The 215,332-nt window shown below is 42.2% G+C and overlaps 3 protein-coding genes across 6 annotated transcripts; 1 reads left to right on the plus strand and 2 right to left on the minus strand.

Annotated features, from left to right (window-relative positions):
* Nucleotides 1–36,596: 36,596 nt before the first annotated feature.
* LOC122112403 (transmembrane protein 192-like) lies at nt 36,597–37,509 on the minus strand. Its single transcript, XM_042685191.1, has one exon. It carries the CDS (start codon nt 37,426–37,428, stop codon nt 36,619–36,621), a length of 810 nt encoding a protein of 269 aa, XP_042541125.1. The 5' UTR covers nt 37,429–37,509; the 3' UTR covers nt 36,597–36,618.
* Nucleotides 37,510–51,253: 13,744 nt separating this feature from the next.
* On the plus strand, nt 51,254–53,670 carry Tmem185b (transmembrane protein 185B). The gene has a single exon (XM_042685281.1). It carries the CDS (start codon nt 51,414–51,416, stop codon nt 52,461–52,463), a length of 1,050 nt encoding a protein of 349 aa, XP_042541215.1. The 5' UTR covers nt 51,254–51,413; the 3' UTR covers nt 52,464–53,670.
* Nucleotides 53,671–70,182: 16,512 nt separating this feature from the next.
* On the minus strand, nt 70,183–213,137 carry Epb41l5 (erythrocyte membrane protein band 4.1 like 5). Of its 4 annotated transcripts, XR_006148203.1 has the most exons (26): nt 212,953–213,137; nt 208,342–208,529; nt 188,896–189,000; nt 175,849–175,891; nt 174,812–174,890; nt 173,200–173,244; nt 172,996–173,048; nt 169,534–169,654; nt 169,285–169,372; nt 166,626–166,714; nt 162,444–162,513; nt 157,161–157,330; nt 155,561–155,667; nt 153,401–153,428; nt 138,507–138,549; nt 137,999–138,114; nt 109,000–109,163; nt 102,056–102,153; nt 99,970–100,098; nt 97,059–97,120; nt 90,445–90,535; nt 87,726–87,800; nt 84,350–84,391; nt 82,704–82,831; nt 74,233–74,802; nt 70,183–70,193 (listed from the first exon to the last, which is right to left on the minus strand). XR_006148203.1 is itself a non-coding variant. In XM_042685278.1 (25 exons), the coding sequence occupies exons 2-25, from the start codon at nt 208,519–208,521 to the stop codon at nt 74,736–74,738; spliced, it is 2,196 nt and encodes a 731-aa protein (XP_042541212.1). In that variant the 5' UTR covers nt 208,522–208,529; nt 212,953–213,137; the 3' UTR covers nt 74,233–74,735. The 4 variants fall into 4 exon arrangements, 3 of the variants coding, with proteins under 3 accessions (XP_042541212.1, XP_042541213.1, XP_042541214.1); XM_042685278.1 differs by lacking the exon at nt 70,183–70,193 and having other exon boundaries at nt 82,704–82,834; XM_042685279.1 differs by lacking the exons at nt 70,183–70,193; nt 137,999–138,114; nt 138,507–138,549 and having other exon boundaries at nt 82,704–82,834.
* Nucleotides 213,138–215,332: the final 2,195 nt, after the last annotated feature.

Here is a 215,332-nt window from a genome sequence, read left to right on the forward strand (position 1 = left end):
CACAGTAAATAGTTCAAATGTTTGCCTCTAATCTCTAGGGAAGGGAACCCTCTCTTCTTCATTGTGATACAGCAGCTAGCTCTGTGTAATTCTTATAAACTAGGACTGGCATGTATTTTATCAAAGGCTTTGTGGTTTGATCACCTTGCTACATAACAATTAACAGACTAACACCTCCTGGATCACATCTAGTTGGGATGGGAATCTCCAGCCTGGAGGGCCATAGAGGGCCCTAGACACTTTGTCTTTCTAAAAGGCCTGTATTGATTGGGAGAGGGGTTTGTCAGAATGGAGACAATTTAAGGACCCACAGGGCTTTTTCTGTTCTAGGTAGGGGCTCCAGCACGGGAGCCATACCTCCAGTTCTGTTCTCTTGGTTGGTTAGAGATAAGAGTTGTAAGGATTTATCTTCGTTTAGCTAGGAACTTTGATCCTCTGATGGTAGTCCCTTGAGGTAGGACACTTAAAGTATGACCCACCAGTGCTTCTGCTCTATACTGATCATTTTGTATGGCTTAACCAAATCTACAAATGGTCCTTGATTTAAAATGGGGGTGGGGGGAGACTGGGAAGGTAACTTAATGATAGAGTGCTTGCCTAGCATACATGGAGCCCTAGGTTCGATTCCTCAGTTAGTAGCACATAAACAGAAAAAGCCAGAAGCGGTGCTGTGGCTCAAGTGGTAGAGTGCTAGCCTTGAGCAAAAGAAGCTCAGGGACAGTGCCCAGGGCTTGAATTCCAGCCCCAGGACTGGCAAAACACACACACACACACGGAGGGAAGATAAGAGATATAGGCCAGCAGAAGCAGAACCGTTTGCTAAACTCCATCTCCATATTAGCCAGCAAAACTCAAGGTTGAAGGTATGATGCAAACGGCAGAACACCAGCCTAGCAAAGCACTAATTTCTGAGTTCAAACTTCAATGCCATCAAAGAAAGAAAGAAAAAGAAAGAGAAAAGAAAAAAGGATGGACTTGAAGCCTGAGAATTAAACCTTTGTTGTTTAAAGATACAAAGTATATTGGTCAGCATTGTATTAATTAGTACAATGAAATACATTACTACCTATGGCAGTTAGCTTCTCCAGATAAAAGGGTTAAGCCAGGCGCCAGTGGCTCATGCCTGTAATCCTAGTTACTCCACAGGCTGAAATCTGAGGATTGTAGCTCAAAGCCAGCCTGGGCAGGAAAGTCTGTGAGACTCTTCAATTAACCACCAGAAAATCAGAAGTGATGCTGTGGCTCAAGTAGTAGAGCATTTGTCTTGAGCTGAAGAACGCAAGGACAGTGCCCAAGCCCAGACTTCAAGCCCCACGCCAGACCAAAAAAAGGGAGGGGGTATTTAAATCACAGTTTTGGAAGTTCAAAGTCCAAGACTGGGTTGAGGGGCACTGTTTTGCCCTCTAGTGAGGTGGCAGACAGTGGCACATCATGTCAGAATGATCATACCAAGAACAGAAAGAAAGAAATGGAGGAGGGAGAAAAGAAGAGTGGAAGGAAGGAAAGAAGGAAGGAAGGGAGGGAAGGAAAACAGGAGAGCAAACAGAAAAATCTGCAGTACGAACTTCACTCCAAGGAACACCCCTCCACCACCCCCAGTGACCTCAAAACCATCCCATTGGGCCCTACCCTTTGAAGATCCCTCTATCTCTCAGCTCCACCCTGGAGACAGGGACTTCAATCACAGTGGACTTTTGTTGTTGTTGGTCATAGGGTCATGTTGAACTCTGGTCTTCAGCTCCTCACCTCATGGCTAGCATTCTACCACTTGAGCCACAGTACCACCTCCAGTTGTCTGAGTGGTTTATTGAAGATTAGAATCTCATGGGCTTTCCTGCCCAGACTGGCTTTGAACTGTGATCCTCAGATCTCAGCCTCCTGCGTAGCTAGGATTTATAGGCATGAGCCACCAGCACCCAGCTTTTTTTTTTTTTTTTTTTGGTCAGTCATGGGGCTTGAACTCAGGGCCTGGTTGCTGTCCCTGAGATTTTCTGCTCAAGGCTAGTGCCCTACCACTTGAGCCACAGCGCCACTTCTGAATTTTTCTGTTTATGTGGTACTGAAGAATCATACCCAGGGCTTCATGCATGCAAGGCAAGCACTCTACCACTAAGCCACATTCCCAGTGGACTTTTGATGGCACTCAAATCACCACACCAAATGACAACACTAGGATTGGAAAGTTGTTCTGACTGATACAAAGCCCAACTGTGTGCAAAGTATAGTGCTGGGAATGGGAGTGAACAACTTAGTTAAGAGAACAGTGCACCGACACTCTAATAGGCAGCTCAGCAATTCAAGCTGTGACTTAACAAATTGCTTTAGATTGAATAGTTAAAAAACTCCTAAGAGGTAGCATTTAAACTAGGACCTGAAGAATGAGGAGAAATGAACCTTGACCAAAGCTAGGAATAAGGGAGAGAACAGGAGAATGCTTCAGACAAATGAACCAGCCTGTCCAAACTCCAGAGACAGGAGAAAGGGAAAAAAGAAAAAAAAAGTACTGAAAACAGGCTGGAGGCCTATTATGAGCAGGGACGAGTGAGCCCAGCACAGCTGAAAGAAGGAGGCAGAAGCCAGATTGTGCTGGAGCTTCTCAGTTCTGATAAGAAGGTTGGAAGCTAGGCGTCAGTGGCTTAAGCCTGTAATCCTAGCTACTCAGTTCAAAGCCAGCCAAGGCAGGAAAGTTCATGAGACTCTTATCTCCAATTAACCACCAGAAAACCAGAAGTGGTGCTTTGGCTCAAGTAGTAGAGCACTCCTTTTGATCTGAAGAGCTCAGGGACAGCATGCAGACCCCATTACCAACACAAAAAAAGAAAAAGAAGGTTGGAAATTAGTATGACACTGACCCACTCTCAGCCAGGTGCCTATGTCTCATGCCTGTAACCCTAGCTACTCAAGAGGTTGAGATCTGATGATCAGGGTTCCAGTCCAGCCTGGGCAGACAAATAGGGGAGACTCTTATCTCCAGTTAACCAGAAAAAAAGCTAGAAGTAGAGTTATGGCTCAAGTGGTAGAGCACCAGCCTTGAACAATAAAGCTAAACAAAAGGGTAAGGCCCTGAGTTCAAGCCCAATACACACACACACACATACACACACACAATCATGAATATGGTTGCCATGTAAAAAGTGGATGGCAAAGAGTAGATGTAGGAATGGAGGTCAATAGACTGGGAAGGTGGCTCAGTGGTAGAGTGCTTGCCTTGCATGCATGAGGCCCTGGGTTTGATTCCTCAGCACCACATAAGCAGAAAAAGCCTGAAGTGGCACTGTGGCTCAAGTGGTAGAGCACTAGCCCTGAGCTAAGGAGCTGAGGGACAGCACCCAGGCCCAGAGATCAGGCCCCACGACTGACAAAAAAAGAAAGAAAAAAAAAAAAAGAGGCTATTCTAGTAAACCAAGCAAGCTGAGGCTAGTGAGGGCTTTCTAAGAAGCAGGCAATTTGGAGAGATTGTGGAAGGAAGGGACCAAAGGAGCCAGACCCCACATGCAGAGAGAAAGCAGAGGCAAGGTCTGCAGTCAGGATTCCCAGAGACCTAGCACCTGGAGTAGATGCCCAACAGCCAAGCAGGAAGTAGGGGAGGTTGTGGAAGTAGGGGAGGTTGTGGAGAGGGACTGCTGATTTCCTAGAACATCAGACAGCATTAAAGACTGGCTTCCAGGAGCTGGTAAGGTTATATAAATAGATGATATTATTAGAAAGCGCCGGGGCAAGTGCTAAGCTTCTCTGGGGGCATTTGAGACTTGATGGCTGCTTCAATTAAAAAAGAAAGGAGGTTGCCAATCTGCAAATGATCTGAGAGATGGGGTAGAGCCACTACTTCCTACTGATAGCAATAGAAATGTTCCAAGCAGCAGAAACAAAATAAATAAAAACAAACTTAATATCTAGATCTAGTACCCAGATTGTTTTTGGGTTTTTTTTCCTCAATTTTTAATTGAAAATGTGGTGATCTGGGGTTTACAGTTACATAGGTAAGACGATAAGTACATTTGTGTTAAATATCATTACCCCATCCGTCTTTATCTCCCACGTACCCCTCTTTATCCCCCCCTCAAGTTGTAATGTTCATATCCCACAGTGTCAAGTGAGTATCAGTGTCGCTGTGGTTCAACCAATGTCTTGCTGTTTCTGTGATTCCCTTTTTCTTTCCTATATTGCATTGTCTATTATGCAAAACATAAGGTACAAAAAACTAAGAGAAATGAAAAAAGAAAAAAAACAACAATAGAGAAAAAAGAACCATCTAGATCATTTTTTTCTGTTCTCTGTTTCTCCATCTCTCCCCACTTCCTGCGGTCTACTCCTGATCTCAGGAGCAGGTTCCACATGCTCATTCTTAGAAATGACAACTCAAGTGTACCCTCTCCTTTCTGGGTATTTGTGTCATCCAACCAATCATAATCTGAAGGCCCAGGACAGGAGATGTATTCAGGGAAAGACCCAAGAGCTTTCTCTTACCCCTCTCCCAGCAAATCTTCAGCTCCTGAGCTCTTGCCTGAGCCCTAGTTACACAGGCATTTTTTTTTTTTGGGGGGGGGGGGGGGGGAGTCCGGTCGTGGAGCCTGAACTCTGGGCCTGGGCACTGTCCCTCAGCTCTTCAGCTCAAGGCTAGCGCTCTAACACTTTGAGCCACAGCACCACTTCTGGCTTTTTTCTTTTTGCTTATGTGGTACTGAGGAATCGAACCCAGGGCCTCAGACATGCAAGGCAAGCGCTCTTCCACTGAGCCACCTTCCCAGCCCCTACACAGACATTTTAATATCTCCTCAGCCTGGGCAAGAGCCCCACGCCTTAAATTCCTCCAGGCTATTTACTGGCAGTCCTTATGGCAAGCAGTTAGCATTTGAATATTCTTTCTGTGCCAATGTTGGGACTTGAACTTGCACTATTGGGGGGAGGGGTTGTGGGGGTGTTTTTGGCCACTATTTGGATTTTGAACTCAAAACATCTCACTCACTGAGCTTGCTTGCTTTGTTGAAGGTCCACCATTTGAGCCACACCTCCGCATCAGCTTTTTGCTTGTTATTTTCAAGACAAAAAAACTTTTCTTCCCAAGCTGGTTTCAAACTGCAAAGTTCTGGATCTTAGACAAGTATGAGTTAGCATGACAAGCACTCAGGTTCCAAACATACTCAAATCTTGCTTTGTCACTGAACATAGTAATTGCCACTGTAACAGAGTGACTAGTGCCAATCCTTGAGCTTCTTTTGCTCAAGGCTAGAGCCTGACCACTTGAGCCACAGCTGTACTTCCAGCTTTTATTTTGATAGTTTTAGTGGCGATGAGCGTCTCACAGACTTTCTTGCCTGGCCTGGGCTTGAAGGGAGATCTTCAGATCTCATCCTGAGTAACTAGGAATACAGGCATGAGGCATGAGCCATCAGCACACAGCATGACTAGGCTTCTTTTCTTTTTTGCCTGTCCTGGTCCCTGAACTCTGGGCCTGGGCCCTGTCCCTAAGCTTTTTGGTCAAGGCTAACACTCTACTACTTGCGGTACAGAGCCACTTCTGGGTCTTTTTCTTTCTTTCTGTCTTTCTTTCTGTCTTTTCTTTCTGTCTTTCTTTCTTTCTTTCTTTCTTTCCTCTCTCTCTCTCTCTCTCTCTTAACTTTTTTTTGGGGGGGGTCCGGTCGTGGGGCCAGGATTACATACGTGAGCCACCAGCACCCAGCTTAGGCTTTTCTTTTTTTTCTTTTTTTGTCTGTCATGGGGCCTAAACTGTGTGTCTGGGCACTGTCCCTCAGCTTTTCTTTTCTTTTCTTTTGTCGGTTGTGGGGCTTGAACTCTGGGCCTGGGTGCTGTCCCTCAGCTCTTCAGCTCAAGGCGAGCGCTCTACCACTTGAGCCACAGCGCCACTTCCGGCTTCTTCTGCTTATGTGGTGCTGAGGATTCGAACCCAGGGCCTCATGCATGCAAGGCAAGCGCTCTACCACTGAGCCACCTTCCCAGCCCCCTGTGGTTGGCTTTCTGGGAGATGGTGGAGAATCACACTGGAAAGAGCTCAACACAGACTCGACTCTTGAATGTACTTTAGCTCACAGTCCTGCAGCTGGCACTCTGCAGCAGCTTTCATATGGGTGCTGGAGGTCAGAAGGAGGTGTTTGGCAGCAGAGGGTCTGGAGTGCCATGACACAGGAAGGAAAGGAGGGGTAGGACAGGCAGGCCTACAGGCAGAACTACAGTAATGAAGAGCACTTCCTCAATTACAGACACACTGGAGGGGTTTCTGGGAGATGATGTTGCATAAGCTGGGATAGCAGAAAGATTAATCCAGTTAATGTGATCAGGTAAAATAGAAATGAATTGTTTCTGTTGGAAGATGAAAGCCCTCCCTCTGGCTAGATGCTTGGTCCACTAACTTTCCGGCAGCCATTTCCAGGAACATCTGGTTAGTTCCTGCTGGCTGGCTGGGGCCCAGAGATGTTGAAGAGTGATAGAGTGATAGCAAGGGAGGAACAGCAGCTCTCAATAAAACAGAACAAAAAGCTACTTTTTTGGGGGGATCAATTGTGGGGCTTGAACTCTCGGCTTGGGCACTGTCCCTCAGCTATTCAGCTCAAGATTAGTGCTCTACCACCTGAGCCACAGTGTCACATCTTGTTTGCCGGAGATAAGGGTCTCAGGGACTTTCCTGTGTCTAGCTTTGAACTGCAATACTCAGATCTCAGCCTCCTGAACAGCTAGGATTACAGGCGTGAGCCACTGGTGCCTGGCACAAAAAGCTATTTTAAAAAGCCTAAGCTGGGGGCTTCCTCAGCACCACATAAGCAAAAAGAAGAAAGCCGGAAGTGGCGCTGTGGCTCAAGTGGTAGAGTGCTAGCCTTGAGCTAAAGAGCTGAGGGACAGCGCCCAGGCCCAGAGTGCAGGCCCCACGACCAGACCCCCCCCCAAAAAAAAAGCCAACCACAGAGGAAAGCATGAGGAGACCTCATGGGACCCCTCTTCCCTCCCAGCAATGTAGTCTCCTGGACCACAACTTTTCCTACCCCCACCACCAGTATGGCTGAAATGCAGATGCACCTGGGATTGGAGTTGGCCTGTTTCCTCCTCAGACTTCATGGTAGCATCTGTTGCTCCCAAAGGGCTAGTCTCTCTCTGTCTCTTTCTTGTCTCTCTCTCTCTTATTCCCACACATATATTACCCCGCCACACCCCAGTGTGGCCTGTGCTGACCACTCCCCAGCAGACCTGGGTCATCCGCTCAGAAGTCTCCTGATTCACAGGGGCACATGAGCCCAGGAGCCAGCCAGCTGTGGGTGGCTAGCTAGACACACAGGCAAAGAGAAGGTGATCACAGGTTAGGAAGAAGGGTAAGGAAAGGAACCATGTTGGCTAAAGGCCTATCATGTTCTCTCTCTTGACCTGTAGTGCTTCCTCCCCCCTCTATCTTTTCCCTTCCCTCTCCCATCTCTCTCTCTCTCTCTCCCTTTCTTACCCTCTTTTTCTCTCCCCATCTCCCCTGAGCTGCTGTCTCTTACTTTACAGTCGAAGACTCCAAGGGCCAAGAAATGAAAAAGGACTCCCTTACTCTGAAGGTTAGCCTGCCTTGACCTGCTCCTGTTGTTGCTCCAGAAACAAGAGCCTCCCATGAGACAGGCACCAGTGGCTCATACCTGTTATCCTAGCTACTCAGGAGGCTGAGATCTGAGGATCAAGGCTCAAATTCAGCTTGGTTAGGAAAGTGTGAAACTTTTATTTACAATTAACCACCAAAAAAACTTTATGTGGAGCTGTGGCTCACGTGGTAGAGCACTAACCTTGAGCAAAATAAAGGGACAGTGTCCAGGCCTTGAGTTTAGCCCCAGTATTGGCACACAAAAAAAAAAGAAGAAAGAGAGAGAGAGCGTGCGGAAGGAAGGAAGGAAGGAAAAAAGGAAGGAAGGAAACAAGCAAGCAAGCAAGAAAGGCAGGAAGGAAGGAAGGAAGCAAGCAAGCCTCCCATGGTAGTTCTCTTTCCCCCGTCCTCTATTTGCTGCCTCTGCTTGAGGCTGACTCTAGTTCCCTGGGAGGAGGAAAAAGAAGGAAAGTGCTCTTCTGGGTGTTTCTCCACTGGCTGTGGATGCTCTATGTTCAAAGGCCAACTCTTTCCTGCCACAGCCCTCCCCTGCTCCAGAGTAGGAAGGGACTGTACTACCTGCCACAGCCAACCTTGGTGAATGGTGACATGTTTTAAAACGTGCCTCCTTCTTAACTAAACAGTCCCATTCCCCGATGTATTCTCCAGAGGGCCGGGCAAGGCCAAAGGACACGAGGTATGCAGGGTGGCACTTGGGGAAAGGGAAAATCCTAAACCCAGAGAATCCCTTGTTTGATAACAAGACAAAAATTATTCTTTTTTTGGTTTTTGTTTTTCTGGTCCTAGTGCTTGAATTCTGGGCACTGTCCCTGAGCTTTTTGTGCCCAAGGCTAGCACTCTACTACTTGAGCCACAGCTCCATTTCTGGCTTTCTGCTAATTAGCTGAGGATAAGTGTCTGAAGGACTACCTGGTCTGCTTTCAAACTTCCATCCGCAGATCACAGGCTCCTGAGTAGCTGTAATTCTTTTTTTTTTTTTTTTAAATTGGTCATGGGGCTTGAACTCTGGGCTTGGGCACTGTCCCTTAGCTCCTCAGCTCAAGGCAAATGCTCTACCACCTGAGCCACAGCACCACTTCCGGTTTTTTAGTGATTAATTGGAGATAAGAGTCTCACAATGTTTCCCGCCCAGGCTGACTTTGAACCACAATCCTCAGATCTCAGCCTCCTGAGTAGCTAGGATTACAGATATGAGCCACCGGTGCCTGGAGCTGTAATTCTTTATAGTGACCAAGAGGAAAGTTGGTAGACAGGTTCCACAAATACAGCACACCAGAGATCTGTGGGGTGGGGAGAAGAGCCACTGTCTCAGCAGCTCCCCCAGGCACCCCACTGGGGAGCAGCAGCGGGGTAAGGGCTCTCTCATGAATGTTCACTCGGGTTCTGGACCTGGGAAAAGCATGGACAACCTATGCAGGTGGTTGATCCAGCCTTGAGCTTAAGGTCATGAGTCATAGGACATGCCCCCAGGAAGCTGTACTGGCCAGAGAGGCCTCGTCATAACTGCAAGATGCTGGGTATGGCCACTAGGTCAGAGGTCAGAGTCCTGCTGGCTGCCTCTGGTGGCTCCTCCCACCTTAATCTGGACAGGTAGGAAGAGAGGCCCAAAGTATAGAAGATCTCAAGGGCATGTGGAACAGGTAATGCTGTGGGGACCCTCTCCTGTAACACCAGGTCTGTTCTTCCCATCAATTGAGGCCCCACAGTGCCAAGTCCTGCCTCTGGTACTCCATAGCGCCATCTCCCAGGCTCAGAGGCTGGCCTGCTTTCCTCCATAGAGCTGAGGCCAGGCAGGGCAAACAAGAAGCAAACCATGCCTCCAACCAAATGTGCCGGAAAAACATCCAAGCTCTGTCTCCCAGTTTCCCTCTTCCCCATGGTCCCTCCCCATCTATGGCAATAGCAAGGCTGTGTGACCTTGGAAAAACCACTTCCCCTCTCTGGACCTCAGTTTTTTTCATTTGTAAAGTCTCACACCAGGTGCCCAAGGATATGAAGACCACAAAGGCTGTGACTGGAGACTCCCTCTCCAGATCACCTGATCATCTGAGCAGCTGAGACATTACCCAGCAAAGTGTCTGCTACAGTGTCTGGCCTAAAGGAAGACTTAATAAACTTGTACATAAAAAGGTAGATGGATGAATGGATGGATTGATGGATGGATGGATAGAGAAAGGATGTGTCTAGCTATATATCACTGTGACAAAATACCTGAGATAAAAAACTTAAAAGGGTGAAAGGTTTGTTTTGGCTCATGGTTTCTGAGGTTTCAGTCCACCGTCACTTGGCCCTGTTGCTTTTCAGCCTGTGGCAACACAGTGCACCATGGTGGGATCACGTGGTTGAGGATGCTTGTTCACCTCAAGGTAGACAGGAAGCAGAGAGACAAGAGAGGACCATGTTCACCAAATCCCCTTTAAGTACACAGATACACACACACACAGACAGACAGACACACACACACACAGCCAAACTTCCTCTCACTAGACATCACCTTCTAAAGCCTTTACCACCTCCCAATAGGGCCACAGGCTAGTGTCCAAGCATTTAACATATGGGCCTTCCCAACTTATACAGCAGAATGCTTAGGAAGGTCAATGCTGAGGAGGTGCTGAGGAGAAGCTAATGAAGTTTGTCTCCAGTGGTGGACATAGTAGAGGGTTCTTAGCAGCAGAGGGCTGTAGAGGCTCTGGGGATTCTGGTGGAGATATATGCAGGGACCAGCAGGCTGAATCTGAAATACAGTCCCCAACCTGTGACCAGTGCTGGTCTCTCAGTGCAGGCTCATCAAGCAAAGCAGCGCCCTACCTAACCCACAGTGGGTAATTACCCAGCCCTGCTCTCTGTTCACAGGGAATAGTGACTTCATCCTGAGTAGCTCAGCAGAACTCTTGATAGGCTGGGCCCAGATCCAGGCCTGGATGACCAATGTCTGTAGCAAATTCTGGTCTAGTCTAAGGAGAAGCAGTCAGAAATCTGGACTGCTCAGAGCATCCAGCTATATGTCCTCTCTCAGTGTATGCAGCTCCGTCCAGCATGGGGGGCTAGGAATGTGGCTTAGTGGTAGAGTGCTTGCATAGCACTCAGGAAGCCCTAGGTTCGATTCCTCAGCACCACATAAACAGAAAAGGGCAAAGTGCTACTGTGGCTCAAGTGGTAGAGTACTAGCCTGGAGTAGAAAGAGCCTTAGGGACAGTGCATAGACCCCAAGTTCAAGCCCTTCAACCACCAGATAAAAGAGAGAAGGGGCTGGGAAGGTGGCTCAGTGGTAGAGCACTTGCCTTGCATGCTCGAGGCCCTGGGTTCGATTCCTCAGCACCACATAAGCAAAAAGAAAAAAAGCCAGAAGTAGTGCTGTGGCTCAAGTGGTAGAGCGCTAGCCTTGAGCTGAAGAGCTGAGGGACAGCGCCCAGGCCCAGAGTTCAGGCCCCACGACCGGACCCAAAAAAAATAAAAGAAAAGAGAAAGAGAGAAAAAAGAGAATGATTAATTTACCAGATGTCAGATCAAAAAGGATCACTTTTTTAAGATAAATTTGGGCCATGGGGATGGGAAGGTGGCTTAGTGGTAGAATGCTTGCCTAACATCCATGAAGCCCTGGGTTCAATTCCTCAGTACCACATAAACAGAGAAAGCTGGACATGGCACTGTGGTTCAAGTGGTAGAGTGCTAGCCTTGAGCAAAGGAAGCTCAGAAATAGAGTCCAGGCTCTTAATTCAAGCCCCAAGACTGACACAAAAAAAATTGAGGCAAACCCCAATGTACATTTTACCCATAAATACCCTTGATGTTAAAGTATGCATTGTACCTGTTTGTGCCTGCACACATGTCTGGGCGATATACTATCTTTCTATCTTTCCTTTGCTTTATTAATAAACTTTGTTGGTCTCTACCTGGAAGTATCTTCAAATTGTTTCTGTAACATCAAGAACTCAGTATCCACTTTGTACTCATAACCTGATTTATGGAATTATAACCTCTTTGTACAACTACTTGATAATATTTTTTTTGAAAAGAACTCAAGCCAGACACCAGTAGCTCATGCCTGTAATCCTAGCTACTCAGGAGGCTAAGAGCTGAGGATCAAGGTTCAAAGCCAGTCCAGGTAGGAAAGTCCACAAAACTCTTATCTCCAATTAACCACCAAAAACACTGGAAGTGGCACTGTGGTTCAAGTAGTAGAGTGCCAGCCTTGAGATGAAGAGCTGAGGGATAGCACCCAGGCCCGAAGTTCAAGCCCTATGACCAGCAAAAAAAAAAGGAAGGAAGGAAGAAAGAAAGAAGGAAAAGAAAAGAAAACAAACAGTACCCAAGTGCCAGGCAGAGACCTCCTTCCTTCTGAAAGCCTCCTGGAGTATCACCAGTCACAGTTGTTTGGCGATAACACTCCCAAGTCTTACAATGAGGCCTTTCCTCAGCACATAGCTGGCTGCTCCACCCAAAGACAAAGCAAACAGCTGCCTGCAGTCCCACTCCACCCCAGAACACATCTCCCCAAGCTCCAACCCACTCACACATGGTACCTGGAGACCAGCCTCCACATAGCCCAGCAGTATGTGTATAGGAAAGCATAACTAGGGGAGGCCCCAGGGAGGTCACAGAAAGAGGAAGATCTTTCTGATGGAGGGTGGATCTAGAACTAGACACAGGATGGCAAGGCTGAGTAAGCTTCCTGTTTCTCCCATCAAAGGGGATGCTTTCACATGACTTTAGTGCCATAGGAACCCGGTTTCTAGGAGCAGCTTCACTAACGCATTCTGTGTGAGCCCCTTTACCTCTGAGATTCATCTGAAAATAATAGCACTGATGCCAGGCACTGGTAGCTCACACCTATAATCCTAGCTTCTCAGGAGGCTGAGATCTAAGGATCAAGGTTCAAGGCTAGCCAGGGCAGGAAAATCCTTGAGACTCTGAATCTCCAATTAACAACCCAAAAGGCAGAAGCGGAGTTGTAGACTAGCCTTGCACAAAAAGCTCAGGGAGCCGGGCGCTGGTGGCTCACGCCTGTAATCCTAGCTACCCAGGAGGCTGAGATCTGAGGATCGCGGTTCAAAGCCAGGCCGGGCAGGAGAGACCATGAGACTCCTATCTCCAATAAACCACCAGAAAACTGAAAGTGGCGCTGTAGCTCAAGTGGTAGAGCGCTAGCCTTGAGCTGAAGAGCTGAGGGACAGCGCCCAGGCCCAGAGTTCAAGCCCCACGACCGACAAAAAAAAAAAAGTTCAGGGACAGTGCCCAGGCTGAGTTGAAGACTAGGACCAACACACACACACACACACACACACACACACACACACTAGCACTGAGTCACAGGGCCATAGGTCATTTTTAGGGCAATCTGGGTCCAATATCACTAGAGAATCCTACCTACCCAACTTCCATTATTTAATGCAAAGAACTTCCTCTTTCTATTCCCAGCCCTCACTGGAAATCTCACACATCTAAAGCCCAGCTTGGAGGAAAAGCTGAGATTGAAAGACACCAGCTTTCTCTTTTCTTGTTCTAAAGGGAAAAAAAACAACCCCTTCAGCAATACCACCTCTGCTCCATCCTTTCTTTGTGTTTGAGCTTCTGGGGAAACAACAAGCCTCCATGGTCGTTTCCTTCCAGGCTCCCCCACCCTCCCTGCAGAAATTCCCTGTGTGGCTGCCAAGCTTGTGATAAGAAAAAAGTGGTTTCCAAGAACAGGCCAGCCTATTTCAGAGACATGAATAGAGGCTCTGCCCTCACAGTCATAGGTCACCTAGGCCACACTGCCATCAACATGGGACTCCTGCAGGCAATGGGCTTTTGGAGTCTAAAGAGGGTTCAGGTGATGATCTCCCTAGCTGCTGTGGTTCCATTCCAATCCAGGTACATGTGACTCACATTTGTAATTTTACTCAGAAGGCCAAGATCTGAGGATCTTGGTTCAAACCAGCCAGGGGGACTTGGAATGTGTCTTCGTAGTAGAGTGCTGGCCTATCATACATGAACAGAAAAAGCCAGAAGTGATGCTGTGGCTTGAGTGGTGGAATGCTAGCCTTGAGCACAGAGAGGCTCAGGGACAGCCAGGGCAGGAAAGGCTATAAGATTGTTTTTTGGGTTGTTTTTTTTTACAGTCCTGGGGCTTGAACTCAGGGCCTGGGCACTGTCCCTGAGCCTCTCTGTGCTCAAGGCTAGTACTCTACCACTTGAGCCACAGTGCCACTTCCAGCTTTTTCTGTTTATGTGGTACTGAGGAATCAAACCCAGGGCTTTATGCATGCTAGGCAAGCGCTCTACCACTAAGCCATATTCCCAGTCCCATAAGATTCTTATCTTAACCCCCCTCCAACACACACCCCAAAAATGTCAGAAGTGGAGCTGTGGCTCAAGTTGTAGAGTACTAGCATCAAGCAAAAGAAGCCCAGGAACAGCACCCAGGCCTTAAGTTCAAGCTCTAAGAGAGACAGACAGACAGATAGAGACACACACACACACACACACACACACACACACACACACACACACACATCATTGTACCCTGGTTTCACTGAGCCTCTGTCTATGAGGTGAAGTGGGATCTGAAGTGTAGCTCAGTGGGGAAGTGCTACCTAGCCTGCTTCTGGGCCTTGGTTCTCTTCTCAGCACCATCCAGTGAGAAACTGAACAGAAGAACAATATCAAAGTGTTCTGCAGAGAATCAGATTCTAAGTATGGGTGCACAAAATACAGATGGGGTTGGGAAATGAAAGCAGGTAGTCCTAGAAGGGCCCACCAGCCGCCTTACAGACCAAGTACAATGACAACTCTGAAGGTAAACAGATATTTTCCGCCTTTTATTCCAGAAAATGCAGAGGCCCCAGGACTGCAACTGAATCTGAGTCAGGGCCACTGCCATACAGTTCACCCTGGATGCCCACCCTTCCTAACCTCTGAGCCTCCCCTTAGCCTGTTACTGGAAAAAGGAAAGTGAGCAGGACAGCTCCCTCATAAGAGAGAACTAGGGGCTGAAATTGTGGCTTAGTGGTAGAGTGCTTGCCTAGCATGCATGAAGCCCTGGGTTTGATTCCTTAGTATTACATAAAGAGAAAAAGCCAGAAGTGGCACTGTGGCTCAAGTGGTAGAGTGCTAGCCTTGAACAAAAGAAGCTTAGGGACAGTGCCTAGGCCCTGAGTTCAAGCCTCAGGATTTGGGGGGGGGGGGGGGGAGAGAGAGAGAAACACTAGGGATACATTCTCCACTTAGCTTCCCAACTTCCATACTTACTAATCACAGGAACTTGATGAAAAGTGTTTTGGTAGTTTTTCACAAAGAAGGGAAACACACAAAGAGGAAGTTTAGCAAAGGTTTATTTATTAGAACAAGGCCAAAGTGGGGAGAAAAACAAAGGGAGAAATGACCCCACCCCCTACCGCACCCGTAACCCCCTACAAACTTGAGTGGAAGCAGAGAACTCAAATGGCTGTCCTTGTCTAGGTGTATTTATGCTTTTCTAACTGGGAATTCCAGCTTGAAATTCCACTTAGATGTATAATCACCTAGCAATACCTAATCATTTTCTAAGCATAGAGACAAAGGGTTTAGGGTGAATTCAGTACCCAAAATGTAGGGCCTAAACTGGGTCTTAGTATTCAAAATATGGATACAAGAGGTCTGGGGCTGGCTTGTTATTTGTCAAAACATGCAGACATGGGCTGGGAATGTGGCTTAGTGGTAGAGTGCTTGCCTAGCATGCATGAAGCCCTGGGTTTGATTCCCCAGTACCACATCAACAGAAAAAGCCAGAAGTGGCACTGTGGCTCAAGCAGTAGAGTGCTAGTCTTGAGCAAAAGAAGCTGAAGGACAGTGCCCAGGCCCTGAGTTCAAACCCCATGTCTGCGCCCCCCCCCCAAAAAGTATAGTAAATAGCTAACTCCTCAAGAGGTCTCCAGCCTCCTGGCAATGCCTAGGTCCTCATCAGCCTCACCCCCAGCTTCACCCCAAATCAAAGCCCATCTCTAATTCCTGTCCAGATACACCTGCACCCCTGCCCTTTCCTCCTCCTTTTCCTCTCCCTCTGGGGCTCTTGATCTCCATCTGACTCTCCAATATACCAGCTACTGGTTCTTCAAAATGGGACTCCTTGTTCTGACAGTTTCCTCTCTGGGAGGCAGAGTAGCTCACTCCAGCCTGTTAATATCCAGCCTCTTGCTTCTGAGAGGTCACCTATATTTGTATTCCTGTGCCTAGCTAAAGCAGGAGAAAAATGGCCCATTCATCTATTATGTGCTAGCTACTTTTCTGGAGGTCATCTCTGTGATGTCCACAACCCATTCTTTTTTTCTTTTTTTTGGGGGGGGGGGTCCGGTCCTGGGGCCTAAACTCTGGGCCTGGGCACTGTCCCTCAGCTCTTCAGCTCAAGGCTAGCGCTCTACCCCTTGAGCCACAGCACCACTTCCGGCTTTTTTTTTCTTTTTGCTTATGTGGTGCTGAGGAATCGAACCCAGGGCCTCAGGCATGCAAGGCAAGTGCTCTACCACTGAGCCACCTTCCCAGCCCTCCATAGCCCATTCTTGACGTTAGTGTCCATTGTGCAGGTGAGGAAGCTGAGGTCTCAGAAGAAGAGAGGTTTCAGAAGACTTCAGAGCAGTTTTGTAGAACAAAGTCTGCTTTTACTGAAAAACACTGACTCCTTACTTGGGCAGACAAATCAAAAGTGGGAGAGAAAAAAAAACACCTTGGCATCCCTACCTCCGTTTTTATAAGTGTTTGTTTTGTATCATTCATCTTTCAAGGGCCTTGAAATCCGAGATAACATCTTTACAAGGAAGGATAGAGAAAACTGCCCCCAAAGAAAGGAGTAACAGATCTTTCTCAGGACAGAACACCCACCAGGGCAACAATAGTCTGTTTTTCCTGACCACCCCTCACATGATGACAGTGATAACTACTTCTCTAGATCCCCTCCATAATAGCCAATGAGTATGTATACTATTCACTTCCTGCACATTTTTTTTTCTTTTTGGTTAGTCATAGGACTTGAACTCTGGGCCTGGGTGCTGTCCCTCAGCTCTTCAGCTCAAGGTGAGCACTCTACCACTTGAGCCACAGTGTCACTTCCAGTTTTCTGGTGGTTAATTGGAGATTAGAGTTTCATAGACTATCCTACCCCAGCTGGCATTGAACTGCGATCATCAGATCTCAGCCTCCAGAGTAGCAGGATTACAGGTGTGAGCCACTAGCACCTGCTCCAATTGTTTTTATTTTTAAATTAAAAATAAGAATTAGCTTAAAGGTGTACAGAGGGGTTATAGTTACATATGTCTTTCTTTTTAGACAATGTAACCTCTTCCCTCTCTCTTGTTTTTCCCTCCCATATCTACCCTCTTTGTCTATTTAAACTTAAAGCCTCTTAAAGTCTGTGCCCTGAAGATGGGCTGAAATGCTTTCTCTCTGTGGCTTGATTATACCTCCTTTCTTTTTTTCTTTCTTTTTTTTGCCGGTCGTGGAGCCTGAACGCTGGGTCTGGGCGCTGTCCCTCAGCTCTTCAGCTCAAGGCTAGTGCTCTACCACTGGAGCCACAGCACCACTTCCGGCTTTTTCTGTTTATGTGGTGCTGAGGAATGGAACCCAGGGCCTCATGCTTGCAAGACATGCACTCTACCACTGAGCTACCTTCCCAGCCCCTATACCTCCTTTCTTAAACCTCTTTTCTATTTGGTGTATAAGGGTGGATGGTTGGACCTGACTTGTGGAACCCATGGACTTTGGCCTGGGGCTTAAATTCTCCAGTTTCAAGGAAGCAGGTAGCCCAAAGTTCCCCCAGAGCCATAGAATTTTAATGATCTTGGAAAATGAAGAGGATCTGACAGACACACAGAAGATGAGGGAGAGGAGGACACAGAGGGTGAGAGAGTTGGAGAGAATCCATGGCTGAGGCTACCAAAGAACCAAAGGCTCCATTGCACGGTACCCACAAAGTGATTGATTGGGCTAAACAGGATGGTCAAGCAGAGTCAGGGGTGCATTTCAAATCCCCACAAGGAGCAGAAAGTCTGGAATGATCGGAAGAGCCCCAGCCTACCCTGGAAACAGTAATCCTCTGAGCAGAGTGGGCCGTGGTTCCAGAGGAAAACACCGTGGACATTACTCACTGATGGCCCAATCGGAACCCTACAACATCCACATTCAGAGACCTGAGGCTCTGCACCTCTGGTCAGTGACTCACTTCTCCCAGGAGGCTCAGGGGCTGTGTGCTCCCATACTTAGCATCCCTTAGGCCTGGCTCTAGGTCAGGGGCAGTAAGTCAGTATACCCATGTGCTCATACACATGTACCAGAAGAAACCAAAGGTAAAGACCCTCACTGACGGTCCAACAAACTAGAGGGAAGGATTAGGCAGAGACAGGGCCCCATTAGCTTATGCTCAGCTTGATTGTTATATATCCATGAGAGGGGAAAACTGGTTCATGGCCTCCTTGGCTCCCAGAGCAGCCTCAAAGTCCTCTTGTGTACCTGTGTTAGATTCTTCCTCATTGTGACAGACACCTTTGAAAATAACTTAGAGAAAGATTTGCCAGGTGCCTGTGGCTCATGCCTATAATCCTACCTACTTAAGAAGCTCAGATCTAAGGATTGTGTTTCAAAGCCAAACTGGGCAGGAAAGTTATTGAGACTCTTATCTCCAATTAACTAGCCAGTAGTGGAGCTGTGCATAAAGTGGTAGAGTACCAGCCTGAGTACAAAAGCTAAAGGAGAGTACCCTGGTCCCGATCAAAAGAAAAAAAGAAAGCTCAGCTTTGCTCTGCCCCCTTCACCCACGGCTCTGCCAGGTACCTGCTCTGATCTCCAATGACATCTAAGTTCTCCACACTTACAGCTACCTGCATGCTTCCTTGATGGTCAATACAAAAGATTTTGGGGAGCCATGGAGGAGGTAAAGCTGCTGAGGGAGCCCCTTGACCCAAGATGCACCCCTATTGTACTTGGGAGGGAAGACACAGCTGTGGGAGGTGATGAAGGGGCCCCTCCTGACTTGTCCACAGCCAGCCATGAGCAGATCAGCTCACAGCCTGCATCTCCTGTGGGCCAAATGATTGAAGATCTGCTCAAAGCATGGCTCCAACACATTCCCCTGCAAGCCCCACATTAATTGGTTTCTTGATTCTACAAGGCAAACTGCCAAGCCCAAGCTCAAGGGCTTAGCTGTGAAGGCCATGACCTTGAATCCAAAGCTGGCAGACACTTGGGCCACACCTGCCTGTGCATCCAGCCTGGGAAAGTAACTCCAAGGACTGTGCCCTAGAGCAATGCTGGCTAGTATCTGCTCTCAGGGAGGCCTGAGAACTGGCACTTGGCCAGCCACTTGGCCAGGCTGTTGCTAATGAGCAGATATGACTTAGTTTGTATTTGTTTTTATTTTGATGCAGGTACTGGGGCACAATCTCAGGGCTAGGGCCACCTCCCTTATTCTAGTCGAGGCTGGTACTCTACAACTCTTCTGGCTTTTTGAAAATGTTCTTAGGGGCTGGGAAGGTGGCTGAGTGGTAGAGTGTCTGCCTTGCATGAATGGAGCCCCTGGGTTTGATTCCTCAGCACCACATAAGCAGAAAAAGCCATAAGTGGTGCTGTGGCTCAAGTGGTAAAGTGCTAGCCTTGAGCTGAAGAGCTGAGGAACAGCGCCCAGGCTGTTCAGGCCCCACAACTGACCAAAAAAAAAAAAAAGAAAGAAAGAAAGAAAGAAAGAAAAGAAAATGGATTTCAGTGGCTGAGAAGGTGGCTCAGTGGTAGAGCACTTGCCTTGCATGCATGAGGCCCTGGGTTCGATTCCTCAGTACCACATAAGCAAAAAAGAAAAAAAACGGAAGTGGCGTTGTGGCTCAAATGGTAGAGTGCTAGCCTTGAGCTGAAGAGCTGAGGGACAGCACCCAGGCCCAGAGTTCAGGCCCCACGACTGGACCAAAAAAAAAAAAAAAAAAAAGGATTTCAGCATTAATTGGAGGGTTGAGAATGTGGCTTAGTGGTAGAGTGCTTGCCTAGCACGATAAAGCCCTGGGTTTGCTTCCTCAGTACCACATACACAGAAAAAGCCAGAAGTGGCACTGTGGCTCAAGTAGTAGAATGCTAGCCTTGAGAAAGAGAGGCCTAAGGACAGTGCTTAGGCCTTGAGTTCAAGCCCCAGGACTGGCAAAAGAAAAAAGAAAAAGAAAGAGTTAATTGGAGGTAAAAGTATGAAGGACTTTTTTTTTTTTTTTGGTCTGTTATGGGGCTTGAGCTCTGGGTCTGGGCACTATCCCTCAGCTCTTCAGCCCAAAGCTAGTGCTCTACCACTTGAGCCACAGTGCCACCTCCAGTTTTCTGGTAGTTTATTGGAGATAAGAGTCTCATGGACTTTCCTGCCCAGGCTGGCTTTGAACCGTAATTGGCAGGTCTCAGCCTCCTGAGTAGCTAGGATTATAGGCTTGAGCAACTAGTGCCAGACTCTGAAGTACTTTCTTGCCCAAGCTGGCTTTGAACTAAAATTCTCAGATCTCAGCCTCCTGAGTAGTTAGGATTGCAGGCTTGAACCATGGTGCCTAGTGCAGATGTGTTTTGGGTCACGTGCACCTGAGCAAGAAAAGCCAGCTGCCAGGGGCTTTGCAGCCTCCTTCCCACCTGGCTTCACAGCCCTTTGTCCTTTGAGGGGTAAGAGCTGCTGCCGCCTCTCCTTCCCCATCTTCTCATTCCTGTAGTCTGCCTTGAGGAAGATTAGTAGCGGCTTTAGTATTGTGTTCCTACATCGTGCTTGGAACCTGGCAGGTGATCAGTCCGTGCTGCTTGTCCTCAGTGAGCAAGGAGAGTCCACGCACAGATGGTTCAGCACTGGATTGCCTGAGACCCCTAGCTTTGCAGCTTCCCAGCTGTCTTGAGAGTTGGAGCTCACATGCAAATGCACAGACAGGAACAGAACCCACTTCACAGTCAGCAGCAGTGCTGGGGATAGCTTCTGCAATGCCAGGCATCAATACAGGTTTTTGTTTTAGTTTTTAATCTCAAGAAAAGAATACTGCCGGGTGCTGGTGGCTCACACCTGTAATCCTAGCTACTCAGGAGGCTAAGATCTGAGGATCTCGGTTCAAAGCCAGCCTGGGCAGGAAAGGCCGAGAGACTCTTATCACCAATAAACCACCAGAAATCTGGAAGTGGTGCTGTAGCTAAAGTGGTAGAGTGTTAGAGTTGAGCTGAAGAGCTGAGGATAGCGCCCAGGCCCAGAGTTCAAACCCCATGACCAACCCCCCCCCCCCCCAAAAAAAAAAAAACAAGAAAAGAATCCAGCTGTGATCAACTAAGAGTTGGGACAAGATGAAAAGTACAATCCAGGATGGAAGGTAGAAACTAGAACCTGGGTGTCCTGCAGGAATCATCCTGGTGACACAGTGGGGGTGGGTGGGGGTCACAGATCCAGACAGGCTCAGTGACCAACGTGTTTACCTAAGACCCTGCAGCCAGCCAACAACAGTATTAGCCAAGCCAGGGCCTGTATTAGCCAACACCAGGCTAGAGTGCCCTTCATAGTCCATGCTTTAGATATGAAACACACCCTCCCCCCCCCCCCCCCAAAGACAGAAAGCCAGCGTGTAGCTCTGCCAGGAGTCTTGGGAAGGAAAAGAAATGAGTCCTTCCATCCTCAACTATGTGCTAGAAGCTGGAAAGCACCTAGGAGTGTAGCCTTGGCTGGCCATGTCAGGTGGCTTTTCTTGGTGAGGCCAACACAAGCCATAGTCCTTCAGAACACTTGAGAGTACACAAAAGGAGTCAGATTTCACTTGGGCTCATCTCATACTCTGTTCTCTTCAAAGGGAGCCCAGAGGCTCAGGCCTGAAATCCCAGCTATTCAGGAGGCTGAAATCTAAGGATTGCCGTTGGAGCTAGCCCCAGGAGAAAACTTCATGAAACTCTTATTTCCAGTTAACCAGCAAAAGCTGGAAGTGGAGCTGTAGCTCAAGTAGTAGAGTACTAGCTTTGAGCAAAAAAATCTCAGTGCCCTGGCCCTGATTTCAAGCCCCAGGACCTGCACACACACACACACACACACACACACACACACACACACACACACACACACACACACACACACACACACACACACACACACACCAAAAAAGACCTGTGAATCCAACCAGGTGCTGGAAATGGGGACAGTGTGATGGCATCAGTCACGTGTCATAGTGCACAGTATTCAGGAATTTCAATGTCGTTGCTTAAGGCCACCAAAAAAGGGAGAAAAACCAGGTGCTTCCCTAACATTCAAATTAAAAAACCAGCTCATCACTTTTCTGCTAGCCAGGCCTCTTACCTCACACAGCTTCCTACTTCTGGCAGCTGTGATCAGTAAGCAATGCCGCAGAGCTACATCATGATCTGGGCATGGGGGTATCTTTTCAAACTCCTGCTGTTGCAAGTACCTAAACACTACATCAGAAAGGGGATTCTTACACTTCACCTTAGTAGTCATCCAAGGTCAATGTATTTTTTGGTATGTCTATTTTTTAGTGTATTTTTTGCCAGTTCTGAGGCTTGAACTCAAGGCCTGGGCACTGTCCCTGAATGCCTTTGCCTCAAGGCTAGTGTTCTACCACTAAGGCTAGTGTTCTACCACTTGAGCCAAAGCACCATTCCAGCCTTTTCTGAGTAGTTTATTAGAGTTAAGAGTGTCATGGGGGCCGGGCACTGGTGGCTCATGCCTGTAGCCCTAGCTACTCAGGAAGCTGAGATCTGAGAATTGCAGTTCAAAGCCAGCCCCAGCAGAAATCCAGTGAGACTCTTATCTCCAATTAACTGTAAGGTCCACCCTGGGAAGGCAGAGCATACTCCTCCCTCCTCTTGGTTAACTCTCTGTCCAGTACTTGCGTCACCTAGGTAACTAACACACTTGGAGGCAGTGACCTCCTCCATCCCTGAGGTCATACCTACATCCGTGTGCCCACATTTTCTTCCACCCCTGCCCTTGATAAGTTGTGGCCCAGCTGTGGTTTAACCCTTTTTTATTCCTGTTGTGTGGGCTTCCAACCTGACCATGGGTGGCCTACAAATAAACCTTTCCCTTGCCTGAATACCACATGCTGCTCTCTTTCCTCAGCTGCCAATTTAATTTGCCTAACATTAACTACCAGAAAACCAGAAGTGGCGCTATGGCTCAAGTGGTAGAGCGCTCGCCTTGGGCTGAAGAGTTGAGGGACGGCACCCAGGCCCAGAGTTTAAACCCCATAACCAGCCCCCCTCCAAAAAAAGAAGAAGAAGAAGAAGAGTGTTGTGGGCTTTCCTGCCCAGGCTGGCTTTGAACCATGATCCTCAGATCTCAGCCTCCTGAGTAGCCTGAATAGCTACTGAGTAGCCTGAGTAGCACCCAGCTACATAGTAACATCTTAATCTCTAATGCATTAGAATGGAGTCTTTGAGAGGTGACTAGGTCATGAGGCTCCACCTTCACCAGAGAAATTAGTGCCATCATGAGTGAAGCTCCCTTCTCCTTTCCCCAAGTGAGGACACCCAAGAAGGCACCATCCATGAACCAGTGAGTGACCCTTCACCACCCACTAAATCTGCTGGAGCCTTAAGCTTGGACTTCAAGCTTCTAGAACTGGATTAGGTCACACAGTTGTTATAAATATACCCTCCAAGAACCATTGGGGTCACACAGAAACAAAGAAAGTTAACAAGGCAAAATTCTCTTCTGCAGAAAGAAGCTCTATCAGCCAAAAATATGGTATGCAAGAACAGAGTACCCACCCAGACTGTTCTCTATTTATTCCTAATGCAGCAGGTCCTTCCCTTCCATGCAGATTGGTTGAACTCAGGTTCACAAACTGCTTGCGATTATGTAGTTTGATGGGGTAAGATGTATTTCTATAAGATGATCATTAAAAGACTTAGAAATAAGATGAATAGTACAGAACAATCTCAAAACATACACATACCCTCTGCTATGTCTTGAACAATCTGAAGTATATCTTAATTCCATCTCAGAAAAAAACAGATAAAACTTTGCATTTCAAAAATCCTTCCTGGTCTAGTGCTGGTGGCTTAAGCCTGTAATTCTAGCTACTCCGGAGGATGAAATCTGAGGATCCTTCTTTGAAGACAACCTAAGCAGGAAAGGCTGTGAGACTTTTATCTCCAAGTAATCTCCAGAAAACCAGAAGTGGTACTGTGGTTCAAAGTGGTAGAATACCAGCCTTGAGCAAAAGAGTTCAGGGACAGCACCCAGGTCCCAAGTTCAAGCCCCAGGAACACACCCCCACCCCCACCCCGCCACACACACAAAATCCTTCCTTATCCCAAAGAAGTTCCTCTTCTCTTAACTAAAGTCAAGCCACCTGGCCAATAGATACTTCCTAATCCCAAAGCAGTTCTTCTTTTCCTTAACTGCAGCCAAAGCAACCCACTCAGATAGAAAAAACAATTTTTCTCACAGTTTATAGTAGTTCATTGTAGCATCCTGAATAAGCTGACATCTAGGAAATAAACTCTTGACACCTAGGTTCTGATCAGCTGTTTGACAGAAGCTTCCAGGGGTTTCTCCTGAAGCCCTATATAGGTTGGACTAGCATGACATTCACCCTGTCTCCTGCCCTGTAGTGCTGTGGAGTCAGGCACTGGGACACAGGCATGCCTGCACCAGAGGCCTTCTCTGAGTCTCTGTCTCCTTCCCTGTAATGTGGGCGGGTCTCTCCTTCCCAAGACCTAGAGTCAAACAGAGTAAAAGAAGCTCTACTTGCTTGATAAGTAGAGTGGTAATGTTACTACACACTGTTAGCAGTGGAACATTACCACACTATTAGCAGTGGAAGCAATCTACCTACCTTTCCTAAGACCCTTTAAGACCAAAGTAGCCAGGAGCTAGTGGTTTGTGCCTGTAATCCCAGCCTCTCAGGAAGATCATTCTAAGCCAGCCTGGGCAGACAAATCTATGAGATCTTATCTCCAGTTAACTAACAAAAAGCCAGAAATTGAGGCTGGCTCCAGTGATAAAATGCCAGCCTTGAGCAAAAAAGACAAGCAAAAGTGCAAGGCCCTGAATTCAAGCCCTAATACTGGCACCAAAAATTAAATTAAAAAAAAAAAAAGACAAAGAGGAAGATTGGGTATTCTGCTTACCTCTTAATAAATTACTAATTTGCTGTTAATTACAAGAAAAAAATCCTAAGGTATTCGTTATAGCATTGCTACCCCCTGTTGCAACACTCCCACCATGTAGTTCCTGAAGCTCTCTTTCATAGATCTCTCTATGGCACTAATGATTATGTTGAGTTTGTCAGTTGCCAGCTTAGAAACTGGAAAGCAGTCTATTTTTTCACCCTCCTTCCTGCTGCTCTGTAAACACACTTGGAATTGAAGAAATTGCAGTCTCCTGGGAGAGTAATAATGGGAATTCATTCTTGGACAGCCCTTACCCAAAAGCCTCCCTGGGCAAATCAGGGAAGCTTAGGAGACCCTCAGCCACCAGGTCATACTTGTGTTCTTAGGACAGGGGAGCGACGGGGTAGAAGTGAAGGAATCTCACTTTTTGTCTTAGAGGGGATCTACTAGGTGAGAAGGGAAAGGCTTTAATCCTCCTATGTAGGTGTCTCTGGCCTGAGGCTTGTTTTCTGTTCAGCCTCTACTGGGTGAGAAAGAATCTGTGCCCTCTGAGCAGGGCACAGACATTGACTGGAGATTTATTGTTGACTCTGTGTGGGCATAAGGTGGCCCTGGAGTCTCATGACAAGTAACTGCAGCAGATTCCCTGCCTCTTACAGAAGTACATGGACCCTGGTCTATTGTTGGAGGCAAAGCAGGGGCGGGGGGGGGGGGGGGGAATGGTGCTTCCACACTGTGCCAGTCACTTATTAGAGATGAGGAATAGATGGCAGAGAATGGAAAGGCTTTCCAAGGGTACCTGGATGCATCCTGGATTAGCTGGAAGATTTCAAAATAGTTGGATGCATCCCTGCTAACAATCATCTGGCTTACAAAGTTTAGGTTGAGGCCTGGAAATCTTCCTGGATTCTGCTATAGCAGTGGGCCTCTTTCTAGGGACCCCTGATACTCCCTGGCCTCTTTGGCTTATAAAATAGAATCAGATCCAGGCTGGAGGAGTGAAGTATGTAATCTGTGTTAGCATAAGATAGAAGTTTAGGTTGGGTACCAGTGGCTTACACCTGTAATCCTAGCTACGCAGGAAGCTGAGCTCTGAGGATCAAGGTTCCAAGCCAGACCAGGCAGGAAAGTCCGTGAGATTCTCATCTCTGATTAACCACCAGAAAATGAAAGTGGTGCTGTATTTCAAGTGGTAAAGCACTTGCCTTGAGCTGAAGAGCTCAGAGACTGCACCCAGACCCAGAGTTCAAGCCCCATGACCAAGCCAAAAAAAAAAAAAAGATAGAGGCTAGAGCTGGGAATGTTGTTTAGTGGTAGAATGCTTGCCTAGCATGCATGAAGCCCTGGGTTCAATTCCTCAGTACCATATAAACAGAAAAAGCCAGAAGTGGCAATGTGGCTCAAGTGGCAGAGTGCTAGCCTTGAGCAAAAGAAGCTCAGGGGCAGTGCCCAGGCCTTGAGTTCAAGCCCCAGGACTGGCAAAAAAAAAAAGAAAAAAAAAGATGGAGGCTAACTCAAAGACAAGTTAATATACAACCTCAAGAAATACCTGGAGACTGGTAGTGAAGGGGAAGGTATGGCATATACATTGAGAATCTACCAATTGTGTAACACTGCCCTATATCTCCACTGTTTCATTTCTTTTTTTGGGGGGGGGGGGGAGGGGTCCGGTAGTGGGGCTTGAACTCTGGGCCTGGGTGCTGTCCCTCAGCTCTTCAGCTCAAGGCTAGTGCTCTACCACTTGAGCCACAGCGCCACTTCCGGCTTTTTTCTTTTTGCTTATGTGGTGCTGAGGAATTGAACTCAGGGCCTCAGGCATGCAAGGCAAGCGCTCTACCACTGAGCCACCTTCCCACCCCTCCACTGTTCCATTTCTAACCCATGAAGCAGATACTATTATCCCTGCCTTACAAAGGACAAAATCTAGACTCAGAGATGCTGAGACACTTGATCAACACACATTTGGTTAAATGACAGGAGATGGGTTTGAATCTAGGTGGTTCTTTCTTTGGCTCATGTTTAGTATCTTCTAGCAGGGGCCTAATTTAGAAATCTTTGCCAGCCAATATGTTAACCTTCTCCCTAACCATCCAGCTGGCTAGACCATCACCCTATAATATATTTCCAATGTTTCTTTATTAATTCTTGTTTGTAGTTGAATTTTACTTGTATCAGCTTGGTAAGAATCATTCATGACTATCCCAGGGGAACATGCAGAGGCAGGCAGGCACAGGAGAAGTTCATTATAAGGTTTATTAGAGGGGCCATATCTCCCTGGGAGAGGGAGCATATGGTGTCTTCCCCTATCCAAGTCACAAGTAGGTCTAGGGGAGGAAGTGAGGGTGGAAGTGAGGTAAGTGCATGCAAGGTAGGTCTGGGTGAAGAGAGGGAGTGGCTAGCTGTATGCTGTGAAATCTAGGGCAGGGAGGAGCTCAGGTCTGGGTGGAGCTGAGGACCAAAGGTGGGCATAATGCTAATATTTCCCCACTTTGTTGTTTAGTAAAAATAGGGGTACCAGGCCAGATGTATGGGTGGAGGTCATTTCTTTTGAAGCCACTTTTTGCTGTAAATGGGTGAAGTAATCAGGGATCCCTGATTTGTAGCTTGGCCAGGTACCATCCAAGAAGCATCTGCTTGATAGTTTGGTTGGTAACGGTCCTCATCTTTTCCATAACAAGAGCCAACAGGTGTCATGAGGGCTTTTGGCCACTTCCTGCTAGCCTGGAGATGATGAGGAGTCCCTGGAGCTGGGGTCTTTAGGGTCCAGGTTTGCACTGGGCAAAGCAGGGCAGTGTAAGTGAAGTCTCCAGTTGCCTGTAGTAACAGGATGGCCTGGACTTGTTCCCAAGTGGTGGGGAGCTGTATCCTGTTAAAAGTCAAGAAAAAGCTGACAAGGTCAGTTAACATGAATGACATAGGAGAGGGGCTAGGAAGGTGGCTCAGTGGTAGAGTGCTTGCTTTGCATGCATGAGGCCCTGGGTTCGATTCCACCACATAAGCAGAAAAAGCTAGAAGTGCCTCTGTGGCTCAAATAGTAGAGTGCTAGCCTTGAGCTGAAGAGCTGAGGGACAGCGCCCAGGCCCCGAGTTCAGGCCCACAACCGGAAAAAAGAAAACAAAAACAGACATAGGAGAACACACACTGGCAATGGGCCAGAAAAGTTGCAGTTGGAGCATAAGCTCAGTTGTGGTCCATTATAGGGAAGGAAGAATAACTGGACTCGGGGCAGGAAGGGGGTGTCTAGGGTTTTTTGGCAACTGGGTAGGGGAGAGCATAGTGGATTGGTTGGGAGTAACCAGCCAGAGGCTACTATAAATAACATATATAGGGGGGGTTGGGATTTAAACTATCCCCCACATTTTACAACCTTAGCTTTTTACTACCCACTGTCACAGATGACTGGCAAGTTCCTGCCCAGTTATGAAGTAGACAGGCATGGGCTTTAGAAAGGCATGCTTACGAACTACCTTCCCATGACCTCCCAGCTCTGATTAATTTTTGAAAGGCCAAGCACAAGTGACTTCAGGATCTGACACCATCTCTACCATCTGAGCAGTGGCTTGTAACTACCTCTGGATGCTCCATCATTGCCAGGGTCCCAGGAGTATCTTTCTCCATGCTGGGATAAAGGCACTTTTGGCATTTTTTCTTGGTCTGTTGCTGAGCTTGAGCTTTGGGCCGGAGCGTTATCCCTCAGTTCTCCAGCTCAAGGCTAGCACTTTACTACTTTGAGCTCCAAAGCAACTCCACTTTATAGCACTTTGCTGGCAGATTGAGATGACAGCCTCACAGGGACCTTTCTTTGCCCAGGCTGGCTTTGAACTGCAGTTTTCAAATTGATGAGTCTTTATAAAAGGCCACTTTACTCCAATTAAAAGCAAAAAGATGGTCATTAGAAGAAGTTTCATAAGCATGGTCTTACCTGGAACTTAATAAGGGTCAAAGTTACATCTGACATACTTGTCCTCTGACCTTTTCTGTGGGCCTGCTGGAAACTCTTACAAAAAACCTATACTTTAAATGCCCCTTTGAAACACTGGGCAACACCTCTTGGCCTATAGTTTAAAATGGCCATTTTTTTCTGTAGTCTGAGTTATGTTTAGGAAATTTTTAACAAATAGCAATTTTTCCTTAATGTAATTATAAGCACCACCACTGTACCAAGAATCTAGAGTTAGCATCTTTTTTTTCTTTTTAATGATACATCCAATTGCAAAATAGCACAGAAATCAAATCACATTTTTTGCTCATACACCCCTTGGGTTTGACTTGTGAGGATTAACATTACCAACAGGTGGAAGGGAACACAAACAAATCAGGATGATGTAAAGGTCTGAGCTTTAGTGGATCTGAAGTGGCTTGTGCTTTTTGCCCCAAATCAGAAGGCTTTGGCCATATGTGATGGAGCAAGACTAGGATCTGGGTGAGGCTGTGGCGTCTCCCAGCATGTATGGATTGTTGCATCTCCTGCTGTTTACCTGCAAAATTTCTACACATACTGGTTAAAGACCTGGTTCACTCTGGCTTTTGTAGGCTGGTGACACTGGTTTAGGCAGCTGTGACAACTTTGTTTTGTTCCCTGGACATTTTCCCATACAATGGAGCAAACTGCATCCTGAGTCACTCTGGTCCCTTCGTCTTAAAGGGAGTTGATCGGGACACAGGAGAGAAAATGGAGAGACAAAATCTGAGCCTTAGTTTACCAGCCATGATTAGCTATACAACATTTAATTTTTAGCGTAGATGGGCAAAAGGAATGACATAAATCACAGCCAACTTAATTACGAAGTTCATTTACTTTCCAAAGAAAACCATTTTTTAAAAAACTCCTTTCCCGAGGCCTTTTAAAATTGCCTGTTTTTTCTTTGGCTTGTAGTCAGGTCTACAAATTTTCAAAGCCACTCAGATTAAATCATAGCTTCCATTGACAAAGATCTTTTAGCAAGCAGAATACTTGGTAACTTTAAAACTATGACCATTTTACATTATTTTACATATAGACAACTAGACAGACATGTTTGTGCACAAATCATAGAGCATGTTTAGATTTTAATATCGGCCATTTAAGTTTTAGTGGCAAAATTATATTATTTTGCCTAATTATGATGGAACCATGTGGTCAGTTATAAAATGAAACTTTGCCAACAACAAAAACTTTTCAGTAGACAGGAGACAGGACACAAGCACAGAGACATGGGGCATGCCATAGCGGTGTCTGGGCTGGTCAGACCAGGGGGGAGGGCCACAAAATCAAGTCAAATCAGTGTGAAATCGAGTTGGTATGAAACAGCAGCTGATCTAAGCAGCTCCATAATTCAGAGGGCTTTTTGGAACTTTTTGGAGATTTACCAGGATGCCAAGATAGTGCATGTTAAACTTCTCTATTATCTGACATGTGGTTAATGCTAGAGAGAATTCGTGATTTAGAACAAGCAGAATCATTAACGGGTGGGTATGGTCCTTCCCATGGTAAGTGACTTTGGAGTAAAGAGTTTAAGTGAGGTTTAGAACCTAGATGCCCTGGGGCTCTGAAGCCCCCATGAAGTCCTCGTGGCCTATACAGAAACATGAGAACTTGGATGCCCTGGGTTATAGGGATAATTAGTGGGACATACAGTCCTTTTCTCAGTAAGTCTTTAACAACTGGTTGCAGTCCCAGAAGACTGCAGTGAGGGAAAGGGTACAGGGATTGTGAAGGGAAGTGTTGGGGGATGTGAATGGGAGGATGCTGCTTAGCAATAGAGGGGTTGTGAATATCCCACACCTTGGGGTCCACCTTGGAGGGTGGAAAAGGGAAATCTGAGGAGTCACTAGGTGAGCCTACTAAAGCCATCAACAAGGAGACTATGGAGGAGGCTGAATATCAATATCATGTTGTGACATTTGGGAAGGGAATAGGGTAATAAAGGCTCCAAATCTGGCCAAAAGGTCTCCACCCAGCAGAACTGGACCGTGGGGAAAAACAAGGAAGGAGTGACAATAGATCACTCCTGAAAAAAGACAAATGATGGGAAAGAGCTGGGGGCTCGTAAGGTTTTCCCTCCACCCCGACTGTGGAGGTCCTGGCAGTGGCTAGGTAGGTCTGGCCATGGAACTCAGTGAGCACCGAATACATAGCAACTGTGTCTGTCAAAAGCGAGATTATCTTACCTGCAACCATGTCAGCTGTGTGGTGATGGGAGTGGTCAGGGCCAGGAGTCCAGGGCCTCTTCAGTCTTCTCTGATAATGTCAGGAGGGGGTCATGGGGCCCTAGTGGATGGCTGTAATCCCTGAGAGGATGATGGACAGTCCATGGCCCCAGTGCCCTGAACCACTGCACTTGGGGGATGGCTGGGTTGGCTTTCATGGCTGTGTTCAGGCTGTGCCTCCATGGCCTGGCTGGCCACATTGGTAGCACTGCTTTCTCCAGTGCCCCTTTTGACCACATCCATAGCAGGACTCAGGTGGATCCCATCGGGAAGGGGTTGGTTGCAAGGCCTGAGGTGGATTTTGGCCACCATCTGGTACTTGAGCTTTATGGCCCTTCCCTCCCTGCCATGGCCTCCAGTCTCACTAGTGGGTGTTAGGGGCCCCCTATCTAGTTTTTTGTTTTGTTTTGTTTTAGTTTCCCCCCCCCCCCCCCAATGTCTAGAGTGGATTAATTAATGAATCATTAAACAGTATTGTCCATCCACAGACTTGGGGTCTAGGTTAGTATACTGAAGGAGGGTCTGACTCAGTCTGGCCCAAAAGGCAGACGGGTTTTTATTTTTGTCTTGTATGATTATAGTCATTTTGTCAGTTGATGGCTTTGTGGCCCTCCTGTTTGAGACCCTCCATTATACAGGCAATAAATTGGTTTCGCCTTTGGTGACCACATGGGGAATTGTAATCCCAGCAAGGCTCCTGGTCAGGCACTGCCTCAGTCCCATTTGGATGACTGGGGGTGGTTTGGTGGGTCTCATCTGCATAGTGGTGGGCCTTTTCCCAAACCTCCCACTGTTCCCCTGGTAGGAGGGTACCACTCAAGATTACATATATATCGTGCCAGGTTACCACACAGGATTGGAACACACCCCACAGCTGCTTGATGTAGGTGGTGGGATTGGCAGAGAAAGACCCCAGGCACCTCTCAATCTGGGAAAAAAGTCATTTAATGAAAACAGCACATGTACCATAACTATTCCGTGGGTTCCTGCCACCTCGAGTAAAGGGAAAACACGGACTGAGGTGGAACTCTGAGCTGCAGCAGACCCTTGAGTCTGGGTCTGGGTAAGGACAGAACCCAATGTTTCTGCAAAGCACGTAGCAACCTCCAGGGCATCGCTCAGTTGAGACGACTGGTTCACAGAGGCCAGGCCAGGAGCGCTTTTGTCCTGTGGGGGAATTAGGGAGGCCTGAGGGGAAAGAGAGAGTGTCCATGGAAGAGGGCTTTGGCCTCGGATGATGCAAGAGTGGAGAGTGCAGGAGGGGGCGACCCGTGGGCTGAGGGCTGCTGGAGCAATGGCAGGGGGAGGAAGTCCCTCCAAAGCAGGGGGAGGGGCTTCTGCCCCACGTGTTCAAAATGGTGGTGGCTCATCTGCAGAATCTGGGAGAGTCTAGGTTATAAGCTGGAAGCCTTGTGGCTAGGAGGCAGGGAGAGAGAGAGGAGAGAGATAGAGAATTTTACAAGCCCAAGCACTCACAGAAGTGGAGTTTTAAATTTGGTGCCAAATTTGTAAAGAATTTTAGTTGTGTCCTTCCCATGGTAAGTGACCTTTGGAACCAGAGCTTGCTGTGGAGCAACCTTGGCAGTGCAGTTTGGTCCGTTAAAAAAGGGAGCTCACCATGGGGTCCCTTGGCCATGGAAGGCCCTCGGGGTGAGGCTTAAACACTTGGCCAAGCTTTGGGGGGCCCTGAAGCCCCCACGGAGGCCTGAACAGTGGAATCTAAGCCTCCAGACTGGACACTCACCTGGGAGTAGGAATGAATTAGCCAGTGGTGGGCAGGAGGTAGAACACTCGGTCAGGAGAAGTTACTGTTCATCCCCACAAGTCAGACTAAAAATGTTATTTGTGGGGCTGGGAAGATGGCTCAGTGGTAGAGCGCTTGCCTTGCATGCCTGAGGCCCTGGGTTCGATTCCTCAGTACCACATAAGCAAAAAAAGAAAAAAGCCGGAAGTGGCGCTGTGGCTTAAGTGGTAGAGTGCTAGCCTTGAGCTGAAGAGCTGAGGGACAGCGCCCAGGCCCAGAGTTCAGGCCCCACAACTGGACCAAAAAAAAAAAAAAAATGTGATTTGTTTTCTGTATATGTTATTTATACTAGCCTCTGTATATGCTATTTATATTAGCCTCTGGTCACTCCCAACCAGTCCACTATGCTGTCCCCTAGTTAGTTGCCAAAACCTCTTAGACACCCCCTTCCTGACCCCAGTCCAATTATTCCTCCTTCCCTGTAATGGGACACAATTGGCTAATGCTCCAAATGGAACTTTTCTGGCCATTGGCCAATGCGTGTTCTCCTATGTCACCCATGCTATCCTGTCAGCTTTTTGCCTGACCTTTCCAAAAGTTTCTTTAAACAGGGTAACAGCCTCCCCTCAAGCACCAAATCAGAGACCTCTGAATGCTTCACCCCTTTACAGCAGAAAATAGCTTCAGAAGAAACAACCTCTGCCCCTACCCCTGGCCTGGTACCCCTGTTTTCTTTTTTTACTAAACAACAAGCAGGGAATGTTAGTATTATGCCCACCTTCGCTCTTCAGCTCCACTCAGACCTGAGCTCCTCCCTCTCTCTGCCCAGACCCACCCACACATGCATTTTACTTTACTTCTGCCCTCACTTTCCAGAGACCTACCCTCTATTTGGATGGGGGCAAACGCCATGTGCTCCCCTCTCCTGGGAGATAGGGCCCCTCTAATACACCTTACAATAATGTTTCTCCTGTGCCGGTCTGCCTCTGCATGCTCCCATGGGATCGTCAGGAAGGATCCTTTCAGTTACCTTGGTGGTCCTCTGGCAATGGCATTGTAGGGCTATGGACTAGGTCCCGGGCAGCTGGTCAGACCCCCCCCATTCATAGTAGAGGTGGCAGCAAATCTACCAGGGAACCTATCCTGGGTTTTGGTGCCAAGATGTGAGAATCCTTCACCACCATCCCAGGGAACCACATGGAGGCAGGCAGGCACAGGAGAAAGATTATTATAAGGTTTATTAGAGGGACCATATCTCCCTGGGAGAGGAAACACATGGTGCCTGCCCCAATCCAAGTCACAAGTAGGTCTGGGGGCAGGAAATGAGAGTGGAAGTGAGGTTAGTACAGGCAACGTTAGTCTGGGTGGAGAGAGGGAGTGGCCAGCTGTAAGGGTGAACTCTAGGGTAGGGAGGAGCTCAGGTCTGGGTGGAGCTCAGGACCAAAGGTGGGGATAATGCTAACAAGTGTGATCACCTCCAGTGCTTTCCTTTGGTTCTTTCAGGGATAGGCAATATTCTGTTTCTGCACTTGGCTGACCAGCCTCAGCCCACCTCCAGACCTCATTTGGCTGCTCAGTGGACTTCAGTCTTTTTTTTTTTTTTATCAATAAAAAGATCAACTTTATTAGTTCTTAAAGAAATGCAGTCACAAATGACACAGCTGTCAGACTAGGATTACAGAGACCATCAGTGTTCAGAGTTAAGGGTATGGAACTGCAGTACCATAGCTTTGTATAGTTCCTTGGCAGTGAGGTTCCAAATCAGTGCTTTTGGTCCCAGACAGGGACTTGAACTCTGTACCTGAGCTTGTACTCATTGGCTAGAGTTCTACTGAGCCACATTTCCGGCCCTGTCAGTTTTCTTGATATTTTTCAGTCGTGATGTTACGCATCATACACACGTCTTTACATATACACATATGTTATGTACTTGCCATGTCTTCCTGCCACCATCTTTTCTTCATATATACATACATACATACATACATATATGTATAATTTTTTGGTTGGTCACAGGGCTTGAACTTGGGACCTGGGCACTGTCCCCAAGCTCTTTTGTTCAAGGCTCTTACTCTACCACTTTCAGCCATAGTGCCACTTCCTGTATTTTTGACTTAGGGTCTTATAGGCCCTAGGCTGGCCTTGAACTTGTAATACTCCTCTCAGTCACCCATAAGCTAGAACTACAGACCTACACTACCACACCCAGCTTTCCTCCATATTTAAAACTTGTGTCCTCAGTTCTGCTCAAAACCTTTCAGCAGACCCCATAACCAACAAAGTCCAAGCAGGTCCCTGGGCAGTGTCCAGGGCTCCAGGATTGTCTCTGCCAACCTCTCCAGCATGCCCTGCCACCCCCACAAACCCCACCTCACACCTCTGTTTCACAGACACACAGTGCCTAAGGCATTTGTAGTTACTTTGCTTTAGTCATTAAGCCAGACTCCCTAAAAAAACCTACTCCCCCCTCCCCCAGGGCACTGACTGCAGTTTAGCCTAACTGCAATTACCCACTCAGGGACAGCCCAGAAATCTGCTTCCTCTTTAGAATACAAGCTGCATGTAATTTTGCACCCATAGTAAATAGAATACCTCATACTTCAATTGTTCATTTTCCTGTCGTTTCTGATACCTAGTTTCATTTATTGTTGGGAATGTTCATTGTTGAGTTTAGAAACATGGCAATAGTGAAGCTAGGAGCTGGTGGTTTACACCTTTAATCCTAGCTACTCAGGGGGCTATGATGTTGGTTCAAAGCCAGCCAGGGGAAAGGGAGTCCCAAACACTTCTGTTCTTTTTCTTTTTTTTTTTTTTTTTGTTGGTCGTGGAGCCTTAACTCTGGCCTGGGCACTGTCCCTCAGCTCTTCAGCTCAAGGCTAGCACTCTGCCACTTAAGCCACACCACCAATTCCGGCTTTTTCTGCTTATGTAGTGCTGAGAAATGGAACCCAGGGCTTCATGCATACAAGGCAAGCACTCTACCACTGAGCCAGCTTCCCAACCCCCCAAACACTTATTTCTAACCTTAAGAATTTGATATGACTGGGCATGGCTGTGCACATCTATTTGCAATCCCAGCACTTGAGAAATGGAGGCAGAAGGACTGAGTGTTAGAAGCCAGCTCAGCTTACAAAGCAAGTTTGAGACCAGCTAGGCCTCAACACCGGAAGTATTAAAACATGTGAGCTGAGGATGACACTTAATGGTAAAGCACTTGCCTAACCATCTGCAAACCTTGGCTCCAGCCCCAAATACATAGAAATCAGATGTTTACCATCTACACGTTGAGTTGACAGGACATTTTATTTTGTTAGCATTTTAAAGTGCAACCCAACACTAAAATGAGCACTTCTCACCCTTCTATCCCTACAACTGAACTTATTGATTCAGTAAGGGTATAATTAATACTGAAATACATAGTAACTTCTTGAAGGGTAAAAATAAAGTGAACAAATTTGTGTGTATGCCAGTGTTAGGGTCTGAACTCAGGGCCAGGGTGCTCTAACTAAAGGCTAGTATTCAACCACTTGCACTGGATGGAACGTCCAGTTCCATCTTTTAGGTGATTAATTGGCAATAAGCACTCAGGAACTTTTCCTGCCCAGGCTGCCTTCATTTCAGATCTCAACCTCCTGAGTAGACAGGATTACAGTGTGAGCTACCAGAGATGGCCTGGAATATGTTAGTTTAAAGCTCTGTTTAAATAGATTATCACATTAGACTTCCTTTATGAAGAGCCAAATTATCAGAGTTCTTCAAATGTACCTCTGATCCCAGGAAAAGCCAAGAAGTTAAATTATTTCAAAATGCAGAAAACAGACATTTTCCTCAAGTTCTCAAGGCTAGTACCGAAGACCTTCCAAATGACCCCCCCCCCACCCTCCCCCCAGTCCCATCTACCAAACAGCCACACAGGTAAGAACCAAATCCAGGCTTCCAACCCGGTCAGGAAACTGTTGCTCAGCAGAGGCTGTGACTTCCGACTCCCATCGGGGGCTGGCTAGGGGATGGTCTGAAGGGACTCTCATTAGGACAGCGGTCACGCCTGCATGCCTAGGTCCGGACAAGTGAGTGCCAACAGCCGTTTACTCAACAGTGCATTGTGCCGCTTCAGGCACAGGATGATGTCTCCTTGCTTTTCAACAATTTCTTCTAAGCTTGAAACAGTCCTGAATCCCGTCTCTGAAGGAATACTGCTAGGGTAAGCATAGATTTTTTCTTCTTCAAGAACATCAGGCTGTGGTTTAGCTCTATTAAATCTTCCGATTTTCACTGCATACAGGAGCAGCCAGGTGAACGAGCAGATGAGCTCCAGGCCCAGGGTGGTGAGGATGAGGAGAAGGAACAGCCAGCTGAACTCGGGGAAGGAGTGCTGCAGGCCCAGGATGAGGAGGAGGGCGGTGTTCCCCGTGGAGTGGATCGTGAAGGCGAGGCTTTTGAGATGCCGAGTGGATCGGTATAGCTGGTTATAGCCTTGCTTTCTCGCTTTGCTGTGGTGACACTGGATGTAGCGCTCGAGGAACATGTGCAAAATCCACAGGATCACTTTCCCCAGGATTATGACCGTCTGAACTTTCAGTGGGTTTGTGTAATTTCCTGGGCACTTGTCATCATCATTTGGATGGTTGAGGGTACAAAGCACACCTGTTAAAAATGCTAAAGTCACGAACACAACATGTAAAACCAAGAGAAGACTTGCTATGAGGACCGTGGGGACCGGATGGAACCTGGGTCTGAAGTGAGCCTGCAGGGAGTGCTGCGGGGGAAGCTGGGCACCCAGGAGGGGCTCGTCCTCCACACTCTGGATGATGTCCACGGAACCGTCCTCCATCCGACTTCCTGTCGCCATTTCCCGACGCCGGGCGATCGAGCCCCGGCCAGGCCCGGCCCGGCCTCCCCGCTGCGCCCGAGCACCAGGGGCCCCCGGAAAGTTGCCACCTTCGGAGACCCGCCTGCCCCGCGCCGGCCTGGACTTCAGTCTTTTCCTCAGTCCTCCAGATCTGACTTGTTGCTGCTTCAGGCCATTAGCTTCAATTGAAAGATAATCCTGGAAGAGCCTGGGCTCACAAGCTCGCTTGCTGTAGTTTGGATGCAACTAGTATCTCAAAGAAATGTATGTGTATTGGAGGCTTGCTGCCAGTGTGTTGGTGTTCAGGTGAGGAGATGTGTAAGGAGTGGGACTTTGTAGGAGGTAGTTAGGTCTTTAGGGTAATGCTGTCCTTCAGAAAGGTTTAGTGTTAGTTCTTTGAGAATGAGTTATTACTAAAGAGTGAGCCTGATCTCTAAAAGTTTCTGGCTTCTGGTCTTTCCTTTTTTTTTTTCTGTTTGTTCTTTTGTGACAGTCCCGGGGCATGAATTTATGGCCTGGGCTCTGTCTTTGTGGTGTTTTTTTGTTTTTTTCTCCAGCTAATGCTGTGCCATTGGAGCCTCAGCTCCACTTTTGGCTTTTTAATGGTTAATTGGAGATAAGGTTCTCCTAGATTTCTAGCCTGGGCTGGTTTTCAACCAGCTTTCTCAGATATCAGCTTTGGGAAGTTAGGATTGTAGGTGTGAGTCATCACACACCCACCTTCCTTTCCTACTTTTTTCACTGAATCTTGCTACTGTAGTCATTTGCTTCAGGCTCTGCCAAAGTGAAGATGAACTGTGAACTACTGGCCTCTTTTCTTCACAAACTTCCCAGCCTCAGGCATTTTGTTATAGAAATAGAAAACAGACTAATAACAGTATTGTAAAGTCATTCTTTGTCACTCAGATTGGAATTTGCCCGCCAGAAGCTGAATGTAAAAGAAGCTGCCATTCCCCTTATCTCAGAAAAGAACAGAAACAACCCACATTTATAAGTGGATAGTGAGCAAAATATTGAACATCTCTGGAACACAATATGAATGTGGTCACTAAAAAGATGCCCATGTATATAGGCATTTGATAGATGCTCTAACTAGGGTATTCATCACATTGAAGACACTGTTGAAAAGATATATCCCTGTGCCAAGAATCATGAAAAAAGGAAAACAATACTCAGAGTGAGTTATCTAATATAAGACATCTAAGTAAAGCTGGGATAAGAAGACAGAAATTGTGTGTGTGTGTGTGTGTTTCTTTTTTCTTTTGGTAGGTCCTGGGCTTAAATTCAGGGCTGGGCCCTGTCCCTGAGTTTTTTCTGCTTGAGGCTAGTGCTTTACCACTTGAGCCACAGCTCCACTTCAGGCTTATTCTGTATATGTGACTACTTGGAGATGAGTCTCAAGGATTTCCTTTCAGGACTGGCTTTGAATCTGTTTTGAATCTGGATCCTCAGATCTCAGCCTCCTGATTAGCTAGGAATACACGCATGAGCCACGAGAGCTCAGTTTAAATTGTTTTTAAAATTTTATTATTATGAGGGCTGGGAAAGTGGCTCAGTGGTAGAGCGCTTGCCTTGCATGCCTGAGGCCCTGGGTTTGATTCCTCAGCACCATATAAGCAAAAAAGAAAAAAGCCGGAAGTGGCGCTGTGGCTCAAGTGGTAGAGCTCTAGCCTTGAGCTGAAGAGCTGAGGGACAGCGCCCAGGCCCAGAGTTCAGGCCCCACAACTGGACCCAAAAAAAAAAAAAAAATTTTATTATTATGATTATTTCTGTCAGTCATAGGGCTTGAGCTCTGGACACTGTCCCTCAGTTTTTCAGCTCAAGGCTAGTGCTCTACCACTTGAGCCACAGCACCACTTCTGGTTTTCTGGTGGTTAATTGAAGACAAGAGTCTCATGGACTTTTCCTGTCTGGGCTGGCTCTGAACTAAGATCCTCAGATCTCAGCCTCCTGCATAACTAGCATTATAGGCATGAGCTACTGGCACCTAGGAAGTATCTCTCTCTCTCTCTCTCTTTTTTTTGTCTGTCATGGGGCTTGAACTCTGGGCCTGGGTGTTGCCCCTTACTCTTCAGCTGAGGGCTAGCAACCTACCACTTGAGCCACAGTGCCACTTCCAGTTTTCTGGTGGTTCTTGGAGATAAGAGTCTCATGGACTTTTCTGCCTGGACTGACTTTGAACTGAGATCCTCAGATGTCACACCAGGATTACAGGCATGAGCCACTAGTGCCCGGCTAAAATTTATTATTTTTGTTTACTTATTATCATTATTATTTTGGTGGTTGTGGGGCTTGAAAGTTTCTAGGCACTGTCCCTGAGTTTTTTCCCTCAAAGCTAGTGTTCTATCACTTTGAGCCACAATGCCAATTCCTTTTGTTTCTGATGGTTAATTAGAGATAATGTAATGACCTCAGGGTTGAGAAAATCCACAGAGGCACAGGCAAAGGTGGCAAGGAGTTTTATTTGGCTGGCCGTGACTGCCTCATCCCGGGAGGGCCAAGAGCAGCCCCAACCTCCAGTAGGGCAGATTTTATATAAGCCAGAACCACACACAGGTGGCAGTTTACAGAAGCTCAAAGACGACTGTGGGCAGGGATATTTTTCAGCTATGGTCAGGACCAGACAGACAGCATTCTGGAAGCCAGAGATTCAAGATTAGAATTGGGGGTTATCAAGGAATGCAAAAAAGCTGGATTAAGAGTCTCACAGACTTTCCTGCTCGAGCTGGCTTTGAACCGCGAGCTCAGATCTCAGTCTACTGAGTAGCTAGGATTAGAGGTGTGAGCCACCTGGGCCCCATTTTAATATATTTTTTAAAAATTGTTATTATAAAGGTGATGTAGAGAGGGTTGAAGTTACATAAGTCAGGTAATGAGTATATTTCCTTTTGGATACCCCTTCCCTCGCTGTCAGCACTTTACCCCCTTGAGCCACAGTACCACTTTCAGCTTCTTCTGTTTATATAGTACTGAGGAATTGAACCCAGGGCTTCATGTATGCTAAGCAAGCATTCTACCACATTTCCAGCCACGTTCCTGCCCTTGTCCCTCCATTTCTGTGCCCCTCTTGACCTCTCCAGATCAGATAAACAAATTAAAAAAGAAAACAAAAACAGCAACGAAGAAACAAACCTGTTTCTGATATGGTGGAGGAAGTAAAGATGGAATATAATATTTGACTTGGATTGTATAAAATGGGTAATGAATGACTTTAAGATATAAATGTAAGTGTGCTGTGGATAAGACTTCCCTGGTAACTAGCTATTTTAGCTAGTAACTGTAATTGTAACTTTGTAACTCTGCTTCTGCTATTTTCTGAGCAATGGGAGCCCTAACCCAGCTGAACCATCACCACCCTTTGTTTTAGTCCCCTGCTTCCTGCCAGCAAAACCTTGGTGGGAAATTTAAACTTAAGGTATGAATTTCTTGTAACAATCATTGGCTAAAACCAACACCCAGTCTCCCCCTTTCTCCGCCCTAGCCCAACAAGCTTAAAAGTGATGTGGGCTGGCAGTTGGGATCCCAACTCCAGGTGCAGTCCTGGCGCGTCAGCCCTTTTCACTCAACAAAATCTTTTACATTTTCACTGCAGACTGAGTGGTCTTACTGTACCTCACCACTACATTCCCAATTTCTTGGAGTTCATTTTGGCAAGTCTTATATTGTGGGTTATTTTTATTTTTTTGTCCGTTGTGGGGGTTGAACTCTGGGCCTGGGCGCTGTCCCTCAGCTCTTCAGCTCAAGGCTAGTGCTCTACCACTTGAGCCACAGCACCACTTCCGGCTTTTTTTTCTTTTTGCTTATGTGGTGCTGAGAAATCGAACCCAGGGCCTCATGCATGCAAGGCAAATGCTCTACCACTGAGCCACCTTCCCAGCCCCTTTTTAAAAGTTTATTTACTTATTTTGTTAGTTGTGGGGTTTGAACTCAGCACCTGGGTGCTGTCCCTGAGCCCTTTTATTCAAGGTTAGTGCTCCACCACTTTGAGCCCCAGCATTACCTTTGGTTTTTCAGTGGTTAATTGGAGATGAGAGTCTTACAGGGATTTCTTAGCCCAAGTTGGCTTTGAACCATGATCCTCAGATCTCAGCCTCTTGAGTAGCTAGGATTACAACTGATGAAAAAAAAGCCAAGAGTGGACCTGTGGCCCAAGTGGTTCAGCACTAATCTTGTGCAAAACATTTCAGGGACGGCATCCAGGCCCCAAGGGGAAAAAAAAGCCAGACTCTGAAGTAAAAACCCTAAAGCAATAACAAAACAGTTAAGATTCCATCACTGAAGTGATAGTTACAAATTCCCAGAGACCCTAGGTGGGCTATCTAGTATCCCCCACCCCCAATGTGGAGCACATGGGCAGCAAAGATGGCACTGAGAGGGAGTTGAGTGGGCAGAGCCCAATTTGCTTTACAAGCTTAGGTGCATGATAGGGTGTGACCTTGACAGTGATTGGTTCCTTCTCCTCCCCTCCCATGCCACCCGGTCTTTTTTACTTTAAAAAGTGCTTGCTGTGTATTAGTAAACAAGTTTTCCTGCTTGACTTGACTCCCCGCTTGTCTCCTGGGCTGAGGGAGGTTGGGGAACAGGCAGGCGGTTGCACTTACCTTTCCTCGGACCCCGTCCGTCTTTCATGGGACAGATGAAGACCCGACACACCCAACTTGCCTCCACAGCTCAGAAACAATAAAAGTTGTAAGCAACATCTGCCGTTTTGAGTCTTTAACTCCCATTTCCTGCCTGGAAAGCAGGATATGTTTCTCTCTTCCTACTTTAACAAAACAAATCCTGGCTAAAATTTTCACCTTGTGAAACCCCTTTTTGTGATACTCCAAAAAAGCATTTACACTGGATCTCAAGGATCTGTGATTTTTGTGAGAAACTGGGAAACTGAGGGAAACTCTCCTCCATTTTCTGGTGATAGAAACATAAACAGCCTCATCAAGAAGATCATCTATGAGTCCAGTGTGGACTAAGGCCTTGCACAATGGCAGGAACAGAACTGCCAAGAGCATGGGCAGCCAGTTTGCACAGCTGAATCTCAATCTGTGCTAAATGTGAGAACATCTCAAGCAAACACAGTTGAGATTGTAAGTTTCGCCCTGGGAAGGTGAGGCAGACTATTTCCTCCTCTTTGATAAGTCTTCACCCACTACCTGTGTCACCCAAGTAACTGGCACCTGGAAGTCACATCCTGGGGTGCCCCCAGTCACGTGTCCCATCTGACTGGGGGAGGGTCCCAGGTCCTGAGGTCACATCCCCTTCTAGTGTGGCCACACCTTCCCTCACCTGGCCGCACCTCCTCTCTGCCTCTTCAGTACTTAAACCAGCCCACCCCTTTCTGCCATGCCTCTTCACCAGGCGTGGCCTGAGACAGCTGTTCAGTAAATAAACTTCTTTTTCTGCCTGAATAGTGTGGTGTTCTCAAATCAGCTACCCAATTAAACCCACCTATTTTTTTTTTTTGTTTTTGTTTTCATTAAATTTTTTTTTTGGTCCGGTCGTGGGGCCTGAACTCTGGGCCTAGGCGCTGTCCCTCAGCTCTTCAGCTCAAGGTTAGCGCTCTACCACTTGAGCCACAGCGCCACTTCCGGCTTTTTAAAAAAAATTTTTTTATTGTAAAGATAGTATACAGAAGGTTACAGTTACATGAGTAAGGTAATGAGTACACTTCCTATTGGGCATTGTTACCCCCTCCCTTGTTTTCCCCCTACTATCCCTTCCCTCCCTTCCTTCCCCAAGGTTCTTTTTCTTTTTTTTTTAATTGTGATTAAGTGATTACATAATTTCCCAAATTTCACAGTATTGTGGAGTAATGATGCTCATTTAAAGTCATAAGTTCATTCTAACTTTCCTGGAGCAAATTGTCTATCACGGTCTATATCATATAACGGTGTACACATATACACCATACATATGATCAGCAGCATGGGGATATTTAGTAGTGTAAACCCACCTATTTAATATACCATACAGATAGGACAACCTGACAAAGAGGTGACATCTTTGCTTTAAACAGAGACAACATATTCCTTCCTGAGATATGCATTTCTTTCTTTTTTTTTCTTTCTTTCTTTTGTTTTTTGGGTTTTTTTTTCCGGTCGTAGGGCCTGAACTCAGAGCCTGGGCGCTGTCCCTCAGCCCTTCAGCTCAAGTGTAGAGCTCTACCACTTGTGCCACAGCACCACTTCCGGCTTTTTTTTGCTTTTGTGGTACTGAGGAAGTGAACCCAGGGCCTCATGCATGCAAAGCACTACCACCAAGCCACCTTCCCAGCCTCTGAGAGATGCATTTCTTACCCTAAGAATTAACATTTGTATGATAGCATGTATGCCTTCCTGAGAAAATGCTTCCCCAAAACTTAAGCAACCTCCTACCCAAAATGCAGATAGCAGGGTGTCTTTATTTCATTGTAAAGGTGATGTGCAGAGGGGTTACAGTTAGGTGATTTAGGTAATGAGTATATTTCCTTTTGAACAATGTCACCTCCTCCCTCAGTTTCTCCCAGTTTTTACTTTACCATCTACACTTCTCCTAAAAGTTGTTTGTTTTTTGTTTTTGTTGGTCATAGAGCTTGAACTCTGGGCCTGGGTGCTGTCCCTCAACTCTTCAGCTCAAAGCACGTGCTCTACCACTGAGCCATAGCACCACTTCTGGTTTTCTGGTGGTTTACTGGAGGTAAGAGTCTCACGGCCTTTCCCACCCAGGCTGGCTTTGAACAGCTATCCTTAGATTACAGCCTCCTGAGTAGCTAGGATTACGGGCCACTGGTGCCCACGCTGTTCTCCCAAAAGTTGTATAGTTCATTTCCAACTCAGTGTCTAGTGCATTTCACTGCTGAATTGATTCACCTTTTGTTCCACTGTTTCTTTGCTTTCCCTTCCCCTCCACAAATCAGAAAAACTTATATATAAGACAAAGGGAACAGAAATTAAAAAAAACAGTGACAGAAGGGAATAAACCAAAGAAAAAAGGAAAGAAAAAAGAACCACAAACCGTACAATTAAAAAACCTCTTCTTGGGGCTGGGAAGGTGGCTCAGTGGTAGAGCACTTGCCTTGCATGCATGAGAACCTGGGTTTGATGCCTCAGTACCACATAAGCAGAAAAAGCAGAAGTGGCGCTGTGGTTCAAGTGGTAGAGTGCTAGCATTGAGCTGAAGAGCTAAGGGACAGTGCCCAGGCTCAGAGTTCAGGCCCAACAACCAACAAAAACAAAACCTCTTGCTTCCATTTCTTGGAGTTCATTTTGATAAGCATCATTTTATATGATCATATGCACATAGCTATTGAGCCCTTGTGATACTCTCTTAAGAATATCCTCCTTTGGCCGGGTATCAGTGGCTCAAGCCTGTAACCCTAGTTAATCAGGAGGCTGAGGTCTGAGAATCTTGGTTCAAAGCCAGCCCGGGCAGGAAAAGCCCGTGAGACTCTTATCTCCAATAAACCACTAGAAAACTACAAGTGGTGCTGTGGCTTAAGCGGTAGAGCACTCGCCTTGAGCAAGGACAGTGCCCAAGCCCAGAGTTCAAGCCCCATGACCAACAACAACAACAAAAAAGAATATCCTCCTTTGTTCTCACTGTGTGAATGTTTAGTTTAATGTTTAATTATTTCCAGGTGTAATTATTTGTCTTTTACTATTCATTAGGCTTACTTGTAGATTTATAGGCACATCCTAGTTATTAAAATGAGGGAAACCATGCAGGTAATGAGAGGTGACCACTGCACTGAGAAAGCCACAGGACCCAGGAGAGAGAATTGAACAACATGACAATCAATCCCTCCAGGTGTGAGCCCCAATGAAGCAAGGCATTAGGGAAAATGAAGCATGATAAACAGCAGCCAGGGATTCAGAAACAAACATTAAATTTAATGAGTAATTCAATTAGAAACATAGAAGCACAATCTTTGCTTTAACCCTTATATACCTTCATAAAGCTGAAGATTAGTGTAAGACAAAAGAAAAGAACAAGAACAGTTTCTCCATCTGATCTTGCCTACTGGTCCAAAATAGTGTGCTCTGAAAACTAAGCTAGGGCCAGGTGTTGGTGGCTCACACCTGTAATCCTAGCTACACAGGATGCTGAGAGCTGAGGATCATGGTTCAAAGCCAGCCCAGGCAGAAAAGTCTGTGAGACTCTTTTTTCCAATAAACTACCCCCCCCCATACACACACACACAAAAGCCAAAAGTGGAGCTGTGGCTCTAGTAGTAGAGCACTAACCTTAAGCAAAAGAAGCTGAGGGATAGTATCCAGGTCCCCAGTACAAGAGCCAGGACTGGAAACAAAACAAAACAAAAAAACCCCACAACAACAACTGAGCAAGGGCATCATAAAAGAAAGATATGTACAGTGGATAAGCAAATACTCAGGAAAATGACTTTTCCTGGCACAAAGTACTTATCTCCAGAATGGACTTCTGTCTTGAAAAAACTTATGGCAGAAAGAATCCTTTCTTTGAAGGGATGCCCAAATAAAATGACCAAAGTTTAATGAGCAGGTCTGTCTCAGAGATCCTGAGCTCAAGTGATAAAAGTGTAATACCAAGAGTGATTGAATGTGTCAGGTTTGAGCTCAAAGAAAAACACTCATCCTAGAAAAACTTTTAAGGCAAACTCTGCCTTTTATCAAATATGCCTCTGAGGTTGAAAAAAAGCTCAGTTTGTCTCCCTTTGAGCACCCACACTCTTATCTGTTAGAGTGTGCCTTTGCCTTTCTGCTTGCTTGCTTGTTTGCTTACTGAATAAATCTCTGTCCATTTTTCTTCCCATTGTGACTCATCCTGAAATTCATATTCTGCAATTGAAGTCAAGGACCTGGGACTAAAACCCTCAGTGGAGGGTATCTGTTTTTAAAGAGAAACTTCACAAATCCTTCCCGGAACAAGTGACACAAGACTGGCCTCCTTTCCTAGGGGAGGAGAAAATTAATCTGCCACAATAAACACTAATGTGGCCACCAGTGGGGTTGGAGACTGACAGTCGTCTAGATCTTTCATACATTGTTTCCTTCTGCCCTCACATCCAGGTTATCTCCTTTCTGCACAGGGGGCTGGAGCCTCAGGAACTTGTCAAGGTCACAGGGCTGGATTCCCATCACAGCCTGGGCCCTCTTAGTGTGAAAAGGGAGTGCTGGCAGCCTGGAGGCAGAGGCTGGCAGCAGGGTCTGTGCAGAGGTCAGGGCTCTTCAGAAGTGTCCCTCCAAGAATGGCCTATCACCCCCCCTCCCCCCTGCCCTTCTCGGAGCTGGGCTCACATGCTGCAACTGAGCGTAATGCTAAGGACAGTGTACACAGAGTAAAAACTAATAGCTGGTCTTAAAATAGAAATGGTTCTAGACACCTGGATGGCTCAGTGTAACCCTAGGAGTCCTTAAAAAGCCGAGGGCAGAAATCAGGGACTAGGAAAGTGGCTTAATGGATAGTGCTTCACTAGCATGCATTAAGCCATGGGTTCCATTTCTCAGTACCACATAAACAGAAAAATCCAGCAGGGTCGCTGTGACTCATGTGGTAAAGTGCTAGTCTTGAGCAAAAGCATTTCAGTGACAGAGCCCAGGCTCTGAGTTCAAGCCCAGGACTGGCAACAACAACAACAAAAAAAGTCAGATGCAGCAAGGCCCACTGAGACTCTACAGTCAGGAACAGGATGGGGGTGGGGAAAGAACCCAGCAAACAAAACAAGAGAAACCTTAGTCCAGGAGGCTGAATTCTGCCAGCACAGCATTCAGAAGCAGAGCCACCACCAGGGCTCCAATACATTCCAGTCTTGTGAGCCCCACAGAGTACTAGCTGGGCAGACTTCTGATGCAAGCCTGGGTGCTGCTTGAAACCATTCATGTGCTGCAGCTTGGTGCCAGCCATTGAAAACTAACAATTCCTGCAGGAAATAGCCCAAGAAAGATGCACCTCCAGGCCAGGGAGTGGACAGCATGTGATCCGGTGTTGCCTCTCAGCAATGAGAAGTCAACTTCATCATTCATTCAATTAACATGTGCCAGCAGAGAACCTGGAGCTCAGATTTACTGGTGGGACAGGATGGTCAAGCAGACCCAGGCCAGTGGAAGGAGTCCTGTGACAGCAACAAAGCTCCTGAGGCTGTGGGAGGCCAGGAAGAGGCACACAGGTCTACCATAGGTAGGAAAGACTTTCCCTAACACTTCAAAGCCTGTCTTGGGGTCTTGGTGGTCCAGAAAGGGGAGAAGGACCATGGGGTGAGCCTGTCTTGGGGTCTTGGTGGTCCAGAAAGGGGAGAAGGACCATGGGGTGGGCTGCTTCCAGGGAGAAAAGCTGGGTCACAGGTTAGGGAGACCATGCACAGCATGTTCAGGGGCTTGAAAGATTGGCCTCGCTGGCATGGAACACAAGGAGGAACTTGCAGGTGGGATGGCTGAGCTCTGGAGGCCTTAGAGGTCAGTCAGGAAGTTGGGGCTAAAGGGAAAGATACAGGAAGGACATATCTCAGGACTTCCCCCTCCTTCAGTGCTGTGACCCTCAGAGCAAAGCTGCTAGGCCCTGTCTTCTGGATCAACACTCCCCATGGAAGAAGGTAGGGGGAGTCAGGCCTGCTCTGCTGGATTAGAGCACCACACCTCCTTACCCACTGGAAAAGGATGTGGTTGTACTTGGGGTTTTGTGGCAGTCTAGAGGGTGACTGTGCCATGCAGCCACCTGGCACTTGGCAAGCAATGCATGCCAGCTTTAAAAAGTAAATAAAGATGCTGGGCGCTGGTGGCTCCTGCCTGTAATCCTAGTTACTCAGGAAACTGAGATCTGAGGATTGCCGCTCAAAGCCAGCTTGGGCAGGAATATCCGTGAGACTCTTATCTCTAATAAACCACCAGAAAATGGGAAGTAGCTCTGTGGCTCAGTGGTAGAGCACTAGCCTTAAGCTGAAGAGCTCAGGGGACAGCACCCAGGCCCAGAGTTCAAGCCCCAAGACCAACAAAAAACAAAACAAATCAAAACAACCACAAAAGGTAAATAAAGACAGGGTAGGTCCCTAGGAGACTAGCCATGTCAGGGAAAACCTCAAAGAAGGATTCCAGGTCTGAAGGTCCAGGAAATCCAGCCAGCGGATGGATGGCAGACAGCAACCCTAGTACTTGTTCTAAATGTAGAACTATAGAGATAATTTAAAAACAAAACCAGCATCCAAACTCCTGTCCTTGCCACAAGTTGGCAGCAGAGGCCTTGAGATCATCTGACTAGAGAGTGGGAAGGTTTCCAACAGTTATAACAGGGTCCAGAAAATTGGGCTCAGCTTCTGAGCTTTCTGGTCTGCCAGCTCCTTCCCTAGGCTCAGTTCCTCCTACTCTGGCAATACTGATCAGATCATTTGTTTTACTCTAACTGCAAAATTCTGTGTATTTATTACTATTTCATCATTCCTCAAAACCCTATGTGCTTTTTTTTTTTTTTTCCAGTCATGGGGCCTGAACGCTGTCCCTCAGCTCTTCAGCTCAAGGCTAGTGCTCTACCACTTGAGCCACAGAGCCACTTGTGCCTTTTTCTGCTTATGTGGTGCTGAGGAATCGAACCAGGGCCTCATGCATGCAAGGCAAGCACTCTACCACTGAGCTACCTTCCCAGCCCTTTGTGTGTGTGTGTGTGTGTGTGTGTGTGTGTGCGCGCGCGCGCGCGTGCGTGCGCGCACACGAAACATCTTATTCTTTGAGAATATCTCAAATCTTTGTCTACATGTGACAGCATCTCATGCTTAGTTCTGACTAGTCTCAGTGTGAGAGCAAGCTCATGCCGGTTGTAATATGCAGTATATACATCAATATACAATTTTATTAGCCCACTTCACAGGTATAGAAGTTAGATTAATGAGAGGGTTCATTTATTTTTTGTATAGACAATACATCTTTTTCTTTCTGTTTGGTGTGGACTTCACTTTGAATTTCTTTTTAATTTACTTTGTTATTTTAGAGATGATATACCATGGGGTTAGTTACATTAATCAGGTAATACGTACATTTCCTTTCCTACAGTGTCATCTATTTCCTCATTCTTTCCTATTCCCTTCCTTTGATCTCCACCAATGAGTTGCATAGTTCATTTCCTCAATGTCTAGTGCAGCCAGTGTGCTCCACTGCTACACTTTTTCACCCTTTTTCCTTTGATCCTGTGCCTTCCCCCTACTCTCACAGATGTGCACGTGAATACACCATATACAAGGTAAAGAATACAGAATCATCAGTAAAAGAAAAAATAAGTCTTTTTTTTGGGGGGGGGGTCTGGTCGTGGGGCCTGAATTCTGGGCCTGGGCGCTGTCCCTCAGCTCTTCAGCTCAAGGCTAACTCTCTACCACTTGAGCCACAGCGCCACTTCCGGCTTTTTTCTTTATGTGGTGCTGAGGAATCGAACCCAGGGCCTCAGGCATGCAAGGCAAGCGCTCTACCACTGAGCCACCTTCCCAGTCCCATCTTTTATCTTTTTAAGTCATTACCTTTTTATGTCTTTTTTTAAAAAATGTTATTATAAAGGAAATATACAGTAGGGTTTACACTTTCATAAGTCAGGTAAGAAGTACCTTTCCTTTTGGACAATTTCACTCTTTCCTTCGCTCTGTTTTTCTCTCCCATCCCCACTTACAAGTTATATAGTTCATTTCCAACATATATTTTTAATGTGCCAGTAGTAGGGCTTGAACTCAGAACCTTTTGGCATTTTTCCATTCTTGCTCTCCTCTCAGCTTTTTTGCTCATGGCTGCCACTCTTCCACTTGAGCCACACCTCTACTTCTAGCTTTTTTGCTGGCTAACTGGAGACAACGAGTGTCTTACAGGAAGCGGCACTGTTGAAGCCCCACAACCAACTACAACAAAAGGCAGGCCTGGAGCTGTGGCTCAAGTGGTACAGCGCCAACCTTGAGTGACAAAGCTAAGTGACGGCATCCAGACCTTGAGTTCAAGCCCTAGGACCAGCACCAAAAGAAATAAAGGGGGGGGGAGGGAAGGGGGGAGAGGGAGGGCTGGGGATGTGGCTTAGTGCTGGCCTAGCATGCAGGGAGCCCTGGGTTCGACTGGAGAGTAAAAATCGCCCTGTCCCATCTAAATCGCGACCCTGCGGCTCCCCAGAGAGCTGCAGTTCCGCCTGCGTGCCCCGGTGCCCGGGGCCCGGTGGGGTCTAGCTCACGGCGCCCGGGAGCGCGCAGGGAGCCACCCGGCCCCGGCTGCCCCAGCGCCCCCGGCCCTCGGTCCAACCCTGGGCTCTCTCACGCATCGGTCCACAGCGACCCCCGCCGGCCTGTGCACGCGAACATTCCCTCCCAGACAGTCAAAACAGTTACGCGCATTCCCCGCCACGCTCACACGCTCACATTCGCCGACCATTCGCGCCAGGCTCGCGCACCCCAGCGCTCGCCGTTCCCCGCCGCTGGCGCCTCACAGCGGGCGCTCGCAGCCCGCGGCCAGTGTGGGCGGCGGCGGCAAGCCACGCCCGCTCGTCGGTGCACGCCCCCTTCCGTGTTCCGGCCCCGCCCCCCCCAGAGCCCGGCCCTCCCCCGGCTGGGAGGACGTAAACTCAGGCCCGCCTCCACGTTCCGGGCCACAGCCACTGGAAACGTACGCCGACGGAGAGGTCGCGGCCCTCCCGCCGCCAGCTGGCCAGCCTAGGAATCGGTAAGGTACGCGGGGCCCTCCCGGCGCCGCCCACCGCTGGCGCCTCCCAGATGGGTGCCGAATGAAGGCCGGCTGCCGGGAGCAGGCTGCGTCCCCCGCGTAGACGCCGCGCCGCCTCGAGCCCGCGCACGCCGTGCCCCCGGCACGCCGGTGGCCGGACCACGTGACCGCGCGCGCACGTGCTCCGGCCTGCCAGCACCCCGGCTCACCGCTTCCTGCCCTGCCGGCCGGGACGGCCTCTGTCCACCTGGAGACGGCGCACGCCGCGTCGGGGAGGCGGCGGCCGGGGGCAGCGGCGGAGACGCGGACGCCGACCGGCCGGCGGGAGGAGCTGGTGCGCGCCGGTGGGCGGCGGCCTCCGCCATGAACCCCCGGGGCCTGTTCCAGGACTTCAACCCGAGTAAGTTCCTCATCTACGCCTGCCTGCTGCTCTTTTCCGTGCTGCTGCCCCTCCGCCTGGACGGCGTCATCCAGTGGAGCTACTGGGCCGTCTTCGCCCCCATCTGGCTGTGGAAGCTCCTGGTGGTCGCGGGCGCCTCGGTGGGGGCGGGCGTCTGGGCCCGCAACCCTCGCTACCGTACGGAGGGGGAGGCCTGCGTGGAGTTCAAGGCCATGCTGATCGCCGTGGGCATCCACCTGCTGCTGCTCATGTTCGAAGTCCTGGTCTGCGACCGGGTGGAGAGGGGCACGCACTTCTGGCTGCTGGTCTTCATGCCGCTCTTCTTCGTCTCCCCGGTGTCCGTGGCCGCCTGCGTCTGGGGCTTCCGTCACGACAGGTCTCTGGAGCTGGAGATCCTGTGCTCGGTCAACATCCTGCAGTTCATCTTCATCGCCCTGAGGCTGGATCGGATCATCCACTGGCCGTGGCTGGTGGTGTTTGTGCCCTTGTGGATCCTCATGTCCTTCCTCTGCCTGGTGGTGCTCTACTACGTCGTGTGGTCCCTCCTGTTCCTGCGGTCGCTGGATGTGGTGGCTGAACAGCGAAGAACACACGTGACCATGGCCGTCAGCTGGATAACCATTGTCGTGCCCCTGCTCACATTCGAGGTCCTGCTGGTTCACAGGTTGGATGGCCACAATACGTTCTCTTACATCTCCATCTTCGTTCCTCTTTGGCTCTCCTTAATAACTTTGATGGCTACAACATTTAGGCGAAAAGGAGGCAATCATTGGTGGTTTGGTATTCGCCGAGACTTCTGTCAGTTTCTGCTGGAGATTTTCCCCTTTTTAAGAGAATACGGGAATATTTCTTATGATCTCCATCATGAAGACAGTGAAGATGCTGAAGAAACAGGTTCTGAAGCACCAAAAATCGCTCCAGTGTTTGGAAAGAAAGCCAGGGTAGTTATAACTCAGAGCCCTGGGAAATACGTTCCTCCACCCCCCAAGTTAAATATCGATATGCCAGACTAAAACTCCCCTGCCAGGCAGGCCCTGTAAGTGATAAAAAAAAAAAAAAAAAACATACACACATACTTTGCTTTTCCCTTTGTTCATCCATCCCAAAGCTGGAACTGGAAAGAGGCACCAGACACCTTGTTTTATGCCTGGTTTCAGATGCCTGTCAGTGACTTGGCAGTGTGCACCACAGAGAGAAAAGGTTGTTTTATCTGTGTGTGTGTGTGTGTGTGTGTGTGTAAAAGAGACAGAACTTGCTTTCTAGGTTGATGTTTTCGAGCTAGCCATGGCAGTAAGTGGACCTCTTTTCATGGGTTCTCAGAAAGAATACGCAGTCATTTGTTGTTGTTGTTTTTTAATGTGCTACTATGCCTGTCAAAAGTATTGTTTAAGAAAGTATTTTTATACACTGCTAGTCTTAAAATTGTATTTCAGATTGTGCCTGTTGTGACAAAGGCAAGTGTACAGAATTCTCTTTCCCAGCTTATAGCTGTTATTTCTAGCATTCCTACTGTTAAAGTCATTTTTCTTTGGGCTTTGCCTATCCTGGTCTTTAATATTCAAAGAGGTGAATTTTTGTAATGGAGTGAAAGTGTGCATATATAGTATTTATATGGACATAAGCAATTTATGTTGAGTAGTTCTCCAAAGTACAGTGTATTACGTTAAAGTATTTTTTTAAGTTTCTATGTGAAGATATATATCTAGTGCAGAAGTCCTTAAAGGCTGCATAAAATGTTAATTCATGCCTGGTGTGGGATCCTGTCAAAGGCGGAGGCGGGATACAGGAAATGAAAAGCCCTTGGATCTGAGTGTTCAGGTGAGAGGGCTACTACACAGTGCCATTAGTAGAGGGAGTAGCCAACGCCCTTTGGGAATAGTGGCGTGCCCCTTTGTGGTACCAGGCTATAAAGGACACTTGTTTACCACTGTGACTCTCCTCACTGGTAGGAGCAACCAAAATAAATGAGTCAGTGTGGTCATTTCTAAGGATCTTCGTGGTTTGCCATAATGTAAAGTGTCACTTGTCATTGAAAGCTGGAGAAGTGACCTTAACAAAAATGGCAACAGGATGATACTTTAAGACAATTTAAGAATTCAGGTTATTTTTAAGATAAGTACGATGTTCTTTAGGTACCTGGCCTCACCAGGGGATCAGAAGGGCAAAAGCCAGTAATGTTCTGACTGGGAACAATAAATACTTGAGAAAGGAAGTTAAAAAGGAGTGTTCTATTCCTGGGGAGATTAGAAGGCATCTTTCTATTGTCAACTTATTACCTGAATTGGGCTCCATGTATTCAATACATAGCTATACCCTTTGCCCTAGCCATGAGACAGACCTCTATTATATTTGAAGAAAAACATAAATTACTGTTTTTGTGCCATTTAAAACAAGATAGCTGGGTGTCGGTGGCTCATGCCTGTAATCCTAGCTGAGATCTGAGGATTGCAGTTCAAAGCCAGCCCAGGCAGGAAAGTCTGTGAGACTCATCTCCAGTAAACTACCAGAAAACCAAAACTGGCACTGTGGCTCAAGTGGTAGAGCGCTAGCCTTGAGCTGAAGAGCTCAGGGATAGTGCCAAGGCCCAGAGTTCAAGCCCCACAACCAACAAACAAAAAAATTAATATAGCCAGGTGCTGGGGCTCACACTTATAATCCTAGCTACTCATGAGGCTGAGATTTGAGGATCATTTGAGTCATTTGAGGCAGGAAAACTGTTAGCTCTAATAAACACTTAGAAAAAGCTAGAGGGCTGGGAAGGTGGCTCAGTGGTAGAGCGCTTGCCTTGCATGCTCGAGGCCCTGGATTCGATTCCTCAGCACCACATAAGCCAAAAGAAAAAAGCCGGAAGTGGCGCTGTGGCTCAAGTGGTAGAGCACTAGCCTTGAGCTGAAGAGCTGAGGGACAGCCCCCAGGCCCAGAGTTCAGGCCCCACGACCGGACCCAAAAAACAAAAAAGCTAGAAATGGTGCTACGGCTCAAGTGGTAGAGCACTAGCCTTGAACACAAAGACGCTCAGAAAGCGCACAGTCCCTGAGTTCAAGCCCAGGACCAGCAAAAATAAATAAATAAATAAAAAGTAAAACATTACTCTGAACCAGTATTAGCAACAAGGTCAATCCTGAATGCCTAAAGCTGCTATTGAGCTGAATGCTTGCACACTCTGCTTCTCTCTCCCTCTTTCTCTTTTTCTCTGTCTTTCATACATACACACCTCATACATACACACTTTATTTAGCATAATTCATTCCAGTTTAGTTAAACATTATAGTCAGTATACACACACTTCTTAAGAGCTAGCAAAATGTGGGATGTAACAACTCATAGGCAAGGATTCATTTATTTTCTTATTAACAGGACCTGTCCTAAGCCAGGCCTGGTGTGCTAAGCAGTAAGGAAACATGGGACATGTAAACTGAGCCACTCTAGGCCAAGAAACAGAAGTCAGTGCTTGGCGCAGAGGGGCTGCTGAGAGCAGACAATAGAAGGTACAGGGAAGGATGCTACTAGCTCAGGGTGACCTTCACTCAAATTTGAGGTTCATCTTGGCTTTTTGGAGCCCAGAGCTATCCTGTATTTCTCCATCTCCAAAGCTTACCCAGAAAGTATGAACTCAGGATTTAAGAATGAAGGAGCATGTGTTGCTAGAGGAATTGGAAAGCAGGTTTGGGGGATGCAACTTTAGGGTTTGCTGGTGGCTGTGACCCATGAGTGTTACAGGTCATTCAAAAGGAATTGCATGTGCATTGACTTTCTGTTTTCCAACATTCTGCAGTTCTTAGGAGGATCTGAGAGGATATAGGGAAGAGTGGTTCCTCACAGGTGAGTGTTGAGTGCTGGTGAATTACGGATTACAACTGTGCCTCACGGTGCAGCAATAGCCCATCCTTCCCTTTTGGGAAGAGCGGCAGGCCAGAACTGCTTCCCTACCTGCTCCTCAACTTTTCATCCAGGGGACAGGGTATATATTCCTCTGCTTGTAAGGCAGCTTTGTGCTTTTTCTAGGACATGTGGACTAAAGCAGCTGTCAACAGTTTAGTAGATAGTTGTAGGCCCAAGTCTCCGTTTTGTGGGAGCCATACTTTTCCTTGGGTTGTCTTATCAGGAGGGGCTGTGATTTGGCTAGGGTAGGTGGATGATCACACTGAAACTGTTACAGGATATGCTGTTGGTAAAGCAGCCTCACTGGCAGCAGAGAAGGGGAAGTGGGTTTTGAAACACAGCAGCTCAGAGCTTCCTGTGTCCTACCCTGTGTACATCACCCCACCCCACCCCTGGCTCTGTCATGTGGTGCAGCTGGGCCCTTGAAGCCAGAGATGCTTTTATTTGGAGTGTCAGCAACACTGAAGCAGTTGGGAACCACAGATGTGTCCCTAGATTTGTCCACATTCCCTCACAGCTGTCATGGGTCTGTCTTTCTTGTTTCTGACTTCCTCAGTCTGAGCAGCTCTCTAGAGCTAAAGAGCCACCAGCCATTGGAAGTAGAAAGCCCACCCCTTGTGGCCATGGAGCTCTCTTGCCAGGCTCTAACCAAGGCCAGGGACTAAGGGACTAGTGTGGGAAATTCACTCATCTGTCAACCTGGCACCTTTCTGGCCAGTTCCACGTTCTCACCCCTCTTGCCTCCTGCTTATAGTTGTCGCACAGTGGTGTCCTGCCACAGCTGCCCCCAGCTGCCCTCCACTGCATCCTAGGGTGTCCACCACCTTTTTATTTTGGTTGGTCATGGGCTTGAACTGTGGGCCTGGGCACTCTCAGCTCTTCAGCTCAAGGTGAATACTCTACCACTGAGCCACAGCACCACTTCTGGATTTGGTGGTTTATTGGAGATAAGAGTCTCATGGACTTTGCTGCCCGGGCTGGCTTTGAATCGCAATCCTCATTGCTCAGCCTCCTGAGTAACTAGGATTAAAGGTGTGAGCTACAGGTACCTTCTTCACTCCTTTCTTGTGCATCACTTAAGACCCCTTCATCTATTCAGGGGCCTTCATCCAAGCTCTTGAATGGGACACCTGAGCCTAAGAACTAGGCTGGGAACCCCCGTCTCCCCTACCCCCCTGCCCCTGGTGTGCTTGCAGTGACTCACAGGTATTTTGAAAATGTCAGCCACACTCCAAACAGCTGGAGAATCTGGGCTGAGGTCAGGCCACAGAAGGCAGGACTAGGGTGTCCAGTCTAGAATAGTCCCACAATTCAGATACAGGATCTTGCCTGGGATGTCTCTCCAGCCCTGCTTGAAGACCTGACAGGTGAGAAGGGGCATTTCAGAGCAGGCCATAGGGTCCGTCCGCTGCTCCCTTGATGGAGGCCTGAAGAGGCAGAGGGCCAGCGTGGAAGATGTAGGAGTGGGACTGCCTAGCCCAACCCAGGACATGCCCCACATCCCTAGGTCACACAGAAGTCAGTTGTGTGACTTATACAACACTTATTTCTCCCAGTTCTTGGATGGCTGGAGGTCCAAGATCACAGTGCCGACTGGGGTTCCTTCTAAGGGGGTCTCTTGTGACCATGTTCTCTCATAGTAGGGAGACGAAATGGTCTGGTGTCTCCTAAGAGAACTCACCCCTAGCTGGGTGCTGGTAGCTCATGCCTATAATCCTAGCTATTCAGGAGGCTGAGATCTAAGGATTGCAGTTCAAAGCCAGCCCATGCAGGAAAGTCTGTGAGACATCATCAGTAAAGTAACAAGAAGGGCTGGGAAGGTGGCTCAGTGGTAGAGTCCTTGCCTTGCATGCATGAGGCCCTGGGTTTGATTCCTCAGCACCACATAAGCAGAAAAAGCCAGATGTGGCGCTATGGCTCAAGTGGTAGAGTGCTAGCCTTGAGCTGAAGAGCTGAGGGACAGCGCCCAGGCCCAGAGTTCAGGCCCTGCCACCAAAAAAAAAAAAAAAAAGCTGTTAGCCAGGCACTGGTGGCTCATACTTGTCATCCTAGCTGTTGAGAAGGTTGAGACCTCTGCCATTTAAAGCCACCCCAGGCAGACAAAGCTAAGAGACTCTTATCTCCAGTTAACCAGCAAAAAGGCCAAAGTGTAGGTATGGCTCAAGTTGGAGAGTGCCATCTGGATCAATAAAGTCAAGAACAAGAGGCCCCATGACTGGTATAACACAAAACAAAACTTTGTCACTCCAAGTGCCGGCATGATGTTTGAGCTTCAGTGGATATGGCCAGTTCTCAGCCCGGGTGGGGGAGGGGGTGAAAACAGTCTTCTGGAAGACCGATTCTCCTCCGCTCACTTACCCACTCACCTGGGCTGTGACACCTGAGACTAGTCACTGACTTCTCTGAACTCTGTCACATGATCAAGGGGTCAGCACTGTAAGCAATGATGGCCTGGGACAGAGAGAAGGCTGGAATGCCGGTGGGCTTCTACCCATCGTTCTGCCGGTCCAGCTGGGCTGCCCTCAGCCTGCAGCTGTTCTGCAAGTTCCTCATCTCCTGGCCAGATCCTGCTCATGGTAATCCCAAAGTGGCTTGCTGCAGCCAGAGTGCCTGCTGTGCTCTGCTTGCTCAAATTCATAACCCTACTCTACTGTGACACAGGTGAATGATTACTGCGAAGGAAGAAGTTTTGGATGTGGGCTCGTGCCTTGCCTCTCTGGGTGACACATTCATACACAAACTGATGGAAACCCTGGCTTATAGGACAAGAGACAGGCATAAGCCAAAAGTGGCTTGTCTGGGGATGGTGAGGATTAGAGTTCTGTAACAGCTGGATGGTTTAAAACACTGATGGACATAGTCTCCCCACTCCTGGGTCTCCTTTTATCTGTTACCTGGGAAGGAAATCCTTCGAAATCCCCAGACATGTCACTAGGCCCTGAAAGACACCTAAATTGGGATCAGGGCTCAGACTGAATAATACAGGTCAGGAGACCAGAAGGGAGCTGTCAGCTTAGTAGCTCTGGGGAGAGGCCTGGGGAGGATTCTCTCATGCCTGTGCCTCTGTCCTCACTTCTCACTGGCACCAGTAATCATGGGTGCTCTGTGTCTGTGGCTGCTTAGCTCCAAGCTCTGCCTCCATTGCCACACATGGTTTTCCCCCTATGTCAACATCTGTGTCCACCTGCCCATCTTCTTTCTTCATCCTAATTGTATGGGACCTCATGCGACTTGATTCTGGACACAAAGACCCCATTTCCAGCAAGATGACCAGAGGTGAGCACTTGAACCTATCTGTTGGGGGGAAATGCAACTCAAATATAATACTAAGGACTGTAGGACAGCTGAATCTAGAACCTGCCCACCCTCAGCCCTTCTAGGCCCAACCAGGATTTCAGCCCTGGGCCATTCAGTCCCCTGAGAGCCTGCCTCCACCCCTTTTCAGACTTTCTCCCAGGCACTCGCAGGGTGAGGTGAGAGCAGGCTCCCTGCACCACAAAGACCTCTGGGCAGTATCTGCTCTTGGGAAGGGAATACCACAGTCAGCATCTACAGTCTCTGGAACATGATCACAGGCCCACAGAAACCCAGGATGGAGCAGAATAGAAAAGGTGGTCTGACACAGCCCTGAGCCAGTGATACTGAGTGCTTTGGTTGGTAGAGGAGGTTTCTCTCTACAGGATTCTCATTAGCTTCGCTGCTTTGTAAATGCTGGCAAGTTCCAGAAAGTAGCTGTGGACTGGAGGACCAAGCTGAATTTGCTGTCCTCAATGGAGCCAGCCTCCCTGGGCGTCTACTGAAGCTCTATAGCCAGTGGTAAATTTCTTCTCTAGCTGGGTGCCAGTGGCTCACACCAGTAATTCTGGCTACTCAGGAGGATTTGAGGATTGTGGTTTGAAATCAGCTGGGGCAGAAAGGTCTGTGAGATCTCCAATTAACCAGCAAAAAGCTAGAAGTGGAAATGTGGCTCAGGTGGTAGAGGGTGAGCCTTGATTAAAGTACCTAGACCCTGAGTTCAACCCCAATTCTGTCCCCCCGCCACACAATTTTTCCTTCAGGTCGTAGCAGCACTGTTATCTGTCTAGAAAGCTTTCCTGCATACTCTACCTTCATGGGTGTGGGTGTGAGTGTGGGTCTCTGGCTCCTGTCTCATAGCTCTGATCTTGATGTATTAACACCCTGTGCTTCTATGGCTATGTCTGGCTCCTTTGCAGGACTGTGGCCTCCTCAAGGATTGGGTTGTGGCTAGTTGTCCCTGGCCTGTGAAGTTTCATGCTTGCCATTCAGGACACAATCACGAGGAAGTGCACAGATCCTTGTTGGTTGCCCAGCAAGAAGCAGAGTGCTGCCAGGAAAGCACAGGCACTGGGAAACAGGATGCTGTTGGCAAAGAAGTGAGGTTTGGCAGCCTAGCAGGGCAGCTGCTAGGGGTGGCTGTGGTGGGGGATAAAGGTTCTGAGGCCTTGGAAGAGACGGGCAAAGGCCAACCAGAGCCACCACTCTGCACAGTGTGTGTGTGTGTGTGTGTGTGAGTGTGTGTGTGTGTGTGTGAGTGTGTGTGTGTGTGTGAGTGAGTGTGTGTGTGTGAGTGTGTGTGTGTGTGAGTGTGTGTGTGTGAGTGTGTGTGTGTGTGTGTGAGTGTGTGTGTGAGTGTGTGTGAGTGTGTGTGAGTGAGTGTGTGTGTGTGTGAGTGTGTGTGTGAGTGAGTGTGAGTGTTTGTGTGTGTGTGTGTGTGTGTGCGTGTGTGTGCGTGTGTGTGTGTGTGCGTGTGTGTGTGAGTGCGTGTGTGTGTGAGTGTGTGTGTGAGTGTGTGTGAGTGTGTGTGTGTGTGAGTGTGTGTGTGTGTGAGTGTGTGTGAGTGTGTGTGTGAGTGTGTGTGTGTGAGTGTGTGTGTGAGTGTGTGTGTGCGCTGGACACAGCCAGGGACCTCAGTGGGAGCAGAGCCAGGCCTTGGAGGCACCATGTGGCTAGTCATGGAAAAGGAGTGGCTGAGAACTTATCTGTCCTGGCAGGAAGTCCTGTGGTCCTAATCTACCCCCACCCCGGCTGCCTGGGACTAGTCAGGAGGGAGCTGAACTGACTTTTGACAGAAAATCATGCTGGCAGGTTCCCCCCAAGGGGCCACAGCTGACCTTGTTCTTCCCTCTTGGGAGGAAAGATGGATAGTAGTGGCTGAGCACTTGGGAGACAGTTTTATTCCAACTGGAGAATCAGGTCTCCCCAGAGCCTCTTAGCCCTGTCCAGGTGCTCAGTTCCCTGGAATGACCTATGGATGCACTAGCTAGGACATCTCTCCTTTGGTTTGGTTCATGTCTCTGGGGGAATGAGAGCTTGGCTGCTTTGAGGACCTCACTTCCTATTTGGATGCTTGGTCTTCTATTAATGTTGATTGGAGGCCTCCAAATTTATTTTCAATCTGGTTGAGCTTAAGAAAAAAAAATGTTGGGCTGGGAAGGTGGCTCAGTGGTAGAGCGCTTGCCTTGCATGCATGAGGCCGTGGGTTTGATTCCTCAGCACCACATAAGCAAAAAGAAAAAAGCCGGAAGTGGTGCTGTGGCTCAAGTGGTAGAGCGCTCGCCTTGAGCTGAAGAGCTGAGGGACAGCGCCCAGGCCCAGAGTTCAAGCCCACGACCGGACCCAAAAAAAAAAAAGAAAAAGAAATGTTTTTCCTCTAGAAGGCTGTAACCTCAGCTGGTCAGTCCATGTTTATTTCTTTGCTAATGGAAACACCCATGTGTTAGAAATCTGCCGAGTCTGGAGCTAGTGTAAGGATCATTTTGAGTCTCTCTCTCTCTCTCTCTCTCTCACACACACACACACACACACACACAAAGTAGCCTTAGCTGTTATTAGATATTGGCAGACATTGCTATTGATTGATTTTTCTGCCCTTGGCCATGCTTTGAAAATTGAGTAGAAAAAGCTATGCAAGAGTATGAGGTCCTCAGTTCAAGCCCCACTACTTCCCACTCCCCCCCCCCCCGCCCCCCACCCGAGAAAAGAAGCTGGCAAGAGCAAAGGTGTTCTGGTTTGCCACCAGCCTCCTCCCTTCTCTCCTCTCCCCTCCTTCCCCCTCTTTTGGCTCTGTTGGAGATGGACCCCAGGGCCTTGCCTGCTGGGCACTCTCTCTACCACTCTGAACTACATCCTTGGCCTTGGTTTGTCTATCAAAGCAGAGAGTCAGGGTGGCTACTCAAGGCCTGGCTAGACACAAACTCTCGGTTTCCCTTTTCAAGCACTCCTTCCTGGCCCACAGCTGACCCTCCATGCTACTGCAGCCCTGCCCAGCTTGTGTGCATCCTCTGGCATGAGACCACCCATGGATAGGTTCTAGTTGTCTTAGGAAGAGCCATTGTTCCAAATGTCACCCAGACTAGTCCCCCCCCTCCCCATCCCGGAGGTAGGGTAGCTTCTTTTCAAATCTGAGTCCCTAGCTGGCCTGTCTGTGGACAGTCCTGAACCAAGATGTAAGCCCTCAAAGAGGGAACTCAGTGCCCTCTGTTCAATGGCTGCCAAAAAGGCAGTCCATCTTAGGGATGGGGGAACCACACTGCCTACCTTCTACCACCTCTACCACCTCGAGGCCCTGCAGCCTCTGCTTAGCCAGAGCAGCCACAGTCCCCTGGACCATGGTCAGCCCTGAGAAGCAGAGGCTGCTGCTTCTCCTGCCCTAGCCACTGTGATGCTGAGAAATGCTCTGTGTGGATGGATTCTCACTGTGTCGTCAGATTGATCATTGATACCACAGGGCTCAGAAGTTGTCATGGAGATTGTAAGTCAACTCTGCCCTCAGAGTGAGTGGTGAAGCCCTGGGGCTGTCTAGCCTTCAGAAACAGTGCTGTAAGGTTTTAGTAAGCCAGAGAGTATGTGAACGGAGTCATGTGCTCACACTCAGGCTGAGCAGAAGTCAGGAAGGTCCTTGGAGCCGGGGCTTTCCACACTGTCCTGGGAATGAAGCCGGTGTGGCTGCAGACAGTTGCTGAGTGATCAGAAACATCAAGTCAGCGGTCAAAGGGCTGAAGATAAGAGCTGTAGCACTGTATTAGAAGGGGACAGACACAAACCAGTAAGGCCTTCCTCTGGAATGGCCAACTTGAGTCCAGACCTGACTGATAAGGATCAGCTTCTTAGCCTGGACAAGCTACTCACAGCCCATCACAGCCCTGAGGCCTAGGCTACTCACCTGTGTCTTGGTGAGAAGTCCCCTGGGAGGCTGTGACCTCTGCTGGAAGGAATGTACTTAAATGCTGTGAAGAGCACGGGGTCAACTCTGGGGTCAGCCCACAGGAAAGGCTGGCCTGGAGCTTCCTGGAAGGCCCTGACAGCAGCCCTAGAAGTAGGGCAAGTAAGACTAGGTCCCTCCCAGCATGGCAAGCTCACCGCTGGGCAGGCATGGGATGGTTTGGTGACAGCTGGAATCTAGGTATTAGAGTCAGAAGGACCATCTCAATCTTGATTCATCCCAGCAGGACTTTCTGGCTCTTTGTAAGCACCAAAAATTGTGATAAGAACCTGTGTGTGGGTTCATTCTAGGTGTCAACCTGACAGGATTGAGGAAGACCAAGAAGCTGGACATACTTTATTTTAGGTGTGTCTTTGAGGCTGTTTTTAGAGGAGGTTATGGTATGTGTTTGAAGGGACAAGGTAAGCAAACCACCCTGGATAGGAGTGAGTACCATTCACACATACAGGAGGGGAACTGGTCTCTTCCTGGACCTGGAGAGCTGGACCACCTGTCACCTACCTGGGACACCAGCTCTCCAAGATCATCAGCCTTTGTACTGCAGGCATTGGACCAGTTGCTCCCAGGGTTCTCAGGTCTTCAGCCTCTGACTGAGAGTTGCATCACTGGCTTTCTAGATCTGACATCTTTAGACTTGGAGCAGGTGCCAACATCACAGAGTTCAGACAACCCCCATGATCATACACCAGTTCCCTAAAAAGTCCCCTCTCATATTCATACACAGGTGTCCTACTAGCTCTGTCTCCCAGGAGAACCTTAGTATGGGAGGAAGAGGGGAAGCCTAAATTAAGAACCCAGCAGTGAACACAGCGGGTACTTTGTAAGTTCAGTCTCTTTTAACAAATATTTGAGCAGCAACCGCAAGCTAGGGGGGTTAAACAAGTAACTAACACAAAGAAGGTGAAGCTGGGCCAGGGATGTCTGGGGAAGTGGCATGTAAACCCCAAACAAGGAACCTTGGGGCACAGCAGAATGAAGGAAGGCCCAATGTAACAGGCTCTTAGGGGAGTTTAGAGTCTGCATTTGGGGGCAATGGAAGCAATCCAAGTTATTTAAGCAGAGGAGGATCACAGCCTGGCTTGCTGCTGTGTTTTGGAAAACACAGTCCACTGATGGAATTCAGGGAAGCAAATGCTAGTAGTTGCAGTAGCTCAAGTCAAGGATCAAGGGTGGCTCTGCAGAGATAAAGGGATTCTGGAGTCAGATTCAGCAGGTCTTGAAGGCTGACAGGAGCCAGCCGAGGAGAGAGGAGGAATCATGGTCAGTGAGCTGGTTGAGAACAGGGGTCATGGGGACCTAGCAATTCTGCTCTGTGGTGTGTGTGTGTGTGTGTGTGTGTGTGTGTGTGTGCATGTGTGCCTTTTAAGTTTGGTTTAAGATATGTTGAGTTGGAAGTGTTTGTATACAAATGAAGCTGGGAGGGGGAATTGGCAGCGATGCTGTTCCAGACAGGCTCAGGACACCCAGATCTGAAGCCATGGGAGCTACCTATCGAGGAAGAGACTGGGGATGAGAACAAGGCTGGAACCAGAAATGACAGTCCTTGTCCTAGGAGTGGGAAAGGTAGGCCCAGCTCTGGTGGGTAATGCATATAATCAATCCAGCTACTCTTTTCTCCAATGAACAGCAAAAACCCAGATGTAAGTGGATGTCAGTGGCTCACATTTAAAATCTTAGCTATTCAAGAGGCTGAGATCTGAGAGTTTAGGTTCAAAGCCAGCCTGGGCAATAATGTTAATGAGACTCTTAGCTCCAATAACCCGAAAAAGAGCTAGAAGTGAGATGTGGCTCAAGTGATAGAGCATTAGGCTTGAACAAAAAAGCCAAGTGAGACCATGAGGCACTGAGTTCAAGACCTAGTCTTGAGCACCACTGCCAAAAAAAAAAAAGGCCAGACTGGTAAGAGGATCTGGGAAGTTTGGTGTAAGCTAGGTGTGGGATGCTTGGCTTGGACTCAGGGCCTGGGTGCTGTCCCTGAGCATTTTTGCTCAAGGCTAGTAAATTGGTGGGTAATTGGAGATAAGACTCTCACTGGTACTGGGAATGTGGCTTAGTTGTAGAGTACTTGCCTAGTATGCTTGAAGCCCTGGGTTCAGTTCTCAGTACCACATAAACAGAACAAGCCGGAAGTGGTGCTGTGGTTCAAGGGGTAGAGTGCTAACCTTGAGTAAAAGAAGCTCAGGGACAGTGCCCAGACCGTGAGCTCAAGCCTGAGGATTGGCAACAACAAGAAGAATCTCACAGCCTTTCTTGCCCAGCTGGCTTTGAACCATGATTCTGAGATCTCCACCTCCTGAGTAGCTAGGATTACAGGCATGAGCCACCTGCGCATGGCAAGATGTTGAATTTCTTTTTTCTTTTTCTTTTTTGCCAGTCCTGGGGCTTGAACTCAGGGCCTGGGCACTGTCCCTGAGCTTCTTTTGCTCAAGGCTAGAGCTCTACTACTTGAGCCACAGTGCAACTTCTGGCCTTTTCTATTTATGTGGCACTGAGGAATTGAAGTCAGGGCTTCATGCATGCTAGGCAAGCACTCTACCCCTAAGCCACATTCCCAGCCCTGAATTTCTTTACCCTAAATGTGCTGACCTTATATCACCTTTCTGAACCCATCCCAACCCTTGTGATTTGTTCTGGCCATTAATATGTGAGCAACACTGTCCCTTCCAGGTAGGAATGGGACCAGCCTAAAGCAAATGATTCCTCATATCTGCATGTCCTTGTGGGGGGGAGGGAGTATCAAGTCTCTCAGAAAATGTGTTATGTAACTGAGAAAGACATCTTACTGTAGGCGGAGGACTACATTTAGAAGGCTCCACTTAGTAGTGCTTTACCATCACCATCTTGAAATTCTTGATAATTTTTGAACAGGATCTGACATTTCCTATTGCACTGGATCCTGCAAATTATTTAGCTGGCTTCTGTGAGCCACAGATTTTTCTGAGACCTTACTGCACAGTAATATACCATCTCCTAGATGGTCATCAAAAAAAAGGAAGGGAGGTTGAGAATGGAATGTGCTGCCAGACCAGGCCAGGCCAGGCCAGGCAAGCATAGACAGGGCTGCTGCTGGAGTCTGGACACGCCACTTAAGAACTGTGTTAAGTAGGAGAGACAGAGGGAGACTAGAAAAAGGAAAAAAAACCCAACTCCTTCTGTTTGTTTATTTGAAAACGAAAACATTTGGAAAAGTTTCAATGTCAAAAGGAGGCAAGGAAGCAGGTGGGTTTTTTTTAGTTTTTTTTTTAAGTTTTTGCCAGTCCTGGTGCCAGAATTCTGGGCCTGGTCTCTGTCCCTGGGTTTCTTTTTTGCTCAAGACTAACACTCTACCACTTGAGCCACAGCACTACTTCCAGCCTTTTCTGAGTATTGGAGATAAGAGTCTCACGGACTTTCCTGCTTGGGCTGTCTTGGAACCTCAGATCTCAATATCCTGAGAAACTAGGATTATAGGCATGAACCATCAGCACCTTACTTTTTTTTTGGGGGGGGGGTGTCCTAAAGCTTAAACTCAGAGAGCCTTGGCACTGTCCCTAAACCTTTTTTTTTTGTTGTTGTTGTCGTTTGGATCAAGATTAACACTCTGCCACTTGAGCCACAGCTCCACTTCCAGCTTTTTTGGTGCTTAACTAGAGGTAAAAGTTTCATGGGCTGGGGCTGGGAAGTTGGCTCAGTGGTAGAGCGCTTGCCTTGCATGCCTGAGGCCCTGGGTTCGATTCCTCAGTACCACATAAGCAAAAAGAAAAAAAAAAGCCGGAAGTGGTGCTGTGGCTCAAGAGGTAGAGTGCTAGCCTTGAGCTGAAGAGCTGAGGGACAGTGCCCAGGCCCAGAGTTCAGGCCCCACGACCGGACCCAAAAACAAACAAACAAAAAAAAGTTTCATGGGCTTTCTCGCCTGGGCTAGCTTTGAAATGTGGCTGTGATCCTCAGATCTCAGACTTCTTTTTTTTTGGGTCCGGTCATGGGGCCTGAACTCTGGGCCTGGGCACTGTCCCTCAGCTCTTCAGCTCAAGGCTAGTGCTCCCACTTGAGCCACAGCGCCACTTCCGGCTTTTTTCTTTTTGCTTATATGGTGCTGAGGAATCGAACCCAGGGCCTCATGCATGCAATGCAAGCGCTCTACCACTGAGCCACCTTCCCAGCCCAGATCTCAGACTTCTTAGTAAGGATTACAGGTGTAAGCCACCAGTGCCTGGCAAAAGGATTCAGTTCTGAGAGAGGCACAAAGTAATGTTAGGGAGGATGGCAAAAGCCACAGGCATTGACTGGAGGATGAGCACCTTCTGCTATTCCAGGAAGGGATAAAGATGCAGGAAAGGCTGTGGAGGACACTCCTGCCTGAGGTTTTCTGCTCTGATCGATGAGAGGTTATTTGCTTAGGAATGAGGAGACAGTGACAGGGGATTCAGAAATGGATTGAGTGGAGCCCTTGGAGGTGAGGTGAGCCCGGGAGCTGTGATCAAGTACCTGTCCTAGTGGAGGCTTCTGCTTTGCATCTGAGACAAGGCTCCCCTGAACTGTTGGCTGGATCCTCCAGGAATGGGGATCGTCAGATTGGTGGAAAGGAAGTAAGGGGATAAAGACTAGCTAGAAGGCTGGGAAGGTGGCTCAGTGATAGAGCGCTTGCCTTGCATGCCTGAGGCCCTGGGTTCGATTCCTCAGCACCACACAAGCAAAAAGAAAAAAAGCTGGAAGTGGCGCTGTGGCTCAAGTGGTAGAGTGCTAGCCTTGAGCTGAATTGCTGAGGGACAGGGCCCAGGCCCAGAGTTCAGGTCCCATGACCAGACCCAAAAAAAAAAAAAAAAAAGACTAGCTAGAGCCATGTCACCACCACCATTAACAATGACCACGTGACAATCATCCTGTCCTAGTGCTGCCCCTGGACAGTTACTGTGCAACACTTTTTAGGCATTTTGCAGCATCAACATCTTTAATTTTCAACACACAATGAGGCAGGGTCACTCCCATTTCACAAGGATGAGGCAGAGGTGCTGGTGGGCAGAGTTCCAACAGACCCTAAATAATTCACTGTAGATGGGTGGCCCAGAACTCTAATGCTTTGAAGGCTGCCCTGAATACACATCTGTTCAGTATATACTGATTGCAGAGCTATGAAAGGAGCTGAGTTGTTCCAGAAACACTCTTAAGAGCCTTGCTCGATCATTTGTAACCACCCTGACTGCCTCTGAGTAATCCTGTGGGCTTTCCCCAGTTTCCTGGTATACTCCAGATAACTCCGTTGGAGTGGTATGTAGAGCTTTAAGCCAGACCCTGGTCCTGTCAGCACCAGGAATGTGCCTGACATCCTCGACATATCCTTGAGATAAGCCAGCCAGTCCATTTCAGGTTGGAGGAAAACCACTTCTGTCCTGACCACTGTGGATGCCTCCTCTTTTCACTCAAGTTGTGGTTTTGAAGATCCACTGGTCTTGCTGCTGCCCTTGACCACGCTCTAAGTCTCCAATAAAATTGGCATTCTGCAATCTTGGACTGCTGGCCTTTCTCCTGTCTCTTGGCATCTTCTGCCTGGAGTAGCCAGTACTTTTTTCTTTCCCCTTTTTTTCTTTGCCATCCTGAGGCTTGAACTCAGGGCCTGGGCACTGTCCCTGAGCTTCTTTTGCTGAAGGCCTACCACTCTACCACTTGAGCCATAGTGCTACTTCCAGCTTCTTCTGTTTATGTGATACTGAGGAATCAAACCCAGGGCTTCATGAATAATAGGCAAGCACTATACCCCTAAGCAACATTCCCAGCCCCTAGGCTACCCAGTTCTGTTTTTGTTTGTTGGTCATAGGGCTTGAACTCTGGGCCTGGGAGCTGCTGTCCCTGAGCTCTTCAGCTCAAGGCTAATACTCTACCTCTTGAGCCACAGTGCTTCTTCTGGTTTTCTGGTGGTTTATTGGAGAGAAGTCTCGTGGACTTTCCTGCCCGGGTTGGCTTTGAACTGCAATCCTCAGATCTCAACCTCCTGAGTTGTTATGTTTACAGGTGTGAGCTACTGGTGCCTGGCTACCCAGTCCTTTCAAACCAGATTTTCCTGGACCATCCCCCTCTGCCCACTCAACTCCCAATAGATACTTTGGCCTGACAGTTCCTTTGAACAGGCCTTCCAGTGGTATATGCATGTGCAACAAATACAAGAAATTTTGTGCAACTCTCCCACATGTCCAGAGTTGTAAGTTCTTCACCTAAAGCAAGATTAAGAAACTAGCAATATAATGGAGTTCTACAGATAACTGGGGCTTTCCCATGGATCCCTGTAGTCTTTCCAGCAAGGGGGTATTGTAATCAGAATTCTCAAAGGGACAATACGTTTGCAGTTTGGGAGCATGTGATAAACATACATCCCCCAGGAGATACTGGCTGCACCCCAGGTAGAGGAAAGGGCTGTTTTAGGCCCTGGGAGCCCTGAAGAATGGCACAAGTATGTCCTCACCACCCTATCCACATGTGTTTTTTTTCTTTGGAACTGATCAGCACCTCCTGGGTAAATTCCAGTGCATTGGGAGCCTGAAGAACTGAATTCAGGCTGTATAGCCTAGGGCCAAGGGCAAGTGGGCAAATCCTTTTCTTGCTATGGACCAGCTGATGGGTAAGGACTAGTAATCTTGACTATTCTTCCTTAAATCAGTGCTTTGGTAGCTTGGAGTGTGTGCTAGCTGTGAATGGGCTTGGGGCACTTAAGGTGTAAAGGACCTTGGTACAGGTTGGGGAGGGGCTGGACACACGTGCAGGGCTCCCTTGATGTGGAGAACAAAGGCTGTTGTCTGTCCTCTCAGGATGGAGTCCTGGGATTTAAGCACAAGGAGATGATTGTGTGCCAGGATAGGGTAGGGCCAAGACAGACTGCTGAGAGCCACCACAGCAATGGCAAGTTCCTTTTCTTTGGCCTAGCAATGCCACTGATCTCATTGCTCCATTAGCCCTTCTAGGTTTTTCTTGGTGCTGGCCACTTAAGCTCTTTCTAGGTGCCATGCTGGGCTTACCTGGATGTTCTGGGGGTATCCATTTCCTTTCCTTTCTGGGAAAAAGCCTGAATAGCTTTCCTGCCCTTTGACTCAGACAGTGGTCAGAGCTCCTGCCTGACACAGCAGCTAAAGCTCTCGAGACTGCCCATCCCTTCCCTTTCTGGATATAGGGAGGAACAGAGATTCTTCCCAAGAAGGGATGGTTACTTTGTGGCCCATACTTCCTTTTAGGACAGCTACTAAAACAGGTCACTGTGTCCAGGTTCCTTCCCTCCCTGGACAACTCTGAAGGGCCTAGAATAAGGAGGGAAGAGTTAAGAGTAGGAGCTTGCTGACTCTGTGTGGTGAAGGCAGGGATGACGTGGGGGAGGAAGGAGGAGGGCAACACCTGCCTGCTCACTTCACTAAACCAATGCACAATTCCTATATTCTTTGCAGATGAAGGAACTAAGATTCAGGTTTGTGAAATGCTTTGTTCCATGTCCCAGAGGTATTGGGTGGCGCAGCCTAGATTTCATGGCCAAAGCTGTGCATCTACTCTCCCACACTTCTTCCTGGAATAACCACTGTGCCTTCTAGGATTGGCTTAGGATGATTGAGCAGGCTTTTGGTTAATTTTTGAGACAAGGTTTCATGACATAGCCCAGGCTGGCCTTGAACTTGTGATCCTCTTGATTTTATCACTCTTTTTGTTGTTGCTGTTGTTGTTGGTCCTGGGGCCTAAACTCTGGACCTGGGCACTGTCCCTCAGTTCTTTAGCTCAAGGCTAGTGCTCTACCATTTGAGCTACAGTGCCACTTCCAGCTTTTTCTGTTTATGTGGTGCTGAGGAATTGAATCCAGGGCCTCATGCATACAAGGCAAGTGCTCTACCACCAAGCCAGCCCTTGCTTTCATCTCTTGAGAGCTGGAATTACAGATGTGCCAACACCATACTGTGCTACTCTGATTCATTTACTGCCATTCCTGCTAACATGAACTCTTAGCAATTCTGTTGAAGCCATCATGTAGATAAGAAATAGCCCAAGAAATAGACCATAAAACATGAATGTCTTGCAGAAATTTTATTTGAACAAGATCATATCTAGAATTCTCATTTCAGTGTATAGACAACTCATAGTTCAGTGTAGTGCTTCTACTACAAGCCATACAAACTCACAGAATACAGTGCACTCAATACAAAAATAAATTACAGTTTCAAAGCTACTGTAGAGATTTACACATAGAAAAAGTAAACACAAAAGTTAGTGAGTCCTCCTGTCTATTATGTCCAGATTTGAAGAGAAAAAGAGCAAAAGGCTCTGTAATATATAAAAACACCTCTTGGAGAAGAAGAAATATTTAGAAGTGATTAAACAGTGTCTTAAAAACAAGAAAACAGAGGCTTGCTCTTATCTTAGACTGGAAAAGAACTGTAGCTCCACCAACATGCTAACACAACAGAACAGCTTAAATCAAATTTCCATCATCCAAACCAAAGTACTCATTCAGAGTTGTCCACCTTCTGGCCACTCAAGAACCAGTGTTTTTGAGAAGGAAAACAAAGTATAATTAATCTAGAAATGTACAGATTATAGAAACATCTAAGTTTTCAAGCAACTATACAGCTAAGATTACCAAAAATTGGTGGGGTCTCACAAAGACTGTTAGAGCTAAGACTACCCTCACTGCACCTTGCCTATCTGTGGTCAATGTGGATTAAGTCACAACACCCAGAAGTATTGGGTACCTTGAGAGACAGAGCACTGAAAACCCAGCTCAATACCCACCCATCTCCCGGGCAGCCATCTACTACCCCACAGAGCTAGAAAGCAGGGTTCAGGAACAGTTCTGCAAATAAGCTTTACTGAAGAGTAGGCTGAGTGCTGCTATCACTGCCACTTTTGCGCTGTACTAGCAGAGCTGAGCTGGGAAGTCCTTACTACTCTGGCCCTTTTCCAGAGCAAGTGTATGCCTCCTGCTAAATGATAAAACAAGATACTTTTTGTTTTTTAAGACCCTTATTTAGAAAACTATGCAGGGTTTTTCTTTATGTGAGTGACTGGCAAACAACCTTCTAGCCAGGGTTCTAGAAGGACACTACTTTCTTTCCAGGACTTAGCTAAGAAACAGAGGGGCATATATTTTAGTGAGAACAGAAAAGCAGAAGAGAACAAGCCCAGGCAGCCAAGGAACAGCTTAGGGGTCCTATCCTCAAAGGTCCACAGGACATCCGTGATCATGTAAAAACAACACAGAGTATTTGTCTTAAAGCTAGGCAAACACACAATGTAACCATTGCTCTATTCAGAAGTGTTCCTGCAGAGTGGAAATAAGAGAGACAAGAGCCTTTCTTGTGAGGAAGGGAGATGCTGCTGAGAAAGTCAAAATTAGGTCTCCCTGCAGTTGACAAGTGCTGGGACAGAGACTAGGACATATAACTTCACAGGTTACTTTAAACCACCACATTGACTCCCTCTTCCCCCACCAAGGCATGTGACTACCCTCCTCTTGGTGCTACCCCTGGACAAAAAGCAGAACAACTACTATGGCTCTAGTCCCAGCAAGTCCAGGGCAGTGTGTGATACAAACAAGCCATTAAAAGGCTTGCTGCCAGTTCTCCAACCCCAGTCCAACATCACCAGCTGCTAATTTTTACCCAGTGTCACCTCTAGTCTCTTTGCCAGCATCCTCATCTGATTCACACGTGCCCTTTCCCTTCCCACTACATGCAGAGACCCTTCAGCTGTGCCTCTTTCCACTCTTACTATCCTTAGAGGAGATGCCACGTGGTTGCAGCAGTTCTGGGGATGACATCCTCAGCAGGTGGGACAGGAAGCTTAGTGTGGTGTGTCAAGGTTTCCAGTGTCTGACAGGTATCTAATGTGTCAAGGATAACTCATTATTCAAGTATTCATTTCCATGTTTACCACTTCATGCCACGACCTAAGATTCCTTTTAGCTTGAGCTTCAAATAGATTTTAACAAAGTTCCTACTGAATATTCTGGATGGCAAGAACTCAAGTACCTGAATACACAAATATTACAGACTATGTTCAGCTACTTAACTTGTAACTTTTGCAAAGTTTAAAATAAGGAGAGTGTTACCTCAACAGGATGGGACATTCAAGCCTTGTAAGCTACCTTGGGCTTAGCTGTTTTGTGCTTAGCAGCACCATCAACCTTATAGGCATCCAGGGCTCTCACACTGACAATGGAATGCCCAGCCCAAAATGTCCTGGATTAAGGCCCAGGTTCTAGGTGTCACCTACAGCTGATAGAAAATATGTTTTACAACTGGGACCTGGCATGAGCATTGCTGCTTAGGATAATGGCCAAGAATGGACAACTTTCTTTCAGCAATCATGTTTTATGCAAAAATGGTTTTCAGTCTCTCCAGATCCTTGGGAAAACAGTGCAAGATTAAAATTCCTGAGCTCTCCAGTGAGATGCTGGTGTGTTTGCCTACATATGTAATTATGCTACAGGGAGCTCAGGATAGTTCAAACCATGGCAGTTCAAAGGTCATCAAACTGGATATTCTTTCAGCTGAAAAGTATAAATGAATACTCAAATTATATAGCCATCACTGGATAGATATCTAAAAAACAAATTCCAGGAGGTATAGTGCAACTTCAGCCCTTGATAACAAAGGATTATGGATGACCAATGTTGTTTACATATTTCCCTCATTCCCCTGGGTAATTGGGGTGCTTATCTTTTAGTCTACAATTTAAAGCTAAATTATAGTGTTATTTCTGGGTGCAGGGATTACAGATGGATAAATATTTGTGTTGTTTTCTGTGATGAACATGTACTATTGCATATCCAGAGCTTGTTTTGTACAGAGATGAAGGAATTCTTAACAAATGCAAAATCCTTAAAGCAGCTTGACTATTCAAAATACTGTGTAGAGTTCCATGATAAGTATTCAAGAAACAAAATTCTTTCGTCTCTACTTCATTCTCTATTTCTACCTGGTGGGTTTTTTTTCTTTTTTTCAAACCCAGTTTGAAAGCTCCAAAATTAATCAGCTCTAATTGAAAAGGAAGGCTACATCTTGGAGTTGAAAAGAAAGGAAGGTTACAGAGTGGAGTACTGCTATGCTGTGCTGAGCCTTCCTGGGTGTACAGGGCTGCAATCCCCCTGGTACAGGAAGATAGAGATGCCTCAGGTCAATGTCCAGACACTTGCCTTCTTCTGGGCAAAGTTATAGTAAGGTATGCGGTGCATACAAGCGTTTCTTGTGATAGAGCTGGGAAAAATATGAAAACAACTGAATGCTTTATGGTTCTTTTCAGTGACTATTTTACCTTGGCATAAATTTGTAGTAGTTAAGATAGCCAGTCCATAGGCAGTCAAAGCATGGGAGATATTTAAAATTCTCTACTAACTTCTATTGAATATTGTATTAACTGCAAAAGAGCTGCCCCAAAGCAGGGTGCCAATGGTTCATGCCTGTAACCTATCTACTCAGGATGCCAAGAACTGAGGATCGATGTTCAAAGCCAGCACTTTTATCTCCAATTAACTACCAAAAAAGCCAGAAGTAGTAAAGCACTAGCCTTGAGCAAAAGAAACTCAGGGACAGCACCTAAGACTCCGAGTTCAAGCCCCAGGACCAGCATGTGTGCGCATGCTTGTATGTGTGTGCGCACGCGCACACACACACACACACACACACACACACACACACACACACACACACACACACACACACACACACACACAGCTGCCCCAAATCTACCAACATACTATCTACCACACCTTCCTGATTTTTCCCAGATAATGTATGGGAAAGTGCCATTTCTTAGGCATTCAGATCAGGAACACATAGTAATCAAAGGGATGTAGCTAACCCGAGTTGCCTTGCTGTGAAGTCACTATGAACACATAACCGCTAGGTGGAGCCAAGAGGTTGGAGGAAACAGCAGGGAACTGCCTTGATTCAGGAATTTGAAGACTCTAATAATTGAGAAAGTAAAGGACCAGATACCCTCCGTTGAGCAGATTGTAGTGTGATTAAACTTCCAGTCGGACGGAAATTTTAGTTTCTTTTTTTAAATGGAGCTAAAGTCAAATCCAGGTAGAGCACTTTTACCTAAAAGTACAGGACAAGCTCCAGAGTCCAACACATTCCAGCTCAAAAATATTCCAGGACGGTTGCTGGAGAGTGCTGAGCATTCCAGTTACAAGTGTTGGGGGAAAGGCAGCCCCTTAGAGCTCAGTGGTCAGTAAACACTTCTGCTTCAAAACAGGGTCTCTTGCCAAACTTGGAGCAGAGCTGAAAGGAAGAGAGAATGGCTTATCAATGAAAAAGTTCATAGGGGTGGGAGCATTCTCTCTCTCCACTTGCTCACATGGAGATGCTGAGAAAAGAACAGATTACAGATCTAAATGGCTATATAAAACACCTAGCTTAGCAATAGCTCTCCCACAGATGGGAATTTTCTAGATAATTAATAGTATCCCAGTTAATCTATTATATGGAGCTCTACACGAGTTTCTACTGTGATAAAGTAGTTAGACTTAAATGCAAGGATGAATAGACACTGAATGTGGTTTCCAGACAACCTAAAGTATCTAGAGTACCTGATAGAAAAATGTACTTTAAAACCTCAAGAAGCATTAACAAGATTTATAAATGACACAGCAGCCCTCCTGCTTCCATTTTCCCTTCCTACTAATATTTTCAACTGTGTACAGTACTCTAGGGCATGCTACTACCTGAACCATGCACCTAGTCTTCAACTGTTGTTTTTAATATTCTCTTTCTTTCTTTTTGCCAGTCGTGGGGTCTGAACTCTGGGCCCGGGCGCTGTCCCTCAGCTCTTCAGCTCAAGGCTAGCGCTCTACCACTTGAGCCACAGCACCACTTCCCACTTTTTCTGCTTAAGTGGTGCTGAGGAATTGAACCCAGGGCCTCATGCATGTAAGGCAAGTACCACTGAGCTACCTTCCCAGCCCCAGTTTAATATTATTTTTCTTAATCTTTCTGTATCCCTTGTTCTCAGAGTGGTCCTTGACATTTGTTAGAAATGCAAATTTGGGGTCCCACCTCAAACATACTGAGACATACTCAAGATGGAACCCTGCAGCCCACTTTTTCTTTTTTTTGGTTGTTACTTTTTTGTTGTTGTTGGTCATGGGGCTTGAACTCTGGGCTTGGGCACTGTCCCTTAGCTCTTTAGCTCAAGGTGAGCGCTCTACCACATGGCACCACTTCCGGTTTTCTAGTAGTTTATTGGAGATAAGAATCTCATGGACTTTCCTGCCCGGGCTGGCTTTGAACCATGATCCTCAGATCTCAGTCTCTGGAGTAGGTAGGATTACAGGTGTGAGCCACCGGCGCCCTGCTGTCTCTGAACTTTTGTGCTCAAGGCTAACTATCTACTACTTAAGCAACATCTCCACTTCTGGCTTTGTGGTGTTTAATTGGAGATAAAGAGTCTCATGGACTTTCCTGCTTGGGCTGGCTTTAAACCACAATCCTCAGATGTCAGCCTCCTGAGTAGCTAGGATTACAGGCATAAGCCACCTTTTATTTAACAGGCCATCCTCCAGAGATTATGCCTCAAGTTCCAACTGTTCCAAGTGATTGTTTATACAATGACCTCCTTCTAAGGACTATGAGTGCTTAACCTCTTATGCCTTCCTCCCCAGCCCCACATTCCTACCTTATCTTTTCAACGCTAACTTATCTTTCCAAATCTAACCAATTTTGTTCATGTTAAGATTCATTGCTTGTTGAAATTATGTAAATATTTTCACAACTGGGTGTCAGTGTATTATATTTCTCTTGCATGATGATTAATTTCCCTGGATTGCGCTGCCTCTAAAAAAAAATTGTGATTGCATCCTCACTGTTACATATCTGTAATTTATCCCTTGCCTCTTGGATAAGGGATTTCGTCTGTCATGATCTCTTCATGTATACATTACACATGCCATGTAATAACAAAATGTAGGGGTAAGCATGTGTATGTTTTCTTGGCAAAACTGTCCCTGGAACTTGATTCTTCTTTTTGAAATAGGACAGGAGCCTTTATAGACCTGGTTAGCAGATGCTGTTTCTGAACTTTCTTTCTTCCTTCTGGTAAATCCCTATACCTCTCTTACTACTTCCTGAGTCCCACATTCTTCTTTTATGTTTATCATGTTTTCACGGAATACATCTTCCAGTAGCTTTTGAGTAAGGCTGCACAGAAAGTATATATTTTAGAGAAACTGTATGCTTAAAAATATCACTATCGGGGCTGGGAGGGTGGCTCAGTGGTAGAGCACTTGCCTTGCATGCATGAGGCCCTGGGTTCAATTCCTCAGCACCACATAAGCAGAAAAAAAAAAGCTGGAAGTGGCGCTGTGGCTCAAGTGGTAGAGCGCTAGCCTTGAGCTGAAGAGCTGAGGGACAGCGCCCAGGCCCAGAGTCCAGGCCCACAACCCCCCCCCCAAAAAAAAAAATCACTATCCAAGCCGAGTGCCAGTGGCTCATGCCTGTAATCCTAGTTACTCAGGAGGCCAAGATCCAAGGATCGTGGTAACACTGTGGCTCAAGTGGTAGAGCGCTTGCTTTGAGCTGAAGAGCTAAGGGACAGCTCCCAGGCCCAGAGTTCAAGCCCTATGACCAATCAAAAACAAAAAATCACTATCCTAATCTTAAACATCACAGGTAGATTTTCTGGATATAAAACTAGATGAGCCGGGCGCTGGTGGCCCACACCTATAATCCTAGCTACTCAGAAGGCTGAGATCTGAGGATCGCAGTTCAAAGCCAGTCCAGGCTTTGAGTCCAGACTCTTATCTCCAATAAGAACCACTAGAAAGAAAAAAAAAAACACTAGAAAAACCAAAGCGGCTCTGTGGCTCAAGTGGTAGAGCACTCACCTTGAGCTGAAGAGTGCAGTGACAGCACCCAAGCCAAGCCCAGAGTTCAAGACCCATGACCGACCAAAAAATAAAATAAAACTAAATGAAACAAAAATTCTCCGGAATTATGAGACACTGCTCCATTATCTTCTAGCTTTCAGCTGCCATTCTGAATACCAATCCTTTGTATATAGTTTTATTCTTTCCTCTCTGGAGCCTTAGATCCTTGCTTAACTTTGATCTGAAGTTCATGATGTTTCTTGGTCTATTTTCTATTTTGCTAATACCATGGTTTGAACTCAGGTCATTGTGCTTACTCAGCTTGCTTGCTTGTCTGGTTAATGCTCTAGCATGGCCTTTTCTTGCAGACGTTTCTGCTTGAGCTTGTTTTAAAGCTTGAACTTCTGGATCTCAGCCCGAGTAGCTAGGATTACAGGTAGCCATATGCTAAGCTGGTATAGTTTCTCTGTGCTAGGCACTAAGTAGGGGCCCATTTCATTTGGCACCTCAAGTCCTGTTCTGGGAATGTCTTTCTCTCTTTCTCCCTTCCTTCCTTTCCTCTCTCTCCTTCTTTCCTTCCTTTCTTTTCTCTCTTCCCCCTTCTTTCTTTTTTGGTTGCCAGTCTTGGGGCTTGAACTCAGGGACCCACTCCCTAATTCAGCTTTTTTGCTTTTATCTAGCACTCCAACACTTGAATCACACCTTCAGTCCAGCTTTTTTGCTGATCGGTCGGACAGAATTTTGCAGACTCCTGTGACGAACCTCAGATTTCAGCGTCTTGAAAAGGGCTAGAAGCACGGCTCTCGTAACTTTTTTTTTGCCAGACTTGGGGCTTGAACTCAGGGCCTGATTGCTGTCCCTGAGATTATTTTGTTCAAGGCTAGCACTCTACTACATGAGCCACAGTGCTACTTCTGGCTTTTTTTGTGTATGTGGTACGGAAGAATCAAACCCAGGGCTTCATGCATGCTAGCTAGGCAAGCACTCTACCATTAAGTTACAGTTCCCATCCTCTAGTAAGTTAACTTCTGTCCCTACAATTTCTTCACTGATAACTGACTCCTTTCTGATCTTTCTCAAAGATTAATATATTCAACTTCCTAAACCAATCTTTCACTCCTCTTAAGTTTTAATCTTTTTTTTTGGGGGGGGGGGGGGAGGATGGAGTTGGGGGAAGGGAAACCATTAACATTATATTTTACACATTCTTTAGATTTAATAGTTTTTGTTTTCTTCCTTTTATAAAAATCTTGTCATTGCAGCATGAATGCATTAGAAAGTTTTTTTTCACATTGTCTTTTATTCTTTTATTGGTCATAGGGCTTAAACTCAGGGCCTGGACACTGTCTCTGAACTTTTTTCCTCAGGGCTAGAGCTCTACTACTTTGAGCTTCAATGCCACTTTCAGTAGACTCTCATGGACCTTCCTGTCCAGGCTGGATTCAAACTGTGATCCTCAGAACTAAGCCTGAGTAGCTAGGATTATAGGCATGAGCCTCCAGTGCCTAGATCTTGATCTCTCTCTCTCTCTCTCTCTTTCTCTCTCTCTTTCCCTCTCCCCCCTTCCTTCCTTCTCTCTCTTTTTTTTTTTTCCTTTTGGCCAGTTCTGAGGCTTGAACTCTGAGCCTGGGTGTTGTCCCTGAGTTCCTTTTGTTCAAGGCTAGTACTGTACAGCTTGAGCCACAATGCTACTTTTCTGCCCAGGGTGACATCAAACTGCAATCCTGAAATCTCAGCCTTCCAAGTAGCTAGTATTACAAGTGTGAGTCACCAGTGCCCAGCTTGTGCTTTGTCTTGAACTTCATCTTTCTTACACTTTCTGGGAAGATTTAAAGATGACCCCAGTGACCTCCACTACCTAGTGTTTACACTTTTAAGAAATATCCTCCCCTTGAGCATGAGAATAACTTATGGATTGCTTTAAGATAATACAACAAAGGTGAAAGAATGTCACTTCTGTTATTAAACTACTTCTATCCTTCTACTTGACCACACTAATATCTGTCTTCATGCTTGATACTTATATGAGAAAACTGCATTGAAGAGCATGGCAAGGACTATGGTAATCTCTTGCCAATAATCAGCTAGGAACTGAATGTATTAGCTTTTTAGAACTTGAATCCTGCCAACAGCCATGACTAGAAGAGACCCTTCTGATTAAGCCTTCAAATAAAATAGAGCTCTATAGGTCATGACAAACTCCAAGGACCCAGCTTAGCTATGGGTAGATACTCAACACACAGAAATAACAGTATTAATCTAGTTTTTTTCTGTGTGTGTGTGTTTGTGTGTGTGTGTGTGTGTGTGTGTGTGTGTGCGCGCGTGCGCACGCGCGTGTGCGCTGGTTCTGGGGTTTGAACCCTGTCTTTAAGCTATTTTGCTCAAGGATAGTAATCTACCATGTAAGCTACAGCTCCACTTCCAGCTTTTTAGTGGTTAATTAGATATGAGTCACTTTCCTGTCTGGGCTGACTGAACTTCAATCATCAAATCTCAGCTTTAACACCTGGCTAATCTTTTTTTTTTTCTTTTTCTTTTTTAAGCTGCTGAGTTTATAGTAATTTTTTGCAGAGAAATAGATATGCTATGTAACTCTCCTACACTGCAGTTGTAGTTCATTGCTTTTGCTGCTTTTTGTTTCTATTAGTCTAGTAGACTCCTAATGGGCAACTGGAAAGATTTCAATTTGGACAAGTATATTATAAACATTCTTGCAGATGTCTGTAAATGGACATAGACTTATAAATTTATATTTTTACTAGTTACATACCTAAGCTGAGAATCACTAACACTGGGTATGTTCAGCTTTGGTAGCTTCTGCCAAACCTCTTTCATTCTTTTTATTTTTTGCTAGTCTTGGGTCTTGAATTCTGGGTCTGGGTACTGTCCCTGAGCTGCTTTTGCTCAAGGCTAGCACTCTACCACTTGAACCACACAGCATCACTTCTGGCTTTTTCTGTGTATGTGGTACTGAGGAATCGAACCCAGGGCTTCATGCAGACTAGGCAAGCACTCTACCACTGTCACATTACCAGCCCCTGCCAAACCTATTTCAACATGGTTATTCCAAATTACAGTGCTTTCACCCTGTATCTCCATCAGTGCTTAGTACTACATGACATGTTCATTATAGTCCCTGAGTCCAGGGTGGTGGTATCTTGTGGTGATTTGAATTTGCCTACTCCAAAGACTAGTCAAGTTGTACAATATATGTTAATTGGACATTTGGATAGCTGTTGTGAAATGCCTATTCAAGTCTTTGAGCTATTAGTGCCCTGGAAGAGCTTTGTGATAACCAGGGATAGAAGGAGGGTGGGGGAAGAAAGTACACAGAAGGAGTGCAATACACACACAAATCTTTTCCCACTTTGTGGTTCCCTGTACTGTCTTTGAATTCTTCTTTTGGTAAATGATATAATACAAGTTACTGATGTTTTTCCTACATGATTAAAACTATTTGTGAACTGTTAAAAAAACCAACTTTGCCTATCTTGATACCAAGCAAATTATTTTTAAACAAATCCAAAATGAACATTTTTAAATTTTTGGTGGGGTGTATAGTATAAGGTTGAGTCAAAATTAACTTTTTCCCCCAAGGGCGCTAACTTGCTCATCTGACTTACTGGAATATTGTTTTCTTATAGCATTGCACCATCAGGTAACCCACATGTATATATGGGTTTCTGAACTATTCTGTTCCATAGGCTTACTTGTTATTTTGATCTTATTAAGTCCTTTATTACTACTTTGGGTTTTAGGAGGGAATAGTGACAAGCTCTTTTTTAATCTATAATTTTAAATTTGGAAGTCCTTAAGAGCTTACATTTTTTTTTTTTTGTCTTTTTGTCAGTAGTGGGACTTGAAGTCTGGGCCTGGGCACTCTCCCTCAGCTCAAGGCTAGTGCTCCACCACTAGAGCCACAGTGCCACTTCTGGCCTTTTCTGTTTATGTGATACTGAGGAATCAAACCCAGAGCTTCATGCATGCGATGCAAGCACTACCACTAAACCACCTTCCCAGTTCACAATCTCCATTTTCATATGGGCAATTAGTAGGAATACTAGTGATTTTTTGCACTACTGGTCTAGATGCAGGCTTTGCAATGGCTATCTTTGTCTGCCTTGTTCACTGCTGTTTTCAGTGCCAGACACAATACACCAGGAACATCACAGGCATTCAATAAATGTCAACTGAGTGAATAACGATATTACTGGAAAAAAATTATGGAGAAAAGGGAATATTTTAAAAGTGAATTATAAATTTCAGTTTCTTTAATCATCTTTAATTTTCTTTCTGTCTAGTCAGGAAAGAATTCCCTTCAACTAACTCACATCCTTTTTTTTTTCCCTTTGCCAGTTTTGGAGCTTGAAGTTGTTCTGAGAACCATCCCCGAGCCTCTAACACTCTACCACTTGAGCCACAGTGCCACTTCTGGCCTTTTCTTTTTATGTGGTGCTGAGAGGAATCAAACCCAGGGTTTCATTATGCTAGGGAAGCACTCTACCACTAAGCCACATTCCCACCCCCCTGACCCACATTCTTAAGAGCGGGAAAATAAGAGAAATAGTAGCTAATTAGGAAAAAGATGAGAGTGAAGGTAATTATAAATCTTTTGCAAAACAGGTACAGCTTTGATCCTAGCAATCAAATACTGAAGAGTTCTTCCCAGTCCAGTTTCTGTTTTTAGAAAGCAGCATGTTGAAATGAACTCATAGCAGTTTTCAGTATATGCTATATCATGGCCCTCACCCTAGGAATCTCCTAACTCACCTCCCTAATGTACCTCTTCACCTGTTTTGATGGATATTGACATTAATGGCTATAAAGGGGGAAAGGAGAAGCCACAATTATTTAAAAATATATAAACAGGGGCTGGGAAGGTGGCTCAGTGGTAGAGCGCTTGCCTTGCATGCCTGAGGCCCTGGGTTTGATTCCTCAGCACCACATAAGCAAAAAGAAAAAAAAACCAGAAGTGGCGCTGTGGCTCAAGTGGTAGAGCACTAGCTTTGACCTGAAGAGCTGAGGGACGGCGCCCAGGCCCAGAGTTCAGGCCCCACGACCGGACCCCCCCCCCCAAAAAAAAAAAATATATATATATATAAACATTCAACATAAACTTGCTAATATTTTTATTTAGCAAAGGCTTCCTAAAGAAACTATAATAAATTGTAAAAATTATAGCGAGAAAAGATTTAACCCATTTAAATTCAATTAGGAACTTATAAGAACTGACACTGTTATTGTAAATGCAGTCAATTTTATTTATTATTTTCCTTCCAACAGATACCTGGAAATGGCAACTGAGAAGTAAGTTCTTACCTGGTTACAGCGTCTACCAAGAATGGTGCTGGGGTAGAGATCATGGAGATTCTGTCTTTATTACCATGTCCCTCTGTCCCTTCCAAAGATGATCCACATCCTGTAAGCCCATTCGAAAAGGCACTGCTCTGCTATGAAAGATATACAACACATCTGATCACAGAGGTATTAATACATACTCAGTCTTTCCAAACCAGCTCCATAATGAGGATGTGAGGGTGATCTGGCTGCAACATCTGTCACCCCATTGTTCACCAGGGTTGATATGGTGATCGGCCCTACCTCCCTCCACATGCATCCCTCCTGAAGCTGCAAGTATGGTTAAAGAGGACAACCTTTCTTGATAGAGCAAGGGTGGTCTTCAGTCAAGGTATACACATAGCTATGCTTCCCTTCTAGAACTTCCCAACAGCTTCATTAATGACTATAGAAATGAATGTGATGTTCATGCTGATTTTATTTTATTGTTTGTGTTGGGTCATAGAGGTTAAACTCAGACCTGGATGCTGTCTTGTTCAAGGTTAGTGCTACACCACATGAGTCACAGCTCCATTTCTGGCTTTTTGGTGGTTAACTGGAGTTAAGAGTGTCATGATTCCCTATTTGGGCTGGCTTCGAACCAAGATCCTCAGATCTCAGCCTTCTGAGTAGCTAGCATGAGCCACTAGCACCTGGCAAGGTTTTATTTTATTTTAATTAAGTCGTGGGGCTTAAACTCAGCCTGGGTGCTGTCCCTCAGTTCTTCAGCTCAAGGTGAGTGCTCTACCACTTAAGCCACAACACCACTTCTGGTTTTCTGGCAGTTCATTGGAGATAAGAGTCTCACAGACTTTCCTGCCCAGGCTGGCTTTGAACTGTGATCCTCAGATCTTGGCCTCTTGAGTAGCTAGGATTACAGGCATAAACCACCGGCCCCCAGCTTGCTTGCTTGCTAGCTTTCTTGCTTATTTCTTTGTTTATTTATTTATTGCCGATCCTGGGGCCTGAACTCTGGGCCTGGGCACTGTCCCTCAGTTCTTCAGCTCATGGCTAGCACTCTACCACTTGAGGCACAGCGCCACTTCCAGCTTTTTCTGCTTATATGATGCTGAGGAATTGAACCCAGGGCCTTATGCATGCAAGGCAAGCACTCTATCACTGAACCACCTTCCCAGCCCCTTTAATTCATTTTTATAAACCTATCTTTCACTTCAGATTTTTTATTTTGGCTGTATACATTAGCATTTACAAACAGAATGATTAAGCTGCAAATCTGAAGAGTCATTAAATTCAATTAACTGAGCTTTGATAATGCCTACCATGTTTATAAAAAAAACAACTACAAAAAAAAAACCAACCACCATGAACCTGGTAACCCCACAGGCCTCACTTTATTTTACTTTATTTTTTTGGGGGGGGGTCCGGTTGTGGGGCCTGAACTCTGGGCCTGGGCACTGTCCCTCAGCTCTTCAGCTCAAGGCTAGGGCTCCCACTTGAGCCACAGTGCCACTTCCGGCTTTTTTCTTGTTGCTTATGTGGTGCTGAGGAATCGAACCCAGGGCCTCATGCATGCAAGGCAAGCACTCTACCACTGAGCCAACTTCCCAACCCCAGGCCTCACTTTAAAAGTGCAACTAGAAGTAAAGTGTCAACTATTATAAACTTACTGGAATAATCCAACGGGGTGTGATCATGGATGCTGAGGACACCTAAAATAAATTTCAGATGATATTTACTTTTGGAGGTGAACTTGCTTATTTTCATAATCACACTTATGATATTTTCTTCCCCCGCGCCCCCGGCTTCCCCAGTCTTGGGGCTTGAACTTAGGGCCTGGGCACTTTCCTTGAGTTTCTTTTGCTCAAGACTAGCACTCTACCACTTGAACCATAGCGCCAATTCTGGCCTTTCCTTTGTATGTGGTACTGAGGAATGGAATCCACGACTTCAGTCATGCTAGGCAAGAACACTACCACTAGGCGACATTCCCAGCCCCAATACTATACTTTATTTTACTATGAAATGCATACAAGGACTACAATTCTTAATGAGCCTCCTTGAACTGACATAGACTTCTGAGTCAAAGATTCTTTACAACATGGACATAACACCATGCAACTTAAACTATCATAATTTTATCATATCTAAGAGTGTGCAACTCAATAAACTACTACTTTTTTTTCTTCAGTTGTGGGGCTTGAACTCAGGGCCTGGGCACTATCCTAAGTTGTAATTTTTTTTTTTGTCAGTTGTGGGGCTTGAACTCTGGGCCTAAATATTGTCCCTGAGCTCTTTACATCAAGATAAACACTACCACTTGAGTCACAGCACCACTTCCAGTTTTCTGGTGGGTAATTGAAGTTAAGAGTCTCATGGACTTTCCTGTGCAGGCTGGCTTTGAACTGTGATCCTCAGATCTTGGCCTCTTAAGTGGCTAGGATTATAGGTGTGAGCTACCAGCCGGCCCCTGGCCCCTGGCTTCTAAGTAGCTTTTTAAAATAGCTTCACTGGTTTAATTGATGAAAAGTTTTGTTGACCTTTTCTTTTCTTGGTACCAATACCTGGGCTTGAATTCAGTGCTTCCCTTAGCTTTTTTGTTCAAGGTTATTGTTCTACCACTTGAGCCACACTTCCACTTCTGGCTTTTTGGTGGTTAATTGGAGGTCAGAGTCTCTTGAAGTCTTTCCTGCCCAGGCTAGTTTTGAACTATCATCCTTACAACTCAGCCTCCAGAGAAGCTAGGATGACAAGTGTGAGCTATTGGTGCCCAGTCATACTAACTTATTAAAAGCTAGTTAAAAATATAATGGAAAAAAATCCTATTAATAACAGCATAAAAAAAGTCTGAAGGAGGGCTGGAAAGGTGGTTCAGTGGTAGAGTGCTTGCCTTGCATGCATGAGGCCCTGGGTTTGATTCCTCAGCACCACATAAGCAAAAAAGAAAAAAGCCTAAGTGGTGCTGTGGCTCAAGTGGTAGAACGTTAGCCTTGAGCTGAAGAGCTGAGGGACAGCGCCCAGGCCCAGAGTTCAGGCCCCACGACCGGCCCCCCCCCCAAAAAAAAAGTCTGAAGGAATTAGAAATAAAGCTAGGAAAGTAGAGAATTTACATTAAGGATAGAACTATAACCACATAACTTAACAGGAGATACAGCCTTGAATGAGAAAAGCATTGTATTTCTTTTTTTTTTTTTTTTTTGGGGTCCGGTCGTGGGGCCTGAACTCTGGGCCTAGGCGCTGTCCCTCAGTTCTTCAGCTCAAGGCTAATGCTCTACCACTTGAGCCACAGTGCCACTTCCGGCTTTTTTTTCTTTTTGCTTCTGTGGTGCTGAGGAATCGAACCCAGGGCCTCAGGCATGCAAGGCAAGTGCTACCACTGAGCCACCTTCCCAGCCCCAAAGCATTGTATTTCTAAGACAATTATCATATATATAGTAATTATTTCCAAAATTAATTTATGTCATCGATGCAATTATTTAAAAACACTCAAAAGGATGTGGTGAGATAGGTTTGAAAAATTACTCAAAAGATCATCTAAAAGAATTAGCAACCCAGAGCCGGTGGCTCACACCTGTAATCCTAGCTATTTAGGAGTCTAAGATCTGAGAATCGCAGTTCAAAGGCAGCCCGGGCAGGAAAGTCTGCTAGGGACTTATCTCCAATTAACCACTAGAAAATTGAAAATGGCACTGTGGCTCAAGTGGTAGAGAGCTTGCCTTGAGCTGAAGAACTTAGGGACAGCGCCCAGGCTCAGAGTTCAAGCCCCATGACCGGAAAAAGAAAAGAAAAGAAGAAAAAAGAAAAGAAAAGAAAAGAAAGAATTAGCAAGCAGCCAGGTGCCAGTGGCTCATGCCTATAATCCTAGCTATGCAGGAGGCTGAGATCTGAGGATTGTGGTTAAAAGCCAGCCTGGGCAGAAAAATCTCCGTGAGACTCTTATCTCCAATTCACCCTCAAAAACCAGAAGTGGCACTGTAGTAGAGCATTAGCCTTGAGCACAAAGAGGCTCAAGGACAGCACCTAAGTCCTGAGTCAAGCCCATGACAGACAGACCAAAAAATAAAGAATTAGCAAGCAAAATTAGCAAAATAGACAAAATTAGCAAAACAGCTAAAATTAGAGCTAGACAGCAGTGGCTCATGCCTGTATTCCTAGCTGCTCAGGAGACTGAGGTCTGAGGATTGGGGGTCCAAGCCAGCTCAGGCAGGAAAGTCTATGAGACTCTTATCTCTAATAAATCAGCAAAAACCAGATATGGAGCTGTAGCTCAAGTGATAGAGCAGTAGCTTTGAGTGCAAAAGTTCAGGAACTGTGCCCAGACCCTGAGTTCAAACCCCATGACTGGTTTAAAAAAAAAAAAAAAGTTACTTTATGCTCCATTAGTTCTCTCATGCGTTCTTTATTTGCCAGTACTGTCCCTAAGCTTCTTTTGCTCAAGGCTAGCACTCTACCACTTGAGCCACAGCAACACTTCTGGCTTTTTCTGTGTATGTGGTATTGAGGAATTAAACTCAGGGCCTCATGCATGCTAGGCAAGCACTCTACCATTAAGCTACATTCCCAGCCCCTTGCATGCAATATTAATATTAATATGGTACTGTGATTTCTTTTTCTTTCTTTTTTTTTTGGTAGTGGGGCTTGAATCTGGGCCTGGGCGCTGTCCCTCAGCTCTACACCTTAAGGCCAGCACTCTACCACTGGAGCCATAGTACTACTTCTGGTTTTCTGGTAGTTAATTGGAGATAAGAGTCTTATGGACTTTGCTGCCCTGGCTGGCTTTGAACACAATCCTCAGATCTCAGCCTCCTGAGTAGCTAGGATTACATTTGTGAGCCACAAGCACCCAGCCTGGTACTGTGATTTCTACATGATATGCAAATTCAAGGTAGAAGAATTTTAGTATAGACAAGTAACATTGTGATCATTGAAATACAAACTCAAATAAAAGTTTTTTCTAATTTTCCAAATGGCAAAAATTGGAGTAAGGCAGGAATTATTTCCAAAGCAGAAATTCCTTTACATCTTGCAGTTGTAATATATATTTACCTGAGGTGTGACTGTGGGGTCAATTAGATTCTCAGTTAGAGACAGGAGTAAGGCATCCAATTCATCTGTAGCATCCTGTCAAAGACAAGGCAACGAGAGGTTAAATGATAAACTCATCATCAGACTAAGCTTTTCTGTATTTTCCCAATTTATAATTCTGACAGAGGAATAGTATTAAACAAACAACGACATTCAGGAATAATGGTTATTAATGATTCCAGTTCTTTAAAGAGAGGAACCTAAACTATAATCAAAACTTGAAAAAGAAGTGTTCTGTAAAACCTGGATGAAGTTAAGACTGTTCTGGCTTATTTTAGACCACAATGGTAAAAGTTTCAGCATAGGAGACAGTGACTCAAGGTGATCCATCAATTTCAAATGCTCCTTTATCTAGATGTATAGGTGCTGTACTGCTTAGCTAAGAATACAATATGAACTCTCTCCTTATAAATGTATGAACACTTTTAGTTAATTTTAATATTTGAAGTAATTTATGGAAGACCCAATTCTGTACTGCAGTATGTGAGAAGGAAAATTTAAAAACAATAAAGGACACAACGCCAATCTAACAGAATGGAAACGAGGAACTTGGGGTGTAAGGTATATAATAAATAATGACCTTTGTTTATTTATTTCTATTTGTTTTCAAGCCCTGGTGGGGTGGACCTCTTATTCCTTTTCAACATGCAATAAAGTTTTAGTCACAATCACACAAGAACTTCCTCTTTTCTTTCTCATCTCCCTCCCTCTACCTGGCCCTTTCCCGCCCCACTGCCTAAGTGCACCGTAACAGCCTGTACATGTCTCTACCATAGTGTATTATGATTCTCTCTCCCACTGCCTGATAAACAGTTTGAAAGCTGAGGGCATGTTTCATTTATTTTCTAATCTGCAATGCTTAGCATGCTGTCTGGTACATAGTATACATACAATAAATCTTTGAACTAAATGTTCTCCTCAGGTTCTATTTAACAATTTTCAGCAACTAGTCAAAGATATTTATGTTTTTTTTAAAGAATTTTAATGACAAAAAAACCTCTTGATTAAAGGTATTTTAGGTTAATTTTCATTTTAGACCTAAAGTCTAAGAGATTTTATACCTAAATATATTTTTGTATGGTGAGATTAAAGGTCAGTCCAAGTTTTTTTCTTTTTTATGATGTATTTGGTAAGTTTCTACAATCAAGAAACATAATAAAGGGGAAAATAGTAAATGTTAATTTGCAAGTGCAAGCTTTAATTTAACTTGTAAATTAAAACATTCACAGGTAATAAACAGTGTTTTTACAGTTTCTTCAAGTTGGTAAGAAATGACAAGAGGATACAAGAAAGGCAAAAGTTGGGATGAGCTGATTATATTGCATCATTATCAATGACAGGTCTGTTGTTTTAAGAAATGCATTCTAGGGGCTGGGAATGTGGCTTAGTGGTAGAGGGCTTGCCTAGCATGCATGAAGCCCTGGGTTCGATTCCTCAATACCACAGAAACAGAAAAAGCTGAAGTGGCGCTGTGGCTCAAGTGGTAGAGTGAACAAAAGAAGCCCAGATACAGTGCCCAGACCTTGAGTTCAAGCCCCAGGACTGGCAAAAAAGAAAAAAAAAAAAAAGAAAGAAATTCTAGCTGGATGTCAGTGGTTCAGGCCTGACTCCTAGCTATTCAGGAAAGAGATCCAGAGGATCTTAGCAATATTGAAGCTAGCTTGGACAGATAAGTCTTTGAGAGTTCATCTCCAAAATGATAAGCAAAAAAACCCAAAAGACAAATGAAAAACTTTAAACAAAATCAAACCAAACAGGTCAAGTCTCACATAACATATTCTTCAGAGTAAATCAGACTACAGATTTCTGCAAGACTGCTTATATGCTAAGGATATATACCCTGACTCTTTCTCTTTCAGTTCATACATAAACATGTCCATATTCATTTAATGAAAAGGAGTAAAAGTGTGGCTAGTGTCTAACAGCATCCTCAATACAAAAGTACAAACATCATTAAACTGGAGAGGAAAACCTGAGTTTTTTTCCTTCCTTCCTTCCTTCCTTCTTTTTTTCCTTCTTTTCTCTCCCTCTCCCTCTCTCCCCCCCCCCCCCCCACCTCTGTCATGGGGCTTGAACTCTGGGCCTGGGCACTCTCCCTCAGCTCTTCTACTCAAGGCAGGCATTTTACCACTTGAGCCACAGTGCTACTTCTGGTTTTTTAGCAGTTTATTGGAGATAAGCATTTCATGGACTTTCTTGCCCAGGCTGCCTTTGAATCATGATCCTCAGATCTCAGCCTCCTGAGTAGCTAGGATTATAGGTATGAGCCACCGGTGCCCAGCCTGAGTAACTTTTTTTGTGTGTGCTGGTCCCGGGGCTTGAACTGAGGGTGTGAGTGATGTTCCTGAGCATTGTTGCACTCTACCACTTGAGCTACAGCTCCATTTCCAGTTTTTTGGCAGTTAATTAGAGCTAAGAGTCTAAAGTACTTTCCTACCCAAGCTGGCTATGAACTGTGGTCCTGACATCTCTGCCTCCTGAGTGGCTAGGATTACAGATGTGAGACACCAGTACCTGGCTGAATAGCTCTTATGGAGAATCTGGTAACAGGATGATCCCTAGAGAACTGAGGCTCAATGGATTTCTCATAGTTTATGTCCTAATGCTAAGCAGAAATCACCAAACATTCCTAGTTATATTCAACTGAATATTGTCTTTAGAAAAACTTAAGAATTCCTACCTTTAGAATAGAACCATTGTCTGCAGCTGTGGTATGTAGCACAGCATGAGAATCTTGGCAGAGGGGCACATTATTCTCATTTAATACAGCACTAAAAAGAAAGAGATTAATTCAGATTATAGAGGACCTGTACAGGAAAAAATAACACTGTCGAACAAAACTTTAGAAAAGAATAAAGAATTCATGTAGGGGAAGAACAAATGATAACAGGAGAGGAGTACTCAACAATCAGTGCCACACTGTATACCTGTGTGAAACCTATCCCCACCCCTGCAAAACACCTTTTACATATAGCTCAGACTCACTTGCCACTGATTGGAACAGCAGACTACCTTGTTTCCCTCCAAAAATATCACTAAAATGAAAAAAACCCATAATATCTAAAAATTACTAAAGATTGCCAGTGGTAGTTCAGCAATCTTTAGAAAGTCCTAAAAGACACACAGAAGAAGAGAATGTTTTCAAGGTTAACAACAGCTTCAATGTTTCTTCAAATTTAGAGAAACTATATAAAGGATGGAAAGGCAGGCAAAATAGTTTCAGATCAAGGCTGTTTATAAAAAGCTATGCCAGTCACAAAAGAGTTTTTTAAAAAGCTATTATAGATGGGGCTGGGAAGGTGGCTCAGTGGTAGAGTGCTTGCTTTGCATGCCTGAGGCCCTGGGTTCGATTCCTCAGCACCACATAAGCAAAAAGAAAAAAGCCGCAAGTGGCGCTGTGGCTCAAGTGGTAGAGCGCTAGCCTTGAGCTGAAGAGCTGAGGGACAGCACCAGGCCCAGAGTTCAGGCCCCACGACCGGACCCAAAAAAAAAGAAGAAAAAAAAAAAAAGCTATTATAGATGATATAAATGGGAATGTTCAGTAGATCACAGTTTTATAGAATACCCAAAACTTTAGAGAAGAGTCAGGAAACACCAGGGGAAGCCACTGTCTGAGAACCTGGACTGGAGAGCTCCGCTGTAGAAGGAAGAGGCAATAACATCCATGGTGCTCCAGCTACTGCACCTCTCACTGCCAAAGTGAAAGGATGCTGCAACATATCTATAGCAGGATGTCTTATCTCCACATGGAAATAATGAGAACAAGAGCAATCCTAAAATGGTTTCAACACCAGGGAAGAAAGAAGAAGACCATAGACAAAAGGCTATTATCCACCAAGACATCATAAACAGCAGGAAACCTCAGCCTTCACCAGTATCACTGAAGTGTTCAAGCACCAGAAGTCCTAATAAAACCACAGGATGGAGAAAAATGAGAGATAAATTGAGGACTGCAAACCTTGGACCAGATTAATGAGTGGAAGCCAATTCTATTGTATCTACAACACTAAAGAAAACAGAGACAGAGGTGGAAAATAAAAGAATGTGCAGCTCGGTGCTGGTGGCTTATGCCTATAATCCTAGCTACTCAGAAGGCTGAGATCTAAGGATTGTGATTTGAAGCCAGCCTGAGCCAGGCGCTGGTGGCTCACACCTATAATCTTAGCTACTCAGGAGACTGAGAATTGTTGGATCGCAGTTCAAAGCCAGCCCAGGCGGGAAAGGCCATGAGACTCTAATCTCCAATAAACCACCAGAAAACCAGAAGTGGTGCTGTAGCTCAAGTGGTAGAGCACTAGCTTTGAGCCGAATTGCTGAGGGACAGAGCTCAGACCCAGAGTTCAAGCCCCATGACTGACAAAAAAAAAAAAAAAAGAAGAAGAAGAAGAAGAAGAAGAAGAAGAAGAAGCCAGCTGGGGCAGAAAAAGCAAATGAGATTCTTATTTCTAACTCACTAGCAAAAAGGCCAAAAGTGAAGCTTTGGCTCAAGTGGCACTCTACCACTTGAGCCAAAGCTCCACTTAGCAAAGAAGCTAAGGAAGAGCACCCAGGCCCTAAGTTCAAGCTCCAGTCCTGGCACCATTAAAAAAAAAAAAAAAGGAGTGAAATATGTTTTACAATGATTTTTCCCAACCCTTCAAGAAAAATTCTCATAGGTAGCATAGCTTAACACAAGGAAAATAAGAAATGAGAAGAAACTATGCCTCAGGAAAGCATAGACATTGGACTTATTAGATAAATACTTCACATGAACTGTCTCAAAAACTCACAAGCTGGGCGCTGAGGCTCATGCCTGTAATCCTAACCACAAGAAAACCAGAAGTGATGCTGTGGCTCAAGTAGTAGAGTGCTGGCTTTGAGCTGAAGAGCTGAGGGACAATGCCCAGGCCCAGAGTTCAAGCCCCATGACCGTGGGAAAACAAAACAAACAAACAAACAAAAAACTCTCACTAAACTAAATTACAAAGAACTAAAGGAGACCAGCAATAGAATGAGACAACAAATATAATTATATTAAAAATTTCAGAGCTGAAAGCATACCTTACAACTGTGTGTGTGCCAGTCCTAGAGCTGGAACTTGGGCTTTGGGTGCTGTCCCTGAGCTTTTTTACGCAAGGTCTGCGCTATACCACTTGAACCACAGCTCCACTTTGCTTGTTTTTTTTTTTTTTTTGGTGCTTAACTGGAGGTAAGAGTCTTACAGACTTTCCTGCCTGGGCTGGCTTTAAACTGCAATCCTCATATCTCAGCCTCATGAATGGCTAGAATTACAGGCATGAGCCACTGTCGCCAGGCTTTTTTTCTATGTATGTATGTATGTCAGTTGTGGGGCTTGAACTCTGGGCCTGGGAACTGTCCCTGAGCTCTTCAGCTCAAGGCTAGTGCTCTACCACTTGAGCCACAGCACCACTTCTGGCTCACATTTTTTAAAAGAAAAATTTACTAGAGGATATTCACAGCAGATTTAGGTCAAGAGCAGAGGTGTAGGAATGAAGAGGAGAAGAGGGGGAGAATACAGTCAAGAATTCAATGTATACACTACAAAATTAAGAAAATGAGGGAAGGGGCTAGGAGATGAGTGAGAATGCTGAAAGGGATGACACTGCTCAAGGTGCACTATTTATAAACTGCTCTATTAAGTGGCAAATAAAAAATACCTAAGATAGAACTTGGGTCGTGCTAAGTGCTGACTAACTTGTTAAATTAATGGGCAAAAATATTAATGAAGACTGACAGACTATATTGTGTTGCAGACATGGACATGAGCCCTCTAACTGGTTTACCTTAATCCTTGCACTACTGAACACAGTAAATATTAAATACATGCTGCTATTTCAATACAGAAAATTAAAACTTCAGGAGTTGGGGATTTAGCTCAATGGAAGAGCACTTGCCTGGCAAGTGTAAGGTCCTAAGTTTGGTCCTCAGCTCTGGGGAAAAAAAATCTGTAAAATTAAAACTTCAAACCTCAGTTGTATTAGCCCTATGTCAAGTACTCAGGAGCTTCTTGTGATTAAAACTTGCAGTACCAGACAGCACACATAAAGAACTTTCCAGGGGCTGGGAAGGTGGCTCAGTGGCTAGTACAGCAGGTTTGATTGCTCAGTACCACATAAATAGAAAAAACCAAAAGTGGTGCTGTGGCTCAAGTGGTAGAGTGCTAGCTTTGAGCTGAAGAGCTGAGGGACTGAACCCAGGCCCAGGGTTCAAGCCCTATGACTTTTACCCACACCCACACAAAACAAGAACACTTCTATTGCTGGAGCAATACTGGACAGTAGTATTCTCCCCTCTTCCCCCATCCCCACAGGTCATGGGGCTTGAACTCAGAACCTGGGCAGTGTCCCTGAGCTTTCATGCTCAAGGCTAGCTCTCTACCACTCTGAACCACAGGACCACTTCCGGCTTTTTCTGTTTATGTGGTACTAAGGAATTGAACCCAGGGCTTCATGCATGCTAGACAAACACTCTACCACTAAGCCACATCCCAGGCACAGGCTATTAATTGACATACTGATCTTTCTTATTGCTGTTTTCTCTCCATGAGAGGGTAAACACCAAAGAGGAAACTTTTGTCTATTTTATATCCTGCTGAAATCCTACTTACAATAATTCCTGGCATATAATTGGCACTTAATATATATTTGTTGACTTAAAAAAATTCGAGTGGCAGGGGCTGGGAAGGTGGCTCAGTGGTAGAGCGCTTGCCTTGCATGCATGAGGCCCTGGGTTCGATTCCTCAGCACCACATAAGCAAAAAGAAAAAAGCCGGAAGTGGCGCTATGGCTCAAGTGGTAGAGTGCTAGCCTTGATCTGAAGAGTTGAGGGACAGCGCCCAGGCCCAGAGTTCAGGCCCCATGACCGGACCCAAAAAAAAAAAAAAATTAAAAAAAAAAATCCGAGTGGCCAATTGAGATATCTGGTGTTAGAAACAACAAGACAATAATGAAAACAACTGAGCCCAAGGAACTTGTGGAATCCAAACACCAATATATCATTACTTGTACAGTCTAGGATGAAAGGGAGGAGGAGAAGACTAGTTTAAAAAACAACAGATAAAAACACAACAATTTGAATGAAAAGATATTTAAGAAGGTTGATAAACTCCATAGAATGAACTCAGGATCCAGAGAATTTGTATTATTTATACTGTCTAAAGATGAAAACAAGCTGGTGCCAGTGGTTCATGGCTGTAATCCTAGCTACTCAGGAGGCTGAGATCTGAGGATCACAATTCAAAGCCAATCTGGGTAGGAAAGTCCCTAAGACTATCTCTAATAAACCACCAGAAAACCAGGAAGTGAGTGGTGCTCTGGCTCAAGTGGTAGATAGAGCACTAGCCTTGAGCCTGAAGAGCTAAGGGACAGCTCCCAGGCCGAGTTCAAGCTCCACACAACAACAACAACAAAAAAGATGAAAACAAGGAAGAGACTTTTTTTGGTGCTGGAATTGAGGCTTGAACTCAGGGCCTGGTGCTCTTGTTTGGCTTTTTCTGCTCAACTTCTTTTTTTTTTTGGGTCCGGTCATGGGGCCTGAACTCTGGGCCTGGGCACTGTCTCTCAGCTCTTCAGCTCAAGGCTGGCATTCTACCAGTTGAGCCACAGCGCCACTTTCGGCTTATGTTGTGCTGAGGAATCGAACCCAGGGCCTCAGGCATGCAAGGCAAGCGCTCTACCACTGAGCCACCTTCCCAGCCCCTCTGCTCAACTTCTTGAGCTACATTGCCACTTCCAAGAAGAGAATTTTGAAAGTAGTAAGACTTATTATATAAAGATCCTAATAAGATTAACTGCCAATGTCTCAATAGAAATCATGAAAAAATAGCACTGGATGACACATATCAACTAAGAATTATATAGTCAGCAAATCTACTTTTGAAAATGAGGGAAATAAAGACATTCTCTTTTTTTTATTCTTTTTCTTTTTTTGTTGGTTGTGGGTCTTGAATTCTGGGCCTGGGCACTGCCCTTCAGCTCTTCAGCTCAAGACTAGTACTTTACCACTTGAACCACAGCGCCACTTCCAGTTTTCTAGTTAATGGAGATAAGAGTCTCACAGATTTTCCTGCCCAGTGCTCATTCTGAACTGCAATCCTCAGATCTCAGGCTCCTTAGTATCTAGGATTACAGGCTTGAACCACTGGCTCAGCAATAAAGACATTTTCAAACAAACAAAAGCAAAGGAAGCTTATTGTTATTATTATTTTTTTTGTCAGTCATGGAGCTTGAATTCTGGGCTTAGGGGCTGTCCCTGTGCTCTTCAGCTTAAGGCGAGCGCTCTACCACTTGAGCCACAGTGCCACTTCCGGTTTTCTAGTGGTTTACTGGAGATAAGAGTCTCACAGTTTTCTAGTGGTTTACTGGAGATAAATAAGAGTCTCAAGGACTTTCCTGCCTAGGCTGGCTCTGAACCATGATCCTCAGATCTCAGCCACCTGAGTAGGTAGGATTACAGGCATGAGCCACTGGCAAAGGAAGCTTATTATAAGTAGATATGCTTTACGTAAATGCTAAAGAGGATCCTTCAGGCTGTGATAAAGGATTTTATCTATTAATCTGAAATTATATGAAGAAAAAATAAAGAATACAGGTTAAAGAAAAGATCACTGAAGGGCTGGGAAGGTGGCTCAGTGGTAGAGCGCTTGCCTTGCATGCTCAAGGCCCTGGGTTCGATTCCTCAGCACCACATAAGCAAAAAGAAAAAAGCCGGAAGTGGCGCTGTGGCTCAAGTGGTAGAGTGCTAGCCTTGAGCTGAAGAGCTGAGGGACAGCGCCCAGGCCCAGAGTTCAGGCCCCACGACCGGACCCAAAAAAAGAAAAAAAAAAAAAAAAGATCACTGAATACACAATGATGAACTAAAGAAATTAGTATAGAACAAGGAATAAAAGCTTAACAAGACAAATTGAAAAGATAATTGAGAGTTGGAAGAAGTAGCAAAGAAATTCACTCAGTTAATGTGAGAATCTAGGCTTGGCAAGATTTTAAGAACAGTTCATTGTGATGTCAAGATGACACTGAAATTAACCATGACCCTCAGAAGAAAACAGAATGCATTTCTTATCAAGCATGACAAGATAAAAAATCTTTATAGAGGACTTTGCTCTATTCTTTGAAACAAGTGAAAAATGAAAATGTGAGAATACCTTCAAATAATCTTCAAATACTCAGTGGCTCTCTAATGGACAGAAAAGAGTGAATATAAGCTACCTTTCAAACTATGTGTTCTGAATGAGGGAAAGTAAAAAGAAAAGATAGTGGAAACAAATAAGAAAATCAATTCAATTCAGAATTGTACCTGATTGTGGTAGTATCCTGAACACTGGCATTTTTATGACTTAAGCTATCTTCTCTTGTAACCTAAGAAAATGGAATCATAAAAAAAAAAAAAATCAAGAAATTTACATTTCTTTCCAGTAAAAATAGAAGTACCTATTGCTTCAGTTCAAGTAAGAGGTAATTACAATATAACAGTACTGCATCTAATGCAAATCTATCTCATAGCCAAATTAGCAATCCAAAATAACTTCAACATGTTTGACTATAAATATTCATGCTTTTACTCCTGGGCTTTCAATTGCTGAACATCCTATAGCATGTGACATTATATACAAAATCACAAATATTCAATGCCAAAATGTTTTTCATATTTAAGTGATACAATATACATTTGGTTTTTATTTTTTCCTAAATTTTAAGAGGGAAATAGACAAAAACTGAAGAGTTCAGTTTTGCCTCAACTTTATTGACACATTATTTATATATAGTAAAATGCATCGATTTTAAATGTAAGATTAGTGAATTCTGAAAAATATTTACAGGTGCATAACTATTATATTTCCTCCATAACCAACATTTCTACTACCACTTTGCTCCAAAATATTCCCTTGAAGCATCTCACTTAATTCCATCAAAATCAACTGTGGCAACCTATGATATGTATTTTCTGGTTTCATATGAACTAGAATCACGTACTTTGTGTGTATGTGTGTTGGTCATGGGGCTTAAACTCTGGGCCTGGGTGCTGTCCCTCAGCTCTTCAGCTCAAGGCGAGCACTCTACCACTAGAGCCACAGCACCATTTCCGGTTTTGAGTGGTTTATTAGAGATAAGAGTTTCACAGACTTTCCTGCCTGGGCTGGATTTGAACCACGATTCTCAGATCTCAGTTTCCTGAGTAGCTAGGATTACAGGTGTGAACCAGTCGTGCCCGGCTTTCACATCTTCCTCTTTAGAGAAACATGAGATCTTTCTTTTTGGGGATTCACTCACATGATTGTAATATATCACCAACTCATTCCTTTTTGTTTACTGAGTAGTTTTCCCTGTAGGGGCATTTGTTTATCTATTGGTTGACATTTGGGTGGGTTGTTTCCATATTTTAGCTACTAGAAGTTTCTAGGAACATTAGTGGACTAATAATATCAATGTGAATCTAAGTTGAATATAATAGCTGATTAGTGTATGTTTAATACACTTTATATAGTGTTTATTCCATTGTCTATCCTTGCCAGAAATATATGTGTACAGCAGGAACTCTGCCATCACCAACACAAGGATGATCACTCAGTACACTTTAGCTATGTCAATAAATATGTCTTTCATAATGAAGGATGAAAAATCTGTGCTTAGATTTTTTTTCAGACACTTTTATTGGGCTGAAAGAAGTTCCATTCTACTCCTACTTTTTTTTGTTGTTGTTGTTGTTTTTTTTGGTCCAGTCGTGGGGCCTGAACTCAGCTGGGCCTGGGCGCTGTCCCTCAGCTCTTCAGCTCAAGGCTAGCGCTCTACCACTTGAGCCACAGCGCCACTTCCGGCTTTTTTGTTATGTGGTGCTGAGGAATGGAACCCAGGGCCTCAGGCATGCAAGGCAAGCGCTCTACCACTGAGCCATCTTCCCAGCCCTCTACTCCTACTTTGATGAGGGTTTTTTTTTTTTTTAAACATGCACAGCTGTTGAATTTGGGGAAATGTCTTTTCTTTATGAATTGAGATAATTTTTATGTATTTTAAAATATCCTGAAGATGGAATGATAAATCAATTTTTTTTCCTGAGAGAGACACTGTATTGCTGTAATGTAAGATCCTACTTTTAAATTGCTTTAGTATGATTTGATATTTTATTACAAACTTTTACATCTATGTTTAAGAGTAGAATTAATCTGGAGAGTTTTTCTGTTTTTTGTTTTGCTTGTTGTGGGGCTTGAACTCTGGGCCTGGGCACTGTCCCTTAGCTCTTCAGCTCAAGACTAATGCTTTACCACTTGAACCACAGCACCACTTCCGGTTTTCTGGTGGTTTATTGGAGATAAGAGTCCCATGGACTTTCCTGCCCAGACTGGTTTTGAATCATGATCCTCAGATCTCAGCCTCTTTAGTAGCTAGGATTACAGGCGTGAGCCACTGGTGCTTGGCTGAAATTCTTTCTTCAAGTTAAGAAAAGTCCAAAAAATACAACTAAAATGCAAGGCAACTACTATGGAAAACAATAAAAACAAAAAACCCAGGAAGTCTACAAGTATAAAAACGTTTAAGTCACACAGTTCTGGAGATTGACAAGACCAAGATCAAGATACTACAAGATTTAATTCTGGTGAAGAACTAATACATGGTATCTTCTTGTGGCTTTCTCACCAAGTACAAGAGGCAAACAAACTCAGGGCTTTTTCTAAGAGCACTAAAAACACTCATACCATAATAAGTGAGAACACAGCTTTATGATTACTTTGACCATTACTACTGACATCAATACTTTATCTATATTGTTTTCTTTTTGTATCAGTTCTGGGACTTGAACTCAAGGCCTTGTGCTCTTGCTTATCTTTTTTAACGTTGGTGCTTTTCCATGTGAGCCACACATCCACTTTTAGCTTCTCACTGGTTATTGGAGAGAAGAATCTCTAGGATTTGTCTACCTAGGCTGGCTCTCAATCTGTAGATCTCAGCCTGCTTATTACAGGACTAAGCCAGTGGCACCTAGATAACACTTGGTAAATTATGGTTTAGATACTCCTTTACCTTTCTTATTTCATCCTCACAACATTCTTAAGGTAGTTATTAGCATTATTTATTATTTAATTTATTTTATTTTAAGCATTAACAAAACTGAGGCATAGACTCATATATCAAGTCATGAAATTGGTAAGTAGAATAAAAATGGGATTTTACTTTTCATATCACCAGGATTATATCTATTAAAGGCAGCTTACCTTCTGCACAGATTCTACTTGAGCCTTTAAAATGTTACTCTTGAAGTCAGTAGGAAACCTTATGGCATTTGGTCCTGGGCTCTCAATGGCATTATTGAGACATTTCTCAGTCAACTTCACCACTTCTTCCTAAATATTAAAAACATACTTTATTAACCTCCACAGACCATAGTTATTAAAAGCAGGGAAGGACACTGGGTGCCAGTGGCCCACACCTATAATCTTAGCTATTCAGGAGGCTGAGATCTGAGGATCACAGTTCAAAACTAGTCCAGGCAGGGGCTGGGAAGGTGGCTCAGTGGTAGAGCGTTTGCCTTGAGCCTGGGTTTGATTCCTCAGCACCACATAAGCAAAAAGAAAAAAAAAAAAAAGCTGGAAGTGGTGCTATGGCTCAAGTGGTAGCACGCTAGCCTTGAGCTGAAGAGCTAAGGGCCAGCACCCAGGCCCAGAGTTCAGGACCCACAACCCGACCCCCCCCCACAAAAAAAAAAATTAGTCCAGGAAGTAAAGTCTGTGAGACTCTTATCTCCAATAAACCACTAGAAAACTGGAAGTGGTGCTGTGACTCAAGTGGTAGAGTGCACGCCTTGAGCTGAAGAGCTGAGGGACAGCGTCCAGGCCCAGAGTTCAAGCCCCATGACCGACAAAAAAAAGACAAAAAAAAAAAAGCAGGAAGGAATGATAAAAGTGAAATAATCAGACAAGCAAGAAATCATATGTCTTAAGCAGCTATTTCCTACTCAGGACATAATCAGCTACTATAATCATCTACCTGCTAACAGCTCCAGAATCATATAATTTAGGTTGAACTAAAATCCAGATGGAATAAATTAGAGCCAATGTCACACATTCTCCATATGTGGTTTAATTCAGGCATTTATCATAAGTGGTAGAGTCAGTTATTTTGTTGCTTAAAGATAGAAACTGGAGCTAGGTACCAGTGGCTCATGCTTGCAATCCTAGGTATGCAGGGATATAATTATTTGAAAGCCTCATTAACTTAAGAGATCTAGGATGGGAAGAGGTCATTGGAGGGCTGGGAAAGTGGCTTAGTGGTAGAGTGCTTGCTTTGCATGCATGAGGCCCTGGGTTCGATTCCTGAGCACCACATAAGCAGAAAAAGCTGAAAGTGGTGCTGTGGCTCAAGTGGTAGAGCACTCGCCTTGAGCTGAAGAGCTGAGGGATAGCGTCCAGGCCCAGAGTTCAAGCCCCACGACCAACCAAAAGAAAAAAAAAAAAAGGTCATTGGAGATAGCCATTCTGCAAAACTTTTTTGGGTTTGGTGACAGATTGAAGTATCCTAAGTGCCAAGAACTTGTCACTCATCTGTGAGCTCCACATGATTTTTATCTTTTTATAAATTTGTAGTCTATTAAAATAAAAAATCCCAGATGACTAAATCAATGTGAGTATTGTAGGTCTGATGTGTCATGAGTCTCAGAAATGGAAGGACAAAGAGTGAACAAATGCAGCAGTGGTACTCACTAGACAAGACAGTGTGCTGAATATGAACCATACAACTTATGGGTAGCGGAAAAAACTGGGAGAGAGCGAGGGAAGGGATAACACTGCCCCAAAAGAAATATACTCCTTACCTGACTTATGTAACTCCTGTGTACATAACCTTTATAATAACAATAATTTTTTTTAATGAACTATACAACTTGTTGGTTGGGATAGGAGGGAAAAACTGGGAGACAGCAAGGGAAGGGGTGAGACTATCCAAAAAGAAATGTACTTTTTACCTGACTTATGTAACTGTAAACCCTTTGCATATCACCTTTATAATAACCAAAAAATGTTTAACAGTCCTTCAACTAGATAGGGTAAATCAACATAAAGGTTTAACAGAGGTAACCCTTTTTACTTTGTGTTTTTTTTTAAAAAAAACAACATGATTAATGTTGTTGTACAAGTTTCCTCCTCCTCCTTTAAGTACCCACACACTTCATCTTTTCAAACGAGAAAACAGGTTTATATGCACTCAGAACAGATTTTCCACTAAAAGAAGAAATAGTATTATCTTTGTAAAGGAAATATTTCTGGGAGGTCTGAACATGTATAAGTAGATGAGTGATCTGAATACCTGACTGTTGATGTTAACATCAGTGTTTGATGGTGGGGATGACAGAGAATTATTCTCCACCTCAATCTGTTTGAGTTTCTCTGTGGCATCTTTCAATGCTAGTGGGAAGAAAAAAGGCAAGTTGTTACAGCAGCTATAATAGGATACAGATATGAGTTTTGTTTTCCCACAACACCAATTACCATCAGCTAAAGTAATAATTCAGATGAAGACAAAAGAAGTACACATTTTCCCATAACCAATATATTTTACATTTCTTTTCATATATGTTCCAATATATTCCTTTCCAATAACTTGATTAAAAGTTAATCCTCCAGGATGGGAAGGTGGCTCAGTGGTAGAGTGCTTGCTTTGCATGCATGAGGCCCTAGGTTCAATTCCTCAGTACCACATAAGCAGAAAAAGCTGGGAAGTGGCACTGTGGCTCAAGTGGTAGAGAGCTAGCCTTGAGCTGAAGAGCTGAGGGATAGTGTCCAGGCCCAGAGTTTAGGCCCCATGACCAGAAAAAAAAAGAAAAACGTTAATCCTAAGTAGGATCACTGTTCTGTGTCTGAACTGCTATTAAAACAACAACTACCTATCAATTCTCAATAGTACATGCGCTTAGGGTTTATCAGCCAAGAGACTTACAGAGAACAGTTGTTAAATGTCTTTTCTTTAACGTCAACTCAAACTCATGTCTAACCTTAGTACTCTGTTATCTGTAGCCCTGATCTTGACTATACATTGCTTAAAATTAAACTCATTTTGGAGAAACTGATGAAAAGGCAACTATTTACTCAATTATTAACTTCTATAGTACTATCAGGTATGATGCAGATCAGGCATCTTGTCTTCAAAAAGTCTAAAATACACTACAAATAAAGTCTTCTAATTACTAAAATGATTATGTGTTAAGTACAATTCACATTTAAACATATTTAACTGTCCTGAATTAATCTTTTTTTTTATTGGCCATGGGACTTGAACTCAGGGCCTGGGTGCTATCTCTGAGCTCTTTTGCTTAAGGCTAGCACTTTACCACTTTAAGCCACAGCTCTACTTCCTGTTTTATGAGTGGTTACTTAGAGATAAGAGTCTTACAGGACTTTTCTGCCCTGGCTGGCTTCAAACCACAGTCCTCAGATCTCAGCCTTCTGAGTAGCTACGATTGCAGGTATGGCTACCAGCACCAGCCCAATCTTACTCCTCAGAGATTAATTTGGTCTGACTTTGAATTCTTACCAGTCAATTAACAAATAAATCTATTCAATACCTAATAATTTTTATATAATCAGGTAGAAGAAAGAAGGAAGGGCTGGGAATATGGCTTAGTGGTAGTACCTAGTATCCATGAAACCCCAGGTTCAATTCCTCAATACCATCTGAACAGAAAAAGCCAAAAATGGCACTGTGGCTCAAGTGGTAGAGTGCTAGCCTTGAGCAAAAGGAAGTTCAGGGACAGTGCCCAGGCCCTGAGTTCAAGCCCCAGGACTGGCAAAAAAAGAAAGAAAGAAAGAACTATGAAATCATGACTGGGTCAAAAGGATCTTCTAAAAATGATCATTAATAAAATGTAGTGAATTGTCTCCCTGGTTGCACATCAGAATCAAATGGATACCTTTGAGAAATTCTGATTCCCAAGGCTTACTCTTGAAGAATCTTATCAGAATAACTGGAGATAAGATTCCTGTCATGAAACTAAAACTCTTCAGGTTTTACTGTTCAAAACAGAGTCATTAATTTAATGCTGGTATTCCCAAATGGTATCATTTATGTATTCTTTCTTTATTTTCGGTCATGCAGCTTGAAGTAAGGACTTGGGCACTGTCCGAGCTTCTTTTGCTTAAGGCTAGTACTCTACCATCTGAGCCACAGCACCACCTCTGGCTTTTTCTGTTTATGGGTACTGAGGAATGGAACCCAAGGCTTCATGCATGATAGGAAAGCACTCTATACTAAGCCACATTCCAAGCCTTGATGTATTCCTATCTCTGGTTTTGTTATGCTTCAAATTATCTTACAGTGAATTTCATATGAAGCTGTTATCACACACATTTTAGTTTATGCTGGTTGTTAATAGTTTTTGGTTAAAATGAAGCTGCTGCTACTTCCATAGGACTGAGAAACCTCCTGAGATGGAAGATAAGGTGATTAAGAAAAAAGGGATTATTATTTTTACCTACCTATGTAAATCACAACAAAATGTATAATAAACTAGATATCAAGACCAAAAAGATCTCACTCTTAACATAAAAACGATCTAAGTAAGCCATAATTAATACCTTAAGTGCTCTAATTAATATAAGCTCATGCCTATATTCCGAAGCTATTCAAGAGTGAGATTCAAATCTTCCCCAGGCAGACAAATCCAAGACACTCATTTTGTAAATGACATTTTATTTATTTTTCCAAGATACTCTTTTATCTCCAATTAACCAGAGAAAAGCAGAATTTAGAGATGTGGTTCAAGTGGTAGAGTGCTAGCTGTGAACAAAAAAAAAAAGCTAAGAAGTGCTAGGCCCTGAGGTCAAGTCTCAGTACTGAAGGGGAGAAAAATCTATTTCTCACTTCACCTTAACGAAATGTAATCAAGTTGAACTAAGTTACATTAATGAAACTCCTACAGTATGGAAGAATTTCTCTGGCAATAACCTCAACAGCATTTAAGCTCCGCTTGGGTATTTTCTATTATAAGGAGTTTACTAACTCTTAGATATTTATCTCTAATATATGGCAGAAAATTCTTCCCTATGCTGATACAAAATATGAAAAATGTTCATTTATGAGATTCAACAATAGCCGGGCACCAGTGGCTCATACCTATAATCCTAGTTACTCAGGAGGCTGAGATCTAAGGATTATGGTTCAAAGCCAGCTGGGGCAGAAAAGTCCATGAGACTCTTATCTCCAATTAACCACCAGAAAACTAGAAGTGACGCTGTGGTTCAAGTGGTAAAGAACTCACCTTGAGCTAAAGAGCTCAGGGACAGCACCCAGGCCCAGAATTCAAGCCCCAGGACTGACAAAAAAAAAAAAAAAGATTCACCAATAAACCAGCATAAAATAAATTCTTTGCAAGCAAGGCACTAGTGGCTCATGCCTATACTCCTAGCTAACTTAGGAAGCAAAGATCTGAGGATCAAAGCCAGCCTGGGCAGGAAAGTCTGAGACTTTTATCTCCAATTAACCACCAAAAAACCATACAGGAGATGTAGCTGGAGTGGTAGAGCACCAGCTTGAGTGAAAAAGCTAAATGATAGTAAACAGTCAAACCACAGTACTGGCATATATCATAAAAAATTCTTTGCTATAGCCGACTTCAAAGAGTTTGTAGCATTATCACATCTCATACTTTTTAAAAAAGGCATCTCTGGTTTATTTATTTATTTTTTGGGGGGGGGTCCGGTCGTGGGGCCTGAACTCTGGGCCTGAGCGCTGTCCCTCAGCTCTTCAGCTCAAGGCTAGCGCTCTACCACTTGAGCCACAGCGCCACTTCCAGCTTTTTTCTTTTTGCTTATGTGGTGCTGAGGAATCGAACCCAGGGCCTCGAGCATGCAAGGCAAGCGCTCTACCACTGAACCACCTTCCCAGCCCCATCTCTGGTTTATTCCATGTTGTCCTAATCTAATTTTATTTGTTAAAAATTTTGTACTCAATAAACGTTTAATACAACACTGAAAGAATTATCATAGCACTGAAGGAATTACACTTGTGTGTGTGTGTGTGTGTGTGTGTGTGTGTGTGTATGTGTGTGTGTGTGTGTGTGTGTTCCAGTATTGGCATTTGAACTCAGGACCAAGACCTGTCCCTTAGCTTTTGTTTTGTTTTGTTTTATTCTAATCCCTGGGGCTTGAACCCTGAGCCTCTTTGTGCAAAAGGCTAGCACTCTACAGTGCCATTTCCCACTTTTTCTGTTTATGTGGTACTGAGGAAAGAAACCCAGGGCTTCATGAATGCTAAGCAAGCACTCTATCACTAAGCCACATTCCCACCTCTCCCTTAGCTTATTTGCTCAAGACTAGCACTTAAGCCACTGTTCTACTTCTGGCTTTTTGCTGGTTAATTGGAGATAAAAGTAGACTCACAGGGGCTGGGAAGTTGGCTCAGTGGTAAAGCGCTTGCCTTGCAGGCCTGAGGCCCTGGGTTCGATTCCTCAGCATCACATAAGCAAAAAGAAAAAAGCTGGAAGTGGCGCTGTGGCTCAAGTAGTAAAGCGCTAGCCTTGAGCTGAAGAGCTGAGGGACAGCGCCCAGGCCCAGAGTTCAGGCCCCACGAACAGACCCAAAAAAAAAAAAAAAAGTAGTCTCAAGACTTTCCTGCCCAGGCTGGCTTTGAATTGTGATCCTCAGATCCTAATCTCTTGAGAAGCTAGGATTATAAGGCTTGAGCCACTGGCAGAATTATACTTTTTTTTTGTCGGTTGTGGGGCCTGAACTCCGGGCCTGGGCACTGTCCCTCAGCTCTTCAGCTCAAGGCTAGCACTCTACCACTTGAGCCACAGCGTCACTTTCAGCTTTTATCAGCTTATGGGGTGCTGAGGAATCGAACCCAGGGCCTCATGCATGCAAAGCAAGCACTCTACCACTGAGCCACCTTCCCAGCCCAGAATTACACTTTTTAAATTCATATGAACATAAAATGGATATAAATGAAATCAATATTGCCATCAGGATAAAGGAGTCTATTTTAATTCTAGAAATATGCTAGTCCTGCTTCTTGCCAAACCTAAATCCTGAAAAGCTTTCATTTTATGTGTTATCTTCTAAGTAACAAAGAGCAAGAATTTCTAACAAACGGTAAAGAGCAGGTATGTCAAAACTAGAAAGAAATTACTGCAGAGAAAATACATGACAAATGATAAGGAAGAATGTTTTCTTTGTTTTTTTCTTTCTTGGTCAGTTGTGGTGGCTTGAACTCAGGGCCTGGATGCTCAGCATTTTGTGATTAAGGCTAGCACTCTACCAACTGAGCCACAGCGCCACTTCCAGTTTTTGAGTGGTTAATTGGAGTTTCAGATCTCAGCTAGGATTACAAACAAGAGCCGCCGGTGCCTGGCTACTATCTACTATTTTTTTTTTTTGGTTAGTCGTGGGGCCTGAACTCTGGGCCTGGGCACTGTACCTCAGCTCAAGGCTAGCACTCTACCACCTGAACCACAGCACCACTTCTGGCTTTTTCTGCTTATGTCTTTTTCTGCTCATGTAGTACTGAGGAATTGAACCCAGGGCCTCACGCATGCAAGGCAAGCACTCTACCACTGAGCCACCTTCCCAGCCTGCAACCTACTATCTTAAAAAATCCAATTATATTATTTTAAAATTTTCAACATATCAAGTGAAATTTTATTTTTGTGACCCTGATTTCAGACATTACAAATACAATTTAACAAATATAATTTAATTATAGTAGAGGTTAATAAAACAGCAATCATTCATTTAACAAGGCATTTGTAGTGGCTACCTAGGGAACAACAGAAAAAAAAAATTTAACTTCCTTACTAGTAGTACTTCAGCATGTTCTCTTAGCCAGAATCATTTTTGTAACTGTTCATTGAACTTCTTATTTTTGATTTATTAAGTGCTTTTGTACTGTGCAATATTAGGAAACTGTTTAAGCCAAACTCTCAACAACAGACTTCTTTTTTTGGCCAGTTCTGGAGCTTGAACTCAGGGCCTGGGCACTGTCCCTGAGATTCTTTTGCTAGCACTCTATCACTTGGGCCACAGCACCACTTCTGGCCTTATCTGTTTATGTGGTACTAAGGAATCACGCCCATGCTAGGCCAGCACTCTACCACTAAACTACATCCCCAACCTCCACAGACATTTTTTAATAGGCAAATCACTTTCACCTTTTAAGTGTGAAAAAACTTAAGAAAAGCAGTACACTTCTGTGGAACTGGCCAACAATAATCTTCACCAATAATGAACTAATAGAATATTCAAACCTTCTGTGCTCTCAAGGAAATCTTTTTTTTGGGTCCGGTCCTGGGGCCTAAACTCTGGGCCTGGGCACTGTCCCTCAGCTCTTCAGCTCAAGGCTAGCGCTCTACCACTATGAGCCACAGCGCCATTTCCGGCTTTTTTCTTTTTTCTTATGTGGTGCTGAGGAATCGAACCCAGGGCCTCATGCATGCAAGGCAAGCACTCTACCACTGAGCCACCTTCCCAGCCCTCTCAAGGAAATCTTTAAGGAAGTTTTTTCTTGTTTTGTTTTTTTCTGGGTCCAGTCATCGGCCTGAACTCTGGGCCGGGGCGCTGTCCCTCAGCTCTTCAGTTCAAGGCTAGCTCTCTACCACTTGAGCCACAGCGCCACTTCCGGCTTTTTTCCTTTTTGCTTATGTGGTGCTGGGGAATCAAATCCAGGGCCTCAGGCATGCAAGGCAAGCGCTCTACCACTGAGCCAACTTCCCAGCCCAAGGAAGTTTTTACTAAATCTTATTTTGTACTCAAGGAGCATGTAAAACCCAAGAATGAATGTTCATAAGTGTATAAATAATAACTCATAGGTAATACTGTTAATGCATTACTTTAAAATTTTTCCAAAGTTCTCCTAAATATAAAAAAGTGTTAGGAAGGCATAATTGTTCTAAACTAATTTATTAACTTTTTTTTTGGGGGGGTCCGGTCATGGGGCCTGAACTCTGGGCCTGGGCGCTGTCCCTCAGCTCTTCAGCTCAAGGTTAGCGCTCTACCACTTGAGCCACAGTGCCACTTCCGGCTTTTTTCTTTTTGCTTATGTGGTGCTGAGAAATCGAACCCAGGGCCTCATGCATGCAAGGCAAGTGCTCTACCACTGAGCCACCTTCCCAGCCCTTATTAACTAACTTGATTAATTTACTATTCTGAAAAAATTAAAAACCTGACTATTCACTAAAATATTCTTGGAGGAAGTGATTTAAATATTTAATTTCAAAAGGAGATAAAAAAGTGCCACTGACATATTACAGAATATTTACTTACTTTGACACTCCATTTCAGGTTCCTCTAATCCAGCTGGTCTGGAGGCTTTGTTAATATCATCCAGTGCTGGGGTTGTTTCCACAGTATCTGATGCCCCAACTATATCACCAACAGTTGTTTTTAACAAGTCTGGACTATTGAGCAAATCAATACTCAGAGGCAAGCTATAAAGGTAACAGAAAACTTACTTAGAGAAGAAATTTATCATGAAAGGAATTTAAAATACTAACAAAAATCACTGTTGGAAAGTAAGCATGAAAGTTTTGTTGAACTAGCTTCATTCTGCTTTCAAAATCCTTCCAGCAATGAATCAAAGGTTATTTCCCCCTGAAATAAACTAAGAGGGGAAAAGAAACTATTGAAAGCATCAGGTTACAAAAGAAAACAATAGCCAGGCGCCAGGGCTCACGACTGTAATCCTAGCTACTCAGGAGGCTGAGATCTGAGGATTGCGGTTCAAAGCCAGCCCGGGCAGGAAAGTCCATGAAACTCTTATCTCCGATAAACCACCAGAAAACCAGAAGTGGCACTGTAGCTCAAGTGGTAGAGCGCTCACCTTGACCCGAAGAGCTGAGGGATAGCGCTCAGGCTCAAGCCCCATGACCGACAAAAAAAGAAAAAAGAAAACAATAGAAGGGCACCAGGAAGCTGAGAGCTGAGGATCACAGTTCCTGAGACTTTTGTCTCCAATTAACTAAAAAAAAAAAAAAAAAAAAATGGAAGTGGCATTGTGGTTCAAGTGGTAAAGCGCTAGCCTTGAGCACATGGAGGCTCAGGGATAGTGCCCAGGCCCTGAGTTCATGCTCTACAACCGACCAAAAAAAAAGGATTCTTAGATTCAAGAAACAAAGGTGAGCCTTATTACTTACTGAGACCACAGCACAGATTTAGGAAAAAGAAGGAAGTGCTCAGAGCATTCCTTCTAGCTATAAAGATGAGGCTAAAGTCCAGGATACCAAGGCAGATAGAAGTTGTGGGACAGAGTACACAGAGCCCTGGGAGGTATGCAGAGGATTTCTCCCCTCCCTCCCCCAAAGTATTATGCAAGAAACTCCTCACAACCTGGAAGGGAGCTACTTGAATGAATTATAGGAAACTTTTGGTTCTCACTGGGACAGGGTACCTATTTCAACAAATGTACTGAAAACCAGTAGTTTACAGTGCACAGAACATTCAGGAATGTTTTGTCTCTTAAGTGGGAAGCAATTATCCCAGACTAAGCACTGCAACAGACTCACCTAACAAATCATAAAAGTGAGTCCTGTGGGGTTAGTGGCAGAGGGCTTGCCTCACATGTATGAAGCCCTGCCTTTGATTCCTCAGTAAAATAAAAAAAGCTGGAAATGGTGCTGAATGTTAGCTGAATGTTGCAGAATGCTAGTCTAGAATAAAAGTTCAAACACAGTGCCCAGACCTGAGTTCAAGCTCCAGGACTGGCCAAAAAAAAAAAAAAAAGTGAGTCTTGAAAGGGCCAAGCTGTGTTCAAGTAACTCAACCACATACAAATAAAACTCAATTAGATTTAGAGTACTACCAAAATACTTAGCACCAACCAAAGTAAAATGCCCAATGTCAGACTTCTACCAAGCCAATGAGAAATAAAGCAAGATTTACCCTAAGAATGTACAGTTAATGTAGCATGCCAAAATCAACTAATGTATTAGCTTTCAAGTGCCAAAATCAGCATTTGAACTTGGTACCTGACACTCACTGGCTGAAACTCTACCAACTGAGCCTGGGCTCCAAACTCTTATGTTTTTTTGTTGGTTGTGGGACTTGAACTCTGGGCCTGAGCTCTTCAGCTCAAGGCTAGAGCTCTACCACTTGAGTCACAGTGCCACTTCCAGTTTTCTTGGTTTACTGGAGATAAGAGTCTCATAGACTTTCCTGCCTGGCTGGCTTTGAACCACGATCCTCAGATCTCAGCCTCCTGAGTAGCTAGGATTACAGGTGTGAGCCACCAGTGCCCAGCTCAACCCCTCTTATTAATAAATACTATTACATTGGTATCTCCGTGGATGCAGAAAAGCATCTGACAAAATCTAACACCATCACAGTAAAAATGCTCAACAAATTAACAGCATCTCTACGAAATAACAACAAAAAAAACCCTCAAAAATCAAAATCCCAAGAATTATTATCTTAATGGTGAAAAATAAATGCTTTCTCCTGTAAGTTAGAAAGAGAAAAGAGATGTCCATACTCTTCTTCATTGTACTAGAGGTTCTAACTAATTCAATAAGGAGATGGGGCAAGTAATACAAGTAAAGGAATACAAAAACACTCCTAAAATTAACCAAGTTCAGAATTTTCAAAATACAAGATTAATATACAAAATCAAGTATATATTTGTACACTAGCAATAAACAAATTAAAATTAAGAAAATAAACCCATTCATGGCAAAAATCAAGGAATACAAACTTCGGAATAAATTTATTGAAGAGTATGTAGAGCTTGAGACACTGAAAGTATAAAATAAAGGAGAATCTAAATAAATAGAAAGACACCTGTTTATGTAGTAACACTTATTGTTGTCAAGATGGCAATTCTCCACAAACTGGTTTGCATTCATTACCAAAATTCCAGAATAATTTTGTTGTAGAATAAATTAAATTGATTAGCCAACCTTTTCTTTTTCTGGTCCTGGGGCTTGAACTCAGGGCCTGGGCACTGTCCCTGAGCTTCTCAAGGTTAGTGTTCTACCACTTGAGCCACAGCACCCCTTTTGGCTTGTCCTGAGTATTATTTTTCTGTCTGTGATGGCTTTAATTTGTGATCCTCAGATCTCAGCCTCCTGAGTAGCTAGGACTATAGGCATAAGCTACCGACACCCAGCTTAATCTTAATGTTTATATGGGAATTCAAAGGAATTAGAATGGTCAATGCAATTGAAAAGAAAGGAGGATATACATTATCCAATTTCTTTCTTTTTTTTTTCTGGTAAGTCATGGGGCCTGAACTCTGGGCCTGGGCGCTGTCCCTCAGCTCTTCAGCTCAAGGTTAGCGCTCTATCACTTGAGCCACAGCGCCACTTCCAGCCTTTTCTGCTTATGTGGTGCTAAGGAATTGAATCCAGGACCCACCCATACGTGTCTGTGAGCATGTTTCCAGAGACAACTAGATCATAAAGGATTTGACTTAGTGACTTAATCCATTAATGCATTCAAAACCTAAATAGAGGGGCTGGGAAGGTGGCTCAGTGGTAGAGCGCTTGCCTTGCATGCCTGAGTCCCTGGGTTCGATTTCTTAGCACCACATAAGCAAAAAGAAAAAAGCCGGAAGTGGCGCTGTGGCTCAAGTGGTAGAGCTCTAGCCTTGAGCTGAATTGCTGAGGGACAGCGCCCAAGCCCAGAGTTCAGGCCCCACGACCGGACCCAAAAAAAAAAAAAAAAAAAAAAACCTAAATAGACTATTAGGAAGTAGTGGGAAACCATGGTAGGCAGGGCCAAGTTGTAGAAAGCAGATTGTAATGGGGGAGAGGAAGGGGTGTTTGAAGGACATATTTTACCTTAGCCACTTTGTGTCTTTGTTCTGTTTTCCTGGCAGCAGTGATATGAACTGCACTGCTCTGCCATGCACTCCCTGGTTGTGGGGCTGAACTCTACCACTTGAGCCACACCACCACTTCAGCTTTATTTTGCTTATGTGGTGCTGAGGAATCGAGCCCAGGGTCCCATGCATGCAAGGCAAGCACTCTACCACTGAGCCAGCTTCCTAGGCCCTAATATATACGTTTTTGAGACAGAATCTCAACATGTATCCCAGGCTGACCTCAAACTTGAGATCTTCCTGATTGTAGCTCCTGAGTACCAGGATCACCTTCTAAATTACAGGCATGTTAGTTATAGAGCTACCATTCCTTGTTCCCAGAATTTCTTTTAGTTAATTTTTGTCAAGACAAATCAATTGGAGACTAATAAAAACAGCTTGGTACTGATACAAGACCAATGGAATAGAAGACCCAGAAATGAACCCACAGACATATAGCCACCTAGTATTTGATAAGAAAGCCAAAAACAAAGAATGGAAAATGGCCTCTTCAACAAATGGTGCTGGCTGAATTGGCTACAGACATGCAGAAAACTGAAGTAAGATCCTTATATATCACCCTACACCAGAATCAGTTCCAAATGCATCAAAGACCTCAATGAAAAGAACAGATACCCTGACAATATTACAGGAAGGGATAGGGAAACACTAGAGCTCCTTGGCGCATATCAAAATTTCCAAAGATCCCAGAATCACATCACATCAAAGAAAGACTAGATAAATGGAACTGCATCGAACAGAAGAGTTTCTGCATGGCAAAGAACATAGCCCACAGAATGGGAGATCGTTACTAGCTTTGCATCAGATCAGACAAGGGCCTCATAGCTAAAATATACTCAAAGCTCAAAAAAATTAAACTTGCTGGGCACCAGTAGCTCATGCCTGTAATCCTAGCTACTCAGGAGGCTAAGATCTGAGGATCGCAGTTCAAATCCAGCCCAGACAGGAGAGTCCATGAGACACTTATCTCCAATTAACCACCAGAAAACCATAAGTGGCACTGTGGCTCAAGTGGTAGAGAGTTTGTCTTGAGCTGAAGAAGAGCTCAGGGACAGTGCCCAGGTCCAGAGTTCAAGTCCCATGACCACCAAAAAAATAAAATAAATAAAAATTAAAACTTCCTCAAAACAAATCATCACAAGAAACAACAAGCCAATTAATAAATGGGCGAGAGACGTAAAAAGAGTGGCTTCTTCAGCTGGGCGCCAATGGCTCACACCTGTAATCCTAGCTACTCAAGAGGCTGAGATCTGAGGATCATGGTTCAAAGCCAGCCTGGGCAGGAAAGTCTGTAAGACTCTTATCTCCAATAAATCACTCGAAAACCTGAAGTGGCACTGTAACTCAATTGGTAGAGCACTAGCCTTGAGCTGAAGAACTGAGGGACAGCACCCAGGCCCATAGTTCAAACCTCATAACCAAGAAAAACAAAACAAAACAAGAATGGCCAATAGACACATGTTCAACATCCCTGGCCATAAAAAAAATGCAAATCAAAACAACATGGAGATTCCACCTCACCCCAGTAAAAGCCAATAGACAACCATGTTCATTGCAGCATTATTTACCATAGCCAAGATATGGAAGTAACCCAGATGACCTTCAGTGGATGAATGGATCAAGAAAATGTGGCATCTATGGGCTGGGAAGGTGGCTCAGCGGCACCTATGTGGCATCTATACACAATGGAATTCTATGCTTTCATAGAAGGATGACATTGCCCATTAATAAGGAAATAGAAAGACTCGAAAAAATTATACTAAATGAAGAAAGCCAGACCCAAAGAAACATAGGCTTCATGGTTTCCCTCATTTGTAATAATTAGAATGTACCTACAAATCTACAAGTGAACCCAACAGATAGTAAAAGACAAATAACTACCCTTGAACATGATTAATTAAACAACAGTCTGAACAAAGGAGGATATTCTTATGAGAAGATCACAAGGGCTCAATAATGTTCATATGTTCATATAAAATGATGCTTTATTGGGGCTGGGAAGGTGGCTCAGCGGTAGAGCGCTTGCCTTGCATGCCTGAGGCCCTGGGTTCCATTCCTCAGCATCACATAAGAAAAAAGAAAAAAGCCGGAAGTGGCGCTATGGCTCAAGTGGTAGAGTACTAGCCTTGAGCTGAAGAGCTGAGGGACAGCGCCCAGGCCCAGAGTTCAGGCCCCACGACCGGACCCCCCCCCCAAAAAAATAAATAAATAAATAAAATGATGTTTTATCGAAATGAACTCCAAGTAATGGAAGCAAGGTCCGGTCGTGGGGCCTGAACTCTGGGCCTGGGCGCTGTCCTTTAACATTCAGGGTCAAGGCTAGCGCTCTACCACTTGAGCAACAGCGCTACTTCTGGCTTTTTCTTTTTGCTTATGTGGTGCTGAGGAATTGAACCCAGGGCTTCATGCGTGCAAGGCAAGCGCTCTACCACTGAGCCACGTTCCCAGCCCTGCAAGAAATTTTTTCTTGTACTGTTTGCAGTTTTTCCCCCGACCCCTGTCCTTTTTTCTTTGGTCTTGTATATAAGTTTATCTCGTTTGGAGAGGGGAATGGGAAGCACATAAACGGTGGGACAAGGATGAATCAATTCAACAGTGAAACCTACTAGACACTATGTCTAAAATAAACTATACAACTTTAGTGGAAGGAAAATCAGGAGGGAGAAAAACTGGGAGAGAATGAGGGTGGGGTTCAAAAGGAAATGTATTGATTACCTGACTTTTGTAACTGTAACCCTCTCTGTACATCACCTCTACAATAAAGTTTAAAAATTTCACTGGAGAAAAGACTTTCCAATAATTGTGCTAGGACAATACCTTGGTTTTCAAAATGTATTCTACAGACTGTGGAACTCCATGGTCATCTGCAAGTATACACTTATGTGGCAATTAAAGTAGGGAAAAAATGATGAAATTCTGGCCTCCCTATACTGATTTTGTGTATGTGTGCGCGCGCACGCACACACAAGTGCACCAGTCGTGGGGCTTGAACTTAAGAGTTTGGACATTGTCCCTCAGCTTTTTTTTTTTGGGTCCGGTTGTGGGCCCTGAACTCTGGGCCTGGGCACTGTCCCTCAGCTCTTCAGCTCAAGGCTAGCGTTCTACCACTTGAATCACAGCGCCACTTCCGGCTTTTTTCTTCTTGCTTATGTGGTGCTGAGGAATCGAACCCAGGGCCTCAGGCATGCAAGGCAAGCGCTCTACCACTGAGCCACCTTCCCAGCCCCCCTCAGCTTTTTTGTTCAAGACTAGTGCTGCAACAACTTGAGTCACAGCTCCACTTTCAGCTTTTTAGTGGTTCGTCTGAGGTAAGTCTCATACGCTTTCCTGCTGGGGCTGGCTTTGAATTGGGATCTTTAGATTTCAGCCTCCTGAGTAGCTAGGATTAGAGTTGTGAGCCTCCAGCTCCCAGCAACACAATGGGTTTTTTCTTTTATTTATTTATTTAGTCAACAGCTTGCTTCAGATGCATTACCTCTTTAACACTAAAAATCTATCTTGGGAAACTCAGAACATCAGTTCATCTTCCTTTTCTAACTGGTCCTCATTACTCGTTCCTACCTATGTCATATGTGTCAACAGTGATTGACACATAGGACACTGGTGACACTGAGTCTTTTTGTTTTTTGAAATAAGCCTAACAAAAAGAGGCAGCAGTAATGTTAGGAAGAATAGAGGAAAGAAAAACAGCAGACTGCTGGAATTTGTGGAATGAGTAAATTGGAGTTCATATGCTCCCTCTAATATATGGTCATAGTTTTTACATTTTCAACATTAATATTGTTGGTCGCAGGCCTTGAACTCTGGACCTGGGTGCTGTCCTTGAGCTCTTCAGCTCAAGACTAGCACTATACCACTTGAACCACAGTGCCACTTCTGGTTTTCTGGTGGTTAACTGGAGATAAGAATCTCACAGACTTTCCTGTCTGGGCTGGCTTGGAACTGTGATTCTCAGACCTCAGGCCCCTGAGTAGCTAGGATTACAAGCATGAGCCACCAGCACCCGGCTCTTTGAGACTCTTATTTCCAATTAAGCACTAAAAAAAGCTAGAAGTAGAGCTGTAGCAAGTGATCTATCACTAGCTCTAAGCAAAAAAGCTCAAGGAAAGTGCTCAGGACTTCAGGCATGGCACAAATAAATCCTAAACCTTCTGTTAAAAAAAATACCCAAAGCAAATTAGATGATAAATTGAGAACATAGTTGCAACTTGAAGGTTTAATTCTCCAATATATATTCAAAGAGTTTCTTATACCTGGTATAATAAAACACACGTGTAATCCAACACTTAGGAAGCTGAAGAAGGAAGATTATAAATTTGAAGTCAGCCTGGGTTAAACTTAGAAAGAGCCAATAACTAAAAATTAATCAACCTGATTTATGTAACTGTAACTTCTCTGTATCTTTATAATAACATTTAAAAAATTTATCCAGGTGCTGGTGGCCCACGCCTGTGAGCCACCTAGCTACCTAGGATGATGAGATCTGAGGATCAGGGTTTCTAACTAAGCCCTGGCAGTGAAGTCTGTGAGATCTTTTTTTTTTTTTTTTTTGACAGTCCTGGGGCTTGAACTCAGGACCTGGGCACTATCCCTGAGCTTCATTTGCTCAAGGATGGCACTCTATCACTTGAGCCACAGTGAGACTTTCAGCCTTTTTTGTTTATGTGGTACTGAGGAACCGAACCCAGGACTTCATGTATACAAGGCAAGCACTGTACCACTAAGCCATGTTCCTTTTTTTTTTGAAAGTTGTGGGGTTTAAACTCCGGGCCTGGGCACCATCCCTGAGCTTCTATGCTCAAAGCTAGTGCTCTATTACTTTGAACCACAGTGTCACTTCCCATTTTCTATGATTAATTTGAGTTGAGTCTCCTCTAACACTTTCCTGACTGGTTGGCTTTGAACTGTGATCCTCAGATCTCAGCCTCCTGAGTAGCTAGGATTACATGCCTGATCCACCAGCACCTGGCTAAGTCTGTGAGACTCATCTCCAATTAACTACTAGAACACTGGAAGTGAAACTGTGGCTCTGGTAGAGTGCTAGCCTTAAGCAAAAGAGCCCAAGCCCCAAGTTCAAGCTCCACAACTGTTCAATAAAACCCAAAATAGTCTAGCACAATTCAAAAACTTAAAACTACCAGGCCTGTTTTTTAAAAAGGGAGTGGGAGCCACAATAAGAATATGCAAATTCTAGAAAAATGCAAATAGCTCTGAAGCATACAAAGAATAATTTAACTGGTAGATATGTTGAACATATCAACCATGAATCCTGACTATGGTATTAGTTCCATGGATGTTTATCTGTTAAAATTCATCAAATACTTTATTGTTTGGTTTGGTTTGGTGATGGGAAGTGAATCCAGAGCTTCAAGCACATTATCACTGAATTACACTTCCAAATTCTTCATCAAGTACTTGAAATACAGTCTATTGTGCATCCAATGTACCTGTACAACGCTGTAAGAACAAAAACAGGTGTCATTTTTATTTTTATGGTACAATCTAACATTTGATGATACTTCGTTGGTAAGAGAGATAAATGCTGTCATACTCTGCTGGCCAAATGGAGATGCCCCCTCTTCCCCCAAAAGGAGCTTTTTAGCAATATCTAGATAATTAAAATGCATTTACCACCAGATCAATATCATAATCATGTACGATTAAAAGTGGAATCAATCCATGGGAATTTAAGCATAGTACTTAATACTATGTTCAAACTTGTGGTGGAAAGATTCAATTTAGTGGTATTCCCCAGAACCAGCTGCGGGGCAGTTTAACTGTTAAAATAATTATAATAGCCACAAAATACAGAATTAGTCCATGAACACACATAGATTTTTTGTTTTTTGGTCGGTCGTAGGACTTGAACTCTAAGCCTGGGTGCTACCCCTGAGCTCTTCAGCTCAAGTCTAGCCCTCTACCACTTGAGCCACAGTGCCACTTCCAGCCTTCTCTGTTTATATGGTGCTGAAGAATCGAAACCAGGGCCTCATACATGTGAGGCAAGCACTCTACTGCTGAGCCACCATCCCAGCCCTACATGTAGATTTTTTTTTGTCAGTTGTGGGGCTTGAACTCTGGGCCTGGGTACTGCCCCTCAGCTTTTCAGCTCAAAGCTAGTGCTCTACCACTTGAGTGACAGCACCACTTCCAGCTTTTTCTTATGTGGTGCTGAGGAATTGAACCCAGGGCCTCATGCATGCTAGGCAAGCACTCTACCACTGAGCCACCTTCCCAGCCCCTAGGTTTTTTAAAAGTTGTTTTAGAATACCAACTAGTTAGTGTAGAAAGATACTAATTAATCATCATTTTGCCACCATCAAAAGTGACAACTGTTTCATCATTTGTGAAGGTTTTTGAGACATAACATTTATATAAAGTATTTGATGTTACAAAAATAGGTAACTTTACAATAGAGAACCTAATAGCCATCACTTTAACCAGCAATCCAAGTTAACTATATCAGTATCAGAACAAAATGACATGAAGTACTCTGATCCAATATATTAAGTCATTTTTCTTGCCATGATGTACAACTTGAATAAATTCATATTAGCAACACTATGAAATACTTAATATTTAGGAGTGCAAATGTTATACAAGATAAGGCGAGATTAAGGAATTGCTGCTGAAGTATAGTCACAAATGTCTGAGAGATGCTGCTATAAACAAAAATATTGAGACACTCGTTATCTTGCCCAGGTAATTGTAATCCCTCTGTATGGTATTTTCACAATAAAAAATAAAAATAAAAAATATTGAGACAATCAGAAAATGTGGACAGAATATATTAGGTTGTAGTATCTTAGAATTTATTTTCTGAACGCATGTGGTAACCGCCTTGTGAATAACACTTTTATCCAGATGTCAGTGGCTCACACCTGTAATCCTACTTAGGAGGCTGAGATCTGAGGATTATGGTTTGAAGCCAGCCTAGGCAGGAAAGTCTATGAGACACTTATTTCCAATAAACTACTCAGAAAAAAGTTGGAAATAGACTGTGACTCAAGTGGTAGAGCAGTAGACTTGAGCAAAAGTAGCTCAGGGACAGATCCCAGGTCCACAGTTCAAACCCCAAGACTGGCAAAAAAAAAAAAAAAAAAATTCTACTTAAAAGACAGTTGCTGAAGAATCTGAATGGAAAAGCTGATTATCTCTGCAAATTACTCTTAAAATCGTTCAAAGGGGAAAAACATTCTTCCTTTACATTTCCCATACATTAAAGTCATCTTTTAAAAGAATGAACCTGAGCATAGCATTCTCCTACTTAAAATCCACTATAAAAAGAACTTTCAATGAGTGATATTTTTTTTTGCAGGGGGGTGGGGAGTTGGTCATAGGGCTTGAACGTGGGGCCTGGGTGTTCTCCCTGAGCTCTTTTGCTAGAGTCACAGCACCACTTCTGGTTTTCTGGTGGCTAATTAGAAATAAGTGTCTCTCCAACTTTCTTGTCTGGGCTGGCTTTGAACCGCAATCCTCAGATATCAGTCTCATGAGTAGCTAGAATTACAGGTGTGAGCCATCAGTACCCAACTGCCCCCCTTACACCAGTCATCTTCTTTCTCAGGTAAGTTCTCCTCAAAATGTTTTCACTTCCACTCAAATATCATCTCATTCCATGTGACTGCTGTTATTTCAGCCTGAAATATTCTTCTTCTGCTATGGCTCATGCCTGACTTCTATTGAAATATCTTTCAAAGCCCACCTCTTATCCTGTAACCATTCAAAGCGACATTACCTGGGCTGGGAATGTGGCTTAGTGGTAGAGTGCTTGCCTAGCATGCATGAAACCTTGGGTTTGATTCCTTAGTACCACATATACAGAAAAAGCCAAAGTGGTGCTGTGGTTCAAGTGGTAGAGCACTACCCTAGAGCAAAACAGCTCAGAGAAAGTGCCCATGCCAAGTTCAAGCCCCAAGACTGGCAAAAATTAAAATTAAAAAAGTGGCATTACCTTACTGTCTTCATGGCACCTGTCACTACTTGAAATCACCTTTATCTACTTGTGTATTATGAGCTTCCTTCAATAGGATATATATTATGACAGTACCAATGACTATTATATTCCCAGAATGTATGACAGTGCCAATACATAGAAAATTAATAGCCCTGGATTACTAATTTTGATTTAATAACGAGTGTGGAGTTACAATTTTCTTAATTTAAAAAATTATCTTAGCCTGGCACCAGTGGCAAGTGACAAAAAAAAAAAAAAGTAACTAGTTCACATGCGCTATAGCACAGCAGTGACACTTTGCAATTACCTGTTCCGTATTTCATGAATAACTAGGAAAGAGGAATTTGAAGATTCCCAATACAAAGTAGTAAGAAGATAATCAGTACATATTGTATTCAAGCACTGAAATATTAACTGTATGCCATAAACAGGTATAATATGTGCTAATTAAACAAACATTGATATAGAAATGTGAACTATCTTTTTTGTCAGTCATGAGGCTTGAACTCTGGGCCTGAGTGCTGTCCCTCAGCTCTTTAGCTCAAGGTTAGCACTCTACCACTTGAGCCACAGTGCCACTTCTGGTTTTCTGAGTGGTTTATTGGAGATAAGAAGCTCAAAGACTTTCCTGCCCAGGCTGGCTTTGAATTGTAATCCTCAAATCTCAGCCTCCTGAGTAGCTAAGATTACAGGCCTGAACCACTGGCTGTGAACTATCTTGATTTGATCATTACATAATGCATGAGTATTTAAGTGTCCTTCCATGCCCCATAAATTTGTCCAATTAAAACAAAATAGGGCTGGGAATGCGGCTTAGTGGTAGAGTGCTTACCTAGCATGCATGAAGCCCTGAGTTCGATTCCTCAGTACCACATAAACAAAAATAAAAGCCAGAAGTGGTCCTGTGGCTCAAGTGGTAGAGAGCTAGTCTTGAACAAAAGAAGCTCAGGGATAGTGCCAGGCACTGTATTTAAGCCCCTGGACTGGCAAAATAAAAATAAAAAAATAATATAGCTGGGCACCAGTGGCTCAGGCCTGTTAATCCTAGCTACTCAGGAGGCTTAGATCTGAGGATTGCAGTTCAAGCCAGCCCAGGCAAGGAAAGTCCGTGAGATTCTCATCTCCAATTAACCACCAGAAAACCGGAAGTGGTGTTATGGCTCAAGTAGTAGAATACCAGCCTTGAGCTGAAGAGGTCAGGAACAGCACCCAGGCTCAGAGTTCAACCCCACAATCGACCAAAAAAAACTGGAAGTGAGACTGTGGCTCAAGTGGTAGAACTTGATAGAACCTGGTCTTGAGCACCTAAGCTCTGAGTTCAGCCCCCAGGACTGGCACACACAAACAAAGCAAACAAACAAATATGCCAACATGTACATGTTATAAGGCAAAAACAATAAAGTACGGAGAGTATCTCTCATTTTTCAAAATTGTTTTATGCTTATACATTTAGTACTGAAAGTATTGTTCTTAGTCAAAAACATTATCTACACAGAATTATCAATTGCTAATGTGTATACTATCCAGTTAAATAATCATGAAATATAGTTCTAAAGATTATGAACAGTATGGGCAAAAAAGCATAATATGGCCACTTTGAAAAAAATTATCTTTAAGTAGTTGTACAAAGGAGTTTTAATTCAATGTTACTAATTTTGAAGAGTATCCAATATGTAGACTATTAATCTACATGACGCCTGTAAAATCTCAAATGTTCATTTTAGAGATATTCGAAACAGTAAAGCTTTAACTGCTTATTATATATTTGGGAGAAATTAAAGGTTAAGTGTTTACTTCAGTAGAGAAATACTCTCAGCATGGCAGGAAACAGAAAGACCATAGAATGTGTCAACAAGAGAGGCAATAAGAAGAAAGCATCTGTTATGCTAGAGGATATCAGCATACTTCTTATACTTCTTATGTTACACAACAAAATAAAAAACAAAACATAAATGAATCTTACACACAGTGTCCAGTAACTTTAGATAGACTCAGACAAATCCACTATTTCTTAGAGAAATATGTACAGCAGGTCATTTAAAATTTTACTGCTCCTTCTTCAAGAAAGTTTAACTGCAATCTATAAACTTGAGAACTGTTGAGGATTTGCAATCTACAAACAAGCAAATATTTTAAAGGGAGAGAAAAAAAATCACCTAGTAAAATCGGGTAATTTATTCCCAGGTATCCATGTTACACAGATGCAAACTATAAAACCCAAATACTTTCTAATGCAAATAATTCATCCTACAATAGGTAGTGACAAATTTGACTGCCACAGTGCTGTTTTTATTTGTCAATTTGCCTCCAACAAGGAGAAACATTTATGAGATACTGGAAAATTTAGACAAAAAGAGTTCTTAGAAAATACTAATAGTGCTGGGAAGATGGCTCAGTGGTAGAGTGCTTGCCTTGCATGCATGAGGTCCTGGGTTCAATTCCTCAGCACCACATAAGCAGAAAAAGCCAGAAGTGACACTATGGCTCAAGTGGTAGAGCACTAGCCTTGAGCTGAAGAGCTGAGGGATAGCACCTAGGCCCAGAGTTCAGGCTCCATGACCAACAACAAAAAGAGAGAAAGAGAAAGAAAGAAAGAAAGAAAGGAAGGAAGGAAGGAAGGAAGGAAGGAAGGAAGGAAGGAAGAAAGAAATTACTAATAGTTGTAATTTCTATATGAGTGTGATGGTTATACACTAAAAATCACTGAATTGTGTATTGTAAAAAGTTTGCTTGCTAAGCAGGTACTCTACCACTTCAGATACACTTCCAAGCTGAATTTAATACTCGTTCTAAAATCTAGTTCATCATTCCTCAACTACATGCAAATTATGTCACTTGAAATTTTCTTTTGCTGTTAAGTTTCTCAGCCTGAAATAATTTGTAATGATGCTCCTCATTCTACAAACAAAAATCTAAAGCAATGCCAAGAACCTTAACTTCTTTCTAGTGTTTTAGGACCTTCCTTGCCAGTTGTAAAACTGTCCATCTCCACAGGAAAGTATAAATTTCTTGATGCTGTAGATATAATTTTTATTATTCATTACCATGTGTGCCAAAATGTGGTTTCCATTCAATCAAATGATATGTATGTAGTATTTGTTCTAGTGATAGAAGAGTAAACAAAAATACCCTTGTTGGAGCTTTCAATCTGTTGAACACAGATGACAAACATAAGCATATAATATGTAATATAACGTGATGAAAAGAAGATAAAGGGTGAAGGCAAAGGGAAATTCAAGATTAAAGGTGTACAGTTAAGAGTGGTCAGGAAAAACCTGGCTGATAAGCAATCTAAAGGAGTATGACCCCTAAGAGATTCAAGGAAGGAATGTTAAGGCAACAGAAATGTACAGTGATTCTGGGAAGGAACACGATATATGTTTGAAGAAGAACCAGGAGAAAATTCTTTTGGAGGCGGGTGAGCAAGTTCAAGAGTGGCATAAGTGATGGGAAAATCATGCTTGCCTATCCTAAGATGTGACCAAGGATTGATGTGACCCAAGTGATGATCTTTATGACTGCTGAAGGAAATAGCAGACAATAGGTACTGAGCCATGTTTAGCATAGCCACTGAAACAGTGGTTGCCAAAGACATGTAGGAAGTGATGGATTCTGGAAGGTTTGTTAAACTATGGACTTATTTAGAGAGGAGACAAGGAGGGGTAAAGATGATGATTGCATGATCTACATGATCCACGGCAGCACTTCTCAGAACCAGTAGGTCTAAACAACACACTGGCCTTGCAACAGGAAAACTGACACTGCCAGTTCATGAGTAAGAAAAACTGTAGAGGGGAAAGACCAGAGAAGAGAACAATTATTCGATTCCGAACATATTAAAATTGAGACACTACAATTATTACTTCTGCAGGATTGATCCCATCTTTTTTTTGGGGGGGAAAGGAGGGTCCAGTTGTGGGGCCTGAACTCTGGGCCTGGGTGCTGTCCCTCAGCTCTTCAGCTCAAGGCTAGCGCTCTACCACTTGAGCCACAGCGCCACTTCCGGCTTTTTCCTTTTTGCTTATGTGGTGCTGAGGAATCGAACCCAGGGCCTTGAGTATGCAAGGCAAGCGCTCTACCACTGAGCCACCTTCCCAGCCCTCATCCCATCTTAATGCTAATAAATTCATTGAAAACTGATGATAGGATGGGAAATGTGAAGGTCATCTGTGACCTAACCAAACTATTTGAGAGGCAGTTTAACACTACTAGCCCAACAGAGCCTTTGCATATATTTAAACAATGTGCCTTCTAAATACTGTATTTTCTTTCACCTCTTGCAAAATTGTCTTGTAACATACTTAACCTTATTAGAACAAGACATTTAGTGCCATCTTCTGGCAAGTCATCGGGAAAACTAGAAATGAATGTTAGCTTCCTGAATGGAGCACTTGCCAAGTATAATCAACATGCACAAACCTACTTAGTTCCTTTGTGTTAGAGACAAAGTAGGATTAAGATGGGTTTAAAAGAGAGGCCAGGGGCTGGGAAGGTGGCTCAGTGGTAGAGTGCTTGCCTTGCATGCATGAGGCCCTGGGTTCGATTCTTCAGCACCACATGAGCAGAAAAAGCCGGAAGTGGTACTGTGGCTCATGTGGTAGAGCACTAGCCTTGAGCCTTCAGCTGAGGAAGTGCCCAGGCCCAGAGTTCAGGCCCCACGACAGACCAAATAAATAAATAAATAAATAAATAAAATAAAAGAGAGGCCATAGTTGAGTACAGATAATTCTTTCAAGCCAAAGAGTTCTGCTACCAGTGGAATTAAGAAATGAAATACTCCAAAGAGAAAGTGGATTCAAGGTGTTTGGTTTTTTTTTTAATGATGTGATATTATAGAATGTTTTGATAAGAACATTCTAAAAGTGAAGAAAAGTGAGGATTTAGAAGAGAAGGTAACAGTGTTAAAATGATTGCTTTTTCCAAGTACGTGGATCATGATGTGATGGGAGAGAGGACTGGTGGGCTGTAACTACAGTATGCAGTGATTCACTTTGGGCAACAGCAGGAAAGCAAAAGAGAGCTGACACATTCATCAATAAGATGTTAGGCATGTACAAATATTTTCTGTTGGTTATTTTCTCAGTTAAGCAAGAGAGTAACAAGTGAGAACTGAATTCATGGCAGTTCTGAAGAGAATTTTAGTCCAGTAGTGGGAGAATGGAATTGTGATATAATACAGGACAGCACTGAAGGCCTACTTGAGCTTTGTGGCAAATGAGAACATTCAATGGTGGTGTGTATATTTCACATTTATCATCTTCAGGCACATTATACAGTTTGATTTAATCAGAAAGGGACAACACAGCACAGTCAGGAAATTGTAAGTGAATATGTATAAAGAAATGAGGACTGGACTGGGAAAGTGGCTCAGTGGTAGAGTGCTTGCCTCACAAACACTGGGTTTGATTCCTCAGTACCATACAAGCAGACAAAACCAGAAGTGGCACTGTGACTCAAGTGGTATAGCACTAGCCTTGAGCTGAAGAGCTGAGGGACAGCTCCCAGGCCCCAGAGTTCAAGCCCATGACTGAAAAAAGAAAAGAAAAGAAAAAGTAATGAGGATCAACAATGTATTCGGGTAGATGATTAAAAAATATGTTTAGGGCTGGGAAGGTGGCTTGGTGGTAGAGCGCTTGCCTTGCATGCCTGAGGCCCTCGGTTCAACAACTCAGCACCACATAAGCAAAAAGAAAAAAAAAAAAAAAAGCTGAAAGTGGTGCTGTGGCTCAAGTGGTAGAGCACTAGCCTTGAGCTGAAGAGCTGAGGGACAGCGCCCAGGCCCAGAGTTCAGGCCCCACGACCGGACCCAAAAAAAAAAAAAAAGTTTAAAACCAAGCTAGTTATGGTGGCTCACTCCTGCAATCATAGCTACTCAGAAGGCAGAGGTAGAAGGATGTCAGGCCAGCATAGACAGAGTTAGGGAGACCCTATCTGAAAAACAAAATATAAACAAAAGGGCTAGGGGCAGGACTCAAGTGGTAGAGCACTTGCCTAGCATGTGTGAAGCCTTGTGTTCAATCCCTAACACTGTAAAAAATAAAGATTTTAATAAAAGACATCCAAAAATCTTCCAATTAAAAAATTAATTCCACAGACTTTCTTATCAAATCCAGACTCCTTGCACTTTCAATCTATTCACAATACTTTTCTGGGGATCAAACTTAGGGTCTTGCACGTAATAGGCAAGTATTCTACACAGACCTATATCCCCACCTCTCGTTTTTCTGAGATAGGCAGGGTCTTTTATTTTTTTGCCAGTCGGGGCTTGAACTCAGGGCCTGTGAGCTTCTTTTGCTCAAGGCTAGCACTCTACTGGAGTCACAGTGCCATTTCTGGCTTTTTCTGTTTATGTGGTACTGAGGAATCAAATCCAGAGCTTCATGCATTCTAGTCAAGCACTCTAACACTAAGCCACATTTCCAGCCTCAACAGACAGGACAGACATGGTCTTGCTATGTAAGTCAGATAACCTCAAACATGCAACCATTCTGCTTTTGATTTCTGGAATACTGAGATTACAGATGTGTACTATCACATCTAGTTTTCAGTTTTCAATCTACTCAAATATTTTTTAGCTCTTATTATTCCAACATGATTGTGAAATTCCTAAGTAATTACTTGGATATTCATGAGTTCTTAAATTTTCCCAGGTCTTTCTAAAGAATTCCAGATTTTACTAACAGTGTCAACAGAAAGAATTCAATCTGTCAAACCTGGAACCTTCAAAATCCTTGACAGTTTACAAATACAAATATGCAATCTCAAATGGCTGAGCTTTGTTATCAGAAACTGTTCTATCAAATAGCATATATATCCTAGTGATATTTTATACTGTGAGATGCTTCCATGGTTTCTCTCAATACTGCTGTATTAGTTCACAATAAAATCAAGCCAGCCAACACCTTCTAGTTATTACTTCATAATTTTCAATTCTCCTTTACTCACAATAGTTTAATGTGTTAACAATGATTGGGCATATCTGTATATAAGAGCTTTATTTTAAAATATGCAACTTATTACAAAGCCTACCCATACACTGATATATCGATTCTTCATTAAAATTAATTAAAAACAAATGAAACTTCAAACAAGTAAATAAATAGTGAGTAAATGAAAGAACAAACTACAGCTGCTGAACCTGTTTTGAAGAGGAGGTAGAGGCTTATTATACCACTCAGGGAGTCTTCAGTCTCAATCCTTAGAGAATGTTGTTCTCCTAGTCAGATCTCTCTTTTCCTGCCAGTATAAACACAATGCTGGGCAGCTGCCAAGAACACATTGTTTAAAAGCTCACTCAAGCACCACTACCTAGAACTGAGGACACACCTGCTAGTTGGGAATACAGAAGCTTAATTACTTAAAATAAAGAGAAAAAAAAAACGCAAGAACAACTCCCTCAGGAAGAACAGAATACTTGTTTTTCCTACTTCAGCATATAAAAAAAGTATCACTGCAAAAACTATAGAAAATACTTTTCTTTTTTAACCAATTTCTTTCAAGAATTTTCTCTTCTCATTAGCCCAAATGGCTCAAAGGACGTATATTATAATTACATTAGCAATGGACAAAAGCTGATAAATGAAGTTAAATAAATGAACTTAATAGATTTTCTACTGAAAGTGACGTGCTTCATGTCTTAATTTCTATACTATTAAGATTAATGTTCCAAATGAAGCCTTTATATAAAAGCTAGTCAAGGGCAGCATCTAGGCTGAGTTCAAGCCCTAAGACCGACAAAAATATAAAAAATTAATAAAAATTAAAAAAAAACTTTTTCAATTTTAACAAGCCTAAATACCAAGGACAAAAAGCAAATTAGTATAATTTGCTATTATTTTCAAACTCAATATTCAGTGGCTAACACACAAAATCAGGGCCTTGGAAAATAAAGAGCTATGGTTTAGAAATGTTTTTTGTCAATCGAAACATTTAAAATACCATGGCTCAAACTATTGCTTCTACCATCACTGTGTACTGTATTAACTTATATCAACTATCTCTCAAACTTTCCAGTTTACATTTGTGAATGCAATCAGGGGCAAGAGAGACCACAAGGTCAAAAGAACATTATCATATACCTATGAAGCCAGTCATCCCCACAATATTCTTCCCTTCTGAAACTTAGACCAGATTCTCTATTCTCAGTCTTGCTTATCTATTTTCCTACTTTGGCAAGCAAAGTAGGAATCCTGGTGTGAGGATTTTCTGATGACACCAGGGTTTCACTTTTGTCAAGGCATACAAAGCAGGGTTAGTACATGAAAATTCTTATCTACATGCCAACCAAGAAAATATGTAAAAATCTAGTGAATAAGAGAAACTACTCAAACTGAGTGGCTCAGTAGTGGGGAGTACTGGACTAGCATATAAAAGACCTGAGTTGAAGCCTCAAAAAGATAGAAGGGAAAAGGATGTACAAAAATATACACACACACACACAATTAAGGTTCATCTAATTCTATTACCCCAGGAAAGAAGCTGTCTCCCTTCTGTTTTGTATTTTATCCTATTTACAATAGTACTTTAAATCCTGGGCACTTCCTGATGATCCACCAAAGAAGCACAATGATTTTTATTTAGGTCAACACTTCCTATCAATCTCAATCTACACACAAACACACACACACACAAAGATTACAATACCAAAATGCACTAGCTGCTTTTCAGAAGTCACATATACATATAAAACAAATAAAATTCCATTTTTATCTGTAAATTCATGTGTTTATCTATGACTACTCTATCATGGATACTGTTAGGTCATACTCAAAAGATAAAATGTCTGAGATTTTCATTATGCAAAGCATAATAATCTAGTTGGCTCACACCTGCAATCCTAGCTACTTGGTAGGCTAAGATTTTTGAGATAATGTTTTAAGGCTATCCTTTGAGACAATATCTCAAAAAAAAAAAATCACTAAATTTAGGGATGGAGGCATAGCTCAACAGTGTCTGCATAACAAGAGGTCCTGAGTTCATAAACCTCAGAATTTGTCAAAGCAACTCTAATAATCTTAAGAGCTCATTTATTTCCATGTGTTAAAGCGTGAAGGTCACTATTTTGGTTGTGTTTCTAAAAGTTCCCTAGTAAGAACAGCTGAAACAACCAATCTAATTCAAAGCACTAATTTATGCTAAACAAATGTGTCAAAGCACTAATTAGCACTCTAGCACATGCTCATGGAGTTCTATGCTGATGATTCCCTTTAATCAAAAGGATAATCATCCAGTAGGGTGCTTCTGGAAGGTATTCTCTAGTCTAGGATTTTACTTCCTACACGTAGGGGTCTTGCCATGTTGCCCGGGCTGGCATCAAGTGATCCTCCCAAGTAGCTGGCAGGATCCCAACTAGCTGAGGCTATAGGAATAGGCTCCCACATTGCTTCTAATCTGAGATTTACGACTTTTGACCCTTTGGGCATCACAAAATGCAGAGTGGAAATGTTAAGGATAACTTAATTTAGTTTGTTACTTATAAATTTGTCAAGCTCCAGAAATAAGTATATAACTACCTTGAAAACAGTATTAGCAAGAACAGATATACTCACAATACAGTCTGAGTGTCCCCTATCCAACACTTGGAACCACAAGTGTTTCAGAGCTTTCTGAATTTTTTTTTTGGGGGGGTGTCAGAGTCGGGACTGAAAACGATATCTGTCACTTTCCTTCATTGGCTAGTGCTCTCTATCAACTACAGCATGACTCTAACCCCAAGTTATTGTTGTATTTTGAAATAGATAATGAACTCTCTGTGGGATGGGACCCAAGTATAAATATGAAATTCATGTGTGTTTCACATATACTTTTTACCTATGGCTTCAAGGTAATTTTGTACCGTGTTCACCTAGCTCTTCCCTGGGGGGTTTTTTGGTGATTTTTGGTACTAGTATTGGGACTTGAATCTAAGGCCTCAAGATCTCACTGGCTTTCTTGTTCATTCCGGTGCTCTACCTCTGGAGCCTTGCCTCTAATCTATAATTTACTTGTATTTTGACTGAAACTAATGTCCTATTAGGTAAAGGTATGGAATTTTCCACTTGTAGCATATCAGCCCTCAAGAAGCCATCTATCACTAATGATAATGATAATGATAAATTCAGACTGAAACTTGCCTACAAGTTTCAGAATTTGGAGCATTTTAGATTTCAAAATTTCTGATTATGGATGTTCAACCCAAATTGATATGAAATCCTGAAGCATATAGAAACATCTATAAAGTAGGCTATTTTACTACTATCTAAGTCTTAGCCCTTTACTTCCCCTACTTCTCCTGTGCTTACTTCCCCTCCAACTTCAGGAATTCATGAATGAATTAGGATGAGAGTTTTGTTCTTTTGGGGAGAGGAGGGCTAAACTCAAGGCCTTAAGTATGTTAGGCAGGTGCAACGGTTGAGACATGTCCCCATTTTAATTCACTTACAATGAATTGATTGTATGAGTGTCTGTGCTCAGATTTCAACATTAATATTAATGTAAGTTAAGCCTTAGGACTTTCTAAAAGACCAGGAAAGCTTTGTTCTCCATTTATACCTCTTTGGTTTCTACTATAGAAATGTTAAGAATCTTTAATTTTATATATATAGTTGGTCATGGGACTTGAACTTGGGGCCTATGTGCTGTCCTTGAGCTCTTTTTGCTCAAGGCTAGCAGTCTATCACTTTGAGCCACAGCTCCACTTCTGGTTTTCTTGTGGTTAATTGGAGAGAAGAATCTCAGCTGACTCTGAACAGCAATCCAAGAGTCTCACAACCTTCGTGTTCCAGCTGGCTCTGAACAGCAATCCTCAGATCTCAGCCTCCTAAGTAGCTAGGATTATAGGCATAAGCTACCAGTATCTGGGGGGCGGTTGGTCATAGGGCTTGAACTCTGGGCCTGGGTGCTGTCCCTCAGCTCTTCAGATCAAGGCTAGCACTCTACCACTTGAGTCACAGCGCCACTTTTGGCTTTTTCTGTTTATGTAGTGCTGAGGAATCAAACCCAGGGCGACATGCATGCAAGGCAAGCACTCTACCACTGAGTCATCTTCCCAGCCCCTGCCATGAATTTTTGTCCTGAATGGCACTAACCAGATATCCTGTGATCAAAATGTTATGGTTCAGACCCTTCTTTTTTTGTTAGTCGTGGGACTTGAACTCTAGGCCTGAGCGCTGTCCCTCAGCTCTTCAAATCAAGGCAAGCACTCTACCACTTGAGACACAGCACCACTTCTGGTTTTCTGTTTTATTGGAGATGAGAGTCTCATGGACTTTCTTGTCCAGGCTGGCTTTGAACTGTGATCATCAGATCTCAGCCTCCTGAGTAGCCAGGACTACAGGTGTGAGCCACTGTGCTTGGCTGGTTCAGACCCTTTTAAGAAAAGAAAAAGAAACAAAAGTAAAATCCAAGCTATGCAAACAACTCTGAGGATCATACATGAGCTTAAAGGTCAGGAACTGGGAAATTTAAAATATACATCTGTTCAGATTCAGTATGTGCTACAAAATACTTTGCACATCCATTCCCTTATGTAGAATAATAATAAACTCAGACTGAAGCCTATAAATTTATGTCCTAAAGATTATTCCATTGTACTCTAGTTTTTTTTTTTTTTTTTTAACCTATGTCAAAAATTTTATTCAATTAGCTCATTAACTAATATGAGAACTTGTAAGCTGTTAAACCTAGTTCCAAGACCATTTTTGAAATTGAACTTATCAGATAAAGATAAGCAATTTAATAAAGAAGTGTTAATTGAAGATTTCTGGGTTAGGTATGAAATTAAAGTGCTACGCATAATAAACTTTAATCTTTGAGTTATCTCTTCCACTGGACAAAAATTATTTGCATCTTTATTGGACAAAAGGTTACAAGCTAAAAAAAAAAGCTCCTTCTCTTTCTAAAGTATTGTAAAATAACTTAGTCTATAGAAATCAAATCTAGCACTTCACTGAACAAATACTCAGCAATCTCTTTTGCTTGGTTCTAAGATAATTTTTGACACATTTATGTTCATTCCACTTGTCACAGATTAATTTTTGTGGATCAGAAGTAGAGGATCTGTTCCAGCTGTCTCCTGAGAGTGCATCTTCATTTTTTTTCCAAATGGAATATTGACACTAGAGATAGACTTGGCTAAGCTAGATGTCTTAAAGTTAAAAAGAAAAAAAGAAGCTCTCCCAACAGTTATACAAATGTCTTGCTAATTTAAAAATGCAAACACAAAAGCTCAAATAAAGAAGAATTACATTACCTACTTGTTCAACTTAAGTAAACCCAATTATATACTCAACAAGAGAATAAATAGTAAGGGAATTCCTCCCTGCTACATTCAATGGGTGTATACCACAGAACGCGGGTGAGAGGGAGACACAAATCTGCTTTGGTCCCCATAAATCTCAGTTTTCTTGGGTGATATCTTGATGTGTACTCTAGTTTTTTTACTAACAAGTTACATTATAATTGTAACAGACCATCCAAATTAAAGGTCTGTTTATTGCTGTCTCACAGGGAAGATTTATGGGAAATAAAACCAATGTGGGGCAAGCAGAATGAGTTAAACAGATTAGAATGTTTACAATGAAGCTTCCTTATCTTGAAGTAGGGAGATCTCAAAATATGAAATATCTTCAAATTTCTATTTACCTAATTTAAAATTTTCAAAGTTTTTCTAAAATTTGGGGAAAAAAAAGGAAATGCTTCCTTTGAATCACTGCAATTCCATCAAAAAATATACCTTTTCCAGCTAATAACCTTCCTCTATAAATTAACCCAAAGAGTTTAAATAATTATATTCCAAAGTTTAAAAGGACCCCAAATAGTGGTTTGACTCCAGAACTTTATTTTAAAGGTTGTATAAGGCCAGATTACGAGGTTGTTAAAAACCTGGGTAATCTATCAAACTATATGCCATGAAAGAGAAAAGAGATGAATGCAAAAAAGACAGAAGAAATAAATAGTTTTCATTTGGTATAACCATTCAGTACGCCAAAATAACTATTTGGATTTTTCTCCCTATATGAGTAATGCTATTATAATTTCTAGACTTGTCTTAGTATTTGTGCTTACTAAAGAGTAAAAATATATTAAAATTTTAAATTAATTAAACCTTAGGCACTTAAATTAAGGCACAGATCAGTTTAGACATTAAAACAGTGTATAAGAACAAGTATTATTATAATATCACAAAAGGCTGATGCATCACAACTGAACATACTTCCTTTAGGGTGTGCTTTTAGTGTATTATTCTTTAACCTTTAGGGTGTGCTTTTAGTATATTATTCTTTAAACCTTAGTATATTTGTATGGCATGTACATGATAGCTTTTTATAATCATAAACCTTCTGAGATATTCTGAGTGATGTATTAATATGCTAAAATCACAGTGATATGCACTCTTTCAATAGGGCAATAATTATTATTGTCAGTGATGGTATACAGCTTCTTCAGATCCTCTTCCCATAGAAGTGAAGCTCAAACAACACTATACAATTAGTGAGTCAGTAAAAAATAAATCCTCCCATATGCTCCTAATGTGATTAATTCTTTATAAACACCAGAAAACATATAATCAACTTGGATAATAAGAGTCCCAAGGCCTAAAGGCTTAATAACTCATATCTCGGTCATGGCTGAATGGCCAGGGAAATGAACATCATGATGGACTCCTGCATTCTTCACATTGTGCTCAAGTACAAAGTCAGTGTAGTTTCTATGTGCAGCATGGGTGGGCAAGGCCCTTGTGTTCCACTGGTTTCCACCACGTTGATAACGGTCACTGGCAGCAGGGAGCCTGGATGGTTGGGGAGTGGGAGGGAGCACAGTTAGTCAATAGGAAAAGGGAGAAAATGGATGTGTAAGTGATAATAAAGGAGAAAGGTAATGTGACTAGCATGCAACACTGCTCAGTATTTTACCAACATTGATTCCATGCAATAACATTCAAGAATTACAAACAGGGAATATCCATAAAGTTACATGTAAATCAAAATGCCAGTGTGGATAATCAGAATCTGTTAAGTGAATTAATGAATAAAGAAATGTCATAATGAGGAAGACATACTTGGTATCTGTCCCCGATGTCACTATCTAAGCCAGAAATCATGTTTGGTGTATTAATGAAGAAGAAAAATACTAATCTTTTAAAGGAAGATATTCATAATTACTTAGTTCAAATATGTGAAAGTACTGTAAAGAGACAAAAGCATATGGTAACTGATATTGTGTAAAAATTATCTCTCAAATTCAAATGATTTCAAAAAACTGAAATTTAGAAAACAAAATTCAGAAGAACATTAAAAGAAAAATCTTCTGTTCTCAGAGTAATTTTATAACTCACAAGGATAATGTGATGAGATTATAAACCCCCTCCAAGAAGCTATTCAAGCATAATGGATGCCTTTTAGCACAGTGCTGCAGAACTGGAAGAGTGAAATGGACACATGCAGTTTTTGGTTAAAAATGGTTAAAGTCTTCCAGTAGAAAGAAAACATTTGTGAAGGTTCAGCAAATCAAAATTTTATGGTATGGCAAAATGGTATGGTATGGCAAAATATAATTCAAGTAACTACAAAGGAATAAAGTCACCTCAAAAACAATGTTTGAAAAAGATCCTTACTCCCTTTTTGCTTTAGTTTTCTTTTAGACAAGGTCTTGATCTTTTTTTTTTTCCTGCCCTCAGACCTACCTATGTTGCCTGAGTAGCTGGAATTACAGATGTATATCACCACACCTGGCTTGTTGATTGGGCTGAGGTCTACCTTCTGAGTGGCTAGAATTACAGTTTTGTGCTGCCACACAGGGCTCTCAATATCCATTTTCAGCTTTAGGAAAACTGGAATAAAATTTTCAGAACAAATACAGACAGTTTTGTTTTTAAACCATAAAATGGCCTTTCCTTCAAATGAAATATAACTTCTTAATCAGAACTAACCTACAAAATCATTACCCTCAACACAAGGTCTCCAAAATTTTAGAAAATTAAATTGGATTCATGTCTTGCCTCTTATGCAAGATTTCTAAATTCTGTTTTGTTTTCTCCTTTTTTTTTGAGGCAGATGCCACTATGGAGCCCAGGCCTCAAACTTGTGATCTTTTTACTTATACCTCTCATGTATAATTACAGGAGTATTTTATTTTGATTTTTTTGAGACAAGATTTTACTAGATTACTTAGACTGGACTAGAATTCCTGGGCTCAGGAGTCTCTCTTGCCTGAGACTCTCAAGAAGCTGGGATAGCAAGCATGCATCACTGTGCTTAGCTTGCTTATAAGTGATTTATTTATGTGCTTAACTTTCACAAATTTTTTCTCAAAGGGTGATAAATTTTCAGTTACTGATACAGGAGGACTGTTACATATTATTTTAAATCAAAGCATGCAGAAACAAAGAATAAAATATTGAATGCATTTTAAGTTAAGGTGAGAAAATCCATTAGTTGCTACACATGCCAGCTCTATGCTCAGTTCCATGCTGTGTGAACTCTGTGACTCATCCATAAGGATCACCACTCTATTTCATCCAGCAAAGGAGGGCTCAGCCCAGACACACAAAGCAAGGATGACACACAGCTCCAAGGTTTTCATTTTTCTTGAAATGCGAAGCAGATACTCTAAAACCTGCATCAAAGGAACTTGGTAAGCTAAAAAAATTATATCAAACACCTTTAAATATATACTCATTAAAATGGAAAAACTCGCCAGGCATCAGTGGCTCACACCTATAATCCTAGCTACTCAGAAGGCTGAGATCTAAGGATCGCAGTTCAAAGCCAGCCTGGGCAGGAAAGTCTATGAAACTCTTTATCTCCAATAAACCACCAGAAAACCGGAAGTGGTGCTGTGACTCAGTTAGTAGAGCACTTGCCTTGAGCTGAAGAGCTAAGGGACAGCTCTCAGGCCCAGAAGCCCCACGACTGACAAAAAATAGAATAAAAAAATAAAATGGAAAACTTCAATAAGCATTTATGTAACAGAGTACAAATTACCCAGATTCCCATTCCAGATTAAAATAAAAAACAAGTATATTAAGATCATTTTTTTAAAACAGATGAAGTATTTGTCCATGTTAAAAGGACTTATGGGATGATGGCTCACGCCTGTAATCCTAGCTACTTAGGAAACTGAGATCTGAGGATCACAGTTCAAAGCCAGCCCAGGCAGGATAGGCTGTGAGACTCTTATCTCCAATAAACCACCAGAAAACTGGAAGTGGTGCTGTGGCTCAAGTGGTAGAACACTAGCCTTGAGCTGAGAGCTAAGGAACAGCGCTCAGGCCCATAGATCAAGCCCCACAACCAACAACAACAACAAAAAAAAGGACTTATAGGTAACATTAAGAAGATGAAGATGAAGCATAGCTGCTTACAGGAGCTGTGTGTTCAATAAGAAGTTGAAGAAACTTTCCTAGACTTAAGACTAAAACTTGACATTGGTCACTTGTTATATTTGAAGTATGCATGCAGGTGTGCGCATGCACACATACACGCACACACACACAAACATACACTACTCCTACCACATTCTCAACTATAAAGGAAAATTTTAAATGACAAAATGTGGGGAATCCCCCCCTTGAATCTTAAACCCATGTTATCAGGAATTGAAGTAAAATCATGCCCAACCATCAAAAGCAAAGCATCCTGCAGTTAGTTAAGCCAACAATAACAGTGAAAAAAAATTACATAGCAAAGACTGAAAGTAATCACCAACCACTGTTGACCCACCACCACGAGGAAGAACTGGTTGCACAGAAAGCTGACCAAAACCTTGAGACCACCACACAAACTCATTAGATTTCAGGTATTATACAAACTAAGAGCAAGAAAAAAAAGAAAAAAAAATCCTATGAATTATCAATGTTCATTTAATAAATAGACACAAAAGCTGAATAAATGATAGATGCATCCAACATATTATGCAGTCAATTAATTCCCAAGAAGCCCTTCTCCAAACCACATTAAGTAATCTGGAAAAGGATGAACCTGAGTGATTAACTGAAACCATCCACAAAGTATCCATATTTGTGTATTCAACATTCATGTAGAAAAAGACACTAGTAACATAAATGAATTAAACACATTAACTCTCATCAAATTCTGTCTCAATCTCCAAAAAAGTGTAATATTTTATGATTTACTTTATTAGACTAATTTGTTTCCTTTTGGCATAACATTCAGTCTTTAATGAGGAACGTCACGTGTATAGAACAAAATAAACTTATTTTCCTTATGATCTAGGAAAAGGTTCTACTTATTACAAAGAAGATTATTGTCAACAGAGAATCACTTACTACTCCCAGATCATATTAATTCAAACAAAGACAGCTGTCTCATGTTCTCCATTTAGACAAGTCTACTCCCTTCTTCCTCCACATACCTTACTTTCCTCATCTCCCAATGAATGCTTAGTAGTCATCTTCTCAGCTCACAAATATGGATAATTTGTTTTCAATCATACTTATAGTTCTCATAAGATTTGGAATCAAGTAAGTAATTATTTTTAAAGAGCTAACAAACCATTTCCTGTTGTGTTGGTCTGTTCCAGAACTCTGTGGAAGATTCTCTATCTCTACCAGCACCGGAGCAGAAAATGTGGAAGGAATCACAGGTGGAGAAGACTGTACACCCCAAGCCTTTGGACAAAAATAAAATTCACAGATTTTGCTTAAATAAAAGGTCAAACAGAACACTAACAAACACAAATACTAAAAAATATTTAATATAGAATATTAAAATGGAATATTACCTACAGAGTGAATAAATGTGATAAAATGTTTAAATTTTATATACTACATTAGAATAGATAACTTTACTACTTATTGACTTTATTTTCTTGTATTTACAGATTATCTGTTCTTTTTATATCTATGGATAGCAAGAGTAAGGAGTCAGATATTACTTAAGGATAAGAACAAGAAAATGTAAAAACTGTGTAAAGTTACACCACTGAAATTCCAATTAATGCTACTGCAGTTTACTAACTACCTAGTGTATTCAGTATTTTAGAAGGTTAGTATTATCTTACCTGTTGGGAGTTAGTACTCTGAGTTGAAACACTATTGTGAACACTGAAACGGGATGAAAACAGAAAAGATTATAAATTCTAGAGCTTTGCTTTTTAAAAAATAATTCACACATGCTAATGAAAATAACATTGATGAACATTTTATTTCAAGAAAAAAAAAATCTACTTGTGTACCTGACGATGCCAGTAAACATTTACTTTCAGTACTCTGAATGCACTGGTTTTCAGTGCATTTTGATGTCTCCATATATATGTATTTTATTATGCTTTTGGACATTTACTACTAACCTTGTTTATTCATTGGATAAAGACAACAACAAAAAAGAACATCACCAAAAAACTCCTTAAATTCAAAACATCCAGCACAAATACTCATTACAAATACTTATTACTACTATTCAAGATTTTCGAGTAGCGGGGCTGGGAATATGGCCTAGTGAGTGCTTGCCTACTAGCATGCATGAAGCCCTGGGTTCATTTCCTCAGTACCACATAAACAGAAAAAGCCGGAAGTGGCGCTGTGGCTCAAGTGGCAGAATGCTAGTGAGCAAAAGAAGATCAGAGCAGTGCCCAGGCCCAGAGTTCAGGCCCCACAACTGATTAAAAAAAAAAAAAAAGAAATAAGAAAAGAGAGAAGAAATCTCTACAGATAGCCTCTCCAATGACTTTATATCTATATCTTTATCTTTACATTTGGAGCCAGACCAGGGACTGCATGCTGTCCTTAATTGTTTTTGTTCAAGGCTAACACTCTACCATTTGAACCACAACTCCACTTTTGGCTTTTAGGTGGTTAATTGGAGATAAGAGTTTCATAGACTTCACTGCCCAGCCCTGACTTCAAACCGTGATTCCCAGATTTCGGCCTACTGAGTAACCTGCATTGCAGAAGTGAGTCACTGAAACCCAGCACAAATATAGTTTTAAATGTCTAGTTTAGGAGACATTTATTCAAATATTCCATCATCAAATTTAAAAACATGCTCAAGCTATAATCAACTAAATAAACAGAAATAAACTACAAAACAATAAAAAAATAAAAAAAGTGAAATAAAAATTCAAAGGTGAGATATTACATCAAGATGAGGAAAATAAAGGTTGACTGTACATATTCTAACATATTAAACAGTAACTCCTTTGTATACTTAACTAAAAATAAGTTTAAAAAATATTCTAAACTGGATCCGGGCCCTGGTGGCTCACGCCTGTAATCCTAGCTACTCAGGATGCTGAGATCTGAGAACTGCGGTTCAAAGCCAGCCTGGGCAGGAAAGACCGTGAGACTCCTATCTCCAATAAACCACTCAGAAAACCAGAAGTGGTGCTATGGCTCAAGTGGTAGAGTATTACTAGCCTTTAGCTGAAGAGTTGAGGGACAGCGCTCAGGCCCAGAGTTCAAGCCCCACAACTGATTTAAAAAAAAAAAATGGGAATGTAGCTTAGTGGCAGAGTACTTGCCTAGCATGCATAAAGCCCTGGATTTGATTTCTCAGTCCCACAAAAATAGAAAAGGCTGGAAGTGGTACCATGGCTCAAGTGGTAGAGTGCTAGCCTTGAGCAAAAAGAAACACAGTGAAAATGCCCATGCTCTGAGTTCAAGCCCCAGTAATGGCAAAATATATAATATATATGTAATATGTATTATTTTTTTAGTTTTTACTTTGTCATTTTATTTTATTTTTATATTGTGAAAATACTGTACAGAGGAGTTACAATTACATGGGCAAGATAATGAGTACATTTCTTAACAAGCATTGTAGCCTCCTCCTTTGTTTCCCCTTCCCATCCCTTCCCATCCTCCCCCAGTCCCCCCACCCAATCCTCCCCGCCCCCCTCTCCCCTGGCACGAAAGTTGTAAAGTTCGTTTTCGACACAATGTCTTGTACATCTCATTGTTGCAATGGGTCCAACTGTATCTCAATTTAAACGATTTGCTTTTCCCCTTCCCTTCCACAAATTATACTGACATCAAATACAGTGAAAGCAGGAGTTATACTGTGCGGGAGCGACATACAAAGTAACAAAGAAATAATCTTATAAATGTGTTAGAAACCATCGCAAAAAAAATTTGAATACATATCTTAGGGTTCATTTCCCTAACATCACCTTATCTGACCTTTTCTGCTTGACTCAGACATATACTAGATATTGCAAATAAGGGAAACCATGCGACCAATGTTTCTTTGGGCCTAGCTTACTTCACTTAATATAATTTTTTCCAAGCCTTTCCATTTCCTAACAAATGGGGCAATGTCATTCTTTCTGATGGAGGCATAGAATTCCATTGTGTGTATATACCACATTTTCTTTTTCTTTTTTTTTTTTATTGTGAACATACTGTACAGAGGGATTACAATTACATGGGCAAGATAATGAGTACATTTCTTATCAAGCATTGCAGCCTCCTCCTTCACATCCCTTCCCAGCCTCCCCCCACCCTCCCATCCAATCCCCTCCCACCAAAGTTGTAAAGTTCGTTTTCGACATGACAACTTGTATTCTCATTGTTGCAAGGGGTCCACCTGTATCCTTATTTAAAGGACTTTTTTTTCCCCTTCCCCTCCACAAATTATACTGACATCAAATACAGTGAAAGCAGGGGTTACACTGTGGGGGAGGGACATACAAAGCAACAAAGAAATAATCTTATAAATGCGTTAGAAATAAATGCATGAAAGAAAAAAACACATTTAAATACATATCTACGGGTTCATTTTCCTAATATCACATTATCTTGTAATATGTATTATAGATATTCTAGCACAGAGCAAGGAAAGGGTTGACATTATCCAAAAAGAAATGTACTCATTATCTGACTTACATAACTGTAACCCCTCTGTATATCATCTTTATAATAACAAAATAAAAATAAAAAATTTCACCAAGAACTGAAATATTCTAATATAAGGGCAACTGATTTCTCTGAAGAATTAAATTACTACAGAAAAGAAATATATTCAATATTATAAAGAAATTAATTAAAGCCAGAGCTGGTGGCTCAAGCTTATAATCCTAGCTACTTAGGAGGCTGAGATCTGAGGATCGTGGTTTGAAGCTAGCCTGGGCAAGAAAATCCATGAGACTCTCACCTCCAATTAACTGTTACAAAAATGGAATTGGGCTATGGCTCAATGTGGCAGAGCACTAGCCTTGAGCAAAAAAAGCTCAGGGATAGCACCCAGGTACTCAGTTCAAGCCCCAGGGCCAAAAAAAGAAAATTGAACGTGAAAAAATAATCCTCAGATTTAATGGCAGCATTATGCTGCAGAAAAAAAAATGAATTAAATACAACCCAAGACTTGTGGTTAAGTTACTGACCTTCAAAGTATAATGTAAAGGCCTAGAGCTGATGGGTCACAAGTTTAATCCTAACTATAACAGAGTCTGAGATCCGGTTCAACGCCAACCTAGGCAGATATACCTGACACTCTTATCTCCAATTAACCAGTAAAAAAGACAGAAGTAAAGCTGTGCCCAGGTGGCACCAGCCTTATAAGAAAAGCTAAGCAAGAGTGCAAGGCCCTAAGTACTGGCACCCCCCCCCCAAAAAAAAGGACAATGCAAAGAAAGGCTGGGGATGGAGTGGGTAAAGCACCCAATAGTATCCCCAATGTGCTTGCACGCACGCACACACATGCACACACTCACACACATACACCCCAGCACAGATAAAAAATACTGCTAGCACTCAAATTATTGCTAGTGTTAGGGTGATTAGCATAGACTAGGGTAGCAAAAGAATATTTTATCGGCCTGGGAAGGTGGCTCAGTAGAGCACTTGCCTTGCATGCATGAGGACCTGGGTTTGATTCCTCAGCACCATATAAGAAAAAAGAAAAGGGGCTGGGAAGGTGGCTCAGTAGTAGAGCGCTTGCCTTGCATGCATGAGGCCCTGGGTTCAATTCCTCAGCACCACATAAGAAAAAAGAAAAGGGGCTAGGAAGGTGGCTCAGTGGTAGAGCGCTTGCCTTGCATGCATGAGGCCCTGGGTTCAATTCCTCAGCACCACATAAGCAAAAAGAAAAAAGCCAGAAGTGGCACTGTGGCTCAAGTGGTAGAGCGCTAGCCTTGAGCTGAAGAGCTGAGGGACAGTGCCCAGGCCCAGAGTTCAGGCCCCATAATCGGACCCAAAAATAAATAAATAAATAAATATTTTATCTATCCAGGATGTCTATTGTAATAAAAGAAACAGGCAAAGCATCTCAAAGAGATGCAAATTTTAAGTATAGCTTTCATAGGGAGTGAGAGAAAAATATTGCACAGAGATGATGAGGGGCATGGCTGAAGTTGTAGAATGCTCAAGCCTAAGGAGCTAGATTCAATTCCAATCTCCAAACCAAACCAAATGAAAACAATCTACAGGGCTGGGAAGGTGGCTCAGTGGTAGAGTGCTTGCCTTCCATGCATGAGGCCCTGGGTTCGATTCCTCAGCACCACATAAGCAGAAAAGGTCAGAATTGGGCTGAGGCTCAAGTGGTAGAGTGTTTACCTTGAGCTGAAGAGCTGAGGGACAGCACCCAGGCCCAGAGTTCAGGCCCCACGACCAACCAAAAAAAAAAAAAAAAAAAGAACAGATTTAATGGCAGCGTTATGCTACAAAAAATGAAGGTAATGGGAGCTCACAAATGGGGGCAAGGAAGAGGGACAGTCATTAAATTCAAGGTACTATGTAACTCAAGGGTAGGGATGGGAGGGAGAAAAATGAGGGAGAATATTGGAAAAAGTAACATTGATCAAGATGCATTGTACTCATTGTAGTCTGACTCATGGAACCGCAATCTGATTGTACGACTATTTAATAATAAAATGTAACAAAACATTAATTACAACTACCTGAATATGAAAGCTAACCAATTAAGAATTCAAGATTGAACAGATCTTGCTACAATACCAAACCATGTATGCTCTACTTTTTTTGTTGTTGTTCGTGGAGTCTGAACTCTGGGCCTGGCCACTGTCCCTCAGCTCTTCAGCTCAAGGCTAGCACTCTACCACTTGAGCCACAGTGCTACTTCCAGCATTTATTTTTCTCTGCTTATGTGGTGCTGAGGAATTGAACCCAGGGCCTCATGCATGCAAGGCAAGCACTCTACCACTGAGCCACCTTCCCAGCCCATGTCCTACTTTTTATAAACTACGTTTCAATTACAAGTTAGGTAATCAGAACTTATACTACTATTTGTGGTTAAATCAAAGCACTGGGACTGGATATATGGCCCACTGGTAGCTTATTTAGTATACAAAACCTTGGGTTTTTTCCTCAGCATTCAAAACAAAACAAAACATAAAACACAAACGCTAAGTTGCATCACAATCTTTTTTGATTGCCCATTTGCATCAGACTGTTAGGAGGAATAAATTAATATTAGGAAAGTACAAAAAAGTAATATAAAACGGACTAACAAAAACTTTAAAAAAATACTATTTACCTAATCAACATAACTAGATGAAATGATAAACTTATTTATTTTCTGTATCTTTATTAACACATAATTACAGATATTAATAGGGTACGTTGTGATAGTTCAGCAAATGCAAGGCTAAGGGTATAACTCAATGGTAAAGCTCTTGAGTAGTTTCCATCTCTAATAATGCAAAGGAAGTTCCTGCTTTCGATACAAGTATACAGAATGCCTGGATCAAATCGAGGTGACTAACATTTCCTTTCCCTTATCATTTCTTTATGTTTGGAGACTTCTAGATAGCTCTTCTTTTCTAGATCATAAGCAAGTAGATTAAGATAATGATAAGTATCATTGTGAAGATTAAAGGGTGTTTGACTTTAAAATAAAATTTTAATTTTTTTTAAATTGTTTTTTTTTGGGGGGGGTCCAGTCATGGTGCCTGAACTCTGGGCCTGGGCACTGTCCTTCAGCTCTTCAGCTCAAGGCTAGTGCTCTACCACTTGAGCCACAGCGTCACTTCCGGTTTTTTCTTTTTTGCTTATGTGGTGCTGAGGAATCGAACCCAGGGCCTCATGCATGCCAGGCAAGTGCTCTACCACTGAGCCACCTTCCCAGACCTAAATAAAATTTTTAAAAAGCAACAGAAAAAAACCTTTTTTAATATGACCTAATTGGCCTTTCCATCTAAAGATTTTTGCCATTCTGCTTTTATTTACAATATGCACTTGAAGTACTTAGATTTATGTAATTAGTAGTAAGAAATAGGGACTTATATTTCGTCACCAAATTCTTAGAGGCTTTTGCAAAATACCATTTTATTTGACATTAAGCGACTGAATTTTAAATAGATGTAGTACTTGTTTTTTGTTTGTTTTTTGTCCATTGTGTGGCTTGAATTGTGTGCTGTCCCTGAACCTCTTGGTGCTCAAGGCTAATGCTATAACACTTGAGCCATAGCACCCTTCCAAGAATCTCATTTTCTCTATATCAAAATAGATTAATAATTCTATGCTTCAGTGATATCTCCAAATAAATCACAAAAAGACGATAACATATATTTTTAAAAACTTTTAAAAAGTCAGGCACCAGTGGCTCACACCTATAATTCTAGCTACTCAGGAGGCTGAGATCTAGGGATCATAGTTTGAAGCCAGACCAGGCAAAAAAGTCTATGAGACTCTGATCTACTCAGAAAAAGCTGTAAGTAGTGCTTTGGCTAAAGTGGTAGAGTGCTAGTCCTGAGCCAATAGAGGCTCAGGGACAACACCCAAGCCCTGGATGACAAGCCAGAACTGGAAAAAAAAAAAAAAAAACCAAAACGTTTAGACCATCTACCAGGTCAACTGCAAAAAATGTACCTGTCAGTCACAATTTCTACAAATCATGTTGCTCTTCCCAGAATACAGTATGATGGTATGTAACTATATTTCTAAACATTAATGAAACCTCATCCAACATTCTTGGCACAGAATTCTGACTCATCAGTCCATGGTTCCTTTGTTACTCTGACAGTTTTCCTCTTTTTTTGTCCATGAGTGAGAACTCAGGAACCTGGGCACAGTCCCTGAGCTCTTTTGCTCAAGGACAGTGCTCTACCACTTGAGCCATGGCACCACTACTTCCAGTTTTTGAGTGGATAATTGGAGATAAGAGTCTTAATGTTTTTTTTCTGCCCTGGCTGGCTTCAAACCATGATCATCAGATCTCAGCCTCTTGAGTAGCTAGGATTATAGGCATGAACCATCAGCCATGTGGTTGGTTTTCTTTTAATTAAGAATAACTTCAAAAAGTGACAAAAATACAAATTACATATAAAAAGGTGTTTTATCATAAGTGATGTTAACTAAATCATGTTAATCTAGTTTTCAAATCATTTGAAATGTAGTAAAGTTTCTCCTATTCTTTCCCTTTTAGGAATATAAGAATCGGGGCTTAAACTTCAAGCCTGTCTTCTCACTTGGCCTTTTCCCTCATGGCTGGCTGATGCTCTACCACTTGAGCCAACATTCTAGTTCTAGCTCTTCTTTGTTGGTTAACTGGAGACAATTCTCTCAAGTTTGTCTGACTGAACTAGCTTTTGAATCTCAATCCTCAGATCTCAGACTTAAGAGTAGCTTTATAAGTGTGAGCCACTGGGGCCCAACTCTAACTTTCCTTTCAAAAGATCATGTATAGTAAATATTCTTATTTATATCCTCATCCTGCTCAACTGACTTTCTTTCTTTGCCACTTCTTTACTCTTACCTGTTTCCAAGGCTGTCACTAAGGCTATCATAATGGGCAGGCCTTAGTGCCTCTTACCTATAATCATAGAATGTTGGGAGGCATAGACTGGGAGGATTGAGATTTGATACTAGTTCTGACAAAAACTCAGCAGGACTCCATCTCAATCAATATGCCAGGTAAGATGCATTTATTACTTGTGATCCCAGCCAGTGAAAGGTCACAGGTCCATGCAAGGCCAACCCCTACAAGACTGTAAATAGAGATACTGCTGGGCCCCAGTGGCTCACACCTGTAATCCTAGCTACTCAGGAGGCTGAGATCTGAGGACCACAGTTCAAAGTCAGCCCAGCAGCAAAGTCAGTGAGACTCTTATCTCCAATTAACTACCAGAAAACTACAAATGTTGGATGTAGCTCAAGTGGTGGGAGTGCTGGCCTTGAGCTGAAGAGCTGAGGGACAGCACCGAGGCCCATAGTTCAAGCCCCACGACTGCCCAAAAAAACAAAACAACACAAAACAAAAAAACGGTGTGACCCTATCCTAAAAAATAACTAAAGCAAAAAAAAAAGGGGGGGGGGCCTGGAGTAGTTCAAATGTATATCTGCCTAGCAATCATGAGGATCTCAATTCACACTCCCGTACCACCAAAAAACAAAAAACAACTAGTTTCCTGAAGAGGTGGACTATGTCTGTAGTCCAAGCATTTAAGTCAGTGGGAGGCTGAGACAGGAGTGTATCTTGAGCCCAGGGCTCTGGGCCAGCCTAGATAACACCTCTTGTTTAGGAAAAAAAGACAAGAAAAATGTCAGGTATCCTTTTAAATGTCACCTCTTTGTCTCTTAATATAAATATATTAGTCAAGGCTCACAAGGGAGTAATTAGGAAACAAAACAGTATAAGGATATAACTGGCATGAGGCAAATTTAAAGATCTATTATTCAAGTAGGCATTTTACAAAACTACAGAGTACAAGGTCAAGAAACTTTCTAGGTCAAATAACTGTAACCTTTCAAAAAGTTTTATTTTTTTTCTCATGGTTCACTAGAGCAAAACCATTCATGAGGACAAAACTGCCAAGGGTCAAGGGCCAGGAAGGGAGGGAGAGGGGGTATGCATACCAGTCCCAGCTGAAGTCTGTCAAGCACTGTTAGTTGTGCTCAATAACCTTCAGAAGAATTAGGCCTTCATCTAGCTTTCATTTCTAAAAATCTGTTCTTTTTTCACTTCTCAATACTTGGGGATTGAACTTGGGGTCTCAACCTATGCCCCCCAGCTTTTATTTTTATTTTTGAGATAAAATCTTACTAACTTTGCCCACAATGACCCCAAATTCCTGATTCTCTTTCCTCTACCTCCAGAGTACCTAAGATCATAAGCAAATAGCTGGGATTATAAGCATGCATCACGGACCACTTAAAAACCAATTTTTTCTATTTCTAATTACTTTTTATTTTTATTTACTTATTGTAGAGGGGATGTATAGAGGGAGTATAGTCACATTAAATCAGGTAACAAGTATGCCACCTCTTCCCTAATTTCCTCCCAGTTTTTTTCCCTTCTGACCTCCACAAGTTGTATAGTTCATTTTCAACTTAGTAACTAGTGAGTATCACTGCTGTATTTGTTCACCCTTTGTCCCACCACTTCTGAGCTCTCCTTACCCTCCCCAAAACAGATATTTACATACAAAAGGTACAGAAATAAAAAATATCAACAAAGAAGAAAAAAAAGAACAAGACAAAGACAAAAAGCAAAATACAAAAAAAAAACCTTGTTTCTATTTCTTGAAGTTCATTTTGAGAACCACCATTTTATATGATCATATACACATAGCTATTGAGCCTTTGTGATCCTATCCTAAAAATATCCTCCTTTGGTCTTACTGTGTGAATGTTTAGAATTCTGTTTAATTTATCATGAGCAAGTGTAATTTTTTGTCTTTTACCATCCAAGGTGTTTACTTGTAGATTTTCTTTTTTTTTGTCGGTCGTGGGGCCTGAACTCTGGGCCTGGTCACTGTCCCTCAGCTCTTCACCTCAAGACTAGCACTCAACCACTTGAGCCACAGCACCACTTCTGTTTTTTTCTGCTTATGTGGTGCTGAGGAATTGAACCCAGGGCCTCATGCATGCAAAGCAAGCACTCTACCACTGAGCCACCTTCCCAGCTCTACTTGTAGATTTATAAGCATATTCTAATTACTGCAAATGAGGGGAACCATGCAATCTATGTTTGTTTGGGTGTGGCTGAATTTGCTAATACAATAAAACAATAAAGGAGCTACTTATATCTTATTAGAGATAGAAGAGTGTTCCCATCTGTCTCGTCCAGATGAAAATGATAAAGCACATCTAAACGGAACCTAAAGAGCTGTATATTCATCTATAAGTGGTATTATCACTTTTTACATAGTGTTTGTAAAAACTGTAACTCATGTTTATTATATATATGTGCTTCTATATATATATATATACATTCTTCCCCTCCCTCTCTCTCTTTCAACATTTATCAGTACATCTTTACTTATACCTAGATGTCTCAATAGAATTTATGCACATGGTCAAGGAAAGCTTGCTCCATTATGGATGACTTCATAGTCAACTAAAAATTTCACTATTATGGTAAAGACTGACTGAATTTGAGAAATGAACAGTCTCTGGTACAGCCCTATCATTTTGTTTTACTTAAGAGGAAACTAAGCCTCAGTAATTAAGTTTCATTTGTTCAGGGTAATTTATCTAGAAAGAAGAGGAGCTGAGAATTGAATCTGTATTTGTTTAGTGTCAAAGTTTTTTTCTGCCTCCAGATATTAACATTCTGAGTTTGAGGAAATGGTGGGGCTTAAGATTTTCTTCCCCTTATTTCTGCACAGGCATTATTTATAAGATGAATAATGAACTAAAGGGTTACTACAACAAAGAAGTCAGTAATAAGAGTTGGGAGGTCATTGGGAACAAAGTGTATTCTCCAAAATACTCATTTGACCACAAGGCGATTAAAATCCAAGCAGCTTTGAACCCATGTCAATTTTCCTTAGACACAGCCCACATAATGTTTCTATTACCTAAGAAGTAAGCATAGTTACAAAGACATAATCAGAAACTGGTGGTGGCCAGAGAGCAAAGAGAAGATTTGGACATGAGAATGAGGTGACTTGGAAAACTGCCTTACTCAAATGATAAGTCACTCTGTCCCCATGATGGATTTAGCTGTGTATATAATTTTTAATAAGTTTTTTATTGTGAAAATACTGTACAGAGGGATTACAATCACATGAGCAAGGTAATGAGTACATTTCTTATCAAGCATTGCTGCTTCCTCCTTTGTTTTCCCCTACCATCCCTTCCCTCCCATCTCCACAACTACATTTCCCCCCCTTCCCCCTGCCTAAATTGTAAAGTTCGTTTTTTGACATAGCATCTTGTACATCTCGTTGCAATGGGTCAACCTGTATCCCTACTTAAACAATTTGTTTTTTCCCTTCTCCTCCCCAAATTATACCAACATCAAATTCAGTGAAAACAGCTTATACCATGGGGGAAAGACATACAATGAAATTAAAAAAAAATAATAAATCACATGGTACCTTATAAATATGTTAGAAACAATAGCAAGAAAGAAAAAAACCACTTGTGTGCTTATCTTGGGGTTCATTTCGCTTAACATCATCTTATCTGACCTTTTCTGCTTGTCTCAGATGTATACTAGTTATTGCAAATAAGGGAAACCATGGGACCTATGTTTCTTTGCGCCTGGCTTACTTCACTTAATATAATTTTTATATCTATAATTCTTAAGTGTTAGACTTTAAAGTGTATATAGGCAGAAGCCATGTCTTATTGCATGTTATCATTATACAGTCAGTAAAGAATACTGGTTGTATGAATTATTTAGATTCATAGGCATAGATTTATAGGCATATTCTAATTACTACAAATGAGGGGAACTATGATTATATATGTCTGATTTCTCTGTTAGTATCCCTGGAGAAAAAAAGAGTCATATCTTCCACCAGAATTGAGGAGTTACTTATATGCATCAAATTTTTGTTAGATATAAAACACATAGAGTAAGGGGAGGAGGGGAGATGGGAAGGGATGGTAAGGGGAAACAAAGGAGGAGGCAACAATGCTTGATAAGAAATGTACTCATTGGGGCTGGGAAGGTAGCTCAGTGGTAGAGCACTTGCCTTACATGCGTAAGGCCCTGGGTTCGATTCCTCAGCACCACATAAGCAAAAAGAAAAAAGCCGGAAGTGGCGCTATGGTTCAAGTGGTAGAGTGCTAGCCTTGAGCTGAAGAGCTGAGAGACAGTTCCCAGGCTTAGAGTTCAGGCCCCACGACCGGACCCAAAGAAAAAGAAAAAGAAATGTACTCATTACCTTGCTCATGTAATTGTAACCCCTCTGCATGGTATTTTCACAATAAAAATAAATAAATAAATAAATAACACATAGTGTGAAATTATGGTTATATCTTTCCTTCAGACTATGAATTTCATGGAGATGGGTAAAATTCCTTCCTTTTCTCTACAATTTTCCATAAAGGAACACACACACACACACACACACATGCACGTGCACACACACACACATTCAGAATGCAATGGGTATTTACCATGTTAAACCAAGTACTTTATGTATATTATCATATTTAGTCTTCATAACAATCCTAAAAGGTGGGAATCACCCTCCACCACCACATTTTATAGACAAAGCAACTGAAGTTTAAGAGATTAACTAGTTAAAAAAAAAAACCACACAATTATGTACTTTTGGGATCTCTGGGTTACTAATTTTTAGTCATTGCTTTCCCCAGGGGGTATAGGTTGTGCTAGTTTTCTGAGACACCCAACAAAGGATGAACCATTAAAAAGTCTAACTGCTCTGTGAACCCTGGCATCTTCCTTCAGTCTCTCCCTTTATTAGTCAGGACTGATAGGTGAGGATATGGAGGTCAAGTGTTTAGACTACGTGTCTTTGTAACAAAATCAATGGTGAACATCATTTCTGCCATGTTTGGGATTTGGTTTTGTGGTTTGGATTACAGACTACTTTCTCTTGTCCCCAGCAAATAGAAAAACTAAGAGTTGCTTTGTTTGCTGGAACTGGGTACCAAGGAAGATTGAAAATGCAGTAACTAGCTGAGCTTGAAGGCATCTTTTTAAAATTCCTCTGTCTTGTTCAAAACAGATAATTGAACACAGGCATTTACATTCCCTTCACCCAAATTCTTATGCAAATGATTAAAGACACACAACAGAGAATCAAAGGAAGAAACCATTCATAAACCAGAAAATCTGATCACTTTCTGGAACAGAGAAGGTGAATAGACTTTATTTACAGGTAAATACAGAGTCCCAAATGCAGGCACATAAAAGATGAAAGCAAACTTGGAAAAGAAATCACAAAGAGAAAGAAGGGAAAGAAGGATGGAGAGAAGGGTGGAAGGGAGGAAGGTTAAAAGCCTATTCTAAAAAACAAAAAAAGGCTATCAGCATTTAAGTATGCTTTTTCTACTCCCGAAGCAAAGGCATTGCAAAGACAGTAACACATTAACTTTTAATTCTCAGAAAGAAACGAAACATACTCATTTTTTTATTTAAAAAATATGTATCTCAGGACATCTTACAGGAAAGCCTATATTTTGCAAACAAGCCTTCATTTTTCAACATCATATTACTGCTTAAATATTTTGTTTACACTTCTGTTCTTTTCTAGGTACTTCCTTTACTTTAAGCTCTCATATTCTTTCCCAATCTCCCTTTCAGCCAATAAAGGCATGACAAAATAGTTGAGTGTTTTTTGTTTTTGTTTTTGGTGCTGGGCCTGGGACTTGAAGTCAAGAACTGGGTGCTGCCCTTAAGCTTTTGTGTTCAAAGCTAGTGCTCTACCACTTGAGCCACAGCTTCACTTCTGGCTTTTTGGGGGCTGGGGTCGGGTACAAGGGAGTTGTTAATTGGAAATAAGAGTCCCATGGGCTTTCCTGCTTGGACTGGCTTTGAACTGTGATCCTCAGATATCTGTCTACTTAATAGCTAGGATTACAAGCATGAGCCACCTACTCCCTGCTGAATGAAGAATCGTAAAACTTAATAGAAAATCCAGGCCAGCCATATAACATAAATTCTACCACAGATTTAAGGAAGAATACCAATTCTTTACAAATTCTTCTAAAAATATTACAAGGAGGGCCTATTTACTAACTTATTCTGTAAAGCCAGTATCACCCTGACACCAAAACCAGATAAAGATATAAGAAAATTATAGACCAAATTACTATGTGACTAGAGACACACAAACCAAACTACTAACCCTAATTCAACATCATGTAAGGAAGGATTATATACCACTACCAACCGGGACCTGTCCTACAAATAAAATTGCTTATGTGCAAAAATCAGTATTTGTGCTTTAAATTTATTCGTTTTTTTTTTTTTTTTGGGGGGGGGGTCCGGTCATGGGGCCTGAACTCTGGGCCTGGGGGCTGTCCTTCAGCTCAAGGCTAGTGCTCTACCACTTGAGCCACAGCGCCACTTCCGACTTTTTTCTTTTTGCTTATGTGGTGCTGAGGAATTGAACTCAGGGCCTCAGGCATACAAGGCAAGCGCTCTACCACTGAGCCACCTTCCCAGCCCCAAATTTATTCATTTTTATATTCTCAATCACTTGCTAATAATGTCATTTTCATTATGAATAGCATATCCATTCCACGTTATACGTCTTCAAAGTGCTTCATTTTCTTTACTTAATATTTTTTTTTTACTGTAAAGATTCTGTACAGAGGGGTACAGTTACATAAGATAATGAGTACATTTCCTATAGAGCATTGTTACCCTCTCCTTTGTTTTTCCCCTGCCATTCCTTCCCTCACCATCTCCTCCCTCCCCGGCCCCAGTTGTAAAGTTCGTTTTCAACATAGTGTCTTATACATCTCATTGTTACAATGGGTCAGCCTGTATCCTTATTTCAGCATTTTGTTATTTCCTTTCCCCTCCCCAAATTAGAAAATGCTTCATTTTCTTAATGTCAACTTTATCTGGCATTACATTTACTTGTTCTCTACTGTCTCCCAATGCCTATGGAGAACTTGTTACTAAGAGATCCTTAACAATGTTCAAATAACAGCAACTATATAAATCGCTGAAACTGCTTTTTGGTATCTGTATAAATTATATATATATTTATTATATACATTAAAGATAAGAATTTTAACTTTTATACATTAAATATAAAACTTTTCTAAGTTGCAATATATTACTTACCTTAGTTCTTCAGGTTTTGTGGTACTCGCTAACAGAAGAAAAAAAAAAATCTTGTTAGTCTCATCCTTCAAAAGAAATTGCTTCACTTTGATGGAAAAAATTGATTAATTGCTTGATAAAAACCATGCTTCCAAACTATCTATTCAAAAACTTGGATTTTACAAAAATGTTCTGAGGCTCATGCCAGTAAATTCAGTAATAGCAATTATTTCCACTTCCAAATAAATTAAGTATAAAGTATCTTTTTAAAAACAGAACTATTGAGGCCAAGTGAGGGTGAGGACATCTGTAACCCCAGCTTGAACCAGTTGTGAGGTGTGGGCAAAAACACTAGGACTTATCTGAAAAATAAAACTAAAGAAAAAAAGAGGGGCTGGGAAGGTGGCTCAGTGGTAGAGCGTTTGACTTGCATGCCTGAGGCCCTGGGTTCAATTCCTCAGCACCACATAAGCAAAAAGAAAAAAGCCGGAAGTGGCGCTGTGGCTCAAGCGGTAGAGTGCTAGCCTTGAGCTGAAGAGCTGAGGGACAGCGCCCAGGCCCAGAGTTCAGGCCCCACAACCAGACCCCCCCCCCAAAAAAAAATTATATATATATATATATATATATATATATATATATATATATATATACATAGAAAGAATGATGGAGAAGTGGCGCTGTAGCTCACGTGGTAGAGCGCTCCCCTTGAGCTGAAGAGCTGAGGGACAGCGCCTAGGCCCAGAGTTCAAGCCCCACGACCGACCAAAAAAAAAAAAAGAAAGAATGATGGAAGGAGTGACATTGATCAACATACAATGTACTGATAACCTGGGCTTCTGGAATTGAAACCCCTTTGTATAGCTACTTAATACTGCAATAGGGGCTAAGAGGAAGGAAGGTGGACAAATGACAGAGGAATGGTAGGCAAATACAATCATAATGCTCAGTATTATTATTTTTTTGGTCAGTTTTTAGGCTTGAACTCTGAGCCTGAGCCCACTGTCCCTCAACTCCTTTTTGCTCGAGCCTAGCACTATCCTACTTGAGTCACATTGCCACTTCCAGTTTTTTTTTTATTAGGGATAAAAGTCTCACAGCCTTTCCTGCCTGGGCTGGCTTTGAACCTGGGTCCTCAGATTTCGGCTTCCTAAGTAGCAAAGGATTATAGGCATTACCGGTGCTTGGCTATTAGACCTAGGAGAATTTAGGAGGTAAGTGGGGATGGGATAGATGGGGAAGTTAAAAATGCAGGGAGTGACACTGATCAAGGTACATTATACACAAAAATGGACATGTTAAATTGAAACTTTGTAGATTATCTGTACATATTAAATATCATAGTGCAACTCCTTGTATAATTATTTATGCCAATAATTTTTGTTTTTCTTTGGTCAAGGGGCTTGAGCTCAGGACCTTGGCACTGTCCTTGGGCTTGTTCACTCAAAGCTACTAGCCCTCTACCACTTTGAACAATGCCACTTCCTGTTTTCTGGTTGTTAGTTGGAGATGAGTCTCATGGAATTTCCCACCCAGCCTTGAACTATGATCCCCAGATCTCAGCCTCCTGAGTAAGATTACAAGCATGAACTACCAACACCCAGCCTAACAAAAACTTCTAATAATCTAAAATTCAGATCACAAGGGTTATTTATTTTTGAAAAAACTCATGATGACCTTGACACTGGATGTAGATGTATTTTAATATACTCTCAGATTCAAAGCCAAACTTAAGATTTAACTTATTTGTGAAAGGTAAACTGCTGTTTCTTATACAACTGAAATATCTTAAATAACAAGTAAAATTTATGTATTTGGAAATATCTGGTATATATTAAATTTAAAACTGTAGCTAATAGAATTCTTAATGTTAAAGTTGCTAATATTTTAAAAACACCTCTAAGAAAAAACATTTTACTCTAAAGGCACACTAAAATATTGAACACAAACAAAAACTGACCATAATCTCAAATTATGTTCATCTGAATGAGGATTAATATAAAATTTAATCTCAGTTGGCATTATAGGCTATTTTTCCCAGTGTTTATGACATACATTACATAAGGATACCTGAATTAATTGGAACAGACCAAGGAGCTTCAAGGAACTTTCCCTCAAGTAAATATCACAATATGTGATTAATTGTCAAGGAAGAACAGACCTTTGAAACCGGGCTGCACGCACCTTTCATTTGTAAAGTTCGTCGAGAATATCGTTTGCTTGGTCTTCTTTCAAAGGATGTTGATCTCCTTGCTTTATTAGTTTTTGTGGTCTGATACTCAGTTTTCCCACTAAAGTAAATGAGACAGAAGAATAAGAGAATCTGAGGTCTACAGTAGCTAACTAAATACAGATAAGTAATAGAACATCAAGATTCCCCTTCAAAGAAACATCTTGAATGTCATTCTAAATACTACTAACAGGGCTGGGAAGGTGGCTCAGTGGTAGAGTGCTTGCCTTGTATGCATGAGGCCCTGGGTTTGATTCCTCAGCACCACATAAACAGAAAAAGCCAGAGCTGAAGAGCTGAAGGACAGCACCCAGGCCCAGAGTTCAAGCCCCACAACCAAAAAATAATAATAATAAATAACTACTAGCAGCTACTAATAATAATTTCAGTGTCCCTTTTCACCACATCATTCTTACACTCTTTAAGCCTTCATGAAATATGCAACATATGATGGTTTTGTTCCTTAAGCATGTCTATCATCCACAAACATACTTAATAAGTTTACTAATGTCTATGTCTAATGTCAAAATGTCTATGTTCCTATGGAACTCTGTATTCAAACTCCTCACTGTAAAGTGTAAAACTCCCAGTTACTTTTAATAATATGCTTTCCAGAATAATTTTCCAGGAACTTTTTTGGGGTTTTGTTGGTGGTCCTGAAAACTCAGGACCTCTACCACTTGAACCACACATCCCCAGTCAGTTTTACTTTTGTTATTTTCTGAATCGGGTCTTGTTTATTTTGTCCACACCAACTTGGACTACAATCCACTATTATGCTTCCTAGATAGCTAGAATAATCAACATGCACTATCAGGATCAGCTTTTTATTGGCTGAGATGAGGATTATGAACTCCAGGCTGGTTTGGAACTGCGATCATGTTGACCTCAGCTTCCCAAGCAGCTAGGACTATAGGTGGAGTCAATATACCCAATCTTCCAGAAAAAAAATTTAAAAACCATTATCTTGCTAATTTTCCATTTAAATTTTGTTAAGAAATGGCCTCCTAATTTTAAAACAGAAGTGTCTTACATGAATTCCATGGTTGACTTATCATATTACTAGTATTAACCATTCCTTCTTTAATATTCACATGGCATGCTGAAATCTCAAAACTAATAATCTATTGTGATGTAGCATAAACAAAAACATTTCTAACACATGAAAACAAGAAACAGGAGTCTATAAGAATAATGGAATATCAGGCTACAAGACTACAAATATTCAGATTCGTATCTCATTTAGTGCAAGATACCCTTTTTCTATATGATACTTAGCTGTTAGAATTAGATGGATATAAATCAACATTGGTTATTACATTTAGTAAACATTAAGAGTGATTCTAAAAATCAGTAACACAATTACTAAAATGTTCCATCTTGTCAAGAAATTATAATAAATACCACTTTTAATTTTTCTTTTAACCAATAGCAAAGCATTTTACTTTTCTATACTGTGGTTTCCACCTCTGAAATGAGGTCAATCCAACATTTACACTGTAATCTGTATGCAAGAATGGAGGGAAAATACTAAAAACAGCTATTAAAATTAACCTATATCTGAACCGTGATCCTAGTCGAATAAATCCAGAGCGATGAGAACTCTTTTGGACAGGTCCTCGGAGGCGGAAGAAGGCATGATGTTCCACAGCACATTTCCATAAATGCTTGCATGCTTTTGGATGATCCAGTCTAAAAACAAATGTGTGCTCCTGTTCTTTGCCCTGAAAAAGGAAAGAATATATAAACAGGCAGCTATTAAATCAAAAAATCCAATGTCTTCTATTTCATAATGTAAATACAACCATAACAATATGAAGGAGCAAATAATTAAGCACTCAGATTGCTTTCTGAAACCACCAAACCAAGGTCATTCTCCAACTACAAATTTTTTCTTCATGAATGACAAATATACTTAATGTAGTAATGATGAAATGCTTTTCTGCATTCATAGTAACTTTTCATTTCAGTGCTGAAACAGTGTCATCTTTTTGTTTTGTTCTGTTGTCAGTCATGGGAGCTTGAACTCAGGGTTTGGGCATTGTCTTTGAAACCTTTTGCTCAAGTCTAGTATTATGCCACTTTGAGCCATTTTTCTAGCGGTTATTTGGAAATAAGGGTCTCACAGACTTCCTGCCTGGCTGACTTTGAACCACAACCCTCAGATCTCAGCCTCTTGGGGAGGATTGTAGGATTACAGGTGTGAGCCACCAACTTCCAGCTCATGCCTCTAATCCTAGCTACTTAGAAGGCTGAGATGTGAGGATCATAGTTCAAAGCCAGAGTGGGCAGGAAAAGCCGTGAAATTCTCATCTCCAATAAACTACCAGAAAACCAGAAGTGGCGCTATGGCTCAAGAGGTAAAGTTAAACCTTGAGCTGAAGAGCTGAGGGACAGCACTCAGGCCCAGGGTTCAAGCCCCATGACTGACAAAAAAAAAAAAAAAAAAATCTTTTGAAATAATTAACGCTAGGAAGAACCTTGTAAAGAAAGAAATTTGGTGGCTGGAACATTTTTTTTTAACCCAGTAGGACTTTTCAAATTATCACATGTATATTAGGTTGCTAAAGTCTATGAAAAAATATTAGCTAATTCGGATAAATTATTTGGTTTTGGTGGCACTGATAGGCTTTAACTCATGGTTTTGGCAAGAACTGTGCACTTCAGCCACACTCTCGACATTTTTAACCTTACTTATTTTTTAGATAGGTCTTACTGTTTTTGTTGTTTTTTGGAGCCACAGCTGACCTACTACCACAGACTCCTACCTATACATCCCATGAGCCATCAACCTGGTCTTACCCCTTACTCAATGCATCTACCTATGCCTCCAGAATAGTTTGGATTACACCACCACACCCAGATTGTTGGGTGAATATAAATAAATAATAAATATAAATTGTTGGGTGAAATAAAGGTCTTGATAACTTTATGCCCAGGCTTGTCTCAAACCCTGATACTCCCAATTTCCGCCTTTCCAACAGGCTTAAACTACAAAAATGATTTTGATATATGACATCTCTGTCAAAAGATAAAACATGAATTCTGTATACTCTTAAAATCTAAACAAAGCATAAATTTTAAAAAGCACCTTTTAAAAAATCAGTATAATGGGCTGGGAAGGTGGGTCAGTGGTAGAGTGCTTGCCTTGCATGCATGAGGCCCTGGATTTGATTCCTCAGTACCACATAAGCAGAAAATGCCAGAAGTGGCATTGTGGCTCAAGTGGTAGAGTGCTAGACTTCCTTGAACTGAAGAGCTGAGGGATAGCACTCAGGCCCAGAGTTCAGGCCTCACAACTGACAAAAAAAAAAAAAAAATTGGTATTGGGTGCCATTCTACCTTGTATTTCTTGACATTTATTTTATAAGAAATGCATGTGAGGAAAACATAATTTAGGAAAACCAAAACCAATCAAAGCCAAATCTCTCTGCTTAATACAACCAACCAGTACTTGTAAATCTACATTAACTTTTCTTTGTGGAAAATAGTGTCATTTTAAAAACTCAGACATAAAGACATTAACATACCATCATTCATTTACCATTACTTGTATGTATCATGAAGTTCTTTCCATGTCAAGAACTATTTTTCATTTAGTGCAAGAAAAATGGCATCATGAGCTACATGATCTTCATACTTGTAAAAATTATGTTCTCTTTCTCCCCCATGACACCAGTTTAAACTCAGAGCCTTGAACTTACTAAGCAAGTTTTCTACCATTTGAGCCATACTCTCAGCATCTCCCCCCAACCCCACTTTTTTACTGTATTTTTTAGACAGTATCATACTTTTGCCCAAGCAAAAAGTGTGTGTGTGTGTGTGTGTGTGTGTGTGTGTGTGTGTGTGTCTGTGTCTGTGTCTGTGTCCCCATGCTATAATATAGGCTTGTCTTACTACTTAACCATAGTGCTGCAATACCTTCTCTATTGGACAACTGGACTACATTCAAATCTCCTTGAGAATATGGGTATTTCTTATTCATCCTGATAAAGCCTACCATTGTACACAGAACATAAGCAATCCATTTCTTTTCATACATCAACTTTAGAGTCATAGCAGAACACCAAGACATACTGATGAGAAGTGGTGCTTCCCAGCAGGCAGCACCAATCTAAAAAAAAAACCAAGCTTCAGACAAATACTGCTTCTTTAACTTTACTGTCAACAAAAATTTCCTGACTTTACATATATAAACATGATGACCATTTATTTGCCAGAGGTGTTCTTAAAGTGACTAGTTTACCAGCAATATTAAAAATTTTGAAAAAAATTATGTTAAATATGTAGAAGAGTTTAACTTAAGGTTATTAAGTCTCACTCTTTTTCAGTTATATTTAATGAAGTCTACATATATCCACAATAATCACACAGAAAATTATCAGATTAATATCATGATGCAGAATAATACTTGATTTCCTAACTTTTACTCATTTTATGTTGAGATTTTCACATTGCCTCCTCATGGGATCAGAAGAGAATATAACACGCTCACTAAAACAAATAAGACCCAGTAAATGTGACCAAATGTTAACATCTAGACCATAAGCAATTTTTTTGTTTTTTGGTCGGTTGTGGGGCCTGAACTCTGGGCCTGGGCGCTGTCCCTCAGCTCTTCAGCTCAAGCCCTCTACCACTTGAGCTACAGTTCCACTTCGGGCTTTTTCTGTTTATGTGATGCTAAGGAATGGAACCCAGGGCCTCATGCATGCAAGGCAAGTACTCTACCACTGAGCCAGCTTCCCAGCCCCATAAACAAAATTTTAAAGGTTAAAAAAAAAATCCAGTGGGGCACCAGTGGTTCTTATTTATAAAGTCCTAGCTGCTCAGGAGGCTGAGATCTGAGGACAGAGGTTAAAGCCAGTCTGGGCAGGAAAGCCTATAAGATTCTTATCTCCAATTAATTACCCAAAAAGCCAGAAGTAAAATTGTGACTCAAGTGGTTTAGCACTAGCCTTAAGCAAAAAAGCTAAAGGAGAGTGGTCAGACCCTGAGTTCAAGCCCCAGGACCAGCATACACAAGAGAAAAATAAAATACTTTTTTTTAAAAATCTATTATTGGCAAAGTTTCCGAAAACCTCACCTTACTTTCACCAACTGCTGGTCATACTTTACACTAGGACAACCAAAATCCATCACTATAATAACAATGAGGAGGAAGATTATAAATTATATAGCAACTAGAAACTTGAAATCAATATTTTGCCCAATTTGCTTTCATCTATATCTTTATGTATATCCATAAAAGTTTACTAAGTAGTAAACAATAAGATTTGAGGATGCATAATTCTGTGAGTTTTGACAAACTCATAAAGTACTAAAATCATACCAAAATCAGGTTACAGAATGTTAACATTCCTTATCTCCCAAAATGTTCCTCCTGTCCCTTTGTAGTCAAACCCTCACAACCTCCCAAGTAATCAGTGACGTATTTGCTTTTCTTATATGGATTGCTTGCTTTCCTCTAATCTTTACATTAATGGAATCATTTGGTTTTTTTGGTTTTCCTTTTACTTAACATAATGCATTTGAGATCTATCTATATGTATATTAATTAGAACTATATTTTAACTGACTTAAAAAGGTAAACTTCAATTATGAATTATGTTTGAGCTGATTAAAAGTAATCTTTAAACTGGGTGTTAGGGGCTAATTCCTGTAATCCTAGCTATGCAGGAGGCTGAAACCTAGAAGACTGTGGTTTAAAGCCAGCCAGGGCAAAAAAAAAAAAGTCTACAAGACTTCATCTCACAATTATTCAGCAAAAAAGGTGCATTAGAGGTGTAGTTCAAGTACTATTGCATTTGCTATTTGCAAGAAAGCTGAGAGTGAGTATAAGGCCCAGAGTTCAATCCCTGGTATTGGTGCACATACACAAAAAAGAAATCTTTAGTTCAAAAGGCTTTATTAAAAATTATTATTAGGAAGAGACTTAAAAAAAAATCTGTTTTTTTTTTTTTGGGGGGGGGGGGGGGGAGGTCCAGTTGTGGGGCCTGAACTCTGGGCCTGGGCACTGTAGCTCAGCTCTTCAGCTCAAGGCTAGCGCTCTACCACTTGAGCCACAGTGCCACTTCCGGCTTTTTTCTTTTTGCTTCTGTGGTGCTGAGGAATTGAGCCCAGGGCCTCAGGCATGCAAGGCAAGTGCTCTGCCACTGAGCCACCTTCCCAGCCCCCCCCAAAAAATCTTTATGTGGGGCTGGGAAGGTGGCTCAGTACCACATATGCAGAAAAAGCTGGAAGTGGCACTGTGGCTCAAGTGGTAGAGTGCTAGCCTTGAGCTGAAGAGCTGAGGGACAGCGCCCAGGCCCAGAGTTCAAGCCCCACGACCCACAAAAAAAGGTCTTTATGATGAAGTACTAAAGGAATAAACATAACTTTCTTTTTTTTTGGTTGTGGGGCTTGAACTCTAGGCCTGGGCGCTGTCCCTCAGCTCTTCAGCTCAAGGCTAGCACTCTACCACTTGAGCCACAGTGCCACTTCCAGCTTTTTCTAGTGGCTTATTGGAGATAAGAGTTTCATGGACTTTCCTGCCCAGGCTGGCTTTGAACTGAGATCCTCAGATCTCAGCCTAAGTAGCTAGGATTACAGGCGTGAGCTTAAATGTAACTTTCTGTATACCTTAGGTATATTATCAATGAAGACCCAATAAATGTTTATATTATCTTTACATTTACTGCCTAAAACCATATTTTTAAGATGATGTGGTCTAAATTAGGAAGTTACTTCAACTATTAATTACTAAATTTCCATTCTATACCTATTACAAAGTATTTTCCTCCTAAGAGTCTCAATTTTTTCAACACAGTCATTGTTTAAGTAATGCATTATAATTCTTACCTCATCATCATCTTCTACAACCACCAGTGTTAATTTATTCTTCTTAAAATCCAATCTGGTTATCTTGGGCCTATTATATAAGATCAGCAGGCAAATTAGGAAAAAGACATTCTTTACTTCAAGAATATATATTTCATTATTAACATTTAAACTGAGTATTGGTAAGAGGGTAAAGGTAACCTGGATCATCCATCAAAAATGTCTAGCCCTGGCTCCTACCCATAATAAGGTACTTGAAGGAAAAGAGGACTTTTTTGTTATTCAGGCTTGCCTCAAACCACTATCTCAAACTTTTTTTTTTTTTGATTAGTCGTGGATCTTGAACTTGAGGCCCAGGTGCTGTCCCTTAGCTCTTTTGCTCAAAGCTAGCACTACCACTTTCAGCCACGGCTCCTCTTCTGGTTTTCTAGTGGTTAATTGGATAAGAATTTTATAGAGTTTCCTGAACAGGCTGGTTTTGAATGATGATCCTCAGATCTCAGCCTCCTAAGCAGCTAGGATTACAGGAACCAGCACCTAGCCATCTCAACCATCTTAGTCCCTTTCTCAACAATGAGCTAAACACAATGTCATGTGCTTGTCATTCTAGCTAACGAGAAGCACAACATAGGTGGATCATGCTCAAGCACGTGCTGAACAGGAAGCAAGACACCAAAAATAACCAGCAAAATATAGGGCTGGAGGCACTGCTCAGATCAGCTGAGGAAGCTTGAGGCATGGAGTTCAAAACCCAGTACCATCAAACAAAACAAAATAGGTCTTTAATTTAAAAAGAAAAGGCAACAGAAAAATAATTATTTCAAAAATAACTCTGACAAACTGATGCTGTACACACATCAGATAATACAAATATTAAGGGAAAAAATAAAGAAATCTATGTGTTTCACAGACCCCCAATTGTGGTCTAAGAGATTCTCCAGGCCTATGAAAAATTGTTTTATTGTTAAACAGCACAGGATTTGAATGAGGTAAGACCTAAGAACTTTTTACTAGGTATAAAATAAAATACTAAGCTGGGCCGGGTGGCTCACATCTGTAATCCTAGCTACTCAGGACACTGAGATCTGAGAATCGAGGTTCAAAGCCGGCCAACCCCAGGCAGGAAAGACCGTGAGACTCTTATCTTCAATAAACCATTCAGAAAATTGAAAGTGGCACTGTGGCTCAAGTGGTAGAGCACTAGCCTTGAGCTAAAGAGCTGAGGGACAGTGCCTAGGCCCAGAGTTCATGCCCCACGACCAACAAAAACTAAAAAATAAAATAAAATACCACTGATGAGAGTCTTCATCAATTGTGATTTTTTTTTTAAATTTACTTGTTATTATAAAGGTGATGTACAGAGGAATTACATTTACATGAGTCAGGTAATGAGTACATTTCCTTTCATTTAATGTCTTCTTTTCCCTCACTCTCTCCCAGTCCCGCCCTCCACCTAAGAGTTATATAGTTCACTTTTATTAATGTCTATTGAGCTCCATCGCTGTACTTTTTCATCTTTCCCTCAAGTTCTATACTTTCCCTCTGACCCTCCAAAGATACACACTTGACTCCACCATAAAGACAGATCATCAAAAAACAAAAAGTAAAATAGATCTTGTTTCCATATCTTTGAGTTCATTTCAATATACATATATTATTTTATATAAATATGAAGAGGCAGATAGGCATTGCACCCTTGTGGAGTATCCTCTTTTGGTCTTACTGTATCTAGGAACCAATGTGGTTCAATTGTGATTTTCTATAGCAATTTTTGAGGAAATAATTTTTTTTTCTTTCTTTGCCAGTCCTAAGGCTTGAACTCAGGGCTTGGGCACTGTCTCTGAGTTTCTTTTGCTCAAGGATAGTACTCTTAACACTTGAACCATAGTGCTACTTCTGGCTTTTTCTGTGTATGTGTGGTACTGAGGAATCGAACCCAGGGCTTCATGCACGCTAGACAAGCACTCTACCACTAAGCCACATTCCCAGCCTGAAATAAATCTTTAAAAAGAAATAAGCTCACTTTTAAGCCAGATATACATATATAGATAGATATAGATTAGGAATAGACATATTAGTGCATGCCTATAATTCCAGCACTGAGGCAGGGGATCAAGAGTTTAGAGAATAACCTGAACTACACAGAGGGACATTTATTCAAAATTTTTCTTGCCGGGCGCTGGTGTAGCTCATGCTTGTAATCCCAGCTACACAAGAGGCTGAGATCTGAGTATCACAGTTCAAGGCCAGCCCAGACAGGAAAGTTCATGAAACTTATCCCCAATTAACCACCAGAAAACTGGAAATGGAGATGCGGCTCAAAGTGGTAGAGTGCTAGCCTTGAGCAAATGAGCTCAAGCCCTGAGTTCAAGGCCAACAACTGACAAAAAATTAAATAAAATTCTTTAACTAAAATAAGCTTCAGGGGCTAGGAAGGTGGCTCAGTGGTAGAGTGCTTGCCTTGCATGCATGAGGCCCTGGGTTTGATTCCTCAGCACCACGTAAGCAGAAAAAGCTGGAAATGGTGCTGTGGCTCAAATGGTAGAGCGCTAGCCTTGAGGTGAAGAGCTGAAGGAGAGCATCCAGGCCCAGAGTTCAGGCCCCATAACCAACAACAACAACAACAAAAAGCTTCATTTATGGCCACAACTCCACAAAACTGCACCACAATTCTCAACTACCTGCTACATTTGAATTCTGGTTTTATGAACTGTGAATCTCAAAAAAGCATGGTTCTCACTCCCACTGATTAATCTTTCAATTCTCACAATAATCTTATGAAGAAGCATAAAAGGTGCTTTCGTTACTTCCGTAGAGCATTCTCTGGCTATGAATCAAAATAACAACCTGGAAATGCCAGAAAATTAACATGCAAGGACTACAAAGATAAATGCCCCAACTTTTTCCATTAAGGAATGATTATAAAGGTGTTCTACCCAAAAAGTCTTTCACAAAGTCCCCACCAAGAACACCTGGATAATTAATGTGAGTTTGGGTAGGAAGGCAATGAGCTAATGGTCCTCTTGCCTATGGTAAGAGGTAAATAACACAGGAGCTAGTATACAGGTGCCATCTTTATTTAGCTTGTGTATGTAACATCAGTAAGCCCCTATACTCTGAAATATTCCTGACAATTAACATTATTAATAAAAACACTATTTCCTGATTCTAGACTAATGTTCTAAATATCACTCAAAGTCCAAAGGACTATAGTTATATAATCTATGTATGTGTCTTAAAAAAAAAAAGTTATGGGGGTTAAACTCAGCATCTGGGTACTGTCCCTAAGTTCTTTTTTGCTCAAGGCTCTCACTGTACCACTCTGAGCCACAGCTCCACTTCCACTTTTTGAGTGGTTTATGGGCAGTAAGACTCTCAAGGGGACTTTTCTGCCTAGGCTGGCTTTGAACAACAATCCTCAGATCTCAACCTCCTAAGTAGCTAGAATTACAGGTATGAGCCACTGGCGCCCGGCTTATATGTCTATTCTTGATATTAAAAGTAAAACTTAATGTATGAATATGGATGACAGAATCACAACAGAAAGGAGTTAATCTTAAAAGGAGGGGTCAAAGTATTAATATCTTCCCCCTTAAAAAACAGAGGTATGGTCTATGTCTATAGAAAAAAATACTAAAAATAGTAACAAACATACATAAAGGGAGTATATATGTAGAGAACATTTAACAAGGAAATACTATTTTGAGATATTTTGATATAACTTGTAACTAACAGAAACTATAACTAGAAGAATTTAAATAATTGCTCTGAGAAGTGGAAAAAAAGATGAATAAGAATGTAACAGGAGTCAGGCGCCAGTGGCTCACGCCTGTAATCCTAGCTACTCAGGAGACTGAGATCTGAGGATTGCAGTTCAAAGCCAGCCCAGGCAAGAAAGGCTGTGAAACTCTTATCTCCAATAAACTACTCAGAAAACTGGAAGTGGTGCTGTGGCTCAAGTGGTAGAGTGCTTGCCTTGAGCTGAAGAGCTGAGAGATATTGCTCAGGCCCAGAGTTCAAGACCCATAACCGACAAAAAAAAAAAAAAAAAAAAAAAAAGGAGACAAGATGAAAAGTTTGCTTTCCATCTGCAAACTTTTCATTATTATCTGATTCCCAATTTGTATTTTAGTGTCATATAAATGCATTTACTGATTAAAAATAAAAACAACAATAAGTATTTCTGACATTATTTCTGCTTACCAAAAAAATAAGCCGATTTTGGTCTCTCCTTCAAAAACGAGGACTCCTGTTGGGGTAAGTCCCAAACTATAGTCATTTCCATCTCTAGCCTAATTTAATAAGAGAAAAAAGTGGCTGCTTTATTTGCTTGAAAAGATTTAACTTTGTCATTCATCTGTTTAATTTTATTTTTACACTAAGTTATATTAATTATATATTCAAACTAATGTTAACATTTAATATGTTTTAACCAATCAGTGCATCCAAAATCACATTCTCTTAAAATTTTATGCATTCTATCATTGAGACACTATGAAGTAGTCCTCTATTATTCCCAAATACCAGTGAATACCTGAAATTGTGGATAATACCAAACCATGTACTTTTTTCCTAAATATACATGTTTATTATGAAATTTAATGTTAGGTACAGTAAAAGCTTAACAATAACTAATAAAATAGAACAGTCCTAACAATATAGCATTAATAATTATATAAATGTGGTCTCTCTCAAGATACCTTACTATTTATTTCTGGAGTTTCCATTTAATATTTTTGGACATTGGCTGACCACCAAAAGCAAAATAATAGATAAAAGGGGACTCTGATTATTGCCAGATATGTCTTAACTGCAGAACAGTACTTATACTCCCACTTCAACAAAAGCTCTTTTCAGATTATTTCCTCTCAACTTATAAATTTTCAACATTGATTCCTGAACTTTTTTAAACAGAGCTTAACTGAATACTGACAAAGTGATAAAGTTGACATGAAATAACAGAAGAATTGGGCCTGGTAGCACATAACTATAACCATAGCAAAGGGTTGATGCAAGAGGATCCCAAGGTTTTAAGGGCTTTTTATGTCTATTATTACATAATTTTGTTTATTAAGCTATACTTGTTTAGAATAAAAAACAAAGTACCGTTGACTGAAATAAACTTTAAATACATTGAATTATTCCAAATCTACCTCCCCCAGGTAGATTGTAAAGACTCTGCTACTTATGTTTCAAGGTTAAACACACACATTTTTGCAGAAAATAAAATTATAGAGAAGTCCTTTTATAACAAGTGATTTTTCTTCACAATAAATCATGAATGTCTGCATGTTGATGAACAATGATATAACCTTAACAACATGGAAAGTTAATCTCTACCCAGACAGATGTCAATAGTTATTTATTTTTGTTTTGTCAATTGTGGGGCTTGAACACAGGACCTGGACACCATCTTTGAGCTTTTCTTGTAAAAGGCTAGTGCTCTACCACTTTGAGCCACAGTGCCACTTCCAGTTTTCTGGTAGTTAATTGAAGATAAAGAGTCTCATGGACTTTTTTTTATTAGAGATAAGAGTCTCACAGTTTCCTGCCCAGGCTGGCTTTGAACCACGATCCTCGGATCTCAGCCTCCTGAGTAGCTAGGATTAGAGGTTTGAGCTACTAGCACCAGGCCATTTTATTCTTCAGAGATTAATTTGGTCTGACTTTGAATTTTTACACAGTCAACTGACAAAAATCAATTGAATACCTAATAATTTTTATATAATCATGTAGAAGGAAGGAAGGGAGGGATGGGAATGTGACTAGGATTATAGGCATGAACAACTGGTGCCCAGCTAGTAGTTAGGATTTTTAATTTTTTTTTTTTTTTTTTTTGAGAGGGGGGAATGTTAGTTATAGGACATGAACTCTGGGCCTGGGTGCTGTCGCTCAGCTCTTCAGCTCAAGAGGAGCACTCTTCCACTTGAGCCACAGCACCACTTCCAGTTTTCTGATAGCTAATTGGAGATAAGAGTCTCATGGACTTTCCGGCTGGCTCTGAACTGCGATCCTCCCAAGAAGCGAAGACTACAGGCGTGAGCCACCAGTGCCCAGAAGTAGTTATATTTTTTAATCTAGTGTTTCCTCTCTCCTAGAGGTATCCTAGCTCAAAAGAAAAAAAAAAAGATAAAATGAAGTAACAAGAAAAAAGTGGCTTGAAGTCTACAAAAATATTAGAGAACCTACATATTCTAGGAATTTTTATATATCTTTATTTATAATGAATCTAAGACTCTAGTCTTTCAATATTAGATCTCAACTTTTTAAAAACCACATATCCAAAGTATTCAGTTAGAGCCTATGCAAACTGCACGTGTCCTGTCCCTTGCATACTACAAAGTTATCACCTTAAGTCTCAAAGGAAGTAATTTTTCTTTCTTTTTTTTTTTGGTTGGTCGTGGGGCCTGAACTCTAGGCCTAGGCGCTGTCCCTCAGCTCTTCAGTTCAAGGCTAGCACTGTACCACTTGAGCCACAGCGCCACTTCCAGCTTTTTCTGCTTATGTGGTACTGAGGAATCGAACCCAGGGCCTCATGCTTGCAAGGCAAACACTCTACTTCTGAGCCACCTTCCCAGCCTCAAAGGAAATAATTTTTATAAAAGGTTCATGACAGCTGAGCACCTAGCTACTCAGAAGTCTGAGATCTGAAGATCATGGTTTGAATCCAGCAGGGGCAGAAAAGCATGTGAGACTTTTATCTCCAAATTAACCATACAAAAATAGGAAATGGAGCCTAACTCAAACTGTTAGAATGCTAGCCTCAAGCTAAAGAGCTCAGAGACAGAGCTCAGGCTCTGAATTCAAGCCCCCTGACCCACCCCCCAAAAAAAGAAAACTCTACAACAAAGTGCTTACTTACTTTAACCACATGCATATCAACTCCATACATCTCAAGCCATTTGGCTTTATTCAGATAATTGGTTTCAGCTTGTGCCGGTGTCTGTCCTCTGAAATTTAAAATAATTGTTAAATTAGTAGGCATAAAACTGTTAATAACTGGTTTTTATTAAACTGTTAAATAGGATAAAATGAATTTGTATCAAAGAAACAAAAAAATGAACACAAAATTATTGTAGTGATAAAAAAAAACTGACTAAACAACAAGTACCTGTATTCCTTCCATTTTTCAAAAATAGCCAGCTCCATCTCTTCAGTCTGAGTAGGCACAAATCTGAACTCAGAGACAAGTTCAGGACTATGTTCAGCAAGATCATAATCACCAAGTTCAGCTACAAACACAAGTTTCACAAAGTTATATGGTGTTACTACCAAGAAAATCTTACAAACATATTTTATAAAGCCAAGAGCTAGTGGCTCATGCCTGGAATCCTAGCTACTCAGGAGGCTGATATTTGAGGCTAGAAGATAGAAGCCATCCAGGGCAGAAAAGTACCTGAGATTCTTATCTCCAATTAACCATTCAAAAATGGGAAATGGAACGCTGGCTCAAAGTAGTATAATGCTAGCCTTGAGCAGAAGAGCTCAGGGACAGCTCTCAGGCCCTGAGTTCAAGCCCCACAAAACAAAACTAACAACAACAAAAAAAACCAACAACAACAGAAAAACCCAACCCATTTTATAAATAAAAATTAAGATTAGCCTTAATCTTTGAAGAACTAATAATGTCTAAACCATTTTCCTATGACTTATGTCTTTTTGGGGTCCGGTCATGGGGCCTGAACTCTGGGCCTGGGCGCTATCCCTCAGCTCTTCAGCTCAAGGCTAGTGCTCTACCACTTGAGCCACAGCACCACCTCCAGCTTTTTGCTTTTTGCTTATATGGTGCTGAGGAATCGAACCCAGGGCCTCTGGCATGCAAGGCATGCGCTCTACCACTGAGCCACCTTCCCAGCCCTGGTACTTTTTTTTTTTTAATGCCATTCCTGGGGCTTGAACTCAGGGGCCTAAAAACTGTCCTTGAGCTTTTTTGCTCAAGGCTACTAGCACTCTACTATTTGAGCCACAGATCCACTTCTAGCTTTTTGGTGGTTAAATGGAGATAAGCCTCACAAACTTTCCTGCCTAGGTTGGCCTTGAACAGCAATCCTTCGTTCTCAGGCTCCTAAGTAGGTAGGATTATAGATAAGCTACCAGCATCCAATTATTATCGTTATAACTTTTAATGATTTTTTTCTTTTTTTGTGTGATTATATATTTACTTGAAAAAAGCCCTAGGGCTGGGAAGGTGGCTCAGTGGTAGAGTGCTTGCCTTGAATGCATGAAGCCCTGGGTTCAATTCCTCAGCACCACATAAATAGAAAAGGCTGGAAGTGGCCCTGTGGCTCAAGTGGTAGAGTGCTAGCCTTGAGCTGAAGAGCTGAGGGACAGTGCCCAGGCCCAGGCCCAGAGTTCAGGCCCCAAGACCAGCAAAAAAAAAAAAAAAGAAAGAAAAAAAGAAAAAGAAAAAAGCCCTAGAAGCATACATAAGAATTAACAATACAAGCCTGGTGCCAGTTGCTCATGCCTGTAATTTTAGCTACTGGGGAAACTGAGATTTGAGGAATGTGATTCAAATCCAGCCCGGGCAGAAAATCCGTTAAGACAATTTATTGCCAATTAACCACCAGAAAACCAGATGTGGCACTGTGGCTCAAGTGACTCAAGTGACAGAGTGCTAGCCTTGAGTTGAAGAGCTCAGAGACAGTGCCCAGGCCCAGAGTTCAAGCCTCATGACCGAAAGGAAAAGAAAAAAAAAAAGAAAACAATGAAAGTTTGGAGAACACACTGTGAAATAAATCCATAATTCTCTTTATTCTTAAAGATTAGATTTTGAAAGTCAATTTCTAGACTTTTACAGAGAAAAATAACTTAAACACTGAATAAAAGCTAGCAGTTCTTAAAGGTCAATTAATAATAAGTAATAATTAAGATAAACACAGAATAGTATACTATCGAATACTGTAAAATGTAGTGTCTTCCTGGAATGTAAAATTATTACCCCTAAAGAAATAACTGAGGGGCTGGGCACCGGTGACTCACGCCTGTAATCCTAGCTACTCAGGAGGCTGAGATCTGAGGATGATGGTTCAACAAAGCCAGCTGGAGCAGTAAAGGCAGTAGTCCAGCTAGGGAGTAAAGGTAGTAAAGTCCATAAGACTCTATCTCCAATAAAACACTAGAACCGGGAAGTGGAGCTGTGGCTCAAGGGTAGAGGGCTGGCCTTGAGCTGAAGAGTGCAGGGACAGTGCCCAGGCCCAGAGTTCAAGCCCCACGACCAACAACAAAAAAAAAAAAAAAAAAAAGAAGAAGAAGGAAAGAGAAGCAAAGAGAAGGAAAGGAAGAAAAAGAAAAATGAGAAAAGAGAAAGTAAAATAAATGAATGATGTACAAACATCTGCATATTCATTTGTGCTTATATATGAACTGGGCTTAGGGAAAAAGGGAAAGCAATGTGTCCAGTTTTCTATATTTTGGAAATTTTGTTCTTCTAAAAGAATTTTTTACTTGTATCAAACTTTAAGATATTTTCATATTAATAGGAAAAAAATTCAGTTGGGGAGAGAAAAAATTACATTGAGAACTACTTTGACATAATTACCAAGTCTACACTGGACACTTCCTGGAAACTACTGTAGGTCAAGCTTTTATTGAAAATACAAAAATGTACAAAACCATACAATTTTTTTTTCTTTTTTTTTTTTTTGTGCTGGTGCTGGGTTTGAACTTAGGCCACTGTGTTGGGCTTTTTTGTTCACAGCTGGTATTCTACCACTTGAACCACATTCTAATCCAGAATTTTGCTGATTAATTGAAGATAAAATCTCAAGGACTGTCTGCAAAGTCTGATAATCCCAGCAAAATATTTTTTTCATTTTATGAAATTAGTTTTTCTTTATGCCATTTTTTAGAAGAAAATTTATAAGTTTAACAGTATTTAATCAACATACCAAAGTATATTGTTTAATCTCACTTACTTGAAAGCATTTTAAAATGAACATCGGGAACTTTTAAATTGTATGGAAATTTTTTCATTGACTTGTTTTTTAAGAATAAGAATAAAGAGCTGGGTGCTGGTGGCTCACGCCTAGCTACACATAGGTTGAGATCTGAAGATTGCAGTTCAAAGCCAGCCTGGGCAGGAAAGCCCATGAGACTTATCTCCAACTAACCACCAGAAAAACCAGAAGTGGTACTGTGGATCAAGTGGTAGAACGCTTGCCTTGAGCTGAAGAGCACAGGGACAGCACGCAAACCCAGAGTTCAAGCCCCACGACTGACAAAAAAAAAAAAAAGAAGAATAAAGAAAGCAAACTATGTGATGTGACTGCCGAAATAATTTATACAGACAGTGTTTCACTGTTTTTAAAGGAAAAAAATTAGAAGACTAAAGATAATAATTTACTAAACTATTAGGTAGACTGTAACTTTCATTTGAAAACATTAGAGATAGAAAGGGGATACAGAAATGAAAGGGAAGAAAAAGACAATCTTCCAGGCAAAAGGATACTGATACAAATTTACAGAAAACTGTGTTTCTCTTCTGATACATCATGAATCTTCTGAAATTCTTTAACAAACACAAAAAAAGTATTATGTTTTATTCTTAACAATCAGCACAAAATTTGCTTACCTTGAAGATTATAAGCTGCCAACTGCACTGCTGTTTCGAAGGGACACTCTAATCTGGGATCAAAATACAAATTAAGTCATTCATTTTTCAATAAATGAAAATATACAGGTCACATTGACCATCTGTTTTTCCTTATTACAAAAACTAATTTCAAAATCATTTCCAACTACCAAAGACAATGTGCTAAATAATTATGATACTCACTTTCCACTGAGAATATCTTGTTTTAACTGAAGAACAAATAAATACCTAAGAAAATTAAATGCACAAGTTAACTTAATGGAACTATCTGCTGTGAAAAAATCTTATCTAAATTGAGAGTATCTTTGATTATAGAATTTTACTCACAATGAAGTATAAATATTTTATTTTATCCACAATAAAGGAAAAATAATATAGAAAAAAAAATGTACTGACTAACAGAGGGGTAGAATCATGACCACAAAACAACAGGCCACAGAGTAGAATATAACAAAACTTAAAAGAAAATGTGTGAGGGCTGGGAAGGTGGCTCAGTGGTAGAGCACTTGCCTTGCATGCTCGAGGCCCTGGGTTCGATTCCTCAGCACCACATAAGAAAAAAAAAGCCAGAAGTGGCGCTGTGGCTTAAGTGGTAGAGTGCTAGCCTTGAGCTAAAGAGCTGAGGGACAGCGTCCAGGCCCAGAATTCAGGCCCCACGACCGGACCAAAAAAAAAAAGAAAATGTTTGAAAGATATTATGAGAATGAGCTCTGCGACCTAGTTTAACTTTGAGAACATTTCTACCTCATCTGTGAAGAGATACATTTTGGGTATAATTCTAGGTAATAGCCCCAACCCCATGGTATGGTAGGTAACTCAACTTTTTCACTTAGTGAAGATTATTAGTGCATGGAGTTACGCATATACAGCACAAAATAATGAATATCAAGGAGGCAGGGCAAAATAAATGTATATAATCTAAAATTTATTACAAGCTACTTATCTAAACTGTGATCTAAAATTTTAATCAATCAATGTTACTTTAAGGAGTAAAGAAAGTTAAGGCAGGCGCTGGTGGCTCACACCTGTAATCCTAGCTAGCTACTCAGGAGGTTTGAAGCCAGCCCCAGCAGGAAAGTCCATGAGACTCTTATCTCCAATTAACCAACTGAAAACTGGAAGTGGTGCTGTGGCTCAAAGTGATAGAGCTGAAGAGCTACTCAGGGTCAGTGCCCAGGCCCAGAGTTCAAGCCCCAGGACAGGAAGAAAAAAAAAAAAGGAGCCAATCTGAATGAACTCCCAGGGAGATTTGAATGTAAATAAGTATATCATTATTAACATTTTACTAAATCCTGTTTAGAATCTATGAGTTGAAAACAATATATACAAAAAGAACTCTGAGATCTGAGGACAGAGGTTCAAAGCCAGCCTGGGTAGCAAAGTCCTAAGACTCTTATCTCCAATAAATTACTCAAAAAATTGGAAGTGACACTGGAGCTCAATTGGTAGAGTGCTAGCTAACCTTGAGCTGAAGAGCTGAGGGGCAGCTCCCAGGCCCAGAGTTCAAGCCCCATGACAAAAAAACAAAAACAAACAAACAAACAAAAAAACTCACAAGACTCTGAAGCCACTTTAGGATAATTCTAAGGAAACAATTTTAATTTGAAAACCAAAAAAAAGAACATAAAACATACAATTTAAAAATACTATTCTAGAATAAAATCCTATTATCTGAAGGCATATTACCAGGGACAAGGAATCTATTGCATTAGTTGTCTATAAGTGGGAAATAATTCTAAAGACAATTTTCTAAACTACCAAATTACTCACATACAACTCTTGAGAATGGTCTTACCGAGTTAATTCTTCACGAAGATTATTTGGTTCCGAGGAATAAAACTTAACTCGAAGATGCAGACAATAAGGTGAACCAACTGTCATTTAAAAAAGGGGGGGTAAATTTGTTAAAAATTACTTAAGTGGGCCAGAAGATAGGAGGTTACTGTGCTATTATTTCAGAGCAAATCATCAGTTTAAATTGTACATTAAAAAAATTGTACACAAAAAGACCAGTCAAGTTCTAAAATATAGGACACATTCACAATCTATTATTTCAGGATAGCTCTAAATTAATCCTAATAGTTTAAGGTCGGACATAACAAATAAGTCTTAACTACGCAATCGAACAGCTCTAAAAACCTGCTGCGCTGTATTTCTTCAGAGCTCTGAGGAATGTCCACATTAATAATCACTCAAGGCAAAGCATCCCACACACTTTCAAACACACTTGAGTGAGTTTGCTAGCCTCCACACTCTCAGTGCTCCCTGCCTCATAATTTTATAGATAGGAGTTGGGTTGTCCTGAAATGTGACCTGACTACAGAGAACAAGTTAGACTATGGATTGGACACAGGTGTTTTCCTTGACTACTGCTAGGCAGGCAATTTACCACTTGAGCCATACCTCCAACCCTTTACTGACATTTTTATGTGAATTGTTTCATTTTACTATTCTTAATTAAAAATAGTTATAGATTTAAAATCTGAAAACATTTTCCAGAGCAAGGTAGATGCTTAACAAAAACTTTCAACACGAGTAATTGCTAAATAAAAGTTATGTATTTTGTGGAAAGTAATTTTATTTGCAAGCTAAAAAAACTTTTATCTTGTACATTTTTCTATTATAAGGCTCTTGAATCAAGATTCATATCTGAGGCCAGCCTGGACTACACATTAAGCCTAAACCTCAAAAACAAGCAAACAAGGAAAGAATTAGAGATGATAAAATACTCACCTAAAACATGCTTGTTACTATTCTTACTTTGAAGGTTATCTTATATGTTTCTAATACATTAATTTTCTTTTTCCCCACAACAAATACTTCAACACTTACTTTTGACTTGTTTTTTGATGCTTTTTGTACCATCCAACCAATGCTGTAAACAAGGGACAAAAAAACTCAGTAGTTAAGCAAATGACAGAATTTTTAAAAACTTTAGTTCCTAAAACTTATTCTTCAGTGCTTTCTTTCTTTTGGGCAATCACGGTGAAATATTTCACAAAGGAAAAGCCAAAGTGAGTGAATGAGGGCAAGAACAAAAGTGAGATGTCTCTGTGTTTAGGGCAAACTTATAGACAACAAAAAGACCAAAGCTTGATATGGGATTTTAAAAAATTTCTTCTGGCTAGAGGTGTGGCCCAAGTGATAGAGTACCTGCCTATATAAGTGCAAGGCCTTCCCTTATTTGCAATATCTAGTATATGTCTGAGTCAAGCAGAAAAGGCCAGATAAGTTGATGTTAGGGAAATGAACCCTAAGATATGTATTCAAATTTTTTTTCTTTCATGGGATTGTTTCTTTTTTTTTTTTGGGCCCGGTCGTAGGGCTTGAACTCTGGGCCTGGGCGCTGTCCCTCAGCTCTTCAGCTCAAGGCTAGCACTCTACCCCTTGAGCCACAGCGCCACTTCCGGCTTTTTTCTTTTTGCTTATGTGGTGCTGAGGAATCGAACCCAGGGCCTCAGGCATGCAAGGCAAGCACTCTACCACTGAGCCATCTTCCCAGCCCTCATTCGATTGTTTCTAACACATTTATAAGATTATTTCTTTGTTGCTTTGTATGTCCCTCCCCCACGGTATAACCCCTGATTTCACTGTATTTGATGTCAGTATAATTTGTGGAGGGGAAGGGGAAAAACAAATCTTTTAAATAGGGATACAGGTGGACCCACCGCAATGTTGAGATGTACAAGTTGCAATGTTGAGATGTACAAGTCGTTATGTTGAAAACCAACTTTACAACTTTGGTGGGGGGGGGGGGGGGGCAGGGATGGGAAGGGGAAACAAAGGAGGAGGCTACAATGCTTGATAAGAAATGTACTTATTATCTTGCCCATGTAATTGTAACCCCTCTGTACAGTATTTTCACAATAAAAAATATAATAAAATAAAAAAATAAGTGCAAGGCCTATGTTCAAACCCTCATATAACAACTCACACACCCCCTCAAGTACCCCCCAAGCCTCCCAAATCTTTTTTTTTTTTGGTGGGTCGTGGGGCTTGAACTCTGGGCTTGGGCCCTGTCCCTCAGCTCTTCAGCTTAAGGCCAGTGCTCTACAGCTTGAGCCACAGTGCCACTTCTGGTTTTCTGAGTGGCTTAATGGAGATAAGAGGCTCAAGGACTTTCCTACCCAGGCTGGCTTTGAACTGCAATCCTCAGATCTCAGCCTCCTGAATAGCTAGGATTACAGGCGTGAGCCAGCGGCACCCAGCTCCCCAACCCCCCCAAATCTTCTTGTCCCTCATAGTCATAAATATTTTATCCTTGGGTTTTTTTTCCCCCACTGTTCTCAAATAAACACTTCTAAAACTGCTCAAATTAGAAAAAGGGCTAAGGAAGTGGCTCAGTAGCAAAGTACTTGTCAAGGCATGTTGGAGACCCTTGGGTTTGATCCCTAGCACCACAAGAAAAAAAAAAGTTAGAAGAAAAGTATCCTCATATACAGATGAGCCTGATTCATTCTCCTACAAGAATGAATCCTAAAGAACCCTAACAAAGAATTAGATTGGAACGTTACCTCAATTTTACAAAAACAGATACTACTTAGAAATAATATTCTTTTTAATTGTATTTTTTAATTGTGAAAATACTGTACAGAGAGGTTACAATTACATGGGCAAGATAATGAGTACATTTCTTATCAAGCATTGTAGCCTCCTCCTTTGTTTCCCCTTCCCATCCCTTCCCATCCTCCCCCTCCCTCCCGTCTCCCACCTCCCCCTCCATCCAATCCTCCTCCCAGAAATAATATTCTTTGTAAAAGCCTAAGTAATTTTTCTCATAATCAAAGCCCTACCTATAAAATAAAGAAGTTTTTATTCCTTTATAAAAGAAAAGTAACACTGTGACTAGATTTCTGGCTTGAAGAGTTAATAGCCTTTTAGTTTATGTAATCATTTCACAGTAAAAACCATTTCACCTAAAAAACAATTCCATATACTTCCACTAAAAATTTTTTCTCAATATGAATCCTTATACTCTACCAAATCCTAACAGTGTTACAGGATGAACACAACTAAAATATACATGATTGGGTTTTCTTTAGCATGCTTTCAATTCCAAGCACCCCAAAGGGAAAGAGGGCTCTTGTGCTAACTAGTTCACAGAGCCAAGGAATCCAATTTCAGAAATTCTGATAGGCAGAGTAAATAAGGCTGCATTGTTAACAGAGTTGTAACTGTTTGCTTTACTTGCCAATTATTTGCCAAGCCTTTTTCTCTATCCTCTTTCAAGAGGTGAAACTCACAAAACTCTGTGTGCCAGCATAGTGTCTGCCCTGTACCTTAAAATAAGTTAATTAATAAACATTTCAAAAGGTAGTTAAATACTGCAATAGTTTTCTCTGGTTTTGTTTTTGGTGGTGTTGGGGATTTTGAACCTAGGATTATGCTAGACAAGAAAGAACTCTCTATGAACTAAGCCACATCCCTAGTCCTATGCAATGTTTATTTTCTGGATACTAAACTCTATAGACTACTAACCATGCTCTCATTTTAAAAACATTAGTTGAAAATCTACTTTCAAGCATATTTCAATCCATCATGTATTCCAGTTTAAACATCCCTCTACTACATTCATTAGCATTCTAGGCTTGCCAGTAGGCAGAACACAGTTTGACCTATTAGAAAAACATTCCACCGAGGAGAACAAATACTCAATCTATCACTGCTCAGAAACCCATCAAAAAATTCATGTCAATTTTCCTCCAACCTATTCCAGTGAGCCAAGCCAATCACATACTAGAAATAAAACTACTTTCTTGTCCAGAATATTTTCTGCCCAGAACCATGAACCTGGGAGTTGTTTTATCTTCAAATTTTATCCTTTATACTGCAATGGAAAGAAACAACAACAAATACAAAAACAGATTTTGGCTGGTCACCTGGGCACTGGTATAAAACCCTTATTAGGATGATTTTCATACCACAACAAGTATTAACATCTCCTACAATACATAGGAATGCACACATACCTTCCCTTCCACAAAGGGATCTTTATAAGAATCATGCCACAAAAAATAGTAATGTGTCTTTGGCCCAGAAACTCTACATCCAGAAATCAGAATAGATGTATGAAGATTTACCTACAAGGAATTACTTAGAGAAAGTTAAGACAAAGCCGGGAGCTGGTGGCTCATGCCTGTAATCCTTGCTACTCAGGAGGCTGAGATCTGAGGATCTCGGTTCAAAGCCAGCTCAGGCAGGAAAGACCGTGAGACTCCTATCTCCAATAAACCACTAGAAAACCGGAAGTGGCGCTGTAGCTCAAGTGGTAGAGCATTTGCCTTGAGCTGAAGAGGGACAGGACCCAGGCCCAGAGTTCAAGCCCATGACTGACCAAAAAAAAGAGAGAGAGAGAGAAAAAGTTAAGACAATCTATATATCTAATCAAGGTGAACTGGTTAAAATAAAGTATTTAAGTATGATAAAGCAGACAGAAATTAAAAACAATAAAAGTAAATATGTAAGAATCTGGAAGACTATTTCAATATATCATTAGATTATTTTATAAAGTATTATAATAAATTGTGTGTTCAGTACAAATATGTGTATATGTGTTTCTTTCCAAATAAGACAATCTATAACAAATAGTAACAGACAGTCTTTAGGTGACTGTGATTGCTGAGATGATACTTTTTCTTCTTTGCACTTTCATTTATTTTCCATTCCCTTTACAATTAACATGTTTACTCAAAACACTTCAACATTATATATCAGTAATATATTCTTATGGTTTAAATTCTGTCAATATTGAAGAAGTATATGGACAACAATCATTCCTTAAGCCCTGCCTCCCATACACCATATACACCTCCCCCAAGATATACTGACTTCTCTTGATTCCTTTGCAAGTTTTTTCAAAGAGGGAAGAAAAAAAATTTTTTATTGTCAGTTCCACTGGGGCTTGACCTCAGGGACTGGGAGCTGTTCCTGAGCCTCTTTGTGCTCAAAGTTAGAACTCTACCAAGTTAGAACTCTACCACTGGAGCCACAGCACCACTTCCAGTTTTTGAATGATTAATTGGAGATAAAAGTCTCATAGGGTGAAACTGGCTGGTTTTGAACCTTGCTCCTCAGATCTCAGCCTCCTGAGTAGCTAAGAGGCATAAGCCAATGGCATGCAGCAAGAAAAAAAAACTTTTAAATGTATGTGTTTTGTCAGGAAAAAAAAAAAAGAGGAATATTGACGATAGACTGGAAATCAACAGATTAACTGTAAACCTGGATAAAATAAACCCTAAGGAACTTTTGTAGTGGGGCTGAGAAGGTGGCTCAGAAGCTTGCATTGCATCCCTGGGTTAGATTCCTCAACACCACATAAGCAGAAAAAGCTGGAAGTGGTGCTATGGTTCTAGTGGTAGAGCGCTAGCCTTGAGCTGAAGAGCTGAGGGACAGCGCCCAGGCCTAGAGTTCAGGCCCCACGACCAACTAAAAAAATAAAAAGAAGTCTGTAGTGCTGGGCGCTGGTGGCTCAAGCTTATAATCCTAGCTGAGGATCGCCGTTCAAAGCCAGCCCGGGCAGCAAAGTCCATGAAACTCTCTCTTTTTTTTTTTTTAATAAGTTTTTTATTATGAAAATATAGAAAGTTACATGAGCAAGGCAATGAGTACATTTCTTATCAAGCATTGTTGCCTCCTCCTGTTGTTTTTCCCCTACCAACCCTTCCCTCCCACCTCCACAACTACACCCCCCCACACACACACCTAAATTGTTAAGTTCGTTTTTCAACATAGTGTCTTGTACATCTCATTGTTACAATGGGTCAACCTGTATCCCTATTTAAACATTTTGTTTTTTCCCTTCTCCTTCCCAAATTATACCAACATCAAATACAGTGAAAACGGGTTATACAGTGGGGGAGGAACATATAAAGCAACAACAAAAAAATCACATGGTACCTGATAAATACGTTCGAAACAATAGCAAGCAAGAAAAAAACCACTTGTGTCCTTATCTTGGGGTTCATTTCACTTATCATCTTATCTGATCTTTTCTGCTTGTCCCAGACATATACTAGTTTTTGCAAATAAGGGAAACCATGGGACCTATGTTGTTTCTTTGGGCCTGGCTTACTTCACTTAATATAATTTTTTCCAAGTCTTTCCATTTCCTAACAAATGGGGGCAATGTCATTCTTTCTGATGGAGGCATAGAATTCCAGAGAGAGAGAGAGAGAGAGAGAGAGAGAGAGTGTGTATACATTCTTTCTGATGGAGGCATAGAATTCCTGTGTGTGTGTGTGTGTGTGTGTGTGTGTGTGTCTATATATACACACCCCATTTTCTTGATCCATTCATCTACTGAGGGGCATCTGACTCTTATCTGCAATAAACCACCAGAAAACCAGAAGTGGCAGCTGTGGCTCAAGTGGTAGAGCGCTCACCTTGAGCTGAAGAGCTGAGGGACAGCGCCCAGGCCCAGAGTTCAAGCCCCATGACCAACAATAACAAAAAAAGTATGTAGTTAAAAACTTTCTTATTGAAAGCTTTCTTAGCTATAACTTATGCTGAACAAGTTCATACCCTCTATTATATTCCTTTAACCTCCTCTCTGTCCTTCCCCTGTAAACACACCTTTCTAATACATATCCTTCTATTTCCTAAACAGCAAACATAAAACCATAAAATATAAAACCATCCCAGTGAGAAAAATAACAAGAGGTGTCTTCTAAGCAGTCTTTTCTACTTATATGTAACTGCTGTTTCTGTATTCTTTTTAAATGACCCAAAATGTAGATAGATAAAAGCATCAAACACATTTGAAAGTGAAACTTAGGAGCTGGAGGAGTTCTGGTAACTCTTCTGAGAAAGGTCTGAGTTCATGTTTGCATATTCTCAAGTCTGTTTTCTTTTATCTCCTCCACATTGGAAACCAGGAGCTCAGAGACATGTACTGACAGTATTTTCTTTGAATCAGGGACATCAGAAGTTTTAATAAGAAGATAAAAGTAAAAATATTCAGATACAGATGCTTGGGCACTTAGTGTGAAACCAGAACGGTTCTCTCCTCACTGTACCTTCTTTAAAAAGTAAACTCCCTTGAAATTCTTATTTTCAAAGTTTCACTGACAACTTAAAATATCAAAGCAGGCAAAAAGTCCATTTCTTTCCATTGTATTGAACAGCGCATGGAAGAACAGTTATTTACTTGTGTGTATCAAAACACAAATAATGTGTAATCACAAACACAACAAGCATAACTAAACCAAAGAATCACCTCAGAAACTTCCAAAATATCAACATACATACACACCCTATCCCATGTCCTCCAAATAATGTGTAACAGCTCTTTAATGATTTTTGCCTTTGAAAAACCTACTCAGGGGGCTGGGAAGGTGGCTCAGTGGTAGAGTGCTTGCCTTGCATGCATGAGGCCCTGGGTTCAATTCCTCAGTACCACATAAGAAAAAAAAAAAAGCCAGAAGTGACGCTGAGGCTCAAGTGGTAGAGTGCTAACCTTGAGCTGAAGAGCTGAGGGACAGCACCCAGGCCCTGAGTTCAGGCCCCACCACCGGACCCCCCCAAAAAAAAAAGAAAAAAGAAAAACCTACTCAGCCACTAAAGAAATGCACCACCAATTCTGCTCAAAAGGCAAAGAGTTTAAAACAGAAAAATATTACTGGTTTTTTGTCTGTATATTTGTAGGTTTCTCATTTATATAACCCAGCTGGCCTTGAACTCTCAATCATGCCTCTACCACCCAAGTGTTGAGATTACAGACATGCACTACCACCTTTGGCTGTTTTCTTTACAAACAAATGCCTCTGAAAAATACATTTTTTCTATAAAGAGAAGCTTATGCTCTGACTTGATTGTAATAAAATTTAACACTTTCAACAATTTTAGAAAAAAAAAAACTATGTTAAAAATACGCAGAACCAGTATACAATATTACTAAAACCTAAATAAAACATTTTCATCTGGTCTAGATTCCATTATAAATTCCTAAGTGATTATGTATATATAGGAGCTAGACCTAAAAGACATATATTCATGAGCATATGCATTAACTTATATACATGTATTTATTTTTATTTATGTACTTAGGAATATAAATTTTATTGTTTCAAGACCTGGTATAGTCAAAAAAAGTCATAAGACATTCCAATTAGATCACCCACTACATTATATTTTCCATTGTGTTTTTTTAAGTATTGTTAGTAGGTTCTCTTAGGATTCTAAAAAATGTCAAATGCAGTGGCTCACATCTATAATACTAGCTACTCAGGAGGCTGAGATCTGATGACAATGGGTCAAAGTCAGCCCTGGCAGTAAAGTCTGTGAGACTCTTATCTCCACTAACCTACCAAGAAAGCTTGAAGTAGAGCTGTATTGGCTCAAGTGTTAGAAGCTCAGTTTAGCCAGGTACTGGTGGTTTAAGCCTATAAATCCTAGCTACTCAAGAGGCTGAGAACTGAGGATCTCAGTTTGAAGCCAGCCCAGTTAAGAAAGCCAATGAGACTCTAACCTTCAATTAACCACCAGAAAATTGGAAGTGGCAGCTGTGGCTCAAGGGGTAGAGTGCTTGCCTTGAGCTGAAGACCTCAGGGACAGTGCTCAGGCTCACAGTTCAAGCCCCACAACTGATCAAAAAAAAAAAAATTCTAGAGTACAAATTTTTCTTTCTAATCTCAAGAATGGGTCATAAAGTGAAAAGTGGCATCTCAGATTCTAAAATTAGAATAACAAGAATTGTCTCTTCAGGGTGAGAAAGACAATGAAATAGAACTCTTATTTTAATAATTACAGGTTGGGGGCAGGGACAAGATTAGAGCATCTACCACTTTCACCCAGTGAAAGGAGAAGACACCGGAGAGTCTGAAGAAAGAAAAAAGAAGGGAACCAGTTATCAGGGTATGGTAAGGGAAGAAACTACAGAGAAGTTATGGAGGTACAGAGAGGCAAAAAACTGGCAAGCTCCACCTTATAACTCTGCTGTACAATTACTGGACATATAATATAGAAGAAAGATACCTATATACCAATGTTTATTGCACTGCTGTTCATAATAGCTAACCATGGAATCACCCAAGGTGCCTAATAACCCATGAATAAAGAAGATACAGTATATATACACTATGGAATATTACAGTCAAAAGAAAATGAAGTCATTATCAATTGCAGAAAAGCAGATGGAATTGGAAAATATCATGTTAACTGAGATAAGCAAGGCTCAAAAGGCCAAATACTATGTTTTCCCTCATATATATAGGAGCTAGACCTAAAAGACATATATATTCATGAACATATGCATTAACTTATATACATGTATTTATTTTTATTTATGTACTTATGTATATAAATTTTATTGATTTCAAGACCTGGTATAGTCAAAAAACAACAAACAAAACAAAAACTACAATCAAAATTCCATCCAACTCCACTCAGAATAGCTATCAAAAACACAAAAAACACCAATGCTGGAGATGGGGTTGGGAATCAGGAAGAAACCCTTATAAACTGTTGGTGGGAATATAATTTATATGAAAATGCTGTGACACAGATTTGTCCAAACAGTATCAAAAAAGAAGCTGGAAGAATCTCTCTTGCCAATTTTAAAACTTATAAAGTTAGTGATAGTCAAGTCACTGCTGTATTGACATGACAGTCAGTGATTATATCAATAAAACTGATTGGAAAATCCAGAAAAATATCCATATATATACTTGACCTTCAAGTGTGCCAATCCCAATCAATGGGAAAGGAAGCCTTTTCAATGAACTAAGGCCATGTGCAATAGAACCAAGTTGGACCCCCTACCTTATAACATAAACATGTTCTAAATGGATAAAAGACTTAATTTCTAGGGTTAAAGCTATAAAACTTTTAAAATAAAATATGTGTAAACTAGAGTGATCTGGAAACACATCAGTTCATGGAACTTATATGAATAACAGAAGAAGCCAAAGAAAATATAGAAAAATTGCATTGTATTAAAAGTAAACACTCTATATAGGAGTAGTCAAATGTAGAAGGTCCTTAATTTTTTTTAACTTTACATGGTATAAAAATAATATACAAAAAAAAAAAAAAAAGCAATATACAAGCCAGGTACCAATGGCTTATGCCTTTAATCCTAGCTAGATCTGGTTCAAATGGTTCATGGTTCATCCAGCCTGGGCAGAAAAGTTCCCATGAGACTCCAGAAAACCACCAGAAAATTGGAAGTAGCTCTGTGGCTCAAGTGGTGGAGCACCAGCTTGAACAAAAGGAACTCAGGGATAGTGCCCGCGCCCTGAGTTCAAGCCCCATGACTGGTCCAAAAAAAAAAAAAATTGTTGGGTGGGAAGGTGGTGGGAGGATGGGATGGGAAGGGGAAACAAAGGAGGAAGCTACAATGCTTGATAAGAAATGTACTCGTTATCTTGCCCATGTAATTGTAACCCCTCTGTACAGTATTTTCATAATTAAAAAAAATTGTACATTCAACAGAAACCATACTTTGGAAGCCAGGTTACAGTCTCACTTTTGTAATCCTAACTATTTAGGAGGCTGAGATATGAGAATCATGGTTCAAAGCCAGCCAAAGCCAAAAAAGTGAATCAGACTATCTCCAATTACACAGCAAGAAAAAAAAAAAAAAAACTAGACTGGAGGTATGACTCAAGTGATACAGAACTACCATGAGCAGAAGAGCAAGAGTGTAAGGACTATGAATTCAGGATCCCGTACTGGTATCAAAAGAACAAAACTTACTTTGAATTTTGAATTTTAATGTTTTTCAGCCACATCACATGCTAAACAACCAATACACAATCTCCACATCACATGCTTAACAACCAATACACAATCTACAGGGTTTTTTTTGTTGCTGTTGTTGTTTTTTGTTGTTGTTTTTTTGCTGGTCCTGGGTTTTGAACTCAGGATATGGGTGGACACTGTCCCTCAGCTTCTTTTGCTCAAGGCTAGTGCTCTACCACTTGAGCCACAGTGCCACTTTGGGCTTTTCTGTTTATGCAGTACTGAGGAATCAAGCCACATTCTCCACTGCTAAGCTATGATGTTTATATTAAATATGTTAGGTATAGTAAGTGAATTTTCAACTTACAAGGTACTGTCAACTTACAATACCAGTTTTTAAGACATTAACTATCCTAAATCAAAGAGCTAATTGTAAACATACTGATGATAATTAGAACCTAGTTTCTGTAGAAGAGAACTATAAATATAGGATGGGTTGAAAAAACTATAACACACCCTGCAGTAGACTGGAATTGAAGTAATGGATATAAAATTGTGGCATTCAATATATATGCATACATGGAGAAATAAGTGTAAAACATATTCCCTAAATCTGGTCACACATGGTTCACTGAAGAATTGGCTAATTCCAAGACTAAAACAGAGAAATAACCAGATGGACATTTTCTTCAGCAGAAAGAATGATACCAACATTGTAAACAAACACAGAAGCCTTTTGAAGCAAATCCCACTGTTCAAACTTGAGAGAATGGGAATATAAAAATAAATAGTAGGGCTGGGAAGGTGGCTCAGTGGTAGAGCGCTTGCCTTGCATGCATGAGGCCCTGGTTCGATTCCTCAGCATCATATAAGCAGAAAAAAAAGCCGTAAGTGGCGCTGTGGCTCAAGTGGTAGAGCGCTAGCCTTGAGGTGAAGAGCTGAGGGACAGCGCCCAGGCCCAGAGTTCAGGCCCACAACTGGACCCCCCCCCCAAAAAAAAATAAATAAATAAAATAAATAAATAGCAAATCCAGATACAGTGGTGCATGCCTGTAGCCTAGCATGTGTGAAGCAGAAGCAGGAGGATTTTTGGTTCAAGGTCAATCTGGGCTACACAACGAGACCATGTCTCATAAAAATAAAAAAGAAACTGACCAATAAGCCAATGAACAATAGTAAGAGATAAAAATAAATATGCATTTGATAATGTCACTTGATAAAAACAATATAGAAAATAATAATATAAAAATTTTGATGAGGAATATCCTTAAAGTAACTGCCCACCAATTACAATGGGAATAGGATATTCTAACATTTACCTGTCACTAACTCTTCATACTTAATTTTAATTTAGAAAGGAAAAAAATGATAGCTAAAATGATTAACTGTTATAAACTTAGTCAAGATGATCCATACAGCCAGCTAAGGAATTAATCTCCAAACACCACCTGCAAACAGACTGATACACACATACTCAGACTGTAGAAAAAAAAGCTTAATGTCTTGATACTCTTACTATTTCTCTCCTTCTGCCTTCTGTCTAGGCCTTAATACTATTTACTACTTTTTTTAATGGTCAGACATGGGGATTAAACTCTGGGCCTGGGCGCTGTGTCTAAGCTGTTCAGCTCAAGGCGAGCATTCTACCACTTGAGCCACAGCATCACTTACAGATTTTTCTGTTTATGAGGAATTGAACCCAGAGCCTCATGCCTGCAAGGCAAGCACTCTACCACTAGCCCCCTTCCCACCCCTGAGGCCTTAATATTATGTATATCACACCAGTGTGTATAGTAAATTTTCTTAACCCCAGTCATGCTCACTCTAAATAATCTCGCACAGTATTTCTACATAAAACTTCCTGAAGCAAAATATAAATTTATGCTTAAGAAAACCTAATTGTTGGAAAATATCACCAATTTCTTAATTAGTAACCTTGATATTCTGTTTAGGTGGCATAGATGCAAATCCACTTTCCAATCCTACCATCTATTATATTCTTCCAAACACACTATAGGAAAATCCTAATATAGTACTTAATCCTTTAACTAGCTTCCAACTTTCTTTTTTGGTCGGCAGTGGGGCTTGAACTCTAGGCCTGGGCGCTGTACCTCAGCTCTTCAGCTCAAGGCTAGCACTCTACCACTTGAGCCACAACGCCACTTCCAGTTTTCTGAGTGGTTTATTGGAGATAAGAGTCTCATGGACTTTTCCTACCCAGGTTGGCTTTGAACTGCAACCCTCAGATCTCAGCCTCCTGATAGCTAAGATTGATTACAGGCGTGAACCATCAACACCCAGCTTACTTTCAACTTTCTAAAATGTGTATCAAAGAGTAACTATTTATGGACAGAATTCACAGGTGTACTCTATTCACCTTAACTAGAAATTCATGTCACTAAAGAGCCCACAGAACTCTAATTCTAACATTCTTTTTTGTTGTTGTTGGTCGTGGGGCCTGAACTCTGGGCCAGGGCGCTGTCTCTCAGCTCTTCAGCTCAAGGCTAGCACTCTACCACTTGAGCCACAGCACCACTTCTGCTTATGTGGTGCTGAGGAATTGAACCCAGGGCCTCATGCATGCAAGGCAAGCATTCTACCACTGAGCCACCTTCCCAGCCCCCATTCTTTCTATAACATAGTGGTTCACCAACCTCTAGTGTGCCCAACAACCTAGCCAAGCCAGTTAATTTTTTTTTTTTTTTGGGGGGGGGGGGTCAGTTGTGGTACCTGAACTCGGCCTGGGCACTATCTCTCAGCTCTTTTGCTCAAGGCTAGCACTCTATCACTTTGAATAACAGCTCCATTTCCAGCATTTTGGTAGTTAATTGGAGACAAGAGTCTTATAGACTTTCCTGACCAGGTTAGTTTTGAACTGTAATCCTCAGATTTCAGCCTCCTGAGTAGCTAGGATTACAGGTGTGAGCCACTAGTGCCCAGCTAAGTAAGTTATTAAAAGCACTAATGTCCAAGCCCCATTCTCAAAAATTGTTTTTGCTCCCATAATTCAGGTTAGGATCAGAATTCACATTTTGAACAAATACTTCAAGTGAGTTTTAAAGCAAGATATCAAAGTTTCTGGATATATAGGAAATCATATAAAATAAAGAATATATGAAGTATATGAGTCTTCTAGCACTGAGATTATCATCTAAAATCCTGTATTTCTTCTCCCATATTGGAACTCGTAAAGTTACTCACTGCTACTTGGGCGGAATCCATAAATCTCAGACCAAAATAGTCACTTTCAATCAGGTCCAAGTGATACATAATCTGGTCAAACAGCTCTTGTCCTTTGGCTTTTTTCTGAAATGACAAGAAAATAATCAGTGAGAAGCTTATAAAATAAACATGCCTGAACAGAAGATAGTGTCAGTTATACAGGATCTCTTAAAGAATCAACACAATCAAAGTATAACTCTGTAGCAAATGGATAAGACATGGTAGTTTTTCAGTCAACTACTTTAGGCCAAAAGAAACTGTGATCTACATATATTTTCCAAGAGATTATTCCTGTAGGCCAACAAAAATTACCAATTTCTTCTACCTTGTCTGTGCTTTCTCTGTTTTCTTTGATTAAAATCAGATTTCATATTCTTCTAGACTCGAGTTATATGGTCACTTCAGCAAAAAAAAAGAATTATCAAAATATTATTAAGCTAAAACTGGAGCCATTTTACTTAAGTATTACTCTGCCTCCTCTGTTTTTACTAACTAGGAGGTAGCATAATTTATTGTTTCATCTTAATTTTATAGATAATATTCTACCAAGTAGAACTTGATAGCTTTAGTACAAATATTATTTGGCTTTTTAAGTGATTTTTGTTTAAACAATGAGAAATTGCTCCTATCCTGAACATCATCATGTGCTGAAGAAAACCACCTATACCTGAAGGAACTTATAGTTAGCAGTATTAAGAAAAGTAGACCAGTTATTTGACTGTCAACTCTTGATTTGTCCCCTCTGCTGCCTGAGTCCCTTTCTACAGTACAGATTTCTAGAGAATGCTAAACTCTGATTTTAAGACCTTTCTAAATTGGTATATGTGTTTCTTGAGTGATGTTATCAGTGTTTTTGTAAATATTTACTATGTTTTTCTACTTAGCTTTATCATTTTGTATTTTAATAAAAATGTTCTAAGTATTCAAAAATTACCAATTGAGGCTGGGAAGATGGCTCAGTGGTAGAGCGCTTGCCTTGCATGCATGAGGCCCTGGGTTCGATTCCTCAGCACCACATAAACAAAAAAAAAAAAAAAGCAAAAAAATTACCAATTATGATATATGTAAATAAGGAAGACATTCTTGCTTTGTCTTCACATGAGGGGGAGGGATGTGGTAGCTAAATCCAGCCAAGATCTAACAAATTCTAAGCATACACTACTATTAAGCTATGCCTTGAGTTTCTTCCTGGGGGACATTTTTGTTAAGTCTCTAAAGGAACACAGAGTAATTGAAAAAAGAAATTACAACAAAATTTAGAGCACTTAAGTACAAATTACACAACAATGTAACTAAACTTGCAAACATATTTTAGAAAACAGATAATAGACAAGAAAGATCTGTAAGGGCTTACTAGAGAAAAATCAGACTAGAACCAGAGGCTGGGAATATGGCATAGTGGTAGAATGTTTGTCTAGCATGCATGAAGCCCTGGGTTCCATTCCTCAGTACCAAATAAACAGAAAAGGCAGGAGAAGAGCTGTGGTTCAAATGGTAGAATACTAGCCCCTTGAGCACAGAGAGGCTCAGGAACAGTGGCTAGGCCCTGATTTCAAGCGCCAGGACTGGGGAAAAAACAAAAAACTAGAACCAAATATAAGGTAGGAAATTAGCAAATACAAAAATTCTGGGAACAGGAAGTGTCGCTGTGGATCAAGTGGTAGAGTGCTCGCCTTGAGCTGAAGAGCTCAGGGACAGTGCCCAACAAGCCCAGAGTTCAAGCGCACAACCGACAAAAAAAAAAACTTCTGGGAACTAAATCTACTACTTAAGTTCAACATTTGTTGAATGTTGAAAGTTGAACATTCCTTAAACATTCCTCTTCTATTTTTGTCATATTAAGTTTGCTGCCTAAGTGCTAACCCTTCTGTTTTTTGTTCGTTTTCATTTTCACCAGTCCTAGGGCTTAAACTCAGGGCTTAGGCACCGCCCAAGATTTTGCTTAGGGCTAGCTAGCATCCTAACTCTTGAGCCACAGTTCTTCCAGCTTTTTGGTGGTTAATTGAAGGTTAAGAGTCTCACAGACTTTCTTGCCTGGTCTGGCTCTGAACTGAGATCCTCAGATCTCAGCCTCTTGAGTAACTAAGATTACAGATGTGAGCCACTGTTTGACATTTTTAAGAATCCTAACAGCTTCTTCTAAAAGCTTCTTCTGCTTTTGTTTTAACATACATTCAAACAATAATATTGGTAATTATGGCTTATCCATTTAATACAGAACAGACAAAAAATCCAAACTATAGAAAAGACTGTTCCCTCTACCCACTGAACATCCTAGACACCTTTCTGGAAAATCTCCTCACCATATATGCAAGGGTTTATTTCCTGGCTCTCTATTCTATCCCTCTAGTCTACGGCTGTCTTTAATGACTTTAGTAAAAATACTATTCTAGATTACTACAGTTTTATATTATATTGTGAAATCCAAGATGTATGAGACTTCTAACTTACTTTTTTTCCAGGACTGTTTGGCTATTTGTTTAAGGATCCTTTGAGATTCCACATGAAATTTAAAATGAACTTTTTTCTTCTTCTGACAAAAACAAAAATGGGGGGCTGGGAAGGTGGCTCAGGGGTAGAGTGCTTGCCTTGCATGCATGAGGCCCTGGGTTCGATTCCTCAGCACCACATAAGCAGAAAAAGCCGGAAGTGGCTCTGTGGCTCAAGTGGTAGAGCAGTCGCCTTGAGCTGAAGAGCTGAGGGACAGTGCCCAGGCCCAGAGTTCAAGCACAGGACTGGCAAAAAAAAAAATTCATTAAAAGAAAAAATGAGATATTGATAGGAACTGTTTTTAATCTACAAATCACTTTCAGCAGTACAATCTTTAGTCTTTTAACCATTCAACATGACCATTGATTTGTTTCATTTCTCTCAGCCATGTTTTATAGTTTTTAGTGTGCAAATCATTAACATGCTTGAATGAATTTATCCCTGAATATTTTATGTTCCTTGAAGCTACTGTAAATGGCAACTTTTCTTAATTTCATTTTCAGGCTGTTTACTGCATATATATAGAAACAAAGATGCTTCTTTAATCTTACAATATTGCTAAATTCATTTAGTAACTTTGTTTGTTTTGTTCTGTGAAAGAGATTTTAAATCTATATCTACTTCAGAGTTATTTAAGATCTTCTCAGGGCTGGGAAGGTGGTTCAATGGTAGAGTGCTTGCCTTGACTACATGAGGCCTTGGTTTTGATTCCTCAGCACCACATAGGCAGCAAAAGCCAGAAGTAGTGCTGTGGCTCAAGTAGTAGAGTACTAGCCTTGAGCTGAAGAGCTGAGAGACAGTGCCCAGGCCCAGAGTTCAGGGCCCATGACCCATCCACCCCCAAACACACACACACAAAGATCAAAGATCATGTCAACTGAAAGAGAAATATTTTACTCTTTGCCTTCCAATTTGAATGTCTTATTTATCTTTTCTCCTAATTGCTCTGGTTAAAAGTTTGAATACTATGAATAAAAATGGAAAAAAGCAGGCTGCTTGTCCTGATCTTAGGAAGAAAAGTACTACTTTTAACTTTTCATTTGTATTTTAAATTTTATTTTACTTTTATGCCTCCTATTTTGTTCTTCCAATAGGAGAAGATTTTTTTTTTGGGGGGGGGGGGAGTCGGTTTTGAACCGCAATCCTTAGATCTCAGCCTCCTTAGTAGCTAGAATTACAGGCGTGAGCCACCAGCACCCAGCAGGAGGAGTTCTAAAACATGATCTTCCAGCTAATTTCTCCTCGAAATTAATTGATTTTTTTTTTGGGGGGGGGGTGAGTTGTGGGGCTTGAACTCTGGGCCTGGGCCCTGTCCCTCAGCTCTTCAGCTCAAGACTAGTGCTCTACCACTTGAGCCACAGTGCCACTTCTGGTTTTCTGGTGGTTTATTGCAGTTCAGAGTCTCATGGGCTTTCTTGCCCAGGCTGGCTGTGAACTGCGATCCTCAGATCTCAGCCTCCTGAGTAGCTAGGATTACAGGCGTGAGCCAAAGCACCCGGCTTAATTGATCTTAATTCTATCCAATCAAATGTTTTTAAATTTTTATACTTCCCATACCTATTATTTCCTCTCAGTTCTTGTTAAGCTTACATTCATTTCATATTGCTAATCTTACTATATGTTTTAGAAATTATATTGGACTTATCTTTTTGGCTGCCTTTGCTCTGGTGATGGCTACAGTTCAGTTTGCCTGATTTTGCTTTTGAGGTACTTATGTTTGCTTATTTTGGATACATTCACTAGGGACTATGAGTTGCCATCTCTAGGCTACAGATAACAAGACAACTCTGGAGCCTATGACAACATCATATAGCTATGTGAGACATGAAGTATGGGAAGGGAAACAGGTAGTACCCTAGACAACACAGGCCCAAAACACAGAAAGCACTTTCTATACAACAAACAACTCTTGAAACTAGTGATTTATTCACTCCCATTCCCTAAGAAAAAAACAGGAGTTTCAGGAAGGGGCATTACTCTAATTGTAATTCACTATCCTCTAAGAGTTTGGTTGAAAAGGAGTAGGAAATTTTGGTTAAGAGAATTTTAACAGAGATGAACTTTATAGAGGTAAGGAACTTTTTAGGCAGTTCAAAAGAGAAACATGGCTTAATTTTTTAAGCCATGCTTAATATCCTGCGAAAGCACATTTCCCAGCCTCTTGAAATATGGCAGAAAAAGAATGGCCATTTGAAAATAAAAACTTTTCAAGGTTCTGTATTTTACTCTTCCTTGAGAAAGGTGCCTTTTCCAGGCCACCCAATAGTGAATATAAGAAGTTTGTAGGTTCCTGAACTTAGTAATTCAGTCTAACAAATAATCTGAAATGTCAAAAGAGAATCTTTCAAAATATCTTAAACTAGCTTTTAGGGGTAATATGGAAATTTTATAAACTTTCACCCAAAAATCTGCCCGCAAGAGTAAAAAACTATACAATATCATGAAAATAAGTCACAATTACAAGTAAATTCAGAAACAATGGTTTTCCAGTTTCAGAAAGATATCTGATTTTGACTCAGAAATGTGTTATAAGGTACAAAACCATGGTGTTGAAGGTTAATTTTGAAAATTAACATTAATATCAACCCCAAAGCTGGGTGTGGGTGGCTCATGCCTGTAATCCAAGCTACTCAGGAGGTGAGATCTGAGGATCATGGTTCAAAGCCAACCAGGGCAAGAAGGTCCGTGAGATTCTTATCTCCAATAAACCACCAGAAAACCAGAAGTGGTGTTGTGGCTCAAGTGGTAGAGTGCTAGCCTTTAGCTGAAGAGCTGAAGGACAGCACCCAGGCAGAGTTCAAGACCACGACAAAAAAAAAAAAAAAAAAAGAAAAAAAAGAAATAGTGTCCTCATAAACTATCTCTGACTCATTCTATATTTTGTGAAATGGTTTAAAACTCCACTATGTACAGTAGTTTACAGAAAAAAAAACATTTTTAAATGATGTATTGTTCAATTCAATCATTACTGGATAGACACCTATATGTGTTAGATGGTAGAGTTATATGGATAAATGTAATTATATGTTTTGGTCTCAAGCAGTAACAAGGTTCTTAGCCAAAAACAAAATTATATACTAGTTTGAACATAGTCAATGCTTGTTACATGTGTTCTTTCTACAGTATGAAGGAATAATTCTGCCTAAAAGTACTGATGGCTTCAGAGGTTCTAACCCTTAGATAAAAACAAAATGTATTCTTTGGGCTGAGAATGTGGCTTAGTGATAGAATGCTTGCCTAGCATGCATGAAGCCCTGGATTCCTCAGTTCCCCTAAAGAGAAAAAGTTGGAAGTAGCACTATGGCTCAAGTGGTAGAGTGCTAGCCTCGAGCAAAAGAAGCTCAGGGACAGTGCCCAGGCCCAGAGTTCAAGCCCCAGGACTGGTTTAAAAAAAAAAAAAGAAAGGAATCTTTGAATTCTTTTTTTTTTTTTGTCGGTCGTGGGACTTGAACTCTGGGCCTGGGCGCTGTCCCTCAGCTCTTCAGCTCAAGGCGAGCGCTCTACCACTTGAGCTAAAGCGCCACTTCCAGTTTTCTGGTGGTTTATTGGAAATAGGAGTCTCACGGTCTCTCCTGCCCGGGCTGGCTTTGAACCGCGATCCTCAGATCTCAGCCTCCTGAGTAGCAGGCATGAGCCACCAGCGCCCGGCTTGAATTCTTTCATATACTAAGGTGATGTAGAAAACAGGCTAGAGACAGTCAAGATTCACAAGCAGAATTATTACTGTGTTCTTTAAAATTCTGTAATTATTCATCACCTACTGATTTAAGTGTAAATTGAAGTACAAAAAATAAGTGTCTTTCCTAACTGTTCCTTGCAGTTACAACTTATCTTATGCCACTCTACCTGTTACTAATATTCCCAAAAAGACATGCCTCAGCCTGAGTAAAATGTTTCTTTCTGCTTAGAATGACTTCTGGTAAACTCTTAATTCTGGTTTCTCAAGAATGAACACATCTTCTAATCCCAGAGAAACTGAACTGTCCTTCCTTCTATTTAGTATAAAATCTATGCCAAAGCACAGTGTTAAAATGGCCTATCATTTTTAAGCAATGATAAAAAGGTTTGGCATGATCAATATGCAGACTACAGATGTTAAGATACTTGATTCCAGGACTAATAGTCCTTTTATTTTTGTGCACCCTTTTATCTATAGCTATTGAAAATTATCCAAGCATGGGGCTGGGAAGGTGGCTCAGTGGTAGAGCGCTTGCCCTGCATGCCTGAGGCCCTGGGTTCAACGACCGGACCCCCCAAAAAAAAAGAAAGAAAAGAAAAGAAAATTAATTCTTTTTAAATTTATTTTATTTATGTGGTACCACAGAATCAAACCCAGAGTCTTTAGGCATGCTAGGGAGGCACTCTACCCCTAAGCCACATTCCCAACCCTAAAATTAATTCTTGAGGAACATTTTTGCTATACATTCAAACAAACTCAGATCTTCCCTACCTAGCTGCTGGCTATTTCCTTAGTTCCAAGTTTAATTGCAACCTTTCATTTTTTCCTTCATGTACTTCTTCAAACAACTATTCAGTATGTTAAACATCAGACGCCGGTGGCTCACACCCATAATCCTAGCTACTCAGGAGGCTAAGACCGGAGGATTGCAGTTCAAAGCCAGCCTGGGCAAGGAAAGTCTGTGAGACATTTATCTCCAATTAACCACCAGAAAACTGGAAATGGCACTGTGGCTCAAGCAGTAGAGGACCAGCCTTGAGCTGAAGAGCAGAGGGGCAGTGCCCAGGCCCAGAGTTAAGCCCCACTGCCGATAAAAAATAGATAGATAGATAGATAGATAGATAGATAGATAGATAGATAGATAGATAGATAGCATTAAAGTACACAGAATTGTCAGACTGTCAAAAAAAAAAAAAAAAAAACTGGGAAGGTGGGAAAGTGGCTCAGTGGTAGAGCGTTTGCCTTGCATGCCTGAGACCCTGGGTTCGATTCCTCAGCACCACATAAGCAAAAAGAAAAAAGCCGGAAGTGGCACTGTGGCTCAAGTGGTAGAGCACTAGCCTTGAGCTGAAGAGCTGAGGGACAGCGCCCAGGCCCAGAGTTCAGGCCCCACAACCAGACCAAAAAAAAAAAACAAAAAACAAAAAAACTGTTCTTGGTAATATGGTTATTTTTTTGACCTCTAAAAATCTAGCTTTCAAACACTTTCCCAGTAAAACACATTTTTCTACTTCCATTATTTTACGCTTCTGTTCATGACAGCTATTCTCATTATCTTATACACATTATGATCTGAACCAGCTGAATTAGAACATTTCTAAGCTTCCTTTTACTCACCATATCCATGTTCTAAGTATTCATTTCTCTGCAATTTTACATTCTTATGCATATATTATGGTATCAGTTTCCAGGCTTGCTTCAATCTCCCTCCCCCATATCAAATCAAGTGTACCACCTCAAAATTAAACCAATGTGTCATTTTTTATCATGTTTCCTAACTATTAAAAACCCTATGTGGATTAATAAAGAAAAACCACAGCTGGGACCTGGTATACACGTCTGTAATCCTAACTACTCAGGAGGCTGAGATCTTAAGATTAAGGTTCAAAACCTGCTTGGGCAGGAAAGTCCCTGAGACTATCTCCAATCAACCACTAGAAAACCAGAAGTGACACTGTGGCGCAAAGCAAGTACTAACCTAGAGAAGAAAAATTCAGGGGCAATATTTTTAGCCCCTTGTCCAATTTTTAAATGAGTTGTATATTTTTTTTAGTTTATAGCAATATGCTAGGCTTTATTAACTTTTTTTGCTTTATTTTTATACTACCTTTAGTTGTATAAAGGGGTTTCAATTCAACATATCATTTAGCAGTACAATGCATCTTGATCAGCCTTTCCATTGTTCTCTTTATTATAATTGTGAGAATTCTTTCTATATATGAGATACAAGTTCCTTCTCAGATAAATAATTTTAAAAGACATTATTTATTAGTTATTTTATTATCATTTATTTTATGAGGTGTTAAAAACAAAATAAAATCTTTCTTAGTAGCAGTGGTTCAAACTTGTAATGCTATTTGAGAGATAAAGAATGGAAGATCACAGTTCAAGGCCAGCCAGTACATAACAACATTTGTAAGATTCCATCTCAACCAATGAATTGGCACAGTGGTGGAAACCTGTCATCCTAGCAACAAAGAGAAGTACAAACAGGAAGACTGTAGACCACGCTGATCAGGGTATAAAGTGAAATCCTATTTTAAAAATAACCAACCCAGAGCTGGGAAGGTGGCTCAGTGGTGGAGTGTTTGCTTTGCAGGCATGAGGCCCTGGGTTCTATTCCTCAGCACCACATAAGCAGAAAAAGCTGGAAGTGGTGCTGTGGCTCAAGTGGTAAAGCACTAGTCTTGAGCTGAAGAGCTGAGGGACAGCGCCCAGGCCCAGAGTTCAGGCCCCACAACCAACCAGAAAAAAAAAAAGAGAGAGAGAGAGAGATTATGGCAAAGTGGCTCAAATGATTTCTGTCCACTTAGCAAGCATAAGTCCCTCAGTTCAAGCCTAAGTATTGTCAAAAACCTAATTTTTCAATGGTGTCCTTTGAAGGGCAAAAAGATTATATTTTAGATAAAGTCTAATTTATCTACTTTTTTCTTTAGTTGTTCATGCTTTCAGCACCACTAAAAACTGATGTCAAATCCAAAGTAAATAGAGATCTACCCCCATACTTTCTATGAGGAGTTTTATAGGGTGTTTTTTTGTTTTGTTTTGTTTTTGTCAATTGTGAGGCTTGAATTCTGGGGCCTGGGCGCTGTCCCGGCGCTCTTCCGCTCAAAGCCAGTGCTCTACCGCTTGAGCCACAGCGTCACTTCCAGTTTTCTGAGTGGTTAGTTGAAGATAAGAGTCTCACAGACGGGCTGGGAAGTTGACTCAGTGGAAAAGCACTTGCCTTGCATGCATGAGGCCCTGGGTTCGATTCCTCAGCACCACATAAGCAGAAAAAAAAAAAGCTGGAAGTGGCGCTGTGGCTCAAGTGGTACAGTGCTAGCCTTGAGCTGAAGAGCTGAGGGACAGCGCCCAGGCCCAGAGTTCAGGCCCCATGACCGGACCAAAAAAAAAAAGACACGGACTTTCCTGCCCAGGCTGGCTTTGAACCGCGATCCTCAGATCTCAGCCTCCTGAGTAGCAGGCATGAGCCACCAGCGCCCGGCTTGAATTCTTTCATATACTAAGGTGATGTAGAAAACAGGCTAGAGACAGTCAAGATTCACAAGCAGAATTATTACTGTGTTCTTTAAAATTCTGTAATTATTCATCACCTACTGATTTAAGTGTAAATTGAAGTACAAAAAATAAGTGTCTTTCCTAACTGTTCCTTGCAGTTACAACTTATCTTATGCCACTCTACCTGTTACTAATATTCCCAAAAAGACATGCCTCAGCCTGAGTAAAATGTTTCTTTCTGCTTAGAATGACTTCTGGTAAACTCTTAATTCTGGTTTCTCAAGAATGAACACATCTTCTAATCCCAGAGAAACTGAACTGTCCTTCCTTCTATTTAGTATAAAATCTATGCCAAAGCACAGTGTTAAAATGGCCTATCATTTTTAAGCAATGATAAAAAGGTTTGGCATGATCAATATGCAGACTACAGATGTTAAGATACTTGATTCCAGGACTAATAGTCCTTTTATTTTTGTGCACCCTTTTATCTATAGCTATTGAAAATTATCCAAGCATGGGGCTGGGAAGGTGGCTCAGTGGTAGAGCGCTTGCCCTGCATGCCTGAGGCCCTGGGTTCAACGACCGGACCCCCCAAAAAAAAAGAAAGAAAAGAAAAGAAAATTAATTCTTTTTAAATTTATTTTATTTATGTGGTACCACAGAATCAAACCCAGAGTCTTTAGGCATGCTAGGGAGGCACTCTACCCCTAAGCCACATTCCCAACCCTAAAATTAATTCTTGAGGAACATTTTTGCTATACATTCAAACAAACTCAGATCTTCCCTACCTAGCTGCTGGCTATTTCCTTAGTTCCAAGTTTAATTGCAACCTTTCATTTTTTCCTTCATGTACTTCTTCAAACAACTATTCAGTATGTTAAACATCAGACGCCGGTGGCTCACACCCATAATCCTAGCTACTCAGGAGGCTAAGACCGGAGGATTGCAGTTCAAAGCCAGCCTGGGCAAGGAAAGTCTGTGAGACATTTATCTCCAATTAACCACCAGAAAACTGGAAATGGCACTGTGGCTCAAGCAGTAGAGGACCAGCCTTGAGCTGAAGAGCAGAGGGGCAGTGCCCAGGCCCAGAGTTAAGCCCCACTGCCGATAAAAAATAGATAGATAGATAGATAGATAGATAGATAGATAGATAGATAGATAGATAGATAGCATTAAAGTACACAGAATTGTCAGACTGTCAAAAAAAAAAAAAAAAAAACTGGGAAGGTGGGAAAGTGGCTCAGTGGTAGAGCGTTTGCCTTGCATGCCTGAGACCCTGGGTTCGATTCCTCAGCACCACATAAGCAAAAAGAAAAAAGCCGGAAGTGGCACTGTGGCTCAAGTGGTAGAGCACTAGCCTTGAGCTGAAGAGCTGAGGGACAGCGCCCAGGCCCAGAGTTCAGGCCCCACAACCAGACCAAAAAAAAAAAACAAAAAACAAAAAAACTGTTCTTGGTAATATGGTTATTTTTTTGACCTCTAAAAATCTAGCTTTCAAACACTTTCCCAGTAAAACACATTTTTCTACTTCCATTATTTTACGCTTCTGTTCATGACAGCTATTCTCATTATCTTATACACATTATGATCTGAACCAGCTGAATTAGAACATTTCTAAGCTTCCTTTTACTCACCATATCCATGTTCTAAGTATTCATTTCTCTGCAATTTTACATTCTTATGCATATATTATGGTATCAGTTTCCAGGCTTGCTTCAATCTCCCTCCCCCATATCAAATCAAGTGTACCACCTCAAAATTAAACCAATGTGTCATTTTTTATCATGTTTCCTAACTATTAAAAACCCTATGTGGATTAATAAAGAAAAACCACAGCTGGGACCTGGTATACACGTCTGTAATCCTAACTACTCAGGAGGCTGAGATCTTAAGATTAAGGTTCAAAACCTGCTTGGGCAGGAAAGTCCCTGAGACTATCTCCAATCAACCACTAGAAAACCAGAAGTGACACTGTGGCGCAAAGCAAGTACTAACCTAGAGAAGAAAAATTCAGGGGCAATATTTTTAGCCCCTTGTCCAATTTTTAAATGAGTTGTATATTTTTTTTAGTTTATAGCAATATGCTAGGCTTTATTAACTTTTTTTGCTTTATTTTTATACTACCTTTAGTTGTATAAAGGGGTTTCAATTCAACATATCATTTAGCAGTACAATGCATCTTGATCAGCCTTTCCATTGTTCTCTTTATTATAATTGTGAGAATTCTTTCTATATATGAGATACAAGTTCCTTCTCAGATAAATAATTTTAAAAGACATTATTTATTAGTTATTTTATTATCATTTATTTTATGAGGTGTTAAAAACAAAATAAAATCTTTCTTAGTAGCAGTGGTTCAAACTTGTAATGCTATTTGAGAGATAAAGAATGGAAGATCACAGTTCAAGGCCAGCCAGTACATAACAACATTTGTAAGATTCCATCTCAACCAATGAATTGGCACAGTGGTGGAAACCTGTCATCCTAGCAACAAAGAGAAGTACAAACAGGAAGACTGTAGACCACGCTGATCAGGGTATAAAGTGAAATCCTATTTTAAAAATAACCAACCCAGAGCTGGGAAGGTGGCTCAGTGGTGGAGTGTTTGCTTTGCAGGCATGAGGCCCTGGGTTCTATTCCTCAGCACCACATAAGCAGAAAAAGCTGGAAGTGGTGCTGTGGCTCAAGTGGTAAAGCACTAGTCTTGAGCTGAAGAGCTGAGGGACAGCGCCCAGGCCCAGAGTTCAGGCCCCACAACCAACCAGAAAAAAAAAAAGAGAGAGAGAGAGAGATTATGGCAAAGTGGCTCAAATGATTTCTGTCCACTTAGCAAGCATAAGTCCCTCAGTTCAAGCCTAAGTATTGTCAAAAACCTAATTTTTCAATGGTGTCCTTTGAAGGGCAAAAAGATTATATTTTAGATAAAGTCTAATTTATCTACTTTTTTCTTTAGTTGTTCATGCTTTCAGCACCACTAAAAACTGATGTCAAATCCAAAGTAAATAGAGATCTACCCCCATACTTTCTATGAGGAGTTTTATAGGGTGTTTTTTTGTTTTGTTTTGTTTTTGTCAATTGTGAGGCTTGAATTCTGGGGCCTGGGCGCTGTCCCGGCGCTCTTCCGCTCAAAGCCAGTGCTCTACCGCTTGAGCCACAGCGTCACTTCCAGTTTTCTGAGTGGTTAGTTGAAGATAAGAGTCTCACAGACGGGCTGGGAAGTTGACTCAGTGGAAAAGCACTTGCCTTGCATGCATGAGGCCCTGGGTTCGATTCCTCAGCACCACATAAGCAGAAAAAAAAAAAGCTGGAAGTGGCGCTGTGGCTCAAGTGGTACAGTGCTAGCCTTGAGCTGAAGAGCTGAGGGACAGCGCCCAGGCCCAGAGTTCAGGCCCCATGACCGGACCAAAAAAAAAAAGACACGGACTTTCCTGCCCAGGCTGGCTTTGAACTGTGATCCTCAGATCTCAGCCTCCTGAGTAGCTAGGATTACAGGTGTGAGCCACTGGCTCCCAGCCTGAGTTTATAGTTTTTGCTGGTTATGTTTAGTCTTAGATCGAGTTTAAGGTCATTTTTGTATATGTATGTGAATATCCACTGGTCCTAGTATAATTATGTTGAAAAAAATAATTTTTCCCCCACTAGATGGTCTTGGTTTATCCTTGCTTATCCAAAAAAAAAAAAAAAAAAAAATCCCAAGTACATTAGTTTGGGCTTTCTACTGTGTACCACTGATCTGTGTCCATGTATCAACAGCACACTATCTTAATTATTGTTGCTTTAATTCTTAAAATTGCTATTAATCCTCCCACTCAGTTCTTTTTCAATATTGTTTTGACTATATAGGGTACCCTGCACTTCCATATAAATTTTAGAAATCAGCTTGCCTATTTCTACAAATGATCAGCTAAGTTTCTGGTGAGAATTACATTGAATATGCAAATCATTATGGAGTATATTTTATCATATAATCAACTTTAAGTTTTCAAACTCCTGAACATAGGATTCAAACTCATGAACAAAGGATTCAAATTCATGAACATGAAACTTCTCCCACCCATAGCCTGGGGATGGAACTCAGGGCTTTGTGCCCAGCAAGTATTTCACCACTTGAACTACTATCCCTACCACTTCCAATTTTTTTTTTTGGTTTTGAAACAGAACCACACTAACTTGCCAGAGATAGTCTCAAACACTCAATCCTTCTTCCTCTACTTCCACCTCCCAAGTAGCTGAGATTGCAAGTATACCACCATACCTGGATTATTTTGTTTTATTGAAACAGGGTCTCACTATGTAGTATACTAGATTTGAACTTACAATGTAGTACAGGCTGGCCTCTAATGCTTGTTTCTTCTGCCTCCAGGTCCGGAGTACTGAGATTATATGCATGTACCAAAATGCCTGACATAGTTTTCAGTTACAGAAGTCCTTTCTTAATCCTCAGAGAATATGTCCACAGGGGATGCCTAAAATAATAGTACCAAACCCAATATACTATGTTTTTCCTATCCATACCCACTTAGGATAAAAATTTTAAATTAGAGACAGCAATAAAATAACTAATAACAAAATAGAAAAATTATAACAACATTCTGTAATAAGATAACAATATTCTGTAGTAAGAGTTATAAATTAAATTCTGGAGTTTTTTACTTCATCTCTTTAGACCATGTTGGCCACGGGTAACTAAATTACATAACGTAAAACCACAGAAGTGACTATTAGATTTTGAAGTAAAACTATACTCTATATAATTAAAAGCATTAATATTATCAGTGAAGTATCTATATTAAAATCATTATCTATTGGCTAACCAAGCTCTATTAATTTAAAATTTAGAAGATGCAGAATTTTACATGTCAGGCTACTTACTAGGCTTTCAAATCAATCCAAAGAGTTTACCATTTTCCAAAAGAAAATTTAAAACTCAAGAAGTTAGAACTTTTCTTTTTTTTTTTTTTTATTTTGCCTGAGACTGGGACTTGAACTTATACCTGATGCTTTTGCTTACTGGCTAATTCTCTACCACTGAGCCATGCCTCCAACCCCAGAATTTCTTGAATGCAGATGTGAGTGTAGGGGCTGGAAATGTGGCTTGGGGGCAGAGTGCTTGCCTAGCATGCATGAAGCCCTGGGTTCCATTCCTCAGCACCACACACACAGAAAAAGCCAGAAGCAGCAGTGTGGCTCAGTGGTACAGTGCTAGCCATGAGCAAAAGAAGCTCAGGGACAGTTTCCAGGCCCCAAGTTCAAGCCCCAGGACTGGCCAAAACAAAAAACAAAAGCCAGATGTGAATGTAAAATAAACACTAGCCTACCCATTAAACCATCTTGCTAAAGGAATGATGACTTTGCTGTTCACTGAAAGTTATCCTTACCATATGTAATTGAGAGAACGAGTAGTAAGTCTTTAAGTTACTTCCCCACTCAAGAGAGAAATAAAAAAGAAAATGATCTTTACAACTGATACATTAATATCAAATCCATATATTACTCCATTTAATCTAAAATAATCTCTTACATATTATCTGGGCAATCATCTTAGATCTATGTTAACTAGCTATAATCTCTAGTGACCCTAATCCTAATGGAAAATGAGCATGTGCTTCATGTGATTTTCAAAACAATTTTAAATATTCCAGAACCATACAAGACTAAATTGGAAAAAGGGAAAACTTCTGTTGCTTTGCTTGCTTGTTTAAGGCATTAGTATTTCTTTGGCCTATATTTTCCTTTAGTAAGGCAGTTTAATTGGCAGGCTGATGTCCATTTCATATTTGTGCAAGTACCTAGAGTTAGGTTACTAACGATTAAGGTTTGGTCACCTGCAAGATAAAAAGGGCAATTGTTTTTGTTGTGGAAAGTCAAATCTGAAATTCTAGCTGTGTTTCTCTGTAGTGGTCCCCAGAACAGGTCAGCTAGCACTTCTAGACTTGATCAACATCAACAACAATCTACTGAGCATACAAAGAAAACATTATAGACTAGTTACCAGACATTTACTCTACCAGTTAAAGCATAATGCTGATTTTTAACTCCATACTACACTCCCTTTTCCAAAAGCGTCTTTATAAATTCTCTATCAGCCTATCAACAACCCAGAGACCTCATACTTTACACATTAGGTAATAAGAAAATTTTTTTTCCAGGCTCTCATACAGCAGTATCAGACTTTTCACCACATACCTAATGCTATTTTAGTGGAATAGTACACAAAACCCTTAAGATTCTCATCAAATAAGAAAACAGAAAATTGTCAACACAAAGTAGCTCATGTTAGAATGTTTCACAAACCTTCAAGAAGTCCTTACAGTACAGGAAGACATTTAGATGCTTCAAGTTTTATAAAAATCAGCCAGCCATAGAAAAACAAGTCTATAATCCAAGAACTCAGGAAGAAGAGTAGAGAATCACAAATTGTAGGCCAGCCTGGGCTACACAGCAAAACCCTGTCTTTAAAAAAAAAAAAAAAAACCGGCTGAGAATGTGGCCTACTGGTAGAGTGCTTGCCTAGCATGTATGAAGCCCTGGGTTCGATTCCTCAGTACCACATAAACAGAAAAAGCTGGAAGTGGCACTGTGGCTCAAATGGTAGAATGTGCTAGCCTTGAGCAAATGAAGCTCAGGAACAGTGCCCAGGCTCTGAGTTCAAGCCCTAAGACTAGAAAAAAAAAAAAAAAGCACTGGACACTGGTGGTTCACAACTGTAATCCTAGCTACTAAGAAGGCTGATCACCATTTGAAACCAGACTAGGCAGGAAAGCCCATGAGACTCTTATCTCCAATAAACTACTCAGAAAAAGCCAGAAAAGGCTGTGGCTCAAACTGGCAGAGCATTAGGCTTGAGCACAGAGATTCAGGGACAGCCCTGAGACTGGAGGAAAAAAAAGTGGCTTACTCCTATAATCCTAGCTACTCAGGAAGTTGAAACCTAGAGGATCAAGGTTCAAAGTCAGCTGGGACAGAAAAGTCAGAGAGACTTTCATCTTGCCCAAAGAGACTCCTTCCTCTCCCCCCCACTCCCCTACCCCCATGTTGGGTGGGGGAAGCAGGGAGCCGGGGTAGGTAAGTGGCTTGAATTCTCGGCCTGGGTGTTCTCCTTGAACTCTTCAGCTCAAGGTGAGGGCTCTACCACTTGAGCCACAGCCTACTTTCAGTTTTCTGGTGGTTAATTGGAGATAAGAGTTTTATAGACTTTCCTGCCAGGGACAGCTTTGAACCGAGATCCTCAGATCTCAGCCTCCTGAGTAGCTAGGATTATACAGGCATGAACCACCAGCACCCAGCCAAAGAGACTTTTTTAATTCAATTTCAGTTAAATGGGTACTAAAAGAATTTGCAGAGGGCTGGGAAGGCGGATCAGTGCTTGCCTTGCATGCATGAGGCCCTGGGTTCGATTCCTCAGCACCACATAAGCAAAAAGAAAAAAGCCAGAAGTGGCGCTGTGGCTCAAGTGGTAGAGCTAGCCTTGAGCTGAAGAGCTGAGGGACAGCGCCCAGGCCCAGAGTTCAGGCCCCACGACCAGACCCCCCACCCAAAAAAAAAAAAAAAGAATTTGTGGAAAGGGAAAATATCAATGAACATTCAATGAAGCTTAAGTAATTACATAACTTACAGTAAGTGTGGATACAGAACAAATACACAAGAGATTTGGTATTAGTAAATACTCAAGGGTGTGGTAGTGAATGCCTGTAACGTTGGCATCTGGGAGGATGAGACAGAATAATGGTTAGTAAAGCTTAAGTTTGAGGCCAGCATAGACTATAATACACACAGTCCCATTCCCCAAGACCCCTGAAAAGGCCTTTATAAGGAGCAGGTTCAGTCCTTCCAAGCATATTGGACTGTTTCATATTATGAGTTATAATTATGCATTAGTAGCTGAAAAAAAGTTAAAACTACCCCAAATGCAAACAAAATTAGACTATCCTGTCTTGAAATAACTACATTGTTATGAAGAAAACTGTAACACAAATGGCTTTGAGAGCCAAGACAGGCAGTCATATATGAGTGGCATGAGCAAAGTATTTTTTTCACTAAACTTAAACTTTCTTCAAGCACTCCAAACTTTCTAAGGAAAGCAGTTTTGACAAATACAGTAAAGTACAAAGAACAAAGTCTTATAGGGCATATGTCAGATTCCCATTGCATTAATAACTGCTCAACAATAACGCATGCTGATGGGGATGTGAGCAAAAAGGAACCCTAGTGCACTGTTGGTGGGAATGTAAACTAGTACAACCACTTTGAATGGCAGTTTAGAGTTTCCACAAAAAGAGAAACATAAAACATTGGGCATTTACCCAGAACATTAAAAGTCAGGATACCATAAAGACACTCGGACATCCACGTTCACTGCCACACTATTCACAATAGCCAAGTTATGGAAACAGCCCAGATGCCCTACAAAAGATCAGTGGACCATAAAAATATGGCACATATACAATATGGAATTTTACTAATCCATTATAAAGACTAATGTTGTTTGTAGGGAAACAGATGGACCAAGGACAAATCATTTTAACTGAGGTAAGCTCAGAGAGATGACATGTTTGTTCTCATAAGTGGAAGCTAGATCTAAAATACAACTAGACATGATAACCTATACAGGGTTCTATGCATTTACACAAAAACAAACAACCTAAATGAGAATACTCTTAGGGGAGGAAAACAAACATGAATCATGAAACCAAACATGAAACATCTAAAACACTATCAAAATGAATTCCAGAAGCTTTTTAAATGGCAACTTCTTACATCTACTTGAAGATAGTTTAAAAATTAAATGAATTGGCCAAGTGTCAGTGGCTCACACTTATAATTCCAGCTACTCAACTACTCAACCATGCAACTTGTGGGCAGGGATAGGAGGGGGGGTGACACTGTCCAATAAGAATTGTACTTATTACCTGACTTATGGAATTGTCACCCCTCTGTATTATTCCTTAATAAATAACAATAAAATTATATTTAAAAATAATAATTGTTCAATAAAGATTTTAAAAAGTCTACTAGATGGGACTGGTAATGTGGCTTAGTGGTACAGTGCTTGCCTAACATGCATGAAGCCCTGGGTTTGATTCCTCAGTATCAAATAAACAGAAAAGGCCAGAAGTGGCACTGTGACAAGTGGTAGAGTGCTAGTCTTGAGCAAAAAAAGCTCAGGGACAGTGCCTAGGTCCTGAGTTCAAGCCCCAGAACTGACAAAAAAAAAAAAAAGGAAAAACAAAAAAGAAATCTACTAGATTACAGAATAAACTACCATCATTAAACACACACACACACACACACACACACACACACACACACACACAGAAGCTGGGTGTAGTGACTTATTTTCTGTAATCCTAGCAAGGCTAGGATCCTAGCAAAAGCTAGGCAAGGTCAAAACCAATCTGGGTTACATAGCAAGGTTCTGGCACTTTGTCCTTATCTGTCTTTCTCTCTGCCCTATCACTTAAATGTTAAGTAACTATCATTAATTTCAGAGAGAAATACTATCATTTGTTCTAAGTTTACAACATGATCCATGTATTAGAATGTTACAGTCCTGACCCATACTACTCACGTTACCTAAATCTCTCTGGAAGTTATCATCAGTTGAAAGTGCAAATCAAAACAGTAATTTAGCTGGAAGAAAGGCAAGTGATAGAGTGCCAGCCAAACAAACCTAAGCCCTGAGTTCAAACTCAACACAGCAAAAGTAAAATAAAATAAAATTATGTAGAATTTACAGCTCAGTAAGGCTTACGTACCGGCAAGTCCACACTAACATCTGTACCATCCAGAAGGGACACCCGACAGGTGATGATGGACTTTGAATCTCCAGCTGCAGGAATGTGTGTGGCTGCTCTTTGTGCCTCTCGGAGCCGTTCCTTCTCAGCATGTTTACGCATAGACCTGCGCCCAAGAGTTCTACGCAGGAAGCTCAGCATTTTTGTCACTACACAACCAGAGAGAACAAAATGACATCAGGAAAAGGAGTTCTTCATCTTGCAGGCAGGCAAACAGTATTATTTAGTAAAGTCCTGTGCACATCAATTTAAAAAATAAATAACTAAAACTTACTACTTTTATACACATTTAAAACATGTTTTAGGGTGGGAGTGGCTCAGTGGTAGAGTGCCTGCCTAGCAAGCACGAAGCCCTGGGTTTGATTCCTCAGTATCACATACACAGAAAAAACCAGAAGTGGCACTGTGGCTCAAGTGGTAGAACGCTAGCCTTGAGCAAAAGAAGCTCAGGAACAGTGTCCATACCCAAAGTTCAAGCCCCAGCACTGACAAAAAAACAAACAAAAACACATATGATAAAAGCTGGGTGTTTATAACTTACAATATATAATTCTACCTACTTGGGAGGCTAACATCTGAGGATCGAGGTTCAAAGCAGCAGACAAATTAGAAATGTTTATCTCCAAGTAACTAGCAAAAAGCTGAAATACAAGTGGAGCCCAGCTGGTACAGAGTCTGCTTTGAACAAAAAAATCCAAGTGAGGGCAGGACCCTGAGTTCAAGTCGCAGTACCAGAATTTTCTTTTTAACACTTAATTCAAATTTTGGGAGGTGGAGGGTATAATTATGTCCTGTGAGGCCCTGGGTTCAATCCCCAGCACAGAGGTAGAGAGCAACAAGAGCCAGCCAAAGTAAGGAAGAGATTTAAAATACATATCACTCAATCATAAAATGTGAGCTATTTTGGCTCTTTGTTCAAATACACTATTTTTTTCTAGAGTTCTCAAGATGTAATCATTAGGAGAATCTAAAAGCTAAGTGAAAGACTTAACCTCTACATGAGCTAAAAATTATTTCAAAATAGTTATATATATCCCTTGTCAAAATATGGTTCATAAACAACATTCATAACTTAACCTAGATGAAATTATAAATGATTCAAAAAAACAAATATTGAACACTGTATTTTTTTTTTGGGGGTCCGGTCATGGGGCCTGAACTCTGGGCCTGGGCGCTGTCCCTCAGCTCTTCAGCTCAAGGCTAGCGCTCTACCACTTGAGCCACAGCGCCACTTCCGCGTTTTTTCTTTTTTGTTTATGTGGTGTTGAGGAATCGAACCCAGGGTCTCAGGCATGCAAGGCAAGCACTTTACCACTGAGCCAACTTCCCAGCCCCGGAACACTGTATTTTAAAGACAAATATTAAACACTTTAATTAATTAATTTAATTAATTTATTTATTTTTTGGTCAGTTGTGGGGCTTGAACTCTGGGCTTGGGCACTGTCCCTGCACTCTTCAGCTCAAGGCGAGCACTCTACCACTTGAGCCACAGCACCACTTCCGTAAACACTGTATTTTAAATTTAAATGTTTAATAATTACAAACTGATGCAATCATTATCATTCTCATTTTACAAGTATACATTCTCTGTGAAATTAGATAAATTGGCAAAGTCATTACAGTGATCAGTTGAACTGCCCCAGGAAATTATACATACACACTTGAAAACTGACTAGATTGCTCCTAATAACCAAGGAACTACGTATTCCCAACTAGATAAAATTGTGGTACTCAGGCTGAGGAGGTGGCTCAGTGGTAGAATGCTTGCCTAGCATGCATGAGGCCCTGGGTTCAATTCCTCAGTACCACATAAGCAGAAAAAGCCGGAAGTGGTACTGTGGCTCAAATGGTAGAGTGATATAGCCTTGAGCTGAAGTGCTGAGGGACAATGCCCAGGCCCAGAGTTCAGGCCCTACGACCTTCAAAAAAAAAAAAAAGTGGTATGAAGTTATGTTTTAAAAAAAGAAAAGGTTACTTATAGAAATATATACTGATATATTTATAGAAGAAATGATATGAGTATGGTATTGCGCGCGCGCGCGCACACACACACACACACACACAAAAGAGCCAGAAAAGAAATGAGAAAAATGAAAAAACATTTCTTTCACATACTGTCCTCTTTGAACAAGCGATTCAAATCAAATAGACTATTTAAATTCTTACATGTATAGCCTTTCAATCAGAATTTCTAATTCAGGAAAGATGGTCTAAAGAAATTGTTACAGACACTCTCAGTTGTTGCAATAAGGATTTTCAATGTGAACAGGACAAATTTAAATATGTTCACTGGCATGTTAAAAAAAACAAGTTACAGTACATGCAACATTATAAACACAGTTTTGAGAATATAGATGACATAGATATTACAAATTTTATTAGTGAAAAAAAATGAAATCACAGAAAAAGAAATGCAGTAGTTGGGATAGGATACATGCACTCACATACAGACTAGAAGAAGACCAAAACTACAAAAGAAAGATTTTTCTCTGGAGAGGGTCAATTCAGTTGTCTTACATGGATATGTTATTAAGGTTAGCCCCTCCCAACCCCCCACGTGATTTTTAGCCACATCTAATTCCTCCTTTAAAATCCTAACAGCACTGCCTCCTGATCCAGGTCCTTCCCATCCTAATGCTTATGGCTACCCACTCCAGCCACTTTCTCTGCTGATTCTATGCTCAACACCAGTCTTTTAAATCCCAGACCTTTTCTCATGAGCTGTTCCATCTTTCTAAAATTATCTTTTCCCACTTCACCTCTCTCCCTACCTTCTTACTAACTTTAGATTTACACACAAAGTGATTTTACCTCAGAGAAATTTGCCGAGATTCCCGAATTCATGTTCACTGGTGCCCCTCAATATTCTTAGGCTTTAGGCCAGATAAATACACTGTAATTACATACCTAAGTTGTTCTGGGTTGTTTTTCTTTTTTCCTTAACTGATAACTGCCGTAGTAGGACAAGGACAGGGACTGGTTTACTATTGTAAACAACCTACTCATTAGACACTCAATAACAGTCACACTAAAATGATACAGTGGAATTTGGGGATGATAGGTACACGATTTCAAAAAACAATGATCAGGGGCTGGGAAGGTGGCTCAGTGGTAGAGCGCATGCCTTGCATGCCAGAGGCCCTGGGTTCGATTCCTCAGCACCACATAAGCAAAAAGAAAAAAGCCGGAAGTGGCGCTGTGGCTCAAGTGGTAGAGTGCTAGCCTTGAGCCTGAAGAGCTGAGGGACAGTGCCCAGGCCCAGAGTTCAGGCCCCATGACCGGACCCAAAAAAAAAAAAAATGATCAATTCTAACTTTTCAACAATGAATCAATTTTTTTCAATAGTAAAAAGGCAAATTGAAATAAGACAAATCCATAACCTACTAGTTTGTCATGAAACGTGTATACACTCATACACTGTACATCTTTTTTTTTTCATTGTGCAATGAGAGGATCAAACCCTAAGTAGAGCCCTCCCTCCATATGCTAGGCAAGCACTCTCCTCAAGGCCACATTCCCAGACCAGCACTGCTTCCTAATACAGCATTATTGCCAATTCACAGAAAAGGCATGAAGATATCAGTATCTTTTGTCCCAGTAATTTCAATAAAGAAAACGTAACCGAGGAATTCAAAGGTAGAAAAAAATTATACCCGTTATTTCTTAATGAAGTTACCCACGGGGGGGGGGGGGGTAGGAAATCCTACCACTTATCCTTTTTTAATGTTTTATTGTGATCACGGTGATGTGCAGAGGGGTGACATTTACGTAAATCGGGTGAAGGCTACCTTTCTTTTCAACGATCTTACATACACAAATAACCCACTATAGTAAGTACGCAGAGCTCAGCAACAGGTTGGTGGTGTTACGAGTGAAGCTGACGCGGTCGTTGAGTTACACTACAGATTCAGTTGTCTTTTTTTCCTCCTAATCCTTAACACCTACAACGTAGGATCTCGGTTCGAGATACAGCGGCGCCACCGGGCAGTCCTCTCCCCTCGAAACCCAGAGCCAGGGCACCGCCGTCGGGGGGCGGGGGAGGCCCCCAGCACTCGCCACTCCCGGGAGCGCACCTGCCGCGCACCATTCCAAACCCAGGAACCTCAACTTATCCCCAACGAGCCCGGACGGTCCGCCGGCGTGTGGTTCTCAGCCCCCCCGCGGCAAACTCGAGACGCCCGGCCCCGACGTGCCCCGCCGACTGCCCCTCGCCAGCGGAACGGCTACCGCGCGGCTCGCAGGAGAGGGCGGGCCCGGTTCCGACCCGCGACGCCCGAGACCCGGGCTGCCCCGCGGGCAGGGAGCGCGGCCGCCGCGACCACCGCCAGCCGGCGGCGCCCCGGGGCCTCCGCGGCCGCGCAGTATCGCCCGAAACTCGGCCGCGCGGCCCCATTGGCCGCCGCCGCCCCTCCCTCCCACCTCCCCCATTCTCCACCTTTCCCTCGGCTGCGCTCGGCACCGCGGGCTCGGGACCCAGCCGGCCCCCGGGAGGAGGCCTCCCGCCGGGAGCGGGAGAAGAGGGGTGTCCGGCCACCCGAGGGGAGGGCGCTGGCCGCCGGGACGCGCTCTTACCTGGGCTGGGAGCCGATGGCGGGACAGCGAAAGGGACGTGGCTCTCCGGCAACCTGAGGGCAGCGGTCTGCAGCGAGGCTGAGGAGGGGGCGGCTCCCCACCAGACGCCGAGGCGCCAAGAAATGGCGGCCCGCGGTGCGCGCCCACCCTGCGCTAATCCCGGGGAGGCCCCTGGCCGCCGCCGGCCCGCCCCTTAAAACCCTTCGAGCCACGCCACGGGGCGGGGCCGTCGACCCTTAAAAGGGCAGTGGCCCCGCCCCGGAAATTAGCCGGGCCGGTCGCCGCGGGTGCAGCGGGCGACTCCCTCAGGCCGGGCCGGGAAGGAAATGCTCCCGCAGCCGAGGTCCCCGCGGAAACCCGGCCCTAGGCTGTCAGACCCCCGAACGCCCACGGGGCGCGCGCCCACAGAGCTCCGTCCCGGGAATCCGTCCCGCCCGGGGGCGGGGGGGGGGGGGGCGGCTGCCTTCGCAGGCCCGCCGAGGACCGGGAGGCCAGGCTGCTGCATCTCTTCCGAGGAGAGGTAAACTCGCCCGGTAAATATTTATTGACGAGTGCCTCCTCCCTCAGCCAGTCCCAAATCCCAGGGATTAACGTCCTCCAGCCCTGGAACCGCCTCAGCCGGGAGGAGACAGACGGTAAACAAATCCGTGTCAAGCGGCGATAAGAGTGGCGAAGAAAAACAAAGCCCGGGAGAGGGGAGCGAAGGAGCGCTCCTCGGGAAGGCCCTGGAGACCCGGAGCATTCCAGCTGCCCATTCTTTAGATAGTTTATCCCAGTGTCCACCGAGTTCTAGGCGCTGACGATAAGGCAGATAAAACAGACATCCCTTTGGGCGACCCGGCTGCTGAGGCCTGCCTGTAGTCCAGGAGTTGTCGCTCAGAAACCCGAGGCTGAGACGCTAGGATCTGGAATGCCAAGCCACTGGGCCATGGGAGCCTGATCCTGTCTTTAAAGAGAGATACTGAAAAAAAAATGAAAATAAAATAAAGAGAGATACTGCCAGGCACCGGTGGCTCACACCTGTCATCCTAGCTACTCCAGAGGCTGAGATCGGAGGATCGCGGTTCAAAGCCAGCCCGGGCAGGAGAGACCGTGAGACCCTTATCTCCAATAAACCACCAGAAAACCGGAAAGTGGCGCTGTAGCTCAAGTGGTAGAGCGCTCGCCTTGAGCTGAAGAGCTGAGGGACAGCGCCCAGGCCCAGAGTTCAAGCCCCATAGCCAACACACACACAAAAGAGAGATTATTTGAGTTTTATTTGACTTTATTATTATTTTCTTTTTGCCAGTATTAGGGGTTAGAACTCAAGACTTTTCTGAGTTGACTTTGAACCACAATCCTCAGATACCAAACTCCTGAAGACAGGTAGGATTACAGGGGTGCGCCACCAGTACTGAGAAGGCTAGAGAAGGAAGGTCACTGTCAAAAGGTAGAACTTGAGTTCTACTTAAAGCAAGTGTCATTGTGCCATTGCTGGAAAAGTAGAGGGATAGACCTGCTCAAGGAAAACTAGGCCATCCTTCTTGCCTTTGCAAATATTTCTGGGAAGGGTAAGACAAATCAATTCATGCTAAAATATTAGCCACTGATTGAATGACATTCTAGGAGAATGATGAGTAAGGGATGGCAGATGTGTAAGTGTGTAAAGACATATAGAAGGGTAACTTGAAAATCAGTCAAGTCAGAGCCAGGGAGAGTAGCTCAGTAGTAGGGCATTTGCCTAGCTTCTGCAGCACCCTGGGTTTGCAGTACCTCAAACAAAAATAACTAAATGAGAGGCTGGGAAGGTGGCTCAGTGGTAGAGTGTTTGCCTTGCATACATGAGGCCCTGGGTTCAATTCCTCAGCACCGCATAAGCAGAAAAAGCCAGAAGTGGTACTGCTCTGTCTCAAGTGGTAGAGAGCTAGCCTTGAGCTGAAGAGCTGACAGACAGCACCCAGGCCCAGAGTTCAGGCCCCATGACTGACAATAATAATAATAATAATAACGAAATGATTTCTTTTCCTAAGGCCCTTAGGCTTTCCCTACTCCTAGATGTTCAGAGCAAAAGACACAGGCAGTCATATTCCATGAATCCACATCACATGCTCCCTTGCTGTGCTATTACCTAAAACCAAGTTGGCCATAACTGGTGGCCTTTTCAGGTATACTGACAAGAAGGAAAACTTGGAAAACCCAGAAAACCTTTGATGGCTATAAGCAAGCTCATATTATTGGACAATATGGTGTTTTGCCATTAGGTTTTTGTCATTAGGTTTACCAGTGGTGAAGTCCATGAAGTGACAGAGTAAAGGCAAGAAAAAGAAAGGAGCCTCGTTCATCACACCTAGGAATTTATGTGCACAAGTTCCCTGGGGATCTTATTGAATTGGTGAGGTCT

Source organism: Dipodomys spectabilis, unplaced genomic scaffold (assembly GCF_019054845.1).
Source record: "Dipodomys spectabilis isolate Male_0828 unplaced genomic scaffold, ASM1905484v1 ptg000094l, whole genome shotgun sequence".
Taxonomy (NCBI): domain Eukaryota; kingdom Metazoa; phylum Chordata; class Mammalia; order Rodentia; family Heteromyidae; genus Dipodomys; species Dipodomys spectabilis.

What these genes read in the sequence shown, in the direction of transcription:
- LOC122112403 (XM_042685191.1), bottom strand. Translation starts at nt 37,428, where the DNA reads ATGGCGACAGGAAGTCGGATGGAGGACGGTTCCGTGGACATCATCCAG.
- Tmem185b (XM_042685281.1), top strand. Translation starts at nt 51,414, where the DNA reads ATGAACCCCCGGGGCCTGTTCCAGGACTTCAACCCGAGTAAGTTCCTC.
- Epb41l5 (XM_042685278.1), bottom strand. Translation starts at nt 208,521, where the DNA reads ATGCTGAGCTTCCTGCGTAGAACTCTTGGGCGCAGGTCTATGCGTAAA. An exon ending in ACAAAACCTGAAGAACTAAG is followed by an intron (nt 138,550 to 153,400) that starts GTAAGTAATATA and finishes ATCCCGTTTCAG; the next exon opens with TGTTCACAATAGTGTTTCAA. An exon ending in AAGTAGAATCTGTGCAGAAG is followed by an intron (nt 97,121 to 99,969) that starts GTAAGCTGCCTT and finishes CCATTTTCTTAG; the next exon opens with GTTACAAGAGAAGATAGCTT.